The sequence below is a fragment of the Passer domesticus genome, chromosome 3, assembly GCF_036417665.1.
Source record: "Passer domesticus isolate bPasDom1 chromosome 3, bPasDom1.hap1, whole genome shotgun sequence".
NCBI lineage: Eukaryota > Metazoa > Chordata > Aves > Passeriformes > Passeridae > Passer > Passer domesticus.
The window spans coordinates 91,848,186-92,091,978 of record NC_087476.1 but is presented as its reverse complement, the minus strand read 5'-3'; the positions used below and the strand labels follow the sequence as shown (position 1 = coordinate 92,091,978).

At 39.5% G+C, this 243,793-nt stretch overlaps 1 protein-coding gene and 3 long non-coding RNA genes across 9 annotated transcripts; 1 reads left to right on the top strand and 3 right to left on the bottom strand.

Moving 5' to 3' along the window:
* Nucleotides 1-9,247: 9,247 nt before the first annotated feature.
* EML4 (EMAP like 4) lies at nt 9,248-156,093 on the bottom strand. Of its 6 annotated transcripts, none has more exons than XM_064414379.1 (24): nt 155,750-156,093; nt 78,376-78,558; nt 67,285-67,414; nt 62,100-62,273; nt 59,839-59,967; nt 56,789-56,814; nt 56,308-56,340; nt 45,343-45,466; nt 40,394-40,543; nt 38,865-38,934; nt 37,540-37,650; nt 35,044-35,139; nt 32,676-32,810; nt 32,319-32,454; nt 30,380-30,531; nt 28,722-28,847; nt 28,469-28,600; nt 27,768-27,835; nt 23,757-23,845; nt 22,489-22,586; nt 18,415-18,502; nt 17,076-17,174; nt 12,546-12,676; nt 9,248-12,076 (listed from the first exon to the last, which is right to left on the bottom strand). In XM_064414379.1, the coding sequence occupies exons 1-24, from the start codon at nt 155,772-155,774 to the stop codon at nt 11,612-11,614; spliced, it is 2,970 nt and encodes a 989-aa protein (XP_064270449.1). In that variant the 5' UTR covers nt 155,775-156,093; the 3' UTR covers nt 9,248-11,611. The 6 variants fall into 6 exon arrangements, with proteins under 6 accessions (XP_064270449.1, XP_064270450.1, XP_064270447.1 ...); XM_064414380.1 differs by lacking the exon at nt 155,750-156,093 and adding an exon at nt 122,535-122,717; XM_064414377.1 differs by lacking the exon at nt 155,750-156,093 and adding an exon at nt 96,307-96,482.
* Nucleotides 156,094-159,251: 3,158 nt separating this feature from the next.
* LOC135297138 (uncharacterized) lies at nt 159,252-184,783 on the bottom strand. The gene is made up of 5 exons (XR_010359197.1): nt 184,545-184,783; nt 182,737-182,847; nt 173,785-173,853; nt 169,601-169,721; nt 159,252-159,815 (listed from the first exon to the last, which is right to left on the bottom strand). It is a non-coding gene; the product is annotated as an uncharacterized LOC135297138 (long non-coding RNA).
* A 23,213-nt stretch (nt 184,784-207,996) lies between these two features.
* LOC135297137 (uncharacterized) lies at nt 207,997-218,139 on the bottom strand. Its single transcript, XR_010359196.1, has 3 exons — nt 217,901-218,139; nt 210,760-210,813; nt 207,997-208,710 (listed from the first exon to the last, which is right to left on the bottom strand). It is a non-coding gene; the product is annotated as an uncharacterized LOC135297137 (long non-coding RNA).
* A 94-nt stretch (nt 218,140-218,233) lies between these two features.
* LOC135297136 (uncharacterized) lies at nt 218,234-233,093 on the top strand. Its single transcript, XR_010359195.1, has 2 exons — nt 218,234-218,318; nt 229,441-233,093. It is a non-coding gene; the product is annotated as an uncharacterized LOC135297136 (long non-coding RNA).
* The last annotated feature ends 10,700 nt before the right edge of the window (nt 233,094-243,793 follow it).

The following is a 243,793-nucleotide window of genomic DNA, read 5'->3' as shown; positions in this document are numbered from 1 at the left end:
CTATGTTCAGCAGGTATCTATGGCTTTCCCTGGCAAGGAGGCCTGTGGAAGGTCTGTGTCTGGATTTTGCATTTGACAGGAAATGGGATGTCAGCCAACAGAGCCCATACACACCCTTTCCTGTGCCCTGCAGCCTTGCACCAGCATGGTCCTCCCTCCTGGGACACCCCTGCACAGCCAGCCAGCAGCACCAGCCTGGCTGGACAGCCACACACAGACACGGGCACATCTCACTGAATTTACAAGGTCTAGCCTTCCTCCTGCAGTGGAAGTGCTGAATGGGGGCAACTTGCTCAGCAGAAGCATATTGCATAAAGGAAAATTCCAAAGTGACAGAAACATTTTGTCCCATATGGTGGAGGATCAGTCTGAGCAGCTGACTTCGAGTTCCAAGGCAGAGTTCAGCCTCCCTGGTGGCGGCTGGGAGCAGCTGCTCACTGGGGAAGGGCTCACACTGCACACACAGAAGACACATTTGGCAGTGAGAAGCACAACCTGAGCATCCCACACCTGCACCTCACTAGTGTGATGGGTTTGCACTGTCTGCAAGGAAGGGGGCAACTGGAGCTGTTTAGTCTGGAGAAAGGAAAGCTCGGTGAGGACTTTATCACTCTCTATAATCACTCTCTATTGCCCTAAAGGAGATTGTAGTGAGCTGAGGTTTGAGACTATTTTACCAGGCAACCAGTGACAGGACAAGAGGAGAAGGCCTTGAGTTGTGCCAGGGAAGGTTTAGACTGGATATTAGGAAAAATTCCTTAACAGAAAGAACTGTCAGGCACTGGAACAGGCTGCCCAGAGAGGTGGTGGAGTCACCATCCCTAGAGGTATTTAAAAGACGTCTAGATGGGCACTTAGAGCCATGGTTTATTGGTGGACTTGCAGTGCTGCGATAATGGTTGGACTCAATGACCTTAGAGGTCTTCTCCAATCTAAATGATTCCATAGTTCTAGGATTTAATACATTGCTGAAGGTGTTTTTGAAATTTCTCTTGTCCTTTGCAGTTTCTTGGCAAAGCTTGTTGCAATGCAGAGATTGAGCTGGAGAGAAGTGTTTGCTCGGAAGCCAACTGGCAACAAAGCACTGCCAGTGCTAGCAGGATACCCATGGCACTCCTTCCCAAAAAATGAGCAGTTTAAACCTGAGAGACCAGCTACATCAAAATACAACTTGCTAATTTAGAAAAAATTCATTAACAAAAACCCAAGCCACCACCACCACAAACAGCATTGCCAAAACTCCATCTCTAAATGTTATTGAAAGGCAAAATCCTGTTTTCACACAGACACTGTTCACTCTGGTGAAAAAGAAAAAGCAGCACCGTTTTGGTCACTGCCCAAAGCAGAGATCCTGATAACTGATACCATTCACCATGACATCAAAGTTTTGGCAGAGAGATTATATAATCAGTTTCTACCTGCAGCAAGTTGAAATGCCAGATGTTCTGCAAATGAATGAGAAATAAAAAATACAAAAAATACATGCAGAACACGATGTATTTTTGGAAAACGTTTCCCAAGTTAAAACATAACTGTGCTGCAGTGCTTGGTTTCAATGTTTGTACAAGCCTACAGAGCCAACTTAGCTAATCACAGGTGTTACAAAGGCAATGTAAATTAATCCAAGTATTTCACCAAGAATGGGGAAAATCTGATTAAAAAAATTTCTGAAATGTCTTTGTATAAATTTCTGCAAAGCTGTAACATTTTTCAAGCTATCCATTAGCTCCAATATGAGGTAGAAAATTGACTTATTGCATATCCTCCTGTCACCAGTGGGTACAGGTACTTCTGAGATCTAAGTTGGGAGATGTGACTATCTTTTCACCCAGGAAAATTTTCATCTCCTGTTAAGACAGCAGCACAGCCAGTCATCATCAGCCCAGCTCAAATTTGTACCAAGCTGGTGGTCAGAGACGAATTAGGGACACCGTAACACAGCCGGAAAACCAGGACTGGCACTGTTACCACACAGAATGTCCAGGATCTCATGGGTGAAGGTAACCTGCATACCCAGTATCACAGATGGGATGTTCAGGGGAACACTGGATGAAAAGCTTGAATTTGTGTCTCCTTTAAGGGCAGCGGTCAAATGAACCATTCTTAGTTCCTGCATGTTAAGGAAAGTGCTATTGCAGAGCCACAGAATACATGAGGGAGGGAAGATATTTGAAACCTTGGATAGAAAAGGAAAATAATGAAATCCAAACCTCCCACAGGGTGCACAGAAGGGTGAGGGTATAATTTCTGAGGAACAGAGGGCTTGTATCCACAGACTGACCCCACAAGTTTGGGGGTTTTTTTTAATATAATATATTCCTGTATAGACATAAGAAAAATCCTTTAGGAAAGTCTGCCTTGTAACAGGTTTTGACAAAACATTGCCCTGCATTCTCCCTATTGCCTCTTCTCTTCTAGAAAATACTCTTTTAAAAGGTCAGATTCTTGTAGTTTAGAGAATGAGAATCACAAACCCACCATCTAGCCTGCAATGCACTGTAGTGGTGAGCACGCTTCTTTGCCAAGAGGAGTAGGGTGGCCCATCCATGCAAATCCCTCCCCTTTTACAGCTTTCTCCCTCCTTTCAGTTTTCAAATTACACAAGAAACATAAAATTATTTCCTAGAACATAATCACTGTTGAACCAACCCAACTCCCTACGCCAGTGTTTGGAAACCACTTGTCTGTTATGATTAAGAAAACCAGAGTTGCATTCCCCTCTTCCTTTGTCTCAGTCCTATTTCCTTCCCATAATCAAATCTTGGAGTCATCTTTCCACTTCAAACTTAGGTTTTTGCCATGACTATTTTTTAATGCTAGACTGGAATGTGCTTGGTGTGAAATTTCCATATTCATTATAAAAAGGGGAGGCTCTTTTTCCAAATGAATGTCATAATAAAGCTGCAAGTTCCCATGCAGCTACTACTACAGGTCAGGGGGCAAGAACTGTAATTATATACATTTATATATATATATGCATATATATATGCATGGGCAGCAGTTGGTGAATCAAACAGAAACAAGCATCAACATTACTCAGCCAAAGGAAGTAGTTAAGGGAAACAAGTCTATTCATCACACCTAAATATTTGCAGCAGAAAGGGTGTGCCTGTACTGCACTGGGCTTTTAGCTGGCACCACTGTTTTGACAGGCATGTTTCTCACAATCATCTCCAGTAACTGTGGAGCCTCACTCCTGCAACGTTTCATCAAACCATCACCTGTAGCTGGACTGATTCTGGATCACAGGACAAAACAATGGTGTGTTTTACTGCTGTTAAAATGGGGCTCTGCCCTGAAAATCACTCTGAGAAAAAACTCCTTGAGAACTACTGGGAACAGACTTCATGAGGAGCCTTTGAAAACATGAAGGAAGAAAGCAAAACAAACAAATCAAGATAAGGGTGACAAAAGGGTCGCATGTTGGGCTGATTCAAACCTTGCTTATTACTTTGCACACATGATACTCATTCCCTGTTCCACAGACATTCCATTCAATTTTACATATTTTATAGCAACGTGGCACATCAGATGTGCAGCAAGACCATGTGCACAGAGCACAGCATCCCCAGGTCAGGCTCTTTGCACACACAACCCCATGCAGATGCATTCAGCCTGAAACTCATAAGCCGATTCCCATGATTTCCGGCGAGACAAGTTTTCAATTCAGCAAAAAGCTGGACTGTCAGCTAAGCCATTTATGGCAGCTCTCCCCATCTGCAGCCCTTCCCCCTGTGCACAAACCCTCCTTCTGCTTGTTGCTGCAGAGTTATGATCAGTTCCCACAGGGTGATTCTGGGGAGACAGTGCTTGCAGCGGGAGATATTATAATTGGCAATAATTCAGGACCCAAAAATGGGACACGGGCCATGGTTCCCCTTGATCTTTTCCTACAGCACAGCTAAGCCAGAATTCTATCACGCTATCTGTGACATTAAAATCTCTGATGTTGGTCAGGCTCCAAAGTGATGGGGGAACTTAAGAATAAACTTTCCAGTCAAACCTGCGTCAGTCTTTGTGTCAATGTGTTCCTTCACTCACTTCCAGTCAAACACATTTAAATCCGTGGAAGAACGAAGGAAAAAAATAAAATCAAAGCAGTAAATGAGAAGGCTGTGTACCAAATCCTCTCCTTTCCCTTTCTGAGAAATTTATGGATTGCAATAGCCTGCACGCTGCGGCTAAACTACAAATACTCCAGGAGAAAGCCATCCAAGTGAAACTGCTGCAGGAACACCACCTGGGCTGGCAATGACGGTGCACCATTTGGCAAGGCTCACCAAAACACCAGCATTCCATGGAGTGGTGGGTGGAAGAGTTTGCACAGCCACCTCCTGCCACTCCCAAAGGGGTACAGAGGAGCCCATGGACACAGCCAGCCCTTGGAGCCTCCATAAGGATACACAGCAGCCCATGGACACAGCAGCCCTTGGAGCCTCCATAAGGATACACAGCAGCCCATGGACACAGCCAGCCCTTGGAGCCTCCAAGTGCAGCACCAGCACAGAGAAACATCACCCACACAGCTGGAGCCTTAGTCAAAAGTTTCTGAAGACAAAAGTTTCTGAGGCCTAGGCAAGCTGAAGCTGTTCCCCTCTTTGTTGTTAGGGAGAATAACTCTGATTTAATTGCCAGAAATAACCTGGAAGGTTGTCCTATTCTTCAGAGAGAAAAAACATTCTGAAACATTATGTATAATTGAATGAAAATCTATGAGAGCAAGAGGTCTACTCAGAGAAAGATGTTTCAGAGGTACAACCCTAGGAAGGCCACTGAGAGAGCAACTTAGAATACAGCTATTCAAGCAGTTTGTGTGTTTTTGTTTTAGAGAATTATTGAGTCTAATACAAAATACTCTAACATAAGCAGAATTTCTACGAACACCCTCACAAATATAATGTAAACAGATCCATATGGTCCTGGCAAAGGGTGGAATGGACATCTGTCCTGAAAAATCCCTCATAGGTATGCTTTTTTGAAAGTTTAAAATGCTCCACATCTGTTTCCTTCCCAGCTGGCAGAAAACCTATGGAACTGCAAATCTCCTGATTTGTGAATCAATCTAAAAATGCATTACAAATTTTGACATAAGAAACCCAGCTTTACACGCTCAATTGACATTTCATTTTCCCTTTGCCAAACTTGGAGTAAATGGGATCCTTTCAGAAGCCCTGTTTATACAACAGCCATTTCACATTAGACAGTCACGAAAAATCTCTGTTTAGCATGAGCAATGGAGGACACCTGTGTCTGGACAAGATGTTGCCTCTCCCTCTGCTCTCAATTCTGTGCTGTCTGGCTGTTCAAGTAAAAATTCTAATCAGCACAATGCTGAAAACAAGGTTTTCCACAGAAATTCTGCCCAGTGTAGATCTGTAGCAGCAGAGAAAAAGCAAGTGCCCACCCACAGAGGGGTGCTGCCTGCTCATACCCACTCTGGACCAGAGGAAACATAGCAAGAGCAGCTTTGGCAAACAGTGAGCGGGCTGCTCTATGTACACATTTTACAGCTCTGTTTGCTCCCTCTGCTTTTGCTGTCAGATGGAAAACTTTTTGCCTCCTCTGCTAAAGCCAAAAGCTTTGGTTATAATTTTGTTTGTTTCTGGGAGTTTTTGGTTTGTTTTTCTGAGCTATAAGGTGACCCCCCAGGTCTCCCTGATGTAGCAACAACACCAAGGTTTGTTCCAAGTTTCTTTTACTTAGGAAATACATAAAGTTCTCAGTTCCAATGTCAGTGTCCTGCCAACACCAAACACTCATTGTCAGAGTACAAAATTCCAGGGATTTTTATACTTACACCCTAGCATTTGAAGTTGTATCCATTGTCTCATGCACACAGCTTATGACTTTCCTCTTCTATGATTTTCTTGTATGCAGCTTTAGGTGCATAGCAGGGTGTGAACAGACTTAGAAAAAAAATGTATTGCCAGTGCAAGGACTGATCACTGATAGAGCTGTGGAGGGGGATAAAAAGGGGACACACACACACAGATGCTAAGTGGAGTGCATTTAAAGGAAGCTGAAAGAACTCTAAAGCAGCACCAAAAGCAAATGTCACCTCTTGCTTGCAGCCTGGGAGGGCAGTGATGCAGGCAGGGTGAGGAGCCTTGTGTGACAGAGGATTCAGAGCAAGGTCAATGTACAACAGAAACGTGGCATTGCTGGAACATCCACAGAGGGGACCAGAGCAGACCAAGAGCTCTCTGCAGCACTTGGCTCACCAGACAAAAGCATGTTCTACACATGGGAACCTAAAGGCACTTATCAAAAGATAAAGCTGGGACAAGGTAACCAGCTATTACTCAGACAGCCTCAAGGAACTTAGAGAAAGTTGTTTGGTTTTTTTTACAAGGAACCAACAAGTGTGGTGGTTACCTGAGAACAAAAATAATGTGACCCACTGAGAGCTACACAGGAGAGGCTGCTGACAAGGCACAGCCCTGCTGGAGATCACTTGGTTGGTGAGAGGTTGTAAGTGTCCAGAGGTCCTTCTGAAAAGGATAATGGGCTGTAAAAGCCATGAGGACATACATATCCCTTAAAGATGTAGGTTGTTTGTAGATTTTGGTTGTCTAGAAGAAATTTTTGGAAGAATGCTGTTTTCTAGAATCATTTGTTAAAAGTAAAACCTGGCCAAAATTTCCGTAAGGTTCCTTTCTCAAACCAGTTGTCATTTCATTGCAAAAGTGCCATACTTTCTCAGTGATTTCTCATGGGTAGCCCCTCGCAGCACTGACTCCTTCTTTGCAGCACTGACTCCTTTGCAGCACACCCAACAAACTCTAGTTCTCTCCTCAACAAGCTAGCCCACTCTTTTACAGCACTCATCCTTATTGGACACAGCTGTGCCTACCTAAGGGTAGGCCTGTTCTTAATCTCTGGTAATTAGTACAGCTGCAACTCCTCAGGGGTGAGATTGCCTTCTGCACTATCTTTATTCTCTTACATTCTATCTCCCCACACAAACCCACCTTTTAACCAGCCAGTTACAGTACAACCAACAGAACTGAAAAGTTTTTATAGACTTAGCACACAGACAAACACTAGAAGAGGTAAATTTGGGGTGTGTGGTGGGGAACCAGTGTAGGAAACAGCTCTGGTAAAACCAGTTCGACCACTGTCCCTCCTCTCCCAATCCTCTTGCCTTTCCATTCTGTTGGGAAGGCTTCTGTGCTCCTAAACCTTCTTAACTGACTGTGAAGTCATCCACATCTCCCTTTCAAGCCAGAAAGAAAAAAAAATAGGCCTAGAGCACCCATATCCATTATCCATTTGATGTTTGCATATGTGTATCTGCATACAAAGCCACCCCATGCATATTAAATACATTAAAATGTGTACACTGGCCAGGGTTCTAAAGGGTATAATCCTACTGTAAGCAGTTTTTCATTCTAAGTTGATTAAAGTATTAGTACATAAAACATCTGTCAGAAATAAAGATTAGACAATGGGCTTGATTTGTTCAAGAGGAAAGCAAACATGCAGCACAAATATCACTAAAGTAAAATCCACCTCATGTAACAGTAACCCTTCCACTGCCAGGAGCCCACATTTTATTAGCATGAGGCCGTGGAAATAAGAATTTTTTTGGTTGGTTGGTTGGTTTGGCCAAGCCAAATTTCACAAGGACATTCTACTTACTTCATCCTGATTCAAATGAAAGACTGCACTGAACTGAAGGAAACATCTTAAGCAGTGAAGCACAAAGGAAATGCAGCATATTGTTCAGTGCAGACTAATCAATTTAACAACCAAAATATAACTTTTGCTCATTTTCGTAAATAAAACCAGAATCATTGCTTTCTAGGGATGATTAAAAAAAGTAAGAAGCTAGACCTTGATGTGCATCATACGCAAAAACTAGTACTTGTTATTTACATAACAAATAATATATATATATATGAGAATTCCAGCAAGATCAAACCAAAGAAATTCATCATTCAATGCTACCCATCCACATCCCTGTTCCTCACCTATCCTGAAATTTCCATGGGAAGGAACATATGGATATGTGGTCATATTCACAAAACCCAGTATCGCTTTATCTGATTCACCCATATGGATGCAGACTGCAAGAATCCATAGGCATGGCACTCCTTAACTTTCCAGTGTTTTATTACTAAACCATACAAACATTTTAATACACTCTTTAAGTTTTCCATCGTGTATTTATAGTTTTACACCTTCAGTGGTGCTTCCACCCTGAACTTCACCTCCACAGAACAAATGCCATCACTGCAGCTTCCTGAACTGACAGCAGCTGCTGTTGTCCCAGGTGATGAGAGTGGGCCCTGGGAAGCCCTGTCCCACCTGTATCACTAACGAGGACTGGAAGACCAGCTTACCTGCTCTTCAGGAAGACTCCTGCCTTACTGAGAATCCCAGGAGAAGAGGTAGCAAAAGCCCAGAGCTGGAGAGAAAGGGAGCAGAGCATAGAAAAGCATGCACTGCACAGCTGCAGGTGTGCTGGGAAAGCACAGCATGACTTTGGGACCTCTGCTTGTTGCTCATGGTAGAACATTCTCCTGGTGTCAGCATTCTCCTGACAATTTGGTAGAAGAGTCAACAGTCCCACTCAGGGTGGCAATGGCGTTTGTTTGCTTTTCCTTTAAGTGAGGATTTGCCTATCTTGCAGGTTTCTTCCCCTCTGTACCTCACCCTCCTCTTTTGTGAAGGGCAGAAACCAGATGCAAGAAATTTGAATGATTCAAAGCCTTTGAAAAGATGGAATCTCACACAAGGAATATATTCAGCACATTGTGACCTTCTGCACCTGCAGCTGGACAGAGACTGCGAGGAATGGGGAAACATTCGGGTATTTAATACATTATAGCCAAAATAAGTTTGTATTTCTCTCCTGACTTCCAGAAGAAAGCTTTTGGGCAGAACCCTGGAAGGGAGACTGTACTTTGCAGCAGGACAAAGATCTGTTTGTAACACTCTGCCACTCATCAATTAGCTACAGAAGGATAATGCCAGGTCATGAAAAAGGGAAATGTCGTACAACTTATGAGACATAAACAAGAGCAATATTTAGATCTGACAATAGTATACATGATGGTGATACTTATTTATGCTGATACTTATTTATGCTGATACTTATTTTTAGACAGACTGGGAGGTTATCAAAAAAGCACATGTTAAGAAGTTCTTTCAAAATCACAGACCCAGACACTGAAACTGTGGTGACAGCATCCACTTTATGTACAGAAGGAACCAGAACAGTATGGAGAAAGACACCGCAATATTTTATTTTGATTATTTTATTTTTTTTAATCTTCAAAGTTTTCTGCCTCAAGACAGGAATGCATGATAGATAGAAATGGCTCAAACATCTTCACATGAAACACTCTTAATCATAATTCATTCACAATTATTTTTCTAAAACATCTACAGTTACATAATCCCATTTCCATCCATTATCACAGATTTAATTATTTGTTAAACAGTAGTTGCCAGCAATTGAAAGCTGTAAGGCTTTTTGCATATTAGTAGAGTCTTCTGAACTACACAAGAATATCGCAACTCTAACTCTCACTTACATGGCAACCCCAGGTGACAGATGTTCCAAAGAGAAATGTGTTGCTTATGTGGAGTTCATAAAAATGACAGAGAGCTCTCTGTGCCTCGTTAGCTCTACTATCCCTTCTCCTTTACTAAGATTATTTTCTAAACCTACAGCATATTCCTCATTTGTAACCAAGAACTTTGATGAGCTGATGAACTTTATCTTCCACTGCTGCTATTTGGCAAATTTGCAAGTCAGGCATACTAGAGCTCTCCAGTAAAACTATGTACAGAGCACAGTTTGAACAGATGGGTCGCTTGGAATCCATATCTCCCTCCATTTGAAGGGAACTACTTTGAGGTTCTCTGAACTGTTGTAAACAAGAGGATATTTTTTTCTATATATATATATGTGTGTATATATATATTTATATATTTTATATATAAATGTTCTAAATGTCCTTTGGGAGTCCATTTGTTTTTACCTTTCCAAATGATGACTAAATACCTGATCTGTAGCATTTCTCCTGAGAAGATACTAGTAAGGGAATGACAGTTTTGATGCACTTTGGAATGGCACAATCACGTAAACGTTTGCACAATTAAGACTTATGAACTCATCCAAAGTTTCTAAACATGATATTCTAACTAAGAACTAAAATACCAGCACAATGCAGCAAGTTAAAAAAGAAAATTCTATGTAATCAAAATATAAACAAGTACATAGGAAATGGATATCTGCCAGTAAATCTATGTCTTTTCTAAAGTAGGAAATGTATGCACTTAAGAAAAAAATGTAGCCATCTGACAAACTTCGTAAAAAAAAGTACTTTCCAAATGCATAACAAATGCCAAGATATCCCGTAACTGGCCAGGTATAGCCACATGAGAGCTGCATGGCTTAGAGCAACCTGGGGAGGGGTGGGGTGGAAATAAAATCACAAAACAATAGATCAGCAAGTCTAGGGAAAACAAAACAAAAAAAAAAATCACATCATCATCATCTAAATTACTGTATGCTTACATCACAACTGCTAAAGGAGCCATGGGAAAAAACAGAAAGTAGAGATTGCAATTTAATGATTGTAAAGAATTACCTCTAAAAATTCAGAAGAAAAAAATATCAACTTACTAATTCTAAGCACCAATTTAATAATTTAAGTTAACTGTATTTATATTTTTCATACTAGGGATGGAGCAAGTTCTGCTTGAAGGCTTAAAGTTTAATTCTGGAGCCCATCTGATTTCTGTGTTCTTGTCACACTTCTTCTGCTGTTCACATCAAAGTCACTGTAAAAGACTCTCAAGTTTCCAATTCTCTAGGCAAGCAATGCTTTGAAGAGACAATTATGTCTTACAGTTTAAGTCAACTTTCAGGTCATGAAAAGTGAAACATGCCAGTATTTGGTTAGTCTGCTAGTTAAGAGTCTGTGAAAATGGAACAGTCAACGCCGTTCCTCGACAGGATTTGCCTTAGAACTAGCAGCACCCAGGGCAGACCAACTTTGAACACATCCAGACTCCATGAGGAATTAGTAGTGTTAGAAAATTGCATATGTGTTAGATCAAGAAGGCATTGCCATACATGTGGCATTGTTACATTATTTTTCCTCTATTTTTCTCAAGGAAAAACAAAGGAAAACAGCCCTCCAGAGAGCTTTTTGGTTGTTTTTTCATTCTGTTTGTCTTTGTGCCTGGAAAAAGCAGCACAGTGCTTCCCAGCTGGAACAGCTCAGCGCTTCCCATCAGCTCAGTTCTTCTAGAAAGCACTTCCACATAGTTAAGGTGGTCTACTTCAGCTAATTCTCAGAGCTAACCTTTTTTCCAGTACGTATTTCATGCCACTTCCTGACAGCAATTTCAGAACTGAAATGGATCTACAGTAATGTCCACTACTAACTGCGACCAGATCTTGCTACAGACCATCAAGCCAGGCCCTTGGGATGGTTCCACACATTGAACTGAAGCTCAGACTAAAAATCTCACTGAAACTCAAAATCTGGAGTGGTCATGAATCTCAGCTACTCTTCCCTATTTGAACCCTCACCCTTGTAATGAAAGCACGCACACCACGGGAAAACAACAACCACCTGAGCTGGGAGCATTAAGACACTGGTGAGTTATCCTGCTGCTCCTCCGTGACCGTGGACTCGCTGTGCTCCTCGCTCAGCTCGTTGGAGGGCTCCTCGTAGCTCGGCTCGGCGGGATCCAGGCTGCTTCCCTCGCTTTGCTCCTCGCTGTGCTCCTCGCTGTGCTCCGCAGACTGCTCCAAGTTGCTCTCCAAGGACGCCGGAGAGCTGCCAGTTACGCTTTCGTTTTGGTTCATTTCGTTAAAAGGCTGGGGGAGATGTGCAGGAGACTGCACAGCGTTTTCACTGGCAGGGATGGGCACTTTGGTGGCACCGATATCCAGGACAATGTCATTTGGTGGCAGAGTTACCTTCTCCACGAGTTTCCACTGAATAATACTCATGTCTTTCCCTCCAGTTGAAATCAAGTGACCGTCGCTATGGGTGAAGCTGACATTTGTCACATGACTACTGTGAGCACTGTATTTGTGACTTGGGGCCTATTGAAAACAAGCAGAAAGATTAATCACATGTCGGCTGGAAGAGCACATGATACGGAAATTTAAAACTACTAGTATTTTTGCTTAGCCCTTCAAGAGAGATCTTACTTCACAAAAAAGTAAGGAATTCTATTTCTATTAGATTTCCCACAATACTTCCTCTCTTCTTTGAAACTTGGAATAGATTTAGATCTTTATAGAAAAAGTAATGGACCTCACACTAAAGGCAGCAAACACAAAGCATCAGGCCTTGTCTCCAGAATTTAAGGATATATTATTGACACTTCTTTTAGGCATACTGTTTTATATTTATACTGTTTTACACTTTCTGTTTTATATGTAAAATTAATGGAGGTTCTTGGATATAAAAGTAGTATTTGCCTACCAGACTCCAAAACAATTATGCTGGAAGCAAGGAAAGCTTCAGGCAATGTAAACAAGCACATGAACTAGACTGGTCTAGACTTACCTTTGGCTTGGAACAGGGATACTGAAAGAGATGGACCTTACAAAAATCATCAGCCACTGCTATCACTTTTCGGTTATGGGATCTGACAAGGGCATTTATGTCTGTCCCATCTGATCCTTCAGGCCAAACTCCTAGGAAAGAGTACAACAGATATTCAGTAATGGTGGTTTTAGAAACAAATCAACAGAGAATTCATGAACAAAAATAAAATCTATAAAGCTGTGAGAAAAGGCAAGATGAACAAAAGGTAAGACAGAAATTCAGATGTAAAATGGAGCATGCATTGCATTAAATATCATTAATATTTTGCTAGTCTAATGCTGCTCCCCCCACCCTGTTCTCCCAAACCCTCAGTTTCAGCCAGGATAAAATCTTGGGCTTAACATTTGTTTCCTGTTCAAGACCTCAGTCTTGTTTAAACCTTATCTTTAAGTTTGCTGCTAAACTGGTAACTCTTAATACTGTCATTAATGCACAGACATTTTAAAAGCAACAGAGATGTTGAAGCACAAGGCAAACCCAGGTACTGTACATTGTGGTCCTAATGGTTTCTTCTCTGGTTTCATTTGTTTGACTTCTTGTACTTTAAATCTTAGTGTTTGTGAACTCAAAGAAGACAACTGATTGATGGTATTCTGCATAGAAGCCCAGCCTGTGCAAGTTTCATAGATGTAAGTGCTGTTAAGTGCTTAAGTACAATTCAATATGGTTTTAAGTCAAAAGAATGACACAGATATGTCCAGAAAATAGAGTAACAACATTTCCTAGATGAAAAACACTGATCAAATTTGGGATGGGGAAGACTCTAAACAAAATTATTTTAACAAAACCCAAAGACATTAGAGAGTCCCATTATAAAACAGACAATTCATATCAGCATGGAAAGCTGAACAAAAAGTAAGCAAGGGATTATAAGATATGCCAAAGGTACCAATGTTTTCAAGATCAGATTTGGGTTTCTGATTAGGTCTAGGAGTTAGTCGGAATTTTCCCCCTCAAATTTCACCCCCAGCCCAAAAAACTCTCTGTCCAATTGACCAAGAGGGCTGTTGATTATCAGATATGAAAATAACTTCATCCTCCCTTATAGTTGCTGACTTCAAAAAAAAAAACAACCAACAATGTGCTGTCTACTGTTTTATACAGCACAAAAAGCCAACTCAGAATTGCCTTATCTTCTTGTTTTTAAGCAAAATGGCAAAGAGCATTTAACTTTAAAGCTGTTTTTCCCATTCTTCAGTGGGTGGAGTAAGAAGTTTATTTTCTCTAAAGAATAACAAAGGAAGCTTGTTAAACTTGTTACAATGCCAATAAGCTACATTGTAGGTAATTTAATAAATAATGACATTAAATGCTAAGGAAAGTATTCAGAAACATCCTAGTGTTCTTACATCAATTAAACAAAATTGAATTAAGAATTTATTACTATTTAAGAATTTTCAAGTAGTTCAACATGAATAAATTTTACCTTTCCTCATTCATTCTATATATGAAATACTGTTATCATGTGGGATTAATAAATGCCTGAAGTTTCAGCTACCACCTTAGGCAGGCTTTGACAAAGAACTATGCAATTTCCTCTTCTTTTTAATTTCCTCTTCCTTTTCATTTAAGATTAAAAGAAATAATATTCAAAATTGAAGCTTTTATTAAACATCTTTTATGTTTACCAAGTCCTTTAGCAGCTCCAAAGGTTAGGCAGCCCTTTGTCATAAGACAGCAGGATTTGCTTTCAATGCATCAGGCAAACATGAAAAAAACCAATACATTAATATGACTGAGTCTTGAATTCTTAAGATAACTGCAAAAATTCTTAATAACTGTAAAAATAACAAACCCCCTGAAGTAATAGGACTTCATTATAAGTCACAACAGCAGCACTTCAATTTTAACAAATTTTGCTAAACAGCAGTAAGCCTCTCAAAAGAAGCTGTTCAGGCAAAACTGTGGGAAATGTGCACCAAACCCCAGAGTGACTTCAAGTGTTGGGGCTGCAGAGTGATGACACTGCTGAGCCAACAGCAATAGCCAAAAGGAGTGATGCTGTTCTTATCCACACCACAAATTTCCATCCTCTTCCTTCTGCTGACAACAGTGTGATGCCTGATCCTATGGCACACTACCCACAGAGCTGAACCGTAAAACATATACCCCCAAAAGCCCAAATCCCACAAACCTAACCCTCTCTCCCGAACATCAGTGAGCAGCCCCCGGCTTGCTTGGATCCCTGAGCCAGCTGACCCTTGGGTGAAAGCCAGGTTAGCAAATATCTGATAGGTTGGCTTAGCTGCATTGTCTAATTTAGTGGGAAAATACTTGCCTTTGTTTGAGGTCAAACCATAACTTTTTTTTTTTTTTTTTTTTTTTGTTTGAGGTCAAAACATAAGATTCTGCAAAGGGTGTCAGACAAGCAGACAGTGTTAAATTAGGTCATGATGAATCTTGGCTAGGAAGTTTAAATATATTCTGTTGTGCTCTGTAATACCATCACATTATCTGCTTTATCTATTGCATGCCCAGGTCCTCTGGCACACTGAAGATTTTGAGAGCAGTTGAAACTAATTAAACTTCATTTAGAGTGGTTGAAGTTTGTATTAATCCAAAAGAAAATGCAGACAGGATCAGGAGACTTATCCACTTTCAATAGCAATAGGTAAAATGGTTTCTCACAACAGGGGTTATGGGAGCTGCTCATGTTCAGCCTGGCCCCAGTCACTTATAACAGCTTCTATCTAACAGCTGTCAAAAAGACAAAGCCAGTGGATGTGAAACCAAACTCTTTCTTCACTCCCACATCTCACCTCCTTAGGTCAGGAGTAAAGGACACTTCTGGGAAAGCCTTGGGATTCAGAGAGTTGCTGCCCCTATTCTGCCTGCTCTACTATCAAACGTAGTGGTAAAAGCTCAGTAGTAACATAGTCTGCTACCTCCATGTTTCTAGTACATTTAAGTACTCTGTAAAAAAAAAAAAAAAAGTGAAATGTTTCAGCTCCAAGCTTATTCCACAAGGAAAATGCAGTCCTTGCAAAGTGTTTTCCTTGCTCCTGGCAAAGGCATCATATTAGCATCAGAGTTTTGCCTTTCACTTTCTGTGGCCTCTCCTGAATCTTCTGATACTCCACTTAAAAAAGGCTTCTGTGCTGCACTATTACTGCAGTCACAGTAGCAAAGTGAGTGAGGAAATGACTGCTGTGGTCCAATTCCTTGTTAGCCTAGGCTTACATGATCAGAGCATCAGGAGATGCTTCTACTTCACCCAGACCGACTGAATAAAAACACCTGCAAATACACAGTCTGGTTCACAGTTCTCAGCCTAACGGAAGCCAATACTGTCATACAACTAGCAATAAGCAACAATATTTATCTCCAGAAAGAGCATGCTCCTTTTTATTTCTGCTACATACCAAGCTCCAAAGAAATCAGAAATATTTATGCAGTCTATGAATTAGCTTCCTTCTCTGACCCCTATATTTTTCCTATTCTGTCTCAGATCTTTGGTACCCCAAAAGGAAATCATGCCTGGTTATTAAGCACCAAATGCCTTCCACCCAACCAATATGCCACACAAGTGTGTCAGTGTTAGCCCTCATACCAATCCTTTGAGGCTACCTGCTCATTAAGCACATGACAGCCCTTAAATACACACAAGATGTGTCAGAGGACTCACACTTCACTGATTTTCTTCTATCCTGCATGTAAATTGGTATTCAAAGTTGACTTCCTAGTAGCTGTGAAGAGAAGATTTGTAGATCTAACCCTCACCTCTAAAGAATTTGCTGATTTATTTGCTTTTGATATTTTGATCAGAACAGAGGCAGGTGCCTGATCTCAGAGGTGGAAGAGAGATGTTTCAGCACCCTGGTCACACAACTTCACTGGGAGGCTGAATCTTACTTTTATACCCCTCACAGAGGGACTCTTCATTTATGGCCAATAGAGCTGCCTACAGCTACAGCAATTTAAACTGTTTTGCCACAGTCTATAAGAATAGTACTATTAAAAGCAGATCTGTCAGCTTTATAAAATTGTTTTTGTGTATTTTAAAAATAAACTACTAAGTAGAAATCTGTTAATGCTTCAGAGCATTTTTATTCTTTACAAACAGAGTGTATTACCTTTGACTACAGGTATCAAAGTGCTGTCATAATTTTAATTTATGAACTATAACCTACACTTGTAACACTCTTGTTCCTGTCCCAAAACAAGGTAAACAAAGGAGAATGCACATGTGCCATATGAACACTTTAAAATATAAGCCTGTTGCTTCAGTGCCTCCATACGTGGTAGCCTAAAATGACAGTGGGAGAGTCAACCCCCTAACTTCAAGAACTAAATAGAAATCAATTGTACATTGTCTAAAGAACACTTGGTGCACTTTAGCACAGACAAATACTGTGGTCAGTCACTATGGCCTGTGATCTCAGCATCCCTTAATAATCATTAACAGTGTGCTTTTAATGACAAATTGAAGCAAACAAAAACACAAAAGCACAGTGTTAGTAGCTTAAAAGCAAGTTAAACAGTGCTTACCAAACACTTGGAAGCCTAGCACACAAGTGTACGTTGTCCAATCTATATCCTTACAGTCAGAACGATTCCTGATTAGCTTACAGCCACTTGGAATGTCCCCTGTAAAAAAAAGTGAATGATGAGTCATGCAATGCAAAATTTTATTTCCATAGGTGCTCTTTGAAGAGATGCTAATGCAGTAAATAAATGCACCTTAAATCTAATCTGGAATTAAACTGTAGAGGCAAAGACAGACCAGCACCTTTATCAAATTCCATATACTTGAAGCTTTACTTGGTTTTTATGAGTCACATTTACTTCTCATTTCCCTCTTCTGATAGCATAACCTCAAAACCACTTCCCTGCAACTTGACTACCCTGCTACTCTACAAAATGCTTTAATGTAGTCTGTAATATAATAATTTATTCTTCCTGCTAGCTCCACTGATGTGCTAAAATTCAGTAAATCATTCAGGAAGCTGTGTTTTTAAAACAGTGAGCAACTACTGCCAGAGAAGCCTTAGACTGCATGACAACTTTTAACTAGAAAAGGAAAGACTGTCTTGCAATACACCAAGCTAGTAATAATGGGTCACGGTTCTTTTCTTCCCCATACATGAAACTATAAGCAACAACACTTCCTTTTGATAGACTGTACTATCTAGATTTGAAACCTAACTTGTGACAGGCAGAAAAAATATGTGAAGGTGACGGACATTTAAACTGTTGGCAGTTCTTGCCTGTAAAGAGAAAAAAACATCCATCCTCTTCGACCCAGTTAAAGCCATAGGAAGACAGGAATAAAAAAAAAAAAAACAGACTAATGCACTACTGATGTTGAACTTCTGGCATAACCACTATGTGTTGCATTCATGTTTTCACATATTAAAAAAAGATAAACACAAAAACATTACTATCACTAACTCATTAATGTAGCATTAGTTTTCATCACCACCAGCCAAGATAACGTTTCAAACAAGAAACCCCAGGAGAGAACTGTGGCACCAGCCCACTGATTTTATTCCCCCAAAATAACTGGTATTGTTGACACTAATTAGACAACTGTATATATTATTTTCAATCTACAGAACTTTTGGCCAACATCAAGTCCTAGAGCCACTTGTCCTGTAAATTCTACACTGTTAAACTGATTTATGACCTTGTAAAGAAGTAAGCTATATTTGGCATTGCCATTAGGTAACACACAGCTCTGAATAACATCAAGATATCAGGTTACACAAGTTCAAATCAGTCCCTTTGTCAGTAAGCATTTTGTACAGTCCTGATCAAACACACTTTTCTAAATACTCCGACAGCTAATACATATTTCTGTTTCCAGTGTATTTAATTTCATACTTACAGTATAGTATTTCATAGTCTCCTGAGTTTGACATTATATACTTGTTGTCCGGGGACCAGTCAAGGTGTGTAATATAGCTGGAATGTCCCTGAAGGAGAATGCAGTAACACCAGTGTGAAACACTTGATTTTAATTGAAAGTGAAGCAGAAATTGCACCCATAAATGGGAGAGCTAACAGCAAAAAAAAAAAAAAAAAAAAAAAAAAAAAAAAAAAAAAAAAAAAAAAAAAAAACCAAAAAAAAAAATCACCTTCCCACGTGCCCCAGGTCAGCTGCAATTCACTTGTGCGCCTTTAAAGGCTCCTTAGTACCACTGCCACACTTGCTAACAGCTAAACAAATGCAGGCTGGGCATCATGCCTCTCCAACTCTCCCTTGTAAAGCCTGGCCCTCTTGGACTCCAGAATGATTTAATCCTAGAAGGCATGATGCTGAAATATGGATGAATCCCAATTGATACTGCAATTAGGGACATGCACATTGCTACTAATTGTGAAAAGCAAGTAACCTGCACAGGATCAGTTTTAGAGCCTAACAAAAAAGTGACAGACAGGATTTTTTAATTTCTCTATCCATTTAAAATAACTTCCATTAAATGCACACATGCAAATAACCCTTGTTCATCCTAAAAACTTAGGATACCTTAATTAACAACCACCAGGCAGAAATATAAGATCATGGACTGGTGTTACAAGAACATGTTTCTAAGCTTGTTGAAAGTCTCTGCTGTGCTTTTTGCATTGCATCATGTTAGCACCAGCTTTGAAAGGTGTCTGCTGTAAAGGCACTGCATCATCTTTACTAAGAATCAAAACCCTTTGGTCTAGTTGCTTAGTTAACACCATTAAGAGCACACTGAGGGTTAAGCACTGGCTTTGGTTAAGCACCTGCTTTTGAGGAAGAAGACGGATGCAGCTGGACAGAGTATTTTTTCTGTGCACAAACTTCTTTTGAGGGAACTAAGAGTAATAACAACAGTAATAATAAAGCTATGAAAGGCTCCAGAAAAGCCACAAATCTATATAAGGTAGGAATCATGGGTAGCAAATTAATAAAAGTGATATCCATGTCACTCTTCCTCTTGCACCCTTCTATTTCTTCTTACTGCTTCTTTACCCCTTGTAAGACCATCTGTTTTCTCCCTTTCACAGTCCTTCTGCCAGGAAATAAACTGTCACATCCTTGACTGACAGATGTCAATCCATGTCCCTCCCTCAGTGGGCATTACAAACAAGAGGTCCCTAAGCCCCCCAAAGGGTCTCTTGGCACAGCTGGCAGCAGCCACGCCAGGGCCATGCAGAAGCTCTGCACTGGCTGCTGTACCACCCACCATGCCAGCATCTTCCACAGAGAACACTAAGAGATCCTGATTGCTTCCAGAATTACATATAGAAATACACCTGTGTCCCATCTCCCTGTTCCCAAGTCCCCTGTGAGAGACTGCAAAACCACTTAGGAGAAAAGGTGGCCTTTGTGATTTGTTTACTTATGCAGGAGTCTCTGCGTCAAGCAGAGGAACTGTGTATTGACATAACTGCTTTGCAGTCATGGGTAAGACATATGAAACTGACATGCAAACCTGGTATTAAAAACAAGAAGTGCACAATTGGCTAGGATTTTTTTCTCCCCCGCCTTATTTTCCAAGTCTTCAAATTTGCAATTTAACTCCAACATGGAAAAGAATTGGTCAGTCATTTACTAAATCTGGGGGGAGGGAACAAAGCAATTGGCCAGGGGGCTCCAGGCTGCAAAATCCCTTCAGGCAAGGGATCACCAAATGATGAACTGGAACACAACATTGTTATCATATTTGCAACAGAAGGATCCCGCTTTCTATTAAAATCTTTCTTTGGTAGCTGGCCACCAATAAGGCAACATTTTACTCTCTCCCTTTCTGTACCTTTATATACAATGAATGATTCATATCATTACCAGCTACAAAAACTATCTGACTAAATGGAAACTCCTTCTTCCATTGGCAGTGTTTATCTGTTTCAGACTTCAGTGGTGCAAGGTTCAAAATGCCCACAGCCTCTAGGACAAGCACACTAATGACTTCAGTGCACCAAATACTTCAGAGTGGCTGTCTATGTGGCTTTCACCCCACAGCCCTCTGAGTAAATGCCCAGCACTTGCTCTTCTTTTGCTAAGGTGTCTCTGATGTAAGGCAAAGAGACAGCAGCTGCTGCCCAGGAATTGCTGACATGCTGGAAGTTCAGCCCCACACCTTCACACTGCTGACTGCATAGCTGGAGCCCTCAAAAAAACAGCTGCACTAGTCAAAATGGTTGTTTTGGCTCATCTGAAGTTCTGATCACAGCCAACTATCCCTTGCTGTGGAAACAGGCCCACAGGTCTCTCTAGCAGCAGCAGAATGCCTGGCTGCGACTGAGAGGGGATTTAAACCTAACAGCAGGCATACAGCCCTTATGCACCAGCTAATGCTGGTTCAGTAGATAAAAGCCTTCTGAAAGAATTCAAGTAATGTATTCAAGCTGGAAGAAACAACCAGAAGTTGACTACCAGGAGGACTGAGTCATACTATTTGGAGGTCACCCGTGAGGCTACTGAATGACAGAATGCCAGAAGGATGCAGTGCCAGGAGAGTGCTCCGGGTCCCGAGCATGCCTGGGTGTCTCCCTGCTTAGCATCAAGCTGGTATGGGCCCGCCAGGGAGCACAGGGGAGGCGCAGGGCAAGTGAAATTGGATCTGCAGGCTCGCAGTGAGCTCCGGCAGCTCCACATCGCTGCCTCCTGCACCAGCTGGGAGAGTCAGGGAGCTCAGCCCCGGCACAAACCGTGCTGCTGGTTTTGTATTCTACATGCAGTCACACACACTGAAAGGAAAAGGATAAGAGAAATCTGCTCTGAAGCCTTGACATTTCTGGCTGGGTGTAACAATGCTCAATACTCCCACACCAATTTTTACAAACCTCTTTCCTGCCAAGCCAGCTGGATAGAGTGACATCCAGATGTTGGATTAAACTGTAATATGCTCTCCACATACATAATGCACAGAAATAAATTATATTAAATATCTTCAAAGAGCTCACAAAGGCTTTGAAATACATAGAAAATTAAACATTATCTATGTTAGGATTAGCCATCTCTGAGTGATTTTATATTCTATGGTTAAAAAGTAAGTGTTGAGGTAGGATGCTGCACTAAGATGCAGACATCCTCTGCCATCCCCACCAGCTCCACTGGGGCCCTGGTCTGAGTTCCCTGTGGGCTCTGCAGGGATGGGGCAAACCCAGTGCTGCTGCCTGCCCTGGCAGACCTGTGCCCCCCACAAGAGCTGCACACAGGCTGCTCTGACCCCAGTGCTCTAGTATGTGTCACATTTCGAAGGTGAACCTATTCTTACAACATAATTTGCAAATCTCATTAAGTTTCACTTGTTCTTAATGTAAATACTTTCACTAACCTTAAAAGACACCTGAACTTAAGGCCAGAATGTTAGATAACTAAACACTTCGAGAAAAATACTCTGGTTAGCACTGGGAGAACCTCATCCAATGTAACAATAACAGACTCCACTACCCATGCTACATTTAGACCTATTTATCCTGGGCCAGATCCCTCAAGTTCCAATTCTGTAGCAACAGTTACAACTGAAAACAATGTATATTTGCAGCCCCCAAGAGTACACATTCTAATGGAATTACACCACCCTAATATTATGCTGGTTCAAGAAGTACTTTACCAATAGGAGGAAAAAATACCCAAACAAATGTAATATTTTCCTTGAACAAGTTCCAGCATATAGGTACAAGGCATTTCTCCATCTTACTGCTAATTTTCCATTTCAGAGAAAGAAGGCAATAATCTAATAAATTAGTCATATCTGATTCAAAAGTGATCACTGCACACTAAGAGATACAGTAGCCATGAGAGACTGAAGTTTAAAATCAATCAAATGCTGAAAAAAACCCATAAAACATATAACCAAAAAGAAAGAACATCAATCTGGAAAGAGTTTCACTGCTTAACATCTAAATGTATGTGTACCATCAAAATGCATGTACAAGATGTAATAATCATGTAAATGAGTATTCATGCTCCAAAACTTACAGTGCATTTTCCATATCTGCTATACTTTCTTCCATTTTCTGTTACTACATAGAGGTAAATAAAGTTGTCGTGGGATCCAACTGCAAGTAAGGTGCCATCTACAACACAGAATATTTGATATAAATAAATAGAATGTTTGTTTAGTGAGTTTTAATTATTTCAGGTTTATTACTAAGACTACAGTCTCAGTTAAACTACTCCTTATGAATTGTACTGAAGGACTCATAACAGTTTACATTATGTTTCTTTTCAGCTGTATCTGTTTACTTTGTGGGTATGTTTTTTGGACAAATTCTTATGCAGTTTTTAGAATAAGTGTTCAATGGACAGGATATAAACCCTCAGACTGCACCGGATTTCTGAAAGCTGTTGACAGCAGGCAGACTTGAGTTTTATGCATCATAAAAATGCAGAAGAGTATTTAGTCTACAGATAGCTTAACTTTGGAGGTGAGGACTGCAAATAAATCAACACTAAACATAGAAAGATGTGGAATTTTCAAACATTATAAGCAGTTTTCTATTCTGTCTTGTCTCCATTCAAAAAAATATATGTGGACAAGAGCTGCCACAAATCACAATCAAACACCTCTAAGTGTCAGTGAACATCAGTGATTTAAAATAAATTGCTGTGCTTGGCACATGTGGCAGCATCAGAGGAACATTTTGCTCGCTGACATTGCATGTGAGCCAAAAACAAACAAGAGAAGGATTTACAAGCGTGTTCTTCCATCCTGTTTTAACAGAGAGGAGTCAGCTTCTGACTATTTGTCATATCATGTCTGAAGAGGAGACTCAACACTGGTTTGGACTCCATGTAATCCCAGAGCAAACACTTCACAAACAGCTCTGACTTCCAGACAGGCATGAGCTTAGTTTTATGGGTTCGCATTAATGAACTTGAAAACTAACTAAGAAGGATATTAAAATATCACTGAAATATTAATAAGCTTTTTACAGACTTTCCTGTTAACCAGTCAACTATGCGAGAACTTTTTTTGAGGGACCGAAGCTAGCATTTTATTATGACAGCAAAGTTCAACATGAAGAAAAAGCTGAGAAAGGTGATGGTGATGTTTGCAGTTACAAAATTCCAGGACTTAGTACACACAAACAAATCCGTAAGCAAATCTTCAGTTACACATTAAACATTTGAAACTATTTTTTCAAGGCTGTGCCTTTTCCAATGCCTGAGGGCTAATTTAACACCATTTAACAGAACATCCAATTGGTTTATCAGAATTATTCTGACTGTACAAGTCTGCCTACCTATTGAGTAGCGCATCACCGAAAGCTGCTCGTTGCCATCAGTGTGTATTGAAACCAGATCCCTCGTTTCTGCATCCAAAACAAACCACCTACAGAGAGGAGAATTCCAGTAAGTATCACTTCCACTAAACAAAAAAAAACAAAACAAGTAAAAGAGCCATAACTGCTGCCTGCCTTCATCATCTTATGCTAGCCCCTCAAGGGGAGCATAGATAACATCTGTTTTTAACAGAACACTTTTCTGGTTCACAAAGCACGACAAGTTTCAGTGATATATATATATCCAGTTTCAGATATAGATATATTTAGTTTCAACAATATATGAAAGATTCTAAATGCCATTCATTTTTTTCCCCTTTCCTGAACACTGTAATAATCACCAAAACATCTACTGGACAATAAACATACTACCAAATAGAAAATATGACTGCATCTTATCATCATTAATCCTTAATCTGAATTTCATTCTACTTCCCTGTTTTAGAGAAAGTTTTGAGATTAAAACTGATCTTTCAATTTTTATAAAGCAAAGGTAAAAAAAATAAAAATAGAAGCAGTAGATGTAAGTGGAAAACATTTCCGTACTCATTGTAAACTCAAATTCTATTCTAGCTTGGTATTTTTCTCTCAATTCTTTTCATTTCTAGGAATAATTTTATTAAAGTAAGAAGGAATAACCAACCATTCACTAGAATTTGATGGTTCATAAACTAGCACTTTATTTTATATTTCTTGCTTGGATGATTTATAGCTAAGGTAATTAATTGCATTTTTTATTCTTTAACAATAACGTTTAACCTGCAGTTTATTATTTATGAGGAACATGTGAGATGCTTACAAAAACTCACCGGCACATAAACCAAAATGGCCACTGACAGCAAGATTTGCAAGATGGGCAGAAACTGAGCATTTTGCAAGGGGTCTGATGCCCACCCAACTCATAAATACACTGAACATTAGCAATACAGAGACAATGACTATTTTTAAAAATATGTATTCATACACACAGATCGTGAAAACAGAAGTTGTCAATATGGCTTAATGCATTGGAGCCATCCAATGCATCAGAATTGGATGTATACAGCAGAATTTAACTTCTTTGCTCCAAACTTCTGCTCTCACAGCCATGAACATATGCCACAGGTAGGTTTCAATCCCTAATGGCAAGTTCAAACACTGTGGAAATGAGCAAGGGTATTCTACTCTCTGTCTCACAGTGAACTCAGTGGAACATTGCTGAACCTGGGACCCATTATTATTCCACACCAAAGCTGTAAAATGAACCCCAGGAACAACATCACACATTGCTGTCTGTGGGTGGGGATGAGATTCCAGCTTGTGCTCATCCAGGGTCTGACAGCTAGGCACCTGGAAAGCAGCCTGGTCCCAAAGGCTTAAACCAGCTTATGGTTAGAAAGCCACATGAGAGAAATTAAACAAAATACTCATAGAAAACCATCAACCCCACATGTCATGGACTGCTGGATAACCTGTGTGCAAGACAGACAGAACCAGAAAACAGGTAATATGTAGCTCTACTGCCTGATTTATTTCCTTGTGGCTTTGCCTTACACTAACCTTGTCCTTCAGTCTTCAGTTTTCTTACCAATATTAACACCTTGGTTAGAGTCTTATTAGTCTTTTTTTCCACAGTGCCTTTGATTACTCATATGCTTAATACTCAAGATATTCTACATGATTAGTCACAGAAAGATCTAATTCCCTGCAAGTAGTAACACTGGAAGCATGGCAAAAGGATCTAAAATGTGGCTCAAAAAACTTCTTTTATTTTTCCAGCTGTGCCTTTTCAGAAAGCAGCAGGATCTACAGTACTGCCAAAAAACTGATGATCAGGTCCACAGCAGGTATTTAAGGAAGTGGTAACAAAGCCTGCAGTAGACCCTTTGCAGACAAACATAAAAAGGGGAAATGATATTGGAATATTTATCATGGAAAGTGATATGTGAAAACCCCATCAAAAGCACGATGTTTGACCTGATAAGAGACACACCACAGTAAAAAACCAAACAAGAATGGGAAAAAAGGCACAAAATTCAGTTTTCTTTTGATGTCTCAACTTTAACCAACAAATCCAGCTTTCTTAGTGCTCCATTCCTTGTCCCTGTCTTACTCACCTCTGTGCTGAAAGCTGAGCAGCACTAGAACAGACACATGAAAGGTCTGGGTTTACTAAGCTCTAAACAGATTAGTCTAATTTAATATTTGCTTTAAGATTTTTAGGCTATTAATCAAATTATTAAAATATTTGTTATGGGTTTGAGATTATTTTTTCTTAAGTTAATCGAGATATATGATACAGCCCTCATTCCTTGGGAAATAACTCCCTTAGACCAGATTTTCTGGCACAGAAAGCACTGCATGATGCTGCTGCATAGGCAGTAATTTTAAAACTGTTTTGTTTATCTTGACTCAACTCCATTTATTTCTCATCCACTTATACACTTACCAGGTCTCATTTCAACTCAGTTTCATTTGTATATCTCAAACCCAGCATTGAACTATACAACTTCAGAACACACTGAAATATAATGGTAAAAATATAACAGCTTAAAAACTCTTTTTATTGGTGGTAAAAAACAAAACCAAAAAACTCCAAGGCCATCATCATAAACTCCTTGAATGCAGTATAAACTCATTGCCTCAAGTAAATTAAAAATAAGAATTTAAACTGAATGTGTCAAAACATAATACTAAATGGTCCAGGAGAGGGGAAAAAAGAAGTCAACCAAAAGCTTAATGTAAGTCCAAAAACACCTAAAAACTCTGAAGAAACATAGCTTGACATTCTTTCCCTTTTACCTGTTTAAAATACTCTTAGGCCTGTATATTCTGCTGTGTTTAATGAAGATAGAAACATTCATTCAATTTAATGTTTATCATTTTAAGGTGGAAAGGTTCCATGTGGTAATCAAATATATAAGAGCTCAGCAAGGTTTTTACTAGAAGGTAAACTGGTTTTGTAGCCTGATATTATACCTAATGAATTTAGTGCAGACTGCATTTTCATCTTGGAGGAAACACCCTAAAAATATTTAGCATTTCATTTTCCAGGAAATTTTAATTTGCACATGCTCAGCAGTTTCTAAAAACCGAACTTCAAATAGTTTTTAGGCATGAGGTTAGGGGGAAAAAAATTCTAGTTAGCAAATTAAACACACAAAAATATTCACAATTTTCTTACATGCACCAGGCATTATTTTATCATCAAGTTATCAATCATGAGATATAACTTAAAAACAGAACAAAAATGCTAGTAGATTTAATATGTGCTCCTCTCACCTTTCTAATGCTATGAACAACCTGTTTTTTATTTTAGTTGGTACATTGGTACTCCCTTCCTGGGAGATGATGCCAAGCCAGACCTTGACTATGAAATAAATTAACTTTTTTCTCCCACTTGAAGAAGCCCAAGTTAAAAAGACTCAGTTTGAGCTTTGACAGCTTGCAAAGGCACAATGACTTCAGGAAGAATAGGAACAGTTCAGTATCACTTCAGTGTTGCAGTGTGCCATGCAGAACTCTGTCTTACACAAAAATCAAAATACCAGTCTGTTCACTTGCCTATCCACCTCCATTTAAAAGGTTGTAAGTATGTTTGATTTGGGAAGGACAAAGATCTGTACCGTACTTGTCTTTAAAAGAAATGTAATGTGCACATAACACTGAAATATATGATACTTGAAACAGACAATAAGGAGTGCTCAGAGAAATCCCTGCAGAAAAGTTAGTTTAAAAAAATAATAAATCAAGATCTGGGCTTTCATTTAACATTTCATGTTAAAAAGACCAAACCAGCCTGACAACAACCAAACAATTCTTCTGTCTCTGTGTAACACATACAAGACGCTCTTCCCCCTTCTGCCATGCCTTTTAGGCTCCATAACCTCAAGCTAAAATAATAAAAAGCAAATGAACTCCAATTACAAGGTGCACTGTATAAAGGTCTCCTTTGCACTTTCTGTCATCACAGCTCAGCTGGAAGGCGTTTACCTGCCCGAGTGGGTTCCTATGGCGACCACTGCTCCGCTGGGATGGAAATCCGCACAGTGCCCGGGCTCCTGCACAGACCGGGAGGCACAGACACGTTATTGCCCTGGCCACATCCTCAGCGCCCAGCACCTCTCCTTAGACCAAAGCTATCCTGAAAGTCTGAGCTGAGCTGACACAGAAAAAACCTCTCTCAGTGTATCAGTGACATGCACTACACAAACAGCTGGTAAGTAAAAGGCTGACATTTCTGTGCAAAAAATAATTTTGCTTGGATATTAGCAGAGAACTAGCCAAGCTACAAAATGAATGACTGTAAGGAAAGGACATCTAAAGCCAAACCTTCACAACTGTATGATACCCTCTTCAGATTGTTTGAATAACAGGGGGAAAAAAATGAACTGTAACAAGAATAAAGAACTAAGACTTATTCAAGTTGGCTTGTCAAAACGACATCAAGCAATGGTAACCAGATTACATCTCATACAATGTCTGATGAACCTTGGTAAGTTTATCCAAGCTTCCAGATAGCTGTTTTTAGAAGCATAACTGTAGAATTATTGCTTGCAATCAGGTGGGACAAGAGTGTTTCAGAAACTGAATGCTTTTTCCTATTTTCTAGCTTTATATTTAAATTAAAGGGTTAACATCTAGCAGCCTGGTCCATTTTCTAGCTATATATTTAAATTAAAGGGTTGACATACATCTAGCAGCCTGGTCCATTCCAGTGTGTGGTCCACAGAGTTCCACATACAAACTTGCCTATCTTGGGCACATGTTAAAAATAAGTCTTTGAAAGGATGAGATGCCAGTCCCCAGAGCTCATCGGTATGTCCCTAGAAAGAAACCACACATGATTTAACAATTAATAAAATTAAAATTCTTAAAATAACACACCAGCAGAGAAAACCTTTACGTTTTTGGGTTATACTTCAAAAAAAACCAAGTTATGCTCACCTGTACCTCTACTATGAAACCATCATTAAATGTTCCCCTCAAAACAAAGTTTCGTGAAGTACCCACTAAAAATTGATCAGCTTTTCCTTCTGCTACTGCTCTGATTGTTCCATACTGGTCAGGAACCTGGAAAAAAAAAACAAAACATCTGTCAAATCACATCAGGTATCTTGATAGGTGCTTCATTTTGGAGGCCACAAATAGAGCACAGTGACAGTATCAGAACTGGAGTTTTCCCATTAAAATGAGCAATCCAATTATTGTAACCTCGATCAGAGCTTGACCTGAAACTTCTCTCATCTATTTGTTCAGTACACGCATACAAGATATTATTCCAAGACATTCATAGTTATATAATTTTAATAACTTCATGAGAAAAAAATTACGAATTAGATTATGTAGCTTTTAAGCATCAAATTCACTAAACAAATGCACTCCCACAGCCTTACAACTCATCTTATAAGGAAAGGAATAATACACAGTTACTATTTACTTTCCAAAACACATTTTGAAAACCAAGAAAAATCTTGTAGCACACTGTAAATGCTTCCTGATTTTCTTAATGTTTCCTCATGAGCCTGAAGTAAATGTTCATATGCCTTATGTTAGCAATGATTTTGAATTTTGATGACTGTTTATTGCAGACTTGAATTCTAATACACTGGGTTTTTTTTACAGTGTGCAATTGTTTGTTTTCTAAATTATTTCATTTGTGAAAATGCATTAATATAAAGTGATAACGTGAGATAAAAAAATCAATCTGTCAGAACTCTGGTAACGTAAAAATTAGCTGTGACACAGTATTATTAGCAAAAGGAAAACAAACACTGATATGAATAGAGTGTGTTACTTAAGCCTAAGAATTGTATGTGATAGGTAGTGGTTACCTTCTCTGCCATGTTTTCTAATGTCAGTATTAGATTCAAGGCAGTAACAAATTCTAGACTGAACTTACATAACTGTTAAGAAAAAAATGCCACAACGAATGGACAGTAGGTAAGTGGAGTAAACCGGTGTTTAAAGAACTGTTAAAGGAGAACACATGATTTCAAGGTAAGGGAAAACCCATGTTTTTAAAATCCAAAATACATGACCTTTTCCAATTCATCCCCACTGACCCAGCACTGCCATATTGCCAAATCACAAAGAACAGGCATATTCACTGAACACTGGTTAAGGCTAAATTTAAAAGAAGTTCCTCATAATAGCTTATTAATTATTATTACAGAATTCCAAAAGGTATTCTATCCCTTTTTTACCTTATGTCAAACATTCCACTAAAACCCTCAAATGCTGGTGACATTGTCTTTCTCCAGAGAGGCAAACTTTTAAAAACACAGGCAATTCTAAAGAATATCCTCAAAACATGCTCTTGAACAGGATGAATTAAAAAAAAGCCCAAACAATCAAAGAAGGGTTTTGAAGAAAGAAAACCCTTAACATTTCTGTTCAATTTAAACACAGGAGAACTGAAGCCTCATATAGGCTCATTTATAGGCTTAAATTTAAACACTTTTATTATAAAACATTGTAATCCACTTAAAAAACAGAAACCAGAAGGCTGCATCCTAACTTCCCCTACTAAGGGTGGGGAAGGCTCTGTCTTGCTAGCCAATACCTTCTTCAAGGCAATTTCCTTGTCACTCTTGCTTTCTTACCTCAATTTCCCTTTCAGGATTCAAATCATGATCCCACAGGATGATCTTTCGGTCTTTCCCACCTCCAGTTAGCAGCATTCCATTCCTCATTTGACAGAGTGTGAACACACTGCCATCATGAGCTTTGATTTGTTTGCTTATCTGATATACTCCTATAAGCACAAAAAAGAAAATAAAAGAACACTGCTCGTTTTTTCACCTGTGGTTTACGAGAAGCTTTGCCTTTAGGCAGAATAATGAAGGAAGTATATAATAATAATTACATTTGGACTGTCAGGCTCTTAGTAGTGCAAACACAAGGTGGTAGTGTTTTCTTACAGGATAAAAAGATAAAAGAAAGGGCCCGCCTTCCTGAAGAAAAACTATTTTAGATCGATTGTCCTACAAAATGTGAACGCAAAACCAAAACCAACAATTGGCAAAATGCTTTCATTTCTCTGCTTTCCAAAGGAACATAGTTTTTCCAGATGCAAGGGAAACTGTCTTTTAGAGTAAAAAAATATTTAGCAAGTCATTATTAGAAAAGAAGTAAAGATACTTTACTAAAAGAAACTAGAAGACTTGTTGTCTATAGTCTTTGGGGAATAAAAGGCCAATTATTTATAGCAAAGTTTCCAGGATGCATGAACCTAATATCTAAAGCTGGATGCTGCCACACATAAAAATAGTACAACCAGCATTTGGCATCTATCAAGACAGCAGTCTACCCAAAGGAAAGCACTTGGAAGAATGGAGGAGATGAGAAAATTAAACAACAAGGGTAGCGAAAGAACTCTTCTGCATCCTCATCAGGTCTTCACATCAAAAGAACTGCTGTTGGAAAGTAATTAAAAAAACCTAAATAAAGCAAGATTCTGGTGCTGCATATTTTCAAATAGCTATCACAGAAAAATGGAACAGCACCCAGCTATGAGCTGAACTTTGCTGACTCTGCCTATGGCTCAAGTCAGTTCAAATCAGTGTGCTCTCACACTGTGAAAGAGAGTATGAGATCAAGTCCTGAGACCAATCTAATGTGCTAAACCAACTAAAAACCCCACTGTTAGTTAAGGCAATGTAAATAAACATTCAATTTGATAATGCCTAGGTTTATACTGATAAAAGGATTTTTTTGCACAAGAAATTAAAAATTAAATATCAGATAATATGTTGAATTACTTTTCCATTGCAGTTAGCTTGAAAGATGAGAAAAAGATTTACCTACAAAATCAGACTTACTGTTAAAAATGTACTTTTTACATGAATGTTTTCCTGGCATACCAACTTAAACCAGAGTGTTTGAAATAGCTGCCAAATAAAATGAATTATCATTGAATTTATGAGAACTTAACTTATGCCAGGTCTGCATATGTTGGGTAACAAGTAATTTTCCTTTCTTTTTTGCAAAAGGTTTGCTCTAAAGAGTTAGTTTTCAATTTCAAATTTCAAAGCTATTTTTTTAAGTATATCAAGACTTGAGGGTCTGCTAAACCAGAAACTGTTATTCATGTAACTGCTACAAATAAGCATTGCAATTGCACTTCACGTACAAGTCCTATTAATGTCAGCTCCACCACTTAAGGGAATTCCTCTGAGAATAAGCATGGTGCAACATAAGCCTTAAGAGGCAAAGGCAGCCTGCAGAATCCCTAAACTGATCCTTTTTCAAATCACCAGATCAAAGGAAAGCTGATTAATCACATTTTTGAAAAATACAAAACATTTAGATAAAGTAGTTTACATTCATTTCATGCACAGTCTCATTAATTATAGAGAAATTTCAGACTGCTCTTAAGCCAGCAAATTCATAGGACTTGCAGGACTTTAGCACCACCTGTTACTGACAGGAAGTGAATGCTCTGAGTCAGGCCTATTTCTCTACTCCTTCCCTAATGCCTTGCTTTAAGCTTGTCTTCTACAGACTATGTAAAATCTGTGATTAACCCCCAACATATCCTACCTTTAGCTCCTTTTCCTGGAGTAGCTTCAACAGTAGTTTTGCCCCATATAAGTATTATCCCACCTGAGTCTCCAGTGAGCACATCACCATTTCCCAAGAAAGCCAAACACTGAACAAATTTGGGTTTCTCGTATTTCTGAAACAAAATAAGCAAGAGAAAGGGATGACTGCTCGTACTTGTTACGTAATTAGAATAATGCACCCGTACTCTTACACCCTGCATTCACATAAGCAGAATTTAGCTTTTTTTTGGTATGTTTACCTCTCTGATCAGACAGCACATGGTAATAATGAAGCAAACGTACAGAAAATGTGGTTTCCATTGATTTAAAACTTCTGGTATCAAGATATTATTACCCCAAATATCCCTTGCTTCCTTGATAATGAATTGCCGCTCCAGGTCCAGAAAAATATATGAGATTTGCCACATGTAATTATGGTATTTGCATCAGTGGGATGGAATTCTACAGCAAGAACAACTTCATTTGTAGTCTGAAATAATAACAGAAATAATATTTATTCAGATAAGACATTAACTACTAGAACCACATGTAAACCCCCAAATTTCAGAACAGAGATATGTAAAACTACATAGCTCATTGTATGTTTGAAAGGTTTTTTTAAGTGTTTTGTGTTAAGTCAGCTGTCTGAATGACTGCACATATAATTTTATATATATTGATTTTTCACATATATAAGAGATCTTTATTAAACTTCGGTATGTAAGTTAGGGTTTTACATTCCCTTTTAAATCACAAAAAGCTTATGCTCTCTTGAATAGCTAAGAGTTCTGCCAAGGAAAATGAATAACGTATAAAAGACACTTTTTTGAATTGAAAACCCTGCTTAGTTTTTACACAGACTATTTGTTATTCTGGATAAAAAAGCTGTGACAGAGGCAAGTAAGACAACAATAATATTGTAGGATTATATCCATAATTCTCTTTCTGAAATTCCATAAAGCTTCTTTTGGGTTCTTTTCTTTCCTTTCCTCCTCACATAGAAGAAAAAGAGAAGTCTGAGTAACTCAAAACTTTGAAACATAGAATCCCACCTTTGTTTTTTTACTGGTTGCATGTACTTTCACTGAATTACCAACATCTTAAAGTATTTCATCCCTTACCAATAGATTTTATAAACATAACAAACTGACTGGTCATTTACTTAACTTCCAATGTATATTCAACCAAACTGTCTTTGAAGACAGTTCTTATCTCCTGCAGGCAGTGACTACAAAATAAGAAAGTAAATGTATTTATTTCTACAGGATTTCAAAACAGGCTGCCCAGAGGGGTCGTGGAGTCTCCTTCTCTGGAGGTACTGAACACCTGCCTGGGCATGATCCTGTCCAAGCTGCTCTAGGTGAACCTGCTTTGGCTTGGGGCTTGGACAGATGATCTCCACCGGTGCCCTCCAACCCCAGCTGTTCTGTGATCTACACATGACAGTGCTGTTAAACCTCATCTTTGAGAGCAACTTTTCCTACTTCACAACTTTTGGCTTACTTTAAAAAATAATCTTTTTTTGTTGTTGTTTATAGCCATATTTATTGAATTATGTTTCTCACAGAGTCTTCATATGAGCAAATCTGCTAAGTCAAAAAAATAATTTGGAATTTACGGACTGAAAACCTTAATGGAGAAAGAAACTAAGAAACTTTTGTTTTGCATCAGCTAAGTTTGCATCAGCTAAGAAGCTTTTGTTTTGCATCCCAGCTCAAGGGATGCAAGTCTGCTCACACCATCTTCCATGGAAGGTGCTTAAGATACTGTAAGACCAAGTCCTAGATGTGAATAAGTTCTGAAGGGCAAGCTGTCCCTGCCAAATAATTTTTAGCCAATTCTGAAACACTGAGGAACTCCCCTGAGTGCAAAACCAGTCAAAACATCATGTCAGTGAAAGGGAGATACAAGGCATATGCCAAATAGTTTCACATAAAATATCAAAAAATGAAAATACTGTTATAGAATAAATTAAAACTTTTAGAATACAGTTCGTATTGGTCAACACAATCTAGAGAAAACAGGTCAAACCAACATGATTTTGTTACCTGAAATGGCAAGTTTCTAATGATATAGACATATATGCTTGTGGAGCATGATTTCTAAAAATAGACAAATACTCAGTCCCACATGCATGAAATATTTGCTTGCTTGATACTGGATAACAGGAATGATTGGGTATTCCCAATGAAATCAACTCTACATTAGCACTGAGTGAAACACCTCTGACAATATCTCATTGCTCTCAAATTTGGAAAGTTTGAAAAAAAACCAGAAAAGCAGACAAGACTGCAATCCATGAAAGTACCTAGGACTTCAAATGAGAAGAGACATATACTGAGAATCAATAATCAGAATTTGATTCAGACAAAATTGAAATATGGAATGTTTAGAAGTAGTTAATTTCTTTAAACAACTACAGACTGAATCATCAGTTTAGTTTCTTTAAGTTCCCAGGATTTTTTTTTTTTAAATTAAGAAACCATCAGACAATGCTTTATTTGCATTGGCTTTTAAGGATGAGTAAAATGCAATTCCAAACCCTTCAATATTCAAACCACTTCCAGTAAACAAGTTAAGAATACCTTTCTGTGGAACCCTTAAACAAGCCAGCAGTATTATACAGTTGCAGTTTCCAAGTAAGATCAAAAGCATGTCTCACAAACTTGTATTTATGGGAACAAAACCACTTGTATTTCAGAATTTTCATGTGCAAAAATTACCTTTATCTCTGCTATTTTTGATTTCCTCTGCCAATCCCACACAGTAAGCATATGCTCATTAGAGTCATCAATTACACACAAATGAGTACCAGAATCCTAAAGGAAAAAGAAAAAAAAAAAAAAAAAGAAGTAAAAAAGAAGTACTGACAAAGTACTATCATACCCATTTTAGAAACATGGCAGGACAGAGATATTAAAAAAATCCACAAAAGTAGAAATATAAATTAACCAAGTCCTTTTAAAGTAATTACAACCTCTCTATATATAGGGAATTTTCCTTTTTTTCTTTCTTAAAGACAGACATAAATTTTTGTATAATCTTATAAAAAATGATCATGCTTCAAATAGCATTCTAGGAAAGCTTTTAAAGTATCTTACCAATTCTTGACTCTGGTTTTGTTTGTTTTTATGATGGGTGTTTTGTTTGTGGTTTGGATTTATTTTTTCTTGTTTGCAATTTCATGCTGACAGCAAAGAGATTTCTTTTGCTATTCTTACAAATATTTTGTTTTTCTGCAGGTCTCAGAGGACAGACACACAGCTCCACATGTGTTTTTTTCCTAAATGCCACCATCACATATACATATTATCAGATTCTGTAAGCATAGTTTCTTCCTTATGGGTCATAAAGTGCCAGCAGCTTCATCATGTAGTTGGTAAAACTGCAGCAAAGGTAACACTTTCTGGACAAAACAGTGCTTACAGAGGAGGTAGAGCAGCACTAATACTATTAAATAATTGAAACCACTTATTTTGAAGAACTTTATAAAAAAAATGGTAAATGTATGTCTACATGTAATTAAGGAATAGAGAAAAAAATATTAAACCCATCCTTATTCCCAGCAATGCACACTTGCACAAACCAGCTGTTTCAAGGACATTTGTAGAAAGATTTGGAGGAGACTTTAATTATCATCAAGTTGATTCTTGCACTTCATTCTCTAACAAATTATGAAAATAGAAGTGGCTAAAGCTGTTATTCCCAAGCACTATTCTGAGCAGTAATATGCAAATATACATGTGAATTATTAGGTGGGAAGAAACCCTGAAGACAGCATTGGTACTGTGTGCAGTTCTTGAGGGGGTTAATAAATTCTGTGGTAAAGACACAGTTTTAGATACTGCACACAAACTATTCCAGTCTAGTGAGGAATCATATGAGACTGTAATAAGAAATGTAATTCAGTTTCAGCTGCAAAACAGAATCAATAAAAACTAAAATCCAGTCCCCAAAAAATTCCATGGGTTTTTTGTTTTTGCTTTTAAAATGATGGAATACACTCTTATTCGCACTGAAAAGGATCTCCATCCAAGTATGTAAATTTCATTGGCTTGTTGGAGTGACAGGAATGCCAATACTCCTTTCACATTATTTACTGAAACACAAAATGTACTATATCTAACACAGCAACATTTTAATGCTATGAAATTTTTTTTCAATTGCTTTCTTTCTTCCAATTGCTAAGTGAAACTGCAGCAAGAGAGTGCAGGAATTTCTTTTCAACAGGTCACCCAGAGACACTGCTGAGTTTCCATTCTTGGAGATTCCCAGAAGCCAGCTGGACCACAGCCTGAGCAGCCTGCTCTGACAGAACCTGCTGTAAGCAGGACAGTGCATGAGGGGATCTCCAGACATCCCTTCCCACCTCAGCTGTCCTATAAATCTCTTCCTCTATTAGCAAAATACTGCAGACATTGTTTTTCTGAATTTTCGGGTTTTTTACTTATATTAATTCTTCTTGATGGAATGCAAGAATCCAGCCTGGGTTTTCAGGAGGGCTGATATGTCCCAGTCTTTGCCACTTTTGGCAAAAATGCAGTGGCAGCTTAAAGATTAAAATATACCCATATTTTAAAAAAAATACAAACCCAACTCATTTCCAAATTTGAAATGAGAACTTTCATGAATGCCAAGTAGTGCACCTCCATGTGCTACCAATTTTTCCTGATAAATTCTATGGGTCTAGTAACAAAGACCCCTATTTATTTTCTATGTAAAAGAAGAGGCAAAAATGAACAAGCTATTCCTCAGGAAAAAATAGTACAAGATAATGTGAGGGCTTTTTTTTTTTTTTAATTTCCTGTTGGTGGACAAAACCTACTCCATCTGTAAAAGCAAAAAAGTTAACCCTCCTATCAGAACTCACTAAATTTTGTCTTCACAAACCTCACTAACAAATTTGTTTTTAACATCAAAATAAAAAGAACCGAGCTCCTCACAAACAAAACCAAGCCACCAAACCCAGCGTGGCCTTCAATTTCTAGTTAATGTTTTTTTTGCTTGCTGTTTATTTACTGTGCTGTTTGGTACCACAATTTTACATGTGCCATTTCCTGTTTTCCCAGCTGTCAGCTGCTTTTATAAAGTATACAGAAACTTTAGTGACACTCTTTTAATAACAAAAGAGATCAGCTGGACAACTGCACGGAGAATCTTCAGAGACTTTCTTCCCATTTCCATAGGATGGCTACGTCCTATGGAACACCCCATCTTACCGCTTTGGAAAAATCCAAGCAGCCCACTCCGCGCTCAAAGGTGCCGAGGCCAATCACCTGCAGCGTCGCCAGGCTCACCGAGTCCCACACTCTAACATGGGGCTGCAGGGGCTGCGAGGGAAAGCAAGGGCACAAACAGGTCACGGCAGGGAAAGCACCGCGCGCTGCGAGGCAGCTGCTGCCTGCATTACCAAGTGCAGAGTAAACGCACGGGGACCTGGGCTGCTGATGCTGCTTTGAGGGCACCAGCCTCACAGTCTAAAGGGGAGAGTCAAGCCCATGCTGTTCCTTATGTCTGGGCTACCGATGTGGCATTTGGTAGTTGTGAAAATACTTTAAGCAATTCAAGGAAGTGAACAAATAATGGAAGAGTCATCTTGCATTTCAGACCCCAGACTAGCGATATTATGCAACAGCTGAAAATAATAATCAAATCTGGGCTTGTATATATCAATTAGGAAATAAAGAAAAGAAACAAACCCTGGTGCACTGAGCCTCTTAACCACCACCAACCACTCAATGAAAATGCCCATGGTTATATTTCATACAACTGCTATCCCACACTAGCTTAGAAACAATCACAAATTAACTTGGCTTAAGGACAGCGTTCACCACTGAAAGTGACAAATCTTCATACTGATGGAAGAACAACCAGCTCTAACAAGATTCAGAAAATGCACACTAGAAATCATGTATACAAAACCCCCCAAATAAATTTCATACAAAGAATAAAAAATTAAGTTGAACATCTGAAAAAGGGTTATATTTAACAGGCTTCTATAGTTTATCTGTCTTTTTTTTCTCCCTCTGTCTATAACTTCATGCAAATAATGCAATTATTCAAATTCTGACAGAATTATGCTAAGAGGTGGAGAGCAGCATTTAAATATACTTGCTCTGAAATGAGCAAATTTATAGGAAAGTTTGGCATACTTTCCATGAATTCTCAAAGTTGGTTTCCTCTTCCATGAAGCCTTAAGACTATACTGACCCACAGAACTGGGGATTTGCTCTCCCTTGGGAGAACACATATTGAAAGTAATACAAAAGAAATGATGTGGCCTTATAAATCAATTACAAGCTTCCATGTTTCCATGCAGATATGGGACTTTATGAGCTTCTGCTCTTTATAATGTATGGCTGAGTGCTTCATTGTCACTGTCTTTTGCTAGAGATACAGGCTGTTACCTGAGAAACACAAAATATCTCAGTAAAAGCAGTGCTTAATATAAACTTCAGACAGAAGGTGACAATTAAAAAGCCCCAAACCACTTTTTCCTGATTTTCAAAACAAGATACTACTGCTCAACAGCTCTATTACTTACCCTTCCATCTTTATCCACTCCAGCTAACTGTCCTGTTGCAATTCTAATTTTGTCTGGATGAACTGCAAGACTAAGACAGACAGAAATATGACTTGCTTTTGCTGTCATACGTCTTCAAAACTGAGAGGTGTTTTGTAAATTTTTTTAAATTTGTTTCTCAACAAAAGCCCATGAAGACACTTATGATTCTAAATCCCACTTCTAAGGAGACAACTTGAATTTTTCTCATCAGATATTTCATTCCACACTGTACTGACTGCTTGCTGACACACAATCAGGAGTGCCAGAAGAGCCATCTCCATATGTGCCCTGACACATCTCAGGTTTGCACTACACTGGGAGTCTGCTCTAATAAAATCTACATTGTCTCATAATGAAACTCCTACACATAGTTGTGTGCCATATTTATAAACACTATGGTGTATTTTATGCCTAAACCTAGAGATGCCATGAACCTGGGAGAAAAAAGGCAGAAAAGGTGGCTGAGGGCTTGCCTGTGCACCCAGGAGTCAGGGATTTCTGCCACTTGAAATGAGTTACTGATGTAACGATACTAACACAGTGTGGTGCACTACTAGCAGAAGTAAAAATGTGCCCTTGCTTATCACATTTTGCTTTGAATCTCATGTAAAAAAACAGATTTTAGAGAATACATCCTCTCAGTCCTTGGGATTTTTTGATCTATATTAATTGCTTTCTCTGTAAAACTTCAATGGTGAAGAAAGCCATTGAAAGAATAAAGGGTGCCAGGGCAAACCTGAAGAGATCGTAATGACAGGCACCAAAATATTTACAATTCAGTTCAATTTTCTGAATGAAAATGAAGAACACAAACTAGCAGCATTCCTCCCACAGGAAGCAGTTACACAGACAAGAGAAAAGGAACTTTAGATGTCAAATTTCCTCCAGTCAAGTACTGCACAGTAGAGAGTTTATGTGCACCATTACATTTTGTGCACTACTTTTCAGACTGACCTAGCAAAATCTGTATCTACCTGTATGACAGTGGCTTCAATTTTCCTTCTCTGTTTTTTTGTTGTTTTTGTTTTTTTTGGTTTTTTTTGGGTTTTTTTCAAACATCTTTCTGATTTTCCTGACTCTCTTTATACTTGGATTGTGCACCCTTTACAAAATTAGTATGACTGCTCATTTTTTGACATGGTTTTCTAGTTCTCCTTTAAGATTGCACCTTTGTCATACTGCCTTTAAACAAGTGATTTAGAGCAGGCTAACAACAGTTTTTAATTTCTGGGACAACTACTTAGAAAGCCTTTCTTCACCCTGGCACTCTTACATCATATACATATCCCCCTGTTTTACATTTAAACCAGACATCCTAAGCTAGCACAGACTGCTCTAACACCATTTGTTTGTGCTGTGTTTACTACAGTGAAATCTACTGGGACTGATTAAACAGGAAATAACTACAACTACGGTGACATTAATTAGATTGTACATACAGCAAGAGAGGAAAAGAAATATTTCTGCATTATTGCCCACGCACTTACATGCAAATGTTGTATACTAACCATTTAACACAGTCTGTGTGACCCAAGTAGTGCCGCTGGGTTCTCTCCTCATAGTTAAATAGTACCACCACTGAGGCTATGAAATAGACAATTTCTCCGGTAGGAAGGAGGTAAACATTGGCTCGACAGTCTCTTCCACGATACCCATATCTGTATTTTTCTTTAGTTAAGAATTTCATAATCACTGAATACCAGAAAAAACCCAACCAACTTTTTTTTTTTTTTCCCTTAAAGGATTCTTGGGGAGCTCTCACATCAGCAAATGCTCTTTTAAGTTTTTCCCTCTGGAACTACAGCATGATTTCACTAATACAGTTTAAAAGGAAAAAAAAAAAAACAAACCCTATACAACTGCACTTCATGAACCCAAATTCCTCAAGAAATTATGATAATTGATGTTAAAAAATGAAATATGGTAGAAGTAAAGTAAAAGCAGTATTGTAAAAATTTTAATGTGAAATTTCATTAGGTAACAGCAGGACTTGATATTCTAATTTAACATTTTTTTACAGCAGCAGAGCTCTGTATCAGCAGGCTGGGCAGCAGAGTGCTGCTTTCATTTGGCCTTTTAAAACAATTCCTAATGCCCTACAGAAAAAAAGCAAGCTTCTGCACAGCAGCTGCCAAGTTCAGAAAAGATTTCTTTACACTGTTTTGAGAGTATTTTTTAAACAAACCAAACTTAAAAGGAATTTACACATTGAAAAACATTCTATCCAAATCTACCCAAAATATATAAAAGGCATGTTTTCTGTAGGAACATGCACAGCTCCTAATGACATTCAGAAGTTTTACATACTGTGAACGAGCCTTGGTTGGCACTGATCAAACATAATTACAACTCGTTATTTCTTTGGAACAGGTGCAGTTCTCCTCCTCTAGACTATTAATGTGGCTGCCTGCCTATATTTCAGTTCCCTGGGTCACCAGGAACAATTAAGATCATAACTCAGACTTTAACATCTAACCATGTAGCCCCAAAAATATTATTTTCCTGTTATGTCGTGAACTTCAGAGAGCTTTCCACTTCACTGCCAACCAATACACCTGCAACAGCAAGAAAAAGATGGGAAACACATTAAGCAACTTTAGCTAAAGGATTCCAGCTTCAGGTCCTGGTTAATAAGGTAAATAAAAGGAAGTGAAAGGCCCGGCCCATGTGGAGAAAGCTGGATGGATGAAGATAGTCCTTTCTCATAAATGAAGGCAGGTGCAGTAGTTCAGGTTTGGAAATATCTAAACTGCTCTTTCCAAATCTCGATTCTCCATAAAAAAGAGCCACCTTTCTATTAAAAAGAGCACTGCATGCCCAAAAATGCCCCACTACGCTACCCCACTACCCTTCCTCTTCTGCAGTGCCACCAGACCAGAGGAACATTTGCAAAACTAAACACATGCTGTAGCTAAACAATAGTTCAAAGAGGGACACTGCATTCAGCTGTCAATTAAACCCCTTTCGAGTGTGGAAAACAAAACAGATTCATATCTTGCTGCCTTCCGTTTAGCAGGGAAGAACACAATGGCTCCTCTGAAGCAGAGATTATTCACTGGCTTGCTAAGCAAACCATATCCAGAGCAATGCTGATACAACACAATGCTGAGACAGAAAAAAAGGATGCCTCTGATTCTCCTCCATTACTATTTACTTCCCCACTTGATTTTCCTCCTTGTTCTTTTAAACGTTGATGGAACTAAAAGAAACCCCAGAATGGCCTTTTATAAAAAATAACAAACCAAACAACTGAACTTTCAAAAGCAATGGGCTACAAACCAATGAAAATATTTTTTCTATCCTGAAACATTAGGAACACTATTTTCAGTAACTTCTCAGAGGAGAGAGGCCCATTTTGCCCATCTGCTGTACACAATAGCGAATGTATTGATAAGGATTTAGTAAGATTGACATCTTTGAACATTCATCCTAGAAAAGTATTAGTAACTTAAACATGTCTTTCCAAAGTATAAGTCTTCCATGCTTAGCCAAGCGAGAGCTAAATACTTTGGCATCCACTACTGAGCTCTGACATTCATGAAGCTGTGAGAAAAAAAAAAAATTACATTTTCCCAGTACCTTCCTTTCTTTTACCTCTCCTACAAAATACAGTAGCAAAGAGTGGCTGCATTTTCTAGAAGCACATTTTTTAACAAATACGTAAAGGAACCACCTGTTTTGTGGGACTATTTTTTTTGCTTTCTTCACTCTCCATCCCAGACCATCTTGACTGAAAAAAAGAGGGGTTATTGCTCCACAGCATTTTTTTCCTGCTCCACACATGCAGAACAAAGCAGCACATACAGTGCAACACAATTAATGCAATAAAATTCATGCAATAATTTACTATCTCTTCAGAAAAATGGGTGACACAACTTCAATGCTTGCTTTCCACTGAATTACAACGTTAATATTTCAGTGAAACTGATGATTAAATCAGGGAAATTGAGAGATAGTTGTCTTGATATTGTGATTATTTCTCACCAATTACAAGGACTGTTTTGTCACAACATTCGATATGTTTAAAAACTTTAAAGTTCTGGGGGTTGTTTGTTTGTTTTATCTGGCTAAAGATAGCTACTGCCCTCATGAAAAGTGATCTACCATACACCAGATTTCAGCAGTATATTTACCACTGTCTTCAATTATTCTTAGAAAGAAGAGCAGTACTGCTAAAAATAATCTCATAAAACGGAGTCTGAAATACCCTCCTGAAATTGAGCTCCTATACACTGGGAGAAAGAATCTACCAAGTCACTGTCAAAAGCTGCACCAACTGTGACCTCTGAAGCTACTAAATAAGCCAATTTTGCTATTACTAGGAATGTCAGATATGCTTTAAACAGTTTTGAAGTGCAGTATCAAAGACTGCACTACAAAGTAGAGATACTCAAACTAAATTATTCAACTTAAATGACATCACTCAGGAACCAGACACAGTCAAAAGCTCAGAGTTCCCCATGAGCTGCTTTACCTTGCCAAGCAGCTTAGGCATTTCTTCAAATGACAATAATCTGCAAGGCAGACAAAAGCTAAGTTTCCCTAGTTGAATCTACAGTACAGGATATCAGGAGTTGAATAAACCTAAAGGAAACATCCAAAAAGGAGTCCCCGTTCCCCCCCCAATAAACCAACAAAAATCCACCCCAATAATCTACCTGTTGTTTCCTTGCAGTTGGTCATAGCTGACCAGCATTTTCCAAAAGAGTAATAAAAAAGGAAAACCCAATAAAAATCATCTAGAAGGCAGGAGAATTAAAAGAATTCAAAACAAAACCTATGAATGGAACTATTCAACACTTAGTTGAACTTTCAGGTGATATTAGTAAAATACTGACATTAGTAAAATATTCTATTAGTAAAATATATTAGTAAATCATTGTCCCCATGCCTTTTTAAGAAAGTGTACAGGGTTCAGTTTGCCATCATATTTGCAAGATACAGCTGCCTTGCAGATTTGTTCCCCTTGCTAAACCTAAGCATAAAGCAGAAGGTCTGCTGTTGTTGCATTTTCCAAACTGAAGAGCAATTTTTTTTTCAAATTCATAGAGACCATTATTTAGTCCTCATAAATTTTACTGCCTTTTCCTCATTTTCTTCATCTTTCCATCTAAAAAATACCCTGCACTCATAAATAATACTGGTCTGATTTGGGATGACATTTCTCTTAACAGATTCCAAAACATATGGACAGTCTCTTTTGACTAGATTTATTTCACTTTCATTAGAACTCAGTAGCCAGCTGGTTAAACCTGAACTTAAGGTTCTTGGACATTAAATGTGTCCACACTGGGATTTGCACCTACTTAACTGAGGGTGTGATTTCATGATCAGTTTTCATCAGTCCAAACTGCTCACTGATGCTGGAAAAGTCAAGCTGATCTTCCTCCACTATGCCAGTTGAGTCCTTGCATGTTTGTGAGGCAAATCAAACTAATGTATTGGTCCTGCTTGAAAATTAACTTCACAAAAAGAGACTACATTTCAGCCAGATCACTGACTGACCCAATTCACTCCACAGTCATGAGTACCAGCATTAGCAACCAAGAGCTGTGATGGTTGGAAAATTGGGTACCACAGTTTTACAAAGCGTGAATAAAAGCTCTGTTTTCCTTCCAGTCAGACTTTAATCCTAAACTTTCGTCCTGACGTGTGACAGTGTATCATCAACATTGCTAAAAAATCTTCCTGCTTTCAGCAACCTCAGAGCATCAAACTTCAGATTATTACAACAACTCAAGTGCTGCCTAGACATGTTATTTTACTGAAGTACTAAGAAACTTACTTACACAATCACAGCTTACTGGAAAAATCTGCAGAGATGGGGGAGTGACAGGAAGACAAACATGTGCAAAAGCACATCTCTCAAAATGAACTTAATGTCTGATCTAGTAAACTTGGAGAATTTTCATCAGCCACACCTACTCAGTTCTTCAAATGACAAATTTAGTGCATTTCATACAAACTAGGTTCCAAGAAATTAACTGCTTTACTTTGGAGCTGAAATACAGAAGCAGTGTAAAGGGTGGCTGCTTTTTCTATCCTCCTTTCATACAAAAGGACACAAACCCAACATCTTCCATAGCTGAAAACTAACTATTCCTGAAGTAAAACCTACATTGATATAGTGGGAGGTAGAGAAGGACATGTTTCATATTTTGTAACTTTTCAAAGATGCTTTATTTTGCACTAAATATGAAGCTAATAAATTAGAATTAGTGTCAACAGCAAAACAAAGAAAAAGTACAGTATTTCCATACCTATGTAGCCTGCTATTTAAAGTTGTACTATAGAGGAGTTGCAAACCATTTCCATTGTTATAGTAATTTGAACAATTTCCCTCACCTTTTAGTTTTAGAACCTCTTAACAGAGAAGAAACAAGACTGAATTCTAAAAGAGAAAAATGCAAGACAAGACAAAAAGGGAACAGTGAGTAGCTATTGATATTAAGGATACACCCACTCCAGTTTTAACTTTTCAGGAGGCAGCTCTGTCCTAATATCATCATAGTTTTCTACATCAGAAGGAATGAACATTGTGATTGGTCGGCCTCGCATGAACATCTTGATATATTCTCCTTCTGTTGAAACAAAAAGGCACATTAATCACATGACAAGTTTACACAGAAGTCACCAGTAATAAGCACAGAGATGCAAATCACACTGGTTATATAACAATTACTTTTTAAATGTGAGCTTGGTAAAGGCCCAGATTTTATTTTTTTAAATGGCATATTAAACGCACACAGAATAAGCATTAGTTGAATTTGTGACAGAACAGACTGAGCATGTAGCATTTTAGACATGCATGTTATAAAGGCAAAATTCAAATTAAAATCTGATAACTAGTCACAGAATTACAGGATGAGGTATTTCAGGTTGAAAAGGACCCAAGAAAGTGTCTAAGTCCAACCTCTGCCTAGCCATGAGGCCAGACGAGGTTCCTCAGGCTTTTTGCTAATGCAGATTTGAAAAACTCCTGCGATGGAGATGGCACAGCCTCTCCTGGCCCCTGACAGCACCTCGGGGGCCACTCCTATAGAGCTTGTTTCCTGCAGCCCCTCTGTTCCCAGACTGTGTTCCTGCTGGAGACTCTTCCATAGGTGCAGGACTTGGAATTTGCCTCAGGCTTAATTAATGAGGTTCCTGCAAGCCCATATCCCCAGCACACCCACTGGGCCCCCAGTCTGCAGTCACTGCAAACCTGAGAGTGCCTTGTGTCACCTACCTCAGGCCATCACTAGAGATGATGAGCAGGGCAGGGCCAGCCCAGAATCCTGCAGACTCCATGTGTCACCCACAGGCCACCAGGTACAGGATGACCCATTAACCACAACCCTCCCAGGCCAACTCTCCAACTGGTTCTTTGCCCTGCCCAGCCACCCACCTTTCCAAATCCTATCAGCCAAGCTAAGGCACAAGGACACCACAGGAAAAAGTGTCAAGAGCTTTGCAGATTAATATAATCAAGAATTATATATCACCACAAACTAATACAGCAACCTGTGTTATTAAGCATTGCATCCTGAAGAATGGAAAAAAGCAACAGCTCAGAATGACTCCAGCTAATACTGCCTAGAGCTGTGACTCGGATAAGGGTATATCATCTCTGTGGGAATCTAAGCACTTCACAAGCCTTTAGTGGATTCTTTTCAAGGAATGTGAGCTTGCCTACCACCAGGGAAAATTACAGTTCCATTTCTAAAAGCCCTGATGACAAAGAGCCAAATATTCCACTAACTTTGCATCAATGAAGTAGTAACTTTTTATTGCTCTTCAACTTCATTAGTAATTAATAACCATTTATAGCATAAATATTAACTAAAGTAATACAATATTCTGCTGTGGCATTTGGAACACTGACACTTTTTTACAAGTGGGTGTTTGAAAATCAGACACAGGGAACTCAGAGTTCAAACCAAAATTTGAATAGTTGAGTAGAAGTGGAGTAGAAGGAGAGTTGAGTAGAAGAATAGCTGTAAATTACCAATATGGTATTAAGAAATCTCTAATCACATTTGATGCAACAAACATTAAGATCTAAAATTAAGATTTTTTAACAATTACTTTAGTACTTCTTTAAGAAACATGAAACAGACTTCCCTACAATCATCAAGGAATGCTTGGAAATATTTCCCCAATTAAGCCTAAGATTAATACTCAGACTGCATGATTGTGCAATCTATGTTTGGCATTCCCTAAAACATCTGATATTGAAATTATGAGAAACTCAGACTTATTTCCACAGAATCATAGCTTAACAGCTCAAGTCAAACTCAGAGATCTAAAAATGCAAAAGAAACCAGGTCAATAATCATAATAATTGAACAATTTAAAACTAACATATATATATAAAGGTTTTTTTCTTATTTGGCATATTAATACAATGAAAGTTGAGCCACAGAAGTTCAGTACAAAAAAAGCAAATATTAAAAAGATGAAAAACAGTTGTCTCGCTTCTTTCCAAGAAAAAACATGGGTGCTTTGAGCAAGAACCCCATGAGTCGCTCCACTGAGAACAGTAGAAAACCTGTCTCAGATAAAATAAAAAGGAACAAAGAAAATTACTCCCTTGTAGCTAAATTAGACACAACAGTTATTTCACCACATGGATTTTACCATATGCATTGCTTAATTGCATTGCTAAGAAAAGCTAAAGATCAGAGCTGTCACTAGTTGGACATAAATGTTTAGATAATTACTCCAAACTAGTATCATGTCTTGTTTATCCACCAATATATTTTTTATAGTATGCATATTCAGAGATAAAATAACAGTGGCCAAACACAAGAGTAATGTATTAACAATGACCTTTCTACTAAAATCTGGCACCGACACTCTTATAAATTAAAGCCTGACGATATTTCCAAAAGATTGTTAATCCATAAATTCTTGATTTAACACTGAGCTTAACACTCACGGTTCCACAAGATCAGTGCAAAATGACACTACAAATTTAGGATCAAATTTCTCATTGTTGCATAGAACAGCGGAGACAACCTGCAACTGAAATTCTTATGGATGGAGGCAGGTGCACCTGTTGGACTCTGCAGATGAGAGGCAAGAAGAGTCCAAGAGGAACTCAGTCAAGCCTCTGGCAGAAGAGGCTCTCCTGGAGCTTAGGGAAAAGAATATATCTACAGGGCACTCAGATACAAATTAGCTCTCTGAAGTTTTCCATTAAAGAAAGAACATTTTTTTACCTTTATTAACTAGCTGTATTTACTCAAGATTACCTTTGAAGGTACATATTTAAAACATTTGTTAGAAAGACACAGGCTAGGTAAAACTTGATTAAGCCTCTCCCTAAAGAAGCAGAAGGATTAGAAAAAGAGACAGCCCATTAAAAGATTTTTTTTGTCTAAGACTGCAAATTTCCTTTTCTTAGAATAACCTGCAGGGCAGATATAATATTAATGTAAAAATCTTTTAAAATACTAGAGAGGATGACAGTGTACCAACACCATTCTCAAACAGCAGTTAATTGCCTTAGGCCAAATTCTTGTATTTGCAAGTTAAGAAAATCAGTGATTTAATTCTTCCATACTATACTTGCTCAACTGAATGATCAAGAGCATTAGACTACAATCCTTTCCCGCAGCCTCATTGTTTTCCAATACAAAGCAGCATATCTAGACTTTTATTTCCTTCTTTTGGGAAAAAAGAACCTTGGTCACACTATGACAGCTATGTATGTACGGGAATACAAGGGAGAAAAAGGCAAAACTACTAAAGAGAGTGGGTAAAAAACTCACTAAACCCCAACCAACAAAAAATCCTTGATAATTCTGGTATCTATCAGCCTGAAAACAGTAGGTATGAAAATAAAAATATTTTATTCCATACAAAGAGATGTTCAGATCCCACTATCCATTGAGCAGAAGCATCTGGGAAAGGGAGGGGGCTGGGGATGTGGGGAAAGGGCCAGAAGGGCACATCATGAAGAACCCTTGCTACGTTAATTAATCTGCAACTGCAGACATCCTATAAATCCTTTCAAATATGGATCAAACCAACTGAGAAGCACAGTTGAGGCTCAGCAGGTAGCGCAGCCAGGTGCCACGGATTACCCACAGCTCACAAAAAGTAACAGCTCAGGCCCAGAGCTGCTACAAAAGGCAGCACCAAGCAGCTGCAGCGCCCTGGCTCCAGGGGCCAGCTCTTCACCGGGAACAGCTGTAGCTGCTTTTTGTGCAGCTTTGAGCTCAAATTCACAGCCCCTGCCAAACTCTGCTTGGCTCCACGATATTTCACCTCTGGAGCTTCAACAATCTCTTTACACAAGTGCCAGGGAACAGAGGATCAGCACTCCCAATTTATGCTCCCAGGACTGGCTCAGGCATAGCAGCCCTCTGGGTGTGCTGGACCTAAGCAGACTCCAAGCAGGTCTTAGCCCTCTGTGCATTCCCCAGAGGTTTGGGGAAAATATTACCTCGTCCCCAAAGAAGCAGAAACACTTAATTTGACTAAAATGTGGCCCGAGTCAGCTGAAGTGACACCAAACACTGCTCAGAAGGAGAGACACTAAGAGAGAAGCCAGGATATGGTGAGGGCGCATGTAATGGTAGTCTTGAACATGGTTCAGGCATATGTGGCTTTGCAAATTAATGTAATGAGCTGGAGAAACATCATGGCTTGGCTCAGCTCAGCCTAGTCCGGCCTGACAGATACCCAACATGCTCTCCCAGTGCTCTCTCTCTGCTTGCATTGATGTTTTTTACCCTGCAGAGTACTGCTGCACCTGCTTTGCAGAGCAGAGCCTTGGCTGTCACTGAGCAACACAAACACACTGCTGATTTCAGAATAGCATCCAAAAACCTCCTCCTACTACCAGTTGGGAACTTCTTAACTTCCAGGTGTCAATAACACAAGGCCAGGTTGTTTTCTTTCTTTGTGTGTGTGACAGCATGGCTGCTCACTTCAGCACAGCTGCTCACTTCAGCACAGGTCTGACCATCTGCTGTCAGAAAGTGAATTGGGGGAGCATGAAAACATCAATCCTCCAAGCCTTCATATTCTGAAAAAAACATCCAGCTATTTAACTCTCTTTTTGTAAAGTAAGGGTTTAGCGTGCCTCTCCCACACAACAAAATTTACCCTTTATGGTTATGGGTGCATGAGTATTACAGAGGAGAACCTACCAGGGTTTTGATGCATTAACATTTCCACAAGGCCTCTATCTCCATTAGAATTACTTCTTATACATCCTGGGACTGCATTTTTGTTATCAAAATAAGTGAGTTGTTCAATCTTCACACAATTAAGTGGCATGTTGTAGCCCCTTCCCCTATTATTTTTAATTCTAGCAAGCAGCTGTTTATAGCTAGAACATGAATAATTTAATTTTTTTAATACTACTTCAGCCTCAGAATCATCTAGGTCTTACTGTATTAAAATCTCAGCTTCCAACTCTATCAGTTTTGCCTCCCAGCTTTGTGTCTTCAGTGAAATTTCAGTGCTTCTACTTGCCTGTGTAAAGTTCATTAGTGTAAACACTAAGCCAAATAGGTCCCAGCAGGCTGGAGGTAGATGTTAGCAACCAAAGTATCTACAGAAAGTTCTTTGGAAGTTTACAGCCTAACAGAGAAGAAAGGGATAAATATGTTGGTGAAACAAGGTGCTGCTAGTGAGAGGGAGCTCCAGAAGCCTGGCTGACCTGCAAGGAAATGAGTGCATCTTCTCTGACAGTCACTGTAAGCCAGCACAGTTACCTTGCATGCAAGGAACCTGTTGACAAGGCATAGCAATCCAGGACTGACTAAAACTAGGGACAAATAACATTTGTAGAATAACAGTGAACTGACTGAAAGTTTTCTGCAAAGCCTCCTCGTACCAAGAGGAGATTCCCATTAGCATGAATAAGCTTTTAATCAGGCCTTATTAAAAAAAAAAGTTGAAGAACAGCTCAATAACATTAAAATTCAACTCCCAACAATTTCTATTAATTCAACTTTGGAAGAAAGTTTAGAACACAGCAAATCAGGAAAAGCAAGCTGGAAGGTAAGGCCAATGAAAAACACTGCAAGTGATAACAGACAGCAAAGACATTGCAGTACCAACCATCTGAAAGGCTGAAATTAGTGTTTCCATGAAGCCAGCACAGAAAGACTCATGCGGTGGCGCTTAAGAAATTTATTACTTTCCCTGAATCATATTCTTAGGGGAATATGAAAGGCTTGCAAAGGAAAATAATAAAAATAGGAAAGGAGGAGAAAAAAAGATCAAAGAAGTCTTTGTAGATTAACTCAGAAGTATCTAGGGCAAAAAGCAATTCAGAAGACATGAAAGCTACTATTCAGACACTTCAGAAATTTGAAGACAGTGACACTACAAAATCCTCCCATTTTCCAAAAAAACATGCCGCAAAAAAAAGTCATCAAGTAGTTTTGTAGAGGCATGTGAGAAACCTTCACCCTCAATTAATGATTTCTTCAACAAGATTGGACACAATATTAGAGAATATATTTTATATTACACTATTCCTCATTAGATAAGATACTGAGGTAGCCACACAAGTCTGTGCTGTAATTAACTGCTCTTCATCTAGCAAGAGTGTACATAATGGGATGTCTAATGAGCATACAGTAATTATATACATACACAAGTTTAGTTCTAAAGGAATTATTACAGTAATTCTGCAAATTATTCATGACTATTTTTCAGTAGGTTCCACCCCATCTAGTTTGAAAGTTCAACATGGGCCAGTGCATAAAAACCCCAGCTCAGTTCTATTTTTGTGTAGCAGCACCCTAAAGTGATTTACAAGCAAATGAAAAACCCCAAAAGACTCCAGCTATCTTGGCCACGCAGAACACTCTAATAATATACAATCAACTACCACATCCAGGGTCCATTTATTAATCTGTCTTCACCTTCTAGTTGCTTGACTAGTGAAGCTATGCTTTTTAAAACTACAAATAGCTTCTTTCCCACAAGCCTTCTGCTTTCAGGCCTGTGTCCAAGAACTCTGCAGGACCACTAACCTGAGGGACAAGAGCTTAGAAGCCTGTTTCTAATTTAAACCAGTGCTAACAGCACAGAGACAAATAACCAAATTCAGCCACCAAGCCCAGACCGTTACATTCAACCTTACAGTGGAATTACCATGTGCCTGTAGGTCTGCCATCTCTCACCCCAAGCTACTATGTGCCAATGCCTGCTGCACCTGACAGACAGACAGACATGCACTGCTGTTACAGAGCCCTGGTGCAATGCCAGCCAAACAGTCAAATACAATAGATGAGACGAGAGACTTGCCCTGATTTGGAGTGATTTTACAGCTTTGCATTGAAATTTCTTAACAGATCTTTGGTTACTAATTTTACATAACCTGATAAGTGAATTTTGCTTTTTCATTTATTGGGTGACATTATGAATCTAGATACTAACAGCAGTTACCATTAGCACTGAAACAAGTGAAGTTTAATATTAAACTACAGCTTTTTATAAAAAAAAAGAAAAACAAAGACTGAGCAAGGAATACTGGATGCAAATATGCTCAGTAAGACTCTATATAAATGCTTCCTGCTTAAATTATAGAATGCTGACTTCACCAAGTATTGGTGATAAAAACTCCCAAGTACGCTATTTGGTTTTGTGACAGTATTGATGGTTTTTAACAATATGCACTGTGCCTGAAGAAGAGCAAGAAGCTCAGTAATGATAGATGGGGGTGTCTATTTGCTCTCAGGTATAGGAGCACCTTCAACAACCATCTGATACAAAATCACTGTCTGATGAGAAAGCAGTCTGAGGTAGCCTTTGAACTCTCCACAGACAGCACACATTGTCAGCAGGGTACATATTTTCCATTGTGTGCTCCACAACTGCTCTGTCCATGAAGCTAAAACTATAACACAGTTAAACTAACAGAAGAAAAAGTACTGGAAACCAAAAAAGCACAATTTAAAAAAAAAAGTCCAAAAACCTTAGGAATGCAGTGCATGGTTTTCATTAATTCTTTCACATATGGTTTTTATTGCCATCCAAAAAGTTTAAGTGCCTCTTATTACTTTATAATAAGTGAACAAGTGATTCATATATGGAGCTGCTATCACTGAAAACCAAACTCAAACACACAATCTCAGGGAAATAAATTACCTTTTATCTCAAAATAAGCCAGGTCTTTAACTTTTGGGTATAAAAATATGAATGTCTTATGATTAATACTTTAAAAAATGTTTCTGCTGAAGTGAGAAGCAAGATGGCTTTAATAGGGAATTATAAACACCTGCTGGTAAAGAATTTAAAAGAGTAACTTTAGTTAGGGTCTTTTTAAGGCTGTAGTAAGCACCTGTTCATTTTACCCATAGCTTTATTGGATTTTCACAGAATTTTAGTACTGGATTTTACTCTAAAAATGTTGGTGGTTTACAAGGACAAACAAACAAACTGACCCTACGACCTCTGTTGCAACACATAACCAGGAGCATAAAGCTCAGGACTAACCTTACTTGAAGTACATACAATTCAACCCAAGTGGGAGAGACAAAACTGGGTATTGAGAAGGTACGAGATGACACTGCAGCACTTGTGGCTTTGGCAAGGAGATAAACCAAAAAAAAAAAATCAAGTGGCTGCCCACAAGACAGCTGCAGGCTGTGGCTCCCCATGCTGCTGCTGCTCCTGGCAGGAGAGAATTGCCTAGGTCCTGCTGACATTTACATGCAACACTCTCTGAGGGACTCCACACCAAACCAAAGCCAATTCCGACACCACAGCTAATGCCTTTCACTGCTGAAGCTCAGCTATGACTCTCACTTGCTCCCCAAGTCTTTCACTTTAATAGCTAATACCAACACCAACAGAAACCACAATGAATCTACAGAGTAGATATAACTGCAGTATCTTCTGCTGCTAGAAAAATTACATTCTGAGAGCTAAGCGTGCAAAAATGTGTTCAGCTGTATTTTGTGGTACTATATCATACCAACATTTTTAAAGCTATTTTTTTATTAGCTGAATCATAAAAAGGAAACAAAGTGATTCCAGGATGTTCAAAGCAACACAAAATTGACGTCTTCCATCCCATGATCCTATGCAAACACCTTCTGCTATGAAAATTTGCAATTTCACAGTGATTCCCAACTTATTTTATGTGTGTATAAAGACACTGATGTATTTTTACTGTAGATTTGCTTTGAAGCTTTACAATTTGCACACCAGCAGTCTTCCCAAGAGCCTCCTTCACAGAATTTCTAGGTCTAGGAAGCACATGGATGCAATCCTTACGGGAGATGAGTGCTGGGAGCATACACAGTGTTTTACACACAGCTCAGTGAAATGAGCAGCTCAGGGGAGCTGCTGTAACTTAATTAACAATGTGCTAGAGACTGCTCACCCCCAGAGGCAAAGGCTGGCATGTCACAAAGGAGCATTAAAGCAGCTGTAACTTTTTGTGCTCCTGCCTTCCAGAACAGGAAGTTTCTGTACAAACACCATGAGAAAGGGCAACTATTCATCCCACCCTATCCAAGACAACACTGTCCAAGACCACAGGATTTACCTCAGAAACATGATGCTAACTGTCTGTACAACTCTTCAGCTTCCTGACCAGCTTGGTCAAGGCACCAACTGGACATTGTTTTACTTATATGGCAACTGTCAAGTACAAAACAGGCTAAAGCCATCTGCCCTGAAGGACAAGTGACCAAGTATTGCTAAGCTTATACTGGGAAGGATGGGTAAACTGCTGCAAAAACAGCAACCTACACAGGCTTTTTTCTGTGGCAGCAAACACAACATAAAAGCTAACAGTCTCAGACACACTCTAAAACCTGTCAAAAATACATTCAATTGTCCATATTAAAAACAAAACAAAACAAAAACAAAAAAAAAAAAACCCAAAAAAAACCTAAAAAAAAAAACCACCAAAAAACCAAAACAACTTTGAATCCTCTAATTGTATCCGCATTCCTGTTAGAGACAGAACTATGTTTTGCCACTCCATGTATTTAAAATGGAAGCAAATGTATTTTCTATTACAAGACTTTCCCTCCACCTCCCACATGTGTGGAGCCCTCTTATCTGCATCATGTTTCTCTTTGATTCCAGTTAGGCTCAGGACAGACTATGGCATGACACACTTGGAAGGGGCCCATGCATGACATCCTCTGCACAGTAACACAGAAGATAAGGAACACATTGAGGTCACTGAAGTTACAGCTACTAGAATGAGAGAACTTCAGGATGGTCCATTTTGGGCAGAACAAGCAGACTTGTAGAAGCACATTGTAAGAAAGTAATTAGTACTGAAGGTATTTTAGCTATACATAACTTGGTTTTGTAAATAGCTGGTTTTACGGGGAAAGGTATTTTTAATATAATAGTTTTATTCAAAAACTTGCAAAGCTAAATTGCAGCTGGTCTGGCCACTACTGATTAGCCTTCCTTTTACTGCACATATGTACTGTTCCACAGCTAGTGTTAAGCACCATGGCGTAATGTAACATTTCTTCTTTGTTCTTAATACTTATTCATTCCCTTTCACACATCCTGTCTCTGAAGGTGCTTTTGGTAAGCATTAATTCAGAATATTTTTATACCTGTAATTTCTCTGTGAACTAGAAAAAGATAAAGCAATTGGATGCAAGTTGATTTTTGCTTTCATTCCAGCAATTCATATATTAACTTTCAAAAAACTGGAGGGCTTTTTTTTTCTTTTTTGAAGGAGACCAAAAGCAATCAAAGTGTGAATAATGCAAACTTGCTGACAGCACAGAATCTGAAGACTACAGATTTTTTAATTAGCAGCAAAAAAGCACAAGACAAAACCCCTGTACATAGATCTGCTGTGTACAGCATGCACTTGGGTTACATGCTTTAGTTTTGAAACTGCATGCTTCAGTACAGTTTGCAGGACATTCAAAGCAGAGTAGTTTTGCAACACCAGAAGTGGACTCTTGTTGTCACATCCCAAATGTTCAGATAGATGGCTCCTTTTCCTGACTGAACAAGCCAGCAGCAGCAGGTAGCCAGAGAATGCACGATTCATTGGTGCAGAGACATACACTTCAGAATAGACTCATTTTTCATTTCAGGAGACTATTAAAACCTTCAGTCTCTGTTCTTGTCTAATCAGCATTTATATGTTGTAATATTGGCAAGACAGAAAGCTGAGATAAAACAAATCTTTTAGTTGGCAGTTCTTAACACTCTGATATCTTATGCAACAATGCAAGGCTTCTAGTTGAACATATATTCTTCTCTGATGAAATTATATGTGCCATAATTGAACTATTCCCAAATAGTCCCCATACAGATTGCAATGTGCATATGCATATAAATTTCCATGAGAACAGAGCTAAAATATTAAGACAATGATTAAGAGAATGATGCTCTTTGATGGTGAAAAGCCAAATAAAAGATTTGTGAGAGTGCTAAATTAGAAGAAAGCGACCAAAGGGCATAGCTTAATTCTTACCTTGGCTGTTTTTTTCACGAGTTGACATTTTTGCTAGTTATGGGACAGAAATAAAATATCTTAAAACTATTTCTAAAGTCTCACTCACACTTGCTTGGATTAAGACTGGTACATAGGTCAAAATTTTAGATTATTTTTATAACCTCTCTCTGTGCACATATACATAGAGAAAATAATTTTTAGAAAATGGTTTGTTTGACAAAAATAAATCAAATCCTCCCACCACCCACCTACCAAAAACTTCTGTACTTACTAAAGATCCAATCTGATGAGGTATTTCTCCATAATTTTAAAGATTATATACGTGTCTGGAGTAACATTTTGCCAAATGAATTCTTGGAGTTGATTAATGCCATTTTACCTCTAAACCCCTGTTTCATAAGCATATGTCCAAATGTATTCATTTACAGGAAATACTATTCAGTCAAAAGCAAATATTTTCAACTTCATCCAGTATTTAAAAATAAATGTTTTTATTTACCTTGGCTGACAATGACATCTTTGTGCCTGTGGAAAAATTCAAAATATTATCATTAATAATATGCAAAATGCTTATCAAGGCAATACCATCAATTTTTACCCATTACTGCATTTGGCAATCTCATCAAATTCTGTGTACAGTGTAAGTCTAGTATACCATGCTCAACAGCTAATCTTGATCATTGCAGGGCATTTTTATTAATATATTATTCTATGCAGCTCACTGTACCTTTCAAGTAACTTAGCCTTTGGCCCTATGAGAAGGGCTTCTAAGAATTACTCTGAAAATTCCAAACAAAAAAAGCTTTTAAAAATAAATTATAGAGGGTATGTTCCTTGTGAACAGAAAATTCCATTTTGAGAGTGAGAACTTGTAATAACCAAATATTTTAAGCTGCCAAACATCCTCAGGCCTGCATGCAAAGCATTTAACACCTGTCAAAATAAGCTGTCAGCACACAACAGCACAATTTTTTCTAGGAATTAACTCTATTTGACACATGGATTAAATGTAAGCAAGTTGCAGTTTCACTTAAACCAGATCCCTGCAGCATTACTGGATGTGCAACATTAAGTCTCCAATAGAGTGTAGTTGAGACATCTCTCCTTACCAGAGCCAGAAATGAGTTACTCATAAAAAAACTCAGTAATTTTTTTTTAATTTTGTGCAGAGGGAAGAAATACTAATTTCCAGCATACAGACCTAATTGTTAATAGAATAACACTCCTTGATGGGAGAATGCACTGCATAAAACACCCTCTTGAATTCATTTGAAATTCAGCAGAAAGGTATGAGTGGCATCCAGTATTTTTAGCTGGATGGAGGTCAAATTTTTGTAACAGTGACAAAGGGTCAAGCATATGCATAAGGAAAGTAATCTCTGGCTGCTGGTGGAATCACCCTTTGCCACACTATCAAATGAAAAATTTGAAGTGGATTCCCAGTCTTGCCTGAACACCACTGAATGATGGGCTGCCGTGGGAGCCCTCTTGCTTCTTATGCCTTTATCAGACTGATTTGCAGCCCTGTGCTGACTTACAGGCTGAGCTGCGTAAACAAAGTTCATATCCTGGGCTGATAGTGCAAAGCATATGTAAAACATTTCTGTCCTGGGGCCCACATTAGGGGGTTGAATTCTGTTCCCTTGCACAAGACCTCCATAGCATCAAGGAGATCAGGCCAATGTTTCTAATTGGGAACAATAAATTGAATACAATATGTCTTTGCACAATACCAACCAGCTCTTATGGAAATATGGCACACAAAGTGAGTAAGAAATTATTATTAATGTATGTCCTTAAATCTCAGCTTAAGAAGAAAGGACACAACAATAAAACACCCACACTTTAAGCAGGTGGTGGTCTACAATTCATGTTTGAGGCTTTGTTTTTGCCAAATATAGTTAAGGTACAGCAGCTTCAAGTTACAGACAGCTTTCTCCAACAATAATTGAAACTAATCTTTTCTTCTCCATGCTTTTGTTAGATAACTGACTTTTATTCTACATTAGTAGAAGGGCAACATTTGAGATCTCTCAGAAATAAGCAGAATAACAGAAAAATGAAATAAAATACCTCTATTTTGACCATGTCTGAACCAATATATAAAGAATCAATAAAAGTAAAATTTATTTTTTACTTTTAGCAAATTTGAAATATGTATTACACTGTAAAAGGTATTTTAGCAGCATAGTAAAAACCCCAGCAAAAAAATCAAGGCAGAGGGTTTTGTCATTCCAAAATATTATCCAGCAGTGCCATGCTATAATCTAAATTGCCAGAGGGCTTTTAAATTCCAGCAGTGAAAACCAATTATAAAAGGAAAGGAAATACTTGCAAAATATGTAACACATAATCCTCTCACACATAGCACTCCACTGCTCTGCAGAACTCTTCAGGCTAAGCATAAAGCTTTTAGTAAATGTGCCGCTATCCACGCCCAAGATTAGTTTGTTTTGTTCTTTGCATTCCCAGGGAAGAAGGAATGCGCTTGCACCACTCTTGACTAGGTATTTGATAGTCTCAGATGCAAGCTAAGGAGAGCACTACAGACATAATCATAAAAAAAACTGGCAATTACTCTGAAAGGTCTGAAGTGCTTTATTTCAGAATGGTTTTCAGGTAGTTCTGCCTTGGGCTGTTAGCATGAAGATTAATTAGCAGATCTAGGAATCTGCAGACAACACCTAGCTGGAAGAGTATGCCAGCACACTAGGAGGATATTGGCAAATAGGAGAAGGATCAGTCAAAAAATCAACACAGCAATTACAGAAAAATTTCAACAAAGTCAAAAAAAGAAATTAAGTGTGTGAATACAAAGTGGGAAACCCAAATGGCAGAGTACTGAGGACAAGAGTGGGTCACAATAGAGGCCAGCAGTGTGGGGTTACAGCAAAAAGCAAATTGTTGCCCCTGTGCTGACAGGAGTAACTACTCTGTGCTATTCACCCCCAGAGGCACTGACTGGAGACCCCAATCCAAGAAAGCCTGCTGCTGTGGAAGGGCGTGAGAGCAATGGCTGGCTACAGCACATCACGTGCTGAAGGTGACACTGAAAAGAAGATCCCTGCCTGTCACCCAGAATGTGCAACCAGGAACCTGCTAAACAGTTAAATTGTGGGACCTATCTGAAATCATAAAAGTCTATTCCTACTATTACAGTCTACTTTGGAAACATAGCCTACGTGAAATCCAGAAACTGACTCCAAGGAAATACACTTGCATTTTCTAATCAGCTTTAATTAGGAAAAAAAAAACCAACCAACCAGCGGGAAGTTTCACATCACTGGCATTAAGCCATAAAATGTCATAATTCTGCTAATCCAAACAGGCAATATTAAAACATATTTACACAAGAATCACTTTATAATAATCTTAAAATTCCATGGGCACCTGGAGCACCAAAGTGTAAGGTTATGTAAGTACTCATGGTAGAAAACAAAGATGCAGAAGGTCCTACCATACACATTAGTAAGTTCACTAGAATTGTGTGATTTCATAATATTTTGACTCTTGGGTTCTCTTGTTTTTATTTACCAAACCAATACATACTTGTCTGCATTCTTTGCCACTTTTGATATTAACTTAGATGTTGATGCTACTCTCATCAGCTTGTTTCGACTGTCATCTGAACTCTCCCAAGCACTGTGAGCTTTTTCAACAGTCAAGGATTTCTTTATGCTAGAAGAAACAAAAGAAGTTTTACAATTACAAGATAATAATGCAACAATAACTGGAACTCATACGCAAATGGACAGATCAAGCAGCAGGAGACAAAAGCAGAGCTAGATCTTCCTTCAAGCTGCAGCACAAAACAGGGAAAAAAGATTAGTCAAAAAGTTCTAACTGGATGAATGAAAACAATTGAGCAGGACAATTGCCACATGTTTTATCTATTATTTTCCATTTCTAAATGCTCTTACATAAAGACTTGAACAAAATAATTCTATACTTCATTACTACATCACTAACAAATTACAGTAGTGGAAAAAATGAGGCTAAGTATATAAGCCTGAAAGAATAAACTATATTAAAAAATCAATTAAGTAGATAACAATGTAATTTCCCTGATTAACTGTTCATCAGCTTTAGCACATTGATTTTTGAGGCAGAACAGTTCTATCAGATTAAAGTTTCATATAGAAGCTTTGCAGTTAGCACATACTAAATCACATTAATGGCTTTAATCTTTTTGAAACAAATGTCTGCAAACTCTTGCATGAGTAAGACAAGCTAGGTTTGGCCTGATACTACAGACAATTAAACCCATGAATTCTGACATAATTCTTCAGCAATCCTATTGCAGCCAACTTACACTAATGGGAACTTGCAAATTTTGCAGTCACTAGTTCAATAATCTCACATGTGCCTTAATCAGAGAATACATGTTCAAAAAGTTACCTAGCCCAAATTATCCTTCACCCAGCTCATTTAGAGTTTGCACATGTCCTGCTAATAGTATCACACTTCATCCTGTCAGAAATGCTTTTTGCAGGAGTTAAGTCCTGAAATGCAACCTTAGAAATGGCAAGCTCCTTCTACAGCACCTCAAGAGGCTCAAAGGTCCTGTGACAAACAAGTTAATCAAATCAAGTTAAACCCTTAGGAGACTGAAAAAGGCATTTATTTTTCCCCACACTGCAAAAGATTAGTAAGCAAGACTTCAGACATCATTACAGGGAGATACCAGGCAAGAGAACAACAGGCCGCAAGTTCAGCTTCAGACAACTCACAGGTTTGTGCAAGACATGGAGACAGAGCCTTTATGGAGTGTTATAACATGCACCAGTCAAGTGGAAGTTTAAATATTTATAAGAGCTGTGAATTCAAGCGATGCAAGACAACAATCTTGTGAACCAAATGGGTCAATTTCAAAGTAATAAACTGAATTTTCATTTTGTTTCAGTATCTAAGTGCCAGAGAGTAAAAGAAAAAAAATTACACCTTCCAAAATGGTAAGGTGACAATGAATAAAAAAACCAAAACAAAACTAAAAGAAACCATGCCAAGTGATCTGCATAGTTTTGAAACTCAGAAGCTATCATCCAAATCTTAAAAGCCATTTTCTTGACTTCAAAATGCAGTCTAGTATCTCTAAAATGTACATTTCCCCCCCCGTGCCTAATTCCCACAAAAATTAGTAGAAACTTAAGAGGCAATCCTCAATGAATTTCTACATTTACTCAAGTCAAGTTGTCCTATGATCTGAGTATAAAACCAGAACTTCATTCATGTAAAGAATGAAAGTAAGCTATCCTGCAACCTAGCAGGAATTTAAATGGAAAGGCCATGAAATAAAATAAATTAAAAAAAAAAAAAAAAAAAAAAAAAAAAAAACCAAAAACAAAACTGCAGTCACTTCACAGAATAATTTGAGAGCAAAAATTCCTGAACCAAGGGTTGCAATCATACTAGTATTTAAAAAATACTGTTATGAAACATAATAATGGCCATGTGGAAAATACACTCCATAATTCAGCTATGTCAGACAATCTATGAAGTGTATTTGAGAAGAATCAAGTCAGTGATCATTAAATATTTTATAATCATGGCTGATTAGAGGTAATCTACTGTATTAGGATTTTAATCTGAGAACAAAAAAACTCTGTAATCTTAAAAATGTATTAAAAAAAACATGCATCTTCATGTATTTGTTCTGCTGCAGTGCATATGGAATGCATCTTCTCTAGCAGAAAAAGTATCCAACCTTAGTTTGATCATGAGATTAGAACTATTTCACATGACTTGTTGTCAAATATGAACCCAGTATCATTACAGTCATTGCTAGTTCTGTACTGTGGTACTGTGAAAACCTTTTAGCTGGAGCAGAACTCTTGCTTTCTGGAGTTTGCCTGTGTGTTTGGAGAGTCTGTGAGGAGGGCTGGGGAGAAGGTGATGCTTGAGTTTGTGCACTTTGATCATTAGAATGAGAGTCCTCTTTTTTTTCTTTTTGTCCTGGAGCTTTTTCCTTCTTTTTTTCTGTACCGCTGTAAAATAAAGTGTAACATAGGGAGGGAAAAAAAGAGAACAAGCAAATAAATTAGCAAGGTGGGAGAAAACGTCCTCTGTGAAAAGATGGGAGAGGCATTTAACAACTTACTATATACAACCACCAAAAGAACACCTTGATTATTTACTCAATTTCTCCATGTTAGCATTTTGCTGAACTAAGGTTTATCCACTCTTTCCAACAATAAAAACAGTCAGGGAGACATGGAAGATTATTTATTTCAGCTGTACTATGTTAACTATGATTTTAAAATTAATACAACTTTGAGTGTGTCCTTCATTCACGGGTTCTCCTGCAGCATTCAAAACTGACACGAATTGATGCTCCACAAATCTGCTGTCCCTCAGGAAGAAACCATCCTCTCAGAGCTCACTGACCGCCTTGTCGTGCTGCCGGCCAAGGTTCAGAGCAAGCCAAGGCAGACTTGTGCTCTCTCTCATTAGTGTAAGCTCACCATGAAACTGTATTTGTGGACATACATGCCACTATCTTTGAGATGCCACCAAAGCCCTGGAATGCTGGTGCTGGTCCCTGGGCTCTCCTTGGCTGCACCAGAGTTCAAAGGAAATCATCCCTGATTGAAACAAATGGCTGTTTTGATCTCTAGTTAACTAATATCAGATTGTCTCACCACTTTTTAATGCCTTCAGCCATGACAGCTAAGAACACATCTTTATTTTTATAGTGCTGTATTTATTAGTTTAATGTTTGAAACTGATTTAAATACATATCATTACCAACCTTAAATCTATTAAGAACCAAACCAAAGGTTTGCTGAGTAAACAGAAAGATTAATTAAAAGGCTCTTCTATGAAGTTACATACTTTGCAATATACAGAATCACACAAACAATACTGGGACCTGGAAGAGAAAAGTACTCTCAAGTGCACGGCCTATTTCTTTTCTAAGGTAAAAACATTAAATCTTTCAAGACAGATTTCTCAGTGAATAAATAAAGCAAGATACAAACAACAGCTAAAAATGTAATAGAAAGATTTTTCTCTTAGGGTCAAAGTAACCTGCAAAGTAAAAAAAGGAAGAGTATCTTTCTGAACATAAAAATCCAATTTTTTTTCCTTCACAACAATTTCCCCCCCCCACCTTGAATTCTTGCATTACCATAGTTATTTGTATTTCCATTTACCTTTTCCCAAAACGCGAAGAAAATAGTAAAGCAGCATTCAAAATAAATTAATAAAAAACGGGCACCTAATTTAAACGTATCATTCTTAAGAAAAATTTTTTTTGCTTCTTTTCTTATTTCAGTTAAATTGTATCATCTACCACTGAGACAAAACCCCCAAGGCTTACAGGAGTTCAACTTTTACAACTGCTTTCAGAGAAGAGACGCATTGAAAAACAGGTCAAAACATGAACATGAAACCCAGACAAATCTGTAAGGATCACTCAGGATCTCTACTGTAAAACATACTATCTAGTTTAAAATGTCAATATAATCAATCAGAGTGACATTTTCTTTTCAAAAAAAACCAGATGAAAGCAAAACAAAGAGCTTTCACATTCCTTGAGGGCATATACGTGATCACAGAGAACAAAGCTTGGAGAACTGTGAGGCTTTGATTAATAATTTATAACCAAAAATCCTTAATTAACTAGTAGCATAGAAATTTTATTTTTTTAATCAGAATACTTAGCTTGTACTGCTGGGTAAAGCACACTACACTTAATATTTGTGCATTTTGTTGGAAGAAATGCAGTACAGCGAAATAAATTCCCGGAATCTCTTTTCACAGAAGAAAACAGAAGTCCTCTCTATTCCTGCTGTGACAGGTACACACCACTTTTTGTAATGTCCTATTGAGCAGTGACACATCACCAATTCACCTCTGCACTCCCCCAGCAGGCTCAGTTGAATGCCACCTGCTGAGAGCAGCATATCATCTAATTTATCAGTTCAGACTCATATTTTCTGTGTTCCTACCCAAACTCATCTGATCTGTCTCCTAGAAACCACAGGTTCAGTGTGGGAATGTCTTCACTGAGCTTGTCACTGTGCATTATCCATTTCACTTCTCTGACATGAGGTTCACTCTTTAATTTTTTTTGTTGGGCCATGAGAATCACTGGACCACTCTGGTTTCACTCTGGATTGTAGCACAAGGTATGCTTGGATTCCAACAAAGTTCTTTTATCTATCACCAGGTTGCAAGAAGGCTTCTTTTTTGACTGGCATTTTAATTTGGAAGGAAGTCACGTAGAAATGTGGCAGCCTGAGTACTGAATATCTTTGCTCTGAATTTATTTGGTTTGCTCACTTCTGCTAAAATCCTCAGCTTAATTGTATTATGACTGGCTAGTACAGAGTGGCTCTCCCACTAATACCTCTTCTAGTAGGTCTTGTGTAACTGCTGAAATCAAATCAAAACCAGCATCTTTTCCTGTGGGTTTCTGAAGACTAGTTGTTCTGGGAAGCAGTCATTTAATGCATCCAAAAATTCTTTCCAAAACCCAATCTGATGAGGCATTTCTTCAGTCTACAAGTGAGTAGTTGAGAGCTATTACTACCTGTCCTGACTTTTCAGATTCTCTAATTTCACTTAGTACGGTGTTTCATCCTTTGGACCACAACACACTGGCATCTACCAGGGATGGTGGTCACTCTGAAACAGCAAGACTACTGTTATCAGATGCTGTTTCCAGAAGAATGTTTAGTCTTAAGGAAAATTATCAAACAGATCTCTGACAGTCATTGTTTGGTTGGTTTTTGTTTGTATAAAGTATAAAAATATAAACCTGTTTCCAGTCCAAACTACAGGGTTGAAATTTTCTCAACACATCCATGACTCTGTTAATGGGACTTCATCTACCTGCTGTTCACAGAGTATTCCTGGGCTCTGATTTTAGTGATTGCTGGTATTTTAGCATGCCATTGCTGAAATGAGACATCCTGCTGCTGTGGAGCTACTGAGGCAGGTGATTAAATCCATGGTCTCAATATTCAGGTTCACAGGACAAGATTAAACAGTCCAGGAAATGAAACTGCTCATTCATAGAAGAAATGCACACACTAAACTTCAACACCAGTTACAGTTTGGACACAAGTAGGCCTTATGATATTTTGGCTGAAAGTATGGCTGCATACCCTTAGAACATGAAAAGTCTTAGGTAGGCTATGGGGTTTGTTTAGCACCTAAAGGTTAATTCTCTATCAACTGATGACCTTGTGCACCTGCTGCACTAGTTCAAGCTTCAGCCTGAAGAAAGGCCTGGATAAGGTGGGGTGAAACATTCCAGTCTCCTTTGGCCTCCCTCCTTTTCAACACAACAAGTGTTAGAAATAAACATGGTTACTCTGCCTTTGTGAGCAGATGCGACTACTATTGGCATTTACGTGCCTTTCCTTTCCCCTTTTTTCAGCTGGTAATTTTACAAAAGGGCAATTTTGTTTCTTCCAAGTATCAAACAAATTTAAGCAATAAAGACATGACAGTGAAAGGAACTCATGGAAACAGAACCTTCCAAAGCCATGTCTTGACAAAGGGAGTCATGTGTCTTCAGCTGCACTGGAACCACCAAGCCCTCCCCTGGATAGTTACCCAGGGGTCCAGGGAGAGCTGCCCTCTGCAAATGAAGATTTTCTCATTTGGCCTATCCAGGACTCCTTTTAAAGACCTTAACTCAGATGAAAGGGATGCCAGCCACTCCACTCTGCTCTTCTTATGTAGTCAAGTGTTGAGCAGCCAATGAATCAAGCAGGTGATTCAGCACAAATGCAAGCTGAACGCTACAGGAACCAGACTGGCTCTCATCAAAGTGCCAAGAGCCACAGGGCTAAGATTAATTGAGAAGTGCTAACTAAGAAATACCTTCCTGCAGGAATGTCTTTTGTCCCTGTGCCTGTCACACTAGCAGATAGAGACATACACTGATCCCTGTCTGATTTATTGTTGAAAAGTAAACGTAAGAATTCAATAAAAACAAAGTTATGCAATGCTACAAAGTGGAGAAGAGCAAAGAGTGGAGCACTACCCTCGCTTTCCAAATACCAAAGGGCACTAAAGCTTCTTCTGGTTTATTCTCATACAGTTTATATTTGCTTGCAGCATTTTTATTCCCTGAAGTATATAATTTCCCTGTCTTGCTGTACAGCACAATATTTACATCCACACTAGAAGATAAACCAGCTACTGGAGCTACCAGAGTACTCTACAGAGGCCAAGAATTTGTTCACATAACTTACCACAGTTACACATTAGAGTATTCTCTGCCCTGTGGCTATATCTGGCAGCTTGTTCTTCACAACAAACAAGAATAGGTACAAAACCTACTGCTGAAGAAGCCATGCAATCACTGTCTAACAGACCCACAGGAAAAAACAATTAAGCAAACACTTCATTTACTGTATGAAGCTGAAAGTATTACATGGAGGAAAATCACTACTGTTTAGTTCCTAGTTCATTTAATTTCCAAATTACTCAAGCAATATTATTTCTTCACATTTGAGATCTGATAGAGATATTTTTCATAAGGACTAAGTAGACATATTTTGGGTTAGATTTTCTACCCAAAAATGTAAACCTTTATCTTACACAATTTACTATTGTCTCATAGTTATTTTGCTATTGCCTACTATTTACACTCCAGACAATGAAGTCAGTTTTGCCCTTTAATCTCCTTGAGGGAAGGAAGGAGGGGGGACAAAAAAAAAAACAACAACAAAAAAAGGCATATGAATATCAGAAGGAAAAATTTTCCATTTGTACTGGAAATACATTTTCGTATTCCCTTAGTGAGGATTCATTTTGGACACCACACACCACAGAAATACTCTCAATTTTTGAATTCTTTTTAGAACTCTCCTGTACACAGCCCAACAACATGGTAAATCTCCAAAGTTTATTTGTGCCTTACTGGACTTCAGGCAGCTCTGCTGAGTGCTGTGCAAAGACAAAAATCAAACTCTTGCTCTGTTTGCTTTTGGGGCTTTTTAATATATAAAAATGTGATTTTAATAACAATTGGGATACCTTTTTGCAGCAGATGAAAGTGTTTCTTTTCTGGCAACAGAAACAGATGAACTGTGGCTTGTTTTCCTGCTTCCTGTACTCCCGTTAATTATACATGACATGGAGATAGCTTCTCGGAGGCTTGGCTGACCTACAAAAAAGCAATATTAAAGAATGTAAGGTTTTATAGCTACATCCAGAGGTCCACATGAACAACAAAAAGCTCCCAGTTGTGGAGCTGGTATCACACAGCAGCAGCCTGAGCACTCAGGACAAACATCCAGTGGCATATAGTCATAAAACCTTAACCTAAGCAGCTGGAACCAGGAAACTTGGGACACTAAGGCAGGCAAGAATATGATGTGATAGAGGTCAGTTTCTCTACTGCTATGATGTCATGAAAGAATTATTAAGTTAAGGGCTGCGATTCTAAAGATTCAAAAAAACCAAAAAATCAAGATTTTGAGTTTCATTTCAGCTGCCCCTGCCATCTTAAAATAACTTTCAGTATATGCCCTATGGTATAGCTATAAAGCTTCTGATACTCTGTAGAACTTGTGCCCCATCCAGTGAACATTACAGACTCTCTCCAGGGACAAATCAAGAGCGCATATGTGAAGAAGGCTGTTGTCTGTCAGATGCCCACTTCACTCACTGCAGAAGTTTAAAACTATGCAGTGAATGTGGGAGGGGATTGCAAGGAAGACAAGGGGGATCAAAGGCTCTTCTATTTTCAGAGCTGAACACTAGCCTGGCAATTAGCTCCCAGACCTGACTCTTCGACAAAATGCCAGTGAAATACAAGGCATTTTACTAAAACCTGATGTTTCATCCTTTCCCACTAACCATGTCTCCCTTTTTGTGTGCCAGTTTTATTTCCAAGGTATTACTTGGAGGAGAATTTTGCCGTTCCTCCTTTAAAGTGCTAGACTTATACTTTTCCCTTCCAAAGTGAGAAAGATTCCTAGGGTAATCTCACAATAAGCATCCAAAAATCAGTGGTCCCTTTTGAGCCCCTTTGTGTCACATGCCCATTTCACAGACAGCAAATTTCTATTGCATCTCATAGGATTGTCACTCTGACTTCAGCAACAAACAGAGGACATGACTGACAGAAAAATAACAGGTCTGCGTTCATGGCAGGCTTCGAATAGTGTGAGATAGATAAGGCATGAAGCCACACATTGAAGATAAAAGTGAGGAGTAAAACAGCAGTTGAGGAAAATTGACAGTTCTGTGCACAGAGGACAAATACACACAGATGCCTCATTTGAACACTACTAGCCATGTGTCATAGCACAGCTCTTTCAAGCAGGTTGAGAGGCAAATTGATTCTTATTTTAAACTACCACATTATATACAAGGGATACCCATCAAGGGAATATTACATGTCAGAACTATTTGGATGAATGCAGAAATGGGCTGGCCTACACAAACCAAACAGTGCTTCAAATGCACCAAGCAGCATGTGATCACATCTGAAATTCACATCAGGAAAGACAAAAGGAGCATGTGGAATATCCCAGGCAGAAATAAGAAAAGGAAGTCTGAAGACAGTAAAGACATGCTTAAAATCCAAAAACACTTTAAAGATCATTGTTCTTCCTAAATTCTGTATAAATCAATTTGGTATGATCCCTTCCAAGTGGTACTTTTCAGAGACTGTTTTATTTGCAACATAAACATTTGGAACACAAATTTTATTTGCAACATAAACAGTTTGGAATAAAAACTTGTTTTAGAATTTGTTTTGATATACTGCACAAAACCTCTAAAGCTCAAGAGATGTTTTTACTTCATGTAATTCAGATGCAAGAACAAAAGCACATGAGCTTAGAAAGCACATTTACTATAGGAGCCTCTAAATTAGCTGGTTTTATTTTCAGTGACAAAGTAAGTCATCTTCTCTGTGGAGATGCATAAAATCAAGGCCTATGATTCAGTCTTGAACTGTGTATGACCCTAAGATCTCTGTCTGCTCATTGTAATAGATTAATGTCTCTCCAAGCAGCTCTAGCATGGCTTTCCAGAAATGTGAATCAGGAGACGTAACAGCAGTAATTCCCAGCATGGTGGGTAAGGCACTCAGTGGGATGTGTAAAGGACTACAGTGCTACAGACAGGGCACAGGACCTTGTTAAGATGGGGAACACACTGTCAGTATGCAAGAAGCACACTGCTATTTCTTTTACTGGCTGCATGTAGAATAATTCCCCCTACTAGGTAAGGAAAGTGTTAGTTCCTGCTTATGTCCAGGGACAAAACTGATTACAAAAAAAACTCTACATCAGCATATACTCATGACAGGAATATGCACTGCTCCAAGCATTGATGAACACAACAATAAAAAAAGGGATCCAGACACAGCAGCTTTGAGATAGTTTTCCAGTAATGTGGGTATTGATGGTAGATTGGCAAAGTACTTTGAAATGTCAGCAAGTGACATGCAAAATTGCATTTGAGATTAAGATTTTTGAATTGAAGTAAAAACTATTTTTGTGAAATGACTAACAATTGAACATAACCCAGATTAAAAACTGCAGTGACTTTTTTTTTTAAGCATCATAAATATATCAGGCTTTCTTACACTCCAGAACAAAATCTTGGTCAGTGTGCCACACTCAATGTGCAATAAAATGTAAAAAGGCAAATAAAACAGCAAAAAAACCCCCTAACACACAAAAATCCCCAAACCCCACACTCAACACCCCTAAGAAACAAGACCCCTTCCAAATTTTCTACATACTGCATGTTAATTAGATGGTCTAAAGCAACTTTGGAATACCTACTTTTAAAGGGATAAAAAAATTCAATTAATCATCTGCAATTATAAGTAAATTAAATGCATTTACATTTTAAATCATGAAAAGGAAAGGCGAATATTAAGTCCTGTGGACATCCCAAGCAATGAAACCTGGCTACTGACAGAGACACAGAAGGGGGATCTTCCCAGCTGGGTCAGAAGTCCAAGGAAGCTGACCCACCAGTCCAAACCACACATCTCTCTTAATGACTTTTAACCAGGGCATCTCTGTAGTCAAAAGATGTCGAAAATTAACAACACTATGACCTCCTCCACTGCAGGGATAATCCTTCACAGTAGTCAAGTGCTTTTGCTTCAGAGACCTGGGAATAATGAAGCGGCACAGGAGAACAGAAATTCCAGAGCAATACACTGAAACAAGGGAGCTCTCCCAGCACTGGGCTGCACACCTCTGCCAACATCATGCCATTTGCCACCTGCTAGCATAAGCAGTCTGAAATTTTTCAGACTGAGTAGCACTTAGCTTTATCTGCTAGTTTGGAACAAAAGCCAGATATAAACTGAAAGTAGAATGAAAGGCAGTGTATGGTGACCAGCATTAAAGCCAAATTGTCAAAGATCAAAGTGGTAAGAATGTCTTTTATGGGACGGATTCATCCTGTTCTGATAATTTTCACAGAATAATATCTGTAGAGTTCAAAAGAAACATTTTATTAACATCTGTCAAGTATACAAATGTGTCAATGAAAGATAAGTAGGATTAGAAAAAACAGACCACAATAAACCAAAAATCTATTTCCAATTCTTTATCAGCCTTGATTAGCTAACTGGGGAAAAAATGAAGCCAAGCTGAGAGTGGTAAGTTTGAAAATGTGTGTCCTGTGATAACATGATAGCCTTTTCCTCCAAACATACTTACAAGGTGCTGGAGCTGAGAATCAATTAGTAATTCACTTTTCTTCCCAAACCTCAAACTTAGAATATTTTACATAAAAATGTAGTTGATTCTGTTATCAAATATATTTGCTGAAATAATTTCCTCAATATCTTTGTATTTGCTAATATTCTGACAGGTAAACTGCCTTTCTTACAAGGAAAAAGCAAACACTCGTTTCTCTTCTTCAGGTAATTTCAATTTAAAATAATTAGCTGCATCTACACTAAAGTTACTTCTCTGGGCATTCAATTCAAGTGGATTTAAAGGAAAAAGCTCAAGAAATGACATCTTACCAAAAAACAAAAAAAAAATTGATTTTTTGAAGGAAGATTTTTTTTCCCCATTAAGGTATACAATATCAAATCCTTCAACAATCTTAAACTAGTTGACTTGCAGCAAAATGTGACAAAGACTTCTAGATTTTAAATATATTACAAGCCATGGGGTTTTTTGCCTGGAAGGACAGAAAACCAATTTAGTACTCTTACTAAACAAGTGTACAGTGTGTGTAAATCTCCAGAGAGCCCACACAGTGAGCTGTGGAAAAACAGACAGAAATAGTTATAAGTATAGCAGAACATAAGATTTTATCTGCACTTCCTTCCTAATAGAACAACATCAAAATCAATAGAAATTATGACAAATCTTAGACTTAGTTCACGGTGTTACAATGAATTGTATAAAAGCAGCTAATTCTAGTTGTGGCTCTGCTTCCAGACTTTCAAAGGATCCCTCAGCCCATGGAAGATGCTGGCAAAGAAACAGCCTGGGAGTCCCAAAACTCTTTTCAAAGAAGGTACTGCATTCCCTGCCTGAAGGGCAGGGAAATATTTTCTTCAGCATTCTGTTTTATTCAAGTACTTCACTTACATGCTAAGAGTCAAATTTTGATTAAAACTTCTTAGGTTGAAAAAGTGTCCTCCTCTTCTATCACATGTAGGTCAGGGTGAGACATTAGGTCTCAAATAATGAACATAACAAATCAGGATAAATAGTTCAGTTCTCTACCTATGGGTTACGCTTCTTCTTGCTTAATAATCAAATTTTAACACAACTAAGTTTCAATAATTATTATAGCAATTACAACTAGCTGAAAAACTAAACATTCTTTTTATATTTTTTTAATGGAAGACCAATTTTGCAGATTTCAACAGACAGCTATTAAACATACATTATTTGTCATTTCCTGTTAAAAGGAAAAGAACTATCCAAATAGAGGCATGTTAATAAGTAACAGTTTGAGAGCATATAGGTAATGCATAAACAACTTGAGCTCCAAAGATTTTTATAAATAGTGACTTAACCCACATATTTCTAATTTTAAATGATCCTCATAGGGATATAAAACTAATTTTTCAGGTGTTAGGGGAGCCATGTCTCTGTTCTTTGGGCAGGCATTTTAAAACATGCTAAAGGAAACTGAAAGACTTGTTTGGCCAATTGCTCATTCAAATCACACAGCCCTTTTCCTTCTCCCTTCTACCTTATTTTGCTCTACTTTCCCAGAGGCACCATCTACATGCTCAACCAATTGCTAAATTGGCTAATTCTAAGCAGAGGAAATAAAATTTTAACTATGGTAATTTGAAACAATTTTATATACTCTGGCAAACAAGTGATGAAAAAGCTACTCAAGTGTTATAAATAAGGAATTTTAATCTGAAAAAGTTAGTGACAACACTGAACTCTTCCAACATTACAATTCTTTTGAATTGAGAAGTTTGAGAAGCATCATGAAGAACAGCAGAGTACCACTCAAGGAAATTTGCTCACACTGTTCCAAAAGAAGTATACGGATGCACAGAACATACCCAAAACTGTAAGAAGCATATGGAAAAAGAATAAGGATACTTATCACCACAACTGAAAATACTCCTCTAAAATGAACAAGATTATTAGTTCACAGAACTTAAAAAAACCCCTCTGAACTTTGTTCTTCACTTCTCCAACCTAAACTTGGTTTAGCTGGTTAGTGACCAGCTATTAATGATCTCTAGATCCAAATTTTTAAATAAAGAAAAATATATTAAGAACATCAGAAAGATAAGTGTAACAGAAGAAAACAAAATATTCAGTAAGTCAGAGCAGAAGATAGGAAAAAACTGTAAGAAATGCAGAAAGAACAGATGGCACTAAAACCAATACCTGGGAAATGCATTAAGACCTCGAGAGTATCATTATTTGTTATGTGAGCATGGAGCCTGCAGACTTCAATAGGACTTTCCCCATGAGTAAAATGACCCACATACAAGCTTGCCAGGCTAGTTTTAATATTGTGGATAAGAACCTATGTCCTACCACTACCATAATGCACTTTCCTATTCATACTTCTATTTTCTGTTTCTTTAACATTTACTGATTAGACAACATAAACATATAATCAGTTATTAGAACAACTCTGCTTATTGAGTAGTGTAAAGACTAAAAAAACACAAAACCCAAACCTGTCTTATGCTTTCATTAATGAAGCTTGCTGAACAACTGAAAAGTGAATTTTTGTTAACATAAAACCAAATTACTTAATGTTAGTGAAATGAAACTATTTTTGAGATAAGATAAAAATTACATCTGAAGTACTCTGCTTACATGAGTGCAATCAAATACATGTACTATTTTGTACAAGGAAGGGAGCAGGAAAAGAAGGAAAACTCAATGATCTCCTCTTATAAAAGCCCACTGCACAAAGGAAAGAAAAAAATAAGTATAAAAACCCCTACCAACTGCATTTCCAGTACAGACCTGATTTTCCAAGTCTCCAAGATCACTGCTTTAACTATAATAAAATGCCGCTCAGTTTGCACTTTTCACTTTCGTGGGAAACCCTCTCTGCAAACTGCCATCCACTATTCCAATTTCACTTTGTGAGTTGAATTTGCATATGAGTTATTTAATATCCATTCCTGTCCAAGCAATGGGAAATATTCCTCCAAAGGTTTAACCTTTGTCAAGTCTCCTCATTATTTCTGAGTCTAGAAAAAGGACATGAACTCTTTGTTTCTCTACAGACAGACATCAGATGTACTTTTTCAGGCACAAGCTCATACTCCAGTGAAATGATTAGTCTGAGATATTTCACTAGTGCCATAGTGTGCCACAAACCTGTCTGCACACCCAGAGCCTGAGGGATGAATTCTCCTGTTACACACATTTTGACACCCTGGAAGATTTTAATAGGTTTACCAGGCACCAGCTCTGAGCCAATCTCTCTTGCTGGCAGCCACAAGTACCAGACTGCTTTATGCTTTCCTTTTCTTCAGTGTCCAGGTAATCTTTGGTTTTGGAACTTTTTGTGAATGCTAACAGCATCAATCATGCATCAACAGCAGAGGCATGTGGCAACAAGAGTGCAGAGCTGCCAAATGCAAATAATTTCCCACCAAATAAATTCTTCTTACCAAGCCATCTATTTAAAAAGAAAAGAAAGAGAGAAAGAAAAGAAATGAAACCCATAAACTCACCACCACACTAAGATCCTAACAAGCCCCACAGCACAGGATCCCTTACCAAGCCTTTTCTCATTTCTAACCCTCAGCACTATCTTTGGACCTGGTAATTTCTCCTTTGTGTAGTTATTCTTAGCTGCATGCAGAGATGAAGAAGCACTATCACAATCTTTTTATATTGAAAAGATTTGCTCAATTGAGAATAATTTTGCATTAGGAAGTTGCAGGCAAACACTCCCAGCCTGCTTTTCACTGTGAAATACAGACAAGTGCTAATCCAGCTGCAGTCCCTACTAGAGGTATTTTCCTTGTACAGTCTCTCCAATACATGCTTTACTAGGAGACACTAAGGTGCCTAAAAAAATCTTGCCTTTTATCTTATCTTCAACAGTTCACAAATCCCTGAATGAAGACCCTTTTGCTTCTGAGACAGAGCTTTACACACAAGATCCTAGGTAGCAGCCTCCTGACCGAGAGCTCATGAGTTAGAAATAAAAATCTACCCTGACCACATGAATTTTTTCACTGGAGACTGGACTAAGCTCAAAATAAGCATGTGACAGAAATGCAGAGGAAAAAAGAAAAACAAATATTTAAAGGATAATGCAAAAACTTTATCTTCAGCTATTATTTCAATCTGTCAATCTAAAATACAGAAAATTAAGAACAGAATTAGATCACCAGATGTGCCATGCAGGCAAACTAGACAAAGGATGAAGAGACCACTTTTTTCATTAAGTCAAGCCATCAACTTCAGAATAAGAAAATCCAGGGAAAAATATCAGGATGGATTTGTCCCTTTCAGTGTGATTCACTGTCTGCTGACAACACTTCTTTATAGCATATGAAAAATATATCTTTAAAGACACTGCTGAGGTGGCAACAAGAAAAAAAAATATGCAGAGGTTTTAAAAAACTTATTTAAGCAACAAGTAGAAGAGCAACCCTCCAAACTTGGTTAGTAATCATCTTGTACGAAAACTTCTTTGTTTGATGGAAAGACTCAGGATGATGTTTTTTGGTACTACTATTCATTTGTTTTAAAAGTTTTTACCTCACTGTGTTGCCATACCTCAGATTAAACACATCTCTCCCCATGCATTAAGAAGGACATATACACACCTATTCTCTTTACTTATTATTTATGTCGGTATGTATTTAAGCGCTGCTGCAGAGAAAAATACTTCTGTAATTGAAAGCCTCAGCATTTTTTGAAAGAAAATTTACCTGTAATATTTTATATGAAAGTGCAATTACTGTAATGCAAAAATCCAGATTCTTGACAGGACCACAAACACCAAAATGAGTTTTGGAGGAATACAGTTACCTTTCCAGCAATCATGACTTGACTAGTAAGAGTCTGTTATATGCATGCATAATACTTCAAAGAAAACCTAACAATTACTTCTTTGAGTATTATTTTTTAATGACAATTCAGATAATCTTCTAATCCTACTTGTTCAAAGAAATTATGCATTTATCTCTGTTAAAACATTTCAAGAGTTTTTTGGCCATTGAAAAAAATTAAAATACAGACATTAAAAGTAGAACCTAGGGTATTGCAAAAAGTGATGCATGAACTTGTTTAAATCCCAAGTTTATGCTTCAAGTCTAATTTTAGTCTCTTAAAATTCCAGTCTCTGTATGTAAGCATTTTTTCTGTGAATTCTATATACAGCTGATTTCATGATTAACAGTGAAGTTAATGTGTTGTCTGGTGGTATTGTGTAACTGAACACAATGGGAACACATCCATTGTAGGGGTGTACCCCCTAATGACAGATTGGCAAAGCTAGCCTTTGTCCCACAAAAAAGGAAAGAAGCCCAGAAGTTTCTCTCAATGATTAGGTGAAAAGCCACCTCATAGGACCTCAGAGACTTCACCAAAAACTCGGGGTCATCCAATTGGATAGAAGCCAAAAAGTCCCGACTGGCTCATCAGGTAGAAAAGAGGAGAACAAAAGAACTAAGAAGCTTTTGTGAAGGTGTTTATACCAGAGGCAGACCTCTGTACCTGGCTCGAGTTTTTCTGTTTGTTATTTTGCCTTTTATTAAACCTTTTTGTTTCTAACACTGCAGCAGAAGCCATCATGCTTATTATTTGCCTCCAAAGGTAATACCTAAGCTATCTTTGGGTGTGTTAGGTTCCCTTTTGAGGGTTTATAAGATCTGACCCAAGAAAAAGAACCTAGCAAACCCATCACCAATTAAATACAGTGCCAATTAGTTATAATTCATTTAAGTTCAGTGAATTAGATCATACATGGACATATCTGTCCCTGTTCCCATCTCTTTCTTCACAGTTCCTTGCTGCTGCCATTCATTTGTATGACCAAACTGAAGACAGTCCACCCTTCCTCTGCTTTGCCTCCCCCAAATAATTACTTCATTTCTCACCAAACAAATGGAGAATTGAGTATGGTCCCAAGACCCCCAGAAAAGAGATAGCCCCAAGGCATTTTTCAGAACACAGGAAGACTGCCCTGCTTGTATGCAAAGTTTGCTGGGTGTTAGACAGCTCCAAGTCAAAGGTTTTTAGCCATGGTTGCACACATCCCAGCTCCTCTGCATTTAAATAGGAAGAATAAGGCATTATGGCGCACACAGTTTTTCACTTGGACATTTTCTCTTTCTCATAATGGACAGCAGACAGCAGAGTGATTTAGTAAAAATATCTACTAAAGCTATATTTAAAAAGAGTTGGAAAAAGAAGCTTCAATCTTGATGAGACCGGACATGTAAATTGGGTAGATAAAAGCTGCATTTATAAGCAGAGATGACAACAGTCTACCATTTAGCAAGCAAGAGAGAATGTCAGGATTCAGAGCCCAAACCAATTAAGCATCATGACTTCCCTTCCATCTGGCAGAGAGACTGCAAAAGCACTTAATTAAGGAATTTGATCCCTCTGTCACATCTAAAATAATTCAAACTTTCATCATTTTCAGCCCACATAAAGCGGTCACCCAAACAAGCATAGGCTACACTGTATCATTTATGTGTTATAGTGGCACTGGTGTAATAGGTGCACTGCAAGAACCACACAGGGATTGATCCCAGAGATCTCCATGCTGCATAGTTTGATGTGGTTACATGCAATTATGATGAATTAAAACTGTGATTGATTTGAAATATGACCTAATCTTTTATATAATCAGAGACCTGATATATGCCAGAAACATACACAGCCATAGTTCCCTTCAAATACACAACTTTAAGTTGGAGTAAGTTCAAAACTTGATTCAAATACTTCTCCAGAATACAAAATGAAATGCCCATGGGGGATGGGGTGAGGGAGGGGGCGAAGCATATAAAAATTAGTGCAAAAAGTACCTAGTTTCTTTACTTTTAAACAATCCTATATATATCACTGCTACAATATAAAAGTTAACTAGTGACTATCCAAAAGAGATAGTGCTGCTACATGGTCATTTCTTACACAAGATCTACTGGTGGTGAGTTATCCCTGTACTGGAACAAAAATTAACTACATTCAGAAAGCCTTCCTATTTGGTGGCAATGTATTTTGGGTTTTGTTTTGGTAATAATTTAGGAGCAAGAGAAAATATAATCTCTAATATGCCCTTTAAGTTCAGTAATTTCCAGGCAAAGTCAAAGCTGAGACTCAAAACTCCAGTTCTGAGTCCATAAGCCTCAGAACCTCTGGTGGCAGATTAACATTCCACCATTGAAATAAAAACAGGAGCCTTTTAGCAAGAAGTAAGGAAAATTTTCAGGGGTATTAAGATCATAAAAATGTTAGCAAGCAACAGAATTAATAAGCATATTTCAGATATCTCTTAGCTGTATATATTTAAGCCACTGTTATAAACCTAACCCCTCTAGCTCAAAATAGATCAGCCTTCTCAAATGAGACAGAAAAGGGAAAAAACAAGTGACCAATGGAGAACATTCTGACATGATAACACAGCCTGACTCTAGGAAGAGTTTACCAAATTTGGGCTTACCTTTACTTGGCGCCGATTTTCTCACAGAAGCTACATGGTCTTCAGAGATAGCAAGACGCCTCAGCACATCAGCCAAGGCTGCTTTTAGCACAGTGATTTCATCCTCTTGTTGCTGCACTCTCAGCTCCAGGGCTGAAAGACGGTCCTGGACATCGGAGGTGCTGGCAGCCGAGATGCTGTCATCTGTACAGGGGAGAAGCAGAGCAGAAAGAGGCATTGAAATGCTTTGCTCTGAATTAAAAGCCACAGAAAGAGGCATGTACAACATGAGTACATCTGCCCCATCATTTTGAAATACTGAGGACATTCTAACAAAACATGTTCAGGCAAATAAGGAACGGATATTACAGCAAACATCGAATTAATGCTTCAAGACAGAAGTCTTTACTAATCATTAGCTAAGACAGAAGGCTTAAAGTGTGTGGACCTATTAAAACCACAAGACAGAATGTGCTTCCTGTGAAAAACATGCTTACAAGTAGAAGGAAGACTGAAATTAACTTTATTTAAACACCCAACTGAATTAACCAAAAAGGTATAAAACTGTGGTAAAATTCTGCAAGATATTCTTGTGGAACTGTTGAAGAATTTTAACTATGACTCTTAATATTAAAGGACATTTCAAAGTTAAAAAAACCAAAAAACCAAGTTGAACATACAAGTACTGTTAACAATGACCTAATTGCATCAAGTGGCAATCTCAATTTAAATGGTCTAGATCAGACTTCTTAATTTCAATTCCTTCTCTTTAACTTCTTTCACATCACCACCCTGGATGTGCCAAAAAACATACTACCTTATAACACTTGGCTTGAAGCAAAGAGAAAATAAATGCACTACAAAAAGGTTCCAAAAATCTGTTTGGCCACACAGAGATAGATTAGCATTGAAGGCCTAACCCAGCCAAATCTATTCTTCAGTGGTAAAAAGGAAATTACAGCTTCTGCTTACTCTTTGCCTTTGACAGTTCTTTGCATTATTTCTGCCAAGCCAAAATAACACATAACAGATTCTTGTATTTGGCTGTTCTAATAAATCATAGGCCAATCACTTTAAAAAAAAAATTAGTAAAAGAATATGTTACTCAATCACAAGGTACTGAATTCCTTACCCATCCTGTTTAAGACTTCCTAAAAACTCAGTACGGATCTTCTACTATAGCTTTACAAAAATTTATCTGTATTACATAGTTCACTTAACTTCATATTTTATAAAATAAATACAGCTAAATTAAATGTAAAGGTAAATAGCTGATATTATTACTGTGATTCTATTCAATCTAAACTTTACTTTTCACTAATCTTAGGAAGACATACCAAGGAGAAAAAAGTTAATATAAGCCACAGTCCCAATACTTTGAATTTCCCTAAAAAAAATCCTTAATCTTTGAAATACTTGCATAGGGGCACATTCAAAATACATGCAAACAAAAGAAATATTGAGCCAAATTCCTCCAATGAATTCACTGTGGAAGAGATTAAGGAGTTTAATGCCAACTTCCACTTAATTAAAACATGATACTCACTACTGAATGACCAAGAATTGAACCAACCAAAACAAAGCATCATAATTAATACTTTCACAATACAAACAGAATTCCTACAATTAATTAGTAAAAAAACCCTAAAAACTCTTTAGTAATGAAATGCATCCAAAATTATTATTGAATTGTAAGGAACATTTAAGGTTACAATAAGAAACCAGCCCCTAAATGACAGTTTTGCATATTGTTTTAGTTCACTACTTAGTTAATGCAAAAACAGAAGTGTACACTTCATGGTTAGTACTATATTCATTCTAGCAGATGAAAAGAACTGCAGGGGAATTAATTAATTAGGCACATAATCAAATCAAGACCCAGAGACTACAGATTAGGACTCAACAAATATACCTTTAATAGCACCATCCATAACTGTATCTCCCTATACACAGAAAATTTATTTTAATAATTCCCAGCCGAGCACATCCAATTCTCTCTCAGCAGGACTTTACAAACCCAGACCTGTGACACCTACCCCAGGTGGGAAGGACTTTGTAAGATTCTTTTATTAAAACCTTCACGTCCAAAACACAAACTCCCATCTGTTTTAAGGAGCTGGGAAAAGTTCCTACATGCATACATACCCGTGTGGCATACAAAAAGGAACCAAGGTAAATGTACATTAATCCATGAAGAAAAGCTTTTACTTCAGGAAAGCAAATCAACTTAAAATACCATATAATTCATATCTGCAAGTATTAGCTGCAGTGGACCAGACAGAATGAATGCTCCAGAGAACAATTATTTTCAAAATATTATAAACTTTTTAACTTCTCTTACAATGAGTTGCAGTCCAAGCAGAAAAAAAGCAGTTTGACATTTCCTTAAAAAAAGATGAGTGGAAAAAAAAGGGGGAAAACATCCCCCGACTTATTTTTTTTGCTTTTTTATTGACCAAAGTCTTCAATTAATAGATGCTTTACATTATAATGAATAAATTATGGATATGTTCCCAGGCTGCATAAATATACAGCAGATCACTGTAAAACACTTGTAAAAGAAATAAGTAGCTATGTCAAATCATCATTTTAGAAGCCAAATATTACTGTGCTCCTTGTGTAGAGTCCAAACAAGAGTAATTACCAAACCAGGAAAGTCTCCACTGCTGATCAGTCTCTCTGATGAACACAGAAGCAAATGCCCTGCATATCTCTGGACATCTTTATTTCCCATGAACTACTAACACTGACCAGGCTGTTCCTGTTGAACCCCAGTACCTCAAAACTGGGGTGCTGCAGCCACATTAGCTGGCTGCTGCAGCTCCCAAGGGCACAGTTGTGTCATTAATTAGAACTCTGGAGAACAACTGCCCTGTGAGGGTGAGCTGCAATGCTGTGACCTCCTCAACACATCCGATGAGACAGCAGAGGAGCTGACCAATGTTCTCCTTGGTGAGCCGTGCTGGGGAGGCTCGAGCCTTGGCATGGCAAAGACAGGCAAAAGGACCCTCAAATTCAACTTCAACCCAGCAGCTTGTCAGAGGGCACAACTAGGGAAATGGGATATGAGGAGAAGCCCAAGGATGTTGAGCCACTCAGCTAATTCCAAAGCAGGCAAAGCAATGCGTGCTGTTGTACAATGGGAGGTTCCAAACCACCAGCGGCTGCTTTGCATTGCAGAGAGGGCACAAGAGATGCAGGAGACACTGAAAGAAGCTGGAGGGCAAGAATATCACCTGGAAATCAAGACTAATTTGGTTGATCAAAGAATATAGTAGCACACTTGGAAGACATTTAATTGTTCTTTATCATTCTACAGAAGCAGCATCTGTTTCAAGTGATGACAGCCATATATTACCTGACAACTATTAGAGAATTAAAACTAGTAATTCCCAACCCAAATATCTCACAGCAAATATTCAACTGAATTCCAACATGCCCTTCTTGGCAGTGTTTTGAAAAGTAACTCAGCAGGGATTATCTTAAAAGATGCCCTAAAATAATTCTGACAAATCTGTACAATTACACCTTTTCTTCACAGAAGTTTTCAAAATCTCTTCCAGACTTCTTCTTTCATTTAAAACATATTTTCTAATCTAAAAAACTACTTCAAAAGAAGTTCAAGAAAAAAAAAAAACACAACAAAAACCCTTCCTTCAAGGACATGCCCTCCTCCTTCAGAGAGGAAACAGCTCTTGTGCAAGAACAAAGTTAATGGGAAGCAGAATTCCATGTCCCTTCCTCTTCTCCCACTCCTAAACACCTGTCCTTTCCCTTCTGCTGACATAGATATGCACCTATCCAGGCCTTCCATAAGCTGCTCTTCTTTTATTAAACCAGAGGGAAATTCATTTAGAAAGGGAAACCAGTTAGGCAAATAGAGCAAGTAATTTGTAAGTGCAGTCAACTATTGATTCATTCATTTGATTAATACAAAAATACTGTTTTAGTTATCTTGTTATTCTTATAACCAAGCATCACCATTTCTGATGTGCTGGTCGTGTTTTCTAAGCTTTTGATGACTTATGCCTCTAAGAGACATACTGGGAACAAGATCCAGTACAGAAAAAAAGCATTTACAGTGATTGCTGGTAGTACTGAGGAGACATCCACAGAGATGTGAATCTTAGGTATTTCAGTCTTAAAAACTGGTTTAAGGTAAGAGTACTGGCACTCAAATGACAGCAAAAACATTCTAGGTCTAACCATACAGTACTACAACTTTCAAAACAAGATGTTATTTTTCCATAATTCATCAGTTTGATTTTTTTATTTTTAGCTAGGAAAGCATCAATTCTTCCCTTGCTTTTGAAGTAAGAAGGGATACACATGGGATGCTTTTATTCAGTACTCATGAGACACAAGGATGACTCTAAAAATGAGGGTTCATCTCTCATAGTCAATGAACAGCACTGAACAGACAGGTTACTCTGTGTGGGACTCCTCACAGCCACAGGCATCAAACCACTCCTAGCAGATCATCCAAGGCAGCAATCCAAACTGCCCCTTAGCCTGGGCCAGGAGCTCCAAAACGAGTATCCAGGACATAGTGACGGAACTTAACAAACCTTCCAAACCACATATCACTCCTCACATTTCATCTAGCAGGCATGTGAGGGTACCAGCATTTGAAAAGCACCACTCTTCATCATTTGCTGCCTAGGAGAATGTTGAACTGACTACTTTTGGAAAAAAAATATCTTACTACTGAACTGTCAGTTCTGGGCCCCTCAAAAAATCCAGAGCAACCATTATCACCCCTCTGAGTCAATTCCTCCCAGCTTTGACTAAATCTAAGTAAGGAATTCATTCTAGACGTAAACAGCATTTCAGAAAAAAAAATACTACAAACTCCAGCCCATGAAAATTTAAACCATGGGGTGGAAAATCCTATGTTTTATCCAATAAAGCCACATAAACCACAGGTAATTTCAAACCCCTGGCTGTTAAGGCACCCACAGCATTTTCTATATTTTGCCCAGAATGGTAAGAGTCTTTTATTAGGGAAAAGGAACAGAAATTACTGGGACTGGTATAAAGATCTGGCTGACAATTTCAGAAGATAACTGTCCCCAAGGAACCTTTTCATGATCTGCTCACATGATCTGCTCATATGTAAGGGAAAATATGTATTTGTATAACTTCCAATTTTTGTTCTAAAGAGCACTGAAAAATTTTATCTGGATGAGGCTTATATTTCCAGAGAGATATCAGACAATTTATTTTTCCTAAACATTATGAGAAAGAAAACTCTCTGCAGTGTTCTGCACATCATCTGTCTTAAGAGTAGCTTATAAAAGGTGCAAAGACCAAGAATTATGTTCCATATCTGTAATTCATAATTTTCAACAAGAAAAAAAAAAGTAGAATTAAGGCTCCATACTTTTGCTCACAGTATCTCCTCCAAATGCCAGCACATGCACAAATTATCTCAGTTTTGTAAAGAATGTGAATCATGGAAAGAATCCGAGAATGGGAATTAAAGCACACAACATGAACACAGAGGATTCAAAGAGCTCTCCACAACCCAAACGATACTGCATTATCCTAAAATCTAGAGCTTATGGCATGGAAGTGGAGTGGGAAGTTCTCCCCAGCTCTTCCTTCCTGCAAGTGCAAGACTCTGGCCTTTAACACTCTCAATTACCTCACACATCTTTGGCTTCCTTTGCTAGTTTTTCATTCTTTTCCCTAATCTTCCAGTTTTCCTACACCAAATTAAAACCAATGCACTGCTTGATCTCACATTTGTTACTGGTGACAACAGCGTAAATTCTTTATTTTCTGTCTGGAATAACAATACAGATGTTCTGAGATAGGTACAGGTAAGCCACTGTCTGTAGACAGTGCAGCATATTAACACTTCCAATACTAGCTAAACCTTAAATTTGTTTCCTTCAAAGACATTTCTTCAGGTTTTCAGGAAGAACATATTGTCACACTCCACTCATTTGTGCAGGATTGAGGCTGCATGAGGACCATCACATCAACCAGACTGTCTTCCTTGCACAGCTCATGAGATTGTTTAGTGTTTCATACACCCATCTAATTTTATCCCCTACAAGCAGTTAATAATAATAATAATAAAGATATATTACTCTACACTAGCCCCTTCACAAACCATTCTGATCACAAGTCCACAGCAAGCAGTATTTTATTTGTCTGTAGATGATCCATGAGATGATTTTGCTGAAGCCCATAAATATTCTGCAGTGCAACAGTTGCTACTGGCCTTTGATATTGTGGACTGCTTTACGGTCAGTTTGAAGCATGTTCATGTCTGTGAGCCTGCATCATTACATTATAAAGAACACGATCCATGTTTTCAAGCAACTTTATTTGAAAGAGTTATTCAAACATGTAAGATGATTTACCACTTCACATCTAACAATTAGTAGCTCTACTTCTATATGTTAGACAGATTTGTGCACGTAGGCTGTATATTTTTATTTTCCTCACAGGAAAAAGCAAAGGAGGGAGAAAGATAAAAAGACACAAAAACATCCTGACAAAAAAGAACCAAATAATAACCACAAATTATAGAAAATAGAAATATTTTTGTAATAAGCTTGTGTATCTGCTGCTGCAAACTCAGTTTTAATACAAATAATCTAGAAATACATCAGCATGAGATTCACAGGGTGCAGCCCCACCCATACTGTATTTGATCAACATGAGTGTTGTGCTTGCCTAAGTTTCCAGTAACTGCATAACTTACTGTGCACAAAAAATTTATATGTCATACTTGCTGATACTAGCTTTGGTAGGCAGACTGCAAAAACAGAACAAACACTTACAGACATTTCTCATATTTGACACAGGTATCCATTTGATTACTTGAAGGGGCAGATAATTACGCAGGCACTGTCTCATATCCTTCCCCAACTGCATACTTCCTATCAGCTCCACACCTCCATTGAGAGGTATCTCAAGACTAAGACCACAGGTTTTTCCCCACCCACTGCTTAAAAAGCCTTGTGGTTTTTAAGTACTTTTCTTCCCCTAACTTGCCTCCAGATGCTCCTGATATTGCTCTTCAATGCTTGGCATTCAACCTGCAAGACAAGCCCTTCCCCTTCCAAAATACTGCTTCTGCTACAAATCAGTGACCTCTACACTCCATAGACAGAATTCACGGTGGCTATGGACACCCACTTGGGATCCCCCATATAAATGGCCCAGCAGCTGTCCCAGCCACCCCAAGCCCTTATCAATATTTGCTGCCACCCCATTTTCATACCACAGTAAGGAGAGGGGCAGGGGGCATCTTTGCTAACACAGAAGCTTGGAAATTCACAAATAAACCAGAGACAGCGGCAATAAACTGCTCTACTGTAAGCTGCACATGCATCAACTCTTTAGCACACATAGATTAGTATTCCTTCACTGGAAATATTTCTTATTGTGCACGAAGTGTCAGAACATTTCCATGCTAAATGCTAATTTAAAATAACAAATTAATCAAGCAAGAAACGATACAGGTTAATCCCCATCTTCCCTAATGCCCAAACCGACCTAGCTAAAATTTTCTAAGGAAACAACTTTTCATATGCTGAAGAGGGACCACATTCTGAAAGTCTTCCTCTTCACCAGGGGCTCAGCCACTACTCAGCTCCCTGCACCAAAAGCCCAAGTCCCTTATGGAGAAACTTAACAGGCTTTAGCTCTGCAGGACAAAGCCAGCCACTGCCTGCAGCTTCAGGGTGGTCACAGCAGGACACCAAGAATAGGAAAGAATCTCTCATGCGCTCCCAAAGCCTCTCTGCAGAGGAGCCTCCATGCTGTGCCTAAGCCAAAACAACAGACTTCAGTGTGGAAAAGTGCTCAGCTCTCACAGGCAAACCCACCAGGAGCAATCAGGCTTTGACATGTACAGGGCAGTCCTTCCTATGCACTTTGACAAACAAGCTTTTCTAATTTCAAATTAGGCGACTACTTAATTAGAAAATTAGGTAATTAGCAGATGCTTTTGACCTTAATCTCTTTTTAACGACACTCTTCATCTGTTCAAAGAAATGAAATTTATCATCCCACACTGCCTAAAGGTTAATTAGCACTTGTGGGATGTACCCTACGTGCTACCCTAAGTGTTGTAGCAAGGTCAGTGTTTAAATACATGCAATTTCTCAAGAAGCAAGATTAAGAGCCTTCCCATAAAAATAAGAGAGAGACACACAAAGAAAATAAAGTTAACTCAAAATACCAACTAACTGCTTTTATAGGAAAAGTCACCTTTTCAGAGTTCTTACTTGGAAGACACTATGACCTCCTCCATGCATCTTACTACCTATATGATTCCAATATAGTCTTGAAGGACAACCCTAATTCTGACTTTTAAGTTCAGTCTGACTTCCCCCTTGGAACACTCTTCTTTAACCTTATGTCTTTAATACACAAATCTACAAAAAGATGGTAGCATTAATTGTCATTGATCTGCTCAACACAATGAATGATGATGACCACAGTCAGGCTCAGACAAAAGTACTGCTACCCAAAACATCACAAAGCCCAGCGAACACACAGAGTTCACGGAGAAACACAGGACCATCTGAAACATTGGTTTTCCTGGAGTTCCGTGCAAACTCATTTGCACAGACAGGTACTAGCAGTTATGTGGCAGGCAAGGAAGTTTATGTGGAGGCATGTAAATGGGAAGGGGGGAAGGGGAAGGAGGGAAGAGGAAAAAAAACAGCACTCCCAGTAATCTCAGATTCTCCATCTCCCTGCACCTCTCCCTCTACCCAATGCCAGTTATTTTTTAACTGCTCTTGCCAGAGTAATAGTGCCAATTCATGCTCAAAGGAGTGTCCATATATTTAGATTTTTTTTTCTTCAGAATTTAAGCCCCAATTCATACAGCTTACCTCTTATTATCCAAGCTCTATTTCCAAAACAAACGTTTCTAGTAACACGTGAATAAACCCAAGTTTGCAAAACATTTAATCTTTAGATTGCAACAATGCAGGCAAAGTCCAACATTCCCCATTATTGGCAGCACATCTCCTCTGCTGCAAAGCATCTGAATTCAGTAGTACCAACATGCTTTCAAACTGACACTTATGGCAATCTTCCAATATCTTAAATATTTATTGTTTATTTGGGCAACTAACTTAACCAGGTTTTTCTTTGTGGTATGCTTTTAACAAGTACGTTTTTGCCCTAGAGGAAAGAAGTTTCTCCTCCAAGATTGCTATATTCTCATCAATTCTAGAGTACCAGCAGCAAAACAGAAAAGCACTGAAATCATTAAGTGAGATAACATCAGGCAAAGCAAAATAGCCTCTTCTTTTATGGATACATTTTATCTTGTACCATGCAATGTTTACTTAGAAAATTCTACTCATCTCAAATCCTGGCACACAAATTAATGATCTCTAGTTTCTGTTATCTAGAAATCAAGCTAGACATTATCTCTGTAAATAAGTATTGGAACGTTTCTTAAATTTTCTGTACTGGCTGCTTCATTGTGCTGTGCATTTCTTTCCCCCAGGACTCATAAATAGCTAATTTGTAACATCAAAAATACCACTGTATAAACCGTTTCTTTGATCTCATTCTGTGCCATTCTAAGCCAATCTATCGTAAGTGCCACTATGCAAAACTCCATCAAGAAAAACAGAAACCTGGCCTGTAGTATTAATTTCCTTTCTCAAAGAAATACAGACCTCCTTCTCCCAAAACACTCATCTACCCTGCAGGGAAAGCCTTCCCTCTCAGCACTGCTGGAAAAAGCAGGATCTGAACATTTTTGTGCTCAGCAGAAACGTGCTTACCCCAGAGCAGGGGGAGGCACCAGCATTGGCATACATGGTGCTATTTCACGGCTCTTATCACGCCAAGTCACAGGACACGGCAATTCCAGATAAATGGAAAACCTGTTTTGAAACAGACTCACCAACTCACTGCCTTATCTTAGTTTTCTGGTATTTCAGGTATAGGAATTCCTTCCACTTACTCACAGCCCCATGTGGCCGCTGCTTTATTACCTCTCCACACCAGAGCCCATTCAGTAAAACGCCAGCTGTGAACTTCCACTCTGACAAGCTGAAGTGACCTTGAAGAGCTACTGTCCCTCTTTGTATCTTCTTATCCAAAACCTAAGGATGACAACCTGCTCCCTCCCTTGAAAAAAAATGGCCTCTAAGAGACAAGACTTCTGGTGGGAATATTCATTCCAGTACTCCAGGTGGGAGCATTCATTCTGCAGGGCCGGAGCAGCCGGCTGTGCTTGTAAGGCCATCGTGCTTTGTCCACCCCCTAGGCAGCATCTCCTGCAGAAGGCACCCCTTATCCCAACTCTGTGCCACATATGTTACCCTCCCTCCTGCACGAGATACCATCTCACAGCCATCCTACCTCTCCTGTGTCTTGTAAGCAAGAACAAACACAAGGTTTTGGCATTTTTAAAAATACGCTGTTTCTTCTAGGAATGCAAGACTAAAGCTCTATGACCACAAACTTGATCCAACACAGCACTTGCAACAGCAGCAAAATCCTGCTTTTGTTCACCTCCAAGATGCTTCCATAGCTTCTCCAACTGCTTGCAGCTTTATTAGAGGAACATCTCTACACCAGCTCGTGTTTGCTCCAGGTGGAACCAAATCCACAGCAGTTTGGTTTGGTAGGGGTTTTTTGCCAAGAAAATAACTAACCCATCATCATAAAGACCAGCTATGTACTATAGACATAGCTAAGTTATCTGCTTGATTTCAAGGATAAAGCACATGGCTCCCACACAACCAGCCCGGAAGGTGGTATCTACAACTACTCATCACACATTAGTCACAGTCTCCAATTCGGTTACTACATAGGCGGAACCAGTGAGAAATAAATGAAATACCTGCACATTATGTGCAGAAAACACAAGTCAGAGAACAATAAGTATTACTGCTGGTGAAAGTCAACAGTCACCCTCAAAAATGGGGACTGAGCATAAATACAATTAAAGTGACTGGTTCTTTAGCTAAGATCTTTTGTTTTGTTATGTTAGCAGTTAAACAGCCCTGGTGAAGTAACAGCTATAAACAAGGTGTGGGTGGAAAGCATTGCTCACACCTTTCCTGTGCTGTGGCTGCTGCTGCCTGACAGGAGACTGACTGCCCTGCAACACACTGCTTCTCAAGAGCTGTAGAAACATCAATATCAACATCTGTTATTTTGCAAAGATAGTCTTTTAGTCAATTCAGACTGCAGACCTGTCACCAAGTGTTGCTGCCGCACTCTCCTTAGCAAGGACACTATCAACAAGTTCCCGCAAATGCCCTATAAACAAAGGCGGTAATTGTGAAATGAAACAGATTTAATTCATGACAAGGAAGAACTCTTGAACAGCATGGCAGACATCTCTCTGTGTGACTGCACATCTATTTTATAAAGCTGCAGTTAGGCTGCTTCTGCAGAAATGAGTACATAAAACTGAAGCCAGTTTCAAACATAATTTCAGTTGCTAACCGTGACACTATTCCACCTGAAATGGAAAACTCCCCAGAAAAGGGAGGAATTAAGTCTCACTTTTATTTAGGTCAAACCACAAAGCAGATTTCAGAAGTGAAGCAAAGCAAACACAAACACTGGGAAACTGTTACATGATGCTACAACTTTCCAGCAAAAAAGTTGCTTAAATACATCAAATTTTGTATCATAAACAGATTATTTATCTGATCTTCCCATAGATGGGGTCTCTGAAGCATAAAAAAAAACCTTCAGGTTTCTTTTCCTACTATTTGCTACAAGTTCAAAGTTTTTAAGTAAAGAAACATAGCCCTGCAAATAGCAATAGTGACTGATCACGGATATGCCCAGTATTACTCCAAGAGCTACAAATACTTGACAGGAAAACAAAACTTGAATATGGTTGGGACTTAGTGACAGCAGTGTCACAAACTACAAGTAAGTTGCATTTTTCCCCATTTACTTCCTTCTTGCTCAAAATTAAGGCATTAATCAATCAGGAACTGATAACAATCAAAACCACCTCAGAAAAAGGAATTTTTATTTGCTAAAGGATACAATTAAAAAAAAAAGGCAGTTTTTTCTGCAAAAGTACCAACACAACCAGAGAGCCTCTGAATTGCTGTTTAACCCACCACTGCCACATCAGCTGTTGGTCCTTTGCAGATTCATGCCAAAGCTCTTTGGTTATCACTGGGTAACACTTCCAGCTTTTTGTAACACATCAGGAACAGCAATGCTAGGTTAGGCCTGCCTGAACCCACAGAAATAAAGTTTACAGATTTTTTTACTAATACACTCCAACTCAGTGAAAAGTACTCTGGAAAAAGCTACACACTGTAGGTCTCCAGTGTTTGCAATTCAGTTTTATTCTCTTCTTTAAACCCTGGAGATTTGTATTTGTTTGATAACTGTGCAGGGAACAATCTAAAGCCAAAAAGATAATAGTTACTCTGAAAGCAGCTATTATCTTAAACCACTGAATTATCTAGTTTATTCCACTAATGCTTATGTTTTAGGACTGATTAATTCCACATACACTTAGTAAGCATTAGCCATGCTAATTCAGCTATTTATCCATAAAAAAGAACCATCCAGGAGGATACTATTTCCACATAACACCAGGATCCTTCATGCATGAAAAATATTCCTCCCACCACAACAGAATACACAAACAGGAACAAAATTATTATATAACTTTTCAGTATCTTCTAACCTTTCCCATAATCTTATTTGACAACATTTATTTTAACAAAATATGTTTTTTTGGGGCTGCAACGTGGAGTATGGCCAAATAAATCAGCAGGGAGTGAACCCAAGAGAGAGTTAACAGCATCTCAGCTTCCATGCTGTAACTACACAAGCACACTGCTCTTACTCAAGACTAAATGCCAGCTTGTTTAACCTACTAATCCACATTTACTAACGTACTGTGTCAACATGCTCCAAGTTTCTGCCTTCACTTAGCCCTCTGCAACTCCCGTGCAAGCCCACACTCTAACTAGGTGTGACCATTCTTGCAGCCTGCAAGTTGCACAGGACAAAGTTCTCATGCCAGAGCGTTCCGTGACACGCAACATGTATATCTGGGGGAGCTGGGAGAGACTTCCCAGAAAGGTGGAGAGGACAAGTGAGCCCGCCACAGCAGGGCCAGGAGCACAGCTCTGCCCCCACTGAACAAAACTCTCATAAAACAGAATTATTTCTAGTACAGACAGAGTGATATTTTTAAAAGTTTAGACTTCATCCTCTAAAGAAAAAAAAGTTTGTCAATTTTTTTTTGTCTCAGCAATTTTTCATTTTATTACATGCCTAAAGGTTTCCTTGATTGCAAAAATGCATAGAATATTGTGAAGATGGGCAATTAGAAGATTTCTTCAGTGAAAGCCATTAGATGTTTTCTTCAGTTCAATGTTGTCCATAAATAATCATTCAAACTCTGAAGCTGAAAGCAAGCAGAAACACTGGACAACACTGATTTTGTTTCCATACATTAAGATCAAATCAAAAGTCAAAACAACAAATTGTTCTAATTTTAATATTGATTCAGTCTGTAGCACTACAGTCTTGGGCATGGTTTCACTTGCTCTTAAGCCAGTCAAACTGCGTGCTGCTGCTAAAAGGTGCCATCTTCCTTGAAGGATCAAGCTGCTGCTTCTGCCTCAGTATCTGCTTCAGGACATAATTTTTGGTGGCTACCTGACAGAAAACTTTTTCCATCCCCAGTTAGTTTTCAGCTGGACCAGCTCACTGGCCAGCTCCTGCCAAACCCCTGCCCAACAGCCCTCAGGGCCTTTCTGCCACCACACACACAACATAACCCCAGCACAGAAACTGCACATTGTCAGTGCAAACCACTCAGGGTGACACTTGCAACTTTGATTTTTTCACCTTTATCATCTAAGAAAAGCAATCTCAAAAAATGCCCTAATGCTCAAGACATTGTGGCATTTATTTACCAAATAAGTCAAGTCATGCAAAAACCTGAAGGGTCAACTCAAACCAGGTTCTCATGGAAGTGAACACTCCTTTTGATGTACTTCAGGTATCAGAAATTAGACTGTGGATATTACCATGGTTTTAAATGCTTCTGAAGAGCTTCACAGGCGAACAAGGGCAAACCCCAAGAAATTCATGTAATTTTAGAACATACAAAGAACAAAAAAGGTGCTGGAAGAGTAGAGCAAAGCAAGAAGACATGTCTAAATCCTGGTTTTATGATGCACAAGAGCATATTCTCATCAGGCTGTGACTAATAGCTGTCATGTCTGGTTATTCCTTCTTCCCTGCTCACAGGGCACAAGCTGCATGTCCAGCACTTTTGCTGTACTTCTTTGCAAGTTCTGCTCTCAAAGCTGCTCTGGCTCTGTGCAGAAGGAGCAAGTTGAAGAAGTCTGCTGTAAGAGGGAAGTTTCCAATGCCACCTCTTTCCCGCTGAACTTACTTCTCTGCGTCAAGCAGGGGTGTGATGTAGATACTTTTTTTTACATAAAGATACTTTTAAAATCAGGGCATTACTCAAAATTTGAGAGCAAAGACTGGGTGCTGAGAAAGTGCTTGCAGTATGAACCTTTCTAGCTGACCTTTAATGACAAGTTTGCTGTGTCAACTCCACCTCTGACATTTCACCAATTCCGATACTTCAGCAACTTCCAAGTGTGGCTTGCAGTTACTTCAACTTGCAATTACATTCTGCAACTGCTAAAAAACACTAACCATTACCCTGCACAAGTCACTATTATCCCCTCAACCACCTTCTGATGACTAATACATGTTCCTAGAACTGCTCGGAGCCAGCTAGAGATCTTAACTGGCAAAACAGAAAAAAAAGTTACCCAAAAATGATACTACTGTTGTAAAAGGAAACTATAAAGTTAAAGAAACGAGACTTCTACTGAGGCAAGGTACTGGGCTTCTAAATAGTATGAGATAAAAACCCCTCCCAACCTCTACAGTATTTGAAATTTTATATTGTGCACGCATAGCACTACATGCACTAGAAAGAAAAAGGCTCTTGTAACACTCAAATTCATACAGCACAGTCCCTTATGTCAGATACTAATTCAAATTAAATACTTTTGCACCAGCACCTGTGCAGGGAAGCAAGACAGCAGGAACAGCAGTATGTGCCAGCCACTGTCACTGCCTGCCAGCGAGGCAGGTGGCAAAGCCACTGCCAGTCGAGGTGCCCTCCACAGCACAGTGGCAGCCCCTTGCCAGAGGCACCAAGCCCAAGGCAGACTCAGGGTCACCCCGGGAGAAACCCTGCAGAGCCACAGACAGAGCCCCACCTCTGCCATCAATGTCTCCAGCAACTGGCCAACCCCACTGTGAAAAACCCTAAGACTAGTCTAACATTAAAAACAAATGTATACAAATCAAGAGTCTGAAAGCAATCAAGCTTAAAAATACTAGAATGTTGGAGTTTGGTTTTTTCCCCCATATATAAATACCGACTTCAATGCCAAGTGCTGCTGGAGGAGAATATTTAATCCAGAAGCATGCCAACTGAAGATTTGTTTGCAGGTAAATATTACCCTTGGTCCAACTGAAAATTTCTATCCTGATCTGTATTGTCTGAGATAAATTCCAGCCCATATCCAATCAGATAGCTATCCTCTTCCTGTGGGACATGTCTTTGCCTTAGCTTTAATTATAAAAAGCTAATTAGAAAAAAAAATCATTCCTACTGACACCAGACAAGCTTTAAAAAAAAAAATATTAAGCTGCCTATCAGCACTTGTACCCTAAATATTAAAAGGAAATGCTAGTTCTTTACTGCTGAATTCAGAATCAGTTTTTAGCTTTGGCAAGAAATGGGCAATGAGAGGTATGTACAACAATACCTGTGCACAAAACAAAGCACAGTTAAACATAATAAAGTTCCTATAGAAAAGTATACTATACATATATATATGTATGTATATATCCTAAAGTATGCACTTTATGATCCTTATTTTAAAAAAAAAATTATACGCAAAATCCTCACCTGAAATACCCTATTGTAAGCATAAAGCCTTAAGCTCCATTAAATAAAGCAAGAATGAGCATGCATAGCCCAACGAAAAGAAGAAAAAAAATATACTTTCTATAACTTAATCTCAGGCATTTCCATACTTGTTGCCAGAGCAAATTTGCTAAAAGCCCTCAAGGCTGAAGTTAGAGATTTCACAGGAACAAAGCACTTGTTGATTCTCCATCATACTGGTTTCTTATCACTCTAACTTTACACACAACCCAACATACAGTCATTGGAAAACCTGATATAAAGGTATATTAGGTTTAACTGTACAAGTAGGAATAAAGTTTTAAATCAACAAAACATACTACCCTGCTAAGAATATCCAAAGCCACATTTTATTTTAATTGAAAATGCCATCTCTTACCCACTAAAATGCTCAGTCCTTTATCAGGATTTTAGAAGAAAATAATTTCCTAAGACGCACTAGAAAATTCATTCAGAAAAGAATGCATTTCTCGCATCTTATTTTGCTGGATTTCTATACAAACCTCAAAGATCAGTCCATAATGTCCCACTCACTTTGCAACTTCAAGATACACCTCAGGCTAAAGTTTGAGGCAGTGTTACATTTTGTACAATCACAGAAACTTCTGTTAAAAGCCATTAAAGTCAGTGGAAATGTTGGTCACATAAAACTCTACATAGTGGTAACAAAGCCCCAGGCCATAGCCATAAAAAATGCTATTCTTTTGAATTTTGTTCTGAAGACAAACAGCTAAACATTAGCTTTTCTTCTCTACAGTAAAAATCCTTGTAAGCCTGCAAAAAAAATCACGCAAAGCACTTAAAATGCTAACATTTCCAATTTACCCTCCCCTCTTTCTTGAGGGTTGCAACATCTTGAATTCTAAACCAAATGCTTTGAATTCTGAAGCAGATGAAGTACAGTGCACATTGCTCACTTTAACAAAGTACACTATAGCAAGGTCATTCCTTTCTTCCACTAAATGTCCATAGAAATCTATGCATTAAGCACTTGTTTGTTTTTTTTTTTTAAAGAAAACTTCTCTGTAGACCATCGTATTTTCTTTCAGCCGTAAGTTTCACAGGCAAGATGCTGCGTTTGTATCCAAATTGCACGGCATGAATCAGCAAACAAAGAAGGAGCGCTCGCTGATGTCTGTTTCATGGGCAGTAAAACACTTCCACTCCGTGTACAAGAGGAACACGCTTTATCTCTGATAGGATTTCTTGCTTAGGGTTATTTGGTTGGTTGGTCTTTTTAAGACCATATAGTTTTGGTGGCTTCAGTCAGAACGCTACTAAATTAGTTACCTAATTTGCACTCAAGAGAGGCTGTTTTGAGAGCAGCTGTTTAAAGAAAGGAAATGTGCACGGAAACATTTCATTTTTGCTATGACACTAGTAAAAACAAAGGGAGAAGAGGAAAAAGCCCTTAGTTCTGAAGGGCAAGCACAGGTTCCTCAGGCAGAGAGCTGCAGCAGGCGCAGTTCTGCTCTCCCCACGCTGAGCGAGCCTTTACCGCCGCCTGCCTGAGGCCCCGCCGGGGCTTCCCCCGACTCTTCCCTCGGAGAGCGTCAAACCGAGAGGGCCAAAGGAAAGGCTGGACACTCCGGAGCCGCCCTTCCCCGAGGGCTGCCGAAGGTGCCCGGCACCAAACTCTTCCCTGTCCCAGCCCCGGGCCGCAGGGACCCGCGCTGCTCCGCGCCTCCTGTCCAGCGAGCATTAGCTTCATCTCTATCGCCCTGTCCCCTCCTCCGCTATCCGCACGCTTCCCGATTTTATTTACTTGTATTTCTTTTGTCCATTTTCTGGCGGAGCCCCTCAGCCCCTGGACAAGCACACCTTGCGGGCTGCTGCCGGGGCCGCGGAGCCACTCTCACACCTCGCAAGGCAGAGCCTACCCCGGTGCTGGCAGGCTTCCCTTTCCCCCCTGCAGGGATGGGAAATGCGGAGCGGACAGCGCTGGCGATCACCCTGAGCGAGCCCTCCCGGCGCGGGGCAGCGCGGTACTTTACCCGTGCAGAAGGCGGCGAGCGCCGAGGGGTCGCAGGCTGCGGCCAGGCAGGACAAGCCTTCCTCCATCCCCCCGGCCGCCGGCCCCGCCTCAGCCACAGCTCCCGCGCCCCGGCCCGGCCGGCGGGCGCCCAGCACACGGTCCCGGGCCACCGAGCCCTGCTGGTCCCGCCGCCCGTCCCCCTGCCCGGAGCGAGCGCGGGAGGCGGGGGCGGGCCGGGCCGGGGCCCGGGGAGGGGCCGCCCGCGGGCGGCGACCCCGCGCTCGCTGCGGCACCGGCCGGGGGCCGCGGCCCCCCGGGCCTGCTCGGCTGGGAAGCGGAGCCGCTCCCGGACGGGAGAGCGGCGGCTGCTCGCACACGGCAGGCTCCTGCACCCTCCCCACGGGCACGGCAGCAGGCGGATCCGACAGCCCCGCGCCGCACGGTGCTCACGGCCGGGGGCACGGCGCTGCACGGACCATCGGCACCCACAGGCTGCCGCCTGCCCGCGCTCGGGCATGAAGAATCACCAGCAGCAACCAACAACAGCCTCCCTCGGCAGATGCAGATAAACCACTATTGTTTGAAAGCGTGTCTGTCTGTCAGAAACGGCACACATCCATCTATCGCCAGTGACAGGAGCAGTGACACGGGGAGTTCACACGGGGGGGAAGAAGGGGGCAGCAGTTCGCTCAGTGTTATATTGGAATATTTTTCACATGACATCGTTTTGAGACGAAAAAGCGATGACATCACTGGCAATATACTCATATCCATTATATGAAAACTAAGCAAAATATCATGGCTTAAAAGCAGCAGCTTTGCAAAGCTATCATTCTGTTCAGCAGAAGGGAACTCGTATTACAAATGCATCACAATCTATTTAATGTGATCATGATTTTGTCTGTCTTGCACGACGAAGCACAGCCAGATGAGAACTAATGAATGCAACATGTGTTCATTCTTTTGGTAGCCGTGCCTGAAGCCAATTGGCAGAACGACTACAGTAAGATAAATGTCAAAACAAAACTATTTGTGAATATTGTACTGCATGTATTTTGACTCTTCTATCATACTTGAAATAGTTTATTATTTTCGAGATTTGCAAGCAGATTAACTCTGGATTAAAGTTTCAATTTCCAGACAACTGTAAGATAGTTTAAAAAAAAAAGGGGGGAGGGGGGAAGTCTGTGTCTCCATTCAAAAAACAAGGACGGGTAGCACTTTTTTTCCATCATCAGAAATGGTTGATGATAAGGTTAATAGGTTCATAAGAACACATATAATTCTAGGACAGCACATAATTGGTTTTGTGTGTTTTCCCCAGGACTGACAATCTAGATAACTATGGTAAGTGTTTTTATTTTCCAGCAGCTCCTGATCGACTGCAGGAATCGACCTCTGCAGTGATCTAAAAAAAGAGATGGCAGTCAGCTGAACACAGCTCTGCAGCATGAAGTCAGCCAGACAACTACTGTGATTAATACAAGGGGAAAGGACTAGGAAACTGCCTGGTGGAAGACAATAAAGTGTAAAAGGCAAGGGCACACAATGAAGGACCCTAATAAAGCCATGGGCCTCAACACACAGCTGTGGCACTGGGATTGACCAGGAACCTACATTCCCAACTTGTCCCAATCCCTATGTTGCATCAAGTCATCAAACAATCTTAACTGCAAGATGAAACACTGAGTCTTATCTTGGGTGGGCTGGGCAGACAGAATAATTTAACACACACACACTTCGGTATCCTTTCAAACTCAACATGCTTCCCAAGACAACTATGAAGCCGTGGAAGAAATGACAGGCAGAATGCCCCATGAGGCCAAACAGACATTGTATGTACTGGTTAGATCAATGCCAAGAAAGAGGCTTGATTTGCAATCTTAAGTGGCCATTTATGCTCTGAACAAAGACACGCTACATGCCGCTGGCAAAAAGCATCCACTGTAGTTCACACCAATACATTTCTTTTAGAATATATCAATTTTGAAGTAAGTAAAGCACATCACATTAAAAAGAAGTTAGGCTCTCTTACCGTAAAAAACGAGTACAAAACACTGCTCTTTCTAGGTATCTTAAACAGAGCTTAGTGTCTGCTCCATCAACAGCATACAGATGAGGCAGAAGGAACCAAAGCAAACGTCAGAGCACTGTCAGCACGATCCTCAGAGCTCTAAGTTTCGAAACAAGATTTCAGAAGGCGCAGTGTATACAGCCCACCCCGAAAATGGCAGAAGAACTCTCAACCCACCCATCTCCTCTTCCCTTCTCAGCTGAATACTTGATCAAAATTCCTCAAACTGCCTTTAAATCTCTCATGATAACCTCACCTCCTCGTTAGGATTTTTCACTCTTCTATCTCTGGCCCTTCTATTATATCTGTCCTTCTAAGCCACCTATCTTCAACAGCTGTCTATCTCTACATTTTTCAAGCCTAAACAACATCTCAGGTCCCTCTTCCCTGCTGTTACTTAACATGAATGGTGGGCGGTGAGGAAGTGCTCTTTTTAGATAGGCACAAATAATGAAAAAAAACCACTTAAAATATGGCACATACCAAAATAAAATACATGCACAATGTAAGCCTTTGCTTAGGAAAAATCTCTCAGATTATTAGCAGTGCAGAGTGCATAGCTACACCATAAAAAAAACTAACAAACACATAGCTACACCATGAAAAAAACTAACAAACACTTCAATCTAACAAAAAAAAAGCCTGTTAAAGACCACAAATGGAGTTCTGAACAAGTACAGATTAGTTCATTGCTTGTTTATCCCCAACACACACATTTAGGAACACCACACATCTGGTGTTGTTCAGAACGATGAATGTCTCAAAAATTGCAGCAGCACCAGTTTATGACTGTACAAAAGGAATGATTTTAGACATACTTCAGATTTTCAGGAGTCAAAAAACAGTATAATGTGCCTTTTCTTCAGAGAAGGGAGCAAATGGCTTCTCCAGCTTTTGAAGACAGCCATAGGAAGGCATGAAATCTTTGGAGTCACCACTTCCATGTGAAGAGGAGGACAAAGCAGGTCCCTGTGGGTCCACACCTGAAAAATTTCCTTTCACTCACCCAGAGCTAACTGAGGAAACCAGTGGTGCCCCCACCAAAGTCACCATGTTCCTAGCTGCAGAACAGACACTTGTACCCAGGACATCTTTAGTACTTATATTAAAAAAAAAAAAATATATAATATTATCTGTTTTGGTTCCTTGGCAAGTGATACTGCTCCTAAGAAAGTACCTGCCATATGAATTCTGGAAATTGGTTTTCACAGAAATAGGGTTTCTTAATTTCCCTTAGATTTAGGAGATTTCAGATCCAAGAGCTGCTGCATGAGGCAATCACAGTGTTATATTCCATCCAGAAGATTACTGGAAATTCTCCCTATATACCTTTTATTCCTAAAAACTGCAATTGTACCTAAACATCACAAAGTGGTAACTGTAATGACACTAGTTTAATGCCTGCCTTGCTGTTGAACTGCAAGAGGGCAGCACTAGTTAATTTTGTTTCCTCAAATATATGAAATTAATCATGCTTCCACTAGCAAATGATCCTTCAATTATTTTGCTTTCTTCTTTCTGAAAAGAAACTACAGCAGTGTTTCAGTTGCCAATTAACCTCACTGCCAAACAGTATCACCCTTCAGCAGCTGCCTTCATCAGCTTTATCCCACAGAAAAGAGAGAATAAAAGAAATTTCTTCAATAACCACCCAATTCCTAAAGCCTTTTATTGCTTTATCTTTAGAAGGGAAAAGTTTCTTTCAGTTTGTTTTTAAACCCATGTTGCATCTGCTATCACCCAGCAAGCACAACAGACCAGTACCTTCTCATCAGGTGAGACAAAGTAATTAAACAGTTTTACAAGACACGCTTTGGTTAAGGATGCTCATTGCATCAAGCCTGTTTCCAGCAGTACTTGTGAGGTGTTCAGAGGCTGGCTAGTGAGCTAAAAAGGACAAGGATGATTTAGCAGGATCCAGTGCTCCCATTAACACCTGTGGGATGTGGCAGCCTCTGCTCACTCCTCTTCACTCCAGGCACTGTAATAAACCCTAATAAGGTTCCGTTCTCTGAAGCATTAATTCCAAGAGTGACGAAAAGCAGGACCTTTGACTGGGATTAAGGTCACTTAGAGTTGGCATACAGCAGCATTACTGCTAAAATAAGCATCCCTGCCCTTCTCCTGCATCCTTCCCATTCTCATCCTGTTCCTGCCAACACAGCTCATGGGGCTGCACAAGGAAGCACACCAGGACAGCATGAAACTTAACTCAAAAACAGGGTAAACAGGGAAACTCACCAGGCCAGTCATATGGAATATGGCACAATGAGCCATGCTGCAGCAGCAGGGAGGTGGCAGCACCCTCTGGAAAGAGTGGTGGGAATAGTGTTCTGTCAACAGCAGCTCTGCCCGTGGATGACTTAAGGAGACTGTGAAACAGCTACATTTGTAAATCACATTTCATTGCCAGAAACCCGAGCAAAATAAGAACTGATACAGAAGAGCGTGAAGTCCCCAGGCAAGCAGTGTGAGGGCAGGATGCAGCAGAGAGCACACAGCAGTGCCTGAGGCCCTTCCCTGATCACCCTCTCCTAGACTAAACTGAGCTCCTTCATCCTATGGCATTCTTCTCAAATAAGCATGCAGAAAACACAAGAAACGAGGTGTACATTGGACCTTAAAAATTGTCCTGAGGCTGTCCTCCACAACTGAACCATACTCAGGTTTAAAGTAAACCATACTAAACCTAGGTCAACCAGCCTAGGAAAGTGATCTGAATGGGGAAATTTATTTTATATTTGTTGTCCAAAAACACATTGCTTAATTTGAAAAAGAAAACCTGCAAACAATACAGAGCTCTCCAAATGCAAATGCGTATTTTAAGAATAACCACAGGAATGCCTATTTTTATCAGGGGGGTTTGCTGCAGCAGCAGCTGTACCAACACGACGGAGGTGGCAGCAGCCTGATGTGGAGTGTAGGGAGGGTGGCAATGTGTAAGGCTGGTATTTCCCTGAGCATAACACCAAACCACAGCTGTAGCATGCCTTCCGCTGCCTGCCTGGAGCACTTGCACAGCAGACTGCTTGCAGCTGCCTTCCTGCCTATCCAGTAGACAAGATGAAAAAGTGTTAAATCTAAAACACAGGCGCAAAAAGGTTTTTCTCCTGAAAATTCATGCTAGGCATAAGTTCCAGACTACAGTTCAGACCACATAACCTAGGTAGTGGCCCATGACAATGTGTAACCTTGTCCATGAGGAAACAAAGAGTCTGAAGAGTGGCATTCTTGTTAGATACGGTCTGTATCTTTATGGAGATAATCACAGTTTCATCTCTGGTCAAGAGCTGAGCTTCAAACACGCAATATTTGCATAAGTGGTATTTTTAAAAGTACAGGTAAATTGTATAAGGTCGTTCAGTATGACTTGTTTCCATTCTCTGAAAGTGATCAGCAAAAGTTTGATCAATAATGACAACTAACTGGTGGTCTTAGCGATGGTTATGGACTAGCTATGGTGAAATGACTGCTGTCTAATTACTTAGCTTATGCCAACAGAAAGACAATACTGCTTTTGCCATGCAGAATTGGGGTAACAGCAGTGCAGAGACCACCTACAAAGTGTTTTCCAATAAAAATAAAATATCTTACAAAAATAAAATATCTACTATTCTAGAAATATGACACTGCTTAAGAGTTGTGTATGCTTTCAGAAAATGATTAAATGTCATTCTTACATGTCAAAACATCTCCAGATGCTGGCTGTTCCCATTAACACATTGCTGCAATGCTGACTCTTTTTGCTGCTTTTAAAAGTAGTAAAAAATAAACCAGGAGTTAAAAACGCAAGAGAATTTGAAAAAGCGCACTATTTATGACAAAGACCAACAAGTTTCTCATTTACTATCCACTCTGAAGTGCTGAGAAGGTAGAACAGCCTTTATGAAAAAACACCCACCAAAAAGCACAATCCTTCCCCCAAAACTAGTTCTGATAACGGATGTCCAGCACAGGACTTGTGGATGCAGAGAGGGCTTGCACTGCGGGTGACCAGCTCAGCCGTGCACTGGGGTGACATGTGACTGCACTGCCATCAGCCCACCCCATCCCAAAGGGTGGCTCAGCCATATGACAAGCCACACAGATGAGGGACAAACCTCATAGGTGCCAGTCTGGCTTCATCTACACCAACAGGAAAGCTTTTGGCTTCCAGATTTCTGCATAGCCAGCATAACCCAAATCTTCCACCCAAGGGGTGGGGTGATTATCTCCATTTGTGACCATGCAGCAGAAACACAGCATCTCTCATTTAAATGTTACCCAGTACATGCAAAGGTGATGTAGGTGTCAGACCTCAAGCTATTACTCTACTTCAGAGTCTGACCTTATCAAAAGGTCATTTACAGCCACACAGTTTGACATATTATACATAGCAGCTGTACAGTCCATAAATTAATTACCCTTCTGATGGCACAGACTACCAAACAAAGTGGTTTAAAGGGAATCTGTAGAAACAGCTTTATATCCATGTCATTCCTTTAAATTTAGTTGACAACAAGATTTTTGTACTCTTAAGGAAAATGGGTCACACAAATACACATCACGTTTTATTTACAAATGTAGGATTGAACTGTTGTGAAACCCCCAGGCAGAGTTTACAACCTATGCTGTTGGAAAAACACATAAGATACACATTTGTGGTTTTTTTTTTCAAAAAGGCAAGTGTGGAAATTCCTGTTTACTTCTCTTGCTTTTCAGTAGTGCTCTCAGTATCCTAAAATTTGGTGAATATAAAATGTGAAGAACAAGCCATACTATCTCCACAAATTGCTTGATAAAAAATTGTCTTTAGAAGGAATCACATTGATCCACACACAGAAGTCAAAAGAGTCCTTTCAACTAAGTTAAAAATAAAATCTGCCAGACTATAAGTCATGCTTACTTAAAAGCCTGAGTAACACTATGACAGTAATATATGGACATTTTTCCTTCCTGTAGGAATAGCTGTATCACAAAAAACCTGGCATAACTGACACCTTTGCCAGCCTCTCTCTCTGGAAAGTAACCAAAGGACAGTAAGGGACAAGAGTAATGGCACCTCACCATTTTAACTGGTGGCTCTTTCACAGGAGTTGAGACCAAGGTCAACTCTTGACTACAGAAGTGTGTTGGTATTGCCAGAAAATAAACATTCAGTAGGTCAGAAAAAATAATTTCTTCTTCTGGGTCACCAATCTTGTTATGACAGGTCAAAGCAATGAGCAAACAGGCTAATTTCAAAGAGGGAGAAAGAGGGAACTGTGATGTGCAGTAGAGGTCTAAGGGAAGTGACAGACTGAACAGCTGTGTCAACACATGGACACGCCATTCTACAGGGGAAAAACATCACACAACAAAAAATGGAGAAGGTCCTTGATGGCTTTAAGAAATGCAGTTGTATTTTTCAAGAATCCAGCTTATCAAAGATTCAGAGACTGACTAAAGGTCAGAAGCAGCAGGAGTTTGATGGTATCATATTACCCAAGAGGCATTTCCACACACTGTGGAACCACCAGCCCTAAGAGGTGGGGATGGTTATGGTAACATATGATCAAGCTCACTATGTCCTTACTTCACCACAAGAAACCCCTGTATTCCAGATCTGCATAGTTGTCATCAAGTAATAAGAGCTGGAAAACAAGAGAACAATCTAGAACACACTGAAATCATAAGTTTTAAAGGCATTTAACTGAGCTTCAAATGAAGAGTTTACCCATCTGTTCCTTGAGAAGGATAAAGTTCATGAGGTACGTGAACAGAATACTAGGGGTACAGGGCTACAACTAAATGCAACTTCTTTGCTAGCAAAAGACACAACAGTATTAAGTGCTCTAAGCTCCCAGCTCCATATCTTAGGATAAGGAATACACTCTACATATTTGCATACAAAGTAAACTAAAATTAAAAAAACCACCTTATTTTCATGCCCTAACTTTGCTACAGAAACATTTGTTTGGTTTTGTTTTTTTTTTAATAAGCAACAGCATGAAGGTCACAGTATTCATCTAACTAGCTGCTAGCATGCAGGTTTACACAATGAATCACAGAATGGTCTGGGCTGGAAGGGACTTTAAAGCCATTTAGTTCCACCCCCTGCCATGGGCAGGAACACCTTGCATTAGACCAGGTTCCTCAGAGCTCCATCCAACCTGGCCTAGGACACTTCCAGGGATGAGGCATCCACAGCTTCTCTGGGCAACCTGTGCAAGTGCCTCACCACCCTCACAGCAAAATATTTCTTTCTAATACTGAATCTATACCTAATCTCAATTTGAATCCATTGCCCCTTGTCCTGTCACCTCTGGGTCTTGTAAAAAGTCTCTCTCCATTGTTCCTGTAGGCTCCCTCTGGTTACTGGAAGATTACAATTATGTCACCCCCAAAATTTCTCATTTCCATGCTGAACAATCCCAAATCACCTAGTCCTTCCTCCCATAGGGGAGTAATGAGCACAAGATTTTTAGGCAGAAAGCTGGCAAACACCTTTACACATAGTTTCTTTCAATTCAAGTTTTGGGGATTGTGTGCGTTTCTTTTTTAAAACTAAGTTCTGAACATACAACTTCAATTTGAAATAAATATAAGCTACAAAATGGACTACAAATACTTTCTCTCATATCAGCTTGCACCATGTTTAAAGAACTCCACAAAACCAAATGGAGAATTACAGAACTCTTAAATGCACATGGTTACACAGATTTTAAATTATAGACATAATAAAGCATCATTAAATTTACAGTATATGATGCTCTCTAGTATTCCAAAGTTTTAAAGTGACACTTGACCTCAAGACAGTCTTACGATATAAAATATGTCCAAACCTTAGTAAAGCGAACTAAATTAGTTAACATAAATATTTTTTTTTTAAATCATACACAGCACAGGTTACATCTGACCATTGAATTATTCAGTCCAATATACAAGTTCCCAAAAAACACACATTCCTCTTTTTCTATCCTCAGGCCAAAAGAATTTATAGAATGTTCAAGAAGTTTTAGTCAAAACAAGATAAGAAGACAAACAGTAACAGTGATTTATTTATCTGTAAGCATGCAATCACCACAGAAGCTATAGGACACTGAGCACCAGACAATGTTACAATTTCAGTGTAAGTTTTATTTAGTAGCAATGTTTTTGCCTGCTACTTCTATAAACAGGAAGACTCAGCTATTTCCTTCAACTAACTGCTAGTGACTTAGTATCTTAACGCAGCCTACAGGAAAATCTGCTTGAAAGTAACAAACCTGCAATGCTGGACATTTTATTCTATTTCTCTATGGCCTGTACCTACAGCATGAATATATGTTGGTTTGTTGAGTTTTTTTTTTTTTGAGGGTTTTTCCAACATAAATGAAGTCTGCTACAGGAAAACGTGCACTACCAAATGATATTGAAGGACACCAGAACAAAAGGAATGGTATTAGACAGTAATGAGCAGATAGGCTCAAATACCGAGAAAACTCCAGTTGCCATTTCTGAAGTTTTCATTAAATATTGCATATGTCTTTAGGCATCATTTGAAGATGCATCTCACTGCCAATGTAACAGATTTGAAGCATGTTCTTCCCCATCAAATATACAGTTTTTCACTATTCTGCCTAATTGCCAACCCCTATGAAAATAAAGTGTAAAACTTTACTACAGCTACCAGGAATTAATGAATTGTTGTAAGTCACTTGTGCAGCTTTCCTACATTTACATAGCTCAGACATATAACAAATTTAGATAGACACATTTGTACTGCAGAAGTAACGTTCAAAACCACCTTGTTGAAGGCCTGTCACCCTGCAAGGTGGCTCACAAGGAGGAAGCTCCTCCCAGCTCCTTTAAAGAAAAGATTAGAGAGCAATTGAGGACTGCAAATGACTATACTTCATATCTCCCCCCTTAACAGAATATTTATACCCCAGTGTTTTTCTTTTCTAAGCTCTTGACAGAATTCAAATCACTGGTTTTGTCTCACCACAGGAGAATTACTTGATTTAATGAGTAACTCATTTGATGGGTAATCAGGCGACTGATTTTATCCGCTTCATTGCTATCAAGAGGTCAGCACTACCCTCCATTAAGGCAAATTGCAGGTTTTCAAGAATACCTGCAATCAGATGAAATCAAGTTTGTTCTTGCAGCATCCTCAAAGCCCATAGAGGATATGTGCATTGGAGGAACGTGGGGAGAAGTGGAAAGAGGAGAATTAAATTAACCAATAATTTGGAGGAAGCATCTTACTGTTTTCACCGATGAAATCAGATCTACGGCATGAAAAAGGACATGAGAGGACATGGCTTATTCCCATTGTCTCCTTCCTTTTCTCATTTATAAACCAATTGTTATTCTTAGGCAGGATAGGAAGGAACATTGGAATGAATGCACCAGCAAACAGTAAGCTGAGTTTGTAATTCAGCCTTAATCACCCACCTGAAGAGTCACACAAAGTGGTCTGTAATTATGCTACACCTGAGACCACCAGGCAAGTGCATCAGATGTAAACATCAACATATGATGAGCAGGTAGTTTACTTTTAAAAAATTACTTTTTCAAAAATAAAAATAGCATTAATCTTTAGTCACAGTGATGTTTAAATGTTAAACATGAAGCCCTCCAGCCTACAAGAACACAAAGCAATACCTTGTGCTCTCTGTACCCCATGCACACACACGTGGTGTGGAGCACCTTGATGCACGTGGGGACAGCAGAGTGGCTTTCCAGCACAGGTCTGCTCTCCTGCAGACAGGATGGAGTCAGGCAGGGGCTGTGGGAATGGAGCCGACCATTCCTGAAAACAGGCCAGAAAACACTTGCAGATAACTGCTTGCAAGGTACCACTCTGCACTAAAAGGATTAAGCGTGGAAATAGCACGTACTTGGCACAAACCTCTGAGTCAGGAGTTTGGTTTAGATCATTAGCAAATTAGCAGTTTAAACTGGATTCACTGTTGGAAGATTTGATTTCGTAAGAAAGTTTTAGATCCTAGTGCACAATTTAGCAGGGAGGAGCCTGGCTGGTGGCTGTGCACTGGGAGGAAGGGGGGCACAGCTCTGAACACAGACCACCTCATAAGCAAGGTGAGGGACAGGCTAAAAACCTGGGAGAGGCTCCAGCTGACTGAAAAGGGAACCAGGACTCGCCTCCAGGTACACTCTATGCATTATGGTCTAATACAATCTAACATAACATGGCAAATTTCAACAAGTTATTACAGTAGGTATCCTCATAGATACAAAAGTCTTTAGAAAAACAACATTTTATCAAAAACACAGCCTAAGAGCATTTGGACAACTTGGGCTATATTAAATATTAAATTATGCTTTCACTGCATCATGTTCCCCGTGACTGAGTATCAGAGCTACTTTTGTAAAAAGAATGGCTACTAATATTGTTACTCCCTTAGTTAATTGCAAATTATTCAAGTACTTTGATTTCCCATACTGTTTTTCTAGGAGAAAAAAAGAAGTTTAGTAAATTCATAAAGATGACAAATGTAGTAGTATGCTGACTTAATTGAACTACGGACAAAAAAATCTGCTTTAGATTAGTACTGTATTTGGTTTTGAAATGATCTGTTGTTAAAAGTGAAGAAGTAGGGGAGGAATCTTCTACAAGTGCAAAGGTATATTTCAATATTTGGTGTATCTGGAGGAGAGTGAAGCCCCCCCCATAGGTGAGTGAGGTTGTCTGCTGGGCAGAGCCTCTGGGTAGCAGGATCTGTTCACAGAGATGCAGTTTGAACAGGACAGCCAGACAGTGTCAGGTTAAATTAACTATCTTTGTTTAAACTCTGTGCTGAAGCCAACCTCAGAACCCAGCTTACTGGGAAAAGGGCAATGTTTTTGACCTTGTGCCAGTTAATTCAGGATCACTTCCCCTACACATATGTCTGATGTTCATGCTTTTTTCCTTTTGCAACTTTGAGGGTCTGCAAATTTCCAGTTTTGCTAAACAAACACACAAATTCTCTTCCTTATACTTTCCAGTTTCATCAAACATGGCCTTAAAGAAAACCAAACTGTTAAAACCTTCCCATGAAATCATATCCATTAGCAGCAGAGCTGATGATGCTAAAAAAAACCAAAACATCCCAAACCAAAAAAACCCACCAACACATCTGGAGCTGTAAAAGCCTCCTCTACCCAGAGGTTCAACTCCTGGGTATGCATCTCTTGGTAATGTTCACTTCACTTTGGCTTACTTGAGAATTCATGACAAAAATTAACAAAAGCCTCTTATTTTTATGGGCCATATTGACTGTTCCAATGCATGCTGATCCTATCTTCTACAAACAAAGCCAGAATTTAATTGCACTGAGCATTAAACAGAAAGCCTTTAAAACTCTTTTCTGTTTAACCTGCCTGAATTGCAAGTGGCTGTATCATAAAAGACTGAAGCATGTGCCATTGTGAAAAATAACCTGCACTGATATATATGGGCATGTGCAGTACCAAAGTCACTTCAAAACACATAAGCGATAAAAAAGAATTATGAGTTTGCCTTTCTAACCTTCACAAAGATTAACACAATTTTAGGTTTATAAAAAAATAACCACATACCTTGCTCTAGGCATTGCTGACATTGCTGGATTATTCCCAGCACATTTAGGAGGGGCTGCACAAAGACAGCAAATCCACATGTCTGAATTATCAATGCAAAATTCCTGAAGTTCCAGTTTAAGCCAGACAAGACTTTGTATTTTTTTTGTTTCTATTCATTCTTCTAGAGGTAAGCAGAAATTGTGCCCATTACAGTTTTGGAACTCCTTTGTAGATTATGAAAACAAAGAAGTAAAGCATATCAATGAAAACTAACTCAGGGGTTTTTTCCAAAGTAAGAGTCAATTTTCCAATCCACTGGAAAATTCAGCAAGGTAGCAATTTATTAGCCATGCTGAACAAATCAGAGGTTCACAACAGGATTCCAGACACACAAAGTGAAAACCAACCCACAAGCCACATGAACACAGACCACCCTGCAAACCCTCCTAGTGATGGGATGGATTTCCTTACTTCAGCCAGTATTTTATCTCCCAAAGCTCTCACTGACCAAGCTCCCCCAAGCTACCCTTGGCTGCATTGATTTTCCTGCCAAAACAAGACAAGAGCTGCTTCCAGCTCTGTGCCAGACATAACCGACACACCAGCCCCATGGTGTCTCCAAAGCAAGGACAACCTCCTGGGGGAAGGAAAAGCCAAAAATTCCTGCACAAAGCGTCTATTTCCAAATTCCTCCAGGGACTGCCTTTAAATAATGACATTAAAACTGTTTACTCCCTTTTGACAACATGCACAAAGTTGCTAATTCCACAGGTCTGGGAATAGGTGTCATATTGGTATGTTTGACACTAAGGACCAGGCAGGAAATAAAATTTAGGGAATATTAGCAACAAGGAAAGAACAGATGGCCAACAAAATACCTTTATTTCCTTTCAGTATTTCCTTTTATCCTGTTTTTGCTTTTCTTGCCTATTTAAACCATGAATTGTTGATGACAGAAACTGTTTTGAGGCTCTTACTATGCTAAAAGAGGTGCTTACATGAAATAACATTTTTTTTACTTTTTAATCTAGTATATTTCTCCTAGTATTTCTACCTAGAAATAAATAATCTTAGTCCAGGATTTCTGCAACATACACAATTCCAGTCCCACCTGCACATCAAAAAAAAAAAAAACAGATTTAAAATTTGCACTTAATTTCACACTCCAAAAATGACCTTGACATTAAGTAAAACCTACCCTAGAACAGCAAAGATTAAAAACATTTATTTCAAATCCTTATTTCATGTTTTTCTCTCTTCCTTAGTCTAAAAACAGAGTTGAAAGATCCGGCAAGTAATCCTTTTGTCAAGCGGCAAATAATAGAAGTGAACAAGACTTGCACTTCTCCAAAGACAGACTAAAGGCTCCCTTTCTTGACAAAACAGCAAAAATCCTGAGTACAATACTCCCTAGATCTCAACATGAATTCACCTTAGAAACAACCTGCTTGCACGGTTGAGCAGACAAGTGATATCAGCAGACAAGATGCCACCTGCACAGAGGGACAAGAAGCGGCCTGGAAGATTGATTTGTCTGTGTGCAAACCTGCAGCCGTGACCCACAGAGCCAGGCACTGACCTGGCCCCTCAGCAGCTCACTGAGGGTCACAAAGGACAAAGCAGCACCAAGATAGGAGGTGATTACTGCAAAATTCAACTGAGTTACAACATGGGCCACATCTGTTCAGTGACCATAAAGGAAAGGAATAACTGTGTCAAGCAGGACGACAAAATTATATTTATTAATGAGTTGGTTTGGGGTTCAAAACTTTTTAGATCCTTTCTCCGGCATGGGGAGATGACATTAACATTAAAAACATGCTCACCTGTTAAGGAAGGAGCAGAAACAATATGTCTGGGGCTACTTGAATACTGAAGTCTACAGACAACATTAGGCAGAAATCTCAACAGTTGACAGTACTGAACATTTTTCACATAGAAAATAATCTGAACAGTCTTACTGCACATGCTGCAAAGATAAATTGTGGAGCATTAAAAGAAGTTGTTAGACAGGATGTGTCCCACTTCCTCTTCCTTCTCATTGAAAACTAAACAACATAAATCACAACCAGTTATTTCAAATGTAATCAACCCCTGCCAGGCATCACTACTTGCTAATGCTTTCCCTCTGCCCATTTCTCCTCATCATTAACTCACCAGAATAAAAAAAAAAAACAACCAAAGAAATAAAACAAAAAACCACACACAAAAAAATACACACAAAAACCAACCAACCAACACCAAAAATCCCCCACCCTCTGCACATGCTTGCCTACAGACCCATAACCAGCAGACCTGATGATGTTTTCCCCTTCTGGAGCTTAAGTAAAGCTAAACAAACAAATAAAACCCAAAGAAACAAACAATTAAAGGGGTAAGAAAAAGGGGGGAAAGAAAGCAAATACAGAGAACAAAGCCACAAAAAAAACAGCAAGCACGAAAGAGGGCCTGGGCATTAATTAAATGAAAGGAGCAATCTCAACAGTACAACAATATGTATAGCAGATCCAGACATACAACTAAAATTTAACCATTCAAAGCTTACATGGTTTCACATCACCATTAACATCTATTATCACTCTTTTAGAGGGAGGAACCATCCACAGCTTACAGTTTCACATCACCATGATTGTCTCCATCCACTTTCACAGGGAGGAGCCATGAACATTTGTCTTTAGAGCACAAGACCTTCAAGCAGATACATTACTGTGCACATGGAATTAGAAAACAACCTGAGCCAATAATTGGTGTCATCAGACACTTTATATCAGTCTTTCCATTCCTAAACCTTCTCATATGCTAAAATTGCAATTAAAGGTAACAGGATCACATCTGGGAAAAGAATCATACAACTTCTTGGTTTTAGACAGCCACATTCCTCGTATGGCAGTTAAAAACCTGCCAGAATTTCCCCTATAAACATGTTTCCAGCAATTTCAGCTCTCCCACGCAGTCTTCAGTCCTAAAGTAACAGTCTCCTGCAGAAAAGGTTGTTTTTCATAAACACACAGACACAAATAATTTGGCCACACATTTCTCTTGCATGATGCATTGTTTTCCACATGCTAGCACCAGAGTGTCCTACCACAGCTGACAACTCAGACACTCAAAATGAAAAGCATTAGCCTCACAAGAAAACAAGTCTTTGTCCCATTATGAAACATAAGAAGTAGGCTATGAGAAACATAACCTTTGAGAGGTGGCCAATACTCACACATAAAGGCCAAAATTGCTAGGTACGGTAGTGGATGAGGGAAAGGAAAGAAAAAGAAAGGAAGATAAATACTGAAACAACAGACTTCTGACAATTATCACTTTGGAGAGCAGCTGGGATCCTAGAGATTTACACGTGTGGTCCACAGATCACTCTCAAAAAATGTAAAGGGAAGGTGAACTCCTGAGAAATTGACATATTTTATTTTTTTAAAAACCCAAACAAACATGAATGATAGCAGTGGCAGAAGGATTCCTTGAGTCAATGGCCATGATCAGTCACAGGTCAGTAGGGATGCTGTCCCAGTCACCTCCTGCTGTTGGACAGGAGAGATGACCAGCAGCTCAAGCAACCACAACCCAATCCTGACCACTTCCCAGAGACACAGTCACACAGCCTGGCAGAGAGTATTCAGTTTCTTTTCCAAGCCAAGGAACAAATCTCTTGAGGAACCCAGACTACCTGGATGAATAAAAACATGACCCGTGATGCTAAAAATAAGCAAGAAACCTTTTTCTTTCTAAACAAAAGCTTAAGAAAGAAAAGCATGTTTCAGAGGTTACAGAGCACCAACAGAAGAGTAAAACCAACTGGGAGCCTGCTTGAGATGAACTATGCTGAAGAAATCCTGGGGCATTGCTGCTCCTATGCACTGCAGCTTCAAAGGAGGGGGAGAAAGACACCTACTGCACACTGAGGTGTAAGAGAACATTCAGGAAAAAACTAACCTGGACCAAACACCAAAGTAAATGTTTTGCCTTCCATTTCTATAAAGACAACAAAATGACGCACTGAAAATGAGCAGAGGGTAACATACAGAGAGGAGACAAAAAGTAAGGAAATAAGGGGATCTGGATCATCTTCATTCCATGATACTGAAATAACTGGCACTCACAACAGTGACAGATATGCCAAAAATCACCACAAGAGGGAGGTGGAAAGGAAGTCGTTTGGGAGAGAAGGAAGATCAACCTTGGTGCTACAAATGCAAAAGCATGACCTTGGTAAGACAAGATCTGAACAAAAGAAATCAGAGAAATGCAATTGAGCAGTGAAATGAAGACAAGTCAAATTTCATTTTACCTGAGTAATTTATTCCTCAAAAAAGGAACCAAAGAGCTTACAGCAGTGAACTTAATCCAGAATTAAAGCAAGAACTGATGTGATAAACAGTAGTATTTAAGGTACAGACATATAACATTTTAAAGATGAATGAAGCACTGGTTTAAAGACAGGCAATAGAGAGATAAGATATCCAAACAAAGAGAAGATGTGTGCTCCTTAAGTTTTGTGAAACCAGAGCTATGTGTAAGTTACAGAAGTGACCATACAAAAAAAGCAGGTATACAATAATGGCTTCTGGGAGAAGTCAAAGTTTGGAGAATTAGCTCCAAAGTCTCTCAAAGTTTGGAGAATTAGCTGTTCCCAATGGCATCTCTCAGAAACTGGACAGTCCTTTGGGCTAGCTGGAGCACCACTAGTGCAATGAAATTTAAATATATGAAGTGAAAGGCAACTCTGAACAATAACTTCTGTTATGATCCAGTAGCAGGAGATGAGGGGGAGAAGGGAGCCATCAGATCATCAGCTGCTGTTTGAGACTGATGCTTTGCAGTACCTCTACACGCACAAAATAAATGCCTGTTTTCAACAGAAAACCAGAATGATCAGTTATATGAGGTGTTGGCAAACCACTACTTGTAGTTTTGTACGTATAGTTGTGGCCACCAAGTCAAAAGCAAAACAAAACCAAACCACCTGCCTTTCCCAAAACCAACTTACCTGAAACACGTGCAGAGAAGACAACTCAGAAGACAGAGCACAGGAAAAAAATTCTGTTTTATAAGGGAAGATAAAGCACTTGAGATCCTCTAGCTTAGCAATTTAGAGCTGAAACCAACAGAGCTCTGTAGGTATGTTTATGTAAGGCAGGAGGGATCTCAGGAAAAGGAAGGGGGTGAGGGGGATGCACAGGTTGGTGGAAGGACTCCCACTGTCCCAAAGCTTGAGGTATTACTCCATCTGGACTGGCAAGCTGTACTTCAATGAACTTGACAACAAACTTCACCAGGGTGTGCACAGCAGCTCGTTTATATGTTCATTACTGCTTGAATGAACTTTTCCTAGGTGGGACTTTTGTAGCTCAGGTATGGTGTGTTCCTCCACTCAGCCAAGCATTTACATTAGTATATTTCTCGCTGTGACAGAGAGGTAGAAAAAATGTCTCTGAACTTCTCTGCTGCCTCCCTAGGGCACACTATGCTTTATTCACACTTTGTCATTTTGTAAAGGCTTTAAATGTGTTAGAACACATTTAAATGAGAGCAACAGGGCCCATCTAGATTTTTCTTTTCTCTACAACTGTTTGGGGAAATTGTCCCCTTCAGCCCTCCATTCCCAAGTCAGCTGTACTTTAATAGTCCATTACAAGAGAAGAAACAAATCTCAATATTTACTTTGTGTTGAACTATCAGATAAACGCTGGGTCTATTTCTGTTCTATTCACATTCTCCCACAATTTCCATTACAAGGTATGCACTAAGCATTTTGACAAGAAGTTCCCCACTGCTAAAAATCTCAGTGCTAAAAGAAAAAAATGGAAATGTTTATTTAGGTTTGCCTTTCAAAATCAAATAAATTTTCAAAATTAAACTGAAATTTTCTCCAGCTTACTCCACTGAAAAACAGGCTCACAAAATCTAAGTTCACAGACACAAACTCTAATGTTGGAAAGTGAACTTCAATTCCATTTTACAGGCGACATCCTTTGGTTTGTTTAACTTTCCTGGAATACTAAGAGAATGTACACATCTTTTGTATTTCTTTGATTGGAAATACCTCATGATGCCTTTTGTTCTCTTACCAAGTCTGCAAGGCATCCAGCACACAGGACTACCTACATTGGCTGTAATACAGAACGCAGTACCACTTAAAATTTATTTTTAATCATTAAATTGTTAGGATATGAATATATGCCATTACTTTCTTTAATATTCTAGGTAAAGCAGGCATTAAATCCTAAATAGGATATCTCTGATGTTTCAACAGCAATCATATGCATGCCCAAAACAATTTGTTTTCAGCAAATTTACATATGACTTTGCATGTGTCATATCTCAAGTCTCTGCCTTTACTTGAAAGCAGGACACTGTTCTAGCAAACCAGCCATCTTTGCCCCACCTCCATTTCTGCAGCCTTTCTTGGCTTTTTTTTAAACACAAGTTCAGCTTGCCATATCCTATAACATTTTGGAGTAATTACCTTTGAAAACAGTTGCCTTCTCCAAGTGGCAAACACACCCCATTGAAAAAGCAGCAGCCTCCTCCCAAATCTATAGCAGCAAGATGAGCTATGGAAGGAGGAAAGGGCTCTTGATTTGAACAACTGATTATGACTTTTATCCCTCGCTACATGGCAAGTCAACAGCCAATATAAAAAAAAAATACACACCACAAAAAACCAAAACCAACAAACAAACAAACAAGAACCAAATTGAAAGAGCAAAAGTTATATTAAGCCTTCTTCAGCTTTTTATTTTTTTTAAATTTTCTTATTCTTTCCTATGTATAAATGACATTGTCTAAACCTCACTGAAAAGCTCTGGCAAGACTGGTATATAAGAAAAGATAGCATGTGCATATAAGAACCTGAAAGTACAGTGCCTGTTAATATCCTCTTATATTTCAGTTTACGTTCAAGTGTTGCTCTTTGCAGGTCATCTGCCTCTATGTCACATTTCTACCCTTCAAAATCTCAAAAGTAAGCAATCACACAAAGAAAAGCAGCTGTGTAGGACACAGAGCTTTAAAAATCCTCAAGACTTTCTGACTGCAGGAATTAGTTTTTCTTTTTTCCTTGCCTTTTAATAGGAGCACTAGAAATGTTTTACAGAACTTTACTTGCAGAGCAGTGGTGCTACTTTGCTGGGTTTTTTATTAGGAAAAGCATAAACAAGGACAATATACAACCTAATCAAAACTCTTCAGAGTAGTATTTTTCTCTGACTTAAAAGAAAGCAGTTAGACCTGCTTACAAGAACTTTGTCTTTCTTTTCTTCTCCCTGAACTTTCTTTTCTTTCTTCAAAGGAACGTGAGGCTATTTTGGACAGCATGTCAGTATGTTCTATCTGTTATAAACCAGCTTTGAAAATATACTAAGATAAGTTAACTTTGTATGTATCCAAAAGCTAATGTGACAATTCCACAAACCCCAGCCTCCTTGACCCCCCCCCAAAAAAAACTCATCCTGAACAAAGCTGTTAGTTTCACACAGCAATAGGAAGAGAAATTCACTTGATACTCTGAAAGCTTTCACAGAAAACCAATTTATAAACTGTTTTCTTTAGATGTAAGGGGCTAAACATGGGGTTTATTACCACCACTGTTCAAGTATGGTGACATCTAAAACTGAATCTAAGCCAGCATCCCCACCATTTCTTCCACCAACATAACGGACCATCCTTCAACTGATGGATTTGGCAGACAGAATTAAGGAAATGGAGTTTCAAAAAGCACCACCTCAAATCCAGAAACCCCGGTGAGGACCCTCTGCCTTCCAGCATGAACCCTGGGGGATGCACAGGTCCTTGGCTCCTGGCAAACACAGCCAGCTCAGACAAAAAGAAAGCTCTGCCAGAGCTCTCATGTGCCAAGGAAAGCCAAGTAACACCAGGAAGTCCCCACCCCGTGGACTTGGGAGATACTATTGACAAGAGTCAACATCCTATTAGTGAGACTGCTGCGCATCTCCCTCTCAGCCTCATTAGTGCCATTGTTTTAACTAAATTATTCTCTCCAAGGTTTCCTGGAGCCAGGCCCATAAACCAATGACCCAACAGCCCATTAGGATTATTTCCTTTTCACAAATTACATATTAAACAGATATTTGATCAGTCAGGACTGGGGAAAAAAAAAAAAAAAAAAAAGATTTTTTTCTTTCCTTTTATTCACCTTCCCATCCTTAAATACATAAGCCCTCAATAACTGTGAGCAGTTTTCTTGCTTTTCTGTATTTGGCACATACTAGTCTTTGACTAACTTAAACAGAGTGCTTCCTCATGCACAAAGCATCAGTTCTCCCCTCCTCAAGATTGTGCAAGCACTATCCACACAACCCAAAGAGACAGGATGTTTAAATTCAAAAATCATTCCCTAGAAGGCACAGAAAAAGGAGCATTTTTCAAGAGCATCATTAGTGTCTGAACAGCAACCCAAAGCATTATGCTAGCTTTGCCCATCTTTCATGATCCTGTGTAGTATTTCAGTTTAACACTCATTCTAATCAACTTCCATTTAGGGCTGTAGTGATAACACAGCCCTAAAGATAATCCCTCAGAAAAATCCTTCTAGAAAATACTTCTGAGAGCAATAATATATTAAGACAATCATTCTACGAGTTCCCCCATTCTCCACCCTAGAAATCAAGGGTACAACTCCAAAAGAAGCAGGACCTCTCATTTTTTAGCCTCAACTCAAACACTATCATAAAATTGTAGCAGATTTGACTGCTGGCACTACAACCTGGTGAAACAAATGGCACCTTGTGTTTGATGGTGGTGTTTCCTTCTTCCCTGTGCACTGCACAGACACAGCACCTCTGCTCCCCCACCCATAGCTTCCTCCAAGCTAAAGGCAACTCCAATGCTGCTTCTCTTCAAATTTTACAAGAATGATTCAATAACAACAAAAAGCATTCTTAATTGTTACTGAAGTAAGCTGGCAAAAAAGTAATGTATATAAGTATTTATCCTTTTAAATAACTATATACATTTACATCTATCTATCTATATATATATAATATATGCACATTTTATATGTGTATTATATATATTTTGTAAGTACTATTATGAAGAACAAAGTAAGGTTTCACTTTAAAATACTCTCTTCCTATTCCTGCTTCACCTTGTGGTTTTTTGGAAGTTGAAGACTTTCAAGTGAAAGGTTACATCATGGGATGCAACAGTCAAGAGCATAAAAGTATTTGTAAAAAGGAGGCATATTATTCTTATTAAAGCACAGAACCTATAGTTAAGTAATAACTGAACCCTTCCCAAATTTTTAAAATTTTATTATGCAAGTAAAGCAGAAATTACATTTTCCAGAAGCCCTACAGTAAAGAGATAGGCATCTACTACATGAATTCATAAAAACTGGGCATCAGTTTCCTTCAGCCTTCAAAAGCCTGAGACCACAGAAATACTAGATAAAAGATTTTTAAAAGTGGGGACAAAATGGTGCTTGCTACCCGCCTTGACTCATCACACAGGTCAGCTTAGCATGGCCAAGGCTATCCTCCCTCTCTCCCATTCTCACCTTCCAGCTAAAAAATATGATAAAAAGATGCTGTTCCTCCAAATATTGAATTCAACCCACAGTCAGTTCCTTTTTAATTTTACTCAAGAACAATTTGCATCTTGACACATGGAAGGCCAGCAGACAAAGATCCCTGAACAGGTATATTGAGCAGAAGAGATCTTCCTGTTGAGCACTTCTGGACATGATAAACTCCAGCCACTTCAGAATTGTCCACCAAGTCTTTAATAAAAGCCCAGATTTGTAATGACACAGCCACAAACTGTGAGGATCTCTAAGTGCTTTTCAAGTCGCATAAACATAGACTTAGATGCTATTAATAAAAATGTCAAGAATTCCCAATATAGAGGATATATAAAGCACTTCCTTAGCATTGTCCTTTATGTGCCTGAGCACCAAGCCCCAATGCATCACAAGTAGCAGAACAATGTGTCACGGTCTCAGTGCCACAGAGTACATTTTTCTCCTTGTACACACACTGTAAAACAACCCACTTCTTTTGACCACAGTGAAAAGGTGACTACTTAAATTATTAGATGCCTAGCATTGCCCTATCAGCCCAAATACACACCAGCATCGTTTTAATCTCGACACTCATAACAATTTATGGAAATGCTCACTTTGTAGAAGCAGTAGACATAGGTGCACACAGATTCTCCAAGTATACACACACACATATACTCAAGAAACCTGCCCTCCCCACCAGAGGAGCTGACAAGATGCTCCTAGAAACAGTGACTCTGTCATTTGACACATCCAAATAGACGTGCTGAAGTAAATGCTTCTTTCCCTGGGAAAACAGGGAAGAGTTGTTCTAACTAACTCAGTACCTCAGAAATCCCACTAGCAGCAAAACAGAATAAAATTAGCTCTTCACCCACGATTAGGCAGTGAAAAAAAAGCTTTATTTAAAAGCCAGGTATATTGTTCCAGCTAAGTGTAAGCCAATGACTTCAAGTGACATTTACTTTGGCAACATCACACAAATCAAGATCACCCATTTTGCCTTCAAAAAGGGATTTTGGATCGACCACATTAATGGGATATTGTTCATTCCAAGTATGCCAGTTCACACAAATCTGGTTTTCAATAGAAAAAGTCGCAGACTAGAACTATTTCAATTCTCCTTGGAAGAAAACAAGCTTTTTGTGAAAGTTGGCAGTGTCCCTTGCCTTTTCTTCAGTTAAGAGAACAAAGTCGATGTAGGAGAGGTGGAACTCACCATGCAAGAAATACCCTGAGAGCACAGTACAAACTGTGTTTTGCAGGGATCTGTAATTTCATGGACACAAGCACCTTTTTTAACCAAAGCACAATGAAGTGGGCAAATTGCAAACAAAAGGCAAGGGGCTCTGAGGGCTGTTCAGAGAAGACATCATAAAACAGGACTAAGAAGCTCTCAATTGCCTCACCCCAGAGATAAAATGGCTGTACACAGAGCATAGAGAAAACTGCTGCTAAAGAGGAAAAATAGCAAATAGCACAATTGCAGAGCAGAGCAACTTGGGTGAGCGAGGCAGCATCCTGCCTTTCCATTACCCCCTGAACCAGAGCCCAACCAGCTCCAGCCCACACCACACTGGCTCTCTCAAATCCTCCTGCCTTCAACGCCCGAAATGCTTTGGGCTGCACTTCTCCATTTCTGAGGAGCTGCTCCACAACCCATCACAACTCTGAATCTCGGGATTAGAAATATTTCAAAGGCAGTTGGGTTAAATCTTCCTATCCTCCCCTATTTAAAAATCAGCACTAATCATTGCTTACACACACTAAGCTTTGGTAATCTTCATGCAAATGTATTTGGGTGCTAATTCTTGGAGCAGGTAATGGGGATGGATGTTCTTTCCGTAACTAGAGACTTTTCCTTGAGCTAATTGAAAACAGGCATATTTTGAGAAATGCCTTCTACTGCCAATAGTCTAGCAGGGAGGCAATGCAAGAATGATTTATGAGCTGTGAATATCACGTAAATCTGTCTTCAAGTAAAAGGTTCATCTCTGCATAGAATAACTTTAAGTACTCAATTATCGACACTCTTAATTTTATGTATTTCCTAACAAAGCACAAAAATCTCACTGTACATCCCAGCCTTTTCTCAGAGGTTATCACACAAAAAATGAATGGGTATCATTTATATCTAAATGCAGCCAGAAGACTAAGCCTCAATTAAAACATTCTTAAATTAGATTATTTAATGTTTTTTCCAAGACTTTTACCATCCTGTTTTCACTAGTTGCTTTCACCACTTGCTTCGTGGCCCAAGGGGAAGGCAACAGTTAGTCAATCCTGGAAGCTGAAAGACCTTTTTCATGTATAACAGCTGTTGTATACCTCTTACCTTTCCCAGCAAGCTTTTTAAAATTCATTTCAATTTGAAGCCTCCATATTACAGAGACAAGTAAAAAATTTGTTCCAGGAAATTTTCAATACATGCCAAACAGTTGAACAACTATCCCTATTCTTGAGGGAATTACATTCCCCAACTTCTTCTGAGACACGCAGAGTTTTCTTTTATCTATCATTAAGGAGAAACTGCTCTTGAACACCTGGATCTCTCCGGTATCTTGCGTCTATCATAACTTTACTTCAAATAATGCTGAAGCTATTCTCTCTACAGTTCTCTAGTCTCTGTCTCCTAGTTAGACCACACTGAACACAGATGATGTTTATTTGTATTGCAGCAGGCAAGTCTGCATATATCAATGACTGAAAATACAGTCGATGGGGAAATGCATTTTTTCCCCTTAATTAAAAACCACACTAAATAGAGTTTAAACTCTCAAGGTATAGAATATGCCTGAATCCTTCACCAGCACCTCCAAGAGACTTAGGAAAGGAGTGGGGCTGATTAGCTCTGGAAGTCCTGTCACAGAGCAAGCACAGAGGAGCAAGCAACACAGCAGTATTAGCAAGTTAGAAGGGAGGAAAATAAGTCTATTTTTGTAAATGACAAGTTCTGCGTGCCCATTTTAACTCATGAACAGTGGGCTGTGATGATGAATGTGGTATTGTACTCAACATGCTAGAAGATTACAAACTGCATTCAGTGAGGGTCTTTGGGACTTGTCCCATAATTCGGCAGTAAATCAGGCAGGACAAAGATGAGGCACAGCTAAATGCAGCAACAAAAGGACTGGAGAGGCTCCACACACCACTACTATCATTTCTTCACAAGTCATTTGTAAAATGACTGCTTCATTTACTTCTGCTGTAAACAAAGATTTGACCCCTGGCATCGCATCTGACTGGAGAGCAGTATTAACAAAGCTCTGAATGCTCTCCAAGACCATGACTCTTGATTTCAGCCCTCTACACTCAGAAAACATTCAAACGTGATGCTTAAAGCACTTTGGAGCTTGACAAAAATTAGAATTTGCATCCAAGGGACAAATTTCAGAAATCTCAATACGAAACTTTGGTGTTTGATAATTGAAAGCCACGTGTGTATTCATGTGCATAAATATGGATGGCTCCAGGCAGAAATGGACAGATCTGCTTTTGAAATGCTGATCCTTCAGGATCTAATTTCAAAACACTGAGGGGTTTTGTTTTCCCCAAAGCAGTTAAAACAGCTAATTTGTAATTAAATGCTTGCTTGCAGTTTGATAATGGTGAGAAGTTGTACTCACCAGACACTCGGTCCTGAGTAGAGGTCAGGATACGCAGCCGGTACAGCACAGGGACCAGCTTGGCACATTAACAGCAATACACACTTCAAAACTGTAATTGCTGTCCAAAACCTATTAATTTTGAAGGGGTTCTTACAAATCCATAATTACACAAAGGCAAATCCTCATCATAAAGCAGTGAAAACTATATTCACGTAGTCCTAGAGGGAGCACTTCCAGCAGCTTCGCTCATTAGAAATGCATTCTTGCATTAAACACCAATATCAAAGACAAATGTTAATGCAATACCTCAGAGCCATGCTGAAAACTGCATTACAGCAGTGAAGAAGTACCTATTTAACTGGATCCACTATCCCTTCTCAATGGAAGGCAACTGGAGCTCAGTGATGGCGTTCTGCATTGCTTTTCAGCTATCAAGCATAGCTAGCTCATTATAAAATCCTATTTTCCAAACCCCACACCATCTATACCATCCAACACACAACAATATTGTGCGTCAACCTTACCACAATGATCAGGAAGAGAATCCATTTATTCTGCTACCATCCAGAAGGGCCTTAGCACAGAAAGGCTGGAAACCTCAACAGTACTTGCTGCTGCTTTTCCTTCTAACTTGGCATTTCTTTAGCACAGCTCCAGTGCAAAAGGAAGAAAGCAAACCACCTGAGATGTTTTGCTGGAAAAGGAATATGGCTATGAACAAAGGTTAAAACTGAAAACTTGAAACTGTTTTTCAGAGGTGTGGCTGCTGAAGCCTTACATAGTTGCGTCACCAAGATTTTACTTTGGCAAACACTGCTTCCTGAATTCAAACAAATCAAAGACAGAACTATCTTTTGTTCCAGCAATAAGCAATTATTGCACAGACATGCTCTCAAGGTCACTAGCGGGAAGGGTAAACTACATCAGGATGTGTCAGTCATAAGTAATGCTTTAAAAAAGTTACACCAAGCAATACATATTTAAAGCCTTCCACACTTAGCAGAAAACAAAGTGCTTACTTCCTTCCAAGTGACCACAAATAAACATGAACAAAAACACCCTTAAAAAAAGCAATTAATATTTCATAGGTTCATATTCTTCTCTATTACACTTAATTTTTAACATTCATTACAACCAAAATTAGTTTTCATTACTTTGGCAAAATAAAATTAAATGTCTTGTTTTAAACGACTTTGGTAGAATAAAATTTTGCCTTCAAAACCATTTTAAGAGAAAAATATTAAACAGGGACTTAATTTTCTTCAAAACTCTACTGCAAAAGAAGTGGTTTTGTATTTGTTAACGTATAAGCTATATCAATATTCTTAAAAAACACAACAGCACTTTAATTACAAGTATTGTTGTATTTATGCTAATAAAACCATTAACTTTTTAAAAATGTAATGTCAAAGGCTTCAACCACTCCTAAAAATGTCACTTATTCTTTTCAGGAGGGCAATAAATGCATTCTGATTACCACTGACAAAAATAGACATTAAATAAATAAATAAATAAATAACACAAAGAAAAGCTGGCTTTAAAATCAGACATGGCACGCAAGTAGTATGAAGAAAGTAAACACAAGCTTTAGAAGAGATACAAAGCACCCTTCTTTAGGATGATAAAACAATTTCACTGAGAATGAGGAGGAAGATAATCTCACATTTGTCTGGCAGAGAGGTTTTACATCCTTTTTCAATAGGCTGCTGATGCCTCAAGTTAGATAAAAGATATTGGACCAGACAGAAAACAGCATGGTCTCACACTGAAGGTCACCAGGTGTGTGGAAATTTTTACAATGGGCTTTATCACGTAATGGTCAAAAACAGCATCTCCTTTTAACTCACCTGCCTTTGCACCCTTCACTTATGACAAAGTGAATACCCTCAACCAAAGACTAAGAGAAAATGAAGAAAATTATGTGATTCCTGGGGGTATTTTGCCTTTGACCAATGTAGGAGTTGTCATGTCTAATGCTTTGATACATGTAATTGTATTTCAGGATGTGCAACTATACATCAGCTTTACTGTGCTGATGTATGGACTATACACCAATTACCCAAACATTGCAAGAGCATTTTTTGTAAAACACTGTTCACCTGTGATTAATGTATTTTAAAATGCTTTCAAAGCACCTAACATGGGAAAAGCATTATTGAATATTGCACTGAGTGCACCGAGCAGAAGAAAACATCTTGAACTGTTGGGTTTACTGCCTTCGGTGAACACATTCTCTCTCAATGCACGCACACACGTGAACAATGATTAACTCCCATAATTCAGCACAAACAGTAATAAAAGACAGCTTTCTTCCCCCAAGCAGGAAAGTCCAAGTTAAAGCACCTACCTTTCGCAAGCCTCAGAAACATCTATTGAGATAACACTTTGACACGGGGCCTCATCTTGCCCCAAGTACTTTACATCATAACATTCAGACTTTGAAGTGTGAGGCTTCTACTTGAACACATCTGCAGAAGCAGTTCACACATCAAGGATTTACACATACCCCTCTAGGTAAAAAAACATAACTAATCCACTATAAATGCAACAGGCATGTAAACTGCTTTGCAGATGTGCTTGGTGACATACAGTGAATGAGAGAGGAACACTTGTTAAGTGCATTATAAAGTTTAAAGCCCCTCTGAAAAAGTATTTCATTGCGTTTGATGCTTACCAATAGGATTTTACCTGGGCCATCAATTTTTTTAAAAAACTGTTTCTTTCATAAGCATGAATTATGGAGCTCCCTGTGCCACAGGAGGAAGACATGACCACCAGCCTCCATCTGCACTACATCAGATGGAAATCTCAAGGAGTGACAAGGAGATCCAATATGTCCAGCATGTGACTTGCATTTCTCTTTAATACAAAAAGTAAATCAACAGCTGTATTTGACAGCTTCAGGACTGACTCTCTTACACCAGACTCTGCTCAGCCCTCAGATTTTTATCTGCATATTTGAGATGTCAGGGCAGATCTGAGCTCCTCAAAAGTCTCTTCCCTAGTGACAGCAGTGGCTGCAAAGCAGGTGGAAATGGGCAGATGAAGGCATTGTGGCTCCAACAGCCACCAGCACATGGAAGCACTTGAACTACTAAGGGACTTCAGTTTCCAGCCACAGCAATCCTTTTTAATTTGTTTATATTCACAGAGATAACAGCCCTCATCATCTCCACTGATGCTACAGCCTCATAGCAGCTTCTTAAACACCAGAGAGAAATACTCATATGTTCATAAGACAAACAGTTCCTAATGACTTCCCCAAGCACAAGTCAAAATACAAAAATCAAAGCATTTTATTTGGGGGTTTTGTTTGTCTGTTTGTTGCAGGGAAGGTTGGTTGTTTTTATTGTTTCTTTCTTTAAAAAGAAGTACACAAATGTTCATTCCATCACCCCTGACAGACACTGAAGTCAGAAGGTGTCCATGCAGTAGGGCTGTACTTCAGAAAAAAAATATCAATCTGGCGAGAGTACTGGTGAATCTATCCTACAGAAAGTATCAGAAAAGAGGAAAGCATTTGTTTCTCCATTTATGTTGATAACACATTCAGACATACTTTATACTGGAAGGGGGCAAGGGGGAAGAACCACAAAAACTAAAAACCACACCTCTGAAATTGCCCAATGCCCAAAACCATGATAATTCTACACTCTGCTAAAAATAAAATGTTGTTTACTGTAACACCTCCTACTTGCTACTCATACCAATGTCAAAATCATATGAATTCTCAGAAGAGTTCTCAGCTCCAGTGGCCTCTGAAAGAGATGTGTTATTCAATGTAAACACTGATTCTGTGAGAAAAAGGATAAGGAAAAAAGAGTGGGTGGGAGTATTTCCTTTTCCTTGGATTTAGCTTTGCTAAGTGTTCATTGTTCACAGGAGATGTTCTACCTTTCCATTGTCTCATATGTTTCCCCCACCCCTTTTTTTTTTTTTTGATACCTTGGAGACAAGCACTAAGATAAAGCATTCTAATTTCTTCCATGTACTTAAAATTTGGCTGCTCAGTTCTAGGTTTAGAATGTAGGTCCTCTTATCTGTAAACTCATGTTTGTCCTGCCCCCTTGCTAAATAAGCTAAGACAGTAGTGAAGACTCTAGCAAAGTAAATCCTCCTAGCCCAACATGCTGTCCTCTTTGTTTCCTCATTGCTCAGTCGTACTGCCTCATCAGGTTAGTCTGTATTGTCTCAAACTTGTCTAGTTTTAGCCAATTAAGTTTTCTTATCCTTTTTGTCCTTTCACCATGCTCACACTGACAGCAAAATGCACATTTGGAACAGAACAACCTCATCATCCCTGACTTCTCCAGAGTTCTTTGGCATATCCCACCGGTCACAACAGTTTGCTGTGTTTCAATGCACCAGCTGGAATATCAGTTTATTCAATGTCCTAAAGTGTGACAGTGATTCCCTCTCACTGACAGAAAAACCACCACACCACCAAACAAACAAAACAAGACACCTCCACAGAATTAGAGTACTTATCTCCACAGCCCCATGTACATTTTCCTTTAACTATCTATTGGAGAAGGAACTATTTCACTTCCTCTTTTTGTAAAGTGACACATTACAAAGCAGACCATCTGCTTCATAGACTTCTCACCCTTCTGATTTCCTTCCCATATATTCGCCTGATGTATTTTATGGCTTTCCGTATTGGTTTCCTTTGGATTGAATTCCCCTTTTCCAAAGGGCCTCTGTTGATTCAACCTTGGTATACTTCTCTCTCTTCCTGCTTCCCTTTTGTCTTTTTTTTTGTACACCCTCCAGACATATGTATCCTTTCAGAGACCGGATGTTATTTAAACTTTCATGACCTAAACTTAATTATTCAAGGTTCTTTGCTTCCCAAGTCAAACTGCTGATGGCACACTCCTGTCTGAAGGGATAGGCAGGTAGGAATGGGGCTCCTTCCTCCACAAATTCACTGGGCTTGTTTGGGCAGGGTGGAGTTATCAGCTCAGGGTGATCACTTCAGCAGTACTCTTTCAGCTTATATTTAGGAAAGTATCTAGAAAAACCTCTCATATGTAAAAAACACACACATCATGCCTTAGTTTCCTCTCAGAGAGATTTTAAAAACATTTCTTACTCAGAGGTAATCTGTTTTTACTTTAAATAAGGGACAGAAGATAGAAGAGGAAGACCTACTTATTTTTTTTTTCTCACCACAGCTGGCATGTCTAAGTTCAGGTAATTACAATTGATGTAGCAGAACTTGGCCAATCCCAATCAGCTGCCTCTGTATTACTGCATATGAAAGGCAGGCATCCAAAACTGCAGGAACCTGTTAAAGCAGGTTGTGCAGTTTAGCTCATCTTTCCAGATAAGTAGATACTGCTGAAATTCCCTAAATACCTTTTAATGCAGGATTGTATAAAACAGTTCTTATACTGGCAAAAAACACTGCTCCTTCATACTCAGTGTGGTAAGAAACACAGAGTAGCAGAACACAAAAAAGGGAAAGCGTCATACCAAACTAAGAGCGCTAAAATTCTATGGCTAACCAGAATTAAATATGAAAAAATGGCATATCCATAAAGAAAAACAAACAAACCCCAGCAAAACCAGAAAGAACCCCAAACTCTTAAGATACACACCTCTAAGTATACCTCTGATAGTCTGTTTCAGTAACTAGTTAAGGCTGGGAACATTAATTTTGTACATTAAGGTAACATATTTATTTTTAAAAGACCCTGCACCATACGTTAAAAGACAGAGATAAAGAGCAACAGGCTTGTGATTAAGCCCCTTGTAATATAATTTGATATAAAAATCAAACCACAAAAAAAAAAATCAGCACTTAATTAACCATAGACTAGTAAAGTTCATGAGAATATCAAAAGCCAATTAGATGCAGTATCATTTCTACTCTGGACACATTTACATATGGATTTGGTCTTAATACAGTTTAACAGAGTAGAAATGGTAATCTCAGGCTCCTTTAATTATTCAGAGACAAAAACCTATTTTTCAATTTTGAATCTATTCTGTGGACTACACTCAAGTTGAAATTTTGATTCAAGCTAGGAAAACAAATGCCATCAAATACCCACAATTCATTGTCTCAATTCACTTTGGTAGATGTGCCAGACTTTTACAAATGCTCAGACAGAAATGTCAGCTTTCTATGCAAGTTTTGAAAGCATATGCACATCAAACAAAAACAAACAAATGGAAAAACAGCACACACACATACAAAAATTCAACTGTATTCAGAGTTAGTTTGTTTTTAATATTTTAGAGGGTCAAGACTATGTGTTTATGGTTACCTATTCCCTGACTTCAAGGCAGAATAAACCACTTGGGTAAAACTGCAAATGTGCCTCTTCTGTAGTATTAGAATCATACTCTAAAACATTTCATTCTGCTGCTTCTTTTTTTTCTTCCAAGTTAAATGTAATCCTGTTTATTCAAGCACACATATTCCACAGTACTCTACCTACCACTGCTATCAACTGATGCTTTTAAAAGTAATCCTACTCTGCAACTCGTGTTCGCAGTGCATTTCCAACAGCTGGGTCACTCAAGTCAGAGTTCAGATATCTGCACACATTTCTAAATCCACTTCTGTCATCCCAAGAAATGCCAGATGAAGGTCACAGCAGCAAGTACTAGATAGACAAAAGGACACTGGGACCTCACAGGTACGGTTTAGAGCAGTTGCCACCTGTTTTAGAAGAAACGAGAGAAGCACTGGAATGAGCAGAGACGCTCCACACCAACCTTGGGGATGAATGCCTCAAAGGAAACACAAGCACAGAAACAGCCCAAGGAAACTTGTGACTGTCTTAACAGATATGAATGACATTTTCATTGCTTTCTCTTCTTAATGATGCCATTACTTTTAATTTACACCTTAAAAAAAACCCAAAAACCCAGAGTGAGAAACAGAGCAGAAAATAAACAGAAGTCTCAAACACTGAAGTCCCATTCATTTATGGAAGTTATACTTTCATCTCACATCTCCAAAATCAGCTTTAAACATTTAGGTCAATAGCTACTTAGCCTACTGGAACAACCATTTATGCTCTCTCTTCAAGTATTATCTACATGGAGACAACACACAAAACTCACCAACGTACAGAACAAAAACATTATTCTACAGCTGAAGCAAAAAAAAAAAAAAAAAGAGTTATTTCTAAGCACCTCTGTGCTAGAAATACACCAATACACCTCTGTTGTACAAGATATTACATACATTAATTACTACAGTCATTCAGTCAACTTATGAGCAAGCACAAGCAGTAATGCATAATTGGTATGTGGGATGCATTTATTGCTGATTCTCCAAGAGTTGCAATCAAGAGATTGCCTCTAGTATACAGAATTAAAGAGACTTATGATTTTGGATTAGTCCTGTTACAGTAAGTTAAAATGAAAAATATCTTAGTGAGTCTTTCCATGAAATGGGCTCATTCTGCTACACTGCCAATATAAAAAATATTAGAAGCTGTATGTCAGCATTGATTCAAACATCAACAAGTGCAACCACCCGTTCAATCTGGGAAAATTATAGAAACACCTTTTCTACAAAGTCTCTTTTCCCTAAACAGCAAACTTCAGTGTCACAGTGATCTCTTCCCTACTGTGTACCACACTCCTCTTTTTTTGTCCTGCCCAGTAAACAGGTAATAAGAATGCATCATTTCCAAAGTAACCAATAAAATAAGCTTTCACTTTCCAAAACATCTATATATGATTTCACTTTTTAAAAAAATCCAAATAAACCAAAAAAAGGCATCAATGCACATCCATTCAAAAAAAAAGCACTTAATTAGACAGCACTCATGCCAAATCAATCAAATTCCGAGGGCTATATTTTACTCTCTTCCATGCAAACACTACAAATTGCTCCTGAATTTAGACCAATGCATAAAAATTGATGAGTTATTTTAGAAGCTGAATGGTATTATTTCTGTGTCCATACATGGCAGGAGATGTGTGTGTCTGTGTGGCTCACAGAAGTTAAACTTGTCAATAGTCTTTAGGGAATCAGCTGAAGGACATGTTCTTGCACAATACATTATTTTAAGCTTGCTGAAAGCTGATGCAATCCACAAAATGCACATCTTCCTTTCTTATTTTTAGCATGAGGATCCAACTGCTGCCCCATGCTACACCAAGGGAGTAATAAAACAATCTTCTAGTAAGGAAGAATTCTGCATGCTTACTAGACAGGATAATTACACTGCCCGTACAGTACATGCTAATTGTACTTGGCTACAGACAATTAAACAAATACACTCAGAGGATCTCCATCTGACTTTCAAGCCACATACAGTGAAATTCATGTTTTATAAATATTAACTGGAAGTAAAAATGCTAAGGCTTATCACAGCTGTCACAGCTTCATGCAACTGAACCAATTAACAATAGAAACCCTTAAGACAATAGAGATAAGGGAAGCCTGCAATTACTCACAAAAACCTAACTGGAACAGACTGCAACGCAATTTCCCAGCTCCTGGAGCAAGTGCTTGCATGACCTCACCAAATCCTGCCAACAAAGAGGAAAGGGCTGCTAGTCCCTGCCAGCTGCTTGTTTAAAGTACCTGCCTGTACCTGGGGGAAAAAAAAATGCAGCAGCCAAGCCAAAAGAGCAGAAGGATGGAGTAGAGCAAGAGATGATGGTGGAGAAAATGCTAGTGCATCACAGAATGAGATTTCCAGCTCTCATAATTTCTGATGCTACAAAATATTACTTGCAGACTGAACTTTTTTTACAGGTAGTCACATATAGAGCTGCTCAAACTTTAGTCAGCACTTTAAATCTGCAAGGGGAAAAAACACTGAAGGAAGGAGTGGTAACTTCTGTATTTCTCTTTTGTTTTGTGTGCAACGTCACTTGGAGGAATCTGGGGGACTGAAGCTGAATTGCTTTGTCTCTACTCAATTCCACTAGCTCCATCTAACAAACTCACAGATGAGGATGAGATTTTTATCACAAGCTTTTTGTACTTACTTCTAACAGCACAAAAGGCAAATTAACCAAAAGCTCAATACAAGAGCTCCTCAAAATGATGCAGCTGCACAGTAATGACTACACCACTAGTAATTATTAGAAATTATATTCTCTAAAATTAATTTGATGGTTGAATTGCAATCAGACTGACAGACCAAGAAACACTTTTGTAACTGCAAATCTAAGGTGCAGAGATGAACATCAGAGCTGCCTAAAACTTAGTGGTTTTCTCTGAACAGAAATTACTGACTTGTGTCAAAAATTCTAAGCTTGCACAAGATCTTGATCAGATCACCACAAAGACCAAGACCTCCAGTGACTGCACACAGTGAAAACAGAGCATATGATTCTTCCCTGCAGCACCAGAAGGGGAAATTCCTAACTGCACATAAGCTTTTCCCTCTCAAAACCCTGCCCCAATTTTCCCCAACACCAAAGTCCTCTCTCACTGAAACAGCAGTTTAAGGTGAACTTGCAGCCCCCTCCAGTAGATACAGCTTGCTGCTCAATTCCATATTCAACTACTGCAAGGTGAGTTTCAGGCAACATGTCGAGAGAGGGGAAAAAAAAGCCCTCCCAAAAAGCACCAAAGGTAAAAAATAAACAAAATAAAGAATAAAACAAAACAAAGTAAAGCAAACACAAACAAAAAAAAACAAACACCCCACCCACTCGCCACTGTCAACAATGAAAAAATTAAAATATGATAAACATCTTCCTTTAGGTTAAACTAGATTGCAAGTTTTTCCATGTAGTTGACAGCAAATTATTTTCAAAAAAGTGACTACTCCTCAAGGTATGATGAACATAGGTATGAATTCTACTCAAAACTGAAGGTATTCTCTTTATTGTAAACACTCCTGCTGGCATCAATCTATACATCCACCACCTTGACCAATTGATCATTATTTTCTCAGCAAACTCGAGTGTTTAAGGATAAAAGGGCAATGCACCTCCATTTGTATTTATTCCTTCATGCATTCCTTCAATGTCTCTAGTACCATGCATGTACACTTATACAGCTGTATAAATTAATGAATTTTTTCCACATTCATGCCAATAATTCTTACGTTTTTATTTTGCTTACACAATTTTTAAAAAGGCTATCTTTTATATAACCTTCAAAAACATTGTATCAACACTTAGGACAAAAACAAGCACATGAAAATTTTCAAGAACAATTTTTTGCTCATTTCCAGCACACTAGTTCTGATCTCTGCCACCACCACATTCTTTTGCAGGTGACATTCCGACCTCTGCATTTGCTAATACAAGTCACTTATGGCATGCTGAAAATGTATGTTCATTCATTGAGGTGCCTCTCAGAAGACACTTTCCTTTCCATAGATTTTGTGGAATTTAAGTCATCTACCAAACACTTGTCCACTAGCAAAGTCAACATACTTGTGTATTTTTTGACAATCAAAGCTGCTTGGCTTAATTAAAAGGCAAGCAAACACACCTTTGGTTGTGCAAACCTTCTCAAGTTCAAAACCAACAAGAAATAGAAAGAACATGTAAGTAATAGCGGAGTGAGATGAGCAAAATTAATGCACTAATGCAGAGCTATGGACATATATTTTAAACACAATATACCTGTTTGAACAGGTCTGTCAATGCAGCAGATTGTGGTGGGTGCTGGGTGAGCTTGACAAGGGGAAGGGGATGGAGAGGGAGGTGTCAGGGAGGAAGAGCAGGAAAAGAGGTATAAAATCTGTGCAATCACCACAACACAGGACTATCATACTAATCCTCCCTTATGACAGGAGTGCTGGTCTGAATTATTCCTGTCTTAATTTGCTGTGCAAAACTGGAAGCCCTGCTTCTGTCCACACAGCAATCTCCCCTACTTGTAATGCCATTCCTCACGCTGACATGGTGGGAAAATTCTCCACAAAGCTCACAGACATCCCTTGTTCCCATCCCCATTTTCTCCTGAGCGAGTTCATAGCTCTGTGGTGCTCAGCTGTGACTTCCCAACACTCACTCAAGTTGTCTCACTGCCCTATGAAACAGAACCCCTGCCCAGAGCTGCATCTCAAGGCTCAGATGAGCCCAAGTGTTTCAGGATGGTTGTGCTTATAAACCTTGGGCTTATCCAAGCCAAACACAAAGTCCTTTTCAGAAGGACAAAATGAATTCTAAATAACAGTTTACAAAATGAATTCCAAATAACAAACAATTCTCTGCCGTCACATCCAGGAAAGAGTCTCATAAAGTGTAAAGAAAATCAAAAAGGAAAAAAGAAAAAAAGTTGTATGTTTAACAGTTTTAAAATTTCAGTGACTTTAAAGCAAAAATGATCTAAAAACAGTCCCAATATGCTGTACGCTCCTGATACTTTACTGTTCTATTGCCCTGCATTTTCCTTAAAGCCTCTCTAACTCAGCTGCTTTTCCTATAAACGGCCTCCATATACAGTCAGTGCAATAAAGCTTGAACAACGTAAATTAGTGCCAAAAAATTAACTCAAACCTATTGCAATTCTCCCTTTCGTTTCTTTTCAGCTCAAATCACTTTGAATGTGACACTTTCACAAATCTATACTGGTTAAAAAACCAAACAAAAAGATCCCTCTGCTGGATGGTTGTCTTTCCACAAACAATTCCCAATTCTTTCTTAGATGCAATGATGCACTTTAGAGGTTTACAGTATTAACAATTTCCATTCCACTAACACGTTTATTAAATCTGCATTGCTCAAATGTAAGGATTGGGGGTGAGAAGATGGCATCTTACTATTTTTAGGCACGGGATGAAAAACTGGCTGGGTCACTGGGCTTCAAGTGCAGGGGTTGTGGTGTAATGGTCCTACTGGTGGCTGATCTCAATGGTGCCCCCTCATGGGTCAGTACCCAGCTCCATACTGCTTCATCTGGCCAATGGGATGGAAACACCCTCATCCTGTTTAGCAGTAATCAATACCCCACTCCTCATGCAGTTTAAGGGGAAAATTCAGGTCACATTACATAAATTACTTCTAGGTTGAGTCACCACCACTGGGGATATTTAAATGCCACACAGACGCAGCACATCTGTGTGGGACATGGTCTAGTGGTGGGCCTGGCAATGCAGGATCAATAACTGGATTTGATCTCTGAGGTCTTTTCCAAGCTGAACAACTCTGTGAATCCATGACATCAACCTTGTGGAGGACTGAAGTGGTGGGGTGTAGGGCTGCTGCTCCCCAGCATCAGGACAAACGAGAAAACCTGTTTGACAGAAGTCTCACAATATTCAGCAAAAACAAACCCAGTCTTGCAGCACTGCAGGAAAACCCCACATGGCCATTCAGGCTGGGATGACCAGCACAAAGAAGCTGAAGATCCAGGTGAAGGAACTGGGAGGGGTCAGCAAGGGATCCTTGCAGCAGCCAAGGCTGCCCACACACTGGGCTGTCTGAGCAGAACTGCAGGCAACACATTGGCAGAAACTATTATTCCCATCTGGGTGGCAGCTGGATACACGTCCAGTTTGGTATCTTCCAGTACACAGGAGATGGGCCAGCTGGAGAGAGCCAGTGGTAAGGAGGCTGCAGCACACCACGCAAGAGCAGAGGCTGTGAGAAAAGTCAAAGCAGGAGCCAACTCAATTCTTCATTACCTTGGGGAGTGCCAACTACAGAAAAAAAAGTGAATCAAACTCTCTTCAGAGGTGCAAAGGGAAGGGGCAACAAAGAAAACTCCAACTCAGCCACCTGTCTAAGCCTTTAAACACCACACCCTCAATCCATTTTGTTTTTCTTGCACCCAGACTTGTAACCTTTTTTTTTTCTTCTAGATATTCAAAACTCAACTGGAGCAAGACCCTGAGTAACACTATCTGTTTTTGAAGCCATCACTGCTGGAGCTGGAGGGTGTTGGACCAGATGACCTCCAGTGGTTCCAACCTACATTTTTCAGTGATTCTATGATCTATTCTAGGACAGCATGCATGGTATAGGATTACAAATGTAATATATCAGCAAGCCAAAACACACTGCCAGCCAAAATGCAAGAATAGAAGATACTACTCTACGCTCTTCTGACATACTCTTGTCAGCAGATGCTCCGAAATGCTGTGTCAAAACTCATGGGGAAAAAGGGAAAAAAAAATTTAGAAATGTAAACACACAGTTGCTTTGACATAACTGTACATAAGGACTTCTGCCTTAAATATGGCAGATCGTACCTTTCTGTGGCTCACCTTTGAGCAACAACACAGGAAGTACACATGCTGTTGGCACTCATCTGCCATGAAGGGGAACAAAACCTCTGGGACAGAAGGTAAGGGGCTTGGAAATTTTTACAGATTCTGCTTGCTGTTTTACTGCTACTAGGACATATTCGAAAGTGACAATTCAATGTGCTTTATTGATGTGTTTGAACAAAGCTGATGTCACTTATTGAATACATATGTATCACTCACTTTGTCTCAGTCAGAGGTACTTCACTGCAGGACATCTTGAGGAAAACTAGGAGAAGAAATTTGTTTGTTTAAACAAAGCATCTGACAGCCAGCCAAAGTCACAATGAACAGTCTGTAACAAACAGCCCGGGGAAAACAGATTTTTTTGTAACACAGCTGATACAACAAACTTTCCTCCAATATAAATGTGGCACTGGCATCTGGCGGAGCCAGGAGGGCTGTGTTTGGGAATTGAGACCACTGCACATGTTGGGTCAGAAATTCAGCTGATGTTGATCAACAGAACCCCATCAAGGAGAGGAGACCTGGCCTGCTGTGCTTTGGTTGCATATGTTGAAAAAACTTCAGTAGAGTCTGATGTGATAACTGATTTATGTTGATGGACAGTCCGCCTGTCAAGAACATGGCAAGGGATTACTCATTTTAATATCTGACTATTTAAGCCAGAAGTTGACAGAATTTGCCCCCTCTCTGAAGAATGTGAAATCAGTCTACTCTACATACATAGCACACAAAAGAAAAAAAATACTTTTTTGCTAATAAATATAATAAAGATACTGTGTGTCTAAAGTTCAAGTTAGCTTTAGAAGTCTAACTGAAATTTACTGTGAAGGCTGGAACTTGGCCATAATTTAGGTGGAACAAGAGGAACCTACACCAGTGAAAAGAGAAGGTGCCAGTAGAACCCAACAAGAAGATAAAAGCCAGCAATAATCTGTCTCTTACACACACACTGATCTTTCTTCCTGTAGTCACAAAAACATTTCTCACCTACTCACTGAAAAGTCTATTTTCATTTGGAAAACTAATATCTTGAAGAATTTAATTTTCACTGGTGGCCTGTGGGGAAGAATGATGGGAGACAAAAAGAAAACAGGCCCATCCAGCACTACACCTCCAAAAAAAATTCACTCACTCCATATTGGTTAAAAGTGTGGGCATTTTGAAACAAGCCCACAGGCAAATCATGAAGACTGAGGTAAATGGACTTGGGTGAAAATAACTTCAGAAGTTAAAATACTGGAGAATTTATGCACTAATATATAATTTAAAAATAGAGGTTGAGACGTTGCAGACACTGCACCATTAGTAAGAATACATTTTTGACATTTGGAAAACAGCCTGTATTGTAAGAGTTTCTGCATGAGCTGTACACGTAGTTATTGAACTGAATGCAATTTTTACAATCACACATGTGAAAATAAGGAAAAGAAAAAAAATCCTACATAGAATGGAAAAGAAGGGGGAAATTATTTCAGTAGAGTATTCCCTGTTTTGCTGGCCTAAACATTAAGTCTTCTGGAGACTTCTCACAAAAAGAGTACATTAAAGATGTGCATGTACTAAAAACATGGCAAAGATGCTAAATGCTGAACTCCTCACCATTCTTGCCAAGCTGCAAATTCACATTTTGAGTATTCATTATATTGTTGCAAAGCGCTACACCAATAGCTTCAGCTATGAGCAAATTCACTGCATTTCACACATTCACTGCACCAGTTTTTGTTAGCTCCCTGACTGCAAAGAAATACAACACAAAAATAACTCAACTAACACGTGTCTGCAAATCAGCCAACATGCAAAGAATAAGCCCTGCATGAACAGATGCAAAGGGAGGAAACAAAAACCTAAAGGCCCATTGTGAGGGCATGTGTGGCAGAATGTGATCAGTAACAAAAGATGCCAGCACTTATCAGTTTCTAAATTCCTGTCTGCTGGCTTGTCAAGTGTCACCTACAAAAATGCAGCCCAAGCAAATGAGACTCCATGTCTTAAGATAGTGTAGCATCAGAAATACAGGATTTAAATAGATACCTCTGGGTAATTCATTTATAAAACAGAGAAAAACTGAATAACCACTCAGACATTTGAACAAAGTATGCAGTTGCATCTAATATAGGTACCAGAGTTCATTAAATTAGGAAAGTTATACAAATAAGAAGTTAAGACATGTCTACTAAAAATAACAAGAAAACAATTGTGCAGTTGCACTTTCTTGACTCACAGTCATCTCCATGTCACTTGAGATTTGCTTATTTAGAAAAAGTAAGCCGATTAAACCACCAAAAAGAGCTGGAGAAATCATTATCTATCTAGTCACAATAAAATAAACCTGAAGCATTTCTATTTAAGCATTTTAACCCAGGAACACCTGTACAGGGAATTTTTAAGCAGTTAACCCTTAGTTAGTGGTTTTACTAGGGAGCATCGGTGTTTTGCAGAACCAAAAACATCATTCACCTACCATTTTCTTCTTCATTCACACAAAAAACTTCAAACATACCCATACAGAAAGAGCAAAGTGATCAAAAAGTGACTTTCAAACAAAAAAGTATCCATTTATAAAGCTATCCATGCCAAAAGCCATAACATGGTTTTTTGAGCAATGTTGAGGAACTTCTCTATGAAGAAGTTAACCGTATCACTGAGTTCAACACTCAACAATCCTCTAGATTTTTATGCAATGCATCACCTTCTCTTTCAACACATTTTGGTTACTGAAATCGTCTGTGCTCCTGAGGCATCCTCTCCCCCACACATTTGCTTTTAATTAAATATTTAAATGTTTATTTCAAGATATAAAGCAGTCTCCTGTCTTGTGCCAGCCCACATTTCACCTGAGGAAACACCATTAGTTTGTGTGAAAGGACATGCTGGGGGAGGCAGGCACACCTCCCATTTACAGCATCCCTCTCCTTTTTTCAAATCATACACCTTCCTGCAGCAAATTACCTCCAGGTGAGCCTGTGCTCTTCATTCCTGATTTCTACTCAAAGGCAAATCCTGCTGGAAGAGTGAACAACCAATTCAGCCATGTTTTAAGCTGATTATGCACCCACCTCACACCATCTTCCTCGTGCTCCACACAGAATATTTGTGCTGATATAACTTGAGTGAGCTACACATTTCTATGCCAAAATAGAGTTTCTATCATAATTAAACTCCAAGATATCACACCCCTCCCCAGCCTTCCACCCCTCGCAAAGGCACAGGTGGGCAGGTTTTGCTACCTTGCAATGGTTTTTCTCATGGGGTTTATCACTGGTCACCTGGTAAAACAAGTCAAATTGTGAACAGCTGAATCTCACAGGCACCATAGGAAATACCAGGAAAAGGAGTCCCCAGAGAAGATGGAGCTGCTGGAGGGTGTGGTGACAGTGTCTTCCTGAAACCCCAATGCAGAGGAATCGTCATAAACCTTAAGAAATGCCAGATAGTGCCTTATTGCTGCTACATCAGCTCTTTAAAAAATAAACACATACAAAGAACACCACACCATGGAAGCTAATCAGCTTTACATACCAAGGCAAGTCTTCCAGGTTAAATGCTCACCAAATAGAATTCATTTTAGAATTAAAAATAATTAACAGTAGGTAGGGTGTCATTTACAAAGCAGCAATTCTGAGGGGTTGTTGTAACAGCAACTGAGTAAACAAGGCTGATATTGCAAAAGCTCCTTCACTCCCCTGTTTTCTCAAAGCAACTGCAAGGAAACAACCTCCTCTTTATACACAAGGGCTTGTGAATACATTTAAACTTACTCTGAGTGAGAAACAAGCCAGTTAATAGGAATTTCTAGCTGCAAAGGAGTTTTTATCTGAAATGCTAAAGGACCATGGCAAAAGTTTCATAGAAAAGTGATAAAATCCTTTAATGTATAGAATTGGAACCAAAAAAAGTCTAAACCACAGATAAAGATGACCACAGAAGTAACTGAGCCTAGAATAATTATCATAATATCCCTCCTTAAAAGACCATAAAAATGGTACAGTCAGAAGCATGAGAAAAAGCTTACCATTAGCAATCCCAGTCCTCCATACTGCTAAATTTTTCTCCCCTTCTAATCCTGGCCTCTTTCCTTGCAGTATTTCAGAAATAGCACTGTACGGGAGGTTCTGTACTCCAGAAACTATTTTACTCAAATTGCACTTTTCAGCAAAGATGATGCTTTTTGAGAAATCAAGATGATTTCTCTTAAGCTGCAAATACTTGTAACATCATTGAAACTGATCTGATTTTTTTTTTTAAATATACACCTTTGCACTTATTGTAAAAAGTACACACCACAGAACTCACTTTCCCTGCATGACAAAAAGAAAACCCCCATTTTGCAGACACAAGCAGTTAATATCTCAGCAAACCACATGAAGAATACCTCTTTAATTATATGGTCCAGTCAAAGGCATTGGGGCAAGCTTCTAAAGGCTTAAAATCACAAGGCTCTGAAGTATTTTGTATTTCACACGACTCCTGAATAATTAGTAATTTAGTCAATATTTATCCCCAAGAAGTAGTAAAAGAAAGCTAAAGCTTCCAGACATAACTTTTCCAGATATTCTGACTTTGTGATTGTCATGGCCAAAACTAAACCCCGTATTTTTTCCTCTGTCATTAAATAAATACAGTACATAGCCTTTCTTAAAGGCCTGAAATTTGATTGTGGGGAAATAAACAAATAAAAACAAAGACGATATAGATGAAAAAACAACTTGGAACAGGCACTTTTTATGCCAAGCTCATAATTTTTGTTATTAATACACTGCACGTGGACCCCACATGATGTTTTGAGTGAAATTAAACATAAAGAACCTATTGATATGGGTATCGTTATCATTTCCTACAACAGAGACTTATGAAATACTGTTAAAGTTGTGTGAGAAATTAGTAAATAAAAATATGCAAGGAAAACACTATAAAAAGACACAAATAGTAAGAATTGAAATGATCATCCTGAATGAACCCGATAGTGCTCCATCATAAGGAGTAAGCAAGCAAGGACTAATAGGGACCAGAACTGCAATTCAGGCATTCCACGTGGGGATCGAGAATGATCGAACTGCCCAGGGCAGGAGGGTAAGAGGATTACTGCAGCCCACTCCCAGAGGGAGCCCCAGGTGACCTCCCACACAGGAACAATTACAGCTGCATTAATTATAACCTAAAATTCCATTTTTCTCACCTTGCCATTTTTCTCACAGCTGCAATTACTGAGATAAAATATTCAACCACTGCCTTTGACAAAATGAACCAAGCTTATGTCTATTTCTAAGTTTCTTTTTGTAACACAGGGCTGTTAAAAGAGGTCTCATGAAACAGAATTAGCTGACGAGTTTCAAGAGTATGTTTCTTTCAAAAGGAATTCTGTGCTGCACTGCTGTCAGCAAACAGAGCCAAGGTTGAAAAACCATTTTTATTATAATATTTTTGCATGTTTTCAGAGGTTTGTAACTTTCTCAAATTTTTTTTCCCTTTTTATTTGAAAGGTTCCACATTCGCTTTGGGAGCTTTCTAAATAAGCATCTGAATATGCTTCTTAAAATACATATTAAGAAAGAGTTGTACTCTAAAATGGGATCACTTAACAACATATTAAAAATGTCTGGATGACCAAGCCAAAGCTGACACCCCTGCTAGCTCAAGTATGCAACCAAAACGTTGGGGAATGGGATTTACACACCTAGCAAGTGAAATAGAATCCTTAGGGTTGGAAATGGGTAGCTCATCAAGTCTGACCATCAACCCACCACCATCCACCACTAAACCATGTCCTCAAGGGCCATACTGGTTTTTGAACACTTCCAGGGAAGGTGATTTCACCACTCCCCTGGGCAGCCTACTCCCATGCTTTACAACCCCTTCTGTGAAGAAATTTTTCATAATGTCCAGCCTAAAAGTCTGCTGGCATAAACTATTATTTTGCACTCTTTATTTTTTTCTGCTTGTAATATATCTCTGGATTTGCAACAATAACAAAAAAAAAAAAAAAAGGCAGCAAAGAATCCTGAAGAAATGTAATATAAAGCAAATTATAAACAAGCAGCCTTCCATCTGGAATTATTCAAAGGCACATATGGTCATATTTTTAATGTAGAAAAGTTTTGTAATCTGATACTTATTTGCCTTTCCTATGATTACCTGCTCTACAACACACTAGCTTTAGAATATGAAGCTCAAAATCAAGTCTTATAAATGAAGTATTAGGTTAAAATTATTGACTCCTTAATTTCAGATAATTCCATAAAATCTACATTCCAAGGGAGTATACGTTTTCCATAAAATATATATTCTAAGGGAATTAGGTTGGCTTATTTTTTCATTTAGCATACAGCAACAGTAAAATGAAATTAAAGCACATTTTCTCATCTGGAACATATGCATAACTGTCTTAATAAGGACAGTAAGACAAACAATGATAATTAAATGGGATAATTAGATCCAGTTTGGGATTGGTTTGGTTAAGAAAACAATACTATGTTCGTTTATATTTGATTTTTGAGAAGACACAATGACATAGGTGGATGTGTAACATCAGGCTTTCTCAGAAGGCTTTGAAAAAGAAAATCCTTTCTGTCTTTTCACACACCCATTTTGAGAATGGCAGGAAAAGGACGGGAAGAAGTGTAGGAAAAGCAGCAAAGGGAGAAGAAAGTGGCTGGGATTTGGAGAGTACTGGGATGCTCAACAGCATCCAACTGTCTCCCCAAGTGCCCTACTAGCACACCAAGCTGTTCTTCCTCCCTCACAGCATCGGTCCTGCAGCCACACACCAAGGAAGCATTTTCACACTCTGGGGTGTGCAGTGACCCACCTGCACCCAGCGTGCTGGCAGCCAGGAGCTCCACAACAGGGACAGACGGGTCTGTGCACAGGGGAGCCAGACCACAGGCTGGCCGAACAGGGCAGCACAAACCACCAGGCACCTCCTTCAATTTCTTTACACGCTGTTATCTTTACAGTTTCCAAACCAAGTTTTCAGACCACTGACTGCCCACTCACTTCCCCACATCCTCTGCCCTCCAGAGACATAGTGACAAACTGGTCCTGCCAGTAGCCTCCCACACAGCCACCACGAGTGACCCACCAAAGTCAAAGCAGACGTGGCACTGCTGCAGCCCCCTGCCCCAGGCTCCCTGGGGAAAGCAAAGCTGAGCCTCAGCATCCCAAAGCTCCTCAGCAAGACTCAAGGGCTTCTCCAACGTGACTACAAGAACAGAGTTACTGCTGTCACCCTGGACATGTGAGAAAGCCATTATGAGATAAAGCATCTAGCCTGGAAACTCAGATCAGGAATTAGCTGATTTTCTGCAGAAACACACTCATTATCATGTTGATGGGCACACAGCTAATCCTAAATATTTTATACAAGGAATCATTTGGGTTTCAAGTGCTCACCTTTTGTTTTCCTCTCCCTACTGCCCTCAAATACTGCCAGTACTCAGTACTCACCTGAAGAGAGGTTATAAAAGCAGACTAAAAAAAAAAGTACAAAATTATTTTGCTTCCCAAGACAGAAGAGTCACAGGAGCCTGCAGTTCTCTACTGCCACAGCTGTCCCTCACCAGCCCCCTGCAGTCCTCCAACAGCTCCATCACCACATGGTTTGAGCCATGGGATGGGTCCAGCTCTTCCCCCAGCACAGCAGGGTACCACGGTGATGAGGAGCTTACACACACAGAGCAAAGCACACTCCCACAGGCATTGTCCATCCTCCAAGCAGGGAATGCAGTGAGAACACCACCACAGCTTGACTGCAGCTGGTTCGCTCTTGCTGACACCTTCAGAAATGTTTTTATACAAACAGGAACACTGACCTACTAAAGGACTATAAATTACTGCTTCAAAACTAAAACTGAGGGTTTTTTATGGTAGGTAGAAAGCAGATGAACCGCTTGATACGCAGCTTAGTCAAAAGAGAGTAGAAAAGTGAAATGCAAAATGAGAACAGAACACCACAAATGGCAAAAAAAGAGATCACAATATGTAACAGAAGAGCTGCAGTACCTCTTGGTAATTACAAGTACTCCATACGACTGCTATAAGTCACTTGTTAGAGCAATAAAAGAGGCACCACTAGAAAGCACCTAAACGCAACTGTGTGTGTTCAATTACAAAACCAAAGATAAGTTTCCCATGAATTACATTGACACATGTGGGTTCAAAAAAATACTCTCAGTAATAAAGCAGATACAACATACACTACGCACGTGAATGGTGTGCACAGCAAGAAATCATTAACTTTAACACCACAAAACATAAAAATTAGCTGTAAAAGCAGCAGAGAACCTCCAGTGATCTGATGTGGCACTTCCTTCTAAGTTTCACATTGTACATGTGTAATTGCTGCAATAAAAGTCCTTGGAAAAATGGGTTACGTCAAACAAAACAATCAAACCAATAACGATTAACAAATAAGTGGAATGTACCTCAGAGTATAAAAAAATAATATAAATGCCTTTATGATTATTTGCTATATGTTGAAAAAGTGTAGCTCTAACTAAATTTCTAAATGCAGAAACTTACCTACTTTCAGTGTTTTACTAGCATGGAAGATGGTCCCCCAAAGCTTTTAGTACATAAGCACACATGAAACATTAGAAGAAAAGAGGGTAATGAAGACAATCATATGGCAGCCATTATCTTACTAAATAAGAGGGATGGTTCTTGTTAGAAGAGAACCAAGGAGCAGAATCTTGTTGGACTGAACAGCCAGTATAGCACAACAAGCAGCAGCACCCTCCTGCTCCAGGATCCCTGGAAGTGGCCCAGAAAGACATCAAGTTATCAGAGAATCCAGGTGATTGAGTTTTCCATTTTGAGAATACAAATGGTTCACGTAGCACAAGAGGTAAATGACTGAAACCTATTCTAATACCTGTTTCCAAGAGACAGAAAATTGCTTTTATAACCCTGAAAACACTAGAAGTCAGCATCTCAGGGGAGCACAGATTAGAAAAAGGGTGACATGACATAAAAATAGCCCACGGCAAGCATGGTGAACATGGCAAGCATGTCGTACACAACCTCAAGAGCTTTCCAGCAAAAACTTGAAGTTAAATGGCACCCAGTGAAAAACACAAAATAATATTCCACATAGAATAAAATATTAAAAAACCCCAAACAATTACAACAAGGCATCCACAGAGGTACTGGAGAGGGCATTTTTTGTAGAAATTGTTGGACAATCTAGGTACTCATAGTGAGGAGCACATGTCACAGCAGTTTAACACAACAGGAACAAACACAAGCTGCTCTGCAGAGCATCCCTCCAGCAGCTGCATCTTGTCAGCATCCCCATGAAACCACCCCAGAGAGTTCCCCAGGGTGGCTCCTGCAGTCTCCAATTAGAGGCCTTCCTTCCAGGAGCAGGCATTTTCCTTTCCCTTCCCTGCTACAAAACTGCTTGTTCACAGAAAGTCAAAGCTACATGTGATATGTAATTATTAGCATTACCCCTATTTTTGTAGGGCCACATGGAAGTCTCTGCTGTCACATCACCCAGCTTCCCTAGGCATCACTTAGGACCACGTCTACAGGGGAACCAGCAAAGAGAAGCAGAGATGGTTTCCATCTCCAGGGCCTTGCCCCAGAGGGGTTACCCCAAATCCCAGTGGGGACCTGGCTCTGCTCCCCAGTGTGACAGTGCCCACGGGCAGCACGTGGCTGGCTCCAGGCCACCAAGGAGCTTGGGGAGAACGTAGGACACAACATGAACTGTTCGTGAGAGAGAACGGGGGGATGTTAGCACACACATTAGAGCTGATGAGGCAGATGAAAATCACTATGAGATGGCTGTTTCTGCACCTCTGTTTCTCAACAAAGCAAGATGCAGATCAAAGGCAGGAGCCAGAAAGCCAGTACTGCAACATTCGGAGTAGTTAAGCTGATGAAGAAAACTGGAGTTAAGACCCAACAGGCAACTCTTAGATTACATCAACCCTACCCATTTTTCTTCTAAAAATACATACCCAAAGATTGTATGATAGTACAGAAGAGCTGTTTGCCAAAATGCAGCTACTTGTTCATCTTAGGCAAGTCACTTTTTTCTAGTAAAGATTTCCCTACTAATTCATTTGACTTTGAAGGTATTTTGAGTTTTAACCCATACACTGCATGCAAAAGACTCTGTAAAAAGCAACATGGCAAAGAGCAAAAATAAAAAAAAAAGCTACTGCAAAGTTAGCCTAAAATTTTTCAAAACCAAAATACCTTCTGCAATGCTTAAGATAATCAAGATCCAACAATCCTGACAGGAAACCAAAAGGTACATTAATCACACATACAAAAAGTCCAGATAGGGCTACATTACATAAGAGATAAGTTATACATAAGGTGGGGGTCGGTCTCCTAGGAAATAAGTGATACGACACACAAAATTGCACCAGGACAGGTTTGGATTTGATACTGGGGAAAGTTCCTTCACTAGAAGGGTGGCCAGACTTGGAATCCTTTAAACAAAACTGGGGGAGAGGATAGGGGGATGTCAGTGGGTGTGTTGCTATGTATATACATATGCAGACATCAGAGTCTGGAAATTTCCCAATTAGTTCTGGAAACTAAAATAAGGACTATTAAATTTTTATCTGTTTAAATTAACTTCAATTAATGGCTGAAAGGCAGACATAAGTGATCTTATCAAACACAAATCTGCATGAATTGACAAATACAATTTAGACTCCACTCCACGCAAGCTTTCTTGTCAATTCTCTTTCACTTTCCTGCAATTCCTTATCATTTTATCTACAGCTTTTGAAAAAAACATTCCTTTGTGATCTACAAAAAACAAACAGCAACACTGCCATTCATTCACAAAAACCAACAGCCAAGTTAAAGCCCTTTTGCTGGTAAAGCTGCTGTAGCTATAGGAGGAGGAAATTGAAATTTCTACTGCAAATAATAATTAAGTAAATACAGATAATTAAAAGCACGTTAGCAAGAATCTCCACACAAAAACCTGTGTTATTTAGCTAGGCAATAACCAAACTGATAGGCAGAGAGGGAAACGAGATAAAAATCTCCACTCTAACAATGCTTCAAATACCTTAATTCAGTAGTAAACAGTTTACACTCTTTATTTCTGAGGTGGAGGATGACTTCAACATTTGACTACTAAAAGTCAAATAAAATGCTCTCCCAACCTCATATTCCTTTACAAGCAGAATACTATACACAGATACAAACATTCCTGTAGCAGAGCCACGAGCCTGGCACACACAAAATCAATGATCAAGTATCTCATATGACTTGATATAAAGAAAAACTGGTCTCCTATCTCCAGTTCAGTAAGTAGAATGCCAGATTAAGAGTCCCACACAATACCACAGCAGCTCACTGACAAAATACCCCAAGGAAAAAACAATATAAGATTCCTCCAAACAAATATTTCCTGCATTTGCTAATGCACACCAGGACATTTAACCCATAATAAACCATTCTGCAGTACACTAAGATCAAAGATTGGTAACATCCACCAATATCATACCCACAGCTTGAATCCCTCCAGAGTTTAAATAACTAACAGCCATTAACACCTAAAGCTTTGGCATCTGTAAATGAAAACTGGAAGTCTATTTCAGAATTAAATTTGTTTGTAGATGAGGCTTGGAGCAACCTAGTCGAATGGAAGGTGTCTCTGCCCACAGCAGGGGGTTGGAACAGATGATCTTTAGGGTCCCCTCCAAGCCAAACCATTCTGTGATTAAACAATACCTTTGAGTCCGTATCTGTCCACATCATGAATAAATTGGGATTGTTTTTCAGTTCTTGGCTGAAGTGGTTCTAAACTTCAGAGTTTACAAATTTGAAGACTGCCAGCTTCTGTTTTCTTTGCACCTAAATCAGCAAGCAGGCAAAAGCTTGAGGTATGATGTCAACCTCACACAGAAATTATCTCCACACTTCAACAATCTTCCAATTGAATCCCAAAAACATATCAGTTTGTAATGCCATTACTGCCTAATATGCTGGATAGACTTTGGAAATGCCACCCAAAGCTCTACAGCACTTGGAGGCCATAATCGTTTCTTCCTACTTAGAGTTTGTACCAACAATTCTGATTAGTTATTCTAGCAAACAACACAGGAATAGCACCATGCTGGAATACCATTTCTAATGAACCACTAATAAGCCGAATAAAGTGTTCAGGGGGAAAAAAGGCATTTTACAATAATCTGAATTGTTTACTGTTTTCTACAACTATGCCTAAGACCCACTTTTCTCTATGCCTAAGAGGAAGAGAAGCAATTTTTAAAGCTCCTTTGAAAAAATCTCAAATCACCCAACTCTTTGTTTATAACCAACACTTCATCCCTTCAAGCATCCTTCAGAAAAGACTACAGTCATGGATTATAGAAAATACAGAAAAAAATTCCAGATTTGGAGAACAGTACTGCCAACATGTCATCTTTCTTAAATATGTCATATAATTTTCATGGAAAAACGCCATCATTAAATGCTTAGAAAATAAACATGCAGATGGATTCAGGTCTGCTTCATGCTTATCCTATGAAAGAACACAAAAAATAAATTCAAATTATTAAAAAAAAACAAACAACGGAGTTTGTACTGCCTGTCATTGTCCCTCTTGCCTCATGGCTTTAATGGACATGTTTAGAATTCGGAAAGCAAGCACCACAGCCGCACAAACCACTGACTTCCTGCCAGGTCTCTCTGATGGCATTTGCAAAGCACACTCTGGGAGAGGAGGAGATAGCAGTTCCATGCAGAATTTCATAGTTAAACAAAGTTGCAATTACCTCCTTGTTAGAGCTCTTGTTTAAAGAAGCTAAGTGATACTACACAGACAAGAGTATTGCCATGTCTCTGAATCTTGCAGCTGAGAGAGTTTAATTTATACTTCTTACCTCTGGAGGTTCCTCCTTTCCACACCTCTCTTTAGAAATCCCAAAAAGCACATTTTTAGAAATGCTCTTCTGAAATTCAAACAACTCCCAAACCCTACCAGTTGCAATGCAACTCTTGAGTTCAAATGAAGGAAAGATCCATCTAATGGATGGAGGATGGATGCAGGAGCAGGAAATGGCACAGTCTGCTTGTAACCAAGAAAAAGGGAGATGGAAACAAACTCAAGCCCATCCTACTGCTCCTCTTTTCTACAGAGATGTGCACAAAGCTCGTCAGAACCTTGATGCAAAAGCAACATTTTTTTCTTCTGTTCTCAAAACAGAAGAAAAGTAACATAAAGTAAACTGTAAGGAAACTAATAGTCCTACCATTCATATTATATATATTTGGCATTGTTTAATTAGTTATGAATGTGCAGGCTTGCTTACCTCAGCCACTGACTAATTTAAGCATTTTAAAACAATTTCTAGTACCCTTATGTCATCATTTCATTAAAAACCATAAAAAGTGGTGAAATCATTACCTCTGTTTGGACAGCAAATATAAATTTCTTGTCAACAGCCATTTTCTCGCTTTTGTGTCTCAAGTCAGAATAAAGAAACCCAACTCTTTTGCCTTTAAAATTATAAGGTTCTCATGAAAACACTTTTTCATTTACTTTAACGAAACCACATTTCTAGATCTAACTAATTTACAGCATCCCTTTAGGGAGCCAAATCTGGGGCTTAGAGCCTATTTTTTTTCATTTATCCACTGGGTTTCAAACTCCCAGTTTTCCCAGAGGATTATGAAAGCTTGCCAATTTAGCTTGATGCATTAAGACTGTTTACACAAATCCAAAATACAATCAAACATAAACCAGTCTGGTTGCAGCTTCCCCCTGCCGTACTTTTTAAGCTCAAAACTGGCCAGAAATATGGGAACCAGCTCCATGCTGGAACATTGCATTCACAGCTATGAGTGGAGCTTCAGCAAAACAAGAGAACCAGGTGACAGACAACAGTGACTATTCTTCCTCAATTTAACTCATAGAAAATTCCATATAATTGTACAAAACATATCACATCCATTTACAGTGCATAGCTGTTGCTCCTGCTCTTGCCCCTCACACTGCATTGGAATTATGCATAAGAGTCACTCACAAGTACCAGAAGCTCCAGAAAGAAGAGGTATTAAATACAAAAAGTAAGACTACTTCTACAGTAAGACAGACCTGCACTCAAAAATACTTTGCTTAAGAAGCTACAGGAGCATGCACTGCACATGACTAGAAGGGGCAGGAAGGCAGTGAATACCGCCAACAAAAGAAAGAAGGTGGATTCTCCAAACCCTTGGTGAAGGGTAGCTGTCCTTCCCTATCGACAGCACTGTCATGCAAAGCAGAGCAGTGCAGCCATTAAAGTCGGGAAAGGGATCAAGAAACCAGCAGTTAAACAACAAGACACAGCTATATTTAGTAAACAAGTTAGGCTGAAACTATCCAGGATAAGCAAAATAGGCAACCCACTGAGAGGCAAAACAATCCAAAAACTGATTAAAAAACCCTGGCTCGTTCAACTCAGTAAGAAGTCTTAGGGCAGAAAGCTTAAGAATACTGTAGCACTCACTGATGGTTTTTAATGTGAATACTTGCATCTTGGAGCAAAAAGAAAAGCCAAACAAAAATAAGAAAGGGAGCAAGAAGGAGGAAGAAAAGAAAAAGGCAAAATGAAAAGAGAAAAAACTTTCTGTATGTTCCAAGATTTAGCAATAAACTCAGTTTTTTAATGGTGATGTTGTTGCTCTCCACAAGCCACCCTTTCATCACTACCACCCATCCACTTTCATTGACTGATCAGTTCAGACTCCAAGCTGCTCCAAGGATGCAAGCTGAATGCCCATATGTGTACTACCTAAAGGGCACTCAAGCTCTCAGAAAAAAATTGCACATCACCATGTGGTGTCCAGTTACCAACCTTCAGCATTCAATTAAAGAAAATTCAGGAAACTAGAATTCTGCATCAATTTAAACAAGTGGATGAAGAAAAAGAGGCAAGTAATTCCTCTTTAAACTCCTGGTGCTCACTTATTTGCAGAGAGGAAAAGCGAGGTGAGCAGTGGTTCCACCTGAGCTCCTCAGTAACTACAGAGAGATTTCTTAAAAAGGAAGTTAGTGAAGTTTATGAAAAGTTCTTAATCAGGTGATTTTCACCTCCTAAACAGATGAACGTCCCTACTAGAAATGCGCAACACCAGCAAGAGCAGAGACTTGCACTGTCATCATACATGCCATGTGCTATAAAATTAATTATGCTCTAACACCCTTCCCATTACATTATGTGTGGGTAAAACAGGAACAACATTCTTGGCCTTGCAATTGCATTCATTAAGGATTAGCTTTAGCAAGGACCTAAAGAGAGACAGGAAAAATAAACCTCAGTAATTGATACAAACCATACCAAGAAGGGAAGCAGCTCTGAAGAGCAAGGAGTGACATGCTGATCACCCTGTACTTACTAACAACAAAATTCATAATAATAATGTTTACAAAACAAAATCCTGCTTCAAAGAACTTCCAAGAACACTGGTCTTGACCAATTTTTCCCTCTTACGTACTTCATGATATAAAGCATAGAAGGAAAAAATGCTTTCTGAGTAGGTTCTTCAAGCAAGGGACAAGCCTGTCAGATAACTCTACTGCCATATCAAAAGTATTCAGTTACAGAATATAAAAACACACTGTAAGGCCAGAAATTATTCTAAGCATCCCAAGCATTAAAAGCCTCTCTAAAGGAGAAAGAATTTCTAAGAGAAGGAGTTCTAACAGGCTCCTGTGTTTGAGATACTACTCACAATGAGAGCAAATACTGCCAATTACTCTGTGCAAAATAGGATTGTTTTTAAAGACACAATCCTTTGCTTTTCAGCTGGCTAGAGAGCAAAGGGTTCCTCCTCACTGCACATGAACTAAAGAACTCTTTAGCAAAAGGTGAGCTGCCGCCACCAAGTTTCTAAAGCAAACAGCCTGTTCCCTCCTTGCTGCTGGAGTTTAATCTCCCCTGGCACCAGCCACGGCCATCCCTCTCAGGCAGGGGAGAATGATGTCCTGCCAAAGTTTTTATTTTTATGAAGACCAGCGCAGTGACAATAGCACACAGCAATCCCACGAGCAGAGCCCTGTGAATTAGGCTGAGCTCGCTGTTGCTATGAGCAATTGCATTGCAGCACCACGGCCACTTCTGCAGTCTAGACGGGCAACGATAAAACTTAATATTCTAGCCCAAATAAATGACAAATACCCCACACACTCATTTTTCTCGGTAGTGAGCCCAGCCAGAGATGAATCATCATGCACACACGCTTTCCAGGCTCACGGCACCAGCGACCACAAAATCCTCTCTGCCTGAGCCCTGCAGCAGCTCTGCCCCCAGAGACTGGGGGCTTTGGAGAAGCCTTACTGGGTTTTAGCAAAGCCACAGGTTCAACAGACACTGCTGGTTCCTGCAGGGCTGAGGAGCAGCACATGCTTATAATACTGCCTCAGAACCTACCTGACACAGACAGCTTCTGCACGATACACGGGAAAAGAAATGGGGCAAAATGATATGAACTTACCTCCACGTCACGCCCCCAGTAAGTGGTTAGCATATAAACTGCAGTTAGTACCAATACACAGACAGTGATAGAACAAAATGTAGATACTGCACAAAATGATAAAAAAGAATTTTTTTTTTATTATGTCTCCAGTTTTTCCTGCAGTAACAACAGCAGAGCAAAGCATTGGTCTCCACTTAGTAATTTCAGCTCTCCTTCACCTTTGAGTTCGCTGAAAACAAAATGCACTGGCTCAAAGAACCTTTAAAAAAAATTCCTAAATTATTCCACTTGCCTGAGACTTCAAGATAAGAGTAATTTTAATTTCTTGTGAAAATATTTTCAACCATAGAGAATCCTTCAGAAAGACTCCTTCTAATCTTCAGGGCATCCTGCACAGCTGCACAAAAACCATGGCTTGAAATCAGAAGTTGAGACTTCTCCATTTTTTTATGAGTTACTATTCTGCCACAGACCTCAATAATGGAGAGAGTCCTTTTGAAATGCTCTCTTCCACATTGTTATCACACACTGGTGACAAACTTGGAAAAGGCTGTAGTGATTTATTTAATACAATGTGATTAATGTTTCCACATCTTTGTTTACCACGAGTTATTGTTACAGAGTCCAACTAGCAGAAGCTTTCTCAGAAGGGAAAACAATGCAGCTGCTAAAAGTAATGGAAAACTGTCCAGCAAAGAGCACTCGCTCCTCAGCAGCCGCAGGCAGCCTGTCACGGCTGGCTCTTCCCGAGTCTAAATCTAGCCGATCTCACACCTTAGGCACGACCCAGCGAAGTCACTCTCGGGGCTGACAGCTATGCACCGCGCCACCCGGTCCCACCCAGCCCCAGCTGAAGCTCCCTCTGCTTCCCTCCCACCACCTGCCATGCTTCTCCTACTCCCCAACGAGCCAATTTGGGCAGAAACACACCAAAACAGCAGGGGCAAGCAGCAAGGCAGCAAAGTAATATAATCCCTGATGATACCTAAAAATCAACATTATTATGGGCAAAACTGTCAGTCTTCTGCAGCCCTCTGATGGGCGTGTCTGAGCCAGCTCACCCGGGGGCTCGCAGGCACCAGCGCCACAGTGGAAGAGACTCAGGGCAGCAGCGCAGAACAAACAGGAGCCAGGGATGAAACAGGGCAATGCTTATTGACAGCCTTAGCTGCACTATTTCACACATGGGCTTTTTTTATTTGCCTTTTTTTTTTCCTTTTGCTAGAACTCTCTGCTTGAGTCCTCTGGCAGAACCAGCAGCGCTTTCTCTGCCCTGATGCAGATCTGTTTTGATGAGGACCCTGAGAGGCAGGGCAACTTGGCAGCATGAGAGCCAGACGCCCATGCTGTGCTCCTGTCTCAGCCAGGGCACAGGGCAAGAGCCCAGGCACCCAGCCCAAGTTCACAGACTTCTTGTTCCCATTCAGAAGCACATTCTTTGACTTGGAGGGATGCATCTGAAAAAGCAGATGGCCAGAATCCATTGAGACCTCTGACAACCATCACTTTGGTAATGCCAAATGTGAGATACAACTGTCCTACTTGAGATAATGCATGGGATTCAAACATCACTGTGATATTCTAAAGGTACTGAAGTCACAGCAAACCTCGGTGCTTTATCAAAATAATCAATACCTATTTCAACTGTTCAAGTTAACTCATAACATGTAGATTTATTTTTTTACTGTACACAGTAATTGTATACTCGTAAGTAGAGTGCTACATAAGCACTTACTAAGCCAATAACCAAAACAATTTTCTAAATTACATATAAAATGGTTTCTTTCATCTGTTTACTCTCATAAAAATTTCAATGTGGAAGCCAAAAGAAAACAGCTGCGTAAAGTATTTTCAATTGCAAGAGACATGCAAGAAGGTATTTCTGCCTGTGCTAGAGGGCACAATCTGTAATAACATTTTGCCTTCCAGATAATGACAAGAGGCATTAAAAGGACAACTTGCTCTCTAATAACCTTGCTTGACTGGTTGAGCATGCACATACATAGACAGCACAGTTTTGCCAACAATAATTTTAATTAATTTTTACATTTCATTCTAAATTACATTAATTTATGGCCTTCCTAAAAGACATTTAGCGGAGGGCTAATTAAATTCAAGCCATTAGATTTTTAATTAGAGACATTTTAAAAAAAAGGTCTCAGAACAATTCACACATCTTTGTGAACTCTATGTGCTCATTAGCAGCTAGAACAGCCAACAAGTGATTATAAATACAGAAGAGGACTAAGCAGCATGATTCAAACCTGGAAACAAAAAAGTCACGTAAAGTTTCATACTTCAAAGCAAAAGATTCTGGGAATGCCCTCTCCTTAGCCCAAGTCCAGAAAACCTCTGAGCATCAGTGCTTGCCTCAAAAGCAAAATCAAAGGCCAACTAGCAGTGAATATAATAATACCCATTTTAAAAGGCTGAGCTGAGCTTAATCCTCATTAAATTCACATAAAATCACAGCGCCTTCCTGAACAAACAGTGAAACAAATTAAAGGTCCAGATGGAGCCCCCCATAATAAGACACATGGGATGCCCCAATGAGCCCATCGTGGCTGCAGCACAAGGTGCGGGGCCACCCGGCGATCCCACACTACTGCTCACTGAGAATCTCACGCAAGAAAGCAGAGCTTTATTATTTCGTAGTAATTGAGTTTTTCCTACTTCCAACAAAAGCCAGTTGTTTCTAAATATCGACCTCTCTCGGGACCAATACTGCACGAGTTAAAAGCAATATCGGTGTGCTTTGATATGGTGATCAGTTCTTCTGCTGGGTTAAGAGGTTCATAAATATTAACCATGGAACATTTGCATATGTCACCCACAGGCACAATCTCCCCTCAGAAAACTGGGAACGGAACCCGTACAATTCCTCCATGTGTCGCTTTCTGATCACTAGATTTAAAATGGCCATGGCAGTTACTTGAGCAAGGACAGTATGCCTGGCAAAGAGCCAAACTACCAAAGCATACTGTTAATTATGGTGCACCAGTTTGGTTTGGAGAGATGCCCAAAATGCTGGAGTTGACATTTCAAAAACCTGAAAGGTTAGGATCACACTCAGAAGTATTTAAATGAGTCAATTTTTCCAGAAAATTGAGAACTATTCACTGTTACTACAGGAGTGACGTAAAAATAAATTAATCTTATTTTTAAGAGGCACAGTTTTATTATTCTACAAAAGATGGAGTTTGATTACAAAACGCCTGCAATAGATACATCGGCAGTGAATACGGTGAGAACAGCAGGTAGACAGCACTGCAAAGCCAGTGCTCCTATAATTTGCAGAAATGGAAACTTACACGGTTTACAATTCTTACATTTGAATGCATGTTCAGTTCACACTTGCAATCAGCAACACCTGGTAGCCAATGCAATCTGTCCCCCCAAAAAGTCAAAAACTAGGCTGGTGGAGTATTTTTGCTTCAAGAAACTGGTGGGAATTTGCCGCAGCCTTCATAAAACTGAAGGCAGCGCAGCCTATCAGTTTTCTGGCAACATTTACACGAGCAAGCAGTAAATATTTTCGACCACGCCACGGCTCCGCAGATGAACCTGCCGCCCAGGCAGCCAGGAGGCTTCCTCGGGCGCACGGACGGATGCTCGGACACCGGGAGGCGCCGACTGCCCCGCTAACATTCCCGCGGATGCCGCCAGCGCCCCCAAGTTTCCAGGGGTGCTGCGCTGCCCTTGGAGCCGCTCTGAGCCGGGACAGGGCACAGCCGCCCGCGGCTCCCGGCGCGACACCGGGCCCGCGGCGCCCGGACCGACGGCGTCCGTCCCACCCCGGAGCAAAAGGGAGAGGCAAAAAACGAAGTAACGTTTTTTAAAATCCCAAACAACCTAAGGCAAACCATCAGCCCAAAGCCAAGTAACTAGCGCTGGGGAAGCGCAAAACCGCGGCGAGGGAAGAACAAAGAAGGCAAGTGCAGCCGGAGCTCTCGCAACAGATGGTTTGAAGCTGACCAGATTTCGCGCTGGCATCCCCTCCCCTCCCGCCGCGGGCGGTGTTCGCACGCACCGGCCCGGCCGGCCCCGGGCAGTCCCAGCCCGCGGCTCCGGCATCCCCGCCGGCCGCAGGTGCGCGCCCCGGGCCCCGCTGCCCGCACCACGTCCCGTCCCGTCCCGCCGCCACTCACCCAAACTCCCGGCGAAACCGTCCATCTTGTGCGGAGGGAGGCTGGTGCCGGACCCCGAGGCGAAGCCGCCGTCGCGGTCGGCCGGGACAGGTTCATTCACCCGCGGAGCGGCGGCAGGCAGCGGCGGCGCCGCAGCCCGGCGCTCACAAGCCGCCCGGGGCAGCGGCTCCGGCGGCTCCCCGCGCTCGGCGGCGGGAGGCGGCTCCGGCGGCTGCTCCTCCTCCTGCCGCTGCTGCTCCTGGTGCTGCTGCGGGGCCGGCGCTGCCCGGCTCCGTCCCTGCGCCGCGACCCCAGCACGGCGGCGAGTGCCGAGCTGCTCCCGCCCCCGCCACCAGCGCCGCCCCAGCGCCCCGTGCTGTCGTGCTTCCGACTCCGCCCGCCCTGGCAGCCGCCGCTTCCCCTGCGGGCGGGCCGGCCCCGCAGCCCCGCCGGCGGGCGGGCGGGCAGCGCCCGGCGCCTGGGGCCGCGGCTCCCGCGAGAGCTGCGGCTGCTGCCCCGAGCGCGGCGGGAGCGGGGCTGCGCGGAAAGGACCGGACGGGACGGTCTGCGGAACGGCCCCGCCGGGGCCAGCGCGCCTTCTCCGCTGTGGGTCGGCCGGGAGCAGCACCTCGCTTTACCTTAAAAAGCTGGTGCTATGGGACGGGCTGTGGATGGGTTAATTGGGCGACTTAATGTAACCGCGCCAGCAGACAAAACAGATCTTGTCAGGTGAATCTCAAAACGTTGGTTCATACTAGTTGGGGGAAGTTTTTCCTCGCTGATGTTGAGCCAGGAGCTCTGTTGTTTCTTTACCCTCGCATTTCTTACAGCTGGGACTGCATGAGCAGTCACTCCCGCCGCTCCCAGTCAGACACAGTTCCTGTGCCCTGTAGCTTCCAGCCATGTACTTGATGTCGGGGGAAAAGAGAAAGTAGGACCAGAAATTCAAGTCAGCCATGCTGCATACTATCTAATCGCCTAACCAAGGTGATTTTGTATGTTAAGCAACATCATCAAGTTGCATGACGCATTTTCTCCTTGGTCAGGAAAAGCTCCGTACCCATCGCAACATCCTGTTTTGCTGTAAGTGTCTCCCCGTAATGCGCTCTAGGCGAGTGCCGCAGTTACACAGAGGCGTGGGTAATTGCCTCAGGAGCACGGCCCTGGCTTTTGCAGCTGGGCCCTCTAATGACAGGCTGTGGATGTTGTTGAACAGGACTGGGGAGAACGTGGAGCTGGAGAGCAGCACAGACCGGCTGGGAGCAAACCACGTTTCCCAACACTTTCCATCTACTTAGGCAAAAGCATCCTTATCTTACTGATCCGCAATATTCAATAAGCCCAGGAGGCTTGTGCTTGCTCACATTAGAGAAAAGCGCCTTGAAATTTTTCATCAAAACCTAATCTCCACTGGATTTTCCAGCAAATTTTACTGAACAGCTGCCACAGCAATGAATTTGAGTGCAGCTGCCAGCCAACTACGTTAATAATCCACTGTCATAGATCCTGTAGTCCTGTCAAAAAAGATGGCCTGTCTTCGATCTGCTATAAATGAGCCACCATTAGCCTCCAAGGTCTGATCTTAATTACTGCCAGGTGTTAGAGTTCCTTACCTGCACTTGGAGTATGCTGTAGCATGGCTCTATGTAGCCTACTTTCATGGTTTTCTAGCTGTGAGAAATGGGCCCTGCAGTCAGTATAGTCCAGTCAAAATTCCGTTTAAAATGCTTCATTTTACAAACAAAAGCAAGAAGAGCCAGGCACTACAGCTCCAGTCCTATCTCCCCACCCCCCATTTATTGCTTGCCTCAGGGCAGGTTTCCAAGATGTTCAGAGCGTTGGGAGAACATAGAGAGAAATCTCCTCAAGCTAGGAAAGAAAAAGTGCCCTGGGAATTCAGAGTCTGTGCACAATTGTCTTCAGAAAAAAAGGTCCCTCTCCCAGAGACAGAGCCTTATGCAAATTCTTCAGGTGGGACTTGAGTGCATCAGGTGTGCCGTTTTGTTAAACAAAAAAAACCCAACCAAACAAAAAGCAAGCCCAGCTGCCTTCTTCAGCTCTTCAAAACCATCCTTCAGACACATCCATGAGTGACATATTTCAAACATCCTTACGTTTGTGTGGGTTGCCTCTATTTTGTAGACTGGAAACCGAGGTTCAGAAGTGACGATGGCAATCAGAGATCCTTGTCTAGATGTTTAATCCCTACTGAAATTGGTTAGGAGCATGAATGAATACCTTTGATCAGCTGGGTTGTGCAGCTGGGTTGTTTTGTGTACTTTGTGTGCAGAAGTACACAAAAAGGTTAGAGAGCTGCAAAGAAAACCACTTCTCCATAATCTTATATTGAACGTGAGTATGGTACTGGAGTACTGTTGAAAGCCCAAGATTTGGTTCCAGTAAAAAAGTAAAGCTGCAGAGTTAAGGAACTGAACAAAACAGACATTTGGAAGGGAAGTTTACTTCTATGTGTCTTGATACAGGAATTTCTGAAGAGCAAACACTGCAGAACGTAACGAAATATGGCAAACTCCAGTTTTTAAATTCTTATGTTAAATTCTTCAGTCTAAGCCAAGTTCTGTATGCTGTGTAAATTTAGGTGGGGTTTTGACTGAAGCGTTAATTTATTTATTGATTGTCTTTGTGGTGTACACAACAGATGTAACTGCAGTACAGATAATACACAAGCAGAACTTCAGCAAAAAAAAACTCTGTAGTAAACACATATATGGCCATGTGTATGTAATCTTTAACAATTTTAGTTGGGTGATGAGCAGAAGAACTTACAATTATAGAAAAAAAATAATTTGTGTCTCTTTCAGACAGGTACTGGCAAATTATTTAACATAGCTGTAAACTGATTAACAGTATGACTGTTCCAGGTGCAAACCCTAAGGAAAAGGTGATTTCTTACCTCCAGTATAGTATTAATGTTTGACTTGAAGGAGGGAGGAATTGTATAGTGCTGTAAGGGGTTTAACTTCTGTTTCTTTGTTGATCTTGATTCAAAAACAAGACCCAGAGAGTTGTTACAAAGTTTTAACAAGCTCAGTTATTGTCTCCTTCTAGTTTATGTTTTGATACTAAGGAAAGAATGTTATTCAAGATTGCAGTAAACTTGGAATATCCCATCTCAACTTTCAAATCAGATAAACATCCAGTGCTTTATTGCACGTATAGATAGCAAATAGAGAAAGATAAATGTGATACCACAGGGCAGGACTTTTACTTCAGTCTGACAGGTTCACAGTTTGGGAGATCTAAATTCTTTTCTGCTGCTCTCCCTCCCCCTGCAGTGCAGCCCAACCCCTTTGACTCTTGCTGGTTCAGGAGGCAGCTGGACCAATGCTGGGACAGGCAAAGCCTGAGCTCTGCTTCTCAGAATAGCTGGTGAGCAATGAGGCAGTGCCTCAGCTGCACTAAATCAGTTTGGTGTTGCTGACTGCAGCAGGCGAGGCTGGCAGACCCTAGCTGGGGACCTGGACGTACACCCCGAGGCTCTCTCTTACCAGAAGGAAGTTACGGAAAATGCGAACCCCAGAAGGAGGTCACCCTGAAATACATAATGGAGGCTACACACATTCCAGAGGTATTTACACTGCCCTTGAAGGAAATAGGCTGGTTTTTCCCCACTGTTTCATTTCTGTGGCACATTTTCCTTGGACTGCAGGTTTGTGAACAGTACTTCTTGCAAGAATACCTATGTTTGTCTTGCTGTTTTTTTGAATTGACATAGTTTGGCAGCCTTCAGCCTGGGAATTGTTTATAACCTTTTGGTGGCTTGAATGTAAATTACATTTAAGCATTTTTCCACTGAGGAAACATAAAAATTATTAACAACTGAAAATGAAATTGCTGAGATTCTTGTACATGAAGTTGGGAGTCTGAACCTGAGCCATTTCATCTTACTGTTTAGAAAGAGAAATGTACTTCCCATAGGACTCATCTTCTCCCTCCTGCAGTTTTTCTGGTGCACCTCTTCAGGGTGAGTAGTAAAAGCCCAGATGGCAATGAGCAGTCAGAATGCCTGAAGTCTGATCCAGCTCCCAAAGTCTGATCCTGCCTCTCTCCTGTTCTACCTGCAGACCTAGGAAAAGGAGAAGAGGTGATGCTATTTCTAACCAGCTGTGCCCCACAGCTGCTGGTGTAATCAGTGTAGGATTTCTCCCCATGCTCTTTTGAGATGGTGTCCTTTGCAGATAGGTGGGTTCTTTAGGATGCCTTGTTTTGAAGCTCAACTTTGTTGGCTTGCCATAAGGCATGGGATATTGTTATTTCTCCTAAGTGAGTGTCAGGTACCCAGGGGTCACTGATGTAGGGGAAAATATTTGATCCCTGACTTAGCGGAAAATTAAATTACTTCTTCCTGATTTATAGAGGTTACTTTTCTTACCTTTATCACAGTCTCTGGAGGTTTTCTTTCTGGGTTGAGATTTTCCCTCCCCCAAGAGGCAGCCTAAGGTTCAGTCCTTCTAAATTACCCAGGGGCATGAATCAGCACCTGTAACACTGAATGGCTGGGAAGAGTCTTGACAAGAACTTAAGGACAACTAAGGGAACTTCCATTAAGGCTTCTAATTATGTGTTTTACAAAAATATGACCTAGGATTTTTAAACTGAGGATGAATTAACTGCTGTATCTATCCTCATTCATTTTGTTAAAGACACCAAGCTGCTCTTGTAGAATGCATTTAAGAAGCCAAGTCTTTTCAATATTGCTGTGTACGTGCTTCCTGCAATTTTTATAAAGTAGTCCTAGAGGGCTGATGTTAACACATGCCTAAGCATCTCCTGGTCTCCCTCCATTGTCGTAAAAAGTAGGAACAGAAATTGTCCTCCAAAACAAAACTATTAGAGTTTGTCAAAGGCTTTCCAGTGGCTAAATTCTATTTAGGTAGATTTTGTTTTTGTAGTAGTAGAATGGATCATAATCTTATTTCTATAGTGTTACTACTTCCTTGCTGATAACGTAAAATCTCAAAGAGGTTGACTTTTGCAGGTATATAGAGCTGATCTTTGTTTCACTTCTGCACATTTAGTTTTTGTTTTTATTGCAAATTGATTTTCATCACAATGTGCAAAGTTGTTTCCAAATGTTCGGAGATATCTTCATTTAATAACATGAATACAATTTACTGTCAGTCAAAAAAGCCAAAAATTTTTAGAAGATAGTAGTGATTTGTGAGAATCTCCATTATAAAGACAATAGAAATGGCTTTATTTTGAGGATGTGCTAAGCATCCATATCCTGAAAAATCCATCTTGCAAGTTGCTTCTTTGTGTTGATTATCCCAACATTTCAGTTCCAAGCCATTAATTACACTTTGGCAAGGACTGCATCATTTCCTGGGATGCTCATTAAAAGTGCATTTTGGTTCAGGTGTAGAACCTACAAATCTCTGTTAGCTTATGCTAAATTTCCTATCATTACATTAATGTGTTTAAAAAAAATAATAGTCTCCTACAAATGTGACTACTGAGTAAGAGAAAAATAGCAGAGCTCTAGTGCTAATTCATTTACCAGCCCTGGTGGGGAATGAGCAGATTCAGTGTGATTCCTAAGCATTTAAAAATTGGCAGAATTTGAGCAGAGATAGTTAAAACTCTGCATGCACAATACTTTTTTGTACTCATGAGGGGAAAGGCTTAGCATTTTAACTAGAGAGCAGCTTAAAAATGTTATTCTGCAGCTTTGTATCAAGCTTGTATTAAATGAGAAAATCTGAAAAACATTTCAGAAAGCTGGCAAAATAGAATTTATCTTCCTTCATCTCTCCCTAATTGGATAAGTGGTCTGGTTTGTCGTACTGAAAAGCACACTCAAGTTGTTTTCTCAAATTAGTGAGCTCCTCATGAATTCCTACCTTGGTCCAAGTGCTATAAAAGTCTAATGTCTTACATAAGTGCTAAGTTAAGGATTTAGCTGAGGCATAAATTGGTGTATTGGCTTTGTATCAGCCATTTACATTAGGGTGCAGTTTATTCTCTGCCTCAGGAAAAAATGTGCTTCAGCTTGTACTCAGGAGCACTATGATGAGCTCTCAAACAATCCCTTCTCTGTTCTCCTTTCTTAGAAAAATTAGGAAAATGTAAGGCTAGCAGGTTAGTGATGTTAAGAAGGAGTGCTAACTAGTAAGTCTTAAAACTGCTGGAAGAGGAGCTGATTTTTCGACTGAGAAGTTTATGGAGATCCCCTTTGGGGACAGAATAAATTAGTGTAACATGTGGAATTTATTTTTTTCCCCTGAGTGTTAAAACATCTCCTGTAGCTTTGCATTTTATGCAGCTCATTTTCCACAATAAGAAGCTGCTCTGCACAATAAGCTGTGTGCCTGTGTATGTGTCTGTAAATAAATACAGATTTATTTCCTACAGATCCTCCTCCCTCAGCACTGGTCGCCCCTCAGTGCAGTTCTGGTTAAGCTATTACTGTGCCTGAACCATTTGTCAGGGGAAGGAAGTGCCTGCAGAGAAGTGATACATTGCTCTGTAGTTTCTTGCTGTGAAGTGTTGATTTTAAAACAGGCTGGCAGGCTGCAGCCCACCCCATAATGAAAAATGAACTGGCATGGTTTAGGAGGTTTTGGTTTTCTTTTGTGCTGTTGTTCTGCCCGGTTTCGGGAATCTTTTATTATCTTTCAGCTATGCCATTCTCAGCAATAGGTTTATCTCTTAAGTCTGGCCTTGTCCCCTCTGTGAGCTCAGGATTCTTTTCCATTTCCATTTCTACCTTTTTAAGCTGTGATAACCCTCCTCTGTTCTGGTTATTAGCCACCAGGGCAGGTGTGTGGTGCTTTCCTTTAGAAAGGATAATGGTAGCACCCTAGTTCAGTGAGCAGCACAGTGATCATCTTCTGTTCTACAGGCTGAGAGCACCAACAAGGGTGTCAGTGTAAGACAGGCTGGAGAGTGAAGACCAAAAACAGGTCAGCATGGGCTAGTCTGAAATAAAGTGTAAAGGAACTCTACTGCCATTCAAAAATATTAATTTTGCAGTAATAGCTATCTATAGATAACTTGGATTGAGGGCAAGGCTGCTCTCTGCATACCAACAATGTACAACTGAGCTTTTAGTGATTGGTGTTCTCCAATCAGACATTTACTTTACTGCCCCAAGAGAAGTTGTAGCTGTAGGAAGGAGCTTCTGCCAGGCTCAGGGACACACAGCATTCAGATGGGTCGTACAGAAATTATGTATCACTTGCAAAGTCTAATGAGGCAGCTGGTTGTGTCTTTGTGAATTTATAATACAATTATCAAAATTAATCAAGAAAATATAATTCTAATCTTGATTTCCTACTGGCCATCAAAACCATCCATCTTAATATCTCTGCTTTGAGAAGACCTCCAAGGTCATTGAGGCTTATAGTGGAATAGGGACAGTGATAATTGATCTTTCTGTGGGTCACAGTTGTAAAGACTCAAAGAGAAAATTTCAAACTTGCCTTGCACTGTGATTTCCAGTAATGGACCCCTAACAAATGTAACCAGGGGAGTGAGCTATTCTGTAGTCAAAGGCAGTAGGTTATTGCTTTGTTCCTAATAAGGCTGTCTCAGGCATGCAGTGCACAGTTGCAGTGAATGAGCTCATATTTACCTGTGCCTGAAGAACAGTTAATGAAGCACATTTGTTTTCATTTCCTTTACCTACCCTACATTTACTAATTACAGTTCCTAATTAGTGAAATCAGCAGTTGAACTTTGGCTTTTAAAGCACCAAATCCATGCTGTGCTGTAGACAAATTTACATTCCATTTAAGCAAGTCATCCAATTAAAATTTACTCATAGAAAAAAATATAATACACCCAAATGAATACATTATTTCCTGTATTAATCTGCCTCCTTTGCTTTTCTGTACAAGTGGGCAACCTTTTCCTTTATCCCAAATGGGAATTCATGTTTAAAAAAAAAAAAGGGACTAAACCCAGCCCTGAAATAGGCAGCAAACAAAATTAAAGTTTCTCAGGTTAAATTAGTAAATTAACATTTTTAAATCAAGAATTGTGAAAAAGAAAGCTCTCCCTCTAATCTTCCTTATATGACTGCATTTAAAAATTGAAAAAATGTTGTAGGGGGAGCAAGTAATTTGAAATTTTCCATTCCACATGAAAACAGCAGATGGCAGCAACACAGACTGTGCATCCAAATCTGGGGTTTGTCCTCTTCACTTGGGCGGGTAGGCTTTCAATCATTTCTTGGGTAATATCTCATCAAATTGGTCCTGAAAACATAAGAAAGCCAAAAATTCTACCTTCTTTCAGGCATGTGATCTCACTGTCTGTGATCTTCCTCCCGGAAAGGTATTTCTTGGCTCAGGTCTCTCTGGACTGGCACTGAAGTATCCTTTGTCCTTTTATGTGGTTTGCAATGCTTGGGAAATGGTGCTGGAGGCAAAGGTGAGTTCCCAGAAAAGCTTGGTCTTTTTGTTTTGTTTAAAATATAATATTGGTGAATTAGGACATTTGTCCTTTGAAAATGTCCTGCTTTGACAAAATCCTTAATGGGTCACAAGTCCCAGGGTTTACTCTGCATACAGAGAATGTTTTAGGCTGGAGACAAGGTATGAGAAAATTGCTTCCTGAGCATCATGTGATGCATAAATGGTGTCACAGGCAAAGGCAATGCTTCTCATAAGAGGAAGAAAAATGTCATTCAAAATCTAATATTGTTGAAGTTATGAGACAGGCATTGAAGACAGATTTTTAATATCCAAGTGCTCGTAAATTCATCCTTTGAACACCAACCAGTGGAGGTAGGATTTCCACAGGTAGTTCAAGCATGGGCACTGGGTTCTGCAGCTCCGTATTTTCAGAGATATAACATGTTTTAAGGAAATGAACCCTGAACTATAAAGGGCAAGTTTCATTAGGACTTCATAGGTGAGGAAAACAGACAGTATGGGTCAAATTTGACAAAAACATGTCTCAACCATTCCTGTAACATTATGAATGGTGTTTGAGGCTTTGTACACTCCTTTACCACATTTCAGAAGAGGCAACTCAGTCCTCTTCAGCAGACATTTCTAAATGTTTTTAAATGTTGCGGTTTTTTCCTCTCTACTCTGCCAAACCTTCGACAATCTTCCCTTCTGTTGTGAGATAGAAGAGGTTCTTTGGCTCAGACGGCCCTGCCAGGTTGACTGCCTGTTCCAGCCCCACATCACATCTGTGGTACTCTGAAGTTTCTTTGTTTCAAATTAAAACAGCAAAATTTCTAATGGCTTCATAGTGACCTCAAAGTTCCAGTAATCTCTGTTTCCGTGTAAGCCTTTTAAAGGTTTCCTGTCTCATTCTGTAGCACTGCATGCTTTGGTTGAAGTATGCATGACACGGAATGACATTTTGGTTTTGAATAAAAGATGCACCAAACAGATTATATTGGCTATATGTACTATTTTCCTCTGCCAAATCTAAGGGTTTAGAGATGTTGCCAGCATTTTCTTCATGTGGAAAGCCATTGTGAGCAGCTCCAGCTGTTACAGTTTGTGAAGATCAAAATCTATTTTAAGTCTTCTTTCTACAAAGTCTGTCAGACCAGAATCTTGCTGGAAGAGGACAGGTGGCAGCATAGGAATGCTGAAATTGACTCATCTCTCGTATTTTTCCAATTTCAGTATGATTGCTACTGTATTTTGTACTTCAGGTTATGTTCTGAAGCCCAGGAGATTGGAACTGAATGTTCTTTTTGTCACATCCCTCCCTACCTATGTCAGCCTTCCAGCAGCAGGGAGTGCAGAGCAGGGAGTACCAGTTACCCGCACTGACCACGAAACTGTGAAAAACCATTTCCATGGCACACCACACCAGTAGAGCGGATGAAACAATGGAGTCTGCCCAGTTCTTTTACCAGAATGGAAGAGGAGGATGAGCATCCAGTCCTCTGGTTTAAGACAAGACTATAAAGGTACCAGATAAGTGGAAAAGGCAAAAAGCATCAGGCAGCAGTAGACCTTCGTTACTAGTTGAAATTAAAATACCACTACATAGACCATAAGGGTTTCAGGTAGATGAAGCAGTAGAAGCTTGATTGTGATGGCAGGTGTTTGGAAGAGCTATTAAATTACTCTAGCTGGTTCCACATCAGTAAAAAAGTGATTGATTTTGAGGACTGCAAAAACTGTATTGTAAAGCTAATAAGCATTAATCAGATGGCAAGAAAAATGCAGGATTGCAGGAACAGGGAAGAAAAAAAATGTGGAGGAAAACGTATTAATTATGCCTGACAACTAGAGGGATAGACCAGCCTCTCTTTAGCAGACATGGAATCAAATTAGTAATCTTCTTCTTGACTTCTGTGCCTTATGGGTTTATGCACATAGGAGGAATTCTGCTAAAAATATGCTGTTTTCAGCAGAAAGAGCTCCATTTGAATCATCTTTGTATGTAGCCAAAAAAAATTACTTGAGAGCATTTTGAGTATTACTGTCTTTCCTCCAGGTCCAGAGAGGAGGAGGAAGACAGGCTGGAGAGTTGGAGGGCAGACACCAGTTTCATACTCTGCTCATCCCTCCCTCGCATGCAAAATTGCACCAAGAAAAATCAAAATATTGCCCTACTCCAGCAGCAGTGCTTTATGCTCTTTCCTACTTCACTATGTCTATCTTATTTAAATGTGGGGTAGTGAAAATCCTGCTCAATAATATGTGTCTCAAATGGAGAAAAGCTACATGATGAATAAAAGGACTTTCACAAAAAGAATGTAATTTCTCATGCAAATTCATTGTCTTTTGATAAAACAACCCTGGGCTTTTTAAACACCAACTGTTATCTGTAAATGTCACTGGAACCACATTATAGCTGGAGTGTGAGAGTATGGAATAAACACATGAATGTGCTTATTGAATGTAACGTGAATATGCAACATTAATAAAATTCTTTCAGTGTACTTGGAATTGGCTGCATTTTACTTTTTCTCAGCATTCTTCCTGCATTTAATTCCTGTACTGTCTTTACTGGTTATTTAAACAAATTGGTCTGGATTTCATCTGAAATAAGCCAAGGAAGGCCATATATATCTTTTAAAAGAAAATTACCTTTTTAGGATTCCTACTACTTGCTGTATGATTGCAAGTACAGTTTATCCTCTCATTTCAGCAGAAAAATTTGAATCACAACTGGAATGCATGTCTCAAAGAGAGAAACTCTACCAGCAATGAAGCCCCTCATCAAAAATTGTTCCCAGTAGTTTTAAGAGTGTATTGAGGCTTGGATTGATTTTGTGGTGACTTTGGTTTGGTTTCGTGCCATTATTCCAGAAAATACAAAGATCAAAGAAAGAAAGACTTATTGATTGGCTCGGATCTGGTCAAAAACTAGATTTGTGTCTTCTAATGTAACTAACATTTTACAGATGGCTTGGTTCATGTTAAAGCTAGGGATTCATGTAGATTGAATTATCAGAGGATTAGAACCAGCTGCATTTAATTTGAAAATATTTTTGTGCGTATTCTGTCCAGCAAAGCACACAGAGCAGACTCTTGTAAGAATTCCAGAAAATGCCTAAAAAACCCCCCATGGAGAATAATGGAGAGTCTGCCCCTGCTTACCACAGGTTACATTTTGTTCAAAGAAACCATGCTGTACATGGCTGAACTCTTGAGTTCAGGTCCATATATCTCATCCTTGACTGTAAATTAACAATAAAAAGAATCAGTTCTGAAGAATTTAGCTGAATAAAATTAGAATCTAGCCCGGTATCCAAAGGAGATCCATAAGACACTGGAAGTAACTTTCCAGTTTCCTGCCTTACATTTGAGCACCTTCATAAAGGGATTTGGAAAAATCTGATTCTAATTTTGTAATGTTTTGCACTGACTATGCACATCTCTAAATTACTACACCAGATGCAAAACAATGGAGTACCAACACCAGTGAAGAGTGAATTCATCTGCTAGAAAAATTATACTTAATGATTTACTTCTTCATATTCTGAATATTAAAATATTTTCATACTATCTCAGGACACACAGAAAAGTCAAACAGAACAGCACTAAAAGAGTCAAGATTTTCAGTTGAACTAGATTTACCCCATTGCATTCAAATTATTTAAAGCTCTTTGAAGATACTGATAAAAGGAATCTTAAATTATAAAATTTATAATGTAAATATAATTTATTGATACATATCAAAGATATGTATCATTAAAATACTGTCATCCACATTTGCAGCAACATTACTACCATTAACTAGATAAAACAAAACTAGTTTTTCTAGTGTTAGTACTCTGTAGTTTATCCTATTCCAGGTTCTTAAGATCATTACTTTTGAAATATTATGAAAAACAAGGAGGAATTCTTGCTTAGTACCCTTGATGTCTTTTTTATTGATACCCACTTACATTGAAATTATTCTGGATGCTCATCTGCAAGGAAAATCATTTGCTGCAAAATTGAGAATTTGTTTGCTAAGTTCTCTTTGCATATATGTGTTAGATTTAAGAATAAATTATTAGTGATGCTAGTAAGACCAGTTAGTTTTTAAGGGTGATTCTTTCCATATTTATTGCATGGGGTAATCAACTAAAAAAGCTCAGGCTTACTTGGAAGAAATGCTTCATATTTTTATTGAGTTGAGGGGATATTTCTTTGCAGAACTTTCTTCCTGAAGCAGATCACTTATGGTAAAATCAGTATCCTTTAATGCATGTTTTTCCCATAAACTACATGTCCCTTTACAGCTTATGCTGATGCTTCTGAGAAGTCTTTGTCTTCAATAGAGAGCCAAATCAATTACTAACTTCTCATCCATAAAGCTTATAATGTGGGCCAGGCCCACTAAAGTCGAGTGCAATTTTGCATCATGTACTATAGCTAGAGGACTTTATTAAAAATGTACCTTTAATCTTGTGTGCTTGTATTTGTATATCCAAGGAAAATACAAAGCAAAATCTTAAGTCTGTCTTCATCTTGTCTTGGCAGTCTTTTTGCATCACATATGAGCTGTACAGATGAAATCCAGTTCATCCAGTTAAGCATCTCTGCCTGGTTTTTGCTAATTACCTTTTTAATTCTCAGCAGTAGCAAGTACAGTCTGACTTGCTGCAGCAAACTCTAATGAAAAGTATAATTCAACTCCCAGGAGATTCCATTCTGAAGTCCTACTGTATTTTTATTTCTGAGTATTAGTTTAAAAGGAAAATATGGGTCTTAACATTTCTCAGCCATACCAGAAAAAGTTAAAAGGCATTTGGGCCCAGGGTTCAGTAAAAGATTCCATACTTGTGCAAATATTTATTTCAGTTTTTGCTTGCTAGCAGTTATTAGTTTTAATCATGCGTTTCATCAACTATTACCAGGCTTCTACTCACAGAAAGAAATGACCTTGCAGAAGTCTTTCACAAATATGTGTGGTTTTATTCCCTTTTCAGTTTGCATTCAGCTTAGGTTTTTGGGCTTTCTTTACCCCTGGGAATATGGAAAGTGTTTTAACTGTTACATGAGATTCTCTTGTAATTAGATGTCTTATTTTCAGGACTTCAGAAAATAACTTATAATTTAGTAATCAATTTTACAAAATTAATTGTTTATAACAGGAATAATTATATTATATATATATACAATGCATCAAGCCTTGTGTTTTAATATATAATATTCTATTTTTTTATATACATGGTCTTTTAATACAATATATTCCAATAAAAATCTCTGCCTAGGGTATACAGTGTTTTATAAAATGCTGATGTCTCAAAAATAAATGAATAAATAATTAAACATCCACTGAACTGCAGCAACTTTCAGAAGCTAAAACTGCTGCACAGAAATTAACACACTTTCTAATGTAAAATAATACTTCTGTCAAGAGAATATATCTGATCTAAGATTTGGTTGCAGAGCACTTAAAGAGAGAGCGGGGATCAGTTAAGTGAACATCAACCTGGACCAAGAGCTGATCTCTCCTCAGCCTCTCCTGGGGCGTGCTCAGCAAGCATCCCGGCTCCACATCCAGATCCAGTGGGGGGATTCCATCTCTTCTTCTTCAAACAGTCATGACTGTGCTGCATGAAGGAAGGGAATACAAGGAAATACATCTGGGCTAACTAGTATATTTTTAAGAGCAGATATTTCAAACTTTGTGTTCCAGCCCTTTAAAAAGCAAATTGGTTGGTGGAAATAATCTTCCTGATTGGTTTGTAGGTTTGGTTTTTTTCATTTCCAAGCCATTGACTGTTACTGGTGGGTCACGTAAGTAGGTCTAACTAACAGCTAATGTAAATTAAAATATTGAAGAAAGGAAAACTATTCATGATAGTTTAGCTTAGTCTGCTAATGTAAGTATAAAGAAGTAATGAAGAAATTTAAATAACAAAGAAAGATGTATTAAAGAACAAAGTCTAGGCCAGCTCTTCCTCTATTTACTTGCCAGGACTGGAAGACAGATTTTGTTTTGTTTTATGTGCACTAGCTTCTTGGGACAGCATCACTTAATCATGTCCATAAACCTCCCAAAACCTGGCTGACAAACATCTCTGTCCCAGGTGACTCACACCAAAACCTAATTGTGCAGAGAGGTGTCAATGAACATGCAAACCAGATTTCTACTGCCTCAGTTTCAGGACTAGCCAACATCTTCAATGAAATAAACATAAAATAAAAAAAATATTTGTCTGATGTTGATTAACTAGAGATTTTGTAATAAAGCAAAGTATAATGATTCAGAATAGCCATGCTCAAGAAATTGCTTCACTGATTGTTTCACTAAGAAGGAAAATGGAGAATAGAGAAGGCCAGGTTGCACAATATAAAGCCTTACATAATTACATGTATTATTAAATAATATTATGTGATGCAATTCTAGATTTATAAAATGGACCCCAAAACTAACTGGAAATTGGTAATGCTTGATAGCTTGTACATCTGATTATCTACAGAGCTGTTCAGTTCTGCCCATGGAATTCTCTAGGTACTCCTTTGCTGTTCCTGTTTTATGATTTAGGAGTTTTTTTGTTCGTTAAATCATGATGCAACATTTTCTGGAGTATTCACAGATTACAGGTATTTTCCTGATAAGGTTATATTACTGAGGGCTGTGATTCCACCTGTGGATTTACTGATGAACTATGCCTGTAGGATACCCTATGGCTTTCCCTGGGAACCAAGGCAATACAGACAAAATTGTCAGACATAAACTGGTAAGATCATAGTGAAAGAGGGCAGGTGGGAAGCAAGAAGCATCAGGAGTGTTACTGGGGAGCAGAAAGGTGGTCTGGAGAAGGAAGCATGCTCACTTCTGAGGCAGCAACACCTCATCTGCTTTATGGGCAATGTTGTACTGCAGCTGAATCAGCTTTGGAGAGAGCCTTAAAGTTGGCTTGGGGAGCTTTGGAGGATGAATTGAGCTGGGAGCCATCAGCAGAGCAACATCCATCTCTGCTCACTGGTGCCACAGCTCTCAACCCTCCACCCGCTTTGTGGTCCTGCAGCAATATCTGTTGGAATAATTTAACAGCAGCACAGGTTTGTTTTCAAAAACTACCTGGAAATAAGAACAGCACAGAATTTTTAAGCCTTTTGTGGAAGGACCAAATGTAAGGTCAAAAATGAGAGCCTGTAATATAAATATGGTAGTGAAACTGTTCCATGTGTCTTGATCCCTGCTCCCCGAGATCACTGACAACTTCTTTTGTGTTAACTGAAATGGACTTTGGATAGGACCTGGTAATAATTAGAGTTCAAAATGTCTGGCACTCTTAGGAAAACAGGTGGATGAATCCATAACTAAGCAAAAAATGAACTTATGCATATTTATTGTGGACAGCTGCAGGCAAAATCCCAATGTTTTAACCCTATACAGCCTTTGTTATGTGCCTACATTTATACAGCCTTTGTTATGTGCCTACATTCCTTTGCACCGACCACCTGTTATTTATCAGTTGCACCCCACCAACATTGCCTTATGAGGAAGAATTGTCTGTGATTGATATGGACACCATCCATGGCCTTGCCTGAGGGACTCCCAAGGAAGTCAGGGACATCTGCTGTGAGAAAGGACTACTGGCTGCCTGCAGGAGTGTAACCCTTGAGTCTGGATCTTATTTGGAATAAATACATGTGGCTCTTCATCACCTTTTGAAAGGGACAAATTTGCATAGTAAGAGGAAGAAAAGCAAAGACACCAAATATGGTACCACACCCTCCACCCATGAATGTGTTTTTCCAGCCTTTCTTGAACCAATTAAAACTATCAGGTGAGCATTTAATGAAATGTGGCTTAATATTGTTTATCAGTAAATGTTTGAGATAAGCATACTCTGCAATAAAATTAAAAGAAAAAGAAGCAAGGACTGTGTCTAGCACACATGAATAATTTTCATGAAAAAACATGCCTTAGCATTACAGTTTTACCATATACTTCATTATTTTCCCTGCTTTGCTGCTTTTTAAAGGACTAGGACTGCTTCCAATAAAAGTGGGAGGCAAAACTTCACTTACTCCAGAAGTAGAAGGTTTGAACTTTAAAACACTCCTTTCACTCACTGCTACTGATATTTGTCTCAATAACCAATATATTATACAGAATTTGAAATAGACATTCTAGAAGATTTGTAAAATATCCTTGTATATTTTCCATAGCTCCATTATGCATTGTTAAATTACCACCTACTCCCACTAAATCCACTGACATCAACCACAGTCTTTTGTTGTTACCTTCAGAAGGTTCTGTATCAGGCCCTAAAATTGCCCTTGAAAAATATAATTAAGGATGAAATCCTTATTTCTTTGATGTTAATAACAAAACTTTAATTTTATGTAAGTGTTAATGCCAATGATTGCAAAGAAATGAATTTAATTAAATTTATATAATTATATAATTTTGTATGAAATGACTAATATTTCTCTATTATTTTCTAAAAGTGATTTTTTTTTTCTTTTTCTCAGTCTGCCAAGACAATGCTGGGATGGCCATCAATTGTCAAGATAATCTGAATCTCAGTCTTATAAAATACAGTTGGAGGTTCACATTTCAGGCACTGAGTGCTGTGAATATGAGAAAAATAATCAGAGTAAGATTTTAACACACACCTCTTAATCTACGTTAGTTTAATTTATTTCTCTAGGTGTTTACCTCTATTGAAAAACCACTGTGACTCAGCCTATGCCCTTTCATTTTTTGAATAAATGTCGTGATAGAACACATTTCTTCACTCTCTTTAAACTACTAAACTTCTATTTATCATTACAGTTCTACCTGTAGTTGATCAGGTAAGTAGTATAGGATTAAAATGACACCATGGAAATTTAAAGATTCCTTCCTTCCTTCCTTCCTTCCTTCCTTCCTTCCTTCCTTCCTTCCTTCCTTCCTTCCTTCCTTCCTTCCTTCCTTCCTTCCTTCCTTCCTTCCTTCCTTCCTTCCTTCCTTCCTTCCTTCCTTCCTTCCTTCCTTCCTTCCTTCCTTCCTTCCTTCCTTCCTTCCTTCCTTCCTTCCTTCCTTCCTTCCTTCCTTCCTTCCTTCCTTCCTTCCTTCCTTCCTTCCTTCCTTCCTTCCTTCCTTCCTTCCTTCCTTCCTTCCTTCCTTCCTTCCTTCCTTCCTTCCTTCCTTCCTTCCTTCCTTCCTTCCTTCCTTCCTTCCTTCCTTCCTTCCTTCCTTCCTTCCTTCCTTCCTTCCTTCCTTCCTTCCTTCCTTCCTTCCTCTCACAAATAAATACCAGGTATAAATTTCCAGTATCTGTTTGTTTATATTAATATTCACAGAAATCCCTGCAGTCCTTTGGGTGTTATTATCTTGGGAGGAAGAATGCTCTTCTTTCTGTGTTGGCTGTCAAGTCAGGTTTTTCAATCTTCTTTCAAAAGATGAATTTATTCCTCACCAACAACTATGAAATGTATTTCTAAACCACATAGAGTTTGGTTTTAGTGGGACAATTTTTTATTTGGAATAGGGTTGAATTAGAACAGGATTTGAACGGAGCAGACATGTATGATCACTGAAAACTATTTCTGGGTGAATTCTGCATTGAATTAAAGAGTTTTGAAGTCTTACTACTCTCTGGAAAAATTACTCCCTTTCATATCCTAGAGCTCTGTGCTCCCACCAGTTCACATACCTACATCCACACTCACCTCAGTCCTTCCTCTTCACTGCATCATGCTGAACTCTCCTCAGGACCTGCTGTGACCACATGCTTTCATCTAGGACAAGGGTGTGACAGCAGTTTAGAAACAAGCATTTCTCTGCAAATTGCCTCTCCCCTCCCTCCCCCCACCCCTCACTCTGTTATGGAGGGCAAAGTCTTGGATTTATGTAATCATAGGAAAGGTATGTCATATCCACTATGCTTTAGGGGTGTCTGGGCAGAGAGTTAGTGCTGGATAATTGGTGCTCTATTGTCAGAACCCAGGACGTCCCCCTGACGGTCCTGGATGATCCGAGCCCCAGCTAGGGGGCTTTGAAGCCCTGGCAGGGGGGTTGGAGACCCTGGCATGCAGCCAAAGACACCTGTGGCTTTGAGTTTGACCCATGGAACAAGTTACCATCTTTGTATGAAGAATTAAAGGTCACAAAAATTTAGATAGCGCAACAGTAGTTGTCACAGGATGAAAAGTAGAATTTTGTAGAATTTTACTATGGGGGTCTAGGGCACAAGATGGAGGAATCTGGGCATTGTCCTGTCCTTCTTCCTTCTTCTTCCTAGCCTCCATCTTCTTAGTGATGCTAGCATTTTGAGATTGGTTTAGAGTAGAAAGTCACTGTCTAACATAGGTGATAGGTATTGGAACCCAACTGTAAATATCGAATACGTAGTTTGTAGTATAAAAGACAACACCAGCCCTGTGGGCAGGGAGTGTGCCTCAGACTGACCTGCTGCACAGACCTCAGCAGACCAGACAGAAAATATTTTAGATAAAAAATAATAACCTTGAGAACGACAGCGGAAGACTCCTGATCAGTACTTCAATGGCTGGGTTGGGGAAAACAGACTTTTGACACACCTCGGGATCATCTCAACCAGAGGGAACCTGAGACTCTATAAATTCACATTCTCCATTACTGCATATATCCTCCCTTTGTAGCCAGATTACAAGTATGAAATCTCCATAACCATTTTTCACAGTCTTCTGCCTAGATGTACTAACAACTCCTTGCTTGGCCATATCATAATTATTTAACATTTTTCTAAGGCTCCCATTCCCAAAGTTTTCTTTTTAAATATAATGACTTCCTCCTAAATATAGATATTATCCTTATTCTCACTTTAAGGCAAGTCTATCTGTGATTAAGAAGTTATAAAAAGAGAAACAGATAATGTTACCTGGCATACACAAAATGTTACCTGGCAGAAAAAAATGTTACCTGGCAGAAAAAGCCGGGGTAGATAAAAATCTCTTTTCCTCTTTTGCCATTGTAATGCCTTAATCATGTCAATGGATTCCCTGCAACAGCCACCCTGACGGCAACCTGAGCTTTATTCCTAAACCATGCAGGAAGTGTGGCTGAACAATAGATCCCTTGTGCTTACTCCAAATAGGCAAATAGATGGCAATAACACCATCAGATCTGCCTTTCCAGTTAGCTTCAAGTAGCATTAAAAATTACCGGAATCTGGATCCACCTTTGGTGCACACAAACCTGAGTGTATTTCAGCAGCACATAAAGCCAAACCAAAGCTATGTATTTATTTGCACTTCCAATGTAATTATCATTTCTCTTATAGACTGTGAATGTATGGATTGTTCTATTTATCTATGAAGAAAATATTGTGCAAGAACTATTTCTATGCTAGCACAGTAACCACAGTTATTATTTAAACAATGTGATCTGGAGTTTAGATCTGGATGAACCTGTCACAGCATTAATTTCTGTTTTCTGATTAAATGGATAAAATTCTTGGAATTATTCCTTTCTTTTGGTGGTCTTTTAATTGTCCTTTCATTATTTTGTAAAGTCTAATATTTGAATTTGAGGAACTTCCTAAAAAATAAACTTCAGTCCTGCTCACTTCATGCTGGCATCCTTTGGAGTTTTCAGTACTCTCTCCTGTGAGCCCTTGGAAAGCTGTGTAATGTGTTTAGCACAACAGAGTGTTTTCTTTTTCCTGTGCTTTGCTTGTCAACTGCACATCTTTGACTTTCCACGTCTCCAAGCAGATTGCAGATGTAATTTAGTGCTCTCTTCTTCTTATAGTTTGTTACACAGAGGAGGCAACAAATCTTTCCTTCACCATGAGATTCTTCCCTTGTCAGTCATATTCTTTAACGGTGTTATTTGCAGCCTAAAAGGGCCCTTGGTCTCCCTGACAGGCAGCAGAGTTTATTTCTGGCTCAGCCACTCTTCCACACAGTCATGCTGTCAGTTCACTGCAGGTGCAGGAGGTGGATTTCTGCACAGGCAAACCCCAAGTGAAAGAGAGACACCCGAGCACCAGCTCCTGGTATCATTTTAGTAATGCCAGCCTGGCACCTGGCTCCTGGCCCAACAATCCCACCCCGGGACACTTTTGTCTCAGCCTACCCCTTATTCTCTGCAATTCTTCAGTTACACACCCCCACAGCGTCCCTTTTATGAATTTCTACAACATTTTTCTTTCAAGATGAGCAGTTTCAAAAATAAACTTTTTAGATGGATTTTTTTCAGAAAGAAGATCCAAAAAGCATGGGAATATTAACAAGGCAAATTTGATTACTGTTTGGAAAGTACATCTTGGTACAGTATGTGGCTGTTCTTATCCAGCAGTGTCATGCACAGACAGAGGGAAATCATATGTATTTACAGAGGGAGAAAAGTATTTGGCTGCCTCCAATGCCTTCAGCAGACTTTTAGGTATTTTAGTGAAGAGTGTGCTATATTCCTTTCCAAATTTCTGTGGGCCATAACGGCAACTTCCTTGTTGTTTCATGGGTGAGTTGTACTGCAGGCAGGACATCCACATTCCTGTAGCTGCTTCTGAAAGTGCTGCTGCATCAGGGGTGCCCAGGCACCTGGGGAGCTGGGAGGCTGGTGAGGAGCCCACAGTGCCATGACTCCCCTCTGCCTGAGTCCCTGCACTGCCAGGGCTCTCCTGAACATCTCTGGCAGCCCACTCACTGCTCAGTGTGTTGAGGCTGTCCCAGATCTCTGCCAGCACTGCCTCCATCATGCCCATTGCCTCTGCAGCACTTCTGGCACCAAAATGTGCTCCTGAGGATCATGACACACACATATATGTGAGATGAGAGAGACACTTCCTACTTCTCCAACCCAGAGCTTTTAGAATCTGATTTTGCTCATACAAAAGTGGGTGGGTTTTTCCCTGTCTTTTCTTCCCACCATTCCTGATGTCCATCAGAACTGAAGCACAAGCAGAGATCCTGCACAGTCCCAAGCTTGCAGGGCTGAATCTCAGGACATGGACTCTGCAGCCTCTCGACCCCACAAATTTGCAGAGACATCATTTAATTCACAAGAGACACATAAACAGAGGAAATGGACCTTATTCCCCCTCTCTGCAGTGCACACACGCTCCAGAGCAGCCAGACTGTGGCCTTCTGGTTTTCATTATGACTAAATGTTGGAAGTGTGGTGTGCACTTTCCAAAAGGGGCATATTGTGTATTTAATTTATGAAAGTAAAGAAGAGAGAAAGAAATACTCTTTTTGGTTCTAAATGTGAGAACTGGGGTAGTGTTGTGCCATGTCCTCCAATGATTATTAGCCAAATGTCTGTGTAAATGCTGTTAAAAAGAAGTGTGATACTGTTTAGTTTGTAATGTGGGTGTGTACAGAGTCTTATTAACATTTCTTGATAAGAAGGACATATACCTCGTGGGAAAAAAAGCTGTAGTATGTGGTTGCTATTTTAGTTCTGAAGTCCTGATATTTTTAGCACCTTCATTTTTGGAATAACTTCTACCAGAGCTGTATGAAACAGAGATACACAATACGTGCAGAGAATGCATGAAAAGACTTATTTTACTTTAACTGTGCATATGTACTGGGCTGCATAGTACAGTGTGTGTACTGGGAACTGGCTTAGAGCTGAGACTTGGCAGTGTAGGGGTGTCCACAGGACAGATAAACCAGCAGTTTGTGCTGACAGACCCTGGGCTCTGCCTACAGAGCTGTAATAAGACCTTACGAGTCCAAAAAACCCAAAAACCTCAGGAGAAACATAGGCTGTCATAAACCAAATTCATTCCTACTTTGTGAAGATTTAAATCAGAAGTTCTTTTTTGATCCAGTTAGGTTAAAATCTAAATTGCAGAAATGACTATTCCTATGTAATAATGTCTACTCTGTGTAAGCCTTTTGCAGTGCAAACTCAGGGATGTAATGGTTGAAGGAGCAAAAAACCACAGGCAGAAAATTCAACTGCAATTACTGGGGGAAAAGAGAACACCTCTCTTCCTTCAGCTGGATCTTCTCTTGCCCAGCATTTGTTCCTTTTTTACATGGGCGGCATTCTGAACTACAGGCAGAGCTGTGTCTGGAGAAAAGGTTTCTTCCCTAGGAAGTACCAGAATTTCAGCATGTGTAGAGCATATCCCCTCAGCTCAACAGGGACTGAAGCTCAGACAACAGCCCTATGCATTCAAAAGTCCAAAAATGATTAGGCAGGTCTAAAAATCACAAGATAGAAAAATGCCAGCTGTGCAATTCTCTTTCCATTTGCTTTGTATTGTTGGAAGTTTTCAATTTTCCTTCCACTTTTCTCTGTAGTTCTGAGGGCAAATTAATTTTCAAGTGAACCCTACAGGACTCTAGAAACCACAATAAAAACAAACAAACAAAAAAACCCAACAAAACACAAACCAACAAAATACAAAACTTTCAAACTGTAAGAGTTAGAAAAATTACACCCAAAATAGTACAAAAATAGCTGAGAAGGATTGGTTTATTACAGTAAGAATGGAGAAGGAGGACATCAAATTAATTCCAGAAGTTGATACTGCTGACATGATGAGGGAAGGTAAAGGACAATATAAGTTTCTAATATGACAAGTATGTGTGCAGACAATATATTGTAGGGATGGGAGGTTGCCAAAGACTTTAGAAAGCATACACAAAGACACAAAAGCATTTATATGAGAGCAGAGCTAAGCATCTCTCTGCAAATTCTGGAACTAATCATGCAGATTGTATTTCTTTCTTCCTTAATCTTGTGGTAAAGCAGATTGGGTGTTAGCTTGGGAAAGAAAGCCTTGCTGCCACCATGAAATCATCTTGGGCTTCCTTCACTACTTCACCTCCCTCTTCCCCTTTCCTTCAGGACCCATAGATACTGACAGTATTATTTCTGTCTCGTTCTTTCTTCCCACTACTTTGTTCTTAAGATTTTATGTGCACATTCAGGGATGTTGAAGGTATGTTTCCTAACTAGGGATGAAAGTTCTTGGATGTTGCGAGTCTGTAATCTGTGAGAAGATGATGTGAATCTGTAATCTCTGTTCTGTTCTGGAGGGAGGATCAGTTGTTGTGCCCAGGTGGGTTTACCTCTAGTCTGTGCTCCCGTGAATTATATCTGCTTGTCATTTTAGTGGCAGAAGCAATTCAATAAATTCAAGTCAGGGCACTGAGGCCCTTTGAAATGAAGGGACCATGCACATGCCGAGCCATGGGGTTCTCCTGCACCAGCCGACACCTGAGCACAACACAGACAGAGCTGCCACAGAGCCTGAGCCACAGAACAGTGAGCTGACCTACCAGGCCTCCCAAGGATACACTGGAGCAGGAAGTGCTGGCTTTGAGGAGTAGAAGCCACATATCCACTCCTGCAGGAATAACCAGTGATGCTTCTCTGCCAGCAGGGCTTTGCTGGGGTAACTCAGGAGGGAACTGCCCCAGGCAGGCAGCAGAACCTGCAGGTGCTGTTTTCCTTTATGAGCAGCCCGTGGATGGTTCTGCAGGACCCCAGATCTTCTCAGGCAAGAGGAGCTTTAGAGAGAGCAGAAAAGAAATATGCTTTCACAGCAGGGAGGAAAAGAGAAAGATGAGCAGTGTGGCACTAAACAAGGAAGAAAATCTGTTGGGGGAAAAAGAAGAGTTGGCAGTGGGGAAAGCCAAGTCCAAGTACTAGCCTGTGGGTTGCACAAATTATCTGTGCAATTAGGATAATAGCTTCCATGGCAGTTACTGTGGAAGAAATATGATAAGACTCCAAGAGACCCAGCAGAGACTCAGCTACAGAAAAGAAAAAACAAAATTATACACAGATGAGAGATCCCATCCTTTATTCTTCAACATGCCATATACCAGGTTATGTGGTGATTTCTTATGTATCCCTTATTTTTCTTTGCCTTTCGAATCAAGTTTTCTCTCAACTTTTTCCCTTTTGGTTCTGTGTGCATAAATCATTAAGGCTGGCACCGCTTTGTTGACTTCATCTGCACTAAGAAATCTTGTGCAAAGTAGTACATGATATAGTGGCAACATCTGAACCATATTTCACATGAATGCTCATATATCATTGTTTGTAACACTGCAAGTGCACGATTGCTGAATACAATTACAAATTACCCTGCTGGAAGGATAGTGAGACTTAAATTGTGCTGTTGCCTGTTGTTCTTACTGGAAGTTTTCTTCACTGGTGCAACTATGACTCCTTTCCTGAGCACTACACTGCATGGCCAGACATATGGATTCTATCCTTTCTATCTTTATGGTGCAATACCAAAATATGCTATAATACCTGACATAACTCCAACTGAACCAGCTCCAGAACTGGGAACAGTTCAGCTGCATCAGCACAGTGGTATGCCCAGGCTAATTAAAATAGGGCAGAGGCTGCACTGATACAGCTATATTGTTCCTGAAACTAAGATATTATCTCAGCCAAGAGCTGCACTGTGCAATACAGTTACACTCTTTTAAGCCTGGTGAGAGATATATGGATATGTTATTTAAGATGCAGAGACAAGCGCCCATGTAATAATTTTCACCTTACCTACCTGTTCTAAATATTGGCCCAATCCCAAAAGATTTTTATCTTTATTCCCAGGTTTTCCCCTACATTTCAACAGCTGCTGAAGAAAAACAAAAACCTAGAACCAAAAGTGATTCAAGGAGGGAGTTCAGAAAAGTTATCAGCCAGTTCTTGTCAAATTCTTGAACAGAAATTGTCCAAACTTTCCCACTAATATGAGACATACTCCCTTGTTCATTACTGTCAAAAATTTGGCCATCTTCTTAAAGCTGACCCATTTGTTTCAACATATGCACTGATATGACCATTTGTTCCAACACATGCAACTTAGTCCTTTTACTCTTAGTCTCTTAAAGATCTCACTGTTCTTATCTCTGCTGGCCCTATTTTTTTTTGCTCCTCTTTTCAAGATGTTACAATGTGTTGTGAGAAGAATTTCTCATGCATAGTTTTATAATAAACTTCCTTTTTTCTTGCACTTGTTTTTAAAATGTCTAGGCTCCTTTCTACATAGTCTTTGCTACTGATGCTACTGGAGGGAGGCTTCTTTTCCTTTTCATGACCAAGGCTTATGCCTGTCTTCTGCCTTCCACCCTATGAAAAACTGGCTTTTCTTCTTCCATGTACTAGATGCAAATTGTTGAGACTCCCAGTGCTTTTCACATTGAACTGAAGCAAGTGATGCTTTCTGAATATGTTTGTTCAAGACCCCTTCAGTTTCTCTGTTAGTCTCAGATAGCTGGAGCTTTCAGTGGATCCAGGCTCAGCAGACTCAGAAGAACAAATAGAACTGGAAGCAGGAAAGAAAATATGACAGGCCAAAAGCACTGTTACTGGCCACTGTGTGACTGCCTGCAGAAGCAATGAGGGAAATTTTTTTAAAGCCAATGAAAATACCTGCAGAAACCCTTCAGCTGGTGAATGGTTTGGTTCAACCATTAAATGAGACACCAGAGTGCCTATCCAAAAAGCTGATATTTCTAACAAATCTAATTAGAATCAATAGCTTTAGTTTCACAGGAGAGTCCTTATTAATGATGGCCTGGAGATGGTACACAGGAAAAATCAAAAGTAAATCCAACAATTTCCTGTCCATTCCAAATTTGTTTCTCTATACCAAAAATCCTTTCCTTTTGTTTTCACTCAGAAAAGAAAAATCTCAAGAAATTATAATTTCAGATTTGCTCTTTGCAACACACTAGAAGTGAAGATTTTTTTTTTAGTGTTAAGATGTGCACTTTTCAAAGGACTGAGTTTGTTCCTGACCTAATAATATTCGTTTTCTTTAGAAGCTTAATCAGCTCCTAGAGACAACAAACGGCAACTCTGCACTGCCCCACACAACCCTGTCTGGGCAGCTCCACAGGCATGGCACCAAGTATGAAATAAGAGATGTACTGAGCAAGTTTATCAATAAAAGACAGTTGGAAAAACTGGCATTTGGGAATGGATAGTATACAGGCAAAATGAACAGGAAGTGTATTCAATAAGGTAGGGTTTGATTTATTCATCTTCATCTGCAATACTTTTACAGGCAAAAATTTTACAAGTGTGGTCTATCAACACAACAATGTGGAGAGAAGGAAAGGAAATACATTTCTGACTTAGGTGGAGAATGTACCTTATAATCATTAGGCTCTTTCAGGGGAGCAGTTCTGTAATTGACTAATCAAGGAACACCCCCAAATATGCAGCGTTATCGTGGCCATGCCTTTATCACATGTGTGTTTGCAGGCTTCCGCATTTAAAAGTAGCACAGGGAATTGCATCTGCCTGTACTTTAACTTGCCTGAGAAAGGTTAGACAGTCACATCATGTGCATGAGAAGGTAGGGGCAGAAAGGAATCCTTTTCCATGTCAGCCACAATATCAGATTCTCCTGGATGTCACCTGCACCCAGGGGAGCAGGAAGAGCCAGAGCAGTGCTGGAAGTCTGCTCTCACAGCTTGTCAGCTGAGATGCCATGCAGTACCTCCCCTCAGATGATCCCACCAACACAAGTCTCTAGGGGTAAGCCCTCAGGAAGTAACATGAATTTATTCCCAGGGTAAAATATGCACATGTGTAGCTTCATAAGAAGGAATTTCCTGTTGCTTGACTAGCCTCAATCCAACCAACCCAGGCAGAAAGCCATCTTTCTACCTGCATTATAGCTGAAACAGCAATTGTTGCCTTACTTCTTCCTGAATGGTCCTTTACAGAATTACTTGTGTCCTCATCATTTACTTCATTGCAAATGTAATAAAATCAGGCATTTTCATTTCTTCTTGTAAGGAAGGCCCACAGATCTGTAAAAAATGTCATTGCCCTAGTCAGAACATTTCCCTTTTGTGTTTTTTGATTGTATTAAATATACTTCATTAACAACACTAACAAACTAGGACACAAGAGAGATATCTCCCATCATGCATAATAAATCTTGTGCTCATTTCCAAGAAGTAGTTTTTCCTTCCCTTCTTTAGTTTCTTTATTTTTTGTTTTGTTTTGAAATTTGGGTGGAGTTGGGTTTTTTTTAGTTGTTGGTTTTTTGTTTTGTTTTGTTTTTGTTGGGTTGGGTTTTTTTTCACCTCTTAATTTTTTTTAATTTAATTGTATTTTTGGTGGGAGGGGAGGACATTTTTTGGTGACATTTTTCCAATACAGGGCTTCATTAAGAGAGAGAAAAACAAAAAAAAGGCTGCTTAAAACCAGCTTTGCAGCTATCTTTGACCTGCTTTGTGTAGCCACTGCCAAAAGTAACTTCTGCTGTGGAGCTCAGTAATCACCCAAGTGCTGCAGCACGTTTAAATTGATCTGCAGATGATGGGTAGGAATAAGTGGACTAGACATAAACACAGAGGGTGAGTGAAAGAACAGGCAAAAGAAAGATGTCCTGAAATAGATTATACAGGTCAAGTCATGCAAATGCTTTTATTACTGCTGATTAATTCTGTCAGCTGTTATGTTAATGCGCTGCATGGCATGAGCAGGCACCAAGCAAAAGTACAAAGAAGCTGAGACTATTTTCTAAATAAGGATGTGGCCCAGACTGCTTGAAATTGCGTGTGTCTGTGCCTGGCAGAGTGATGATGGATGATAACAGGATGAGAATGAAATCTCTATTGCTGTGCTTTGGCAGTGCAGATACATCTCTCTCCAGACTCAAGGAATGAGAGGCAGGTTGTTTGGTTGTTTTGGTTTTTTTATTGCCAACCCCAAGCCTTTAGAAATCTTGAGACCATCTGACACTGTGTATTTTTTATAAAAACAGCTATCAATTCTGGTTTTGGTTGCCCTTTATTTTCTGGACTGACAGCACTTCTTTTTCAGTAATCCTACTTCCATATGGGCTAGAACTACACTTGATAAAACAGAAAGCCAAAACTTTGCTGTGTGCCGAGATCTGGGATCTTGGGAAAATTACATGCTGCACGAGCTTCTGTTAACATGATGCCATTATGTAACTTATCGGTAAGGTCAGACCTCCAGATGGGAAGCACAGGGATGTGTGCAAGCTGGGACAGGCTTCACTTCACAGATTCAGCACGCAGGAAAAGAGCACCTGAAAGGCTTTGGGAGGTACTTGCAACACAAGCCTGGCATTTCAGCCGAGGAGGTATTTAAGAGAAGGTGAGGACTGTCAAAGGCATACACAGAGCAGTGCATGGGCTGCTGGAAGCAGCAGCCAGCTCCCAAGTGAGAAAATCTCCCACAGCCAGTGGTGTGAACGCTCGCCAGGACGGCCTCAACCCAGCAAGCTGGGAAAGCAGCAGCTTTGCTCCCTGGGAGCCAGGCTGCGAGTGAGGCTTCGTCCTTCTGGCACTTTGGCACCTGCACTGGGCTGTCACCCACAGCCATCCTCAAACACGTCCTCCACTCCGCTCCTCTCCTGAAAAACAAGGCGTGTGCATTGCTGCAGTGACAGGAGCTCTTCCACTGCTGTAAAAGAAGGGAGTTTTATTCTTAAGGAAACACTTTTCCTCACCAGGGCTCTGGCATGGCCCACCTGGCTTTCCTGAGATGCGGGATTCCCCTGCAGCTGCACAGAAAAATTCCCCGCTTCAGAAGTGTGACGGGGACTTGAAGTGCTGCCTGCAGGGCCCCGAAGGAGTTGAACCTGGTGAAAGTTATGGCGTGCTGAGGAGGGGACAGCCCCTTGGGGCTAGGACAGTGTCAGGTGTGGGTTTCCATGGGGGCCAGGAAGAGGTGGAGCTCTCTCTGCCTCGGCTGTGAAGGAGGCGCACAGGAAAGTCCCCGCTGTGCTGGGCCGCTGTGCGCAGCTGTCCCCCAGGAGCCCTAGAGAGAGTCCTGAAGGTAACAGCAGGGCAGAGCCGCAAGACCTGGCTTTGCTGTGGGCTCCTGAGCCAGGGAACCCCCTTGTCATTCCAGCATTACCCCCCCTCCTGTCTCCATGGGTTCTCTCCTCCTGCTGCTGCCTCCAGGTTGCTCACTGCTACGGCAAGGCCACAGCTCCAGCAGCCCAAGGCTGGGGACAATAGCCCAGCTGGGAGCCTGAGGAGTGAGGAGTGGCTGGGATAAGAAAGGCTGGAAGTGGCTTCAGACTGTGCCTTGAAAAAGATTTTGTGTTCCTCATTCACTTCTTCCAAGGACACCAAACAGTCTAGCAAAATTATTTGTTTTCCCCTAGAAAACAAATTTGTTGCCTTCCTCATAGCAACAGCGATACCCGTCTGCTATGGAGAGACACTCTTGCAATGACTATTGTGGCATTATTTGGGTGTTACTAAGAGCACCTTGTTGCCTTGTTGCACCTTCTCTCTTGTTTTTAGTAGTAGTTTACATGGGCTCATGGGTTTGTGAGGGAAACTCAACACTGACTAATGCCTTGATACCTTTTCCATTGCCGGTTGCTTTGTAAAAGCTGCCTCATGCCAAGCAGGCTGCATTTCAGCCTCAAGCAAATATGTTTGGTCAAGTGGTGCAGCCAGGTGAACATCAGGTCACTGGTTTTCATCAACGCTGGTGCTATTTAATAGGCAATCCTTTTTTTTCATTTCCCCGTGGCTGTTAGGAAATTTTCTCCTTTTCTTGTCTGCTTGAGTATGGATGTGGTTGTAGATCAAAGAAGAATCACATTATTTGATATGGGTAAACTTAGAGATTGTTATATCTTGTTTTAATAAAAATATATAAAAATAATTTTATATACTAATTTCCATGCAGAGATAAAAAGGAAAGAATGATTATACAGCTGGAAATGCAGATTTTGCAAAAGAACTCCCTTCTTTTTGAATTTTTCTGAGATATTATACATTGCTGCTAAGTGTGCAAGTAAAATCATGTCTTAGATGTGGGTAATTTTGGTGCCTGACACTTGGTAGATAAGTTTATTCTATGTAAATTTGTGAAAGGATATTCTGATAGTTTTTTATTCTATTTTTCCTTCTCAGAAAGGAGGCTGGAGAGACTGGGTTTGAGTGGCAGGAAATGAAAAGCAGGCTTGAGAGGAGAATAATGGAGACTGAGCAGCTGAGAATATGACCAGAAGGCTGAATGCTGACAAAAATGGGAAGTAACCCCATGCTCTGGCAGATGTTTGAAAAATTAATTTAGCAGCTTTCAGTGCAGCTAGGAGTGGTGTTAGTTTTTCTAAATTACTCAGCTGGCTGGAGCTGTTCAATAGACTGTGGGGGAAGCAACTGCAGATTGCTGGAACAGGAGCACGTAGCACTGATGGGACACAGCACAAAAGAACAGGAGTGAAGAATTACAGGGTGAGAGATTGCATTGCGTAATGGAGTTGCTGGATGGTATCAGGGGACTGAGTCAATGAATTACTCAGAGGGTGGTCTTCTCCTCCACCTCGTCTCTTGTGTGTGAGATGTTTCCCCAAACTCAGCTTCACAAACTTCCAGCCCTTTGATGCCCAATAAAGGGTCAGTGAGTAGGCTGAGGATGGAGCACAGAAGCTGGGGAAAGAAAAGCAGGAATGTTTTCCCCGTGCTATCCTGTCATTTGGTCCTCCCATCCCTTCCATAAGAGGGGTAGCCATGAAACTTGCTGTGAATACCAAGGATCTTGGCACTGACAAACCCTACATCAGCAGCATGTAATCTTTCTGACCACTTGACTTCTCCTGGGTTTGGCAGAAGACAGTCAGAAATACCTCAAAGTAAAAGGAAGGTAAAAGACATTTTGCTTCTGACAACAAACCCCATCTCATTGCCAATCATTTTTGCAACTAAAGATTGGCTCTGAATATGTGATAGCCTGAAAACTCTTTTCAATAGATAGCATGCCCTCTCTGGATACTTGACCCCTTTCATCTGGAAGACTATTTCTGTTTTTCTTATGCCCCTTTTAGCCCCATTTTCAAGAGAACGAGGCTTAGCTAACCTCAGATCTCACATGTTTAGGAGAAAAGCTTTGAAATCTGATCTGCCAAAAGAAAACATACCCTAACTCTTAGAATTCATTTCAGAATGTGGATTTCTCAGCCTGCCAGTGAAAGAGTAACAGAAGCAGAAGGGAAAATGCATGCTTTAAACTGACAAGCTGTATATTTTATTCCTAATGCAAAAAGACAAATTGCTACATGAGTGAGCATGCACCAGAATGTGATTAAATCTAAATCCAGAGCACTCACCTTCTTCACAGCAGGGGCTTGTACAGAGTGCTAATCTGAGTGTTTTCTGTCTGTTTGTGGAAAAAATAATCGGTACCTTGTCAAAAAGCCAGGCCAGACAACACATGCAAAACCTTTTACCCAGATATCTATTTCTGACAGTCCTCCACAATACAAAATTTGAATTTTGTAGTGAAACAGCCTCAAAAGCATCCAGAAAATATTTGGGGTCACACTCAGCTCTTTCACTCAGCTTCGGAATAATCAAGCATAGTGTCGCAGTGCAGTTGTATTAGCTTGCAAATGTGTACAAGGGCTCTGACACTTCATCTTGTCAAGGAAAGGCTCTTTCAAGTTGATCAAAATTAGATTTTTTTATCTCATGAAAAGGGAAATGAGACTTTGGAATCAATACTGAAAATTCTGAAAGAGAATCTGCTAAATGCAATGCATTAGTGCAAGGGCTTGTTTTCGGTGCATAGCCATGTAGCAAAGTACAATTTGGCCCACCAGCTGTCAAAAAAATGCTTCCAATTTCTGCTGTGAGCAATAAAATACTAATACAGATAAACAAAGTAAATAGAGCTGTTAAAAATTAACACTAATATAAACAAGAGCAGAATCAGGCACCAGAAGAGAGATCTAGTAATTTGCCTCTGCAGAAGAAGATGTAAAAGAACAACATCATTAATAAAAAAGTTTTTAGAACACTTTCAGTATTCATCACTAATAGCTATTTAGTGATGTAAAGCTTCCATAGTATGTATGGAAGGAAGCTGACTCTAGGCAATTACAAATCTGGGGAAGAAGTCTACTGAGGCAAAAGGATGCATATCACAGAGGCACTATTTGTGGCAAGGGCCATTAGCAGGATGACCCCATAAGCCTCAGACTAATATTATTTCAGTGAAAAACTGCAGGTTGGTTTGCAAGTACTTCAGAGCAGCACCAGATGATTCACAGGCAAAATTTTCTTTGACATCTACAGCAGCTTGACTGAGTAAAAACTGAAGTGTAAATCAAAGACAGAAAGCGCAGTAAGCAGATCTCGTTTCTTGTTCTGTGTGTTGATGCTTGTCTTTCTTGATTCCTCACCCGTAAATTGGTGGAGCTCCACGTGAATCTTTGAATGGGAGTTTTCAGGGAAAATCCCAGGTGCTGCAAGAATAAGTAGGCGCATGTTTCCCCCTGAGTCAGCCCTCAGTCTTATCTCCAGAAGTCTGGAGGCATTTCTCATGGCCCCATCTTTCATTCAGTGGTGTCCCAATGCCTGACACCTGTGAGCAGAGGAACCAGGATCTGGGTCATCAGCCATGCTGGTGGTCACATTTTCCATGTCAGTGTCCCCAGTGCAACAAGGAGCGAAGCTCTGGTCTCCTGCCAGGTTTAGACATTTCCCTGCCTGAACACAGTGGCAATGCTGGTACCCTGGCGGAAACTCTGATTCACCCGCTGTGGTTTTGCTTGTGGAAAGTTTCAGATCAAGCTGTAAATTACAATTCAGTGGTCATTGTATTTGAATTTAGTGCCTTACTCTTGAAAGGGCAGCTCTTGTGCCTTCTTCACCTACCATAGGTTGTGGCTGAACTGGGTTTTAAACAAAACAATTGCAAGGCAAGAATTTCTTTGCTATTGTTTTGCTGCATCCTACAAGTTTCCTTAGTGTTAGCAGAAGCAAAGGTTTTGGCCAAAGTTGAAAGAAATATTGTGAGATTCCATTACCAGTGAGTTTTGTTATCTTGAAATAGTTTCTTTCCTTTTACATCTCCACTTGAATGTATTTCAGAAACAGAATTTGAGAAATCATTCTTGCTTACAGACTGCAAATCAAGAATCTAAATATTTCACATTTGTGATTGCAATTCTGATTTTCTACAGTTATAGTGCTTTGGAGAGTAGATCTTTACCAAGATTTAAAGGGTTGCATAAGATGTGTTGGGGAAAAATAGAACTAGCAGAAAAGGATATGCTTTCTCCATGCCTGGCACAAATAGAAGGGCTGGCAAGCAGCTTTTTGGCTACTTGATTTTCAGAAGAATCAAAGTGATAAGTCAAAATTATGGACTGGGCTATATTTCAAATATTGAGACCTAAGGTGAAGTAAACAGACCATGCTTGAATCCGGGTTCTTACTTAACATCTTAACACCTGAAAAATGGCACATCTATATCTGTATCTATATATCAATAATTATATGTATAATAAACATATAAATTTATGTATACATAAAATATATGTATGTTTTATATTTGTGAGGGAACCAACATCTTCCTCTCATTTTTGCCTGTTGTTTGTTTAACCTACCTCTATTACATAAGATATAAGAAGGGCATGGTTTGCAGAGAAAGAAAGGTAAACAAAAGATGTTTATAAGATGTTCAGTGCACACAAAGCCAGAGTTTATTTGTTTCTTCCTGTAGCAGCAGCGAGACTAATAAAATTTATTTCTTCTGCTTACAGGCCTTGTCTCAATTGCTGCATAATTCTGCTCTCCAAGTGCTACGTTCTGTGCTCTGTTAACATCATGGCCTTTTGATGCTGTAATCATTAAAAATAAGAGATAAACATCTAGATAAGCTATCTCAAAAGTAGGAAAAATACATGTATTCTTCAGATTACACACAGTTTTTCTCAGGCTGGTCTTGGCATATGTATGTGTTTTTGAAGTACTTAATGCCAGACAGAATCTGGATAAATCTTATTTTTGTCAGGGTGCCATGGGAGAATCAGTTGTGTGAGATGCTGAAATCAATACCACCCAGAAAGAGGCAGTTTCCTATCTCACAGATTCCTACCGAGGCAGGTTAAGTTGTCTCCTGCACATCTCTGCACTGGCACACAAGTCACTTCCTGCTGAGGACAACCAACCCAATTAATAGTCCTGGAGGATAAAAAGGGTTTCTCATTAGGCCACAAGTGCTAAAGCATTGCCTGAGATTATGGGGTTTGGTTGTTTGATGCTTAAAAATAAATTGGGCTCTGATCTACTCATTTATGTTTTGTTATTAGCCTGGATCAGGTGTCATGTAAATTTGGCTGAATGGGCCATTCCACATTGTTCAGTGTCTTAGCTCATGCTTGGGTGTTGAATGTGACACAGTTACAGTGCTGCTAGGTTGGTAAATCACCTGGAAAACTGCCTGGATGGTGTTAAGGGTGATTGTGAACCAAAGCTGGGAAAACTGGAAGGTAATGGCTGCTGATGCCCAACTTCCCTCTTCCTGACTTGAAAGAAAAGTCTGTCCAAGACCGTAGGGGGACACCGTCTTCTGCTATCCTTCTTTCCTTGAAGAAAGAAATTTCACTTGATACTTGCCCTAACTGCAGCTACAAATCTCTTCAGAAATGTGTTGTCACTAGACAGGGCTTTTTAAAAAAGTAGCAGTAATCAATTTGCTGTGTTTAAGTTTGACAGACTTTTGAGGTCAATGTGTTTTTATGGGAGCTGATCTTTCCAGGATGTTGTTACTGGAATGCTGCAGCTGTGCTTTTAACTCTTAGAGGACTGGAGTCTCTTTACTTTACTGTTCCTCACCCAGAGGCTTTCACATGGGATGTCATAACTAAGGTGCTGAAGAGCCCTCTGGCTTAAAGGTGCAGCAGAGCACTTAAGCTTGGTGCTGAAGTGCTGCATTGGGTCAAGACAGTGTCTAATAGCCCCTTGTGGAATCATATTTTAGGTGCCCAAAGTTTCTCAGACAATAAATAGCAATTCAAGAAAGTGAAGATTTCAAATCGACATCTGCCTTTTAACAAGTTTGGAAGGTTGCTATGCACAAATGTTTGTGAATCCTGCAAATACCACAGATTGGGGGTTCAAACCATAAGCTTAAATACCATACTGAACCATAAATCAACTAGTCATTAGTCACTCAGTTTCTTTTTCTTTTTCCTAGAAGCTGTAGTCATCCAATTGTCCAACAGACCTTGGATCTCACTGAGTTTTCAGCTCACTGAACCAAAAGTTCCGGCGTTTCTTTGTGCAAAAATGAATGCAATACTTTCTCCCCATTCTTGGTACCCGGCATGGAACCTTGGGAAGAGCAGGCCCCAGTTGAAACACATTTCTCTAAGGGAATGTGCTTGGTCTTGTTTTTGATAAGTTTCAAGTCATTACAGATATACCGAAACTGAATGATTCCTCACCAAACCGAGACATTCTTATCATTTAATTACATCTTGAATTCTTCCTTAGAAACCTGAGGCAGGAATTGAAAAATTAAAGGAAAAGTCATAGAAAAGCTTGTGATTTAAAGCAAAGCCAAGCACTCTCTTGTACTAGCACCTTATAATGTTCCTTCCCCTTAAGCAACATCAGTGTTCTAGAATTATTTTTCCCATTCTCAAGTTAGCAAAAAAAAAAAAACCTTTTAGGAGGGATATTCATTTAGGGCTTGTCAACAGATCATATATTTAAAAAGTGTGCTTGAATTTAATTAAAGAGTGAATTCTGAAATTGATTCATTAAATTGAATTAAACTGTAAACAGTTCTGAATACTGTTAAACTTTGTGGCTGCCACTACTTAATCCCTTTGGAAGAGAAAAAGCATCTATGTGAGATTTTAATTTCGTTTAACCAATCAATTTTAAAGAAAAATAAGAATTAACTTTCCTGGGTGTCTTCATTTGTACATTTTTCCTTCCTTGTTGTTTACTATCTTCACTTGAAGCATACTCTCCTGTTGTGGGACAGCTCTTATGCTGTTCAGATCCAGCCCCCTCCAACAGGGAGAAAGCCTGTTCTGCAGTTACATATAAACACTGCAAAATGTGAACATTTCTGGAATTTTTTTTTTTTTGCATCTGCAAAACTTAACATTGAAAGCCATTCTATCTGCCTGTTGTTGCATTCAGCATGGGGAAGAGTGGCAAATTCCCTGAGCAGCCCGTGAATAAATGGAGGTTAAGCTCTCAAGGCCATTCCAGCCTTCCCAAAATGAGTTTCAATACTCTGTGAGACATCACAGAAGAATGAAAGGGAGTTTCAAAATAGCCTTACTTTAAATAAAAACATACTTTGGCAATGCTACATGAAATGGAAACTGACACGTGTCATATTGACATGTTCATCACACCCTCAACAGACTGCAAATATCCACGCAGACTCAGTGCCAAAAGCTGGAGCAGACAACCAGATGTGGAGCAGACAGTGGCTGAGTCTGCTCACCCTCCAGGGATGGGGAGAAGCTTCTTTGTTTGGGCTACAATCCATCAGTTCCTCTCCGGACAACCCCAGCAACAGAGACAGCAGCATCCCTTCTCCTTGTGGGATGTTTTGGGGCAGAGATTTTCTTCTGCTGGCTGATGGAAGGCCCACTAGGGAGAGTGTTGTAGCAGGAGTGCAAAGAATTTTAGGGTGGGGAATGGTGCTACAAAATATCAATTCTCTGCAATTATTCAATGTCATACAAACATGTGAAGCTGAGTTTGTGTTTACTGGATGCAATTCCTTGATCACATTCCTTGATCACATTCCCTGTACCTCAGGGAACTGAGTTTCTACTGAGATTTTTCATTACACCAATTTAATATAGACTTCTATTAGAGCCACTTATGACTTGCTTTAATTAATGACTATTTGTGCCAATAAATTTCCTTGATAAGTTAATGCCAGGAAGCAAAAGTTAGTCCAGTCCTGAGCAGCTTTAAATTGGATCTGTACATACACACACACACACACACACACACACATATATGTATGCAATGTCTGCATGCAGATGCTAAGACATAAGACACAGCTCCAGACAAGCACAGGAATAATAGACATTACTTGAAAACACACTGCAAGTAAACACGTTTAGAAACCTCAGAGAAGGGTTTGGTTTTTTATCTGTATTACAAAGGTCCCATTCTGCACCATGTTTTCTGAATTAGTGGGAAATGTAAATGTTGGGAAATCAGTGCAGCCATGCAGATCACCAGGTATCCATGACCCACAACGAATGTGCCATTAGTCATTGGCCGCACTTGTTCAGCTCTGAGTAATGATGAAATGGAGCAAGAAATATTTCAATCAACCTGTTACAGTAAAATAGAGGCTAATGTAAAAACAAAGGGATTGACAAGAATGTAGTGGTACAGCCAGCTTAATTTTTGGGCAGCTAATGGTGAGTAAGGATGCAATTTGGCTCTGCAAACAATGTACAGCCCAAACCAAAGTTCTGGGGAAGCTGCACCCTCGGCCAAGGAGCCAAACTCCTCCGCTTACCCCCTTCCTTAAGGCCCCCTTCCTTAAGGCCCACAATTCTGTCAAGACAGTTTATACAATAGTTGAACAGTGGAAGGTCACTGACTTTCTTTGTAAATCACCTGAGAGGAAACAGGATGGGTTTGGAAAGTAAAGGGAATGCAAACAATCCAGGGAGAAAAAAACAAAAGAACTCAGAATGATGACTTTGAGTGAAAAGGGAACATTCTGAGTAACAACAATTTTGTGATTGTCGAGGGACGTGTAAGTAGTGTTCTGTAAATATTAGTAAACACTGAAATAAGGCTTCAGTCCTGAAGCACACAGTGCACATATGAACATACTGTGTTTAATGAATCAGAAATACCTATCTTAACACACACTTAAGGAGGAGGAAGTTTGACCCAAACAATAAAAACTAAGTTGAAAAATTGCAAACTGAAATGTGAATTGAAGACTCACTCCTGAGCCTCTGAAAAGTGGCACTGTGACACATGAGTTTAGGGAAATGAGTGACATTCCAGTTCTGCTTCAGAAAGCTATACTACACCCCCCCCAGCTCCCTGCCGAATGGGGTATGTGCTCTCCTTCGTCTCCCTGTCTCACCCTTCTCATCTGCTTACACTGAAAACTCTTTCAAGAATGTATCTTTCCATGTAGTTTATATTAACCTCTTCCTTAACTTCATTTAGCTGCTGCTTGGAATCATTTGGTTTTGATTACCCTGAAATCTGCATGAGAACAGAAAGTATCCCAATAGAAACAGGAGAGAGCTTTTGGGGCCAGAGCTGCTGCTGTGCTTTGACCTTTTTCCAAGAACAGAAGTGCTTTGCTTTGTCTTAGACCAAAAGCCACCTTGCCCACATTAATGCATGCTGCCAATGCAAAATGGGATTTATTTGCCCAACAGGCAGCAAGCTGAATCGAGTCACCACAGGGACAGTGATACTAAAACATTTAATTGTCAACATAACATTGTTCTGTTGTGGATCTCCACACTGACAGCCTGGGTTGGAGCTGACCTGGAGCACAGGAAGTTGCTACATATCCTGTGTCTCCCCCCCACCATGGGTGACACATCCCTGCTTATCTGGGACCAAAGAGCAAGTGCTGGCTCCTTGGAGGGGTTGGGTTTTGCAGGTCAGCCATTTCTAGAGCCACTTCATCACCCCCAGGAAACACTGTCATGGGTAAATGAACCCCACCAGAAGCTGAAGTTTGGTCCTTGGTAATTCATGGGTGAATATGAGGTTGCCCCAGCCCTGCAGACAGTGTGGGACTGAGGTCCAGACACAGGGAGCGAAAATCACTCTTTCAGAAAACTGCAGGCTTCCTTCTTGCTGTGAAATCACAGGCTCAGCCCAGCTCTGCAGGAACCTGACACAATGGAGGTATTATATTGCACTGTATAATAAAGGGACAGCTGAGGGTGCAGACTTAGTGAAGTGATGTCCTGCTCAACAGTGGTGCCCTTACTGCACTCTGCTCTCTGCCTCATGGCTCTTGGACAGGATCATGGCTTGAAGGGTTTAGAAGAACATGCTAACGAGGAAATGCTACTCTCTCATATTATTCTGCACATGGAGGTGAGGGTTGATTTTTGAAGTTAAAGTGGGTTGCTCACCTCATGATTCTCAAAGGGGGTTGGATGACAGAAACACACTTCTCTCTGCACCCAAATTGTCTTATCTATGTTGCTTGTGTTTTAAAAAAATCTGACCCCTGGATCTACTGTGCTATTTAGACTTACTTTGCAAAAAACAAAAATAGACACAAGAGCTATTTCTGCCTTTCACAAAGCAATTCGAGTATTTCTTACTAGAAATCCTGAGACACCTTCCTTTCTCTCCCTTTCTCTGCACAGGATCCACACCATTAGCTCTGTGGTCTGAAACTGCATTTTTCTTCCTCTCAGATTATTCTTGTCCATTGTGCAAAAAAATCCTTTTAACTGCTCCCCAGTCTTTCAAGCTCATCTCAGAGGGCATATTTGCATAAATATCACTGTGGTGGTACAGGAATCCTTTCAAAGGAATTGGATTGCAGAAGCCAGGTGCTTAGTTTCAAAATTTAAAAAAGATTTTGCATTTCCATGCAAATATGGCATCTATATAATTCACAAAGCATCATTTTCAATATAGAACACAGTTAAGAAAATGTGCCTTTAGAATTCTTTTCCACCCTTTGTATTACAGCATGCTGTATTAAATTGATTAAAAATAAAAATACAGAGGCTTGTGCCTTTGCATATGTATGGTTGCATGATCTGCTCTAATATTCTTTCAAGTGGGTATAACACCATCTTTCAAAAAATTATAACTGAGATGTAAAACATCAAGCATTGAACATAAAAAGTTTGTTAAGCATTGTGACAACTGCATCAGGAAAAATAATAAAAATAAAGTCAACCCAGAACATAAATTTGTATTAAATATTCATTTCTGCTTTGCAAAATAAAAAATGTATTATCCCCTTCTTCAGTTTTATATCCTACTTTATACTATATCCTATAGTTTCTCCATAATTTATAAGTGATAAAAAGTACTGTCTGCATTGCCCTTAATACATTATATCATCATTTATTTTCCAAGAGGTAGTATTCTAACATCTTCTTGGGTCATCTTTTTCTGAGCACAGCATAATAAGGATTATGAGATGAGTTTTCATTGCAGATTAAAGTCAGGTTGGGAAATAGAGGAGATCAGAATGCCCCTTCTTTTTTCCTGCTAAGACCTTCCTTGGGACACCCCCTTGAAAAAAACTCCAGAAAAAGGAAAAGTAAGTTATTTATAGCACTTTTTATACAGAATTTCTTGTCATGATGTGACAATATCCAAACTCATGTCCATTTTAAAAATGCAAAACATCTGTTTTGACTTAATGCCACTGAATTTTTGCATTTAAAAAATAAAGATTTTGACTTTTGAATTCACTTTTTTTTTTAGAAAAACAGGCCCCTCCTCTTTTCCTCCCCCCACCCCCCAAAACCTCAAATCTGGAAAATATTTAAAGCAGCATGTAAGCATTCTTGTTTTCCCCTGCTTCCCTCCCAACCCCACTTTCCTGCTGTTTTCTAACAATTTCCAGTTGTAGGGAAGGTGTGCTGGTTAAACAGAATGCAAAAAAAAAGTCATTATATACAATAAAGCCCAAAGAACATACAGGTGTTTGCACTTGTGTGTCTGCGAGAAAGATCTTCTCTTCATGTGTCCTCTAGAGATGCAAACTTTGAAATAAAATGCCTCAAGCCATGTATTCATCCCACTTGTGTGTCTTGGTCCAGATGCACGACTGGGATGATTCTCTTTATGCTTAGAGCTGCACTGAGGAAGCATTTCTGCTGAGGAGAACCTGTGGTGTGGTAACTGCATCTGTGAAATAGGAACCATGCACTTTAATCAGGAATATCAATACTTCCCTTCCTTTCTACAGTGCTTTGAGATTCCTGGAGGAAACAGAGCTGTAGAATAAGATTGCATGATGTTTGCTTTGCAATTACCGATGCCCACAGTACAGAGGTTTTTAGCATTCACAATAAAGTGCAAAGAAAGAATGAGTGAAAAAGGATGGGTTTTTTCCTAAGTAAGGCTGTTTCTGAATAATTGCCATAGCTACTCTTCATATGTGCCTTGTTACCCTGTTGCCCTCCACCTGAAAATGAGATTACTCCATTTGAAACTCTGTTGATTTGGGATGACCCAAAGTCCCCTGGGACAAACAATGGTCACCCAAAAATAACTCAGGCTTGAAATGTTTCACTTTCTCTCTCCTGGCTTGAGTATGTTCACCTGAGCATTTTTGCTTTCCTTAAAAGAAAATACGCCTGGCTGTTGTGTGTGTGTGTGGGTACAAAGACATCAGCAGCCTCTGGATCTTTCTAATACCACTGAGTTACACAGCCAGAGGTCATGGGGGATGGTAAGAGCTAGAGCTGCTCTTCATGCCATGTCTGCTTCTGAAATGGTCCGACAGGACTTCTAAAATAAGGGTCTGGTCAAAAAGCATGACCAGAGTACTGTTAAAAGGTAACTTTTCCGTGATCGTCTCATTCCATAAATGACTAAATACAGATTTATGAGTAATTGCTTGCAATTTTTCATTGGTCTCTGCTTGTCTTTTTATTCTCTCTGGACCAAGACTCCTCTTAACAGTTTCTTATGCTGGTATCAGAGATCAGAAGGTATGCTTTGTGCTGAATCTGGAAAGACACTCACCCCATCATCCCTAGAGAATCCTGTTTTGGATAACCCTATAACTGGGAGGATTGGTAGATCTATGGGGATCACTGTGCCATCTTCAGTACTTGAAGGAAATGCTTTTTAGGAGCAGAACAGTGAAAGTAAATGTGTTGCACTAAATATTTCCTACAGCACAAAGGGTGAGTTTCTTACTTGGCTTCCTGATCAATACCAAGGGAGTCTTTGTACTATATATAACTCATTTCAGAACTGTAGAATGCCCTGTGTACCCCTTTGGAAGAGCATTTTAGCAGTAATACTCCTGGGTTCTTTGTTAGTCTTGAGCTGTTTGTGGGTATATTCATTGCATATTTTGCTTTGAATGCAGAATTATTCCTCTGCATTGCATAATCTTTTAGTACTGAACTTTTCTTGACTAAGCTGGCAGGGCCAGGGGAGGATGAGCAGAGATAGCAGAGAGTGTAGCTTTCCTTCCTCAAGTGGGATTGTTCTTTTTCTTTTGTTACAGCTGAGATAATCTGGATTTCTGTTCCAGCCTGTGCTAGGAACCAACAGGCACAGACGGACAATCCGGTACCTGGAGACTGGTGGACTGCAGAGGGGAATTAATCACATTTTCTTTCTTTTTCGTGGATCCATGAGGCTTGTAGAGAGTAAAATATGTGGCATGGCTTGCTGTGATAGCCTAAGCTCTTTCCCAGTAGGTTTTATTTGTTTGCTCTACTATTGTGTAGACCTCATGGTTAGTTTCAGCCAGAGTGTTTGGAAGTTAATTGGTTTTTATTCAAAGCAATTTTATTGTGCTGTGGCAACCATTCATAAGCTTTCTAAGATGGATTGGTATATATATGGATATTCTGTTCCAGGGAAGTTTGTGGTTTACAGTTCAATTCAATGAGTCAAGCTTCAATCCATTACTGCACAAGTTTTCATAACAGTATGGACTGCAAAAGCCCCACAAGGAAAACATCCACCTAAAGGCAGCTGAATACATAATACTGTGGAAATGGCCAGTTTCTCTGCAAATTAGTGGCAAGCAGTAGTGATTTTCACTGGCTGTAACTTTCCTTTGAAAGTTAAAATGCTGCCTGTCAAAAGTGTCAACCTACGTTGCCATTTAATATTCTGAAATGTAATTATTTTCCCAAAAAAAGGCAGTTCAGATGTAATCATCTTTCAACCCCTGTCCACTGGAGTCAATGGCATTCCAGATAGAGAGACTAAGATTAGGATTTTGCCCACAATCATCTATCTTAAAAGATCTACCTACAATGATCTACCTTAAAATGTCACTTGGTGCTGCTGGTCACAGTCAGTAAAGGCTGCCACTGAACTAGCTCTATATTTAATTTGACTTGCTACAGTAGACAAGGACAAATTATTCCAGAAAGAGTGGCTGAAACATGCTCCTGGGGTTTTTATGGTTGCATGGTGTAATCCAGCCCTCGGCAAATGTGTTGCCCCACCAGTACTTTTCCAGTTGGCAATTCTTACATAGATTTGTTCCAGCTTCAAACAGAGGTGAAATAAGGCTGGAAAGAGTATATTGCACATATATCTCTAAACTTGAAAAGGTAATTCTGCCGGATAAATAGCCTGATGTAGAAAAAAGTACAATATTTTTCTGTAATGTTCTAGGTGATGGTGAATACGGCAGAACTTCTCTGTAGAAATTAAATTTTTAAGGCCCATTAGAATTGAGACAAATTGGGAAAAACTTCTTTCTAATTTTAGATTGCAAAATATGGAATTAGATATTTAACACCTCCAAAACTGTGCTGCAGACAGATACATTTGGGGAAATGCAGACAGGTGCATGGTATAGGGGCCATGGCAAATCTCTTTGATTAACCAACAATTGTGCACGCCAATCTTCACAGCATTTGAGTGTCTGCTTTGCAAGAGCCAGAAGCAGGTATTGAGGGTGTGGAGAGCCTATACTTTCTATTCATAAGGCTTTCTAAGGTTTAGTGCTTGGAAATCTTGCAAAGCTTGGAATCTCAGGTATGCCTTTTTGTGCTTCTGATGAGTTTGAAAATACCAGCTCCCAAGCTGTGCAAGCAGCTGGGTTTTTCTTAGATTCCCTCGTTTTGAATGAGGGAACTTTGTGTGTGTATTAATTAAAATTTATGAAGTGACTAATCAAATATTCATGCCATTTTTTGAAAAATAAAAATAAAACCTCATGGTGTAATTGTAGATAGTTTAAAATATTTTTTAAGGCTTGTAGCAAGCAGCTGCTGCTTGTTTGTAGCATCATTGTTGCAATGAAAATAATAAAAATTGAACTGTCATTAAAATAAAGTCAAGATAATCAACACATTAAACTGTTGAATACCTTTCAATATACCAACTTTTATGCCATGGAGTACTAATCTAGAAAACATGCATAAGTTTGCTTTATTCTCATTATTCCCTGTTTGTCCATGCCAAAATAGACAAAACTTTACTTTGTGGGTAAAGTTAGGCAGTCCTATAGGGGTTTATAGGAGTCTATAAGATCGGTGTCTTAAATTTGAGGTGTTTTGTCTCATTTCAGTGACAGCTAAGTGGATAAATTGTAAGAACTTTATTAACTTGCTTGGCTGCTAAGCAAAAACCTAGATATTTCACAGTTCTTTATTACTAGTAGTTACAATAAGTTTTGGGAGAGGTGGATAGTCTAAGAAGCATGAAGATTTGCATCTGGTGGTGGGACCTTGGGATGGAAACAGCAGTAGCTACAACTGTGCTAGAAATGTGTTTAGAAATATTCAGGTGTTTATTAACATTTCCTAAATTCCTGATATTGGAGTGTATCTGTTGTATTAACAAGATATTGATCCTGAATCTGTGATCACAGGTTAACCCTGGTTATTTGTCAGTCTACCAACCATTTCAATACTGATTTGGTTTAAACTGTATGAGCTGAGTAGTTTTTTCATGTGATGTGATGCACTTGTTCTTCATCAACAAATGGCATGGTATTGTTTGCACTTGATTAAAAAAACAAAATTTTTGATCCTTTACACTGTGTAGTACTTGTCATATAAAGTTTAAATTAACTGTATCCAGTAATTATTAAATTTATTATTAAAACCTGATCACTCCTATATAGAAGAAAAAAATAAAAGATACCAAATTGAGCTTTTCCCACATATGGCTCCATTTTCTATGTTGCGCAAGTGAAAAGTGCTCAGCAGTGATCAGAGCAGCAGATGACCAAAAGGAGGAACAAAACAACCATGGTAGGTTTTCTCAGGAATAAAACCAAAAATTCTCACAGATTACTACTAAGATTTCACAAGTGAACATTGACTTAAAATATCTGTGCACTTATTCTTTCAGCCCCCTTTGAACTCAATATTGGTGCTTTTATGAATACATAGCATACCAGAGAATAAAATCTCTTTTGAGAGCAATTTGTGGAGTTTCATGAATGTTGGTGATTAAGATCTTTGCTGTTCCTGTGTTAATCTAAAAAATTTTACATCAGCAATACTTGAATAGAACCAAAACAGGAAATTAATAAACCTCATTAAAATCTTTTCAGGGTATGTTACTTAAGCTGTGAATCAGATGAGGAACTTGTCTAAACAGATTAATTTCAACAGTACATAGCTTGTACAAAGTCATAATGATGTACACATACCTTACCCCGCCAAAGTACTTTTGTTCTTTGAAAAGCTCTATTAGAGGTTAAAATCTGTAGAGACAAGTTGGTGAGCAGCCCCTGAGCCCCCAGGATACTGCAAACACCACTGAGTGCTGTTTCCAAACTTTGGGTGCCACATGTGGCCACACTGGCTGGAGAAAGGCGTAGCCTCTCCTCAAAACATCCCTTCTGAAAGGAGAGAGTGCTTGCTTACTGCCTTTTTTTTTTTTTTTTAATGGAGATTTGGATGATTCAAACTCCAGACATTTGAAGAAAATAAAAAATGTTTGAATGCCTTATGAATGAGTCACAATGCAATTTTAGATCCGTGTTTTGGCATGACAAAGTATCCATTGTAGAGAAAGGATTTCCTGATCTCAAAAATGCTACTGAATCATTGGCTTATAAAAGTAAAGGGTTGGTTTTTTTTGCAAAATCTCTGCCATTAAAAAATATCTTTTTAAGATTTCTATTTGAGACACAGCTTGAGGTTTTTTTTGTCAAGCACTCTCAGTAGTATTTATTCTGCATTTTCACTGTTGTAAATTCCTGTTGTCAGACTGCTTGTAACGGAGAAAGAAGCAGCAACTAACACAGAGGACAAGCAGAAAGATCTGGAATTTGCTGCCTGGGGACCATTACTCTAACTTTCTTGAGTTTCTGACTTAAAACAGCCTGTATTTCTTTTCCACTAATCTTTTTTTTTTTTTAATGATCTTGCCTGGTTTTAAAAAAAATTGAAATAAATGTAGAATGCTTACCTATGAACAAATTAAATGAGAATGCAGTGAAAGAAAAAAAAGGTAAAAAAAGAAAACAATAGTAAACAAGTAAACAGAACAAAATTTCTTGCAGTCTTGTTTGTTTGTGTTTGAGCAAATAGAAAAGCATCAGAGATCTTGATTTCTCTTCTAAAATTGCCAAGAGGTTGCACAGTGTGTCATGCATCAATTTTGCACTCTATTTTTACACTTAAAACACATATGTTTGCAATGCATGCATGTATTTTAATTTAATTTTAATGTAATTTTAATTCTGAATATTCAGAAGTTTTGTATGCTCAAAACATTAGCACTGGATAGTTTTAAAAATATTGTCTTTTTTTTTCTGTTGTTCATTCTCAAGCTACAATATGGGAAAAAAAATGAAGTGATTCTACCACTCTGGGAAACACTGTCAATATTTTTGCTTGGTAACAGGCTGGACAGTCCTCTCTCAAGATAGGTTTTCTGATTTTTATTTATACGTTTATGCTACTTAATTGCATTCTTTGCATTTTGCCTTTATACATTGAACATAAAATAATGACTTTACTTACTGGTGACATAGAAATCAGTCTTGTGGAGTCAAGACCTGGACTTTAGGGAAATCTGAGTTGCAAGTTCATTCACAATTGTCAACAGAAACTTGCTCCCTCATTTCAAGACCTGAGATGGCTGAACATTGCTTCTTGAATAAGAAAATACTGAGCAGTATGTGAACCTTAACAGCTCTTCACAGAACTCTACTTGCTACCTGTGTACGTGCTGTATCTAAGTGTTTCCTAGTTTGGACTAATTTCCAAATTCTAGACTATGGGAGAAATAGTTTTGAGTGCTCCATGGATCATTGCATATTTTTGGTTCAGTGACTACCTTCATACATTACCTTTTCAAATATATAGGAGATAGCAATCAAGTCAAGATTTATTTATTTTTAGCTCACACTTTCAGTTGTAAAAGACACTCACACTTTTAGTTGTTCCACAAGCACAGAAATTTTAATAAGGCAAATGTTGTCATTTCATGCAAAATTAATTGGTGAGGCAAGAAAGAAGGAAAGGAATATTTGCTTCTGACACAGATTCAGTATATATTACATTCATCCATGAAAAGATTTCAAATATGATGTTCCCTTTCTTTCTTACATCAAAGAAAGAATATTCAAGGCAAAGCCATGACATGTAAAGTTTTCATTAAATGAACGGAAACATGATATAAAAGCATTTCATTTTTTCCTCCCCAAATAACTATAATTCTGATTGTCTTAAGGGTATAAAGGACCCATAGCAATTCTTCAAAAAAGAAAAAGGAATGTGGCTTTTATCCAGGTTCAGTAATAGTCTGAGCTTAAAGCAGCCTTGTATTTTCCTAATTTTGTCCCAATAGTACTGGTAAGCATGAACTGGCTTATGGGTGCTGCTGGACAGACTGTTGGCACTGAGCACATCCCAGCCTCAGGAAGGTTTTCTTGAGGACCTGATCTCAATCTGGATCTTTAGTTACAAAGCCATGATCTCACTCATATATCAAGGTGAGGGGAATTCAACTGATGTCTGCAACAAATAATTCCAGCCCCAGGAAGAACAGGTATGTGGAATGCCAGGTATATGTTGTGGACCCTATGCAGAATCTCTGAACAATGAGAACTGCTTGTTCACCACCCTGCCTCCTCCCTTAGCAAGGAAATAAAGTCACCAAGACAAAGGATATTTTTGGACAGAGCCAGAAAAGCCTTCAGAAAAATTGACATGGTTTCTACTCCCAAGTGACAAGAAACCGGACATGAGGAAACACTCTCAAGTTGAACTAGGGCAAGTTTAGGTTGGATATAAGGAAAAATTCTTCACCAAAAGGTAGTGAGGCATTGGAAGAGGCTACCCAGGGGAGAAGATGAGTAACCATCCCTGGAGTTATTTAAATGACATGTAGATGTTGCACCTAGGGACATGGTTTAGTGCTGGGTTAAGGGTTAGACTCAATGGTCTTAAAGATATTTTCCAACCTTAACAATTCTATGATTCTATGTCCACCCTCAGCAGATGTTGGCAGCTAGCTGTCAGTGGGCAGTAGTCACATCTGGTAACCCTGTCACTTCTAACTGACCTGAGAAAGATCTGCTCAAAGTCTCAATTTTTTCTGTGGTTCTCATACTTTAGTATTTTATCACACACTTACCAGTAGGGAAGCTTGATCACAGACAATTTGTTTTAGCTGTGTGCGGATGGATGGATTCTGGGGAAACAAGGCAGGCAGCTAATGAAGATTTGCGAGAAGTTTCCAGCTCTTGAGCGTGCAGCTATGAGACTCTCCTTAGCTGTGGAGACACCGGTGTATAATGTGATGCAGTTGTAGGTTTTCTGCATTTCTGAGGTGAAGTGCCAAGTTTGAAGGATACCCTGTTTGCACAGGTTAAGGAGCAGACAAGAGGGAGCCAGTGGGTTTGTGGCTGCTGCCCACAGGGCACCACGGAGTGTGTACAGTAATCACGCACCCTGTCTTTGCTGAGCAGCCCTGCACACACCCCGAGCCTGCCCCAGCAGCACATGGGTTAACCCTGTTGCTCAGGTGTAACATTAACCAACAACCTGCACAGGTTTTGTGCCCGTGGAAGTCAGAACAACAGAATTAACTGCAGGGCAAATGCAAGGGACAGCTTGTGTTTCCTGGCAGTATTTATGTTGGCAATGCTTTTGGAAGCCAGCGTGTTTCAGGCAGTGTTTACCCTCCTGCATATAAAAGAAACAGACACTAGATTTGTTTTCAATGAGGGGGGAATATGATATTTCAAGCTCTGGCTTTTTTTAAACAGGATTTTCCTTGTTTATTTTTTTTCCCATTTGTTTTATCCATATCCCTTAACTGCATTTTTCCTGAATTTTTCTTTCCCATATTCTTTTCCACTACCTACTTTCACTAAAGCTTCATTTACTTTTGAGGAGCATTTTAGTTTGCTCTTCTTATCTTGCTCATAGTATTTTGCTATTATCAATTCTTATAATTTTTTCACCTAATTTTTTCACCAAATCTTTTGTTCACTTAATGACTATCTGCCTCAAGTTTCTTTTTTATTTAATTGTATATAATTAGATAACTGTGGAATTGAATAGAGGGATATTGGAAATAAGAGTGAAGTGTTACAATGTGAAATTAATGTTTTTTTATGCATATTCATTTTTCTTACTATTTCTTATTTAAAGTATTTTTTATTCTAACCACAAAACTGTGGTTATCATTTCTTTTTAATCTGATTGATAAATCCTGAATGAGCAATCCTAAAAGACACTGGAGCTGTTGTCAGTTGGTATGTCAAATTCATAAATGCAATGAAAACAATTTCTCCATTTTTAGCTCTTTTATTCTTTTATTGATGAACAGAAGGCACCTGAAATACACAGGCCACTTGAGAGTGCTTGAAATACTTGATCTTATGATGCTATGTTGACAAACCTGAAGCTGACATTCATGTTTATCATTGGGGTCCAAGCTTCTTCCTTTTTAAACAGCAATATTAGCCTGATGTGTTCAGACTGGCTCCTGAGATAGATCTATGAGCATTTTCCACCCTTTAAAAGTACAGTTTCCCTCCTGTATCAAGCTCACATCTCTGAGCTGACCAGCATATATTAGAGTATTTCAGTGAGGATAAAATAGAAATGTTGCTAATGAACACGCTGCAATGAATGCTTGTAGTTCCATAGAAATTATTGCAAAATAATAGGCTTCTGGGCCTTGCAATTTTTCCTGTGATATGGGCTCTATTCTATGTCCCTTGGGGTTTCAATGTTTCAAGACATTCAGTGCTGCATATTATGGAAGCCACTCAAAGACTTTTTTTTTTTCCACAGGAGAGAAAATATACTTTCAGTGTGTTGCCATTTGAACAAACAATTTTAAATTATTTATAGCCAAGTTCTTCAGACTTACTAATAAATTTTATATAAGATGCTCTGGAAAACAAACATACAGGAGACCTTGTTGAACCATGTTATTGATGTTTTTCTGTAAAATGGCTAAAAACCCAAAGCAACATTAGGAAGGTATAAAATTCTGAATTTTTCATGTGTCCTGTTCCCCACCGAGCTGTGTCACGGGGTAAGTTTTCAAGGGTGCCAAGTGGGCTTTCACCTTCTCCCCAGGACTGTTTTGTACAGCACTGTGTCCCATAGGCATTCATGGGGACTGTTCCTTGACTCAGCTTTTTTCTCCCACATCAGTTGAGTTAGTCCTGAGTGATTCTCATTGGTTTGGTAATCTTTCTTCACAAATATTTTCTTTCTCTTTACCATTATTCACCAGTGTTATGGCAGAAAAAGACCTGGTGTTGTCTGAACATCCCCTGTTCTTCGTGTGTCAGAAAGTTTATTAGCACTGGTGAATCTGGGGAATGATTGTTTTAGTACTGGCACAATCACTGCAGTTTATTTTGGAAATAAATTGCTGGGAAGAAAGCTGTAAGGAAAACGTTTGCTGATGCTGCACATAGCTCCTAAAGGACCTGACCTTGTAGTTCCTGCAAAACCTGACCTTTCCCTATGTTTTATATCACCCTTATAGTGTCAGCTTGCATTATCTGGTGGCAAATTCCAAACTCAAGAAATCATACATAAAAGGCAAATAAATTTGAGGGTTTGTTCTAGTCTCTGTCAGAGGTCTGCACAATATTTCCCATGAAGCAGACACTTCATAGAAGACTGAAGTGCATGCTTTGTTCCAAGATCTCTCTCAAACTACCACTGACTGTGGCACGAAGACTGCCTGGGCAGCCCTGGGGTCTGCACTGTCCACCCTGACAGGGAGTAAAACATTGGGCAGAGAGAGGGGAAAGGTAAATGAAGCCACATGGAAGTTTTTAAAGCAAATTATTGAGCAATGTGGGGTGAGCTAAAGTACTGATTAATGCCTCAGAATGAAATACTTCTAAGTATTGCATCTTTTTCTTGACCTTGAGGGAGCACAGAATGCTCTTAAGCCTGATTTCAGCCTTTATTAATCAAGGGAAAAGAAACTGTGTTCCTTGGACTGTATCCTTTACTGTGATGTACTTAGGCTAAATTATGCATCAAGTTTACAATGAGTATTTTGACAGTCCAAACAGATACATTAGTCATTCTGCATTAACTCAGTTTCTAGGGGAGTGGGAAAGTGCACTATCTGTTCTTATGGAATTAGAAAATATGCCTACACAGAGTTCACATAATACAAGAAGAATCATTAACTTCCTTTTCCAAGGCACTTGGAAAGTTTCAAAACACTGAATGGATTTGATGTTGAAAAAATCACTGCAAGATTTGCAAAGACATGATCCAGGTGGGTCACCTGAAACTGCATTATTAAATCCACAATGTGGCGACTATTACTCCTCTGAATTTTGTCTCCAGATTATATGGCAATCTTTACTTTAGCCAAATACATTTACTGAACTTGAGAAAAGGGATTTCTGAACTAATTCCCACAATCACCTGTAAGGATCATATGCCATGGCACAGAGCATGAGGTTCTGTTCTGCCCTGATGTGTTGGCTCAGTTCCCAGGCTGTTGCAGAAGATCCATGACCATCTCTTCTCCATTTTGCTGAGTGCAAAATGGAGAGATTTTACAACCGTGTGAGAAGCCTGGAGAATCTCTCACCACAGTCAAGGGGTATGACTGAGGTGGGATTTAACTATACCCAGTAAGGATGTATTTTGCCTTGGATTTGTTCATGTTTGCCCTTGTTAACTGTTCACAAGAAAGACACTGGCACTGTTTTAAAGTAGACTCCAAAGAGCTGCAAAGTTGATTACTAATTAAAGATACTTATTCTTATGATCCCAGGTGGCCAAGGTGGCTGCAATGCTGCTAACCTCAGATCTGCTGTAGAATTGTAAGGTAGATGACTTCATCTGGAGCACCACATCAGGTGTATCCTCACTGAAGTGATAAAAACATTGCACTGTAGAATGTGACTTTATGGATGCATATTATAAATATGCTGTCTCTGCATGGTGGTGTGCTGCTGAGGGAGTCACTGACATGCTGCTTTACTCTAAAGATCTGTGCAAAGCCACAGGTATCTGCAACACACTTGAGTTGCAAGACTGAGCTAAAGCGGCTCATGTTTACAAAAAACAAACCTGGGTTTTTTTTTCCTCTGACTGAAATGAAACCTAGAAACTTGTTGCATGCCTCAGCTCACAGTACTCCAGTTAAACTGTCACTGTGAAGCATATTTTCCAGATCTGAGAACATACAGGGAACGTAAAACATACAAGAGGATGACGATATATAACTGTGGTGTGTTTCCTCACAGAACATGGCTGTTGATCTTTATCAGCATGTTGCTGAAGACCTCATATACATTGGTCCAATTTGAAAAAGAAAAGCCCCTAACACAAGAACTTGTTCTGACAACCCTTTACAAAACCCAGGTAAGAAAGACTAAGATTTAAATAATCCATGAATTTAAACAGATTGGGTTGCACAATTCTAACTTTTATTTGACTTCTTTAGGGATCATGTTACAGTTTGGAGCTTTGAACATGGTCAGGATTTTGTACTGTAATGTATTCACCAGGGTACAGAACCAGCTTTAGTAATGCATTTTCTATCCACCAATCAGAGCTACATATTCTAAAATCCTGTTGATATTAGTGAACTCTGTGAAACATTTTGCCATTTTGTGATAATCAGCAGTGAATCCAAACCTGCCTTCTTTAGTCATTACACATACACCACACTCCCATAGTATTTCCCACAGGTTGCAGTCCAGCCTTCACCTGGTGCCTGGGGATGAAGTTCTTTGTGTGACATCCACTGAGGCTGGACCTGGATGGGGAGATGTCTCAAGTTTTTATAAAGTTACTTAACAGATGAGCCAACACAAAATCCAATTAATTACTGCCTTTTTCCTCAATTCTAATACAGGATTCTGTGCATGTCTAATGATAGTAAACCATAAACAATAACAGAGTTACCTTTCTAGTTATGAAGAAAAATGTGTATCTAAGTGTTGTGTTCAGGAATAATACAGGATTTTCCCAGTATTCTTATAGTGACTGATCTGTATTTCTGCTCCTATAAGTTAAAGGCTGACCCCAGCAACACTACGAATGGGAGAGATAAGACTCATCCCAGTTTCTTCATTTTTCCTTATCAGTGAAGGCACAATGACCCAAGCTGTGAACATGGGAGACAGAGGAAAGAGATAAGTACAGTTTACTTAGTCTCCCTTCACTGTGTTAATAAAATCCATACAAGGTAAAGTGAAATCTAGGCACAGCTCCTGGAGAGGGCTTTGCTAAATCATTCTTATCTTTCAATCACTAATTTTTCTACAAAAGAAATTTAACAGCACTATCATCCAGCTGAACTTTCATAAGAGCTGAAGAATTCATATTCCTTCAAGTCTGTTGATAAGTGCTGTAGAAATAGAAAGTGATAATATTTAGAACTAATCAAAACTAATATTAATTCTGTAGCTGAATTCAGTTATTCCAGAATTCCACTTATTTTGTTTGAAGTGGGCCCCAAACTGCCATCAAAAAAATTAAACTTTCCAGACTATTTTACTTAGGTTTATCTGAATGTTTCCTTTTCAATAAAATCGAAACACTTGGGTTTGACTGAGTCATAAAGAAGGCTGAAATTAATATTTTGATAACACTATTCGCACAGAAAAAAAAAGTGAAAAAATTAATACACCCCTGTGAAATGTTTCCTGTAATCCCCTCATCCATGCAGATAACAGAACGTTTAACAATTTTGACTGCACCTTGGTGTCACAACAGAAATAAAAATGTAAATATCAAATAAGTCACCCCTAAACAAAGTTCTTTTATATAAAAGAAAGCCTACTATACAAGGGACTTGATGTCTTTGACCTAGCAATTTCTCTGGTGAGCTAAACAAATTTCAGCCATCTGTTTTCAGTTATCTGGCACAAGTACGTAGTTCTTGTAGCTTAATCTTTGATTAAGCTGAGAAAGGAAATGAATAATTTAATTTAATTGTATTTCTATTTGGAAGATTTATTCCCAGGATTAGAAGCTGTCTCCTCTCCCAGGTCACAAGAGCATATAAACCCTGTGTCCTTAAGTCTACTCCTCTGTGGATGTTTGCCTGCATCATGAAGGATGTACATAATCTGATACCACCGATAGAATTACATCAGAAGAATAAGCAGGGCTGGAAAAGCTTAGAGAGAAAAATGTACTCAGAGCTGCATGGGATACTCATAGATAATTTGCTTCCTTGTAGTTCAGTCTGGTTCTAGCAAAACATGATTAGTTCTCTTTTTTAAGCACACTACATTTTTTTGCTAAAATTAAGAAAAATAAAATTATATTCTTTCCTTCCCCTTGTATGCTTTCTAAAGCTGTTAGAAGAGTGCAGAGTTGTCTCAGATAACCAAGCATGAGAAATTTTGGGCAAGACAAATTCACCTACTAGAGGAAATGATTTGAGATTTCTCTAGAGATACCACTGAAAATTCAAAATGTGGTTGGATTTACTCACTATTGCTATAAGGTAATTGAAAATGGTCTCTAGGCCTTTAGGCCTTACAGCTTTTTCTTCTTCATAGCACATGGTGGAAGAATTTATCTGGAAACAGTCCAGATCACTCAAAGACATGTCATTTCCTCAGTTTCTAGGGCAAGAACAGCAGAAAGTTGTTTTAATCCTGCCAAGTAACATAGTTATGCAACTTTAGATTTTATAAACCTGCATTCCTTCCAATTAAAAGTAGTATTTAATTAAACATAGGAGAAGACTGATAATATTAATCGAGGAAACATGAAAATAACTCATTTGTCTCAGCAATATTGAAATTCCTTCAGCAATAACTTAGAAGAACAGATGAAGAATGCCACCTACAGTTAAGGACAGGAATCTTGGTCTCTCTCAGGGTACCTGTTTTGTGTTTCCACACTGTGAGCAAAACACAGAAGAACATTTAATAAATCACAGCAATACCAATGAAGGTAATTAACTGATGAAGCTGGGTGATACTGCTATAAACAAAACAAAAAAATTTTAGAAAGTGATTATCCTGTAGGCATGGGCTTTCAACTAATCTCCTTCTTCAACAGCATATGCAACTTCTTCAATGAGCCTCTATGATATTTTTTTAAACGCAGCAGTCAGTGTGCTGGTATCCAGGCTGTCTATTACAGCAAGGATCTACAGCAAGGATGGTGAGAAGCTGAAAGAGCGAGAGGTGCTTTACAGCCTTTTCCACCATTATGCTAAAATTCAGAGAGAGTTCAGAGGGCTGTGATTTAAGCTGAATGCACTATGCTAGAAATGGAGGTTTATCTTTCTTCTAGCCAAAGAGTTATTAGACTATGCAAAATGTCTCAATACAAAACATTCACTACTTAGAGATATTCTGCAGTACTGACAATAGCTGAAGACAGTCTTAAGTATTGATCATGTTGTTGCAATAGGCAATGCTAGAGCTAAAATAAATCTAAAGCATTTTATTCCTCTCTCTAGTCTGTTATAAAGAACTCCCACTAGGACAGCAGCACCACTGGCTATTTCAACCTAATTACCCCAGTACAGTGAATGTGATTCAATTGTTCAGATACTGAGTTCTTGCCCATCTGATACTGTCCAGCCTTGAGCCCTTTGCTGCTCTGCTTTGCTTTCCAGGCAGAATTATGCATGTGCTGCTTCAAAAAGGTGGGTCACACAAAGAGTATCCAAGACTGTGCTCTGGGCAAATGAACACAGTATCTGAGGTTTTGGTCTGTGGGATGGTTTCCAACTTTTGACAGCAAAACACTTCTGACCAGAGTTTGCACAAACATCAGTCCCTTAAATTCTAAACCTGGCCAAGCTATGAATCTTTGGGCATTATTAAGGTGATTAAATTTGTGTATACACCCACACCAGGTTGATGGATTTTTTCAGAAACAGCTGAGAATAATGAAAATTCAGTTTTGCTCTCTGTTTGGTCTACAACTTTTACTCTACTTTAACTGTTGATTTTCTAAAACCTTTCTGTAAATTGTGTAGAGAACTGCACCTTCCCTGCAACCTCAGGCTGAAGCTCAAAATTCTGCCCTGCCATGATGGACCCCTGTCCACCACAGATCATCCCTGACTACGGTTGAATGACAGACTGAGGTCCATGGTCATAATCATGACTCAGACATCAACTCCTGGCCTTGACTGCAGTAAGTCAAGGCCAGGACTTGGCCTTTCTTTCTTTTTCTCTAGAACAGGCATAAAGCCTGCTTTGAGAACACTATGACATTTCAAGTTTATAAAAGGTTAACTGTAAGAAGAAGGAAGTGCAGAGTAATGATTCAATAGACTTCCCCATAGTATATAAAAGTCTTTGAAAGTAAATCTGTCCCATATAATAAAAACAAGATACAATGCAAAAAGAATAAAAAATGTAGCAGTGACCTTTTGGGTCATTGATTTTTTTTTTTAATTTTTTTTTGTGAGAACGCCTTCACTGTCTGGGTGTTGAACAGCACTTTACCAATGGTTCCATTGCCATGAGTCAGGTAGCTGGCACAGAGATCTGGCTTCCTGTTTTGCTTTGAAAGATTGGCTTCTTGTAATCTGGGTGTTACTAAACCAAATCTTTTCTTCTGTGAGTCTTTACATGATAGCTCAGCAGAGACTGCAAGGCTATTGCAAGATATGCAGTGCTCTCAGTGTTATCAAGGGTATTGTGAACGTTGTGACCTTTTTGGTTTTAGCTTAAGGCTCCATTTTCCGGAATTCTGGCAGTAAATCTCTTTAAAAATGAAAATAAGACCAACAGTTTCAAGATCAAGGGCAAACAGAGCCCAGGATGTTTATACTTTGACAAAATGCTACTGAGCAGAGACTGGACAAACCACGAGTTTGTAAGATTGATGTGCCATTGATTCCACAGAGAAACTGAGAGTCTTGCATTTGCATTTGTTTCCTTCAGAGTACAAGGGAAAAGGATGGGTTGAACTATTAGGTTGCCAGTATGCAAACAATGAAAGAAATAACTTTATGCTGGAAATTGTGGGCACCTCTTGCTGGCTGATATCAGCTCCCGGGTGTGTGTACTTGCTGCCTGCCAGGCTGGAGTTGGACAGCCCTGTCTGTCAGCTCTGTCTGTCCTTCCATTACTTCCTTTCCCTCACAAAGCAATATACCGGTTTCCTACAAGGTCAAGCCCTTTGTGTTTTTAATTTTCTTTAGGTCATTGGGAGCTGTGTCAGAAGCTTGAACTCAAAGAATTACTTCTTGCCAGTCAAGATTTCTTACCAGTCTAAATTTGTGTAGCTTCTGTTTCCTTTAGTGCAAGAATCAGGAAGAAAAAAGGTGACATCAGCTGAGGTCTCGGTGGTTCCTCTGCAGAGCTGCAGCTGCGGTTTTGGCTGCGACTGTGCCCCCTCCAAGGCAAGGTCATTTCCTTCCTCAAAGGCCGAGCACGCCAATGCCTGCAGGCAGCGATGGGCTTTGGGAAGGAGCTGGGTGCTGTGGGAGGCAGTACTCTAGGACAGGGCTGTGGAGGCTCTGCTCACGAGCTCGAGGTGCAGAGTGTTTCCTACCACGCTGGCAGCATGGCCAAAGCTGCATTATCTTGATAAGAACTGAGTCATTTTTCAATGGGAAATTATAGTGCTAAGATGTCAGGATTTCCTACTTATTTTAGCAGGTTTTCTATAGCTCAAAATTTATGTTTTAATTTGAGCAAGGCAAAAATTCTGGGGAAAGGTAACAACATCTTGGGGATTTTTTGTCTCATTACAAGCCACCAGCAAAACGCCCACACACTGAAAGGAGGCATCAAAGGCTGTTCCATGGTTCTCAAGCATGGGAGAGTGACAAAGGCTGCTAAAACCAGGGAAAACCAACACTACCTTTTGGCAAAAATTGAGGTTGTCGTCACAGATGTGTGTTTCAGATTGAAGTTTTTGGAGGTGGTGAAAAAAAGAGTATAAGTTTATCTGTACCAACATAGGAAATGCAGGTTGACGTTTCTTATACTGATTTTTACCCTATGTCAGTTTTCATTTAGTCAGGGTCGTGGTCTAACACATATTAGAAGGTACCTTCAAGGGATACTTCTGAAAATTAAATTCCTTTTTTTTCTTTTTTTGGAGGTGAGGGGGGTTTGGTTTGTGTGTTTGAATTTTTTTAATCAATGTCCATTATTCCAAAACCTTTGATTTGGTGAATGAATGTATTGTGTGGATGGTCATAACCTTCCTGGGAAAAACAGGGAGCTTATAGAGAGAAAAATAAGAGGTAAATGTGGAAGTGATTAGTATAAGACCATGAGGAGCCCTCATGTCTTCAGGAAACCATGTGGCCATTTGCATTTACATCCCCTCTAACACATTCATTGTTGAAGCCTAGAATCTGTCAACAGCATAAATCAATCCCCTTGCACATAACACTGAGTTCAAGTTTATTATACCATCAAGGTGGAGCTCAGCTATCCCTGCTGTCATGCTGCTTTAAATAAGCAAATAGATGAAGCTAATTTAAATTTCATCTGGTTTTTGAGAGGATGGAGCTCTGTGCTTTTATTGCAAAGAATTTGTGTTGGATTGGATTGGAAATAACAGATCTGAGTGGGGAATATTTTAAGTGAGGCAGAAGTGAAGGGGAGTGAAAACTGATACTGAGTTTTTCTATAATGCATCAAAGCTTTGGCACAGTTATTGGCTTTATGAGTGTGTAACTCTATCTCATAATGTGAATTAATTTCACCCTCATGACAGAGCAGTGAGTATTGTGCTGCAGAGCTGGGCATTATCTTTTGGGCCCTGGTGCAATGAGCCCAAACTGGTATGACAGACATATCCTGACTGTTGGGTTTGCTTGTTCCTTCCCTAGAAGAGAGAATGGGCCAGCCATTTATGTTGTGGTGTGAATATATGAAACGAATTACACAGCTCAAGTGGAGATAAAACTAGTACCATTCTATGGAGACAATTTTAGTACAGTGCATAATTCCCTCTGTAAGTGCTAGAAACTTCTGTAATTCCTCCCCACACTGTATAACAATTCTGAAGTATCAGGTGGACGTGAATGTTTCACCTACAAGCTGCTGCACTTCTGAACTAAGAAATAGTTTTTAATATTTTTCCATTTTTTCCAGACCAGTTTCTTGACATCCATGATAGGGAGATGGAAAACTTTCCATTGCCTTTTAGACACCATGAAGCAAGAGAAGTCAGAAAAAGATAAATTATATTATTCTATTTTACAAATTCAACATTAATTTATGTGGCAGACCTGCTTTAAATGATCCAAACAAAACTCTGTGTCTACAGTTATGTGTTGTTCTGTTTATCTGGGTTTTTTTTTAATATTAAATTTTAAAATGCCTTTAATCACTTTAATTGCATTGTTCTTGGGCTATTATGAAAAATTCACTCCCTCTTGGCTGCTCACCTATCTGAGGTACTCATGGTAGTGCCTGATGGTAGATCCTCAGTACAATTACCTATTTACTTTTGAAGGGCAATGAGCACATTGCCCCATATCCAGGACATTCTGCTGGAAGACCTCAATCCCTCCCCATTTTCTGGTTTGTATCTTAAAAACTTCTACGAACAAACAAAACAAACAAATGAAAATAATTCAGCAAAGAATCCAGCACCGGTTCACCAGAGTTGATGACAAGAAGGAGAGGCAAGATTGAAGTTTGATGTCCTGTTCTTAGAGAGCTGGTGGGAGAGAGATTTTAGCTGAGATTTCCCACTGTTTAGGTGGTTGTTGCAGTCATTCAAGAACTGATGGTTGGAGAGGGAGGAATGGAGAAAACACCCTCTACTTTTCTCTCTGTGTTCACTGACTATTATTAGAACATGAATAGCAAGGAAATGGGCATAATCATCCAGCTGTGAAAGCTGCAAAGCATTTGGATGTTTCAACGAGCTGTGGGCTCAGGTCATGTGTGCAGGCAGAAGCTGATGCTGAGAGAACATGGGTATTTGTAGGGTTTGGGAAGCAGGAGAATCAGCACTGTGGGGCTTTTGCACCTGAGCTCAAACCCACCTGGCTGTGGCAATGACACACACACTCCTCACCATTAACAAAACTGTGCTGTGCTATGTCCACCTCCCAAATTCTGTAATAGGAAAAAAAGCTTCACTTTTGTTTTCACTGCTCAGCTTTAGCCTTGGCCTCTGTCAGCAGCAACAGAAAGTTATCTCTTTTGGCATGTGAGGTTTGCTGCTGCAGACCTGTGTGCTCACCAGAGCTCCTCATCAGGAGCCGCATTCATCAGCACTTTGGCAGCTCTGCAGAGCCCGCCAGTGAGGAACAAGCAGCCAGAGGCACTTGCAGCTGGGCACCGTGGGGCTATCCCTTGGCTGATGTGGGATGTAACTTTCCTGGGAGCAGGAGCCCGGACCAGGCTGCCACGCCAGCCCAACTGCTCGTGTCAGGAGTGGGATGTGGGCCGGGCTCCAGCTGCACCTCCTCATGGACACACGAGCAATGGTCCAGTGGCCACTGCTGCCAATGACATTAATCACTCGCTAATGTGGTGCGTGTGCTTAAACTTGTACCAAAAATAAAGACGAGACAATGACTGATTGGAAAAGGATTTTCCTTATCCCTAATGAGCCACATGGAAGAAAATCTCCTGAATAATTTATCAGCCGGCTAATGACTGAATACAGCTTTTATAATGCTGACGAAATGGTGCTAAATTCATCCCTGATATACTCTGTGGAATTGCACCAGGGAGCAATTTGGCCCAGTCAAGAAATTGCAGACATTTTTAACTGTTTCAGTATCAAAGAGGCAGTGAGTAGGTAGCAGCAATAGATGAAGGAACCTTCAGATTGTTTGAAATGAGTGGGATTTTTGATTTGCTCATTTGTGACATAGATTTACAAACAATACAAGAAAAGCTAACGAAAACTCTAATTTAGAAAAGATTACATGTAGCCCTTCATTCCAGATAAACTGTAGTCACAGGAAACAATAACCAACAACAACCAAAAAAAAACCCAAAAAATTACGCATGATGTTGAAGTATAGCTCTTTCCTGTTGCTTTATCTTCTGAAAGTAATTATTTGTTGTCATTTCCCTTTCAAGCACAGGGAACACAACTTGTCATCTATCAGGAACTATTCATTAAAAGAACAATTTTAGTGATTATAAACTTGCAAGAAAATATACTAAACTTTATTGATATAATACAAGAAAATGAAGTAAGAAGCAAAAACTCTTCTTGTTCCTTATCCCCTCCAGATCTGGGGCCACATTTTGTGAAAAAGATGTATTTAAAAAAAAAAAAAAAAAAGAAAAAAAAAAAAAAAAAAGAAAAAGGAATCCTAAGATAAAATAATTGAGTCAATTTTATCAATGAAGGAAAAAGAGCCAAGCAGGATTTAGGGAGGAAGGTGTGGATATGGACTGCTCAGGAAAAGTAGCAATGGCAAAGACATCTCACTTTGGCTAACTGGGAACAGTGAGAAGTCCTAATGATTGGGCTTTTATGTAATAGGCATTGAATGCATAGTAATTTTAACTTTAAAATTAATTTCCTGGTAGTTTGTTCTTAATAAACACAAAAGTCACAGCATGGGGGGAAAGCAAGAGAGGCCAAACTTCATCTTCTGAGCACTTAGGATGTTTCCACCCCTACTGTGTCCTGCCACTGTGTCAAGTATTGTCATGTACCAAGTACAAATTCTGGAAATCTGCTGAGTGCTTTGGAAGTTGATGGATATTTCTGCTGCAAACTTCCATTGCTACTGTATTTCTGCCACAATTACCAGCGTGCGCTAAATATAAAGGCCAAATTTCATGTTATAGTAAGATAAATAAAAAAACCCACATTTTCTGGGTTCAGAGCAAGCAGAGCAAAGCCACTGTTGTATAGCAAGTTCTGCAAGCACTTTGGAGCTGGCATTTATGGGATCAGAAATGACGCTTAGCACATAAATTCGGCGTGACACAGACAGCAGGTCTGGCTCACTGCACAGTTGTTTTACGAAAGCTCCAAATCCTCCCAGTTTACAAGGACACTAAATTCCGAAAACATACCAGTTACTAAGCCGAAGAATTAGACATTTACAACTTGTGTTTCCCCACGGATATTCCCTGCGAACATAAATCCGGGAGTGCGTCACAGCTGCTCCCTCGTGGGAGACTTTCCTCGCCTCCGCGAGCAAAGACAAAGCAACGGCAAATGCTCCCTGAGCTTCCTGGCATCCCTTCCAAATGCCACGGCTGGGGTGCGGCCGGAGCCACCTCGCAGCGTTGTGCTGCTTCTGTTTTGGGTGAAAAGTGCCGGCTTTCGGCGCCTCCGCTGCCGCGGCGCCTCAGGCGGCGCGGGCCCGGCGCTCGCGGCGCGGCGCTGCCCCCTGGCGGCCGCGCTGAGGGAGCTGAGGGGCGAAGTCGCCTCGGGCGGAGCGGGACGGGGCAAGCACCTGCCCTCGTGTATCGCACCCCGGGTATTGAGGTCAGCTTGGGGGCGTTTACGTGTGTATGTGACACGTATTGCACCCAGTGAGCCCCGCGGGGGCGAGGATTAGCGGCTGGAGATCGGCGGGGCACGGAGCCGTGTGCGCGGGGAGCGCTGCGGGCAGGGCTGGGGGCCGACACTGCCCTGGGTGCGCAGTGACAGCCGTGGGGGTTTGGGGATGAGGGTCTCGGCAGCACCGCTGGGGTTCTCCTCCTGTCCGTGCACAGAACTGAGCAAAGGGGTTCATAATTCCGCATAAGGATTTTTGAGGCCAAAAGGGACCCTCGGACAATCTTGCCTCATTTTTTGCATAGCAAAGGCTGCAGAGTTTGGCTCAGATCTGCACTGTGCTTCTAATTTGCTTACTGAAATAATCTTCCCCAGAAAAGCATCTACCCTTGGTATGACATGTAGCAAGAGTTTGGGAACTCACCACATCCTTTGAAGTGTCACCACAGTAGTTTATCACTGTCACAATTAAAATGTGCTCCTGCAGTATAATTTGATTTTTTTGTCTGGCTCCTGTGGCTGCACACAGGTGTCAATCATTCTGTCCTTAAAGTGAAGAACCCTTGAATCCCTGTTTTTGTCTTTTCTGAAAGTTTTTATGTGACAGTCAACTCATCCTCTACTTTTTTTATAAAATGCACAGATTGAATTTGCCAAGTTCCACTGTATTGTGTTTTCTCCAGCACTCAAATCACATTTGCAGCCTCTCCAATTTATCAACATGCTTTTGAAATTACTCTGCTAAGCAGTGAGTATACAGAGAGGAATGTGTGGTACCACTAACATTATCAAATACCACTAAGAAGCTGGAATTTGTTTACCAGGTGCTGCACTTTGTAGTAGAATTGGCTATGACGAGGCTGATAGTATTTTTTTTAGCCTTGAATTATAAATCTTGCACGTTTAAAAGCCAATATGCAGGATAAAAGCTTCCTGCCTAGGCTTGGACTGCTACGTCAGAGAGCTCTGCAGGTGTCTGATTGAGAGGCTTGCAGACAAAGAATTGTTCCTAAGGGACCAGGGGCTTTGGACTACACTTCAGTGCCTGAAATAGCTCAATGCAGATGTTTGATGTGCTCAGCAAGGGCTTTTTAGGACTAAACAGAACCAACAGACCGGTCATGGAGTCAGGAGGAGATTTCCATTGCTGTCTGATCTAGGGGAGCTGCTCTGCTTGGTTTTGTGGGATGGTGTTCAAGTGCCAGCAGCATTCAGGTACAATGCTTGTCTGACAGTTCATAGGAGTACAAGACCACAATTTGCTGTATAAGCTTTAAAGTTTTAATTTGTTTGTTTTACCCCACTCCTGCTGAACAGCCTTTTCCTGCAGATTTTCCCTGCTCTTTCTGCATTTAGGTTTTGTCTTTTCAATGGTGCTCTGGGAATCTATTGGCTACCTCTTGTCCAGATTTAATTTTCTTCTCTATGTCATGCTTTCTGTTTTGCCCTCCTTACTCACCCACCAAGCTCCTCTTGTTTCACACATTGTCCAGTTTATGTTGTTCTTTCTCCTCACCAACCTGTTTCCCATTCAGCTGTGGCACTTACTTGGCTGAGCTGGAGATGTCTGTTCAAGCCCATTCATCCTTCTTATTCAAGGTCATACACTTAGCTTGCTCTTGTCTGAAAGTTTGCTCATTCCTTTGAGGCAGAAGCTCCAGATATTCCCTAGCTCCAAGACACTAACCAGACAGGGGTGGTTCAGGCACCTGGATGCCAATACCAGAATTGATAACCACAAGCCATGAGGAATACAAAGGCGTTTATGCAAAAGTTTGGGCAGTTGACCTGTTGCAGGACTTTGCTGAAAAATCCTAAGAGGCTGAGTAGCAATTTCAAAGCATATCTTTTGAGCACTCTGCTGTTGAAAATTCCCACTTGAATTCCTCTCTGTGGTCAGATCAATGAAAGCAGCACATGGGGTGTTTGATGAACTAGATGGAGTGATTTGTCTCCAAGCTGTTCCTGCTGGTTTGGGTCTATATGTTAAGGGTCAGACACTTGAGAATCTGCTCATTTCTGGGTTTTAGTCATACCTGAAGATTTGCAAAAGAAGGGCAGCCAACCCCCTCCCTTCTGCAGCATAGAAATCAGATGATAATGTGATTCCAGTTAAATACCTGCCCAGATAACTGCCTGATAACACCAAACTGGCTGGTGGTTCCAGCCAGAGCTGACTTGTTGGTTTTCAGCAGTGCTTTGCGACATGATGCTATTTGTGCCTAATTGCACATCGGTTCATGGCCTGAGTCCAGGCTCTCCCACCATCCTCACTTCCTGTTATTGGCTCATGTTTCAGCTTGGCCGCAGGCAAATCAACTGTGTTTTCTCAGGCAGGAAAATTCAAACCCCACATGGGGACGAGCTTGACCCTGAACTGTGCCCTGCCAAGCACTCGGACCTCCAGGCAGTTTGGGCCACTGACTTGAGGCCACATTTGGCCATGGCTAACAAAGAAACTCTGGGATACAGCTTGTGCAATTTAATGTGTGGCCACTCCCAGCTAGCCAATTTCCTGAGCTGTTTTGTCTGCTTACCAGAGTTATCTCTTTTCATATGAATTTCCAAACTGTAAATGCTTCCTGCTACACAGGCAGTGGAGCAAGACAGAAAAGTTGTAGTTTCATAGCCTTTTAATGCTTTCATAACTGCTACTTTTTATACTGTTTCAGAGAATTGTCTCATTTTGACATTTCAGTGAAACATAGAAGATCAAATTGAATAACATTGCATCCTAATGATTTTGAGTGGTAAATAAGCTGAGGCATAATTTTTCTGATTCACAAGGTCAGCAGCCACCTGATATTTGTAATGTGCATATGATTAACATCAATATTTGAATATCCAGATAGGCTATACCCTAATTTATAATCTGTAGATTGCTCTTATGTCAGCTGACCTGCAGTACTTTATGCCTACCAGTCATTAATACCTCCTCAATCTGTCCATAAAAGTAAATGTAATGAATAGAATTGCAAGTCCAGCTTCTGATTATGTGAAAAGCATGGACAAAATCTAAAGATCTTGTGTATATGGGCTCTTCCATGGGGCAGAGGCAGACGAGAGTCTAGAGGGCTCCTGTGCAGTAGCCATGCATAGATAGGTAGGAGAAGGTCTTGTGTTTGCTGCTTACAGTGCATCCTGCCACTGGGGATCAGATATGGAATGGGACAGGAGCCTGCTGCTTGATCTTCCTCTTTTTGCCCTGCTTTGTCACTAAGGTGTCACACAAAGGTGTTGTGATGGAAGTATTGCCATAACAAATGAGGTGTGCCACAGCTAGAAGCACAGACAGTTAATAAATAATAGTAAACTTATTTTACAAGGGTTCATCACACTTTTAGGGCATCATCAGGTCCCATGGCTGAGAAGGGTAAGGACAGTGGCAGGAATCTGGAGATGGAGAGGGAGGCTGAGGAACAAGGATGAAGGGAAAATTAGAAGTGCAGATCCAGCCTTCTGCCTGCCAGCTCTGCCTACACCTCTGTACTAGTAAGATTACCTCTGTACCTGTAAGAGAAACAGCAAGGTGAAGATTTATTTAGTGTGAACAAAAATCAGATGTCAAATGGGGGGGGTACTTAAAAGCCTTGTGCTTTTACCTGCCTACCTAGTGAGCTGATTGTACCCAGAGCAGATCTTTAGCTTTTCTCTCCCCACCCTCTCTGTGCACTCCCACTTGCATGCAATGACTATAAAGTCTTCCAGGTGGGTACCTCTTTGTACTGAGCACTGTGAGTCCTTGCTTTGGACTGCTGTGTCACCAGCCTTAGAAGGCTGTCGATAATTTTGGTGACTCGGTTTTGATTGAATCAAGAATAAATAAGCCAGACAATATATGCAAAATGTTATTTGAATGTGTAGGACACAGAAAAATTATTCAATAATGTCAAGCAATCCAATGCCATATTCCCAGCTAAATGTAGAATCAGTGATTTTTTTGGACAAAAAAATAAATCCTTTTAAAAGGAGACTGATCGTAGTGCCAGATCACTCAAATCCCAACAACAACAAATATATTACAAAACCCAAAAAAGAGCTGGCTGAGAGAGCTGGGGCCCAAGGCAAGCTGTGATTGTTTCGCCTTTTCTGGAGATAGAAATACCTTTTGTCTCAGAGGAAATAGAGCAGACATTCTTTGTAGCTGATTTCCTTCTGACTTCCTCTGTGCTAGAGATGCATGTTTTCCTAGAGCTTTTTGAGAAACTAAACCTTTCTGCTGTGACTTCGCACTTCAGCAGCTGAAGTCCAGCTAGTTCTCAATGATATCAAATTTTGCTGATGTTAACAAAAAACAAACAAACAAACAAATACCCTACCTAAACTTCTTTTTACTTTCTTTAACAGACTATTTCACCCAATTCAGAATATTCATGCACTTCTGCTTGTGCTTTCCTTTATGACCAAGCTGAATACTGAAGTTGCTGGTGGCAAAGTTCATGTTTGCATTGTTTTCTCCACTGTTTAGTCTGGCATCTGTTTCAGTATCACTGCTTTGTGTTAGAATTAGCAAGGAAAAAAATAAGCATATTTATGCAGCACAATAGGTTTTCATAATCATTTCCAGTTGGCAGATCTCATCCTTCCTTTTCTTATGATTCACTGAAACTCAAAACACTGTATGGAATGGTCTGGGGGTAAAGAAATAGGAATGCAAATCTCCTCAGGGAAAGGTTGGTATGACTTGGTTTGAATGAAAAATCTGTCAAAAGAAAAAGAAACTTAAAAAAATAGAATCTGAATTGGTAATCACTACAGGAGGAATTTATTAATCACATTGAATGCAAAAAATGAACTAGTAAACCATATGATGATTAGGTCATCATCACAGTCTCATGAAAATGGTCTAGGTCTTTTATTCAGACCTTGCCTATTTAAAAGCATATATATTAACACACTTGTTCAATGTAATTTTCTCTCTTTTAAGGAATATACCAAATTTTTGAGGTTATAGAAATACATTTACCCGGGCTGAGTTAGCCAGGCTAGGCAGCAGCAGCTTCTGCTGTAAGATCCAGAGAAATGAGTAGGGATTCATCCACAGAGAGCTGTTGTTGTTTAGATGACATTTTTCCACTATGCTCACAGCTGCTTTACTAAGGAGTTAGTAAAAATCTCTTCCAGGCAGTGGAGATGCTGAGATTTCCAGCCTACAGATTACAAAGCAATACAATACTTGAGACATTCAGCAGAGTGGGGTGTCTGGGTGCAAAGAGAGACACAAGTCCTTCTTCACAGTTCTGTTTAATAAAAGCCGTTTAAGAAAACGTGTAGTTCTTTACTTCCAGATGTTAAAGAAATACTATCTCTTGGCTGTTCTTGTAGCTCTTGGCCTCTGACTTTTGAGCATTGATATCATAAGTGAGTATTGTTTTGTATTGGCTGGTACCAATGCCAAGAAATCAAGCTGAAGGAGACTCTGTGACAAAGTTGATTTGTTTTTCCAATGAAAGTCATCTCCATGAGCTTCAGATTATAAAACGACACATGGTTGACATCCCACTTTTTGGAGTTTGGTATGAACTCTTTTCCTGATGTTATGAAGATGAAAATGTATTTATTTCTACATGTGAGATTTATTTATTCCCTTTCACTTCCATCTCCTGTTCATTTATCAGTCCAGGAAAGGAGCATGTCAGTTTAAAACAAACAAAATACTTGATATGTGGGTGGCTCCAGATTCACTGCAGATCCCTACAGAAGCCTTCATTGTGAAATACCCCTGTTTGGATGTGGTGAAAGCTGAGAGTTTCATGAATTCCTGCTGCCCTCCATTTGGTTGACAGTGCTGTAGTCTTTAATTGACCAGCATGATTCAGTATGTTTTGATTTCTATCTTGTTTCTTTTCGTGCCTCCCATATCCTCAGTAGCACTATCCTCTTCAAATACATAAGTAGCTCCCATTTAGCCTGCAGATGTATTTTACTTTGACATCAGTGGGATATCCAGAGAAATTAAAGCCCTCGGTGTTTAACTCTTTTATAGTCTCACTTTTGCATAAGTGACATGATGGTTAATGGATAATATTATAGAAAAATCATCTCAGTTAGTAAGGCCTGATTTGGTAACTCTGCAGCTGCTTGTGAACTGGCCATTTACAGGGTACAGAACTAAAAACCTAAAAGGAAAAATAAAAAGAAATGTGAATTCTGTACCATCTTCAGTTGTGGAAAGATGATTTACAACATAGGCACAATTGTCACCCAAGAAAGACTCACTGTTTCTAACTTCTGGAAAGATACTTGATAAATTTGCAGACTGTGTGTGGGCTCTTTTCTTCTTTTCCTGGCACAGATCCTGTTAAACACACAGAGGGTCAAATGCTTGTTTTGGCCTTCCTGCACGGAGGCCAGCTGGAGAGCCATAGTGTAACAAAGCACACTTCTCCCTGCTGCAGTTACCTCTGCAGGAGCTCACTGGGGGCACTGGGGGCCTGCTCTGCTCTCCCTGACTGCAGCCCAGCCCATATCTCTGCCCCTCAACACACTGCCAAAGGGGGCTTTTCCAAGCAGGCAGAGAAGATCTAGTATTGAACAGCTCTGTACCATAGCAGAGTTATCTTCATCTCCATGATAAAGGCACTGGTGCGTTTCCATGTTATTTCAAGTCAGGTTACTTTTGGGTATTTCAAGTGAATGAGTTCATAATTTAGTAAAAGGAAGGATTTCCTGAAAGAGGATGGGGAAAGAACATCCATCCAGTAGTCAGCAATTCTTGGATGTTGTGGAGTTTATGCAGGCATGTCAGAATGTAAAAGGGAAAACTAAGGAAGAAGAGAGGAGCACTTTTGTGAGAGTCTGGGTCAACTGAATGGTTTGTTACTGTCACTGGACAAATTACCCAGGTGTAATTTTGAGGGTAGAGCTGGAATTTTTTGGCATTTAATGTATCACAATTGCTGCAAGAAGTGCGTCTTTCTGTGAATGCACTCTGCTGCCAGCTGTGAATTTGCCTCAGAAGTAAAAACATGTATCAAAATGACAGCAAGGAGGAATTTAAGTGATAGGGTAAAAAAAATTATTTACACAGATACCAAGACTTCTGTTGAATGTTCTTATCTTCAGTATGCACCTTCCCGTTTCAGATGTCTGGGTTGTGGATTTCTTTTTGAAAGAATGGCTGGACATTGACAGTTTCCCAGTTTCTCAGTATCCACCCTTCAAACTTAAAATGGCATCAGGAATTAAAGAAGTATCCCTAGAACATATTTGTTGCATCTCACACTGTTTTTAACAGCTTCCACAAGAAAGGGGGATCATTTTTTCCCGGTGCATCTATAGACACATCCAAAATGCAGTTGTTCAGGCATTCTTGCTCCTCAGGGTATGCCAGGGTGAAGTGTACTGATACAGGAGAATCTGAGATCTTTTGCTGCAGCAGATTGTTGTTACTTTTGTTTAGCAGAAAATCTCTGAACACTAGATTTAAAACTTTAGTGATGGAAGGCAGAAGAAATATAAATATTCTCTGTTAAACAAAGAATTCCCTGAAGTCTGCTGTGAATAACAATTGTGTAGGAAGAGACTATCAGAGCTTGAGAGGGGTAAGTGCTTCTGAGGAAACCAGGAGGCTTTACGGTCTGAGACTGCTCCAACAATAAATACACAATCAGTTCAAATTATATGGCAAACTCTTAAATAGCGTCAGTGTATTTTGGCATGAGAGCTGAGTTTAAATGCATTAAGCTTTTCAGTGAGCAGTAATAATATGGCATTAGAGCATTAAGAACAGGATGATCTTTGCCAAACCTTTGCTTTAGCTCTTTGCCTAAGGGCATGTTTAAAAGGTAATTTTAATGTGGTTTTAACTGGCTGCAGTGCTAACCCAGGAAGGGTGAGGGAAAATCTGGCAAGGACTCTTGAAGTTTTGAGGTCTTAGATTTTTGGATTACTGTCGTAGTGGGATGCAGCTGGATTATTATGTGAGCAGAGCTTTGTTGCCGCTTGCATGGCTGTAAAGTGAAAGGAGTTTCCCAAAAAAAAAGAAGAAACAAAATAATATCTGTAGTACTGGTGTGCATATGCATGAGCCAGAACCTTTTATAGAGCAAAAGATAGCCCTTGTGCTCAGTACCAGCTAATGCTCCAGACTCTGTGACTCTGCCATGTGAGGCCCTCTTCAGTTTTACAAAATACCCTTTTAGTCATTATTTGCAGGCAGAATCCCAGTAACCTCTGGATCTGATACTGAATAAAAGCTATGATTCATCAGATGGTTAAACACATGAAATCTCTAATGAACAGAGTCAGAAAAGGGGGTTATGGAGGGGAAAGTGGTCTGGCCTTCACAGCACTGTGTCTACTCAACGTTGAAGAGAAGAAGTTTCCAAGTCATTTCGTAGCCAGAGCCTAACACAGCCTTAGGCTTGAGGCAGTGATTCAGAATGGCTGGCACTAGCCTTGGGAATACTACTGTGGAAAATTCTTAAATTGGAAAACCAAACCTCCAACTGAGAACATGGTTGGACCTTCTTTTTTTCAAGTATTCCTATTTGAGAGCACAGAACAGGCTTTCCATCAGGTTCTGCAGTCAATAGTCATCTAAGGTTGATCACATCTGCTGTTGTGCAAAAATTTCAAACTGGTGTTCCACGTTTTAAAATTTAATAAGGTTCAGGTGGTGATTTGGTTTGTTTCCAGAGTGAACTGTTTCATAACCAATGCAATTGTTGACTGCTTTTGAATCATGATATTGGTAGGTGTAGTACTGCTGTCATTCAAAACAGTTTCCATGGTCTAGTCATCCCAAAACTACACTCAAAACAACTTCTCCAATAAACATTTTCAGAAAATCAAACGTAATATTTTTCTTCTGGCCTAATGAAAATGCTGTAAACTTCTTAGTTAACGGTCCCACATGGAATCTCTGTACCCAGCATTTGCAGCTGGCTGTACCACAGCTTGAACTGTGTGTACTGATTGGCAACTTCTTTGGGTGTTGGTTTTTAGCTGACTTGAATAAAATACTCTACCAAGGCTTTGAAATGTCAGAGAGGGACCTAAAAGCCACCTCAACAGTATCAAATCAGGCTTCCAGCCTACACACTCAGCAAAGGGAGTACCAACACCTGCAGGTTTTATCCATTTATATAAATTAATTTTAATATAATTTAATGAAGAAATTCCATTGCAGCACTAGTTTATTGTGATATCAAAATTTTCATATGAGCTGTTGTATTCTGCGTATTATATTCTTCCTAGTTATTCAACAAGATGGGATATTTAATAGTTGTCTTGAGAAGTTTTCCTATGTGTGTCACCACACAAATGAGCAGGTTTCACTTGGGGTTCTTTAAGACAGACTAAATAAAATGCTCAAAGACATTGCCTGGACAATGTTATTGTCCTGGCAATGTGTACTCTGTGTACTCTTAAAACACAGAGTCAAGAATCTCTCATAATATCTAAAATTTTTCTGGACTCTTCCAGGATGTAAAACTCCATAGAAATATAGGTCACTTTGAAACTGCTAAGGTCATGTTGTACATAGAACCGATTTTCATGTACCTTGAACTTTTTGGAAAATTTTCCGTTATCTGAAGGAGAATTCATATGGAATTCTTACATAAAATTCTAGATGGATATTTCTATAAAGTCTAGATTCATGCCAATTGCTTTTTTTTTTTAGCAAGCTGTTTTACCTGAGAGAGCTCAAGCCTTAGCCAATGCCTCTGCAATCTACAAGTATTAGATATTTCATTTGAATTCTAATCCAGAGAATAAAATGTCTGTGACTTTTGCAGTGTTCTTCTATGGTGACATTTTGAATTAGTGCTTCTGTATTGAGGAGTCCCTTGAAATAAGCCCCAGAGCATAAGAGAATAAAATAATAATGAAAAACACAGATTAAATTATGTTGCTCTCCAAGCCTTAGCTTTTCATGTCTCCACTTGGAAGTTAGTGTTTTAAAATTGCTTTTTTAGTGATATCTACAAAAGATCATGTTTCTACGTCTATCTATCTATCTATCTATCTATCTATCTATCTATCTATCTGCCATGATTGGTAAATCGAGTATGCAAACAATTGATCTGAAAAGAGAATACTTAGATATTTTGTAGCCTATTCAGTACAGCCATAAGAACATTTCGTATGAGAACATACTGTTCAAAGCTGTAAAAAGAAAAACATATCACACAAAATGACAGAATAAGGGCATTACTGCAAAATCAACATAAAAAATGAGAAGGAGAACATGCCAGAGATGATGTACAGATACCAGAACTCTCCTGTAATGGAATTTTTTTTTTGTCTGATGAACACTGTACAGAATTTTCTTCCATAAGATCTGGATTACATTCCTTTTTTCTTTTTCTTTTTTTTTTCTTTTTTTTTTTCTTTTTTTTTTTAACACCACATCTGGGTAGACAGGATGTTTTCTGAGGAAAAAAAAGCTTATTTTTGTTGGAAAAACATCTGATGCCTCATGTTGCAAGGAGACTTCTGTAGCTATACATCTTTTGTGACTGTGACCTCTTTGGGGCAATGTCTCTTATCTCCTTTGGTATGTAAGATATACCCTGCACAGTGGGGCTTTGTTCATCATTGCTCATCTTTGCTTTGTATACCTTGAGCCTTTTAATGAAACATGGAGTCTGCTTGTTTAGTGTGCTTTACAAAGAGCTGAGATAGCCTCTTCCAAAAGAAATGTGTGAAACTAACTCCTTCTTGGGACCCCTGAGGTTTGTTCTTTCTCACATGCTTCCATTTTATCTGAAATAAATAGTTTTGAGTAAAAGCACACAATGGTTCTTTGTGCATGAAGAAATTGGTAGCTGTCTGGATTTTAACTTCAGTGAACAAAGATTTTTGCACTCTTTTTTTCTTGCAAATGAAGCCAAAGCAATTGTCATCTATTTCTTAGAACCCATTGTACAGCACCCACATCTTACCCTGTAATGACCTGGAAACAATTCTATAGGTGAAAGAACCCATCTGAAAAGCCTGAGAGTTTCATAATGATGGCCAAAACAGAAATTCATGTGTTTTATAGGTATGTGGCCTATCTGTGAAAAACAGCAAATTCCAGATTTTCCATGGTATTTTGTTTTTACAAACAAGTTATTTATAAATGCTCTTTAAATTAATTCTTCTCTGGTTTTGTCCTTAGCTATTCATCAGCAATTGTGTTCCACTTTCCCTCAACCTGAAGTCATTGAAGGCAGTTCCTTTCTAGGCTATATGCATCTGGACTCTCTTCTTAGGAAAAAAAGCCTCTTTTCACAGCTCACTGCTCGAGTTTTGGCAAAAGGTGAAATTGCAGCCATGAAAGACTTTTTGATCTTTTTGTCCTCCAATTTTGTTCCAACTACATGCATTCTGCTCTAGTACACTTGCCGAATTTACTGAACAGCAAATGCTGCACCAGCTAATTCAAACCTGGAGATAAAATAAGAAGGCAACAGTTTTTGTGACTGTGAGAGATATGAAATCAAACGGACATTAAGGAGGTTTCAGCAACTCAGACTCAACCAACTGGAGCAGTGGCAGCAGCAAGCAGACAAACTCAAGACAAGGGACAAAGATAAGCAGTGACCTGGTGGCGATGGGTGAGCGCTGGTGAAGTTGGTTTTATGCCTATTTACAATCATCTGCTATTGGAGAGATTTGAACAAACAAGGAAACAAACTATAAAGCAGAGACCATGGTGAGGTGTTGAAACCCTCCCTGCAAATGCCCCATTTCTCTTCCTGGAGCTGTAGTGTTCCCGGTGTAGGTGCTGACAAATGATGGCAAAAGGCAGAGGAGCAAGGAAGCCTTGACTTCTGTACAGCATTGCTCTGCTCTGCTTTATCCTCACGCCATTCCCAGTGAGGTCAATCCGCCTTCTGAAGGTGTTGGCAGAATTTTTTCCTCCCATTTCTTGCAATTTGAATCTTCTCTGAAGACAAAAGGCATAGCTTCTGGAGGAAGAAATGAAAACACACGTTTGGAAAATCCTTCACAATATTCATGAAGTTTTTTTAAAAAGAAGACAAAGTGCTGAAAGACAAAGACAAAAGGGTGAGAACCTGCTGTGGACTTGAAGTGAACAGTACTCAGATATATTCCTGGGAGGAATGTCCAGGTGGATGTTGAAGCGCTGCATGAAATAAAGGATATCTGCAAGTGATTTGTTATCTAGTATGCAGGATCAAGCTTTATTCCACCAAGTGATGTGTGGGTAAGGACACCTAGCAAGTGGAAAAATTTAAGAAGAGGTTCCAGTGCATTCTTTCAGATACTTTTTGTCTATTACCAATTTCCCAGAAATTGTTTCCTGTGTGTGCTTTTTTTTTAAATGCATAGAAATACCAATTCACTTTCAGATCTCCATTTCGGCAGTTCAGAGAGAGGAAGAAGGTGTACAAGGCTAAAAGAGTCAACTCTGAATCTGCTATTTAGAGCTTCTCAAGTGCCAAGCAAAACAATTACATGATCTGATAAGAGGACATGAATGAAGTAGGAATGTTGGCACTCAGAAATCCAGGCTATCTGTCCCATTAAGATTAGAGGAAGTTGTCTTAACTGGGGGTATCAGTGTGTGTCCTACTTACAGCAAAATGGCAGATGAAGAGTTTGGAGACTTCCATCTATAGCAATATAGTAATATTCCTACAGGAGAAACATAAAGCAGCTTTGGAAGGCCATTCTGTATGCAGTTGGTGCAGGTTTCTAAAGAAGCTTAGTTTTCTGATACAGTTAATGTGATATAACCCTGCAGAGAGTGGGAAGGAAATAAATCCCTCCAGGTGTTATCCAGGAGAGCTGTTCCTGGTGTCATTACTGCTCCTGATATAGGAGCTGCCGTGACAGTAGAAGGGCAGGGTGGTGAAAATCTAACAGAAAAAACACAGTTTGTCCAGAGAAAGAGTCTTTAGCATTGAGATTTTCAAGCCATGAGGCTTTTCCATTCTTCATTGACCAGACTGGGCACAGGACACGTGCAGCACTTTGTCCAAAAAGCTCTCCTGAAACACAGAGGTGCCTTTTATGTTAGTTCCAATTATGTTGGCAGTACATGGCATTTATGAGCAACAAGATTGCTGTAGGACAAGAAATGTTTTTAATGAAAGTATTTAGTCCCTGAAGCAATTGTTTTGTGATTTCCTGGCAAGGACATCTCTGCCCCAGAGCTTTCCACTGGAAGGCAGAAACAATTCTGATGGGAGTGGTAAATACCCTGTTGTAAAAGACTTGACTTTTTCAGTTTTTAGGCATCCTGTGCTTTCAAAGTAAGCAATGTGTCTTTAATAATGCTGTGACACACAGGAGAACTGGGAACAAAATGATCTTTATTTTCTGGCTGTAGTAATGTGACATTCTTCTGGCTGTGGTTACAGCCAGTTACACTTTATCCAGTGGCTCTTACAGTTATTGTTATAAAGCTTTATCCTTGCTATCATCAGGATAGTACTGAATTAATTTTTTCCTATTCTCACAGTGTTGCAGCCAACAAGGCCCCTATCATTCTGCCAGACACACTGGAATTGTATTGTGTGGTTTCAAGCAGATTCTGTGAGAGCTTTTAGCCCACACAGAAAATTTTGCTTAGATTTATTCCAGTATAAACCAATACCACAGTTCAAAAAAACAGAGTATGGAGTTGCAAGTTTGCAAACTGAGCACAATGTACATGTGTTTACAAAGTATATTTTTTAAAAAATCCTATCATTTTACTGAGGCTGTATTTACAGGCCACCAGGCACTTTCCTCTCTCCTGAGAGTTTGGAGATAGTCTTCAAATGATCCTTAGATTTACAAGGCATAAAAATAAATTTGGAGCGAATACAGGCAGATTCCTGGCAGGTTTTTCTTTCACTCTGCCCTACGTAACCATGAGTGCAAACCAGGGCTAATGTTTTTGGCTGTGAAAAAGAGAGCTTATGAAAACAGCACCACAATGTTTTGTTCAGGGTGTGTGGCCATAGTCAAGTTAAAAGAATAGCACCAGTATTATTACAATAAGTTGTCTATACAAAAAATTTGCTGAAGTAAAATGGTAATTTTTTAAGAATTAACATTTGCAATGGGACTGGTCTTTATGTTCAAAAATAATTATTGCACTAGATTAGAAAATGAAGGATCAACCACTTTTAAGGATTTCTGAATGTTACAGTCAAACTCCCATCTCTGTTTGTGTATTACCTTTTTCTAACAGAAGAGAGCAAGACAGGATCTCTCCTTTTGCAGTTCCAGGTAACATCAGAGCAGCTTGCTGAAGACCAAGGCATTTTCCAGCCTGCAGATGTCCAAACGTGTCCACCAGGATCCGGCATGCACATCCTTGCAGCCACATGCCATAACAATCCTCTTCCTCAGGACTCTGCTGCCATAAGGTGTGCCAAGCAATGCCCAACTTGCACCCTTACTGAAAACAGCAAGAAAATGACTGGGAAGGGACAAGTCTATAGTGCTCCAGAGGAATAGCAGCAGCTCATGTTGGCCTTCTTCAAGTGTTGGCATTTTAACTAAAGAATTTGTTCTTCCACAATTAACCCAATCCTATAAACAACCAGTACTCAAATCTGGTTGATAACTCTTATTCTACAACACAGGAGAATTCAGGAACACAGGAAAAAAGGCAAACTGGGTAAAAAGGTTAACCATAATGGTACTGTTCAGGGAGAATGAATAACTGAAACATGGCCCTAAAAATCCTATGCTCATTAGTAGTGAAAAACAGAGTTTATTACCTATCACAATGAAATTCTACACCAAGAACCTCTGTTTCCTGATGTGGCAATTGATTACAGTGGAATAAAAGTTGCACATACATCTAAAGAGTTATCTCAGTGGTTTTCACTGAACTATTTGCTAGGGTGAGTAAAAAAATATCAAGCTAGTCTCATCCTGTCCAAACATTTCTTGTCCTGTTTGAAACTGTGTTTCCATTCTTCTTAGAAACATCTCAATTTTATTCAGTATGAATTCTTTGCTTTCTACCAGAAGCCCTTCTGGCACTTTAACATTTTTTTAAACAGAATTATTAATTAGGTTGAATGTTCCCGTTTTTCCACATAGCAAAACGCAATACCCAAATTTGCTTCAAGTTGCACAGGATCACCCAGTGAGTAATTTCTGCAGAGTCTTCTCTGGCTGCTGCTAGACTAGCAATGAAACAGGCTAACATTGATTAGACACTTTTTAGCTGCCTGTCTGAGGACAGACACACCAGCACTTTTCTAGAACCGATGACATTCGGATATCTGACAGATGGAAATTATTTGAAGGTAAGTGGCAAACTGCCCATCAAACAGGCAGCAAAGTTTTACTGATATCAGGCTTTAAGCCCCCTTGGATTTTTGCAGCAACCCCAAAATGCTGCAGTTGCAGAAACACAGCAGGAAGCAGCACACCAGGCTGACAGCAAGGACGGGAAGCAGCAGAGCTCCTGAGCACTTGGAGGCAGAGAGGAAATGAGGCAGTGGTGGATCATTGCAGGTCTGGACATGCTGACTTAAGCTCAGAGTGATCCTCTCTTCCCCAGGACTGTCCTCAGCTTCCTTCAGCAATGGCAGCTTTCAGAAGGACACTGCACAAAACTCATCCTTTTCTCTTTGCTACCTGTAGCAGTAAAGTTGTAGGAAGATCTTGGGGTATAAAAGTTATGAGATCCCACTCCTGAAGGAGTATACCAAATATACCTCAGTTTGTGGAACAGCCATGGAGATCCTAGTGGGACTAATGGTATTTGTTTGGCCACATGCTTGGGAGAAAAACAGATTAAAACATTTTTACTTTTGAAATAAACCAAGAATTTACATCTCTTTCAAACTAAGCCAAAGCTCTTTGAAACACAGAAAAGTCAAAATAGGTTTTTCTACTATTTCCTCTGTTCTCTCATTTGAAGGCAATGTTTCAGTTAGCTTAGCTGTAGTTGGTACTTGTACCAACTTGGAGCCAGCTGCCAAGAATCTGTAAGGATTGACAGCAATGGGAGAGAAAATTGGGAGAGGAAAAAGAGAACTATGCTTCCTCAACATTTTTAATGAAGTGCAGCAAATTTAGAACAGCAAATGCATGTAGAGACTTGTTATCAAAAGCCTACATTGACTAGTTAATGGGAAAATCATTATTTGTTTGGAGAAAATTATCTTGTGCAATCATTTAGGTTCTGGTTTATTCAGACAACCCAAGATGATTTTGGCATCTGGTGTTCTTGGCACAAAAGAACCCTGGCCAGCTTCATACCTCCTATTCCCCTCCTAGCAGATGTCTTTTATGAAAGCAGCAATATCCTTGAGGGAGTTTCATGGTAGGAGGAACAGTCAATGAATGCTCCAAGTGTGTGTGAGCTGAATAGTGTGGTGCGCCCTCCAAACTAATCACAGTGCTATGAGCAACGAATGCCCTGAGGTATAATTCAAGATGGTCTTTCAAATCAGTGTGGTGCCCTTCACATGGTTATATACACCAGCAGCAGTTGCTCTAGCTGCTAAAAACCTGTGTTGTGTTTTACGTTCAGCTCCTCTGGACAAAAATGTCATGTACCCCCTCTCTCAATGGTATTGGTTTTGCAGACTTGAATTATGGAAGAACCTTCTTGGACCAGGTTTTCAATCTCATAGAGGCTGCAGCATGACAAGGGACTTGCATTCATCAGGACATCCCTTGGGGATGTCCCCCTTTTTGTCTGGTGTGGTGAAGGTATCCCTTTGAGGGGTCCCTGTTGCTTGGCTGGAAAAGAGCTGCACCGCATCTGTGGCTTCTCATATGTTCTTCTGTACAAGTGGTACAAAATACAAAGAGGAAACACAAAGTGTCCAAAATAACCTCTACAACTGTCAAAGTGAGCAACTATCCTTCAGTCAGGAAATAGGGTTTTTTGTGTGCTCAGGGCTTTTGGTGTCTGTGCTGGTTTGTGCTTCAACGGCTCGAGCTCACTTCCAAAAGAAGCAGAGGGATGCATCCACTTTTAACTGCTTCAGAGTAGTGGGTACAACTGGGAGTATTAATAAAAGGAAAATGGGCAGGAAAGTAAACCCAGGAAAATAGTATAACAAAATGTTCACTTCCCTCTACCTGGCCTGTTTGTGTAAGCACAGCCTAAAAAAGCTCACCAAGCCACATTTTCAAAACGAAGCAATGAAGTTATTCTAGTGACATTCAGACCATATCAAAAGAGCTTTTTCTGCATTTTATGAGGGTTTGTTTTGTAAAGGAAATATTAATGAAATGCATTGCAAACTTAAGGCCTGCTTCTGCTTGAACTTTTTCTGGGAGCATGGATGTGTTCCAACACTGTGAAAGTAAAAGGGAGGAGTATGACACTGACAGGATGGGTCTGGGCCCACAGGAAAATCCAGCAAGTGCTGGCAAGTTGACAGGGGAGCTGTGTTTAGTAAGGTCATTTGTAACCACTCTGTGATGTGGGCAGCTGTGCAGTAGCTCTGTTGCAGAATCAGATCTATAAACCAGACATTATAAATATAGTGTACTGTTAGGCCACTGCTGGGGGTAGAGGGTTTTCTGGATTTGATAATATATAACACTTAAAGTGGTTGTGCATTATTTCCCCAAACTGTAAAATTGTAAATTATATTATTTTAGAGTTATTATATTTGTTTAGAGGTATTACCATGTTTCCTGTGGTTCTTCTTATGATTTCTTATTGTAGCCATGATTCAGAGGAGCATTTAGAAGATGTACTTTAGTGTCTGCCTTTCCAGAGTGTTATTTAGACTTAATTTTCAATGGGGTTTTTTTGCTAATTAGAGATGCAGATACAAATGAGGGTATATGGGCTTTTGAGTTCAGGGATATATGGGCTATTGAGTTTGACTTCAGGGGATATCAAATGAGTTGCTTTGCCAAACACTGAAATTTCAGTGCTTTCTTGTGAAGTGTTGAAATGCAGGAAAAAGTCCCAGATCCGATTCAGTTCTCTTGACTGCTTTTCTTCCTTGGCTAAGCCTTTGAACAGTTTCTGCTGAACATACAAGGTTTGATACCATCTCCAGCGTGAACAGAGTTGGCTAATTTCTGAGTAGTTGTAGTATGAACAGTCTGGAAAATGAAATTCAGAAGTGAATATTTTTTTGTGTTGACAGTGTGCTTACAAAAGCACAGCCCTGTGTGACGAAGTGGTGTTCCATAAAAGTAAGCACATACACTATGAACTGTGGTTGGCAACATTTAATAAATGCTGTGGTTTAGGGAAGGAACATATGTTTTGTGTGAGAGATTTTCCTTTAGTCCTAAATTAAACGATGCTATTTCTTGTGGACTTTCAATAAGAAATCCCTGCAGGGTTAAAAATTTCTACTGTTTGCAGTCCTTTTCCCCCTCAATTTTCCCTGAAGAATGAGCTTTACAGTGCCTAATTCTCACTTCCAGACAAATTAAGAAAGGGAAAAAAATAGCCTTTTTAATTTTTATCACAGATATTTTGTAGCCCAGCACATATTCATACAATAGAAGTATCAGCTCAGAGAATTCGGAAATTTGAACAAAATGTCTGCTAAGAGGTAAGCAACAGTAATCAACTAGCACATTATCTGAAAAAGTAAATTATGTGTCCAGCCAGACTAACTATGTTAAAATGAGTGGCAGGAGAAGATGTCAAGATTTTTTTCTTTATGACCTCCATTGGTATGTGTTGATTTTTTTTGGCACTGCCCCAAGTGTAGGCAGTTGAACAAGGGGAAAAGGCAGCAGATTTTATTGACTCATAATATGGCTTGCTGTAGTATTCTGAGGGAAAACAAAAGGCTTATGTTAGCTATAAGGTAGTGTAATATATATTTAACTGGTATAAATTATAAGGTTGTCTCTCCTTAAGAGTATAACATATAAGGTTTTTTCAAAGAGAGTCTGAAGTGAAAAATGATCAAAGCACTGTCCAAAGTAGACAAATTAATCAAACAGACCCAGTTATTAAAAGAACACAAACTTGTGTATGAATTATTTGCTCCTGCTCAGTTTGAACAAAGGTTTCTAACCATTCCCAGTCTGAGATGAAGGGTAATTTTGTACTGAAGACAAACACCATGGCACATGATGGATTGCAAAATGGATCAGGTAACCTGACTCAGTTTTTCTCCTAGATGTTGTTTCCAGCCAAGCTTTCTGAGGCTGGGAAGCATCACTTTCTATAAAAGTTGGGTTTCTTTTTACTTAATATACTATGGAATTTGTATAGGTCCAGATAACTTCCAGAAATCTCTGTCTTCTGTCCTGAAACTGACCTTTTGATGTCCTTGAGCACCAGCAGAGCTCGTTACAGCAGATACACTGAATTGTCATGGTGCATGATAAGATTTGTGCATGGACAGATCATTGGGTCAGGTCTATCCTTGACATTGATCAAAATAGAAAAATCTTCTGTCAGAGGGAAGTTGAAGCACGACTTCTGGGATTTGATGGGTCTTTACAGTGTCTTCAGAAGGAGGCAGCAAAGGCTGAAGACTGGAGTGGAGGTGCCCTGACACATCGAGATCCTGTAACAAACGGGATCTCGGTGTGTCAGGGGGACACTGCAGGGGGACAACAGTGGTTACTCTGGGACAGGCAAAGGACAACTGACTCCATGAGGCCAGACAGAAGCCCTTGGTTGTGTAACGATGAGTCTGGGGTATCAACATCTTCGACCCTCTGGAACCAACCTAAAACCTATGTTGCCTCTTCCAAGTACCAAGAAACTAGTGCTTCTCAGGAAAAACTGCTATTTGTCCCATGCACTAATAATTTTTAGACAGGAATTGATACGTGACCAAAATAAAAGTGCTCAAGCATAATCAGTTGAATAAAAAATCTTGAAGTTATACACATGGCATGAAGTGCTGTAGAATTTGCCAGTATATCTAAAATGTAGCTTAAATGGGTTATGAATACCTAGGGTGAAATTTTGGCTCACTGAAGAGTGGGAATTCTGCCATTGATCTCAACAAGGCTAGAATTTCTCTGTCTTTAGTCTCCCTCTACTTATTCTTATTTTATTAGCCATTTTGCTTGCTGATTGCATGCATTTTTATTTTACATGGAGAGGTTGCATAAAGTCAGAATATAATATTTCACAATTGGCAAGACACCCTCCATCCTGCAACTGCAGTTGTAGTTGCCTGTGGGGAAGCAGTGAGTGGCTCAGGGCCAGCACACTGCAGCACTGACGAGGGGTTTCAGGGGAAGCAGAGCAGCCATGGAGCAGAGAAGGAAAGGGGCCCCTGCCTTGCATTCTTCTATGTGAGAGCCAGAAAGAAGCTGCAGCCATCTGTACTCCTAGATGCTTCCTTTATGTAATCCACAATGTAAAACAGGCTGCTGCAGGGGTCATTCAGGCTTTTTTTTCCCCCAGTCGTTATCCAGTGTGGGCTGCCACTGTTTGAATCTTTCTCCAGCCCACTCATTGCATGTGTTGACTGTGGAGCTATAAAGCTGATCCTAAAGCTAAGTGAGATGATCTGTGCTCCTTCTGCTGCCATCTTTTACAAGGGGTGTTCCATGCACACTGTGTGATGCTTTGCTGGTGACTGGGGAAACACAGCTAATAGATGCACACAAAACTTCTCTGCACAAAGCCCAGCCAGCCTTCCAACTTACTGAAGCAAGGCTCCGTCTCTTCCTTCAGCAAATCTTCCAACCTAATGATCCTTATTTCTTTGTAGGGGAAAGAAGAAATCTTGTGAAAAATACACTCGGTATGTTTATGGTTCATGTTCCTCTGCTAGCTTTAGTTAACCATTTCAAGAAAGATTTCTCTGAAGACAGAAGGCTTTCAGGGGCAGGTCAGCTCCTCAAAGGCTGTGCCTGGAATGCTTTGTGTGCCCCTTTGCTCACAGCTCTGGTCCCAACAAAGCTGCAGTCCTCAGTGGCGTTGCTCTGTATCATGTTATATTTGCTGTCCTTCTGGAATGCTTTTTTTCTATATACTTTATTCAGATTTTGGTCATATATTATCTGCCTTACAACTCGACACCTATAAAAATTTATGAATTTGTATTAAAACCAATACTTGATTATGTCAGTGTTTATGAGGCTTCCCACGAGTCCTATATTCTTCAGTGGAATCTAGCTATAGCCCCTCATAATAATAATAAAACAGGCCATATTTCACCATTTCTCAGTTAACATGACTCACTGCTCTCAATTACAGTAGCTACCAGCTCACACTTCTGTTGACTTTAAGGATTTGCTGCCTTGTAAGGTTCTTTGCTGATCTAAACACACATAGACATTTATTCAGTGGGCCTCCTTAACTGGGCTAGAAATAGCTGTGGGTGCATTTTTCCCTTTTCAGAGAACAATGTCTAACTACATTTGTTCATGCAGAAGTGTGTAGTGACTCATAATGAATATGTAATTGTGGGTTTATGTACTGATAATAAGAAAAAATTGACGCCACTAGGGCCTTTGTGTTTGCAAATGCTCTGGATATGAAGACCAAATGAAAAAACAAAGAAAATAAACTGAATATGCTTCTTCCTCCCACAGTAAGGCTCTTCTTATTTCCACCCTTTACTTGTCTGGATCAGTCTTCAGTACTTCATTCTGGGGCTTGATGCAGAATTTGTGTGGAGTGCCAGCTGCAGCAGTCATCTTCTGGCTTTTGCAAGGGAGTGTGTTTCACCTGAAGTTAATAGTTTAGAGTCTGGTTCTGGTATTATGCAGTTCTTTTATCTTCATTATCCAGTTTTTTAAAACCAAACCAATGTATACAGTAATCATAAAGACTAGTAAGACTCCAGCCTTTTAAACCAGACATCAGTGAGTGTGGGGGATTTCTAATCTTTAATACTAGCATTGGTAACATTCTGCTGCTGCCAGGATAATAGCAAGCTGTACAACATATTTGCAAAATAAGATTCTTGCATCCTAGTAAAGATAAAGATGTTTTAAAAAATTAATCAGGGGAATAACTCTCTATATAGATAATGATATATATATAATGTAAACCACACATCCATGTTTTCCTAATTCTGAATAACATAATGACTACAGGACTCAGAGGTACACAAATAGTATATGCGAAACACAGGAGAAAATTTCTCTTAATCCCAATTTTTTACTTCCCATAATGTAGCTATAATATTTCTGTAGTATGAGAACTCCACAGGGGTAATTTTTGCTGGTTTGAAGGATGCACTTGATAGAAGTTGGTTCCAGAAGTTACAGCTATACATAAATTTAAATGAATATATAACATATACATAACTTTTAGCCAACAGTTATATAGCATTGTATCATGTTTTATGGAGACATAAAGCTGTTATGATTCTTGAACTTTTTAGTTCCTTCTGTATCAGATTGTATCTCCAGGAAAAGAACAGATGACTTATGCCTAAGTTTAAATGATTCTGAAGTTATAAATTTAACAGAGGTAGATAGCAGCACTACTACTGCCCAGAGATGTTTCTCATATCTCAAAATACCTTGAACGACCTAATTGTTTCAAGATAGTGATGTAAAAACTGTTCAGGATGATAGGTTGTACTTTTCCCAAGTCAAACTAAGTTCCACTTCTACAGAAAGCATTTATTGCATTCAGAAACCTTGAGATTGTTGGCAACAGTAGTATGTTTCATTTTGGCAAATCCTGCAGGGCATATCTCCATAACTTATGCAAAAAACAGGAATTTAGAATACGGACCAAAAAGGGAAAGAAACTGGTAATTTCTGTAAGTTCTGGTGCATTAGAGCAATCTTAAAACCCTCTTCTGGTATTTGTCCTGCCAAAAAAAAGTGGACAATGAAAGATCAGTGTTTTTGAAAATGAGTCTCTGAATCATATAAAAGTTGGGATATAGATGCACAAGAGCAATTAAAAATCATGTAGGTCAGAAGAAGGTTACACCTATTGCAGTAGAAAAATTAGACCATGTTGCTCTTTTATTCAAAGCAGGACTTGGAATCCATAGATTCCATTTTAAAAGGATATTTCCTAGAGTGTCAGATGGTCAGGACATTGTAGTGAAACTTCTACTTTTAAGATTTCAGGAAAGAAGCTGAATGCGCATTTTCCTTGCCTGCACAGCATTCTGACTACTGGATACAGAATATAAAAAAGCCAGGATATCTATTTCTCTTCCTTATCCTTGCAAATGTCATCAATTGTGCAACTTGTCTTTTACATCTTTTGAAGTAAAGTTCCTCTGGTGAGGATATGGCAAGAGCTGGTGGCACTCCCTCACACAGTTGTGTACATCAGAGCTGAAATACAACTCACCCCAGCTTGTGCTCGCACTCTCTGCTAGTCTCCTTCCTACAGTTAAAGAGTTTCTGCGTGGCTGTGCAAAGGCTTTAAGGGATGTGTGCATGACTGTGCAAAGCTGAATGGCAGTCTAGATATATAATTATCAAGTACACAATTTATTTCATGAACATAAATCATGTTCCTTTATGGAGAGAAATAATCAAGTTAGTGTCATTAAATTTTATAAAATATAAGGAACTAATTTCAAGGCCAAGATACAAATGGCCTTCCTTTTAATTATTTTGCCATTACAGACTTCCTTTACTTTTATTGCACTGTAATTGTTAACTGGAGACAATTTTAATTTAAAATACGATCCTATTTCCCCAGACAAAAACTAGAAAAATCCCTGTTAGGCAATCTGCTTCGTATTTGCCAGTAAGAGCTTGTAACATCTCCACCTTGTGGTTGTTCATCTGAGTGATGAGCTTAAGCTGCCACATCTCACACCATGGGTATCTTGGCTCAGGGACTCCAGGTTCTCTGAGCATCCATTTCATACATTGACGAGGTCTACCTAAGAGATTCTTGTATTAAAAAAATGCATATATTTACATAATTTAGATTAAAATCAGTTCTTCTTTCATACTTTTTATCAGACATGTTAAAATTTTGTATTTTAGACAACATTAATATTTAAATTCAGGGATAAGCAGCTACACAAGCAATAAGCATATAGGATAATTAAAACTATTCAACTTGAAAATAATTATTTTTTAAATAAAAAATGCCATCAAATCAAATAAGACAACCCAAGGGCTCTGTCAAGAAGATCAATTATTTTTTTACTCATCAAAATGTTTGCAGATATCCTATATTTGATGAAAAGAATGCACATTACACAGAATAATTCTCACTCTGTGGAATGGGAGAATGTTATTGTCCGCTTTTCACAAGGGCAAAGCCAGCTGAAGAGGGAATTTGTCCTTTCACTAAATCACAGGGAGAGACAGTGGTGGAAAAGAAGAGTAGCCCAGACTTTCTGTTTTACAGTTCACAGCTTTTTATGTTAGATCTTCCATCTCTCATCCTGTTATGATTTATTAATATCAGGAAATTGTCTACTCAACTCTAAGAAACCTTAGGTCACAGGTATTAACTCAGCATTAATTGCAGAAGTTGAGCAGTGATTTTTTATGTTTGTTTGTTTGTTTGTTTTTAACATTTTACTTTTTTTTCTTGCAAATGTAAGAAAAAGGTCCTTTGATATTTCTGGTATTTCCCCTGTCACAGTCAGACAGAAGAATTAAGACATAAGCTCTTTTGTGGTATTTTGTCACTTCCTGCACACCCCAGAATTTTAAAATGCAAATAAGGCAAATAAGTAACTGTAATTCTTTTATCTGGGCTTTCTAAAATGTCTCAAATTCTTCAGCTTGATATTCTAATTGAAGGTGTCCCAACCTCTTCTTTCCAAGAAGGAGACTTCTTTTATTTTACTTTCATTTTTTCTGTCAGAGCTCATTTTTTTTCCTGCCCTATTGTATATCTATGCATAGAACATTCAGTTTAGGAGGACTCAAAGGCTCAAATACATCTCTTCTAGCTCCAGGTACCACAGATAGCAACAAAACTGCCTCTAGTCATAAACCTAGAAATTAGATTTTTTTTCCCCTATCTGAATAGCCTTCCATAGACACCAAAACTTACATGGTGCAATTCTTGGTGGCAGCCCTGCAAAAGCATCAGTATGGATACAGCTATGGTTCAATACTTAAAAAGCCGATAACAAAAAAAAAAAAAATAGACACAATTTAATTGTCCCAGTGAGTGTGTAAGATTTTGAGTAGCTGAAAATGGTCAGTAATAACAGTCCAAACTGGTCCAAAGAGTTATATGAAATGGCACTCCATGGGTAAGAGACTGACAAGAGATGAAGTCTTGGAGAGTTTTTGTGAAGTTCAGAGATATAAATCTGACAGAGGGGGAAAGGAAGAGGTTTTGACAACAATAGCAGGTGTATAACATGCATATGTAATCTGTGCTTCCTAAACAGGAGGAGGAGTTTTGAGCTGGGGAAAGAAAAACTGGAAGGAGCAGCTGTGAGGATGGTGGTTGATGAGAAAAAGGGGGAATGTGGCCAAAATTGAACCGACTAATCTAGCTAAATCGATCTTCACTATAGGTGTCAACATCTGAGCTGGTCACCCCAGCTTCCTCAATGGGGCATTCTCAATAGATCATTCAGAAAGGGCATATTCTTCACTCATAATTACACTTTACTACTTCCTATTTCTTTTTCACATTAATATTTCCTATTTATTTTTCTAGTCTATTCCAAAAAAATTATTTT

What these genes read in the sequence shown, in the direction of transcription:
- EML4 (XM_064414377.1), bottom strand. Translation starts at nt 96,373, where the DNA reads ATGGAGGAAGGCTTGTCCTGCCTGGCCGCAGCCTGCGACCCCTCGGCG. An exon ending in ATCCTGAAAGGGAAATTGAG is followed by an intron (nt 28,848 to 30,379) that starts GTAAGAAAGCAA and finishes TTTTTTTTCCAG; the next exon opens with GTTCCTGACCAGTATGGAAC. An exon ending in AGACTATGAAATACTATACT is followed by an intron (nt 17,175 to 18,414) that starts GTAAGTATGAAA and finishes TTTTTTTTACAG; the next exon opens with GGGACATTCCAAGTGGCTGT.